Source organism: Stenella coeruleoalba (genome assembly GCF_951394435.1).
Source record: "Stenella coeruleoalba genome assembly, chromosome: 15".
In the NCBI taxonomy this organism is placed as follows: Eukaryota; Metazoa; Chordata; class Mammalia; order Artiodactyla; family Delphinidae; genus Stenella; species Stenella coeruleoalba.
Genome location: NC_137161.1, coordinates 8,329,776 through 8,618,133, shown reverse-complemented (window position 1 = coordinate 8,618,133; position 288,358 = coordinate 8,329,776). Strand labels below are relative to the sequence as shown.

The window sequence follows — 288,358 nt, the reverse complement described above, 5'->3', positions numbered from 1 at the left end:
TTTTCGATATGTAATTAACTTTTTTATTTATTTCTGGTTTATTTTTATAGTATTAGCTCAACATATTGGGGGGGAAACTCATGCAGCAGCAGAGCTTGGCCTCAACTACCAGTTGAAAGGCAACCAAGAGTATTTGCTTTTGTTTTTCTTAAATCATTCTACACAATTCTTCTGAACAGTAAAAAGTAATAACTTCCATTCTCTTCCCCCTTCCCTTCATTTTCTAGTTTTAATTTTCTGCCAGGTCTCATCTTTAGACCTAGAGGAAAAAAAATTTCTCCTCTTCTTTTAAGATAAGAAATAATTTTTTTAAGGGTATATTGTCCCAAAGTGGCCCAAGATTCAGGTCTCCTCTTTACCATTCTCTTCTAGTACAGAAACACTGCCCTTCCAGAAGAATCCACCACTTCCATCAATCATGGTGGGATATGAGATCTCTCAGAAAGAAATAGCATCATAGCCGGGTTTTAACAGAAGACACTCGTATCTGGAATTTAACTGAGGAACTGTACAGATACTCTTGGGAAAATGCCTCTAAATTATTAGTAATGCTAGTGTTTCACATTTTAAGACATTACCAAGCGATCACAGGCAATAGAAGAAGCAGGGCTTAAGAGACCAGAAAAACCTGAATCTGGATACCATTTCTCCTATTACCAGCCAGGTGGCTGCAGGTCAGTGGCTTCACCTCTCTAAATTCCCATTTCCTAGGCTGGAAAGGGTAGACACTAGTACCTCCTGTGTTACAGCATTGTGAAGTTGACGTGAGGTAAGGCACGGATCTCGAAAGGGTAGTATAGACTAAACACGCAAAAAATGTCAAGTTATCAAGACAGCAGGATCCTTTCATGCTGAGACCCCCAAAAGCCAAGTAACCTGAGTGAAGAATTACAGAAAGTCAATAATGAGGTCAGGACTGAGATCTCAGGAACTAAACAACTTCATTTGTTTCTGCACAAGAGTCTGTCGTGAAAGTGTTTTCCAGAAAATGACACTCAAGTATATCTGTGAGTGTTCTGTAGGGAAGAGAAGGGTTATCAAATGAATTTGGGAAATACTGGGTTAAAGAAAGGAATATTGTGTTGGATTGGGTTGGGTTTTAATTGCAGGCCTTCTCAGAGCCTTTAATACGCTAATATGTACTGTGAATTTCCAAAAGGGGACTCTAATAAAATTATTTTTTCCTTTCTCCCTGCTCCCCTTCCCAGAACAAATTTTGACCTAAGAGAAACCCAGCCAGAGAAGTTTGGGTGTTGATCAAATCTGGAGCAGGTTCTAGGAATTGATAGATGACATAAGGTTCTCTAAAACTGGTATCACATTAACATCAAGGTCAAGGAGGAGAAAATGAGGGCCATGAATAGACTGTGTGTGAAACTGCCCCCCACGAGGACATTATCCTCACTTGCAGTGTAAGGCACATTCACTCTTTAGGGAAGACAGGCTTTGTCATTCTTTTTCCTTCCTCTCTTCCCCTCTCTCTGTCCTCCTACCTTCTCCTTATGCTGTTGCAATTTCTAGCCTCTACTTTATTTTTCTTTAACCTGTTTCTCTTCCTCCATCAAGTGACCACGTGACCATCCTCCTTCAAGTTTCCAGACCTGCCAGGGGGCGGGGTAGGAGGTTCCAACCAAGTCAGAGCAAAGACTGCTGGGGCCCTTCGTATCTGAAATACAAACTCAGTGACAAAGGGAAATGGTTCCTTCCCCTGACGGTGGTGCCTGAGTGAGCATGGAAGCTTCTGAGTGGGAAAGCCTCAATTTAAAGCCATCCACTGCTTTTTATTAGCTGTGGGACTTTGGACAAGTCACTAACCTCTTTGAGACTTTTGCTCTCTCTTATTTTTAAAACGAAGTTGTTTGAAGGGTTAATGGTAATGGATGTAAAGCACCTGGCATGTGGTAGGTATATAATAACTGGTTGCTAGTATTGCAGTCATACTTACCGAGGTGTCCTTTATAATGTCTGTTATGATTATTTTGCACGTAATTTCTCTGCACACATCAAATGTCACACAGTTTTCAACTTGTCTTTGTTCTTCTACTAGAAACTTGGAAATCTTCCTTTTCCAAAAGACAAATTAAATATAGGTCCAAAGTGGTTTTTTCTCATTAAAATGAGCACTACCACTAAATAATGTGTAAACGAGGACTGCCACCTAGATTGGACTGATGGAAATCATATGCATTCCTACGGTAATCCAAATAGCACATATCTGGGAATTCCCTGGCGGTCCAGTGGTTAGGACTCTGCGCTTCCACTGCAGGGGGCACGGGTTCAATCCCTGGTTGGGGAACTAAGATCCCGCATGCTATGCAGCATGGCCAAAACAAACAAATAGCACATATCTGAAAAAAATTCACCCCATTAGGTAGTTTTAAGCATTTCCCCACCGCAAAAATGTTGCTATCTTTTGACTCCGAAATTTAAGCCTATTAAAATATCCCAACATACTGAAAGCCTTTAAATACAAAGATGTTCATCACAGTGTTGTATATTATTGAATAAAATTGGAAGCAAATTAAATGTCCAACATCACAAGAATGGTTTAGTAAACCCTGATAATGTAAGTGACAGAATACATCCCACTGTTCACAATGAGATTTCCAAGTGAAAGAATACAGAGAAAAATATTACACAGTGGGCACTTACAGCTATGTAAATCTAAAAAATGGTGGGAAAGAGAATACTAGAAGGTAGCACTACAGAATGTAAATAGGAGCTTTCTCCTGATGGTGGGGCCATGGGTTAATTTTTTTAAATGCTTCACAATAGAAAAATCATATATATATATATATATTTTTTTTTTTTACTTTTAGTTATGGTAAAATACACATAACATAAAATTTACCATCTTAACCATTTTTTATGGTTTATGTTTCATTTGGTTCCATCCCTTTTTATAATAATATATCCATTAACCATTTTTAAGTGTACAGTTTAGCGGCATTAAGTACATTCCATTTGCACTGTTGTGCAAACATCACCACCATCCGTCTCCAGGACTTTTTCATCTTGCAAAGGTTGCCCCTGGCAACCACGATTCTGCTTTATGATTCTATGAGCTTGACTACTCTAGGTAGCTCATGTAAGTGAAGTTATTTATCATTTTATGACTGGCTTATTATCACTTAGCACAATGTCTTCAAGAGTCATCCATGTTGTAGAATGTACGAGAGTGGATGTGGATGTACCGCATTCTGTTTATCCATTCATCCACAGATGGACACTTGGGTTGCTTCCACCTTTTGGCTATTGTTAATAATGCTGCTGTGAATATGGTGCTCAAGTATCTCTTCCATACATTATATATTTTTAAAATTTATTTATTTTTTAAATTTTTGGCTGTGTTGGGTCTCTGTTGCTGTGCACGGGCTTTCTCTAGTTGCGGCGAGTGGGGGCTACTCTTCATTGCGGTGCGTGGGCTTCTCATTGCGGTGACGTCTCTTGTTGCGGAGCACGGGCTCTAGGCAGGCGGGCTTCAGTAGTTGTGGCTCACGGGCTCTAGAGCACAGGCTCAGTAGTTGTGGCGCACGGGCTTAGTTGCTCAGCAGCATGTGGGATCTTCCCGGGCCAGGGATCGAACCCGTGTCCCCTCCATCGGCAGGCAGATTCTTAACCGCTGAGCCACCAGGGAAGCCCCATACATTATATTTTAAAGACTTTTTTCCTAAATTAGCCCTTCCTTTCTATGTCCCATCAACTGATTATATCATACCCTAGACTAGACTTAATTAAGACCCTATGCAGAACATTAACACCAATGAAATAGGTGAGCAATTTGACTCCCTGGGGGAAATAACCACCTGAGCTACTCCTCAGAAAATAATGTATTTTTTTCTGTTGTTTTGATTCCCATTACAGGACAAATGCCTTAGTTTCAACTTTCCAGCCTGGTTCCCTCACACTGAGCCCTTCCTCGGTGCACCACCCTGCTCCTGTCATTGACTCCTCCTGACACCCTGCTCTAAGAAGACTGCTAAAAAAAAAAAAAGAAAAGAAAAGAAATCACCCCAGCCATTTCTCTTCATCCTCACTAACAATTTGGTAATGAAGTATTGATTTCCACTTCTCTGCTTATGGACAACATTAGATTTTCATTAATAAACTGCAACGGGGCTCTCTCGTCTCTACGGCCCCCTTTCCACTGTCACGAGAAAACGAAGCGCCACCGAAGAAAAGTAATGACTGAGAACATTGACGTACTTATTTCGTCAGTTTGTAACACTTGACAGGAAAGGGCTCAGGGGGCGGGGGGCGGGTGGGGGGGAGGATAAGTCTTCATAGTTTAATGTCCAAGTGGGCTGCACTAGATGTAGACTCTTGGAAGCTTACTTTCCATGGTAATGTCCATTTCCTATTTATAACCCCTCTGGGAACATTTGTCTAAAGGAAATGTTTCTGTTCAGTGCAACAATTACGGTTGCACCTGGATTGTCCAGTCCTGCCCCTGCACTTGGGAGCCATTAATCACTGCAAAGTGGAAGAGTTATTAAGTTAAACCAGAGTTTGAGCCAAGAAAACCTCTGAACAATGTTCATCTTCTGGGAAAGTTGTTCAAATAGTCAGGCTTAACCATGTTGCTGCCAATGGCTTTTTCCCATGCAGTGGTGGGCATCCTTATTCTCATCATTATCTTTACTGGCTAAAAAATATGTAGTTTTCAGCATGCACCGCTGTCACATGAGACCTGCACATTGGCAGAATTGAGGAAATTGGTGAGAGTAGAATCAGAAAGCAAGAAGATGAGAGCATTGCAGGGCAGAAAGTTCAGCAGCAGCCTTTTCTGGTAATTTCTTTCTGCAGGACCTATTGTTTATGGGCTGTGAAACACAGCTTAGCTGTAGAAGTAACAGAAAGCATGAAATAGGGTGTCCATTTTAAATGTGTTCCTGCAACTTTTTTCATTAGAACTTTGAGGGCCCAATTTTAATTTGTGGAATATTCCCGTTAATAATGAGATCTAATTAAGACATCCATTAAAAGCCCGTTAAAGTTAATTTAACGTAAAAATTCCAATACAACTGTATTAGATTTTCTCCATTAAATTAACGTTATGGGTTTTTAACGGATATCTTAATTATACGTTATTATTATCGGGAATACTGTATTACACAGATTAAAATCAGGTCCTAAGTCAACTTGGAAAAGCTAAGAGCATGCTTTAATACTAAAACCCTCGCATACCAAGTGCACAGTTTGGAAATGCAGGGGTAGATCTGTTTACTCTAGTTGAGCATTTTCGATACAACTGAAAGCAACCTATAATAGATAAATCCATCATTGCATTTAAACAATGAATATCCTCATTCTCAAAGGACAAGTAAGTGTGGACTGTGCTGTAAACTGCTACTCAGCTATAGGTGAAATATTTCAACTATTCTAGGCACAACACTAGGAACTAGATGATTCTAAAACAAAATAACTATTTTTTGTTGTTGCTTTAATTACCAAGCTTATCACTGTCAAAAATCTTAACACCAGAAAAATGAAGTCAAATATTTCCAAATATATCCTCTGCACCATTTCTCATGGAGCCTGCCTGTTGGAACTGTTTTGGGAATTTTGACATGATCCTTAAATTCAACATTGGGATTAAAAAAAATAAATTCTTATTTACCTCCTAGAGAAAGTGTTGCCCTTATGCCACATATAATAGCAAATTGCTTTTTTTATGGCATGCATAACCTAGATGGGAAAAAATATGGCGCTTTGGGGAAGGAGGGAAAAAGTAAATGAAGTTCCAGGAATGTCATTCTGAAGTAATGAGGCATGGACAGAAAATATACCCCTCACATCATCGGATTGAGATGGCAGTCGAAATAGCTTCATTGAAACGTCAGCACTCATCCATCAATCAATCACCCACAAGGAAAAACAGCAACGGTACAACGGGGCGGCTTTTATGGGATTTACTCATGGGCATAGGGAATAGCAGCTCAAATGTAGCTCTGACATGAAAAGCAAGGTGCTGATATTATTTTTTATGATGGGAGGATCATAAAGTGAATTGAGAACAGCGAGGTCTGTCTTTACTTAACCTATTCAACCAGAAATGAACGGCGCTCAACTGGAAAGGAACAGTCTTCGGATGGGTTAAGATTGAAGGGTGGATTCTACTGAGCACTGTCCTTCGACAACGAAATTCTATTAAAGTAAAATCAATGCATTAGCATTGGGGTTCTTGAAGCTCTTAAAACTTGCCTGCTCCAACCCAGGGTTATTAGATAAAGTTACGTAATTCAGATTCTGTTGAAACCATCCCAAAGCAGATTCTTGAGCTCTTGCTCCAACTGGGGGGAAACAATGCGATTCTCGGCTCCATGGAAATTGTTTCCCTTCTAAGAAAGACAAAATAAATCATCTGCTTCGACATATAATCTATATGGTTTCGTTAGCACAATTTCTATGGAGGGGCGGGGTGGGAGACAAGAGACAAAAATATTGATAAATTTGGTAAGACTCATGAATCGTTGCTTGGTAACCAAAAATGTCGCTGCTGAGGGACAGCTGCCAGTGTTCTCCTTAGGAAACAAGATCTGGGCTCCCTCTGTGAGATACACACAGCGTTCAGTATATTCCTAGAGATCAGGCCTGCCTTCCTTTGGCAAGTCCTGTGAGGCTTCTAGAAACTTCTTTCTGGAGGGAAAAACTAACATGAACTCAGGAGAATGTTTTTATCTGCTTTCATACAATTCTCTTCCTCTCTCTGAATAAACAGAGTTCTGATAAATTGAAACTTTAGATGGACAGGAAGACGACATGCAAAAACCATGCAAATTACACTCAAGGGATCTCCATTCTGCCACCAACCCTTGGTATCAGTGACGGTGAGAGATTGCCTTTCTTTCCCTTCCCTCCTTCTAACTAAGACCACCAACAAGCTGCAAACCGAAATGTCCGCTGAGAAACTTGTATATGAAGACTTAAGATTTATGCATTTGGCCCCATTTTGTAGTTCAGCAAATTCACCAAATGTACAGCATGTAACAAAGCACTGGGGCACAAGGCAGAAGAGGAAATGCAATTTATTCAGGAAATTTACTCAACAAATATTAGCGGGCATCTACCGTCTGCATGACACTGTTCTAGATGCTAGGGGATATGAGGTGAGCAATTCACACAACATTCAGGTCCTCCAATGTTTATGGCAGCTCCTCAAGGTAGCTGATACCAGACACCTGGGCGAGGAGCTGACATAGGGTCCAACTCCCCTCATGTTATTTGCATTTTATTCCTGGTTTTCAAAATAATAATATTTCAGAATAGGGAATCCGCCTTCTGAAAAGTATACAGAGAGGAAATAGCTTAAAAATAGGCCAAGACCTAAAAGCAGACTATAATCATAGAATACATTGGATAGCCCAGACGGTCCCCACAGAATTTAAGGTCACAAATAGATTTCTTAAATCTCGCCCCCCAAAAATGTGCCTGCTCAGTTGTTGGGGTCTCTCATAATTAATGTCACAGACACAAGCCACTGAATTTAGTTGAAATGCAGAAGACAAACAGATGAAATGACATTTGGGGAAAGCATTTATGTAATTCTGGCTAAGCAGTGAGGAGGTGTGTGTGAGAGTGTGTGTGCGTGCGTGTGTGTGTGTGTGCGTGTGTGTGTATCCATGTATATATGTGAATTTCACTGTTATTTTCCAGGGTCTATGGACAGTGCCACAGTAAGAGTCTACGATTTTCTGAAACTTTTCACAGTAAATCCAAAGCTTACAAGGCCTTAAAAGGTGCTTGCATTCTGTTTCTTTCCCATCTGTCACTTCCCAGGTTATTTGACTGCGTTCAAATCTTTTTCATCGGGTTTTATTTTTCAAGCTTGTTAAATGTTTTTGTTAAAAAAAAAAAAAAACATAAAAAAATGTCATTTTCACATTATCTTCTATTCTCTGCAACAAAAATAGAAGAGTGTTGATGAATGCTGAAATAATAATAATACTAATAAGGAAATATATTGAAGGCTTTAAAACATACAAATATACATATGTAGTTTTAAAGAGCAGTACAAGTGGTATCTATTTTGAACATGCATTAGGCAAAAAAAAAAAATCACAACCGAACTTTTGGTTTATTTTTTTCCCCTGTGAGATGTTAAAATGCTAATTTCATTTTCTCCTTTCCTATATGTGGCACTTTCTCAAAATATCCACGAAATGCGTTTAGGCAAAGACTGAGCAGGAGAAAGAGATACAAATTTCCATCCCCCCAGACAGAGAGACATGTTTCCATTGTAGGGAAGCATTAAACATTTTGAAACTTGTGAATCATCTTTAGAATTTCTACAGGGGAATTTTACCTCTTCATCCAAAGTAAGAGCCACTTATCTCCTTTGGTTTCCTGTCACAGATTCAGAGGCAGAGGCAGATATACAATTTCCAGGCTCTAGTTAATCTTCTTCCAATAGTTACGAACAATGGGCTAACGGGCGTGGGTGTTTCTCCAAAAATTATTCATGCGCAAGGCAGCCCAAAGCTTCAGGGAAAACTAGAAATGTTTTATGGATTAGAATAGGACTGTTTTAAAATGCTAGTACCAGGTGGAACGTTATTTCTGCAACAGAACTCTGTCCATTTCCGTTGGAAAAATATATTCCAAGTAAAATGGCTCTTCCAAGTAATGGCACCCTGATCTGACACCTCTCAGCATACAAATGATTTTACCAATAGCCATATGATTATCATTAAGGCCTTTTAAAAAACGATCTGCTTGAAAAAAGACAGATTAAATGCAGCCCTTTGTACAATGTTTATTTGCTTAAGACAGCTTTTGGAAGTACAAATAATAACTCTTTTGTGAGAACCCCCAGGAGAAGTTGAAAAATTCTAACAAATGCATTACTTAAAAAAAAATTTTTTTTAAATAAAAAACCCTACCACTCCCTTCAACCCTCCAGAAAATGAATTTCAATGTGTTTACTGAATTATCTTGAATGTGAAACCTACGCTTGGATCTCCGTCCCCAGGCAAAGGCATATATTTACAGAACTTGAACAATCATACGATTATATCTCAAATATGAAGACTCTGTACAATAATGTTTTCACTTTCTAAATGACCCAGATAACATTCAGGAATTATAAATGTGTATGTATATTTTTTAAATACACAAAAGCTCAACCAACCTGCGGAGAAGATATAAAAACTGTTCCTGTCCTGCAGGGAGATAAACGCTACAGAAACATTCCAGTTTTGCAATACAGTGTTTTGGCTCATAACACATCAGATGCTAGAACATGCAATGCAAGTCAAAAAAAGCTGACGTACAAAACAATTCTTGTTTGGCTCAGGGTTCTTAAATGTCATAAAATCTCGGGATACGATCCACTTTTTGGTCTCTGATATGCTGGTATCTTTCTAATCCCTTCTGACTTTGATTCCTAACAGCCAGGCCCTGTCAGCGTGAATCAGAAACTTCCAAACCCTTTTAAAATCAAGACAGTAGTTGATCATATGCAGCCTTCTTACTGGTCAACCAGTTCTTACTCTGCGGAGCACTTGTAGGTTTTTAAGAAATTGGCAGCGACCATGTTTCTGTTATATATTTGTCCCCTTCGTGTTAATTCTAGACTTTGTTTTTTTCTTTTAGAAATGGCAGTGGGGGAAGTAGGGCATAGTGAGTTAGGAGAATTCCATTCATCCTCGCTCCAAAGGAAAGTGCTTATTTGCCAGCAAGAAAAGGCAAACACATTTTTATATTCGGAAAGCAGACCAGTCATTTTCAAAGAAAAATGACTGCGAGCATACCTGTAGAATGTTCCCATGCAAGCGCACTGATTTTCTATAACCTGCATGCTGTATATACTATGTTCGCCTGTATACTAGGAAGAAAACCCAGGCTGTTTTCCTTGCGTACAATGCAGCTTGGATGGCTGGGAACGGCAGCCCTCCGTACATTTTTATACTGTACATATTTGTATATACAAACTATATCGCCATGTATGAACACAGATTTTGTTATATTTGCTTGTTTCTGTTTCCTACCAAACTGGCCCACAATGGGGATTCTTTTGTATAGAAAAAAAAAAAAAAAGCTTGTAATTTCTTTCCTGATCATTCTCTTTCAATAGCTTATGAAAGAATTAGATCTAAGTTTACAAAGAAATTATAAGAACCAAGTTTGTCTGTCTGCATGAGTCCTATCCAATTGCTGGATCTAGGGAGGAACCAACATCCTAATTCAGAGTTTTCTTTTAAAGGCATGCTTTACCCCTTGGGAAAACTGCAAACTCATCCATGTAGAATTATCCTCTTTGTATTTTATCTAATAGTGCCTGAACATTTTTTTTTAATGTCTTCTTCGAGGAAGAATTCATAAGTGTCAAAATTTGAAACATTAGCTTAATTTTGTTTTTATGACCTCGCGATTCTTTTCCTTATTTATTCGGTTGCTGTTGTAATGGGGCCCTAGGCCATTCCTGAGATTGGCATGCTCTTCTTCTGCATTAAGGATGTTTTTAAAATTACAGAAATTATTGAGCCAACAGGCTGTTTTAATCAAAACCATGTTTCACTTGTTTTTGATGAGTATAAATTGTCCTTGCAATGAAAAAAAAAAAAAAAAAACTTTTCTGCTAGGAAAATTATACCACCCTGTGGCCAAACAGATTCATCACAGAGAGGCATCCATGCCCACATCTCTGGATCTGGAAAATTCTTCCCTTGGCTGTGGCCACACTTTCCTTTGCCCCTGACCATCCTGAATGCTAGTGCTCAGTGCAGCCACTACCTGCAAATTTCCAAAGGCTCGGCTGCATCGTCACTGCCCAAAGACAAATAATCCCACTGGAAATGATGGCTTTCCAGCTCGAAAAAAAAACGCAGGGATTTCCAGAAAAGGTGCTTCTGCTTTTGTGCCCCAATGCCATCCTCCTGTCCTCCCTCCTAATTCTAAATAATCTGGTCTTGATATCCCACATAACTTAAATCGGGTCAAAATAAACATTTGGAGCAGCCCCTGGCTGAATGAAAAACGGCTTTGTTCGGGCACACTGGAGGTGTACGTGCGTGAGACGCTGCAGCATTGAAATTATCTCTAGAAGGAGAGGGGTTTTTTTTAATACAATTTTACCACTAGAAATAAATTCTGATGGTGGAGGTGAAGAAAACCCTTAAATTATATCATAGAAGCCATTATTTTTTACCTCTAAAGAATTTTTTTTTAAGGAAAAATCATTCCACTTTGAGAACTGTAATTAAAGCCCTAAATAATAGATACTACTTCTTTTAGCTATTATGAAAAAATAATAATACCCTCGCCAAGGTTATACAGAGCCCCTCATTTCCATCAAAAAGGTTTCTGTAAGTGTATTATTTACATCCTTAAACATGATGACTCTTTCCTTTGTGACCAAAAAAAAGTCTTTTTTTTCCCCCACTCAGCAGTTATTGGAAACAGACTGTTCCCATCTGAAACCTTATCGTAATTTGCATCAGGTAACCCAACTGCCGACATTAAAGACGTGGGTGTGTTCAATTATGATTTTGCTGGAAGCTGTCCCTCATTTTAATGCTGCAGACATTGAACCACCTTTCGGAAATCCAGCTGATACAGTATAGCACAGACTGGCCCCTCAACACCGTTAGCTTTGCAAACGGCTTCATTTCCGTCAACACCGACTTCCGCTTTGGCCAATTGAAAAATGAAAATTAAAGGAGAGAAGAAGAAGAAGAAAGAAACACAGATGCACTTAAAACATGAAAAGAATTATTTATATGATAAAAATATATTTCGATTTTCGAAGCACAAGACTGAATAGAAGTGCTCTTTTTATGCTTTCTGCAGATGCTACTGTTAAATGTCTTTCTACATCAGGCTTAATAAATCTGTAATGACATTTGATGGATTGATTTCTGCCTATGTGTGTTTTTTAAAGATGGCAAGAGAGCAGAGAGGCAAGGGAGAGGGGAAGGAGGGTGTGGGGAACATCACTGACCCCCAGGGAGGCCAAGCGAGGCAATTATTGGTGGGCTTCTCTGCTGCTCAGATCCACTGACCCACTTCTAGCATTCCCCCCTCGTCTCCAGCAGATTTTTTTTTTAACGAATGCCACACCCTTGCTTGGTTTCTGGGCCGCCTTTGCATGACGTTCTCAGATCTGGTCAGCATGTGCCTGAGTCATTTACAGTGGAATCTCAGCAGAGGCAGTGGGCGGCTGTCTCACAAATTCAAGGATGCATCGCAGATGGCAGACGTGACTGAGAGGTCCGGCCTCCTCCACCTCAGAGCAATGGCCCTGCTTAACACTCAGTTTCCTACCTACTCCCCTCCATTTCCTTTAATGTCTCGGGAGAAGGAGACCATGTTTCACACACAAGCTCCCCAAGCAGGTCCCGATGCCCCATCAGCCATGATTTGCTGTCCGTGCACAGCCAGCACTCGGCTGCCGTGTCACACGGCTGCAGGAGACCTGTGCTCATTAAATGATGCTACGGTGGCACCTGTTAGCTCCTCTTCGTCACCATGGCCCCATGTCTAAGCCATAAAACACGAGGGGCCAGGCTAGAGAAAGCAAGATGAGTAAGGAAAGCCGAGGCAGTGAAGGCAGTGAAGCCATTTGGACCAAATCAGAGAGTTCTTGGTCTCCATTCACTTGGTTACTGTTTGTTGAGCAGCTACTCTAGGGGAGGTCTGAGGGTTACCCTGATGAGTCAGTGTGATGACGGTGATGAGAACAGGGTCCAGACTCAAACTGTGTTAAAAATATGGGCTTTGCGTGTGTTATCTCTGTGAGCTAAGGCAAGATTAAAGGAAGAACAGAACATTATGAGAGGAAGAGTAAAAGGAATGTGGGAGCACAGAGGGGCCCTCAGCCACCCTGAAGGAAGGATTCCTGAAGGAAGTAATATTGAAGATAAAGTTAATTTCTGGGGATTCCCTGGCGGTGCAGTGGTTAGGACTCTGTGCTTTCACTGCCAGGGCCCAGGTTCGATCCCTCGTCGGGAAACTAAGACCCCACAAGCCGCGTGACACGGCCAAAAAAAAAAAAAGATAAAGTTAACTTCTCAAAGGAGCGTTAGAAGAACCAGAAGTACACAAGAACACAGCCTTAATCACTCCCTTTCCTCCAATCCCATCCATTAAGCTCTGTTGCTTCTAACTTCAAAATACAACTCAAATCTGTTCACTTTCTATCTTTCCTAGACGTCTGTGGTGACCTTCTAACCGGTCCTGAAGTGCTCCCACCTGGAATCCATTCTCTACACAGCAGCGGGAGTGAAGTTTTATAAAGTAAATCAGATCATGCCATTTTGCTCCTCGAGACCAAAGATAGGCACACCTCTTCTCTGCAAGGTCAGATAGTAAATATGTTCAACTTTATGGGCCGTCTGGTCTCTGACCCAACAACTCCACTCTGCCTTTGTAGTGAAAAGCAGCCATAGACAATAGTGAACAAAAATGGTCAAGACTGTGTTCCAATAAAACTTTATTTACAAAAACAAGCAACAGCCCAGGTTTGGCCCATGGACCATAGTTTTCTGACCCCTGCTCAAGATCCTCCAGCACTCAGGTTTCCATTTGTCTTAGATCGATTTCCTGTGGAAACAGGTCTAGAGAATGGGGAAGGGAATGGGAGAGGGAAGGATGCCAATAAAGGGGCTTTAAGAAGAGTGACCACCGTGGGCAATGGGACCCAATCCCCCTGGGGACTCTGGGAGACAGGGCAGAACATGCTTCAGTTATTTTGCTACTGAGTAGGGAGCTGGGATGTTTATATACCACCTCTGCTTAGTTATTAGTGGACAGCTGCTGAGGGGTGTTGGGTTGGGGGTCGGGGAGGTTGATCTCCCCAGCGCTTCCAACGTGCCCAAAGGTTGGGAGAGGTAGGCTCCTGACCTCACCCCTGCCCACCCACTGCCTGCATCTTCCAAGAGCCCCCTCTTCCATCCAGCTCCCACTGCATTTCTTAAGGATTTCATGTGATCAATGACCACTATCGACTAGATCTAGGAATACACTTGTGAGCCAGGGGCCTCGGTGAGCTTCACCTGGGTTAATGAGTGCGGGTCTCAGGGAAGAATCTGGAGAGGAAGAAGTCGGGAGCGTGAGACCCGCCCCCAGCAGAAGGCGGAGCTAAGAGCCCAAGACAGTGTGTTTGCTCTAAAGCCAGTGGACTCAGGGTGGAAGTTTAGAAGTCCAAGTACCGAACCCAGACAGAGACAAGCCCCGAGGAGGTCAAGACACAGCTCCAAACATAAGAAGGTCAGGCTGGACAAACCAAAGTCCATCAACAAGCCCCAAAACTATCCAATTTGTTACCCATCTTGCACATTGCAATCTGAATCTGTATTCAACAAATTGAACATTTAAAAACACCACAGTCATATTAAACTTTTTTACCAAGTGTATGTATTGCCTTTTCAAAATTAAAGAATAAATAAAAATAATAGAGTATATATGTATATATATAATATATATAAAAGGAATGTCCCTATTAGGTATGAAAATATGCTATAAAGTTAAGATTATTTTTAAATGCTGAACTGGCACAAGAATGAGCAAACAATCTAATGTTAAACAAAATAATGCCCAGGAATATGTTAATTGTTTAAAGAATTTAACATATTATAAAAGTAGAATTTTAAATTTGTAGAGAAAAAGTACATTAATAACCAATAAAATTAGTGCTCAGATGATGGGTAAATTTTTCAGGAAAAAAAGTAAGTTAAATATGCTATATATTAAATTATATTTCAGATGAATGAAAGAATTAAATCTAGAAATGAAAACATAAAACAACTAGAGGAAAATGTAAGTCAACTGTTACCTGATATCAGGCAGGGCAGTTATCTCCAGGTGTAAATACTATGGAAGAAATCATAGAAACTAAAATTCCAGGAGTCAAAAAGAAAAAAAAAACCACCGTAAGTATGATGAAAAGTCACAAATTGGGGGAAAATTACATTAATGTATGGTTAATGGTGACTAGCATAATTAATGATGTAATGTTTATATATCTCTAAGAAAAATAGATAAATATCCAAATAGAAAATTTTGGCAGAACTCATGAACTGACAGCAAGCATATAAAGAAATACAAATGCTTAGTGAGGATTTAAGACAGTAACAAGTGAGAGTAATAACCAAAGAGACATATATTAAAACAGGAAGAAATCATTTTCTCTTATCAAATTGACAAAAATAAAACATAATGTTTCCATTATTGGAGCAGGGTCAGGGAAGAGACACCTACACACATTGCTGCTGTAAGAAAAAAAGGATAGGAACTTTCTAGAAAATGATTAAGCGGTATTTATCAGTTTCTCTAAAATGTGCATGCTCTTTGATTAATTACTCTTCTGAAGAGTTTTCCTTGGAAAATAATTGAAGATGTGCACTGAGATGTATTTGATAAGAATGTCCAATCACATGGGGAGGGAGAAGGGTAAGCTGGGACGAAGTGAGAGAGCGGCATGGGCATATATACATTACCAAATGTCAAATAGATAGCTAGTGGGAAGCAGCCGCATAGCACAGGGAGATCAGCTCGGTGCTTTGTGTCCACCTAGAGGAGTGGGATAGGGAGGGTGGGGGGGAGATGGAAGAGGGAGGGGATATGGGGATATATGTATACGTATAGCCGATTCACTTTGTTGTACAGCAGAAGCTAACACACCATTGTAAAGCAATTATACTCCAATAAAGATTTTAAAAAAAAGAAAAGAATATCCAATCATACATTGTTGTAATTGTGAAAAGTTGGAAAGAACCAAAGTTGTTCTAAAATAGGAGACTGATTAAATAAATGATGCTACACCTATTGGGTGGAAAACTACACAGTCACGAAAATGTGTGTAAAACAGCGACAGGCTGCTTTAGCGGGTAAGCTTGGAAGTCACCAGCCTGTCCTAACGGTGAGCAAGAAGCTTGAGCAGACTCAAAAATCAACAACTCTGGGATCCAGAAGACAGGGGAGGACAGAGGGCAACACTGTGCCCCAAGATTAGAGAGACAGACAGGCAAACACGGAGATAGAGGCTTAAGGGGGAGGAAACTCAGGGGCATCACCTCCAGGAGCACAGCCAGATTCCCACAGTAAGTATCAGAGAAAAATCTCCTTGGCTTCCCCAGGGGGAGGGAAAAGGGAACCCTTTTGAAATACACCGGAGCATTCTGTTCTTAACAAGTCCTGGCTTTCGGAAAAAACTAGTTAACCAGAGCCTAACTGATCTGGGGAAGGGAAACACCCAACTCCATCCAGCCTGTTCCAGCCTCCTATCTCACCTAAGGGGGGAGAAAAAACCAAGAAACTCTTGTGAAGTTCACAGTCTAAGGCACAGGCTTACTAAGATACTGAGACATAATCGTAAGATGACAGAAGGCTTCCCCTCCTGCCACTCCTTCCCACTACATTGCTAAAGCCCTATTTACAGCAGTTCGTTTTACCCGGTACATCATATTTAGCTATTAAGGCATACCAAAGGGCAAAAAATATAATTTGAAAAGATCAGAACCAGACATGGAATTTAAAACAACTATGATTTTAAAACAAAAAACGGGTTAATTGCTAAGGGCTCCAATGGATGAAGTAGACAGCATGTAGGAACACATGGGCAATGTCAACAGAGAGAGGAAAATCCTAAGGAAGAACCAGAAAGAAATGCTAGAGATTTTAAAAAGAAAAGAAAAGAAAAAAAAAAGCCCTGTAACAGAAATGAAGAGTGATGGGCATTTCAGTAGACTGGATATGGCTGAGGAAATCATCTCTGAGCCAGAGGGTATATAATAAAATCCTCAAAAACTGAAAAGCAAAGAGAACAAAGACTGAAAAAAAAAAAACCAACCAAAACAGAATAGAACATCCAAGGACTGCAGGGCAACTGCAAAATGTGTAACATACATGTAAAGGGAATACCAGAGAAGAAAGAGAAAGGAACAGAGGACATATTAGAAACAATAATGACGGAGAATTTCCCCCAAATTATTGTCAGACACCAAACCACGTATCCAGGAAGTCTGAGAAAGAGGATAAATGCCAAAAAGAAAACTAGGCATATCATCTTCAGACCACAGAAAATCAAAGATAAAGAAAAAATACTGAAAGAAGACAAAGGAAAAAAAACACGTTACCTAACGCTTTACCTATAGAGGAACAAAGGTAAAAATTACATCCAACTTCCCCTCAAGAAACCATGCAAGCAAGAAAGAAGTAGAGTGAAGTACTTAAAGTCTTGAGAGAATAAAAAAACAATTAGAATTCCCTACCATGAGAAATTATCCTTCAGAGGTGAAGGAGAAATAAAGACTTCCTCAGACAAACAAAAATTGAGGAAATTTGTTACCAGTAGACCTGCCTTGTAAGAAATGTTAAAAGAAGTTCTTTAGAAGAAAATAAGTCAGAAACTCAGATCTAAGAAAGAAGAGAATCATACCAACAGAGGCAGGAAAAGCTTTTGACAAAATCCAAATTCTAACTATATGACATTCTATGGACTTCCATGGTGGCGCAGTTGTTAAGAATCCACCTGCCAATGCAGGGGACACAAGTTCGAGCTCTTGTCTTGGAAGATCCCACATGCCGCAGAGCAACTAAGCCCATGCGCCACAACTACTGAGCCTGCGCTCTAGAGCCCGCGAGCCACAACTACTGAGCCTGTGTGCCACAACTACTGAAGCCCATGTGCCTAGAGCCTGTGCTCCACAACAAGGGAAGACACCGCAATGAGAAGCCCACACACGGCAACAAAGAGTAGCCCCTGCTTGCTGCAACTAGAGAAAGCCCAGGCGCAGCAGCAAAGACCCAAAAAAAAAAAAAAAAAAAAAAACTATATGGCATTCTAAAACAGGCAAAACAATGGAAACAACAAAAAGATCAGTGTTTGCTAGGGGTTGAGATGAATATGCAGAGCACAGAGGATGGATATCACCTCATACCTGTTAGAATGTTATCAGAAAATACGTGTTGGTGATGACGTGGAGAAAAGGAAATCTTTGTACACCTTTGGTAGGAATGTAAATGGGTACAGCCATTATAGAAAACAGTATGGAGGTTCATCAAAAAATTAAAAATAGGGGCTTCCCTGGTGGCGCAGTGGTTGAGAGTCCGCCTGCCGATGCAGGGGACGCAGGTTCGTGCCCCGGTCCGGGAAGATCCCACGTGCCGCAGAGCAGCTAGGCCCGTGAGCCATGGCCGCTGAGCCTGCGCGTCCAGAGCCTGTGCTCCGCAACGGGAGAGGCCACAACAGTGAGAGGCCCACGTACCGCAAAAAAAAAAATTAAAAATAGAACTGCCTTCCTATCCAGCAATCCCACTTCTGGGTATATATCCAAAAGAAATGGTATCAATCTCTCAAAAAGCCATCTGCCCTCCCATGTTCACTGCTGCATCATTTCTAATGGCCAAGATATGGAAACAATCCAAATGTCCATCAACAGATGAGTGGATAAAGAAAATGTGGTACACGTGTACAATGGAATATTATTCAGCCTTAAAAAAGAAGAAAATCTTGCCATTTGCAACAACTTGGATGGACCTAGAGAAAATCATGCTAAGTGAAATAAACCAAACACAGAAAGAGAAATACTGCATGATCTCACTTACATGGACTGAGCTATTTTTTTTTTAATTTTTAAAGAAACATCTTAATGTAGCATGACCACAATGTGTAAAAGAAACCAAAACAGTGATTTAAAAAAATCATTTAGGGTTTCCCTGGTGGCGCAGTGGTTGAGAATCTGCTTGCCAATGCAGGGGACACGGGTTCGAGCCCTGGTCTGGGAAGATCCCACATGCCGCGGAGCAACTAGGCCCGTGAGCCACAACTACTGAGCCTGCGCGTCTGGAGCTTGTGCTCCGCAACAAGAGAGGCCGCGACAGTGAGAGGCCCGTACACCGCGATGAAGAGTGGCCCCCGCTCGCCGCAACTAGAGAAAGCCCTCGCACAGAAACGAAGACCCAACACAGCCGTAAATAAATAAATAAATAAAAATCATTTAAATGACGTATCCACAGTAAGTGTTCTACCCAGGTGAGTAGGGGAAATTTCTCAGGGCACAGCTCAGCAACTGACCCCAATTAGCCAAAGTCCCCCAGGACCTGGTCAAGCAACACTTACAACAGTTGTAATTTTACTCATTACATGATCGTAATTGATTAATGCCTACCTTCCTCACTTATATAAAAATTAATAGCTAGCATTTGTAATGGGAGGCACCACGTTTCAAATGCTGTACTAAGCACTTTACATACATTATTTTATGTAATCCTGATAAACAAACCTCAGAGGTAAGTACAATTGTCACCCCCATTTTACAGATGAAGAAACTGAGAACAGAGAGGATAAGTAAGTTGCTCACGATCGACCAGCTAGGACGTGGGAGAGCTGAGATTCAGCTAGGCAGACTGGCTCCAACATCTATGTTCTTGATATTCTCTGCCAAGGGGTCAGCAGATTGCAGCCCACAGAGCAAATCCAGCCCTCACCTGTTGTGTTTTTTTTTTTTTTTTTGGCTGCGTTGGATCTTCGTTGCTGCACGTGGGCTTTATCTAGTTGCAGCGAGCAGGGGCTACTCTTCGTTGCGGTGCGTAGGCTTCTCATTGTGGTGGCTTCTCTTGTTGCACAGCATGGGCTCTAGGCACTCGGGCTTCAGTAGTTGTGGCACACGGGCTCAGTAGTTGTGGTGCACTTGCTCTAGAGTGCAGACTCAGTAGTTGTGGCACACGGGCTCATTAGTTGTGGCTCGTGGGCTCTAGAGCATAGGCTCAGTAGTTGTGGCGCACGGGCTTAGTTGCTCCGTGGCATGTGGGATCTTCCCGGACCAGGGCTCGAACCCGTGTCCCCTGCATTGGCAGGCAGATTCTCAACCACTGCGCCACCAGGGAAATCCCATCACCTGTTTTGTTTTTTTTTAAATAAAGTTTTATTGAAACACAGCCACAACCATTTGTGTACTTACTGTGTGGCTGCTTTCACACTGAAACAGCCAAGTTCAGTAGCTAGGACAGAGACGTCTGTGAGGCCCTCTTCATTCCGCACTGCTGCCGTGCCCTTCAAGTCATAGTGACGTGGTTATAACTTGATTTTGCTCTTGCCCCCCCCAAAACCAAAAACATGTACTATCTGGCCTTTTATCAAAAACATTCGCCGGCCCCTGTTACACTGTCCCTTGATCGTAGACTCCATGAGGGTAGGGACCAGAGCCCGTTGGATTCACCATTGTGCCCCCAAGTTCCAGGACAGTCCATCATGCCTCTCACATCACACACGCTCGAGACAATATTTGTTAGAAGAACCAACCAATGTGTGAACGAGTCCTAGTTAATACCTCAACATGTGCTAGGTACTGATGCTTACCTAGTAGCCAGACCTGAAGCTAAGAAGTGTCCCTGTCCTCACAACAACCCCACACTACCCATACCCTGCTTTAGAGTTGAGAAGACCCAAGCTGCCCCATATTGCCTCCCTCTCGACACGATGGACCTGGAATTCAGACCTAAGCTGTGATATGGGAAAGCCACGCTCGTGTAAGCTCCTACCACGGGGCTTGGCAGACAGCAGGTCCTTTAAAGATGATGGTTTAGTCACCACCTAACAGTCACTGGGCCTAAGTTCTGGGTACGAGCAGTAAGCATCCCTGGGCTTCCCAGGGCCAGCAGGGAGGCCTTGGAGGGATGCAGGATGAGTAACAGAGGAGACAGTTCACCACAAAAGCAAATGTGACAGCAAAGGTCTTTGAAATATGAACGGGTGTCTCATTATCCTCCTAGGTTATCCAGTCCCCTCTTGGTTTTGTTTTCCAGACTCCAGAACTAAGCTCCTCCCTTCCCAAGGGAAATGGAAAGAGTTTGGGAAAACACGGGATGTTCTCAAATGTAAAAGCAAGTTGCACCCTCAGCCATCCCTGCCCACCCTCAGCCTTTGATTGATCCCGTCTCCTGGCTTCCTGTGCCCTGGAGACAGACCCCGGCCTCAGCCGCCTGAGACCCTGCCTGGTCCAGCTCCCCCCGGCCCAGGACACCCACATTGGCACATCCTCCGGCACATCGCACCCTCCAGCCAAATGGGGTCCTCTCAACCCCCGTGTCGGCCTTTGCACAGGCCGTGACCTGCCTTCTCCTCTGACCCTCAGGCTGGGACAAGCCCCCTGCCCTGTGGTCACCCCTGAGCGGCCCTTTTGCCCTCGTGGTGACTGATGCCACCCGCCTGGCCGCCCTGCTCTGCTGCACCCCCAGTCCCAGGCCCCAGGCCGGTGGATCCGCACAGCCCACCAAGGCCGGGATGGTCCTCCCTCTGTTCTTTTTTTTTTGCGGTACGCGGGCCTCTCACTGTTGTGGCCTCCCCCGTCGCGGAGCACAGGCTCCGGACGCGCAGGCTCAGCAGCCACGGCTCACGGGCCCAGCCGCTCCGCGGCATGTGGGATCTTCCCAGACCGGGGCACGAACCCGTGTCCCCTGCATCGGAAGGCGGACTCTCAACCACTGCGCCACCAGGGAAGCCCCCTCCCTCTGTTCTCGCGTTGACTCTTGACAGCGTTCGAGAGAGGAGAAGAGTGTCGTGTCCAGGGTAGAGATGAAGACACAGGGACCCAGAGGGTGAAACGACACCTCCAAGATCACGCGCCGTGTGAGGTGAGACCCAGGCCTGACCTCAGATCCGGGGCTGCTGTGTCACAGTTTGCGGCCACCTCAGCTTGCTTCTGTTCCTTTGCCTTCTTCTGTCTTTGTCTTTCATTCCTACCTAATCTGTAGGTATTAGACTGAAGGAAAAGATAATATAATGTAATGTAATATAACATAACATAATATAACAGAACAATATATAGTATACAGTTGACCCCTGAATAACCCGGGACTTTGGGGCGCTGGCCCTCCATATCCGAGGTTCTGCGTTTGTGGCTTCAACCAACCACAGACTGTGCCGTACTACAGTACTCACTGTTGAAAGAAAACTGTGTATAAGTGGACCCATGCAGTTCACACCTGTGTTGTTCAAGGGTCAACAGTATATTGTATTAATAATACTATATTATGTTTAATATAGTTTATATAATACACACTAATACTTAACCATTTTTGAGCACTTACCCTGTATCGGGTTCTTGACAGAAATGACCTCTCTTAGACTTTACCATTGCCCTAAAAGAAGCATTCTCAACAGGGTAACATCACTTCCAACTGGGGGAAAATCTTAGCTGCTACAACGCTTTGTGATCCTCCACAAAGTACAAAAACAGATGCACTGTGTCTGTGGCATTAAAGTTTCATGGAGAGGGAGGCAACTGATGCAGGGGAGTCTAAAAAAGTTGCTCAAAGAGGCAACTTCTTTAAAAGGTTGAGTCACACTGCCCTAAAACGTAAGTGTTCTCATTCAGCCCATGGTGCCAGCTCAGAGAGGTGAGTTAACTTGCCCAAAGTCACACAGCTCGTGATTTGTACAGCAAGAATTCAAGCCCATGTCTAATACCAGAAGCCATGTCCTAAATGACTTCTGAAAGCCGTCTCTGGACACTAAGTTAGAGGTAGCAGCAGGAAGGTCCTGCGAATCCCGCCACTCAAAGTGTGGTCCTCAAACCGGCCACTGCAGCATCACCTGGGAGCTTGTTAGAAATGTAGAAACGCAGAGCCTCAGGCCCTGGCCCAGACCTGCGGGCTAAGAATTCACGACACACCCAGATGACAGTCTGCAGGTTCATAAGCTAAGGGAGCTGGGGTTCCCACGCCCCAAGTGAGCGACCCTCATCCACCTTGAACAGCAGAGAGACAAAGACACCTACACTTGTTCCCGCATCCTAGGTCCCCAGTCCCAATCGGAAACTGCCTTGTCAGACTAATTATACTTAAGCGTGTTCTGTGACTTGCTGTATTCCCCGGAAAAGAAAGAGAAATGAAGTTCTCTTTCGGGTTTGCAGGGTAGATAATGTTAAATATTTACAGAGCAAACATCATTCTAGAGGAGTGCCATTCCCTTCCCACTGATTAGGGGGCTGTCAATCACGCCTCGACGAGAGGACCCAGCAGCTCTTCTCAGGAGAATCCACCTGTCAACTTGGTTGAACTCTGTGTGCCTGCTGAGCTGGGGTGGGGGCACGGGGAGAGGGTTCTGAAGGTGGGTCGTGGAAGCGGGGTTGCTCCAGGGCTGCAGAAGAATGGGATGGCTTGAGGCTGGCCGTCCAGTGAAGCTGATGGCATGGGGGAGAGAGGCCTCTGATGCAGAGGAGACTGGAGCTCTCGCAAACCAGGGGTTTTCGAACCCAAGCGTGCATCTGACCACCTGCAGAGCTTGACAAAACACTGGCCTGCCCCAGGCTCAGAAGTTTGGGGATGGGGGCCTGAGAATAAGCATGTCTTCCCAGCTCCCAGGTGAGGCCACTGTCCTGAGGACCATTCTGACCCCCTGCCAACCACTTTATCACACCTCCTCATTTAGTCTTCACAACCACCCCATGTGACTGGGGTCGTCTTCCCCATTTTACAGATGAGAAACCTGCACCTCAGGGTGGGGGACAGGGCTGCGCGCAGTCGCGACACTCACAGGTTGCTGCATCGGCGTTGAAACCTGTGTCCGACTGTGTCGTCCGAGCACTTAACCACGATGATCACCGCCCGGGTCCTACGCAGGGCCTCCTAAGACCCAGGTTCAAATGCAAGGGGCCCTTAGGGGCCCCCTTCAGCACCTGGAAGATACTAGAGCCTGTGACAACTTTCGGAGGCATAAAGATAGTTCGAGGTTTGATATCTGCCTTCGAGGAGCTTTTCTCCAGATAAATAGACCATTTCAATAAAATAATTTATGATCACGTTTTAAGTCCTAAGACCAAGGTATGCAGAGTACGCTGAGCAGAGAGGAGGGGCGGTTATAAGCTTTCTGGAAACCCCTCAGCTTTCCTCCATCATTTTGTTTTTTGGAAATATAGTTGATTTACAATGTTGTGTTAGTTTCTGCTGTATGGCAAAGTGATTCAGATATACATATTCTTTTTCGTATTCTTTTCCATTGTGGTTTATTATACGATATTGAATATAGTTCCCTGTGCTATACAGCAGGACCTTGCTCTTTACCTGTTTTATATATAGTGTTGTGTGTCTGCTAATCCCAAACTCCACATTCCTCCCCCGCCCCCTTTGGTAACCATAGCTTGTTTTCTATGTCTGTGAGTCTGGTTTCCTCCATCATTACCGCCACTTCCGTCTCTCATTCTGACTCATGACTGGTTGCCTCACTCCCCCCTCACCACCTTGGAGTCTTTCATGACAAAGCAGCCTGTGTAATCCCTTCAAAACAAAGAATCAGATCACAGAGACCTCTGCTCAAAACCATCCTGTGGAGACTTCCCTGGCGGACCAGTGGTTAGGGCTCCACACTTCCACTGCAGGGGGCACAGGTTCAATCCCTGCTTGGGGAACTAAGATCCCACATGCCCTGGGGTGCGGCCAAAAAAAAAATGAACAAAATCCACCCCAGTTAGTTAAAAGAGAAAAAAATAAAAAGGAGGGAAACAAACAAAACAAAACAAAACCCTCCTGTGGCCCCCATCTCACTCAGAGGAAAACCCTAAGACCTTACCATGGGCTGCCTGAGCCATCCCTCAGCTGCTACCTCATCTCCCACCACACCCCTCCTCCCCTGTCTAACCATTCGGGATCCCTGCCCTTCCTCCCTCATGCCCAAGTCACCCCACCACAGGACCTTTGCACTGACTGTTCCCTCTGCCCAGAACACTCTTTTCCAGGGCATGGCTCATTCGTACATATGATTTACATCTCTGCTTAAGTGATAACTTGTCAGTGATGCTTTCCCTCTCTATCCCCTTAACCCACTTTACATGTTTCTTCACAGGACACATTGCCACCTGATGTGATATAATAGAGGTATCTGTTTATATCAATGACAATTCTTCCCTTAACCCCAGAAAACACTGGGTAATGTCCAGAGATATTTTTGATTGTCAGGGCTGGGAAGTGTTGTTACTGGCATCTGATGGGTGGAGGTCAGGGAGGCTGCTAAACTTCCCGCAGTGCACAGGACAGCCCCCAGCAGAGGACGACCCAGCCTCACGTGTCAGAAGTGCTGAGGTTGAGAACCATGGTTTACAGGCTGATTGTCTCCATGCAGTAAGGGACAGTGCCTGTCACACAGTAGATGCTCAGAAAGTATTTGTTGGATGGACGGGTGGTTGGATGGATGAACAAACCAGTTCAGTCTAAGAGCTCAGAAAAGACATTACTCATCTCTACCCTCCTTACCTCCAGCTTCATCCATTCTTCAGTTCTCAGCTTATATGAGCCTTCCTTGATTCACCTACACACACACACACACACACACACACACACACACACACACACACACGGTGAGCTTCTACTGGAGGACCTTCTGAGAACACGTCTACTGTCCCCAGTAGCACTGATCCAGAAGCTGATAATTTTTGTTTGGATGTCTGCTCCACACTGTCTCCTCCACTCAACTGTAAATTCCACAAGAAGAGGGTGGTGTGTGCCCGTTCACCAATTAATCCCCATAGGGCCTAGCAGAGTAACCACTCCCTACATTTGTTGAATAAATGAAAATAATTCAAGGAAAAGAGCTTTGAAATACAGCAATAAATATACCTGTTGAGCAAATGGATTTGTGGAAGGATTATTTATTGAAATATTAATTCGTCTTGTTCAGCCTGAGATATAGAAATAGGGGAAGATATTTCCATCGCCCCCATGCTCAAGCAGCCTGGACCTCTGTGTTTCTTTTCCCGGGGGGAACGAGTAGGCCTTTGTTTCCAAATAGAAGATGCTACAAGGATTTGGATGGTCCCAGGAAAGAGGAGCTCCAAGGGAGATGCGTGAGGGGTTGAGGGGGAAGGAGACGAGGTCTCAGTGGTCCAGCCCTAAGGACCAAGCACTGGAGGGCAGGTGGAGGAGATGCAGTGATGCAACATTTCCCCATCACTCCCAGAGGGGCTGATCATCTAGTCAGGGTGCCAGCGTGGAAACCTGGGGCTCCCTACAGCAGGAGGAAAGGCATCATGTCTTGGTGACTTTAGGAAAGGACCCCTGTGCTCCATCTCGGGATGGTGAGCCAGTTGGATTTGAAGGAGTAAAGCTACCTTGAGAATATCTCACTTTTAATCACAATGCAATCAAGACGAGAGACCCATTTCCCCAGTTTTGTAGAGCTTGGAAGCTTTGTTTAACTCTAAGCGCGGAAGGAATTCCCCTTAAATAGGACAGAATAGAAGTATCCCAACCTCTAGGGAAACAACACCCAACAGATATATCATGCAAGCCGTATATGCTTAATGTTACATTTTCTAGTAGTCACATTCTAAAAAAATAAAAGAAACAGGTGGAATTAAATTTAATAATATATTTCATTTAACACAGTATATCCAAAATATTATTTTAACATAAAATCAATAGAAAAGCTTACTGATAAATATATTTTTTATTCTAAGTCTTCAAATTCTGGTGTATATTTTGTACTCACAGCACATCTCAGGTGGGACCAGTCACATCTCAAGTGCCCAAGGGCCACATGTGCCTGGTGACAACTGTATTAGATGCCTCAGTGTTACTGGATGGGAACTTCTAATATATAGGGGTCTTTTTTATAGTGTAGCATCTGTTTTTCTCTTTCTTCTAATAATACTGCCCACGTTCCTTTTTAGGAAACAACTCTCTATGTTAGTTATTTAATTGCTGGTTGTTTGGTTGGATTGTGTCCCCACCAAAAAAAAAATATGAGGGCTTCCCTGGTGGCACAGTGGTTGAGAGTCCGCCTGATGATGCAGGCGACATGGGTTCATGCCCCGGTCTGGGAAGATCCCACATGCCGCGGAGCGGCTGGGCCCGTGAGCCATGGCCGCTGAACCTGCGCGTCCGGAGCCTGTGCTCCGCAATGGGAGAGGCCACAACAGTGAGAGGCCCGCGTACCGCAAAAAAAAAAAAAGGAAGTTCTAACCCCCAGTCCTTGTAAATGTGATCTTACTTGGAAATAGTGTCTCTCCGATGTAATCAAGTTAAGATGAGGTCATTAAGTGGACCCTAATGCAATATGACTGGTACCCTCATATAAAAGGGGAATTTGGACACAGAGACAGACAAGCACAAAGGGAAGATTATGTGAAGAGACACAGAAAGAAGATGGTCATCCATAAGCCAAGGGAGGCCTGAGGCGACCGGAAGCCAGGAGGAGGGGAAGAACAGGTGCTTCCCTAGGGCTTCCAGGGGGAGTGTGGACCTGCTGACATTTTGATTTTGGACTTCTGGTCTCCAGCACCATGAGAAAATTAATTTCTATGGTTCTAAATGACCCAGTTCATGGTACTTTGCGATGGCTGCCCTAGCAAACTAATACACCACATAACAAATTGTCCCCAAATTTAGCAACTGAAAACCACAGGCATGTATGACCTCACAGTTTCTGTGGGCCAGGAATCCAGGTGTGGCTTAGCTGGGTCCCTCTGGTTTAGGATCTCTCACAGGCTACGATCGAGGTACCAGCCAGGGCTGTGGTCTTATCTCAAGGTTCAACTGGGGCAGGATCCACTTCCAGGTAAAATCAGTGGCTGTGGGCAGGATTAGTTCCTCGTGGGCTGTGGGACTGAAGACCTCAGTTCTTCACTGGCTGTTGGCCAGAGGCCTCAGTCAGTTCACTGCCATGTGGGATTCTCTTTATGTGGCCCACACGTGGCAGCTGCTTCATCACAGTAAGCAAGACCGTGCAGTGAGACAGAAGTCAGACTCTTTTGTAACCTAATCATCAATGTGATATCCCCTCATTTTTGCTTCATTCTATCCATTAGAAGCAAGCCATTAGATCCAGCCAAATTCAAGGGGAGGGGGTCACACAAGGGAATGAATACCAGGAGGTGGGGATCAGTGGGGCTGTCTCAGAGGCGGCCTACCACGCTCTCCCAGACTGTGCCGAGGCATGGGCAGGTGTGCAGGCCTATCACTTTCTTTCTCCTCCAGGAGAGACTCAATTCACCCCTAGTCCCTGGAACCCCAGAGCTGCCCTGTGTCCTGCCCTCCCCAAGCCCAGTCCTTCAGCAGGTAGTTTGTCGGCTACCCTGTACCATTTCAAAACTGAAGAGTCGAGTTTGTTTCTTGCATCCATCAAATTCTAATGGATAAAGAGGAGAACGAATTTTCCTAATGTAGAAAAATAATGAATTCTAAACCTTGAACCCAACTATTGTAAAGCACATGCCCACCTGCTCAAATGGATGGATGGACGGATGGATGAATGGATGGATTGATTTGAATCTCTATGTGACTTGCCCACCAATCCTAATCACTTTCATCTGCCCAACAACTTTTAAGAACAAGGTCATGATAACATCAAGTTTCCTATTTCAGTTACATTTCTTGGCTTTTATCTACTTGAAGCAGAGTGGCAACAGTGGATGTGTGTGTGTGAGTGTGTGTGTGTGTGTGAGTATGTGTGTGTACATCCTAGTTTGTTCACATTTATTGGCTTTCTTAGGTATTCTGAAATTAACCAGGCCTGCTAAGGGACATTAGTAAATATTTGGTCATAAAATGTCTTCAGAGAACCATTTTCTGAGTTAACCACACCCGATAAAATCCTCTTGCATCACTGAAAGCCTTGTCTGGCTGTCAGGCAATGAGATCATTTTATTAAAAAGACTCATGATGTAGTGAACAAAAGCTTGGGAAATAAACTCTAATCCCCAAAGGAAGACTCAGTACAACTCTACTCACACTAAAATATTCAATTAATGGCTTATATTGAATCCTATGTCTATAATTTACTGCCCTAACTACACAGGAGTTTTTTTTAATACAAACCAATTTCAATATATTTTACTATTTTCCTTGCCTCTGTTAAAGCAGAAATAACAAATTTTGCTGAAAGATTTGGAGACAAATGCAATAGACATTTCCAGGGATGCATCTTACAATCACCTGGTTTTCATCAGACGCTGAGTACCTAGGATTGTGTTGGATGCCCTGGGCACCCAAATGGGTACTCTCTTTTTTCACTGGCTTCCCAGGGAGTTCTGATATACACCAAAGACAATAGCTCTTAGGAAAACAACGGTGTGTTTATTCAATAAATATTTTAGGGCACCTACTGTGTGCAAGAATCATTCTAGATGCTGGGGACACAAGAGTCAACAAACTAGACAACAAAGTCCCTTTCTTTAAAGAGCTGTCATTTTAGAAGAGAGAGAGAAAGTAAATAGACATGTGAATATATACACTACAGAAACTGCTCAGGAGCCAGAAAAGTCCTCATTAAGTAAGAAGGTGCTTCTTTGGGAAAGACCTAAAGAAAGTGAAAGGAGGGAGCCATTCACAGATATGGAGGAAGAGTCATCGTGAGGGTTTTGGAGCAGAGTAATTGATAGTCCAGCTTATCATTTTAAAGGATCCTTCTGGCTATTGTATATAGAACTGACTCTAGGAGTGTGAGGGATAAAGAAAATTTAGGTGGAGGGCAATTGCATCATGATGCAAAGAAATTCACGATGGTACTCGAATCCGGCGAGAGGTGATGGTGGTGGACCAGGATGGTAACTGAGGATATGAGAAGACATGATTGGATTTGGGATACAGTTTAAAGTTAGAACAATGGGGATTTTCTCTTCCATTAGATTTGGGATGTGACATGAAGACAGGTTTTGAGGATATCTTCAACGTTTTAGCCTTAGTAACAAGGATCATGACATTGCCATTTTCTGAATAGAGAAGACAGAGGGAACATTGTGTTTGCAGGATGAAGATTACGAGTTCAGTTTTTCACGTGTCATGTTTGAGATGCTGTATTGATTATCTGTTGCCACATAATACATTGTCCCAAAAGTTATCATCTTAAAACAACAAATATTTATTATCTCACAGTTTCTGTGAGTCAGGAATTTGGGAGTAGCTTAGCTGGTGGTTCTGGCTCAGGATCTGTCATGAGGCGGGGGTCAAATCATCAGCCCGGGCTGCACTCATCTGAAGGCTTGACTGGGGCTGGAGGAGCTGATTTCAAGATGGTACACTCAGCACGGCTGTTGGCAGGAGGCTTCAGTTTCTTATTGACTGTTGGTGGGAAGCTGCACTTCCTCACCACAGGGGTCTCTCCATAGGACTTGTTGAGTGTTTTCCCATGATGGCAGCTGGCTGCCCCCAGAATAAGTGATTCAAGAGAGCAAGGCAGAAGTCACTATGCCTTTTATGACTTAGCCTCAGAAATCATACTCTGTCATTCCCATAATATTATGTTAGAAGAAAGTCATCAATTCAACTCACACTCAAGGAGAGAGAACTTAAGCTTCACTCCTTAAGGACGTTGTATGAAAGAATTCATGAATATTTTTTTCAAACCATCACAAATGCCTGTTAGACATTCAAGTGGAGATATTGTACATGCAGCTGGTTATACAAATCTGAAGCTCAGTGGAGAGGTCTGGAATAGAGATACAGCCTGGGAGTTGATAAATGTTCGTTATCATTATTATTATATCCTTATACCATAGCAGTTATGAGCACAAGCTTTGGTGTTAGATTTGAGTTCAAATTCCAAATCATGCATTCACTAGGTATTTGACCTTGATGGCTGTATGCAAACCTGTTGCAGTCACACTCTTTCTTTTTTTTTTTTGCAGTACGCGGGCCTCTCACTGTTGTGGCCTCTCCCGTTGCGGAGCACAGGCTCAGGACGCGCAGGCTCAGCGGCCATGGCTCACGGGCCCAGCCGCTCCGCGGCACGTGGGATCTTCCCGGACCGGGGCACGAACCCGCGTCCCCTGCATCAGCAGGCGGACTCTCAACCACAGAGCCACCAGGGAAGCCCCCACCCTCTTCTTCTTTATAAAATCCCTAGCTAGTCTTATCCCCAGGGAGCCTTGGTCCACCCAAAAACCCAAAAGTGAGGTAAGCTGGTTTCCCAAAGAAAATACCAACTGCAGCACCAGGATAAAGAGGAAGGAAGCTAGACAAAACCAACAGACACCCATATAGACATTTTAGGTAGAGCAATGCCAACGGATCCCTTTAAAAGATATTTGCACATTGAGATGTGAACCCTTCTCTGTTTGTCCAAAGAAATTGGTCAAGAGTGTCCTTGATACCTATGAAATAATTGATCTGAGTGGACTTTTATAGTTTTAAACAAAGGAGAGACAGAGTTTTAGGGAGGCAGGGAGGAGAAATAGGCATCACACTCAGCAACGTGACCCCGAGAGAGGGAGGGACTACCCCACATTCCCTAAATCCCCACAGGAAGCAGCAGACATCTGTGGGAAAGCTTCAGAAGAGCACAAGCTTAGAGAAGGAGGATGTCAAGGTGTTTTTACCCAGATATCAAAGGCAGGAGTTCTCCAGCTGCCACCCAAGCCACCATTGTCATATTGATCATAATTTTCAAACTACCTCCACCACCACACCCAGCAGAGTTTAGGAAAATTCACGACGGTACTCGAATCCAATGGGTGGGAAACGGGAAGAAAAGTCACGACTCCGAGAAAACAAAGAAGCTAGTGAGATGCGAGAGGGATGAGTCCCAGTTTTAGAAAAGTTTAAGATCACTAAATTTGTAGACACAAAGCTATTCTTTGATTCATTTGAATATAATGGTTGATTCATTTTTTTATAATGATTTTATGAATGGGTACTTTTTAATGACGTTTCAGGTTTATAAAAATGTGCTGGAGAGTAATAGAGCAAACACCTCTGTTCCCACCCAGTTAAAGAAAAAGAACAAAAATTTATATAGTTAACAAACCATGTACATTGATTGGAGTCTTTAAAGTATGTCTGTGATAAACATACAAAAAGGAAAACAAGTTATTAAAAAATAAACAGTAGACAGAGCAACAGAAGAAAATTTAAGAGTAAAATTACAGTGGCTGTGTCTTACATGCTCATTATGGACTGCGTCTTTAAGTAGCTGTTTTTCTTTAATGAATAAATAATTACATCCATTTTTTTTTTACAATAGACCCCTGTGAACCTCTCACCTCTCTGATCATATTTCCCTCCTTCTCCCCTAAGATAACCACGATCCTGAATTTGATGTTTGCCTTCCCATGCATATCTTTATATCTTTTACATTTTTATCCCTGTATGATAGACAATATTCTGCATGTTTTTTAAACTTCATACCAATGGTATCATTCTGCATTTATCCTGCAACTTGCTTTTCTCACTCCACGTTAGTGTTTGAAATGTACCCATGCTGGTTAGGGGAGCTTCAGCTCCTTCCTTTCTGCGGTAACATGGCTTCCCATTCTAGAAGCAGAACACAATTGATTTATTCGGTCTCCAAATGTTGAACCTTGCATCTGTTTCCAATGTGTGGCAAAACAGACATCTTTGCAGTTGACGACTTGTCCACACATGTGTTTTTCTAGGTATCTGCCTAGGAGTGAAATCGTTCAGTCTTGGAGTGTGCCCATGAAAATCCCCTTTGCTCCCATCCCTACCAATTCTTGCTAAAAAAAAATTTTAATTTTTGCCAGAGTTTTTTTTCAGACTGGAACAAAAATCTCATCAAATTGCTTAACAGAAAGTCTTTATCTCCACAGGCTCGCCAGCCTCATCCACTCTCTCACCCAACCGGTGATGCTATTCCTTTCCTGACACCACTGACACATGGCTCTTTCTAGAAAACCCCAGTACCCATAATTCTTCTCAGTCTTCTTCCTCCTCCTTGATTTTTCTGCATTGTTGGACCTTGTTGGCCTGCGGTCCAGTCGGGAAAAAAACCTCAGCAATTGAAGACATGTTTCCTCAAATGTGGGATCCTGCATTTGAGACCAGCATCGTCCAAGAGAAACATGTGAGGCACACACGTACTTTAAAATTTCTAGTAGCCCCATTTCAAACAACAAGAAGAACCAGGTGAAATGAGTTTTAATAATACAGTCATTAGAGTATTATAATTTAATAATATAATATATATAACTATATTATTAAAACAATAATATAAAAATGATACAATATTGTCATTTCAGCCTGTAATAAATATATAAATTATCAAATGTGTTTTTCAGATTTTTTAAACATAAACCTTTAAAATCTGGTGTGTATTTTATACTTATAGCACATCTCAGTTCAGATGAGCCACATTTCATATGCTCGATGGCCACACGTGGCTGGTGACTTACATGGAGACCAGAGCCATCCAGACTCTGTTTTTCAAAGTGTGGTCCTGTAAAACGAGTTAGAAATCCAGAATCTCAGGCCACAGCCTGGAGCTGCTGAATTTCAATCTGCCTTTTCACAAGATCTCAGGTGAATTTTGTGCAAATCAGAGTCTGAAAAGCGGCTCTGGAATTCCACAAGGACCTCAAGATCCAGGACCCCCATGGCATTCTTGTTTCACTCTGTCATTCACTCATCAAATATTTGTTTTGTCAGACTCTGTGCCAACCCCAGGCTGGGTCACGAGGATAAATTGGAGAATAGTCCTTCCGTAGTTCATGCCCTCATGGAGATTACTCTCTGTTGAAAATGAAAGAAAAACCCAACTCAAACTGGTCCAAGCACAAATGCAAATGACCGGTTATGATTGCGAGCGTGGGATCTGGAATTAGCTGGTTGTTCTTGGGCGAGTTTCCTCATCTCTCTGCTCCTCCTACGCTCTGAACAGGAGAAAAGCGCTATGCTGGGCACAGTTGGTTATCAGCCCAGAATCCATCGCCCTTTCTTCTTCACCAGCCGAACTCTGACTTTGTTGCAGGGTTCATTCCTCTCCTACGTGGCCCGGGTGACCCGGGGAAAACTGAGATTACCCCCAGCTGTTCAGGGCATGGCATTCCCCCTGGCCATTGTTCCCATTATGTCACATGCTTGTCCCCGAACAAGTGACTGTGGCCAGAGAGATACAAGGTTCCAATCGCCAAGCCCTGAGTCCCAGGCCCCTTCCTGGATTCAGGGGTAGAGTGAATTCCATCCAAAGCTCATGGAGAGAGCACCTACTGGGTGCCAGGCCCTACGTTCCACGTACATTCATCACCCGATAAAATAGTTTTATCTTCAACTAACAGAAAAGGAAACTGAGGCCAGGAGAAAGGAAATGACTCCCTTAAAATCACACCTGCAGGGAACAGCCGGCCAGGACAGCACCTGAGAAGGTGCCCCGAGCCAGTGACCACGCCAGAATAGGTTGTGATTTCACTCTCTCCCCTCCCCTCCCCCTCCCCTCCTGCGGTCCTGGTTCCACATGAAGGGGACACCACAGGCGGATGGGGTGAGGCCAAACCCTGGGAGCTTCTGTTTTTCACGCAGTTTCCTCACCTGTAGACCCAACAGCTGCCCAGTCTCATGGAAAAGTAGAGCATCAGTGTCTCTTTAGGGAACCAGTGGTCCACGTCATTGTCAAAGCATCAACACCTGCTGTATCAAGTTCAATCTAGAAAACTCTACAGGCTCGTGGTGAAGCCCTTGGGCCCTCGGCCTAATTGACAGGTTCAGATCCCAGCTCTGCCAAACGATGTGATCTCAGGAGCATTCTCTGTTCCTTGGTTTCTCATCTGTCAAATGGGTTGTCAAATCACAGCACCTTCTTCATGGGGCTGGTAGGATTCATTGGAGCACAGGCAGCGTGGTAGACACAGTGAAGTGGGTTATGATGGCTATGGTTCCTCTTCAGACCATCCCACTGAAGGGTGAGACTTAACTTGAGCTATTTGAGCCTCTACACTAAAGGGTCTGCAGGACGGAGGAGCAGCTTTGATCGTCAAGGCTGATGTCCTCCAGAGCATCTTCCCCTCTACAACTGCTAAACTGGAAACGCTCTTGGAATAATAATAATAATAATACAAATTGTTGCCAATAACTGAGAACTTGACATGTTCCAGACATTGCTAATAGCACCTTCCATACAGTTTCATGGGCCCATCACTGCAGCTTTAACAGGAGGTGACATTATGGTGCCCACTCAAAAAGAAGGCAACGGACCTCATTGAGGTCACATGATTTAATAGCATCATTAGAGGCAAGTGGCCGACCAGGACCTCAGTTCTCCCTGACCCCAAACGCCATGTTTTTCATTGTCAGCTGGATAGCAATGCTCCATAAAATGGTCAGATGCTCAGCTCTCAGACTGGAAAGAATTGAGAAGACTGAGAAGATTCAACTTTGGCAAGAGTATGGAAAGTGTGGTATTGTCAGACCCTGCTGGTGCGCATGTAAATCTGTGCCTCTATGTTGGAAGTGAATTCAGCAACAAAAATTCAAATGGGATATGCACATACGCAATAACCCGGCAACTCCACCTCTTGGTACCTGCCCAAGAGAAACACCTAGTGGACAAAGTGAAGCTGTTTACAGCAGCATGGTGCAAGCTGGCAGCAACCTCCAGATCCCTTCGTGGAAGAAGGGCTCACGTGTTATGAATGCAACCACCGGCCGGCTTCAACGAGGCTGGATGTAAACACGGAATAAGTCTAGGGTACTGACATGAACAATCTCCTCTACGTAATGTTAAAAGTGAAAAATAAGCAAATTACAGAGACAATAGAGGAGAACGAGGCTATCTGCATTTTTAAAAACCTTACTCGTCTATGTAATGCATGGGAAAGCATCATGAAAGATACACGTCCAACTGCTGGCAGGGATTATCTCTGAGGAGAGGAGTGGATGGGGGAGAGCAGAGAATTCAAAAGTGGCTAGGTCTTTCTGCATTATTTGAATAGTTTACAAGACTATGCATGTTTTCTTGGGAAATTTTTGCAGAGCACTGGGATTAGATAAGGCTCAGTAAAAAGGAAGCCCACCATGCAGTGATTCATAATCTTCCTGACAGCTCATCTCGCTGGAAAAAAAAAAATGCACATTTTGCACATCTGTACAAAACCTCATTCAGGGGTTTCGCTGAAAAAAATGTCCATGAGACCTAGTGACCCCTGGTTTAACGGACCTGCGATGGAGGGAAAGATTATGGTGGATGAACGTGCCACAAGGCCTTTGCTGCCCCTCCCTGGAGAGGTGGGATCTGATTCTACCCCGCCTGGAATCTGAGCGGCCTCAGTGATTTGCTTGACCAGTAGGATGCACCAGAAGCGGTGCCTTGGAACCTCCGAGGCTACTCATAAGAAGCTCTGCCCTTGGGACACTCGCTCTGGGGGAGTCCAGCCTCCGTGTAAGGACTCTGACTCCCTGAGATCATGCTGCAGAGGCCACGTGGAACAGACAATGCCAGCAGGGCCCAGCCTTGCAGCCATCTTTGCCAGGACACCAGACACAGATGGAAGCCACTTTCACTTCCAGACCAGCCCATCCACCAGCCTTCAAGGGATCACATTCAACACCATGAGGAACAGGAAAACTGCCCAGGTGAGCCCTGCCCACATTCCTGAGCCACAAAATCAGGAGACATAATATACTGTTTGTGGCTTTAAGCCACTAAGTTTTGGGGTATTTGTTACTTGGCAATAACAGGAAGGGGATGCATTCCTATGATCTGGAATGAAAGTGGGGACCCCAGCTATCCAGGGACCCTGGGAGGGGTCTTCCCTTCAGACCTGATATCTTAAAGTGTGTCCTGACCTTCCACTGAAATAATTTCCTCCCTTCCCTCTTTCCTGCCTTCTCTCCTGTTTCCTTTCCCAATCATTAACTGAGCACTTACTAAATAAGTACAAAGCATGGGACAGACTCTGGGGAAACAAAGATCGGTTAGATTGGGTCCCTATTCTCAAGGGACCATTTCAGTGTGAAATAGATAGACATGCAAATAGTGACAATAAATTTCAAAATCATAACTACAATGCTACTACTTAGCATTAATTGGCTTTAGACGGATGAACCCGTTTAATCCTCTAAGATGGGTCTGGGTCCCATTATTATTTCCATCCATCAGCTGAGGAGACTAAGACACACAGGCATGAAAAAATCACAAAATCTCATGAATAAGGAGTAACAGAGTCCAAATGTGAACCCAGGCTGCCTGGTTCCAAAGCCACCAAAACTGTTGGGGAGAGAACAGGCTGCAGGGCCCCGCAGGAAGCAGGGAGACCCTCGAGGATTACGATGGTGCCGGCTCAGGTCCAGGTGAAGGTGTTTTGCATGTTTAGGACTGAAGGGCTGGCCAGCAGGTGAGAGACGTAGGCGGAATGTTGACCTGATGGGGCTGGCTGCTGGCTGCGTCCCTTCCACACAATCTCATGGAAGCACGTGAGGTTTGGGGTGAGAGGGAGAGAGAGAGAGGTCAACGATGGAGAAAGATTTGCTGGGAAAATTGAGAGTTCGGTTCGGTGAAGTACGTTGGAAATCCACGGATACCTTTCAGCGGCCTGTGGTAAACGAGTCCACTTTTTCAAAGGAGGAGATTTCATTCTTGAAAAAACTCCTGCTTGGGAATTCCCTGGCTGTCCGATAGTCAGGACTCCAAGCTCTCACTGCCCAGGGCCTGGGTTCAATCCCTGGTCGGGGAACTAACATCCCACAGGCCACATGGTGTGGCCAAAAACAACAACAACAACAAAAGCACGTGCTCAAACTCACAGGGACGGAAAGTAGATGGGGGGCTGGGTTGCCAGGGGCTGGAGACGGGGAGACAGGGAGTTAGCGTTAGCGGGCGTGGGGCTTCAGCGTGGGAATGTGAAAAGCTCTGGAGATGGAGGGCGGCGATGGCTGCACGATGATGTGAATGGACTTAATGTCACAGAAGCGCGCCCTAAAAATGGGTAAAACGGTACATTTTACGTTATGTATTTTTTACCACCAAAAAAAAAACCCTGGAGTTTTGGAGTCTCTGGAAAAGTTGGAAAATCTGGCAAGACTGTGATGCCCCTCCAGGTCCCCACTCACATGTCAGGACCCTCGGACACCCAGGTTCTCGGCTCCGCGGAAGGCCCAGACCAGCTTTCCAGGCAACCTTCCTCCTTCTGGGTGATTCCTTTGCTCTGTCCCATTCCCAAGGCCCAGGAAGTGTCAAGGAGAGAGTCAGGTCTCTGGGGCAGAGGAGGACAGCCGGGCTGGGACCTCAGGCTTCTAGTCTGTCTCTAAGTATGATGATTGTTGTTGCCCCGTGATTAGCCGGCTCTGAGCCAGCATTAACTAGTCACTCATCAATTCCTGAAGCACCTTCTTCAGCAGAAAAGCGTGGCCTCACCCTGCACTTGGCAAACAGGCCCCGCCAGTGCCCTCTCGGCGGCATGGGGCTGGGGCTCCGGGCCTGAAAGGAAGAGTGGAAGCAAGGCCACGGGCACAGGGAGCTCTGCGCGTCGCTGGTGTGTGTCTGTGTGCTGTGTGTGTCTGTCACCACCACCATCACCACCATCATCATCATTATCTGAGCTGCACAGACCAGAACACACAAGTTGGAAGCTTGCAAATGTGTTTCATCTGTCCTACATGTGTCTTTTATATTTTGAACCAGTATTTTTTATAAAGGGAGATGTCACGTAAATACCCTGGGTTCTGGCTTCTTTTTAAAAATCTGAAGATTTGGTGACATTGGACTTGCATTCCCACCTGGCACCGGTCAGCCAGAGCTAAGTAGCCGCTGCTCCCTTTAAATGGGTCCAGGTCCCCAGGCCGCCCTCCCCAATTCACAGGTACACATGTCCCCTCACATCTGAGCCACCTACTGGCCTTAATGGCCTTGGAGTTTGTCACCTCTGCTCTAATACAATCCCTCCATCTCCCCAGGGATGACCAGAGAGGTTGTGTGGCCCACCCGAAGTCACCCAGCAAGTTGCAATGGAGTTGGGACTGGACCCCAGGCCTCTTGGCTTTCAGCTTCCTTATTGTCACTAAGGTATTTATAACTGTGGGGCTTCCAGCATCCAGGACTGTGAGAAATAAATATTTGTCATCTATGCCCTCCAGTCTATGGTGTTTTTGTTATAGCAGCCCAAACGGACCTAGACAATCCCTTTTAGGATGCTGGGACCTTGAGAAATAAGCCTCCTCTTTACATTCAGATTTTTTTCCTGAAAAATGAAATATAATTTTAAAAAGATGTTTCTGATTAAACAGACTCCAGAAATGACTAAATAGAAAGAGATACGTTCTCTTCCCTCATAAGAAAATTTATAGATGATATTTCTATGTATATTAGATTAAATCATATGGCCTTTTATTATGACATTTAAAAATTTATACTCTGCCTCATTTCACAAAGGAGTTAAAACAGAAATTTGGACATATTTTATGGAAATAATTATTTAACTCAGAGTCTGCTTTGTTACTGTAATATTCAAAAAGTTTCTAGGAGAATTATGTCTTTAGGGGAACTCACAGGCAGTCTAAAGAGATGCTAGACATCATATCCAAAGCAAACAAAAACACTAATTTGGAAAGCTACACCCACCTCAATGTTCCCAGCAGCATTATTTACAATTGCCAAGATTGGGAAGCAACTTAAGTGTCCATCAACAGATGAATGGATAAAGACGTGGTATATGTATACAATGGAACACCACTCGGCCATAAAAAAAGAATGAGGGGCTTCCCTGGTGGCGCAGTGGTTGAGAATCTGCCTGCCAATGCAGGGGACACGGGTTCGAGCCCTGGTCTGGGAAGATCCCACATGCCGCGGAGCAACTGGGCCCATGAGCCACAACTACTGAGCCTGTGCATCTGGAGCCTGTGCTCCGCAACAAGAGAGGCCACGACAGTGAGAGGCCCGCGCACCGCGATGAAGAGTGGCCCCCACTCGCCGCAACTAGAGAAAGCCCTCGCACAGAAACGAAGACCCAACACAGCCAAAAATAAATAAATAAATAAATTTTTAAAAAAAGAATGAGATTTGGCCATCTGCAACAACGTGGATGGACCTGGAGGGTATCATGCTTAGTGAAATAAGTCCAGTGAAAATACTGTATGTATGTTATCACTTACCTGTGGAATCTAAAAAATAAAACAAACGAACGAATAATACGAAACAGAAACAGACTCACAGATACAGGTTACCGGTGGAGAGAGGGAAGGGGAAGGGAAGGGAAGGGAAGGGGCAAAGTAGGGGGAGGGGATTAAGAGATGCAAACTACTATGTATAACATAAATAAGCTACAAGGATATATTATACAGCACAGGAAATATAGCTAGTATTTTATAACTACAAATGGAGTATAATCTATAAAAATATTGAATCATTATATTGTACACCTGAAGCTAATACAATAAATCAACTGTACATCAAGAAAAATTAATTAATTAATTAAAGAGATGCTAGATCAAACTATTTCTGTGAAGGTCCAGATAGTAAATGTTTTAGGCTTTGCCAGCTATAACCGTCCATGTTGCCACTGCTCAAGCTCTGTTATTGTAACACAAAAACCACAGACAACATGGAAACAAATGAGAGCATCGTGTTCTCTTGAAACTTTATTGCATCTAGAGGAGAAGACGGATGTTAGCTGAACCTGTTGTGTAATCATTTCACAATATGTACAAATCAAACCATCATGCTGTAGCCCTTCAACTTATACAGTGATGTCTGTCAATTGTTTCTCAATAAAACTGGGGGAAACAATTAATAAATAGTCTAGCCTTTGACCCAATAATTCTGCTTCCAAAAAATCTAGCCAGAAGGAAATCAGAAATGTGAAAAAAGCTAAATGCACGAAGATATCCAATGCAATCTTTTTTATAAACAATGAACACTTGGATCAACTTAATGTAAGTGCTGTGGTCCGTATGTTTGTTCTTCCAAAATTCATATGTGGAAATCCTCATGCCCAGTGTGATGATTTTAGAAGATGGGGCCTTTGGGAGGTGATTTGTCGTGTGGGTGAAGACTTCCAGAGTGGGAGGGTGCCTTATCAAGGAGACCCTAGCCCCTTCCACCATGTGAGGACACAGCGAGAAGTCTGCCACCCAGGAGAGGGCCCTCACCCTGCCACGCTGACCCCCGACCGCAGGCCTCCAGCCTCCAGAACCGTGGGAAATAAAGTTCTGTTGTTTATAAGCCACCCAGTTTGTGGTGTTTTGTTACAGCAGCCCAAACAGGCCAGGACACTAAGCACAGGGCAGTAGCGTCAAAATACACATTTCAGTCATCAATGGGAGATGTTACAACCTTCAGAAATTATGGTATGGAGGATATTGATAACTGGGGAAAATGCTTTATTTTATACTTTTAAGTGAGCCAGGGAGGATGCAAATTCGTTTATAAAGTTCAACCTCAAAACATAACAATTTTTTTTTAAATAATGAAAAGAATCATGGTCACACATTAGCTGCCTCGAAACTGGAAAAGTATGGGTGATTTTCCTTTTTGAGGGTCTACTGGGGTGGTGGTTGTTTTTTAATTTATCAGGAAACCCACGTCTTTTCTTTCCAGAGCAACCTGGAGCAACAAGGGAACAGCAAAGCTCTGTGGCCCAGTGGTTAGGTGCAGTGGTGGGGAGGGGATGCTCGCTCCATATTCTGGGTTCAAATCTCAGCACCTCCGCCTCACCAGCTGTCTGCCGGTCACATAAACGCCTCAAGGTCTAGTTTCCTTCCCTGTAAAACAGGAATGATATCAAGTTCCTGTCTCAAAGGGGAGTCACGAGAATTAAATGTCAGTACATAAAAAACAAAAATATGGAATTACCATGTTGTATACCTAAAAGTAATATCATATCAACTATACTTCAATTTGAAAAGAAAGAAAGAAAGAAAGAAAGGAAAGAAAGAAAATGCACAGCCCGTTGCAAATGCTCAGGAAAGGTGAACTCTCCTCCAGTCTGGTAGAAACAAGCAATGCATTTAGGGAAATTCAGACGAGTTACTTGCCCTTCGAATCTTGATTTCCTTAACAAGTTTCTCTCAAGCCAAAAGAATTAACACCTTTAGAAGAATGTCTCCTCGAGTCTTAATGAAGTTTTCACGGATTTGTTTTTCATGAAATTTTCCTTTTTATCCAATTTAAAGGATTACCCTTTAGTCTTCATCATATTTTTCCAACTGTCTTGCCCTGTCTTTTATGAAATCATGGCAATAGTAAAAGCCAACTGTACTTTTTTATCCCCTTAACTGGCAAGATCAAAACTTGATATCCACCCCTATGATGACACCAGTTTTTCAGTGTTATTGGTTAATGAAATTCCAAAAATCTGAGCACCCTGGCCTCCCCAACCCAATGGAAGGTCTTCTTGGACAGTCGTTTTCACCTGCTTTTGAGATGTTTGTCATGCACTTGGCTGCCCTCGAGTTAGAAAGTTCTTCCTCGGGGAAGCGGTGCCCTTTCTTTGGGTCCTCATCTGTCTGTGACAACCAGCACAGGGAGGGGGTAAGCCAGGTACCATGCTTGGGCAGCTCTGATGCAATCGTCAGGCAGACATGTGGGAGCGTGTGCTGTGAGCCCTTTCCCTCCCATGGAAGAGGTGAGAATCCTCGCTGTGGTTTTCGGAGCTGATGCCTGGTCTGTTTTATATTTGTTGACCCAGCGATCTACAGTCGTTGATTAATTTCCTAAAGTTGGCCTAGAAACCCAGCAGCCAGCCCACTGTTGGTGACTGCGGCCTTTGTTCCCTTACGATTGCTATTCTGAGCAAATACTGCCCCCGTGTGGACAGAGGCTGCATTACCATTGCCTGGGAAAAAACCTTTCCGGGGGCCACCGTTTAAGGAAGTGGCTCTAATGGGCTTTCCCTAATAAAACTCAAGTTCCCTCTCTACCTGTCCTCGTGTCTAGGTTCTGAGTGTTCCAGAGAAAGTAGTCCAATTAAGTAGAGACTGCTCTAAGATGAGGGTGTGAATTTAGGCTCCACTGCTAAGTGGACACCCCCTCCCAGGCTCAGTTTTCTTTTTTTTTTTTTTAACATCTTTATTGGAGTATAATTGCTTTACAATGGTGTGTTAGTTTCTGCTTTATAACTAAGTGAATCAGCTATACCTATACATATATCCCCATATCTCCTCCCCCTTGCGTCTCCCTCCCACCCTGCCTATCCCACCCCTCTAGGTGGACACAAAGCACCGAGCTGATCTCCCTGTGCTATGAGGCTGCTTCCCACTAGCTATTTTACATGTGGTAGTGTATATATGTCCATGCCACTCTCTCACTTTGTCCCAGTTTACCCTTCCCCCTCCCCGTATCCTCGAGTCCATTCTCTAGTAGGTCTGCGTCTTTATTCCCGTCTTGCCTCTAGGTTCTTCATGACCTTTTTTTTAGATTCCATATATATGCGTTAGCATACGGTATTTGTTTTTCTCTTTCTGACTTACTTCACTCTGTATGACAGACTCTAGGTCCATCCACCTCACTACAAATAACTCAATCTCGTTTCTTTTGATGGCTGCAGGCTCAGTTTTCTAATCAATAAAATGGACCAGCAGGCGCCACACATAACTTGTGAGACTGAGATAGAAAAACCAGAAACTAAAAACAAAATACAGCCTATGCTCCTTGGCATGAATAAGGAGTCAATAAACACTCACTATAATCAGTTCTCATAGAGAATTTTATGCCCATATTATATAACAATTTTTCAAATGTTGTAATTAATAGGGTACCAATTCACTGACTAGCACAACAGAAGTCTTGGTGGGTTTTGCCATGAAGGGTTGCCTCAGTCACTATTATTCATTCATTTACTCATTAAATATATATTTAGTAATATTTAAAATAAAATATATTTCTTTAGCAACTCCTGTTTATCACTGTTCCAGGCACTCAAGACTCAATCGTAAAGTGCAATTACTATCGTTTAGACTAAAGGTCTGGGGGAAAGTAACACACTAAGAATGGGTTTTCCTATTGAAAAATAAAAAAAAAAAAAGTGTATGTGATACAATAACCCATATGACTAAACAATTCCACTCCTAGGTATATACTCAAAAGAACTGAAAACAGCTATTCAAAGAGAAACGTGTACGTGCAAGTTCCTAGCAGCACTATTCCCAACAGCCAAAAGGCAGAAACAACCCAAACGCCTATCAACAAATGGAAGATAAACAAATGTGCCGTATCCATACAATGGAATATTATTCAGCCGTGAAAAGGAACAAAGCACTGATTCCTGCTGTCACATGGGTAAACCTTCAAAACATGATGCTGAGTGAAAAAGCCAGGCACAGAAAGGTCCATATTGTATGAGTCCATTTGTATGAAATATCCAGAATAGGTAAAGGCATAGAGACACTTGCATAGTTATAACTACTGATTTTTCAGCTTTTAGAATCAAACTCGATAAGTATGGACAACGTTCTTATGGTTCTTATGGTTCCAGAACCCAGATCAAGTGTCACCAGTCTTGAACATGGAACAGAAAAAGTACAAATAAAATAAATTGAGAAGTGGAAGCAGAGATGTGATGAGACGGGGCAGACACCATCATTATCATCATTTCACAAGAGGGGAGGCAGAAGGTCCGCAGCAGAGCAGCTGTTCTCAACTGAAGGAGGTGCTGTCCACCCCAAGGACACTTGGAAATATTTTTCTCACGTAACAGGTAGATCCTCCACCTTGGGTAGGGGTGTGGGCAGGAATGCTAACGTTCCGTCTTACAATAAATGGTCAGTCCCACGCAACACAACTTTGTCCCCCCCAAAATGCCAACAGTGCCCCCACTGAGAAACACTGCAACGGGCAAGCTAAAAATCCTGGCACAGTGGAATGGAGAGGATTCGAGAGACAAGAGCTAGTAGCCATAACGCTGGTAATGCCAGGAGAAGCTTGGAAAAACGGTCTTGCATCAGAAGAGCGGCACTGAGGGAGTAGGGAGGTAGTGCAAGACCCTCGTTTTTCACTATAAACACTATTTGTCTGTTTTAACCATTTGCATGTGTGATGTTGTTTATTTTTACATAAATGGCCATTTCAACAGTATGGAACGGGCTATGACATAAGGAAACGCTATCAGCTACAACATTTCAGTTGAATTTTTTAATGTTTTCTTATGTCACATGCCCTTTGGTTTCAAAGACAAATCCAGCTTGGAACTACACAGCAGCTGCTTGTTTTTCAAGGGAAGAAAATGCATCATTTGAAGCCACATAATTCACATCTCAACAAAGGAGCACCCACGTTTCTGTTTACCTGATGACGGGCGCCACCATGTGGCAATGATGTGTCCCCAACCTTCAGTCCACACTGCCTGAATGAAGATTCTCAGAGAATTTCTAATTTTGCAGCATTCACACTATTGCAAATTTGGAGCGTACCATGGAACGCTAACATGTATCTAACTCACAATTTCAAATCTGCATAAAGTAAGACCTCGCTGTGTCAGCTGGGATCCAGTCAGGCGGATGCTACTTCTGAAAATCTGTAAACTTCTCAACCCCAGGCGTCGTTTGTATTGTAGATGAAAGGAAGCCATTGAGCTGGCTGTGATTTACGATTATTTGCTTTATATTAAGGATCAGCAAAAGGCAATAAAAAGAGGCATTAGAGGATTCCATTTTCCAATTTGCTACACTTGCCTGCTCACCTTCAAAACTAACCGATAATAATGAGGGAGAGTTAATACAAGTTCAACCAAAAGTTCAAGTCTTGCTGTTGATTTTTGACATTGCCTTACTGCTTCTGGTCGATAAAACCATGGATCTTGTCGTCCTGCAGCTTTGCACCCTGCATCTGTTGGCCACATGATAATGGAAACTCCTTAACCGGCTAACCAGCACCTCTGCAGCCTCTTCAAACCCTGCCCTGGCAGAAAATTCTCTTACTCAAGTGGATCCCACCTACTGATGATCCCTGAAGTGGGTCTTTCTGCCTTCAACCTCCAGAGGGAAGTTGGAAGGGAACAGCAGGCGCAAACCCTCTCAGGTCCATGTGCAAGTCTCAGATTAGGTGACACTTCCAGGAAGCCCTCCCGACCTTCCTCATGGGGTTCAGATGCACCAACAGGTGGGGCCTTCCAGGAATGGGAATCAAGTTCAACATGGTGGGATGGGCAGCCCCACAGGGTCTCTACTGTGTGAAAGTTCAACCCCACTTGGAGGTAGCCTCAGTGACTCAATGACCATGCCCCGGCATGGAGCTGGAATACGGCTGTGACTAAGTCCAATCATGTTAATCCTCTGCTCAAAGCCCTCAGTAGTTCCCCATCACGCTCAGAGCAAAAGTCAAATCCTTCCAACAGCCAGCAGGTCCCCATCTCCTGTCTCCTCAGCCACCTGGCCAGCCGGCCACCTGCGCCTTTTCACTGTTCTTGAGTAACCCAGGACCTTTGCACGAGCCACAGTGAAGCCAGATCTACTTCCGGAAGTTCTTGATGGAGTCACCTTAGAAGGGGGGAGAGGGGGGAGGGAAGAGAAGCAGGGAGACAGGAAAGCAGGATGGGTTCGTAGAGAAAGAGGAGAGGGCAAGAGGGCAAAGGTCAATCCGCTCCCCCTGGAGCCGAGAGGCTCCTTCCTCCAGGACTAGATTTCCTTTAATGTTGGGACTTCACCACACCCTCCCCCCACTCTCCAGGATCACTAATTTGAACCTGTACCTTCCTGCCCCACATCCTCCCTGTAAACTAGAAGGCAGAGGCATCTCCATCCTGCCCCTGGCTCTCTCTGAAGCCAACATCTGAGGCAAAGAGGAGAAGACGATGGTGACCAGTTTCTTTCTTCCTTTTTTTTTTTTTTTTTTTAATTAAACTGGGTTTGGGGCATTCCCTGAAATAAACATCAAAATAGAAGTGGTGTCATTCTACTGCAGAGTTACAGTCACTGAGTAATGAACATAAAGGTTAGCTCGTGGGATGTTGAACTACAAAAATGTTAAATATTTCAATAAAATCACATTAATAGAGTCTCATAGTTCCTGCAGCATTTGCAATAACACAAATCACTACTGCTCTGTCTTGGGAAATTTTGTCCCAAATAGTTGAATAGCAAAGCTGGTTGGACGACTAAACGAAGCTTGTTCACAACGGCGCCACCTGGTGGTGTAGTTTATTTAGCACTTTCCAGGGTTAAAATATCTGGGGTCTTGGTCAGTTCCACGGGGAAAACAGTCTTGAATTATTCAAAGTGTTCGATTATTGACTGTCTTTAAGAACGCACCTCTCAAATGCAATTTGGCAAAAGTGAATTGTGCTCATCGCCTTCCTCATGACTAGAGACTGGTTTGGTCCCAAATGTAATCAAACCCCAGTAACTGCTTTAGCTTAATTCACAGAAATATTCACACTTTACAAAAACTCACGTAGAAACCATAGCCAGCTACCCATCTCTATGTTAAAAGTACAGACCTAGCTCAACCCCTTTACCAGCCATGGACAGGTTACTTAAATTCTCTGGGCCTCGGCTTCCTCATCTGTCAAATGGTGAGAATAAATTCTCCGCCTTAAGATAATGCATGTAAAGCCCCTTCATGCTTTTCTATTAAGTAAATGCTCAACGAAAAATCAGAAGACATGGATTCTGAACTATTAAAGTGGTTATTTTAGAGGAGGAAGCTTCACTTTCTACGTTATAGATTTACACGAAGCTTGCTTCTTCATAAAGACATATTGTGCTTGTAGTTTTAAATTAATGGGTTTTTTGTCCTGTGGTAAAATACACATAACACAGAATTTACCATTTTAACCGTTTTCAAGTGTAAAACTCAGTGGCATCAAGCACATTTACATTGTTGTGCTTCTATAACCACCCTCCATCTCCAGAACATTTTCATCTTCCCAAACTGAAACTCTGTCCCCGTTAAACTCTTCATCTTTCTCCCCTACCCCTCGCTCCTGGCAGCCACCATTCTAGTTTCTGTCTCTGTGGACTGGACTATTCTAAGTGGAATCATGCAGTATTTGCTCTTTTGTGCAAAATCAGGGTTTTTTAATGGAGTATACAGGAGGCATCAAGCAATACCTCTGTCTTCTGTAAAGCCCTCAGTCAACTGTATTATTCCAAAAGTCCTAACAGTGTGGTCCAGGGACCTCCTACGGGTCCAAAAGACCCCTCAGGGGGTCCAAGGGTCAAAAGATCTAATACCAGGAAATTATTTGATTTTCACACTCTCGAGTGGAGTTTTCCAGAGGCCACATGGTGTGGGATGTCCCCAAAGACTAAATGCAGGGCAGTAAGACACTAGTGACAGTGACAAAAAAGTGAAACCATGCTATTCTTCTCATAAAATGTTTTTGCCTTGGAAATTTTGTTATCTACCATGAAAAGATATGTTATTTATATTAACATGTAGTGGGTTTGTTTTTCCTCATGAATTAAAGTTTTAATTCCGTTTTAACCAGAATATGGTAAATATCAATAGGCATAACCCACATAAAAAACTTTTGAGGACCCTGAAGAATTTTTAAGGGTGTAAAGGGATTCTGAAGCCAAAAGTCTTCAGAATGGCCAAATTCTGTCAACCTTTCCTACAACAAATGATGCTTGGATTGGCATAGACCTAGGAAAACTTTTTCTGCATATATATCGGTGATTTGTGAATGGCTAAACTTCTCAGACGTGAATAATACACTTTTCCAGGCACTATCTCTGCTCTCCTGCAACCTGATTATCAAATTCTGCCCGCAAGGCCATCTTCACATCCTTCACACCCTCACAAACACGCACACCCAGTAAAAAAGCAATCATTCAAGTACTCCAGACCAAAGCTCTCTCAATCCTAGCTATTTATTAATCCTAGCGTTTATTCCTCTAAAATACCAGTCCCACCCACAATCATCCTCTCGGTAAAACTCCTCTCACTTTGTATACTGATGTATAAGCAAAAATAAACTAAGCAGTGGTGAGCGTGAATTACATTTGTTGCCATGGAAATGCTTATGTCAAGGAACTCAGTAATTAATTTCAAAGGTATGAGGTTATTCTGACATAATTCTAGGCAAACACCTCTCCGTCTTTAATGAATTACTGGGCTAGAATAAACCACATATATTATCCATCTTTCCATCCATCCATCCGTTCTGCCAACAAATATTAAAAGAGTGCCAAGCTCTGCATAGGCCTGGGGATACATTGATAACAAATTTCTGCCCTCAGGGAGTTCACCTGCAACTGGGGGAAGACCAAACAAATGCACATTATAATGGCAGGTGGTGCTGAGTGCTAGGAAGAAAAATAATGCCAGATCCAGAGACGGAGAGGGCTGGAGAGACTTGGGGGCTGGTGACGCATGAGCACTTGAACGTGGATTATCCAAGGTACCAGGTATAAAGGAGGTACCAGGCATGAAACAGCAAGGGCATCACTGCTGAAAGAGGAAGGTGCCTAAGATGTTCCAGAAGGACAACCAAGTCCCCTGTGGTTGCCGTAATCAATGAGAGGAGGGGATGGGGGAAACCAGGGGTCAGGCCTGGTGAGCAAAGCCATGGCCAGGATTGGGTTTTATACTGCGAGTCATGTAAGATCATTGCAGGGTTTGAGCGAGGATGGAGTAAAATGACCTCTATTGTGAAAGATAGTTCTGGCAGCCACGTGATTAGATGGAAGAAGAGGTTAAAGAGGGAAGAGGGGAGACTAAAAACGTGAAGTCATCAAGGTGAAGCTCGTATCTTGGTCTAGGGTGATGGCAATGGAGGTGACGGGAAACGGCCATGTGTCCAGATGTGTTTTGAAGGAATAGAGGGAACAAGTTTGCTCTTAGATTGGACGGGAAATGAGAAAGAGGAGTCCAGGGTGACTGAAAAGGGTTTGGTCCATTCCACAGAGGGAGGAAGGCGGGCTGTCATGGGCTGACATCATTCCGGGCGCGTTGAGCTCAGATGCCAGCTGGGGACCCAGGTGCAGATGTGCAAGAGGCAGCTGTGAGCGACACATCTGGGCTCAGGGGCAGGGCCAGGGCGTGGACAGTCCTGAGGCTGGACCAATGCGGACAGAGCCCTGAACCCCGGGTCCTGCCGGGTCCTGCCATGTCAAGAGGCATGGAAGGGAAAGATCCACCCATTCCTAAAATCCCTGCTGGGGCTGCTGCGGGTTAAAGTGAAAGTCCCTGGGGCACTGAGGATGGCAATCAGTCCACTGACGATGATGCTTGTGAGGCTCGAAGCCCAGGGACACTTTAACCATCATTATGATGAGATTACAGCTGCCCAAATAGAATATCCAGGAACCTTAGGTAACGTCTCACTCTTTGGAGTAAATAAGAATCACCTGGTGTGCTTGGTAGGCATTCAGGTTTCTCAACCCTGCTCCAGGGGAGGTCGGACTGGGAGACATGCCAGGTGATTCTGATTCTATGGCTACAGTCCATAGGAGCCATAGACGTTAGCGAGTTTGATGTGTGTGCAAAAGTGAGGATGCAATTTCACTGTGACAAATAAGGGTAAAGGGCAGGAAAAAAATGTGATTTTTTTTTTTTCTTCTTTGGTATAACTTTCCATGAACTCACAGGTTGGAAATCTTTTGTCACATGAGTATGTCCCATTCACACTAGGAAGCAGAATCTCATTGAAAGGCTGTACAATTGGATTAACATCAGGTGCCCAAGTCCCAGACACTGGCACAGAGATGTCACCCAGGCACCACAAATGGCCAAGTTCTGAGGAAGGAAGGGCAGACTTAGGTCTAACCAAGTCTGAAAATGAACCTGAGATTCTGCACTTCTCTCTGACCCTTGGAAAGAGAGCCGAGTGTAACAGAAGAGACGCCTCCCTCATAATGCCCAGCAAAGCTGTCTGGCCTTGGGATCACATGTGGCCTTCTGGGGACCTCGGGCTCCTCGTCTGTCCAAGGAGGGGGTCGAGTGCAGCCTCTGGAAGTTCAGCTCTCTCACCCTCTTAACATTACACAGCCACGGAGGGCTCTTGCCTTCTTTCTTTATCAGCACTTGCCTGAGCCGGGCTAAGATATGGTCAGCCTATCCATGCAAAAATTTTGGACTTTAGCTATTTGAGAAACCGTACAGAAAAAAAGGGTTGAATACATGAAAGTAGTTAACAGTCACACATTGTACGTGTCCAGAGGTGATGCAGTTGAAGTGCGATAGGATGAAGAAGCCCCCGCCTCCCCAAAATTGAGATCTACTTTAAACCTCTAGACTTTTATTTACCCGTTTATAGGACTACATATAGAGGCTGGAGACACAGGTTAGATGAAACCACAAATATGCAATAAACCCAAACAAGAAACTTCTACAGGACAAATGACCCAGTTTCTTCAATAAATAAAATGTCGGGGGGGGGGTGTGTGTGTGTGTGTGTGTGTGTGTGTGTGTGTGTGTGTGTGTGTGTGTGTGTGTGTGTGTGTGTGTGTGTGTGTGTGTGTGTGTGTGTGTGTGTGTGTGTGTGTGTGTGTGTGTCGGGGGTAGAAGGTTAACATTAAAATCGGGTTAAGAAACCTATCAACTAAACCAAGTAAGTCGATCTTGTTTGGATCCTGACTGCAACTTACCAGTTGTCAGAAGACGTTTCTGAGACAACCAGGGAATGCACACAGACATGGAGGTCAGTTATGAGAAATCGTTTTCCGCTTAGTTAGGTGTGATCAGGAAAAGCCCTTATCTGTCAGAGATACTTAGAAGTGTCTGAGGAATGAAATTAAATTATGTCTAAGATTTGCTTTAAAATACTCAGGAAAGGGGTGGGGAATCACAAAGAGACTGGCAAAGTGTTGCTGACGAGCACATGGGGACTCATTATATTCATCTATTATGGTGTATGTCTAAAATTACATTTATAAAAAGTTAAAACAAAATCAGAAAGCAGGGACACAATAAAGACCAAAGCCCAAGACTGCAAAACACCAAATCTATATTTACATCCACATATAATAACATAACTTTAAGCTGAAATATATCATAAATAAAACAAGTAATGTCTATGGTTTGACAACTTAAGTATCAACAATTAAAATAAATCAAACTGGAATGAAATAAATACATAAACAAAAATCCAACAGATTGTACCTCTATTATATGTACTGTTGTCTCAAAGGAAAAAAAAAAACACAAAACCAGTAGTATCCCAATAGTTAATACTGATGGACAAAAAAAAAAAAAAAAAAAAACACATTTTGGAGTACAAGGGCTGTGGAAAGAAAAAAAACTGATATTTTTATGCACTCAGAAATGTGGTTAAGAAGGAGAAATCTGAAAGCCCCCAAAAATTTCAGCATAACACGAACTGACTTGTTTTCAAATAGATTTGGTGATTTTTTTTTTTTTAAATACAGATTTAAATTTCAGCCCTCTATTATCATGTATCCCCTTTTAGGATTTATATTTATCATCACAGCAAGCTTTCTGTAACACTCATTGGATTAGGTAAGGATCAGGTCAATCATCTTGCAAATGTGTTAATCTTCAAAAGTAGGCTATAAAAGTGCAAAACTATGAAAACAAAAATCTAGATTATGTACATATGGCTCAGCTTGTGAACAGGAAGAAAGGTAAATAGTGTACACTTTCCTGATACAAAGCACTTCATCACGATGCCAGCAGACTGATCTCAAACCAGGTCTCCCTTTTCACCTGGGAGTTAAGACTTTTCTATCGAGTAGGTGTCATGTTGCATAATGAAAACAAACAAAAACACATCAGGATTCTTTGAGGACATGACCCTTGCTCTAATGGAGAAGGGCAGGGCAAGAAAAATTAACAGTGCAAATTTACTTTTGAAACAGTTTTGTTAATGAAGAATTTTGTGGTCGCTAAACCCAGGTACTGCAGAATACACTCAGCCATGGGACAGCGGATTAAGAGAATAGAAGTTTAAAACATCTAGTAAGCCAGCTGGTGGCTAGCCTCTCATTAAAACCCAAATTGCATGTACACTGAGAAAAACGCTGCTGCTTCAAAACAACCAAAAATGGGAAGACAACTGAGGTCTCAAAACAGATTACCTCTCCCCTGAGTACCAGAAAACAGCCAGCACGCACTCCTGCAAAATCCACGTGTCTGTAATTAACCTGAGTGTGTCCACAGTTAACCCAAATGCCAGACACACCAAGACTTCCAAATGCAAACCTAAAATTACCCCAAAACTTCCATTTCTTTTAAAATTGTTTCCAATATATATATAATTCACATGTACAATTTAGTGTTTATATTTTTATATATGAATTTAGGCAAATGCCAGAAAAACCCAGGAATTGTCCAACAAAAATGATTAATCTGATAGAAAACAAATTTAAGTAACTCCACATACGATTTGGTACGCTTATTGAATGTGTGGCTGGCCTACAGAGGAAATGTTTCCCTGTAGATACACACACTTAAAAATCCCACAAACCATGCCATTCCCTCAGAAAAGGACTGTGGATCTGGGTCTTTCTCAGATGACATACCGAAATTTGCAGTAAAAGGGCACCAAATTCAGAATGGCTGATCTCCGTACATGCAGCACATATTCATAGGGGGTCAATGCTTCTGTTAACAATTCTGTTAAGACAACAGACTGCGGAGGATTTAACATAATACAAATCATTGAGAAATTTTTTAAAAAACATACATTTTAAATGAAAGAGGACAAGTAGCAGAAACATGCTGCAAGTGATGAGCAACATTAGAGAAAAGAATACACACAGTTTTAAACAAGCAGGTTTACAACATATATTTACAGTTTTACCTGAGGTGCAAGCGTTATATACTTTCTCCCCATCCCACCCCCCAGCCCAAATGATTTCTTTTCAGCAGCGCTCAAGTATGCAAAAAAACTCCACTTCTTATTTGGTCAATTCTAAAAAAAATATTATTCAGGGCAAAATAGAGATGTCCGGTCTCCATTTGTGTACAACCCAACTGTTCCAACTATAGTTTTTATTGCTATTTGGTACAAAAGTTAACAGAACAACTTTACAAAACCGTAGTGTTCTTTATATATGTACAGTACAATCACAGCTTATTTCAGTAGCTTTCACCATCTGCTTTTTCAAAAGATGAACTAATTCAATTTCATGGAGAGTACACATTTATATCCATCAAGACCTAAGGGGGGGAGGGGGAAAGGTTTAAAGATGATTAGGATAAAACTAAATACAGTATACAAAAGTCTTAAAAAAGAAAAAAAAAGTATAATAAATAAATAGAGCTAAAGGGATCTAGAAATGCAATGGGTTCCATTTAAGCTTATATTTTGTGACCAAAGTCTCAGGAGTCTAAATAAATAAAAGCTGCACTATTTAGGGGGTGCTAATATATACTTAACAGTGATTTAATGAAGATGATTTAACCAAGAACCAGAATTCATATCTGACAGTTGCCAAAGGCAACTGCCACCTATAAGAAACTCTGGAAGTTTATACCCTGTGAAAGGGAAATTCATGGCACAGAGTGTAACAATATTTGTTCAGCCAACACCTATCGACTTGTATGGCTGAAATTCCCAGCGATGGGCCAGCCACTGAACGAAGGAGACCCCTCCTCAGCTTAGCTCGGAGTGGAAGCCCGACGCACAGGTAAGATGGGCACAAATGGGTAAGAACCACAGCTCAGACGGAACACAAACAGGGAAGCCCCAGTTCCCGGCAAACATTCTGCAGAGATGATATGTGAGCTGGTCCTGAAGTCTCAGAACGAGGTTGTTTGGCAAAGAGGGTGCAGGAAGAATGTTCCCGGGGAGAGAGAAATGCAAGCAGAGTAGCCCAGAGGCTGCAGGAAGAGGCCGGAGCTGGATAAACAGGACGGTGCCCATCTGCTGTTACATGCAGTGCAAATAATCTATTGCTTACAACCTATAAATTTTCTGTTTTCAGGTTTTAAGGCAGAGTGGATTTAATCTCATTCCTGTGATGACGCCAGTCTCACACCACTGGCATCACCTGAGCGGGAGAGAAGGATGTAGAGCTGCAGAGGCTGATGGGCCCCATGTGTCCCAGTGAAAACAGAAGAAGAAACTCTGCCCTAGTCCATGAGCCTTTATCTCTGTACCTAGATCTAGCAGGCACTCAGTCAAGAGTCTGCTCCATGGGGATATGGTGGTGGTTTGACAGGACAAGAGTCATCTGGGAGGGAACTAGATCGGTCCATGAGCCCCAATCTTTCCATTCAATTTATTTTTAAAAGCATCCTAGTGTGACTCTCACACAGACATCATGCCCTCTGCCCAAACTTGGAAGTAACTAAACTAACACGTGTACAACTCCAAGAACACTGGGGCTTTGGGGTAGCTACCGTTAGATACATTTGCCATGTGAACCAAAAAGTCGAAATAAACCTACTTGCTCTGTCCCACTCCCCTCCCCCAACAGATAAGGATTTATAAAGGCTTTGAACAAGCTCTTAAACTGGAGGGTTGGGGCACAGGCCTTGGACTGTGCAGACCTACGACCAAAAGTAGGCAGAGTAAGGCGCTGGGCAAGTTACATAATCCAAGTCTCAGTCTCCATATCTGTAAAGTGGGCACAGGACCTCCTAACCCAGGGATCGGCAAACTTGTTCTGTAAAGGGCCAGATAGTTAATATTCTCAGCTTTGCAGGCCATGAAGTCCCTATCCCAATTACCCACCTCTGCTGCTGTGGCACCAAGCAGTCACAGACAATACGTAAAGGAATGGATGTGGCTGTGTGCCAATAAAACTTTATTGACAAAAACAGGTGGTAGGCAGTTGGCTAACCCCTGACCTGATGCTGTAAGAAGGATTAAATGAGCTGATGGCGATAAAACACTTCACTCAACACCTGGCATGAAACAAATGCTTAGTAACTTCCAGTTGCTATTATTGTTTTTACCATTATCATCGCCGCTGATATGCAGAGACCGGGAGGACTCTGTTTTAAGACACTTCAAAAGTCAAATTCAAAGCAATTTTACTTTTTATTATTATACTGGATAAGCTAGATGGTTTATTTTCAATTAAGTAAAACCAATGCATTATATGTGCTCACCTTTCATCCCCAAAATAGGGAATCAAGTTTTTTTGTCATTTGGTCGATAATGTGCGTTCCCAATAAAATTCTCATAGTTCCTCTTCTGTAGCATGCTGCTAGATAAGTGTTGATAGGACACAGGCCTTTTTCCTGATTGAAAAAAAAAAAAAGCATAAAAGGGCATTTAGAATTAAGTTCAACAGTTAGGTAAAATGTGTGGGATGTTAGAAGTCAATTTTCAAAATTCCTAACTGACAAGGTGACCAGAACACATAAGATGCATACATGTTATAAAGTTACTTACAAGGTGAAATGGTTTTAAATGCCACGAGGACATTTCTTAGCACAGAATTTTAAGTCACTAAAGCTAAAATTATCTAAGTGCTAGGTGGTCATCAGTAAAAATTAAAAAGCTAAAAGGAAACAGCAGCATAAGGATTTTAAAGCTTTGTGTATCATGAACCAAAACTGTGTGGAGGAGGAGGGAAAAAAAGACTGATTTACTTGCAACACAGAGCCTTTTCTCTTCAAGTAAAGACACAGTTATGACTCATGTCCATTTTAAGTGCCGAGGAGGGGGAAAAAAGGGGACGCTTCTAATCAAAAGGCTGCAAAAATTATATCTTCATCAGAATTTTTATAAAAGTCACTGGACTGTATGAAAGCAATTGTTTAATTTGCTGTCCCTACCAGATCAACTGGCATCAAGCCATCCTTGATAGAGCATTGTCACCACACAGAATCTTTAATTTGAAATAAATACAAACTGAGAGGTTCAAAATGGATTTGTCCCTTTGGGACGGACAAACCTGCAGAGTTTATATCCGACAAAAGAAGGCATGGTGGTTTCATCACGTTTTCCAAGGGGGACAGGTCCCCACGACACTCTGATCTACTTTTTTGCAGGCACAGGTATGCGTCAGACACCTCTATGAAACTGTCATGAGTTAGCAAGGGCGTTAAAGACACCAAAGTATCTATGAGCGTAATGGACAATACAGGGAAAAACTGTGCTTTCTACAATTCACTTAACTATTTAACAAAGGCTAAAGAAGGCAGTGCAGTTCTGTAAGTCTGAACATCAAGCTGTTCAAAAGATTGTTTAACCAGCAGTTCTTAGCCTTCTGCTCTGGTGGATCAAGGGTCCTCATGGGTATTTACTGAGCACCCCTGGCACCACCCTGTGCTGGGCACCTGACAAGGGCTGCATACCAAAGCTATATAAAACTCATTTTCTGCCCTGAGTGAGTTCACAGTCTAGTAGGGGTGGTGAGACATGGACAGAAGTACCCCACCTCCGGGTTCCCACCTCCCAGGGTGGGCTGGAGCGCTGGACGCAACACACACGTGCAAAGGAGAAAACTGGACCGTGACGAAGTCAGGTGAGCGGGCGTAAATGACACCTGACATCAGACTCCTGGGTCCTCAAGCGCTTTTCACCATCCTCCCAACCAGGGAGAAAATTAAATTAAAAGAGCGAAATGAAACACTGGGGAATAAGCTTTCATCCTGTAGGGCCGAGTTTGGGGGCCCAGAACCACTGCCCGGTCTCGGAACGTCTCGCCCTCCCGGAAGCCCCCATCTCCAGGACACCCACCTTCCAGCGCCGACCCGGCCGCGGGGCCCGCGGGGCCGCAGGGGAACAGGGCTCCAGCCGCAGCGAAGGGCTTCTGCGCGGGCAGCACAGCCGCATCCGCCTCGCCGGTGGCCAAGAAGCGGGGCCGCGCAGGCAGCGCAGTGGGCGGAGGGCACGCGCACTCGGGGGGCAGCAGCGACGTGAGGCCGTGCACCACATGGAACTTGGGGAGGTCGAAGGGCCGCCGGTAGTGGGGGCCGGGTTGGTCCCCATCGCGGGCCGGGGCCCCGACCCTTGGCCGCTTGGGGAGCGGCTCGTCCGGCTCGGCGCCGCGGCCGCAGAAGTAGTCCCGGGCCGGTGGCGCCCAGAGGCCGTCATTCCTGGGGGTGTGGTCACTGCAGCCATTGAGGGCGCCGCCTGGGGCGGGCTGGGCCGGGGCCCCAGCAGGAGGCTGAGGCTTGGGCTTGGGCTCCAGCCGCTTGGCTTTATCCGCGGCCGGGGTCGCGCTGGCTTTGGCGAACATCTCGGAAGGCGGCTGCCGGGCCGCGGCCCCCAGCCCCCCGAGGCTCTGCGGCGGCCGGTGGGACTTCAGGTTGCTGGGGGCTAAAGTGCTGGAGTCGATCCCTGAAGTCAGAGGGGCTTTGCCGGGCCCCGGGGGGGTGGGCTTCGCTTTCTCGGACGGCAGGGGTCTGGGCTGCGCTGGGAAGGCGGGCCTGGGCTTGGGCTTGTAGGGATTCGACAGGGGAGGCACATCTTTCCCCAGTAAAGCTGGGGGGCATCCGGTCCGTCGACTTCGAAGCAGAGACTTGTTCCGACAGTTTCTGTGGCTATCTGGGTTGTACTTATGCTCCAGTCTCTGGTGCATCGTTAGAACCTCTGGATAAAATGTCTTGAAGGTGCAGAACGGGCAGGTGGTACTCGTGGTCACACTTTTACCCAAAGAAGCTGCCGGGCAGCAGTGGGAAGCCCCGAGGGATAAGTTTAAGGGCTTCTCCTGACAGTTGGCATCGACCTCCGCTTTCTTCTCTCTGTGGCCGACCTGGACGTGATGGGCCACCCGGCCGTCTGGGTGAGGGGCCACGTCCACTTCTGTTCTGCAGGTGAGGTTGTGTGCCTGAGGTTCAACTGCTGGTCTCTTTTTTAACACGTCCAAATAAGCAGGGGCAGGATTTTTGCTCAGTTTATCGGCACTGTCATCAGCTGCGTTTTTACTGAAATCCTGAGTATCTTTGTGTACTGCTAAGAGGACAGGACTGCCCAGAATGTTCTGAAAGGCAGGGGCCATCCCCTTCAGTTGCTTTGCAGGTGAGCTGCCTTTAACATCTTTGGCACCATCAAAACATCTTTTCTGATTTTTGGTTTGCGCACTGTCAGTGGTTAGAAGTGCATCTTCCGTCTCCTGGTTTTTCCCCTCGTTCCTGACTTCAGCAGCAGCATCGGTCTGCTTGTCCTTGTGATGTCTCTCCAGGTGATACCGCAGAGAGGTCTTCTGGGCTGCAGCATAGTCACAAAATTCACATTTGTATGGTTTTTCACCTAAAACAAGAAATGTCACTCTATTACAGAAGTTTATGAAAGGCATCGAAACAAATAAGACATAGAAAATGGGGTCCTTTCCTTTTCCCTTCTTGTCCATTAATCTTCACATCCAGGATCTGTCATGAGTTGTTTGCTTCATCGCCCTTTCTACCCCAAATATTTGAAAATGTGAACACGTCTTTAATTTAAAAAATTAAAAAGGACACTTTAAAATTATCTCATTTAATCTTCATAACAGCCCTATGGGAGTGAATATTATCCCACTTCTACAGCTAAGAAAATGGGAGCGCAGAAGAGTTAAGTAATTTGCCTAAGGTTGTACGCCGGTGAGCAGATGTGCAAATTCAAGTCCACACAGCCTCCTAAACCATTATGTTACAGCTGCTTCTACAACCTAAAGAAAAGATTATTGGGAATTCCCTGGCGGTCCAGTGGTTAGGACTCTGCGCTTTCACCGCCAAGGGCACATGTTCAATCCCTGGTCAGGGAACTAAGATCCCACAAGACGTGTGGCACGGCCCAAAAATAATTAATTAATTAAAATAAACTTAAAAATAAATAAATGATTGTTAAATATATTCATTGCATTCTAAATCATAAAAATTAATGCGAAAGAGCTGTGGCATTAAAAAATGTTAAAGAGGTTTTAATAAGATGAGAGTTAGGATAAAGGAGAAATTAACTTCACAACAATCAACAGACTACACATATATCCTTAAGCTAGTCCAAGGATCTAGCAGAATATCTGAACAACACAACAACAACAAAAAAAATCAGACACAGAACTACATCATAATCCTCTCAACTAATACATGCTGTAAACAAATCTAAGAAGTTCCTTACCTGTATGTGTTCTGAGATGAATATTGAGGTAATAATTTGAACGGAAAAACTTCCCACAATAACTACATTCTCTTGAGGATGTAAGATGCTTTATTTTTCCTCCATCATCATTTTTATCTTAAAACAGAAACAAAAATAATTCATGTAAGAAGATGGCTCAAGAATGTGAACAGGGCGAGCTGACTTAAAGATTCTTGATAGAAACATTTTTGGAAAGTATAAAATAATTTTTATATTAGGTATTGGCTAAAAACATGCCAAATGTTGCTTTGAGGTTGCCTGCAGTATTAAAGCAAGTGTGCATCAGTTTTTTTTCTGAGCACAGCAGAGTTCACTGTAAGATTCAGTTCTTCATCTACCTCGATCACAGGAACATTTAATAGACTGAAACCAACGGGCAGCTGTCCGCTCTCCCAACAAGTCTGAGACACGCAGAACCTGGCAAACTCAAGCTGGACCTGCACACAGGCTGGAATATCCAGATTCTTCAGAATAAGTAATTTAGAAAACCAAGCCAATACAAATCACCGACTTTCCCAACCACCAGAGGAAAAGCTTTTTGTCTTAAGCTTAAGCAAGTTACCACTAGAGGGCAGTGAGCACAACTTAATCTTTACAGAAAATAAAAAAGCTTGGCCCTGGGCAAACACCTAGGAAAGTTTGTCAAAATTTAGCAACGTTTTTGGAAAGCAGGTTGTATTACCCACAAGCACTCACACGGGCTAAATGTACCTGACAACTCAAAATCTGTCCCCAAATGACCCAGGGTTGAACTTTAAACTTCACTCTCTGCAGCCTGATCAGAACAGGGGAGTAAATGAAGGTCCTGGGGGGGCCACTAATGAGAGGAGGACACAGCAGCCCTCCCAGACAGCCGTGCTGCAGTTAAAGTACCGGCTTGCCATATATGGGCGTAAGTTCTAGATGAACCTCCTCTTATATTATTAAATTATGTCATATTACATAAATCACAATATGACTACAACATAAGTCAGGTCATCTCTTTAAATTTAGCATAACTTGTCCTTTTGCCTTGAAAAACTGTAATTCCCTACTAAATGGCCTCTTCCTGGCTCCTTCCACATTCCGCAGTCTAGATTATAGATTTCACTGATTTTAAAAAGCAACTTATAACTAAACCACGGTGAGCCTCCAGGTACAATAAAGACGGGACTATATAGGGAATTCCCTGGCGGTCCAGTAGTTAGGACTCCACATTTTCACTGCCGAGGGCCCAGGTTCAATCCCTAGTCGGGGAACGAGGCACAGCCAAAAAAAAAAAAAAGACAGGACTATAAAATCTCTGTCACCCCTAAACTTCCCTGAAGACAATGTAGCCACCTCTAAACCTCTGGACACTCTAAGACAGCAGAGACAACCCTTGATCTAAAAAGGTGTCATGAAGACTTTTAAAAATAATTTACATGAACAACTATTATTAAAGCCATTTATAGCTTGAAGTTGAAAACAATAAAGATAAATTATTTACTCTGCTTTTTGATCTTAAAAGTAAATCTAAAGAAAGCCAGGCTGATATAGTACATAACAATAAAATAAATCTAGACTAGAAGACCACATCATAATATTAATTCATGAAAGTCCATTCCCTAACGTAGAATGCCCAGCTCTCTTTCTGACAATCACACCCAACTCTGTAGCTGGGCTTGCACCTCACTGCAATTTCCTACTTCCAGCTATGTGTCAGGATTTACGGTATGTTGCATCATATCCCAAACGTTATGAAACGCCTTTATTCTAACACAAAGGGCATGAAATGTCCACATCTACCTGGTTCCTGGGAAATGTCCACATCTACCTGGTTCCTGGTCCTTCAGCACCACCTGTGATTTTGCTTGTGCTGCCCTTTAAAGGACTTTTTATAAATAGGCAGTTGAAATCATCCTTGGGAGGTGGAAGACAAGGGTCAATGAACCAATTTTGTAAACAGGGAAATCAGGGCAAAGAAAGGTTAAGCAACACGAAATGGGTCACAGAACAAGGCAGTGGTAGAACCAGACTCAACGCAAGTCTTGGCGCTCCCAACTATCATGGGCTATTCTATCTGCCTGCCGACTGGGCCCAAGTTTTCCACCCAGTTCTGCCCACACCACCTACTGGCAGAATGTGACCGGCTAGCTCATTTCTTTCAGGGCACCGGGGCATCTATCTCACAGGCCTAATTACCTCCCCATTACTGCAGGCCCACAAACAGCACTGCCACTAAGAGGAATCACTTAGAAAACTGGAGGGCTGGTTTAAAGTCATGTTTATGATGTCATTAAGACACCATAATGCGTTTTCTAGATTTCTGAAAAATGAAGATTGTAAGCATGCTAAGTGCTAGGTTTCCTGTCTCCCAGGAAACTCTAAACATGCTAAATATTTGATATGAAAACTGCTGCTCTCACACCCATCCTGTGATCAGAAAAAGAACTGGGCACCAGCTTCAGAGAAGATGTATTATCTGGTCACATTCACCCTGGATCTCACACCCGGGGTTCTTAGAGACATCAACACACTGTCAAGTTACAATGCAAGAGGCCAGCATGTTTAAACCCAAGACCAGTCTGTAAATGATACCGTTTCTCTAAGACTAATTCATGATCTCATCATTCCTGTGTTGATTATGCAGGGGTTTATTCAGTGTTCTCCAGCAGCAGAATCCTCTGTTCAAACAAAATATTATTAAATGGGTAGAGAAGCTGTGGTTTACGTGAAGACGGGCACGATCTGAACCACAGGTGGAATCCTCCGCCCTAGATGACGCCCACTGGGACTCAAGAGATAGGTCAACAGGACCTCAGCGATGGCTTCCGTTTCCCATAAATGCCATCAGTACATTAGAATTTTGACTGAGCAAGTGAGATCTTTACATCATCTTTGGTGTGTTCACATTCTCTTTACTTTACAAATTGTTTCAGTGAATGAGCTATGAATGAATACTTGCCCCCAGACACAAAGGATAGGGGACCAGGCAGCACCAAATGGCCTAATACTCTTTCTCTGATTGACAACCATTCCCAGTACTGATCTGTGCCCACAGATATCCGTTTGGAATAAACGTGTGAAAGCTGGCCCTTGACAGAGAGGGAAGTGCACTGCATATAAGGATAACTTGTTTTTATAGATTAAGATCAGAAATGCTGGGAAACTGTAAGGGAAGGCCAGCATCTCTCAACTCTGACACTACTGGTACGGGTGGGGGGGGGGGCCTGCCCTGTGCCTGGGAGGATGTATAGTGCATCCCAGGCCTCCACTTACTGGGTGTCAGCGGCACACACACCAACACAGTGGTGACGACCAAAACTGTCTCCAGACAGTGCCAGATGTCCACTGGGGGCAAAACTGCCCCAGCGAAGCAGCGCCGATGCACAAGGTAAAATCATGTGTGTCCTGGGACTTCCCTGGTGGCGCAGTGGTTAAGAATCTGCCTGCCAACGCAGGGGACATGGGTTCGAGCCCCGGTTCAGGAAGATCCCACATGCCGCGGAGCAGCTAAGCCCGTGAACCACAGCTACTGAGCCTGCGCTCTAGAGCCCACGAGCCACAACTACTGAGCCGCGCGCCTAGAGCCCATGCTCCGCAACAAGAGAAGCCACTGTGATGAGAAGCCCGCGCACCGCAACCAAGAGTAGCCTCCGCTCGCCCAACTAGAGAAAGCCCGCGCACAGCAACTAAGACCCAACGAAGATCCAACGCAGCCAAAAATTAATTAATTAATTTAAAAGATTGGTTTAAAAAAATAAAATAATGTGTGTCTCCTGTTAGCAAAGTATGAAATCACATCACTCTTAGAACAGGAAGAAACCTCGATAAGCCTTATAACTCCACCCTACTGTTACAGAAATGAGAAAGTGAAGGCCCCGAGAGGCTAAGGGACTTACAACAGGGGGATGACACCAGAAACAGCCGGCACTCAAATCCACCTCCCCACCCTGATAACCGGCTAGTGTCCTCTGGCACCGAGCAGAGGAGGGACAGTGCACCACCCAGCAGCTTACCCAGGTGGAGCCCTTCTGGAAGCCCATCCTCGGACCCGTCTTCAGAGCCACCTTCTCGATCGATGGCTCCGTTCTCCTCCAGGGTCGGGGGCAGGTCCGGAGAACAGGTGCTTGGCTGCCTGCCGTCCACTGACATGGGCGGCGACTCGGCATCCGCCCTACGGTCCTTCTTGTGCACCCGGGAGTGCAGGACCAGCTGGTGGTAGGTTCTGAAGGCTTTGCCACACTCGGAGCAATGCGTCGGCTTCTCTTTGTTACTGGCTAACTTGGGGTCTGTGTCCACGGAAGGCACTTCACCGGCGGGGTGTCTGGGCTTCTCCTTATCTTGTGAGAGACCTGGACAACCGCTTTTACTTGTCTTGGACTTTCCGGAACCTTCGGGATGGCTTTTATTCGCGTTCCAAATTTCCCCCAGCTCTTCTTTGTCTGAACAGGACTCATCGTTGTCGGTGCTCCCCTCCTGGCCCGGCTGCTCCTTCACCTCTCGGCACACAGCGACCTTCCCTTTGGTGGCCAGCTGCCAGGCTTGGTAGGTGGTGAACGGGTCCAGCTGAGGTATCCATTTGGCCGGCTTCTTCGCGACCTCAGGGTGAGACCTGGGTCTTAGGTTTAAGAACTGCAGCAACTCTTCCCCCGGAGACGGCATTCCCTCCTGCTGCGTGTCTGTCTGTGAGCTGCGGGTACCGGAAGCAGTGTCTTTGGTGTGCATCTTCCTGTGATCAATGAGACTTTCTTTATTTGGAAACAGAAAGCCACAAACCATGCAGATCTTGTAAGGAGATGAGACGCTCTCAGCCGCGTGCTCCTGCACCACCTCGTTGATGGTCACCGGGCTCTCCAGGCCTGGCTGTGGTCTGCTCTTGGCCCCCGATTTGCCTGTGTGCGTTCGCATGTGATTCTTCAGAAACCAGGGCTCCTTGAATCTTCTGCCACACACATTACACCCGTAAGTGAAAGAGTCCTTGTGTTTCTTCATGTGGATCTCAACGTCGAAGGCGGCTCGAAACGTCTGCCCACACACTTCACAGCAAAGTTCTTCGTTTTCCTTGCAATTCTTATCCTTTGGAGGTTCTGTTCTCACCTGAACTTTATCAAGAGGACTCAGATACTCTGCTTCAACACGCAGAACGGCGGGCTCACAGAGGATAGGCCGATGTTGCATTAAGACGTGTTTATTGAGGTCTTCCGAATGTGTGAAGGTCTGACTGCAAAACATGCAGTCCAAGGGCATATACCCTTCTATTTGGATTATGTTTTTCTCCTGTGTGGCTCTGAAAGGAACAGCAGCGGTCCCTTTTATTGTCATGGCATCATCGATCTCCATTTGGGTGCCAAGAGAATTGCCAATAACTTCTGGTCCATCCATATACATCAAGAGGGATTGAGTTGGCATGTTTCCTGTCTCTTGAGGATTGTATATAAAATTAGAATCTGGGTGAGGAATCTCTGGAGTTGGAATAAGGCCACTTGTAAAGACTTGTCACTCACACGCCCAGCAGCCCGAGGCTTCAAAACTAGAGCAAGTATGTTATGAAAATTCAAAAGAAAGTGTATATTCCTCTGACTTCTTATCTTCAGAAGTCTCAGGAAGCTTAGTGATAAAAACAATCACTGGATCTTTCCACAAACCAGGCAGACAGACTCCCCAGTGCTTGGATTCAGAGGTGAGTCAGCACAAAGCATTAGTTCTCTTTGTCTTCATCAAGTGAGTGATTCAGTTGAGCAAGAAGTCAATTCCAGCAACCTGGAGACAAGGGATTTCCAAAACCTAGAGGAAAAAAAAATAGAAACGGCTATAGCTCCAGTCAGAGAAAAGAGAAGGCTGGCCGATGACTCACAGTGGTCCTTCCCACGAAGCACAGAATGTACCTAATTCAGCTGCTTCACTTTTAACTAATACAGCGCATCCTGTTAAAGTGCTCGTTAATTAAATCATTAGCATTTTATCCAGTCAGTACCCTTATCAAACTGCCAGAAATTCATGCAGTTAAACTGAAAACCTGGTGCTTTAATGATTTACATCTAAAATGTAAAGTTTCAGGACAGAAATTGTCAATTTCAGCTGAGTATGTTTTAACTGCCATTAAAATGCACATGTGTATCCTTACAAACAACCTGTATAAGTATAGAGACTATAAGAATTGTAAAAAATAACAATAAAAGCACTTTAGGTAAAATTTCAAAAGCCAGAGTTTCAAACTGTCTTACAGACAAATCATACAAGAAACACAAATGCCTAAAAGCACACTCAAAGATTACCCATACATAAGTCAACAACATAAGCACAAGAAAATGGGACCCTTTCCTAAAATCCCCATTCAAGAAACACACCTCAGAACCGCTGCTCCTCCTGGCAAAGCAGAGCCTTGATATTGATGTATTTTGGTTCACTGGATATTCTGGCCTTCATTCCACTGCCCAAATCCCAGTTTGCTTTTAACAGCGTCAGGCAGGGTAGGGCTTCCTTGTCCAAACAACAAATATACACAAAGCTACTCTGTGAATGTACACATTTAAAATAAAATCCTCAACATAGCTGGTTCAACGTGGCTTAGTGTTTCATCAGAAAATAGATCCTCTCATTTCTAATCCACCTTTCACATATACACTGACCAGGTAAAAAATGCATGAGTTGATTTAACTCTACAGGGTCCGATCTAGAAGCTAATTTTCACTCTTGCAGAAGAATTAACCTCTAAAGCCAACACCCTCCACCTTTACAGCAAGCACAGGAATTGTTTTTAAATAGTCCCAACTCCTTTAACTGAAGTCAGTTAATTCTACCCAAGAAAACAAAAAGACATGCAAACTATTCCCACCACAGTCAACGTTATATTAAAAAAACACACACAACTTTCCTTCTCTCCACTTCCTCAAAGAGCAAGGAAGGGCCTGTAGGCTCAGAGGAGGAGGAAACATTTCTTCCACTCTTTACGCTCAGAGAAAGAAAATTCTCATACTCCCTGTTATCTTTAGTTTTGAGTAAACTAGATCTTTAACATTAAGCTTTTCTAAATAAGACTGCAGATCAAAGTTTAGGGTACAGAAAGAATGGACTAAAGTGTTTTATCTTAATTTCTTAGTCTTTTATTGCAATCACAGTGGAGGATAAACACATGGGCTGGCTACCAGCTGCTGGGTAGGACAGAACAGAACACTCCAGAGACCTGAGTTCCAGTCCTGGCCAAGCCACAACCTTAAAGCTGGCACCACTACATACCTCACCTTTCTCTGTCTACTTAATGAGGGTGGTTAAATTACAGGACCACTTGCCAGGTTCCAAAACTCTGTGGTCCTGGGGTTAGATCTACATTTATGGATAGACATACTCAAAAGAATATTTAATGATTATGCTAATCAAGATGTTAAATGATATTTGGATCTGTGATTGATAATTCGGGTTTCTGTGTAGTCATTTACTCATTCAACAAATATTTACTGAGTGCTAGTGTCCCAGGTAATATTTTAACTGAAGAAAGTAACAGCACACACTCTAGAAAAGCAGTTCTCAAACCCGACAACACTGTTTTCACTGGCCAACAGCTGAATGAGAAAGAGAAAAACTGCTCAATGAGCTCTACACAAAGCTATGTGAATTAATTCCAATCTGAATAAAGATTGTCCTTTATTTGAGGTCCTTTCTACTTTTTGATGCCAAAATACCCTTTTCATAAAACAAAAGAGTGGCAATTGCAGGCTTTTTTTTTTTTAATGTCCTAATTTGGCAAAATCAAAGTCCCCCAGGTCAGACCTCAACATAATTTTTTTTTTTATAAGAAATTTGACTAGTCTGTGACATTTTTAAGTTTGGGGGAACTCCACTTTTCTATAAATGATCTTTCCCCAAAAGACACCAATCCTAAACTCAGTATCTGGATCAAACATGATGTGGGTACATCCCTATTATTTCCCACATTGGGTAACAGCATATACTGGAAATTCCTGTCTTAGAAAGACAATTTAGTTTCAACTCTATCTCTGAAATGTTAAATATCTGGGTTAAGTAAGTCATCATCAGCTTCCAACACAAGACCTAAAGGATTGGTAAAGGAGGGTAGTGGGAAAAACCTTCGGAGAAAGAAGAGCTTCAGTTTTGCCCAAGAGGGTGAACAGGAGGGAGGGAAGGATGTCCCAGGCCAGGGAATCTTGGGGTGCAGTCAGCTGGGGAAGAAGACCCTCCCAGGCAAAACCCAAGGACTTCTTCCTCCAGGTAAGTTTCTGGGACAGATTCTGATGGTCATTAACTGTGCCCAGCTGTCCCCAGCACTAGGGTCACAAGCAATCCTTACTATTCTCCCAAAAGATACGAAAACTATGGGCCACTCCCTTTAAAGTAAGATCCCAGGGGCAGAGATCCTGTCGGCCTGGCTCACTGCTGCCCCCCAGTGCCTAGAAAGGGTCCCTGGCACAGGGTGAGGCTCTCAAGAAACCACATAATCAGTACAGGTAGAGAATGAGTACGTGCATTTTTGGCCACAGTCACCAACCGTAACTGACTTGATATTAAAATTAACTTGAACGTTCATCAGGACTTCTACACAGCTATCTGAGGCTGCCATCTAATTGCCATTTTCTGCAACGTTAAGAGTATAATAAAAAATGAATCATATATAATCATACCATAAAGTTAACTAGTAGAAGCAAAACTGCATCACTTGGCTTTATAACCACTCTCCTTATTGACCTACCAAACCCAAAATGCAGGGCCTGCTAGGGACATCTCTCTAAGCAAATACCCTCAACTCGACTTAGAAAACTAAATGCAGACAAAACACTTCCTTAAACTATACATCAATAACTACACTCAAAATCAGTCTGCTCAACAAAAATCTTTATAGAGTGCCTGTAATAATAAAGACTTTAATAATAACAGAACTTAAGGAAACCAGACATCGTAACCTAATTACTGGTAACAGCAACATATCACCATTCCAACTGAGGGAAGTGTGCACACACAGGCTCCCCAGCACTTTCGGCGTTTCCATGTATGGAGCACACGGACGCCAACAGTACGCCAATGGCACTGCTGATAAAGTGAATTGTCTGTCTCGACAAAGAACTGGAGATGGAGGGGGTAGGGAAGACGTTATAAACCAACACCTACAGTCTAACTGCTTTTAGTTTGAAGAAAAGTGAGCATTCTGAACACACTCAGCTTACTGAAAGGCGCTCAGCAAAAATGTTTTTCAACGTCTAAAACAAGTTTTCTTAACCTTTACTCAGGTTAATGACAGCACTTGACCATCAGCCAGACACACCTAAGGCACCTAAGGCAAGAGGTTATTCAGTATAACCTAATATTTTGAGCGAATACTAGGGTTTAATTTATATTGTGATCACTTAAGTAGATACTTTTTTCTAATTCACCACAACATAAGCTTTGAAAAGAATAGAAGCCATAACTGCTACAACCACCTGAAATATAAGTCTGGTGTTCCTTAGGTCATTTATCTCTTTTTAAAGCAGATATTCATCTGTGAGTAAATTTACTATGAATTCTGCCAATACCTATCGACCTTGAAATTAGCAAATATTGATACTACCCAGTATACAATGCTTAATGAAAAGCACCATAATTTGTGCTTAAGCACAGTAAATCAGAGGTGAATGCCACCTTGCTGACAATGTTAATTTGGAAATACTGTTCTTAATGTACAGCTGTACTCAAACTGTCGCCTTTAGAGACCCCACATCCCTACCTCGGCTGAACAGGTTATCTGACATGTCTTGGCATGGAATATTTATTACCATATTATGGAGCAATAAGGTATTCAAGGCCCTCAAAACCTGTCAAACACACTTAAAAATTCTATTTATAGTCAAGTAATTTGCAGTATTCCTACAAATCTACTCCCCCTACCACCACCCAAGTTACCTAAGCGTCCAAATAAATGATCACTAAAACATTCAGTCTAAACAAACTACTAGTCTCCGGCCAATTCATTTGTATCCTTTAAACTTCAAAATTATCTCCAAGATGTGGTTAGGAAACTGCCGGTTTTTCTATAGGTTTCCCTTCTCTATTTTGCACATACTATTTTTTCCTTAATCTGACAAGTGAAGAGAACTCTACAAAGTAATCTACAGTAGCAATCAAAACCTACAACTTTAAATCCTTCAACACTATTGCAAGGAAATCACCAAGGTCACACCCACTGAACAGATGGCCAACCCAACTTCCCCAACATAGCTGTGGAAAGATGTTTAAAAGTTAAGCGAGAAAGACTAAAATATTCGAAGTTTACATTCAACATTACAATCTCTTCGAAAGCAAATGATTGTTCAAAGGCAAGGCTTGCGAAGATCCGATGGGATAAAGGCTCATTTTCTTGAAATTCTGTGTAGGTGCTCGGTGCTACATGGGATTAGAGATCGAAGTAGGATAAAAATATATTCCTACTAGCATATTTCAGCGTCATGATTAAGAACTCTGCCTGATTCCTCCTAAATTAATTAAGCTTGATAAACGATCTTAATATGAACTTAAAACACCACATATTTTTAGTTTTAGTATTATCAATATTAACAGATACTGTGGCCTGTAAACTGGCTTTTAAAAATTCCATCTTGACGTGAAAAAAAGAATTATAAGGGAAATTAATTGTTTTAATTTTTACTTAAGCAAGATTAAGCACACTGCTATCGTGAGTTTCTATTATTACCACTTAACCAGTACTACCTTAAGTATTTTGCAAAGATTTTGGACAGGACTAACTTCAGAGAGATTTCAACAAACTAAAAAAAAAAACAAAAACTACCTGTATTCTTTAACTCTCTACAAAGAAAACACTGCGCACACACACACACACACACACACACACACACAAGTGTGTATATGTATATCTGTGTGTATATAACACACACAGATATACAAATCACTATAACCATCATACTACCCATTACCCTACACAACTACACCTCTTTTTCCACAGTGCCTAATGGTGAATGTTCTTAATTATAGCCAATTTAACCAACTTCAGATTATATGTAAACAAGGGCAATGCCTTTTAAGGCATGAGATCTTTCTTTAGCCACATTTAAATATTCCCCTCCCCATCTCTGTTGAGTAAATACTAAAGCTGTATGTCTGGCTCTTTCAAATCACCTATTTGCTCTCAAAAATAAGAAAAAAAAGTCTCCCTTCAATTAATACAATCACTGCTCAGTAGACTTATATACTGAACTGAAAAGAACTTATCCACTAATTTAAAAAACACAAAAACACTTCTTCTGGTATAACTGAACTGTTCTGAGGTTATCCTGATTTGTTACAGGTAGGAAATATAAAAACAAGTGTTCTTCCTAATGCTGACTCAGGAACAATACATATGTGGACTCTCAATTTCCAGTCCATAGAACTATATTTTAAATTCAGAAGGTTCCCCGACACACTAGAAACTAATGAACACCAACACACAAAACATTACACGAACCCGTTAAAAAACTAGCAGCTCACTCCACGATTGCTCTCCCATAGCAAGTGGAGGGCCGTACAGGCCAAGAGCAACTCTGGTAAAGCTCGAGGACAAAGGGTAAAGAATTAAACTAATTCTCTTATACAACTTATTAAGCTGTCTTTTCGGGTTTAGTAATTTTATTTCTCAACTTTATCACAAAATTACCAAACTGGCCCCAAATTTCCAGTAACTCAGTTATGTTGTTACCCTGGGCAGGAAGTTATGGGGATGTTCAGAAGAGTCCGTCAACAAATGTTCAAATATAAAGTGTTCTAATGAGCATTCCAGCCCGAAGCGTAAATGAGCAACGTGTGGTGGCACCTGGCTGACAGGGGCTGCCCCTCTATTTACTGGGAAGATAGATTTATACAAGAATTGAGCTTACTTATCAATAGCTGCCAATTTTAGGAAAGGATGGTCCCTGTCCTCCCACTTCCTCAAAGTCAGATTTCTATCTGCCCTCATGGTCTCAATTCCCAATCCTTTGCCCTACATACCACTGCAAATTTGCCTAACCATAGTATCAGTTGGAGAAAAATAATCCAGATCACCTTACTGCCAAAAGTCAACATTTCACCAACATTTCAGAAGGTTTTATACTGCCCCAAATGAGGCCATTCAGCTATGATGATCAAGCTTCCCTCCCGCAGATTTAAGAAATTTCCTGCTGTCTTTGTGTAACTCATTCTTTCTTCCACGTGCATTTAAACTAGTCAGCACCCCTCCCCCAAAGATCTGAAGATGAGGCATACAAATCAAGACTCTTCCACTGTCACGACTTTCATTTACATGCTGTAACTAAACTCTTCACTATTTAGAGTATTTAATATGATTGGATTCCTCTAATTCCACTTCAGTGGCTGTTCTGTAAATACCTTCCAGTTTTTTTTTTATTCTGCAGCACACCTCAGCAATTTGAAAACTACTCAGTATATTCCAAATAAAGTCATTTAACTTAAAATCTCCTTACATTTATTTTATTCTACAGGAATGAATACTCAGTTTATCCAACTGTCTCATGTGTTTCATTCTTACTGTGTAATTCTGAAGCTTGAAAATACATAGCCATTGTTCAGTTCTTTGACTTCACCTTTCCAATTCATCTATTAAACACACTATTACACAATTAAACTGAAATTAGAAATGAACCATTTAAAACAAGTCATACCCAGCAAGCTAGAAAACGCTTACAGGCCATAGTGGCATCTGTGAGCTGGAATGATCTGAATTGACTTTTCTTTTTTGAGCAAATGGAAACAAAGCTTCATGTAAAATGTAAAAAAGGTCCAATCATTTATAGTCTTAAGAGAGATAAAAGTCTATCTTTTTTTTAAAGTAGTAGACTGTAAGCAGTAAAGAATCATTAAAACTACTCAAAAGTTCTTATCAACCAATATCATGTTTGCGACAACTGTGAGAAAAGAATGTAATTTTACAAAGTGGGAAAACAGCACATCTTTTGGGACCCCTGAGGCTCTAATCAAGCGTATCAGAATTAAGAGTGCTCTGGGTTGGCAAAGCAACCCTGCTGTGGCAAAAACAGGCCATTTCATCATAAATGTTGTTAAAAGAGAGAGAAGTGATTAGCATTTATCTGAAATGAGGAGACAGAGGGACTCTGTCCTTGCCAGGCCATTATATTCCTTAATTATTTCATCAGTTTGTAAGTGACTTGATGACTGAGTCTTATTTCCAGATTTCCTCTTGAAAAGGACCACTGGAAGGGGTTTTTATTAAAACAGGGGCTGCTATTTCTCCCTGAAGTTCCACTGCCAAAAATGGAGGATTATTAAGAGAACGCAGACCGACCTCCACCTTAAACCTTTACTGGGAAAGTCAAAACCTTCACCCCTCCCTCTTCCTCCCCTACTTGGAAAAAAAAAAAAAAAACAACCAAGCTGTTATCTAAATCGATTCTTCAGGACAAAGGAGCAAAACATTTTCTACAAGTTTTATCTGAGTGGTGTATTAGTTCCTTTTTTTGATTAAGAAGTGAAAGGGAATAATATGAAACCAAGACAACTACTAAACTTCGATCTCACAAGTTATTAAAAACACACAGCAAAGGTCAAACGGCAGTGTTCGACGGTGTTGTGAAGATAAAAGGACTGAAAGAAGTTGGACACGAAAGAAAAAAGTCTGTGTCCTTTACCTAGAAAAGTCATAATCTTCCCCTACTCCCTCCTCCAGCATGCAAAATCAATGTGCAATTCTAAAGGAGCAGCCTCCCTCGTCTCGCCAAATAATTAAAATTCCAAACAATCGGATTATTAACCCTATTCTACCAAACAAGCCAAATAAATGATAAATTTGGCCTGTAGCTATTGACAACTGAATTTTTAAATAAGTCCCTACCTCTGGAATTCAGGATTTATATAACTGATTTAAAATGGCAGCAATGTGGGGTGGGGGTCGACTTCCACTAAAACACCAGGATTAAACACACACACACACACACACACACACACACGCACACGCACACGCACTACTACAGTCTTTAGAATACTAAACAAAACAGTATCTAAAATAAACAGGACTTCTCAGAAAAAGTCATCTACCATTAAGGACACACCTTAAAAGTTCTTAGCACACATTAACTAAGCAAGCACAAACTAGTGGTTTGACTGTTACACTTTTCAGACAAAAAGCAATTAGGTTATTGCTCTACACTTGTCACTACTGCGCTAAAGACTTTTTAGAAAATCTAGATCTATTACTCATTCTCAAAGTATTACAAAATTCACTATTTTAAGTCTTATTTGCTATCAATCAAGACGGTCCATCCATTCCAGGGGGGAAAAAGTACAGTCGAAAACATTTTAAATGTACTTCTTGACACATACAAAAGAGAAGGTACAGGCCCCCTAAGGACCCCTACCTAGTGGCCAGGCCTGGCTGGCAGCTGCCTTTTCTTTTGTTGGGCTTAATCTCATGTCAACTCATTCAACCAACTCAAAAGCGATGAAGACATAATTGAATCAACCTGAACTAAATCAGACCTAGGCTTCTTAAAACATACACCTTAATGATTCCAAACGATCTAGAAAACTAGGAAACCTGCTCGTTTGCACGGCGGTCAATAACATAGGACCCCAGACCGACCAAAGAACCACTGCACCCGCCTGTCTTTAATACACGTGAAGGAATGTTCAAGCTTAACGCTCCAAGCCCTATAGGCTGATCCAGAAAGATAAATTGAGGCTCAAGGAATTTCAAAGGGGAACAACACAGCAAAGCCTCAAACTCTGAAGTGACTATCCTTTTCTTGGAAAAAGCAACAAAATGAGAGAAAAAAAAGTTTACACTGCTCCAAGTGTGAACAAGCTGCTTGGGGTCCCAGAAGTGGCCACTGGTGGCCCTCTCCTGCTCTCTTTAATAAGCCCTGGGGGGAAACTGCCTCCCCCCACCCACCCCACCCCCACCCACCCGCCCAAGAATGCGGCTTCCCGTCCTCGGTGGCCCTACCCTGAATCCTAAAATGTGGGCTCCAACCCGGGACTTGAACTTCTATTCCGATCCCCGGGGCGCAGGTACCGCGGCCTGCGCACCCCACAGGCCTGGTCTGGCCCCCTCGGAGCAACACCGCCCGGGCCATCCCAAATCCAGCCTCCCAGGGCCCCCAGCAGCGCCCTCCTCCCCCTCTCCCTCCCCATCCCGTGCGGCTCGCATTTTGGGGCCAAATCAAGAGTGAAGAGGGCTCTACATCTGAAACTGAGCGGTCTCGCCACTCAGCGCCTCCTGGCAGAAACTTCCCTTTTAAAAAAAAAAAAGAAACACTTTTAGGCTAACATTTCAATCCCTCCTGCCCTTTAGAGTTCCTAGTTCTGCTTCCAGCTGGCTTTGCGTCTCCCACTAGAATTGAGTGATATATTCTTAAAGCATTTAAGGGTTATTAAAAAAAAAAGTTAAAAAAATATTTTAAAATTAAAGGGGGGAAAAAAAAACCCTCATCACACATCCAGGAAACGCAGCCCGGTGCACCGCCTGCTCAGGGGTGGGCAGAGGACCGGGACTCCCGGGGACGGATTTGGGGGCGCCCGGAGGGCTGGCTGGGGTGCGCGGCCGGGTCCGCGGCGAGGCCAAGCCCCTCCCTTGGCCCCTGTAGACGCGCCCTCCGCCCGGCCCGTGCGGACGGTCCCGGCCATTGTTTGCGGGGGATGCCTGTTAGGACGCATTGTTTTGGCTGTTTCCAACTTGCCCCGGCCCCTCTCGGGCCATAGCAGGGGACCCCGCGCCGGCCCGCTCCCCTCCGCCCGCGCCCCACGGCAGAGTTGGCAAACGGGGAGACCTGCCCGGCGGAGCCACCCAACTTTTCAGAAACAGCCCCCCACGCAGCCCCCGAGCTCCCTCCGGCGGGCCCCTGGCTCCCGACCCAGGGAAGGGGGCACTTCTCCGCCCCCAAGCCATCTAGACTGTTTCCCAGAGTAAGTGTGATGGTCAAACACAGTCTGTGCACACCGGGGGCTCGCCCGACACCTTCTCGCCAGTGGAATCGCTCAGAAGCCAGGAGGGGAGGGGGCGCCCTAGAGGAGCGAAATAGAGAGTAGGAACGGTGGGGGGGGGGGCCGGCGGGGCGGGGGAACCGTCCGGGGAGGGGACGAGATAACGAGCACGGGAAACTCGAGGGCGGGCTCCGGGGACGCCGGAGGGGCGAGACGAGGAGCCCCCTGGGGCCCCGCGGGGGCGGGGGTCGCGCCCCCTTTACCTGCGGCTCCGGCTCCTCGGCCATTTCCTCGCTCTGCGGCGGCCGGGACTGAACTGACACCACACGAGCGAGCCGAGGTTTGAATGAGGAGGGAGCAGGCGAGGAGGGGAGGGGGCGGGGAAGGCAAGAGGGAGGGGAGGCGACGGGGAGTTTCTCTCGGCCTTTTGTGCGGACACCTCCCGGATTCCGCGCCCGCACCGGCCCCCCAAAAGAGACTTGGGGCCACTGCGCGAGAGGCGAGGCCATCCCCCAGGGCGCCTCGGGGCTTCGCGCCTTGAAGTCCCCCCCAAAAGGAGCGTCCCCCACCCCCACCCCCGCCTGGAGGATTTGGGGGCCGGGCTCACCTCAGGCGCGGGGCTAAGGTGAGCGGGGCGGGGGTGCTCACGGGGGTCAAAGGCGCGGGCGCCCCCTACTCGTCTGCGCGAGGACAGTGCAGGCGCGGGGGGTCCCTAGAGCCGCCGGGGCGCGGCGCGTCAGGCGCAGGGGGACTGTTCGGTCAGAAAGTGCTCAAGGAGCAGCTGTTGCGCCCTCCCTCGGCCCGGCCGCTCGGAGACGCCCCGCCTCCTGCCTTCACCGGCCGCCCGGCCACGCCCTCTGCCACGCCCCCACATCCACGTGATCTGCGCAGGCGCGCCCCTGCCCCGCCCACCGCCACGGACCTCCGCCTCCCGGACGCGAGCGAGCGGCCGAGCGCGCGCACTCACTGTTCTCGCCCTGCCACTCCCGCGCACGCGCGCGCCTTCCACCACCCCCACACCCCCCGCCTCCCGCCATCCGGCTTCACGTGGCCCGCGCGCGCCCCGGCGGTTCCAGTGACAGGTACGCGGGGAGGGGGCCACGAGGGCAGTGCGCAAGCGCAGTTCCAGGCCTCTGCCTCGCCGCTTCCCCCTCCCATGCAAGGTGTGCCCAGGCGAGGGGAGGGGCTGGTCATCCGAACTCCTGGGTCATCCTGCATTACCAACAAACGAAAAGCCTTTACCCCCATTTGGGTAGGTTAGAAGGCAACTGTGCACAAACAACATTTTTTCAAATTTTCTTCAAGCATGAGAAAGGTCGATAAGATGATTAAAATATTTTTTAAATTAGTATCTCCGTAAAGCTACTTTTAGTTGTTCCTATTTTTCTGAAAGGGCTGAGCTTGCGCTGCTATAACTTGAGGTTTCTAAACTTGGCCTAGATGCCAAGAATCCACTTGGCTTTGATAGAAATCCACGTGGATGAAACCAGGCTTAAAACTGGAGGGAAAAAAAAAAAAACTAGCCTTCCCCCTCCCCTTAATTGAAAGCGTTTCGCAGCTATTCTTTTTATTTGCTCACTAAAAAAGAAAAGGTTATGATTCCGAAGGCCAGTGATATTCCCCCATTTTAAGTAAGCCCCAAGGAGGAACCAAAGAAGCAACAATCATATCCACCAAGTTCTCTGCCCCAAGATGCAAACGAATGCAAAAGTAAAGGGTGCTATGTTAAGTCACCACAAAATAGCCAAGTTTGTTTTGTTGTGTTTTTTTTATTGGCCTTTGGTGTGTCCAAAATGGAAAAACTTAAAACATATCAAGAAAGGCCCTTGAAGTATATTTTTAATAAATCAGGACAAAAAAAGCCCTACATAAATGCTCCGCTGGTGAGCAGTGCAATCCTTAATAAGTAGGAAATGGAACTTGAGAGACAGTTTCTCAGCAAAGGGGAAGAATTTGCCAAGTGTGATGTTTTGCTGTCATTTTATATATAACTACTAACCCCACATATGGTCTGGTTAGTCTTTTTTAAAAAGGAAGTGAACCAATTACTTACTCACACTTAATTAATTAGCAGTTCCAGAAGTAGATTCTTAAGCCAGAACTCTTTTTTTTTTCCCTCACTCAAGTACACTGATATTGATCACTTCTAGTACTAGAGTTCCTTTTCTCAGGGAAGATGAATATCTTTCTTTAAAATATTTTTTAAAGTCTTATAGTCACATACCAAAATACAGTCCATAGACACACTCTTCCTAAACAAGAAACTTCATTTAACTTACCAAAACAAATGACTTCGGGCACTGCTACAAAACAAAGAAACTATGAACAAGTGAAACCAAATTGAGTCTTCACATAAGTGTAGCCTCACTCTACATGTTAATAGATAACCTTTGAACTCTGAAACCTTGAAAGCTGTAAACACAATAGCACTGATAGTTAAAAATCCTAGTGTCAAAATTGAGCAAAATAAAAGTCCAAACTTTTCAGTAGGAATAGGGAAACAATCAAATGTTTTGACAAATAATCGTTTCACTAAGAACAATGAGGCTCCTGGCCCTCAGACCTTGTTGCTACTGAATTATTTTCTGAGCAAAAAATGGTACTTTTCCCTATGCCCTCGCAAAACTACCACTTTGTGAGCATAATAGCATCATATGGTTTGTTAGTTACTGTTTCTCTCTCCTCCCTCCCCCCCCCCACCCCGGCCCGGCAAAAAATAAAAAATAGAACAACAACAAAAAAACCATATTGTAGATTTTCAAATTGAAAGTAATTTTATTAACTGATCTATCCGCTAAGCGTTTTATAGGCGATCTTACGTTTGAGCAAAGAATTACAAAGAACCTTATTCCTGGAGACGTGCCAACAAAACTGGGAAGTCGTTGAAAAATTCTGCCAATGGCTGAGTGCTGGGTTGCAAACACATACTGTGTTTTTAAATGGACATAGAGTGATCTGAATGCGCTGTAAGGGCGTCTGTGGGACACACTCCGGCCCCTTAGAAGGTGGAGACTCACACTTAAGATTTACTTGGAAAGCGTGTATAGTTAAAACAATTAAGAATGAAAACTCCAAAAGCAACAGGAGGACGCCAGGAACATTCGGTTTTGTAGTAAAGCCAGGAACTCATTATTATCGTATGAAATGAAAATCGAAAATCGAACGTTGGTCTCCATATACTTAGCTCCGCCCACACATAATCCTGTTTCGCCCCCCCGCCCCCCCCACCCCAGCTAGACTATCTCTAAAGGAGTCAGGTGCTGCAGAGACGCAGGCGACACAAACAATGGAACCAGAAATGTCCCTTCAAATGTGAGCTGATGCTCGGCACACGTTATTCGGGGAGAGAGCGAAAGACCCCACTTCACCTCTTTTTAATGCGACGCACATCACCTACACCTCATTTTTCACAATTATCCAAACAGACCAGCCCCCCTTAAGATCTATTTCCCAGTGTATGCTTATAAAATCGCACCATTATCTCTGATCTAATCCCAGTGATAGGAGCCCTCTGGCTTTAGTTAACTTCTGATTTTCTCTCCAGCTCCTGCCTGCCACCGCATTCTCAGATCTAACAACAAAAAACCCTTCTAATTTGCTATATTTAACATTCATTGGAATCATCTTTTGAGAGTTAGCCTTCATTAGCAGAGGAGGATGCCGTTATGATCTTCTTATTTTCGCAAGTATTTATTTTACTGTGGAACTATTATAGAGAAACGATTTGGAAACTGTATGTAAATCCCTGGAGCTGAAACGGAGCCAACACAGACTTAAAAGAATTCAGTGTTCAGAGCAGGAAAACCTGAAAAACTGCAGTGAGGAGTTAGCAGGAAAAGAAAATGAAAAAGTTAGGCAAACCTGCCAGCTCTGCAAACTACAAGGGACATTTGAGAAGGAAATGAAGAAGGGCAGCTCTTTTAACAGGACAGAATGCACTAAATGAAGTAGAGATCACCAGCGACTCCAGGGAACACCAAACTTCTCTCTTTCCTGTTAAGTTTATTCATCCCATTCAAGTCATCTCACAATTTTAAACGCCCTACAAAACATCATAATAATACATGATAAAAATAAATAGCAGAAATTACCTTGCAGAAGTGGAGGCAGGGTCTGGAACCAGGAGGCTTTCTCTCCCTGAGTTGGCCGGTCCACCTGACTCGGAACAATACTGGAAGAGATGTGATTGCTGGTTTTTATAAGCAAACCAAAAAAGGGAGGGGCCAAGAATAAGGCTCAGTATAAATAGAGGTTTAGATGCAATCCCAGCTTGACTAACCAATCATGGCTGTGTCTGTCCCATTGGCAAATTTGTTGAGTACCCTGCCCCACTTTACAAGCACAACTTCTATGCATCTTCTCTAATATCCTGGATGGTTTTCCAAGGCTGACTCCACTCAAACTGTCACTGTAAACTTCCTTTAAAAATTACACGGGTCACAAATAAAACAAACTAGAGAATATAACAAAAAAGAAACACTCAGATATAGAGAACAAACTAAACTAGTGGTTACCAGTAGGCAAAGGGAAGAGGGGGAGGGGCAAGAAAAGGGGAGGGCATTAAGAGATACAAACTACTATGTATAAAATAAATAAGCTACAAGGATATATTGTAAACACAGGGAATAGAGCCAGTATTTTATAGTAACTGTAAATGGACCTTTAAATTTTTTGAATCACTATGTTGTACACCTGAAACTTATATAACACTGTACATCAACTATACCTCAATTAAAAAAAATATATATATATAAAGTACTAGGGATGCAATATGCAACATGATTAGTATAATCAACACCGCTGTATGTTATATATGAAAGCTAAGAGAGTAAATCCTGAGTACTCATCACAAGGAGAAAAAGTTATTCTTTTTTTTTGTGTGTGTCTATATGAGATGATGGATGTTCACTAAACTTATTATGGTCATCATTTCGTGATTGTGAAAAGTCAACCATTATGCCGTACGCCCTAACCTTACGCAATGGCATATGTTGAATATATCGCAGTAAAACTAGAAGAAAAATAAATTACAGGGGTCATGTAACTTTTGGAGCACCTCTTTAAAGCTTTTGTACTCATCTAATATTCCAAATGGGGAGCTGTGGGGTGAGCGGGAGGTGACGGAAGAGGAAAGTAACTAACATCTATTGAAATGCAATTTTCATCATCATCTCAATAAATGGAACCATCTTCCAGCCACCCACGTAAGCCAAAACCTGGAAGTCAAACTATGATATTTCATCTCCAGCCCCACCTCCCGTCTCTCTCTCTCTCTCTCTCTCTCTCTCTCTCTCTCTCTCTCTCTCTCTCTCACACACACACACACACACACACACACACACACACACACACACCTTTAATCCATCAGCAGGGCCTATAATTTCTATCCTAATATATCTCAAATCTCTAACACAAGGCTACTGCACAGGACCACGATCTCTCACTCCTCCAAATATACCAAGGTGTCTCCAAGCTTCTTCCTTTCTAGGTTTGCCTTAGTTATGTTCTTCACCCATAGCCCAAGAGATCTTTTACAGTGTAAATCAGATCGTGTCACCACCCTGCTTAATGGCTTCCTATTGCCTCAGGAAAAAGAACAAACTCCAGAGCCTGCCTGCCAACCCTGTAGATCTGGCCCCTGCCTAAGTCTCCAGCCTCAAGTCTTGGCAAGCCCTCTGCTTAGAGCTCTAAGCTCCAGCCACAAGGCCTTCTCTCTGACCCAGAGGATCCAGCCCTGTGTTTCCCTTTGCCTAGTTCTATCTCTCCAGTCTTTCAGGAAATCAGCTTCTATTCCCCCTGAGAGGTTTAAACTCTGGGCTCTCTGGGGGGAGGCCCTCTGACAAGGTGTTGGAAGGTCTTCTCTCCAATAGTCCAATCTTGGGCTCAAACGTTCCTGCTCCAACCTCTTGACAGTGCATTAATCCTAGAATAATATTTAATCTTCATGGGTTTCAATTCCTGATCCATAAAATGTGTGATAAAGAAGAAAAAGAAGATGGGGGCTTCCCTGGTGGCGCAGTGGTTGAGAGCCCGCCTGCCGATGCAGAGGACACGGGTTCGAGCCTTGGTCTGGGAAGATCCCACATGCCGCAGAGCAACTAGGCCCGTGAGCAACAACTACTGAGCCTGCGCGTCTGGAGCCTGTGCTCTGCAACAAGAGAGGCCACGACAGTGAGAGGCCCGCACACCACGATGAAAAGTGGCCCCCGCTTGCCACAACTAGAGAAAGCCTGCGCACAGAAACGAAGACCCAACACAACCAAAAATAAATTTTAAAAAAAAAGAAGAAGAAGAAGATGGAGGAGGCGGGGAAGGGTGAGGTAAATTTTTTTTTTTTAATTTTTTAAATTAAAGTATAGTTGATTTAGGGACTTCCCTGGTGGTCCAGTGGTTATGACTCAGCACTTTCACTAAGGTGGCCTGGGTTCAATCTCTGGTCAGGGAACTATGATCCTGCAAGCCTCTTGGTGTGGCCCCCCCCAAAAAAAGTATAGTTGATTTACAGTATTATAATATATTAGTTTCAGGTATATGACATGGTGATTCAAAATTTTTGTAGATTATACTCTATTTAAGGTTATTATAGGGACTTCCCTGGTGGTCCAGTGGTTAAGACTCTGTGCTTCCAATGCAGTGGGCACGGGTTCCATCCCTGCTCAGGGAACTAAGATCCCATGCCATGTGGCGTGGCCAAAAAATTTTTTTTAATTTTTAAATTAAAAAGAAAATTTATTATATTGTTGGCTATATTCCCTGTGCTGTATAATATCAATATATTCTAGTAGAAGAAAGTAGATCTTAAAAGTTCTCATCACAAGGAAAAAAAATATTTGTAACTATGTGAAATGATTCATGTTAACTAAATGTATTGTGGTCACCATTTCAAAATGTATACATATACCAAATTACTCCATTATATACCTTAAACTTATACAGTGCTATATGTGAATCATATCTCAATAAAACTGGAAAAACTATATAATAATATAATTATATTATTTATATAAATAGTATTTCTGTTTTCATAAGACTCTTGGGAAAATTGAGGCACACTGTGCAAAGCTTGTAAGCCCAGAGTTTTGCAGGCCTGGCACTGTTCTAGGCACTGGAGCTAGAGCTTACAGTAAGCAAAGCAAACGCAGTTCTTTCTGTTCTGGAGCTTACCTTCTAGAGGGAGGCAGGCAACACACAGGCTCAGTGGAAAGGGGAAGGTGCCTGCTGTTTTTTGGACTGGGGCTCCCTGAGGAGCAGAGACCTCCAGGAAGTCCAGTGGCAAAGCATACTAAGGCAGGAAGCAGAAGGTGAGAAGGCTAAGGGCGGAAGACAGGCTGACCTAGGGAAAGCACTGCAAGGAGGCCAGTGCATCGGGGCCCAGCGGGTGAGGACAGGGGAGCAAGGAAATAATAAGGCAGGACCTTGTAAAGACAGAGGGAAGGACTGGGTTTTTTTGTTTGTTTTTTTTGGCCGCATCACAAGGCATGCGGTATCTCAGTTCCCGGACCAGGGATAGAATCCACGCCCCCTGCAGTGGAAGCTCAGTCCTAACCACTGGACCGCCAGGGAAGTCCCAAGGACTGGTTTTTGACCCTGGTAGCAGTAGGATATCAAAGATGGTCAGGGACTTCCCTGGTGGCACAGTGGTTAGGAATCTGCCTGCCAATGCAGGGCACCCGGGTTCGAGCCCTGGTCCAGGAGGATCCCACATGCCATGGAGCAACTAAGCCCGTGTGTCACAACTACTGAGCCTGCAGTCTAGAGACACAACTACTGAGCCCGCGTGCCACACTAAAGCCCACGCGACTAGAGCCCGTGCTCCGCAACAAAGAGAAGCCACCGCAATGAGAAGCCCGCGCACCACAGCGAAGAGTAGCCCCCGCTCGCCGCAACTAGAGAAAGCCCGTGTGCACAGCAACGAAGACCCAACACAGCCAAAAATAAATAAATGAATAAATTAATTAATTAAAAAAAAAAAAAGATGGTCAATTCTCTGCTCTCATTTTATTTGCTGTATCTGCAGCCCTCGATAGAGTCAACCCTGTCCTCTTCCTTGAAACACGTTTCCCCTGATTTGGAACGCCGCGCTTTCCTGATTTCCACCAGTCCTCACTGGCTGCTCCTTCATCCCCTCTGCTGGTTCTTTTCCCCGGACTTCCAGGCTCTGAAGTGCCCCAGGGCCCAGTGCTGGAGCCTAGTCTTTTTCCTACTCATTCCCTAAGTATTTCATCCAGTCCAATGGCTCAAAATACCATCTATAAGGCTCCTAAATTTATATATTTCCCACCCAGACCTCTCCCCTCAAATCCCAAAATATATTTCCAGCTGTCTACTCCAGCTCCATTTAGATGTCCAGAAATTATTTCTAGATTTCAACCTCAGACCTTCTCCCACAGTCCTCCACCATAATGAATACATAAGATCATAGAATTGCATGAGACTCTCCAGGAAGGGAATGTAGATGGAGAAGAAAGCGTGGGTAGAGAGCTGGGTCAGCCACCGACATTGGATCATGCATCCCTGCCAGGTACCCCCCGAGCTCAAACCAATGCAATTATACTCATCACACATTATAGTAATTATTTCTGCCTGTCCTCCTCCCACTAGAGTCTAAACTCCATAGAAATACATGATACTGTGATTTGTTCTCTGCTGTATCTCCAAGTCTTAGTATGATGCCTGTCTATAGCAGGGATCAATAAATGTGTTCAAGACAAATGAATATAGAAATAATACTAATGCACAGAACTCAGCCGCAGTGAGATCCAGCCAAAAGGGACCTGAAGTTTGGGTGTTCAGGCCAGTCACTGGGGTCTTGGCTCAGTTTTCTCATCTGTAAAATGGGGCTTCTAACCTCTGTTTGACCTACCTCATTGGATAGTGGGGCTGCCCCCGTCATACCACGGGGAAGCTCTGTGCTGTATAACAGCAAAGGGTCGTTTTTACCATGACTCTTGTCTTGACTGCTGAGTGTCAACTCGGCAGGGGGCTCCACTCGTGTCTGGACTCATCTTTGGGTACACCTGGAACTCAGCTCCCCTGATGACCTTTACATCAGACCTGAAACCCAAGAGGTCCCGCACTTCGCTAAAAGCGCATTCAGAGTCTTTGAACTCACTTTTCTCTCCCTTTTGGATGAGATGCCTGGTGTAGTGAATGGTTTATATAGTTGGTTGGTTAGGAATTTTATTTTCTTTCATTTTTTGGTCTGAACCAGACTGTTAACTCCATCAAGAGTGGGGACTTGTCCAAACTCACACCCAGCAGAGCCTCCTGCATTTCTCTGCCTTGGGATGGGCTGGGTGGACTAAACCACTGACAGTTCAAAAAACTTCTATGCCAGAAACAGGGCCAGCTTGCCAAGAGGCTTAGCTGATAAGCTCTAACGTTGACTGAGTTCATGTGTGCTTTTCATTTGGTAACTCATTTAATCCACCTAACGACCCTGCGAGGCAGGGAGTATATTTTTCCATTTTTATAGACAAAGAACATGAACACAAAGAGATTAAGTAGCTGGCAATAAGCAGCAGAACCAGGAGTCTAAATCCAGCACCTGCCTCTAGGGCCTCTGTCCTTACCTACAGATACAGGACCTTCCTCATACCCGGGTCCCCTGCCTAGGTCTCCACCTCAGCTCCTCTCCCACCCTTTCCCCCTCCCTCACTGTCTTTCATCACAATGGCCTCCTTTCCTGTGCAGACACCGGCCAAGCCTCACCCCAACACCTCATGGTGTATCCCCAGGACCTTGAACCATGTCTGGCACATAATAGCTGCTCATTAAAATACTGGATGCAAAATGAGGGTGAATGCTGTGCGCCAGGTGCCTGCCATCTACTATCACATTACATTCTCCTAGTAATGGGCCCAGCGTTTTCCCCACATACCAGGGATACAGCTGTGAGGAAAGTGGACTCTGAGCTTGCAGAGCTGCCAATCCAGGAGAGATGCAGATGATCACATCTCTGTCACACTGAGCTCTTCACAATCTGCACTGATCTTTTCAAAAGTCAAATCTGATCACATCAGGGCCCTGCCCCAAACTCCCAACGTGTCTTAAAATAAAGACAAAATTTCTGGCAGGATCTGGTGGGCCCTGTGAAGACTTTGGACTTTATTCCAAAAGCGCTGGGATGCCAACGGGAAAAAAAATAGTAGTAAAACCGAAAGAACTATTGAATTTCAAGTGTTTCTTCCTTGAGAGATTATCTCCTGAAGGATCTCATTCTGGTTAAACAAAGAGGCCATAGCAAACATGAAGAAGTTACAGTCCTCTTGCTTCAAGCCCCCATTTTCCTCTCCTTCTGCCAAGGGTAGGATCACAGAATCACAGCAGTCACTGATCGCCGTGCCTGGCACCAGCTGTAATCTGATCAATCGTCACCCCTTGAGTTATTACTGCCTTTCCTTAAAAAAGAGGAAACTGAGGCTTAGAAGAGTTAAGTAGGCTAACTGAGGTCACACAGCTAACAGTTTGATTCCCTATCTTACAGACTAAAGCCAATGGGCAATTTGAACCCAACGTCAAACCTCAACTCTGTCACCTCTAAAAATCAACACTGGGGCTTCCCTGGTGGCGCAGTGGTTAAGAATCCGCCTGCCAATGCAGGGGACACGGGTTCGAGCTCTGCTCCGGGAAGATCCCACATGCCGCGGAGCAACTAAGCCCACGAGCCACAACTACTGAGCCTGCGCACCTAGAGCCCATGCTCTGCAACAAGAGAAGCCACCGCAGTGAGAAGCCCGCGCACCGCAACAAAGAGTAGACCCTGCCCACCGCCACTAGAGAAAGCCCCCGCGCAGCAACGAAGACCCAATGCAGCCAAAAATAAATTAAATAAATAAATTAAAAATAAATAAATAAAAATCAGCACTGATACACATTGCCTGACACCCTATTTCCTGAATATTCACCAGTCAGCCGTGTGTGGCTCCGGGGCAAAGTTGAAACCTCCTCACCCAATGTGCCTCCCCTCCCCCGCATTCTGGAACAGCCATATTTTACTCCATTGCCCTGGGGCTAGTCCCCTCCCATCTCAGTCACTCCCTGGCGTTCCTGGTGTCCCTGTGAACTCGGCCAGTCTTCCCCAACAGTCTGCGAATCTCCTTTGAAGGTAGGGGAGAAAGGTCATGCAAAGTATATCCCTACAGCAATTAGCAGAGTGCTTTTCACAGAGTTGGGAAGCAATATAGGTTTGTAAGATGAAAATATCCTAGACTAGGTCTCAAACATCCATGCCTTCCTTCACATTGCCTGTCAGAGCTCAGCAGCTAGCAAATCTTACAGATGCTATCCTCTCAAAATCTCTCAATGCACCCTTTCCTTCTTATTTCCACAGGCCTTGTTTCTTGTTTCATTCTGATCTGTGTATTAATCTCTTAACCGGTCCTCCTGTACCTGTCTTCTTCCTGACCCAGAATACTTTTCCCCGAACCCCACAAATAACCATCCTGCCACTGTCCCGTGCAAAAATCTCTAATTTTACCAAAAGAAGCCATACCTCCCTCTCTTAGGATGCAAAACTACGGCCCCAGCCAAGCTTTCAGCCAGATTCATTCCATAAATATTTATTTGGGAGCACTCCTCTGTCCCAGGCACTTGGCTAGATAGTAACTAAAGAATAAGATACAAAACAAATTGGATTCCTACCTTCATGGAGCTTACATTTTAATAGGAGAAATAGACATTAAACAAATTAAAACATAAATAAACAGAAAAGCATATAATTACAGTACCTACCCTGGAGAAATAATCACTCGGGTACTTAAAGAAGCATACACAAGGATGTTCATTGCAGCATTTTAAAACAGTGAAAAATTAGAAACAACCTATGTGTTCATAAAAAGGAAAATGGCCACATAAACTACAGTATATCCGAACTGAAGAATATAGACAACAGTTGGAAAGAATGAAGTGGTGTGGCTAGATCACCAAGACATTGTGGAGTAAGAAAACAAGGCTGCAAAAACGTATGCCATTTTTGTTTAAAAAGACACACACAGGGGCTTCCCTGGTGGCGCAGTGGTTGAGAGTCCGCCTGCCGATTCAGGGGACACGGGTTCGTGCCCTGGTCCGGGAAGATCCCACATGCCGCGGAGCAGCTGGGCCTGTGAGCCATGGCCGCTGAGCCTGCGTGTCCGGAGCCTGTGCTCCGCAACGGGAGAGGCCACAATGGTGAGAGGCCCGCGTCCGGCAAAAAAAAAAAAAAAAAAAGACACACACAATAATATATTTTCCAAAGTAAATACATGTATATGTATATAATATTTATGTGTGTATATTATATATAAATATATTTACACATACATATATATGTATACATGTACACCTATATTTACATTAATACACACATACATGTTTATGTATACATATATGTATGTATACATATGTATATATGTATGGGTATATTAATGTAAATAAATATATTTCCAAAGGAAATACATGTATATATTTATGTGTGTTATATATAAATATATTTACATATACATGTATACATATACGTGTACACCTATATTTACATTAACATACACATGCATGTGTATGTATACATATATGTATGTATACGTATGTATATGTGTATATTAATGTAAATATATATGTACACACACATAAGAAATATATATATGCTGATCATTTCTCAATATATACAAATACTGAATCATTATACTGTACCACCTGGAACTAATATAATGTTATATGTCAGTTATATCTCAATAAATAAATAAGAAATATATATATGGAAATACACAAATAAAAGCTGGTCAATTCTCAAGTGTGGGCAAGGATCCAGGACAGTTTGGTGATAGCTAAATATTTTAATTTCTTTACATGTAAAGCATACTCATATGCCTACTAAAAAGAAATTCCAAACTGTTGAATACACTGGGAAATAAGAAGAAAATGTTTAGTATCTCCAGCTACTGCCTTCTGATAAACGTTTGATAAACCATTCTCTGCTTACCTGTCTCCTTGCTCTGCGACGGCTTCCTGTCCCACTGTCACTTTGAATCTCTCCAAATACATGTGCCATGTATGTGCAAAAGTCAATCTGTAGCCATCCTGCCCACTCCCCAAGGACCACTCCGAATGCCACCACCCTCTCTTTGTTCAGTCACTGTTTGCTCACCCCTGCTTTGTGACATCTGCTGGATTACGCTTAGCCCACCTGAATGAATCACACCTCCTTGAAGGGAAGGCCAGTTTCCTCCATGTCACAGTTGCTGGCACACAGGAAGTGTCTCAATATTTAGCTGTTCTATTTAATTAAATAAATATGCTCCCTGAATTCTTTCATTCACTCATGCATTTACTCTCTTACTCAACATTTATTAAGCACCTACTGTGTACCAGGCACTGTTCTAGGTGCTGGGAATGCCGCAGGAAAGCAAACCGATCAAAACGCCTATCCTCACAAAGTGAACATTTAATATTCTAGTGTGTTAAGTAAGTACTATGGAGAAAAATAAGGGGAGCGAAGGGGTCAGGAAACGGAACGGGTAGGTGTGGGAGGCGGGGGGATATTAAATAGGCTAGTCCAGGCCTTCCCTGGCAGACCAGTGGTTAAGACCGCGCTTCCTCTGCAGGGGGTGCGGGTTCGATACCTGGTCAGGGAAGTTCCGCATGCCAAGAAGTGGCCAAAAGAAAAAAAAAAAGTCTACTGCAGGTTGACTTCATAGGTGGAGACGTCTGAGTAAAGATCTGAATAGGGCTGCAGTGGGAGCCATGTGGGGTTCTGGGGAAAGAGCCTAAAAGGTTGGCCTGCAAAGACCTTGAAGTGTGTATCCAGTGACTCAAGGAACTACCAGGCAGCTAGCATGGTGGCCGAGTGGCTGGCGTGAAGTAAGAAGAGACAACTCAGAAAATGAGAATGGAGGGTATGCATATAAATTGCCTGGGGCCTTTGGGACTCTGTAAAGATAGGATTTTTATCTGAATGAGCCTGAGGGCCACTGAATGGTTTGAGCAGAGGAATGATGACCTGGCTGGGGTATTAAGAGGCTGATTAAACAGATGATAAAATTAAGAGCACTTCTAAAGTAGTAAAGCAAGTAGTCTCCTTTGCTGAAATCACTCAGATATTTAACTGTGTTCATATTTTCAGGCTACGTTTACAATAACAACAACAATAACGAGGACAATAGCAATAGAAGAGATAAAAAGGATAAGAAGGGAGAAATAAAATAATTTATTGAGCCCCTGCTATGTGCCAGAGTCTTGACTCCACATCTAATGTATCCAATCAAGCTGTTACTTAGTTCTGATAACCTACCTATATTTATGTAAATATATAGAAATGTAAATGTATATATAAATTAAGTATATTTAAATTCATTTGCCAGATGAGGAAACTACAGCCATCAGAGGTTAACTTGCTTTCTGACTTACTAACTTCTCTGACTTCCTTGAGGTGCTACAACAAAACTAAAGTGGGGCTTCCCTGGTGGCGCAGTGGTTGAGAGTCCGCCTGCCGATGCAGGGGACACGGGTTCATGCCCCGGTCCGGGAAGATCCCACATGCCGCGGAGCGGCTGGGCCCGTGAGCCATGGCCGCTGAGCCTGCGTGTCCGGAGCCTGTGCTCCGCAACACGAGAGGCCACAACAGCGAGAGGCCTGCATACCGCAAAAAATAAAAAATAAAAAAAAATGAAGTGAAATTCTCGCCCCGTCTAATTCCAAACCCCATGCTGCCACATGCCATTCTTTTTCACCCTAAGTTGTTTACCTTGGCCTTAGGAGGCTAGAGGGTAATAATAGGGATCATTGATTAAGTACTTATTATAGGCCAAGCACACTGTATGCACCATTACTGGATACCCAGGCAGAGTCAGTACCTTCTTCGCCCAGATTAGAAAGCTGCAACTCCGAGCAGTCATATGGATAGTGGTTAAAGGGCTGAGCTCATAAAACTGGGTTCAAACCGAGACTCTGGACTACCCAGCTGTGCCGCCTTTGCCACCTCACTTAAGCTCTCTTTGCCTCTGTTCTCCCCATTTTACAGATGGAGGTAAGAATACTCACTGACAAGTGTATCTAAGAGGAATAAATAAATCCTCACCTGTAAAATGTTTTGCAGAGAATTTGGCACATGGTAAACATTTAATTAAGACACACTATTATAATGAAGATTATTGCCCACGGTCACAGAAACTCACCCACTGCAGGACCCTGCCAGGGTATTTATTCATGGGTTGGAGAAGAGAAGTGTGTTTATAGAGGTGAGAGATTTGTCCTCTCCAGAACTGAGTCACTTTCAATCATCTGAGCGCCCACCCAATGTAGACTAAGTACGTGGAATTCCGTGGAAAAAAAGATACATACCTCAATCTGGGTGATCCTCCAGGAAGTTCGGAGACAACCCACCTTTCAGTGTTCCTTGGGCATCTTCTCCAAACTGAAGGTCAAGCAAGGCCTGAGCGACCCCTGAAGGAGGAGGTCAGAGGTGAGTGGCAGCAGGAAAGGATGTGGAACAGAAGAATCTCCTGACTTTAGGTGTGCCCTCTCAAGCCACGCCCTCCAATAGAACATTGGGATTTGGGAGAAGTGCTGGAGAGGAGATTAAGGTCTGAACCATACCCTTGACAGGCATAGAGTGACCAAAAAAATCCCTGGGTCTAGACTAAAGATCAGAGAGTTGCCCTAAATTTCTGGAGCATAGTTAATCCCAAACCAGCTACTTCACCACTTCACTTGCAGCAGCTCCCAACACTAACACAGCAAGTTTTCCCAGAAACCGGAACTGAATAAAATACAGTCTCCAGAGGCTTCCTGGATCCAAATCCTGACTCCACTGCTCAGCTGCTGGGGGACATCAGCCCGATGATTTAGCCTCTCTACCTCACCTGTAAAATGGGAATGATAGTCCCCAATGCATCAGGCGCCTTTAAGGGTTAAATGGGCTGATGGTGATGAGACCTTAAAAACCTTAAAACTGACTCAGTAAATGTCAGCCAAAACGACATTAGCCATCCGTCTCCCCGTCCTAAATCAGCCCTTCTACTTAACTAATCTCCTTGGCCTCTCTGACAACTTTTTTTCAAACGTCGTTAGCACATTTTGTTGACATATTTTTACAAATACCAAGCCTGCATGTCCTCTTAAAAATATTTTAAGAGATTATGTTTTGTTCCCACTTGCTTTGAGGAACAGCTTCAGCGCCGTTGAGTGGGATGAAAACAGTATAAAAGCAAATGAGGATAATAGGACCATCTTTCCTGAACTTTAAAAAAAAAAAAAGAAAAAGAAAAGAAAAAGCAAAGAATTAAAGATTCAGATCCTGGGCTTTTAAAGACCATCTTGCTAAGCATTTTCTTACCAAGTTCCTTCTTTTTTTTTTTTTCCTCACCCATAAACACAACAGTAACGAGATAGTTTTTCTTTCTCTCTACTTTCCAAAAAAAAAAAAAAAAACCAAAAACTCTGTCACATAAATTTCTCCAAACAGATACAATTGAATTTGCTATAATGATTTGTAACTATGTCCTTTAAAGAAAAGAAGTCTATGAACAGAAATAAACAGTTTCTGAAGCAGTTGTATCTGAAGTCAAGGAATTAGAACAACAACGTGTCCCCAAGGAAACAAAATAGAATTTGGACTCCAAGCTAAAATGGCTCTGCCTTAATCCTCTGTTACCCGGTACCATGGGGCTGCGTTTACAGGAAACGCCTGCCACCAGAAGTTTTCTGCTAGTTTTCAACCCGCTTTCAATCGTATTTTTGCATCATCAACTCAGCCATATGGAAACAAATAAAACACTCAGCTTAAAAAAAAAAAAATCGTAGAGGGAAGAGATTGCTGACCTGTTCATTTCTACCTTCTCCAGGATGGGTAGAGAGGCAAGAAGAAATGCAGGCTCCCCTCCCCCTCCACGACTGGGCTTCCCGGCTGGGTGGAAACTATCTCATTACCACATTTTCAACAAGCAGACCGGTTTCCTTGTTTAATCAAAGTTAGTTTGTGGTTGTTTGGCAGTCTGCGCTTGCCAGGTTTTTATGGCTATAGAAAATGTGTATTTATTTATTTTGAGATGGCTATGACCATATGACACATGAGCTAGCCTTAGCCAATGATTTATAAGAGCTCTGAAAAGCACTGCCTTTAAACATTTTAATAGAGGCTCTCTCATCCTTTGCAAGTGGAAGTGTAAATTGGTACAGTCCTTTTGTAAACAACTCAGTGAGACAAGTCAAGGGCCTTACAAATGTTCATACATTTAGGTGCAGCAATAACACTCCTGAAATCAATCCCAAGGAAATAACTCTAATCAAGGAAAAGGTGTTATGAACAAAGACATTCATGGCAACAAGACTTAATATAAGGGGAAGAAAAACACACACACACCCTCTCTCTCCACATACATGTGGAAACACACAGAGGAATAGCTAATCATCCAAATTATGCCCCACTTTTGCATGTAGCCATTTTGAAATTAGAAAGTTTTAAAAAAATAATGCCATTGGGAAATAGTTAAAATAGCAAATGGAAAAAAATCAAGATGCAAAATCATATTTTTAATAAACTATGTCTTTTTATTAGTAAGCAAAAAGAGAGCATCTAAGAATATGTAAAACTGTTGAAATTGGTTTTCTTATCGCGGAAATTTTAGTACGGACTGCGCATCATGTGATACCGAGGGCTTATTGTTCATTCGTTTGCTGTGATAATGGCATTTTGAGTTACTAGTAAAAATTGACATATTTTTTAGAGATATATATTGTAGAGTATAGGAGATGAATGGCCTGGTATGTTGGAGTTTATAATATTTAGCAAACTTTAAAAAGGAGAGAATTGAAGCAAATGTGTTTTACATCTTGAAACTGCAGAACTGAGGTTGGGCATGGGGGCTTCACTATTCTCTCTATTCTTATGTTCATTTCAAAATTTCTATTAAAATTTTTTAAATGGTTGTTTTTGATCATGGGATATGCATGACCTTTTTCTACCTCCTATTTTTCTTGAAATATTTTCTCTTATATGCCTGTATTACCTTTGAAATAAAACAAATTAACATTTATTTTACCAAAAAGAAATTTAAGAGTTGACAGTCCCATGAGATGTCTTTATTGCTGTGTAATAGTAATGAATCCTCAGAATGCTCTGATAAGCCTAGGTAGCTTAAAATGTGAGCTCATAAATGGTCCAAATCCTCTCTGTGGGTTGCACCACTGTCTGAGACTATGCTGTAAATATGATCAGCTGATAACAAGGCCAGCTGCAGCAAACCATTTTAAAGATTAGGAACCATTTAAAAACACACACACACATACCACCTCCTGCCTCTTAAGTGTTAAGTGGTGAGATACTCTGGTTTTATTTCCAAAGTTTCATGCAATAATCATGTAAGCAGCAAACAGCGCAGAGATCCACATACCGCCAAGCTGACTCAGAAGGAAGGGTTCCACATTCCTTAATTAGCAGCATCAGAAAAGCACCACTTCCTGCAGTGGAGTTTCCCATTTCGCCAAGCTACTCTTGGCTCAACACACCCCACAAGTTCACGGGGAGGATTTCCATAAAGTCTGGAAACATAGATAGTGTTATTTCATTTATTTTATTTATTTATTTATTTATTTTTATTTTTTATTTTTTGCAGTATGCAGGCCTCTCACTGTTGTGGCCTCTCCCATTGCGGAGCACAGGCTCCGGACGCGCAGGCTCGACGGCCATGGCTCACGGGCCCAGCCGCTCCGCGGCATGTGGGATCTTCCCAGACCGGGGCACGAACCCGTGTCCCCTGCATCGGCAGGCGGACTCTCAACCACTGCGCCACCAGGGAAGCCCTCATTTACTTTATTAATTTACTTTACTGTTTTTTTGTTTTGTTTTATTCGATTATACCATTCTATTAGTCTATTCTGTTGTATTCTAATTTTTTGCAGATTGAAGAGTTTCATGATGATATTATGCATTTCCTTCTTTGTTTCCAGACTTCACAGACACCCTGTAAATATTGAGATCAAAGTTGGGAGCAGAATAGATGAACAATACACCAACTTGAAAATACAGTTCTCTTGGTTATTAATAGTCCAAAGATTCGAAGTACTGGGCCAGAAGTTTCTTTTTTACTACCATTTACTTAAATTAAGTTTCTGGTTTGTATTAAAATTCTCTAGCAGGTCTCTTATAGGGAGCAAGAGTCTGAGGGAGGCTTCCAAACAAGATTACACAGTTTTCCAAGGTGATATATTTGATCATCTTCGAAAAGGCAGGGGCATCACTGTTGCAACCTTAATTGAAATGTCAAATTCTCTGGAAACAGTCTCCTTGTAAATGCTGGACTTAACCATTGTCACCATTATTTGCTTTGAACTTCAGAGGTTTTGAAAAAATGTAAAATAACCCAAATAATTGACAGATAATTGACAGATTTGACAGGCACTTAAAAACTATTTGGAAAACATTATTTTGCAGTTTGAGGGATCCTAAATCTGCTCTATGACACAATATTCCATTTTTCTACTTCAGACTTCTCTTCCTTAATCTATGTCTTTTCAAAGACTCCTTCTTTTAGCCCATCAGGTTGATAGATTTATATTTAGTTTTTAATTAAGTATCTTAGCTGTAAATAAGAAGACGTAAGAAAAGCTCATAGCCTTAGACTACAAGATAAAGCAGGTGTCTGCCTTAGTGGCAAACCTGCCTTCTTATGGGTCTAAGAGGGAGCAAAGAAGGCCTACTTAGGAATTTTATTTCTTCTGAAGACATCCTCTGGCATTTGAGAATGTCTGAGGCTGTTTAGTGGGTAAACTAACCTTTGATTGGGTCTCTTAAGAATGAAAGCCTTTCCTTCTGACCCCAGAGAGTAATGAATTACTTCTAATACTACATGATAAATTATGATGAAAACTATTTTTTTTTAATTCATGTGCTTTAAATAACAATGATGTCAAGTAGAGTTGAGAGCCAAGGGCACTGGATAAAATTAAACAGACTTTGGGCTTTTGCTGTTCTTGGATCATATAAGAGCTACAGTTTGACTCTATCCCTGACTCAGTTTCCCTGCTTATATCACAAGACACTAGGAGGGTGCAGGAAAAGTGCCCCATGACCATGATACTGTCTTTTTTTGGCCATACTATGCAGCACGCGTAACTTCCCCCAACAGGGATCGAACCTGTGCCCCCTGCAGTGGAAGTGCGAAGTCTTAACCACTGGACCACCAAGGAAGTCCAATATTGCCTTTTTGGAGACATCAAGATGTCATAGATATTTCATCTTGAAAATAACCATTTATAAACATAGTAGTTGGACTTCCCTGGTGGCGCAGTGGTTAAGAATCCGCCTGCCAATGCAGGGGGCACGGGTTCGAGCCCTGGTTCAGGAAGATCCCACATGCTGCAGAGCAACTAAGCCCATGCGCCACAACTACTGGGCCTATGCTCTAGAGCCTGCGCGCCACAACTACTGAGCCCTCATGCCACAACTACTGAAGCCTGCGCTCCTAGAGCCCGCGCTGCGTGACAAGAGAAGCCACCGCAATGAGAAGCCCACGCACCGCAACAAAGAGTAGCCCCCGCTCGCCACAACTAGAGAAAAGCCCGCGCACAGCAACGAAGACCCAACGCAGCGAAAGATAAAAATAAATACATAAATCATTTTTTAAAAATAAATAAATAAATAAAATAAACATAGTACTTTGGGGACTTCGCTGGTGATCCAGTGGTTGAGATTCTGCACTTCCAATGCAGGGGACACAGGTTCAATCCCTGGTCGGGGAACTAGGATTCCCGCATGCTGTAAGGCACAGCCAAAAAAAAAACCAAACAAAGAAAACAGTATTTTGTAAGAGAATCCTGAACCCAAGAAGCTGTCTCCTTTCACCCTCAAAGAAATCAAGACTGAAATAGAACTGTTCTCATAAACATTTTAGGGATATTATTTATATCTGAGTTTTTGCTTGTGGAAAAAGATATCTGAATTCACTCTCAAGTTTTGTCTCTTTCCATCTCTGTGTGTGCCCTCCTCTTTACTTCTCCAAGTTATGAAAGATTTTATGTGTTTCTGAGTTTTCAAGTATGCAGCTAAATACTGTAAATTCATCAGAGAAATACTGGAATTTCAACCTGTAATAATTCAAAACTTCTTTGAACAACAGGCACCCACCATTCATGTATATTCTATTGTATTCTGGTCACATAGAATCCAGTGTGACTGGTGCCCACCTGGAGTTGTTCGATGGGCTGAAATAATCTTAGCAAACTTGCAATGGTTTGGGTACAACCACTGCTCCTTGTCATTTAGCTGGGCCTGCTGCTGGTGCCACCATCTGTTAGATAGCGACTCAAGAGACCTCCTGGACTTGTTGATATTTCTTCGCCTTATCGGTGCATCATAAGTTGGAGTATTTCCTTAGTCATAGAGACTGGCCGTTTATTGGGATGTTTGCAGTAGGAACTACAGTTGAAGATAACAAAATTAAACATGAATGTGAAAAAATTATATATTCTTTCTTCTTGAGGGCTTAAGATTGGTTTTGCTATTTTCTGATTCTTACTATTAGTTGTTTTTAGGAGTAGAGATCTGATTTTTTTTTTTTTTTTTACTCTTTCCTATGACGTTTGAATGTTTAAGTTTTTTGAAAATATTTACATTTTCTGACCAGCCAGCATAGTATCTTCTATGGTTCCTAAGATGAAGAAAATAAGAGAAAACTAGAGAGATTTGGCAAGCAAGTACGTAATAATCTGGCAAAGAAATTCTTGAGCGAGAGTATATGGGTTTGAATTTACTGGAACATTTGAAAGCAATTAAAATGTATTTTCCCCCTCAAACTTATTTTTGTCCTTTTTACTTTAAGCACACACAGGCATACAACTGAAAAATAACATTGCAATATAAATGAATCATTAAGCTGATCGAGCCAAGAAGCTACCGCCAGGGATCTTTATAGACTAGTAGATGGAGTGTCTGTAATCCATTCTCAGGCTTTTTGTAGGTGTCAAGACCAACTCTTTAAGAAAAGCTGACCAGATCCTCAATATTCAAGTTGAATTTCTATTTACTGACTGATACAGAATATCCTGCATAGTGTTAAAAATACCAACTTCCAAATAGTTGCTGAAATGTTATCTATATGGTTAAAGTATGCATAATATATGTTGAACAGATGTAAATAGGATACAGTAGAGGCCACAGTAGATGAATCAGAATTATTCAGGATAAGTCCACAGTAAGCAGAAGAATATTGTTATTAGGTCTGTGCACCTGCCATATTTTAATTATAAGAGTTTACACATGTTACAGTATCAGTGAGGAAAGACCAGAGGATACATTCTAGATACAATATAGAATGCTTAAGAGACACTTTTTAATGTTTATGATTAGAAGGACTTACTGTTCACTACAGAAAAATTGAAAACTGAAGAAAACACCCATAAACCCAACACATGACCCTCAGAAACAACCATGGTTCCAACATTGGTATGTTTCCTGGCAGCTTTTTAAAAATGACACAGTACTTGGTTCTATTCTGCTTTTCTTCACCTGATCCTTTACAACGATGATTTTTCTCATGTGTTAAAAACGTTAGCTTCTTAAATCATGCCTTGTTTTCTTTCTCATATAAATATTTATAAAACACAAATGCTGTACACACTCCTCCACCACACCCCTGCCCCCAGCTCCTTTTGGTCTTTCGGTCAGCAGAATGGTGCAGAATATCTCCGAAAAGTGAAACAGAAAAGAAAGAAAAAAGAAAAAGGTTTCACTGACAGCTGAATTAAAACCATAATAGGTAAAGACCATCATACCACTGAAACTCTTTTTTCCCTTTGTATCTTAAGATATTTCAGAGCAAACTATCCAGGAATAAAGACCACAAAAGAGGTATTCACATTGTAAAGGAGAACCAAATTGACAGGGTAATTATCTCCTTTAAAAAATCTTCACCCTGGTCATAGTGGAGACCTCTAGGGAGGGGACCTGGGAAGGGGTGGGGGTGGGGGGAGCATAGTGGGCAGGGGCTAGGCTTTTTCCTCTGTGTCCCCTTTGTACCTCTGGAATTTGATATGAGAGGCAGGTATTAGCATGGTAGAAAAATACGACCGTAGGTTTCTTTTAAAGTCCAATAAAACATATGGCTGCATTGCAATCTTAAGGGACCAAGCTCCTTAAATAAAAGCACACCATCTCTGCTTCTCAGCACCTAAGGTTCTTAACCACTGCTCCCTTTTCTCACTTTCCACTTCGGAATTAAACTTCATTTGGGGAGGGGTGGTGCACAGTAACTACAAATAGGACACCTGTTCCATCCTGTCCGCGAGTAAATTGTCAGAGCAGCCTTGACAACGCCTCCAAAGCTAGATTATCTAATTATATAAAATACAAACACGTAAAGATGGTTATAAAATGAATCTTTAGAGCATTTGTATTTGTTTCTACTCTAAGCGTTTTCAGCATTTCTCCAGCACGTCGGACCTGGAAGACGGTGAATCCCTTCCTGGAAGGCAAACGGATGTCGGATTTGCTGGCGTCCACAGTGTGAGATGCTGTCTGTCGTGGGCGCCTCGCGCCAGCAGGGCATCTGCCTGTGATGTGCTTTCCCTGTTCCCGCCTGCTCCTCCACCGGGGGTATGAGTAATTTAGACAAGTTTTGAAGCTTTAAATCCATTCCCTTCCTGAGTCAGTGTGGACTTTGCCCAGTCTATTTCCTTGAAATACTTCCACCACACAAGGACGAGCAATCGCATGGGAGAGCAGTTTCTTCTGGAGCCCAAAGTGGATCAGATGTGCTCACACGGAGGTACAAAGATGCGCAGTTCGGGCTTCCCTGGTGGCGCGGTGGTTAAGAATCTGCCTGCCAATGCAGGGGACACAGGTTCGATCCCTGGTCCGGGAAGATGCCACATGCAGCGGAGCAACTAAGCCCCTGCGAGCCACAGCGACTGAGCCCACGGGCCTAGAGCCCATGCTCCGCAGCAAGAGAAGCCACCGCATTGAGAAGCCCACGCACCACAACGAAGAGTAGCCCCCGCTCTCCCCAACTAGAGAAAGCCCATGCGCAGTGCAGCAACAAAGACCCAACGCAGCCAAAAATAAAAATTAATTTTAAAAAAATGTACAGTTTGAGCTTTTCTTGCAAAATGAGGACGAGTGATTCCAGCTTAATTCACAGTATTAAACGAGGCAAGATTTGTGATTTGATATATAGCGTGAGAATCCGCTATGGGGCCCCTCTCCTTTTTTGTTTTTTTTCTATTCTATTTCAATGTGAGCCTCTGTCTGGCTTGGAGCGCTAGCCAGGGACACACGTAGTGATGAGCCCACAGCCTGAGCAGGGCAGACTCCTGAGACCAGAGTAGTCACGGAATCAGCCCCGATCTAACACAGACGTGAGTGACAAAAAGTTTGATTGTGTAATTTTCTCGGTAAGATGACCTGAGGCTAGTGTCTTGTTTGCCTTCTACATTCTAGAAAATGTTTCTAATGGGTTTTGGATTCTTCCACACTAAGCATTTTTTTTTCTTTCTTCTGCTTGTTAATGGGGCCTGAACTGTGGTGCCTTATAAGATTGTATTTTGAGAACCTGCGGTGAAAGTTGGGATTTTTCTCTCCCTCCTCTTTTTTTCCCCCACTGCTTTAAAAACAAGATAAGCCTGTATGCAAATAGAGTCCACGGTAACCACAGTAACATTCTCAACCTTATTTATTGAATTGCAGAGTCTTCCTTCGCCGATTAAGCTCTATTTGCATACCTTCAACATTAGAAACATTTATTCCAGTAATGAGTCATTGGAGACATCCTCAGGGTTTATAGCTCTTTAGCTGGATTCTACAGTACTAATGCCGGAAAAATGGGTGTCTTCTCGTTACAACTTCAGGATTTTTTTTGTACAGAAAGAGACAGAAAGAGAGTTTTTTGTTGTTTGGTTTTTTTAATTCTAAAACTGAAATATGCCCAAATGAATTAAAGATAATATTTGAAACATACTTCATTATTTATTTCATACACTAAAGAAATATACTGTATAACCTTCTCATTTTGTATGAGATAAAGAAGTTGCTATTCTCTTCTTGTCTGAATAGAACTAGTCTTGTAAAGGAGAATAATACCTTTATATTTTGAATATTTTTTCCAGCTCGATTGAGGTATAATTGACACATAACATTATGTAAGTTTAAACTGTACGTGTTAATTTGATACATTATATTTTGCATTTTCAAATCAAAAAAAAAAAAGGAAAGAAAGAGAGAAAAAGACAACCTCAATGCTTTTCTCAGAAAGAACAGGAAGCCTGAAGAAGGAAGTATGTGACAGTTTATTTTTCAACAAGTACACGTTATCGAGTGAATGAGATTCCTCTGGAAGCTATAAAAATGAAGATTGGAGGATGGCTGTGTTCAGATAGCCCAAAAGGCTCCTCAATATTTAGAACTATTTTTTTTTGTAGCTAACTTACTAATGAACGTCAATTATTGCACTTTTCCAAAAGGAAACACTGAGTCATTCATGAAATGATCTAAGATTTCGAAACTTGCTTACACCATTTTTTTTTCTCCTCCTTTCCCACCTTGCCAAAAGCAGGCTCAGAAAAGCCAACCAGTAACCGTGGCCTAAATCCAGAGAGCTGGCACCCAATTAGCTCAACACTGCAGTAATTTCGCAAAGGCTCCTGCTGCCTGGAAGGGTTACTGTCCCACCAGAATGGCAGGCTCGGAAGTGCCTCCCCAGCCCGCCTGGGTCCAGCGTGGAGGGGTCTCTGTCCGCCCTGCTCTGGAGGGCCTGTGATTAACACATTCTGGCACAGTCATTATTTGGCCATACCCTGGCCTGTTTCCAAGTTTCACGTGGAACAGCAGATGGGCGTGGGCCCACAGATAGGCAGGCCCGTGTTCCTAGGAGGCATTACATATTTATGGCCAGAGCCCTAAGAATTTGGCCAGAGATGGGGTACAGGATGAGAATGTGTTTGGCGAGGAAATACTAACTTCTCGATCCATTTATCAAGACTGCTTAAGCTTAGGCCATTAACCGGTGTCCAGAAACAGTCAGCAAATGTTCCGAGTCAGGAATAAACTGTGAGCGAGGCGGCTTTAACCTCGGGACAGCTGAGGAAGCGTATTTCTAGGTACCTGTTTTTTTTGTTGTTGTTGTTGTTTTTATAAAATTATTTATTTATTTTTGGCCGCATTGGGTCTTTGTTACTGTGTGCAGGTTTTCTCTAGTTGCGGGGAGAGGGGGCTACTCTTCGTTGCGGTGCGCGGGCTTCTCATTGCGGTGGTTTCTCTTGTTGTGGAGCACGGGCTCTAGGTGCACAGGCTTCAGTAGCTGTGGCACAGTAGCTGCGGGCTCAGTAGTTGTGGTTCGCAGGCTCAGTAGTTGTGGCGCACGGGCTTACTTGCTCCGCGGCATGTGGGATCCTCCCAGACCAGGGCTTGAACCCGGAACCCCTGCATTGGCAGGCGGATTCTCAACCATTGCGCCACCAGGGGAGCCCTAGGTACCTATTTTTAAAAACATGACTTTAGATAAATCTGCAAAGAATTTAACCACCCAGGTTTCTGAACAGGCTCTGGGAAAGCAGCTCATTTCATCTTTACAAACAACTGTAAGTCCATGTAGGTAAGTACTGCAGACAAGGAAATAGTGTTTTGATCCAAACAATACAGAAAAGCTTGGAATTGTGCCTCAGGAACAGCATGTTTGCATTGTACTACTGAAAGGATCTCACAGACACATTATCTTAATATGACTCGGCAAGGGAGAAAGAGGAAGTGTGTGGTCCCATTTCACAGATTAGGAAACCGTGGTTCCGAGAGACCTTGACCTTCCTAAGGTCACAAAGTTAGTCAGTTGCACAGCTCAAACTTAAATCCAGGACTTCTGGCAAAGAGTACTGGCCTTCCCACAGCACACCCTGTCCCTTGTAACCTGAGTCTGCATGTTCCTTCTGTATATCCAGACTCTGTCAGCTCCTGTGCTTGTTGCTTTTACATTAAGCCTGTGCTTTTCAACTCCTAGAATTCCCAAGGGATATTCTTGTTTCTCCTCCCTACTTTGAAGATCCTGGTCCTTTTTCACAAAGGGGGATGAACCTATTTGAGAAGGAAGTGGTCTCCATTCTGGTATTCGTGTAGAATGGCTTCCTCTTTTTCTCCTTGACTTTATTTTGGTCTTATTTTATCCCGACGTCTAAAAAAAATTCCAGATTCTGCACCACATGTGAGGGATTTTTTAAAAACCCGTTCTCATCCACTAAGATGTTATTAATAATCACCGGTAATTTTTAATTTCCTCTGTGTATGTGTGTTTATTTTTCACATTTTTTTAACAGTGATTTTGTTGTTGTTGTTATTTAGGGAAAAAAATTAGTTTTCAAAACTATCTTATCGTTTTTGTGTAACTCACATGTTGTAATTCTCATAATGCATGTTTATTGCTAACACCAGTAGAAAAAACAATTGCAGAGTTTCATGACAAACCATTAAATAGTTGTTTGGGTATCACTTATTTCGAATATGCCCGGTAAGCACTGGTTAAAAATTGATGGTTCAGGAGCAATCTTTCTCAAGTGATTTTTGTAAAATACCTAGAAGACCTTGAACATTCTGTTACAGAGTTTTACAATCACCGGGAGAAGGACGAGGGTGGTGTTCCTGAGGAATATTGCTTTATTACTCAGCTAAAAAGTCCCTTTGGCTCTAAAAGTCCCTCCTCCCTGGTGCCACAGGCTGGGAGAAATCAGCATTTTCTCTTCTTCACTGGCATTTTTACTATGCAGAAGAGCTGTCTTCTGTGAAGGATTCCATTTTCAAAATAGATAAAAGAAAACTTTGTTCTTTCAGTAAATGACTTTCCCCCAGTGGCTCCAGCCCCCTCCCTCCTGAGCAGACTCTTATTTGCTGAGCTGTAGCCGTTGGGGGGAGGGGGGTTATCACCAACGCACAACGCAATAATGGCAAACATTTTTATATCTTGCTCACCACGTCTCAAAGTGCTATTCTAAGCGTTTTATATCTCTTAACTCAGTGAATCCTCACTACAGCTCTGTAGGGCAGATGCCATTTTACAGAGGAGGAAAAAGGCACAGAAATGTTAACTCACCTGCCCGAGATTGCACAGCTAGGCGCCATGCTCAGACCCATTATTCTTTGCTGCCTCCAGACATTAACGCAGCCTGCAAACCTTCAATGAAGCTAGCTCATTGACCTTTGTCCCAGAGGCAGATTTTTTTCCTAAAGTCACAGGAGTGTAGGTGAAAGTCGGGGGAAATCTCACTGCAGAGACTCGAATTCAATAGACAGCTGGGACCCACTGAGAAAGAGAAGGGGTGTGGCACTGATCTGCAGCAACACTTTATTTCTATCCGTTAATATTTCCTCTAAACCCTTGAGTCAAATCATTTGCTGCAGCACCAACAAAGTGTGGTTCCCTAGCTAAGTCAGTTCAGCTAGAAAATAAGACATATCTTTAAGAGTAAGCGCTAGATACCTTAGCTTTGAACCAGCAGATGCATTTCAATTCATTTTAAATGCTTATAAAACAAACCATAAAATGTTAAAACATGGAGGATTTTATTCACTAGCTGAAGGACTCTACTATCTTAAAAAAAACAAAACAAAACAAAAACAGTATCAACAAGCAAACTAGAAACAAACCAAAAAGAAAAAACAAATACAACCAAGCAAACAACAAATTTGATCTGGCCATGATGTTTGGGAAAATATATATTTTGCTTAATTATATTTTCTAGTTACTCGGATGTCCACAAATAAAAGTTTTCTTTCAGCTTTTATATATTTTAAATACATATTAGAAATATATGTACATAAATATTTCTTGTACAGTTTTAAATATACAAGAAATATTCTTCAATCTTTAAACATGTAATATGGGAAATATGTCATGTTTTATGAAACAAGTTTGGATATCAATAAAATAAACCACAAGTAGAAAACAAGTATCATTTTTCTTGGATAACTCACAATTCTTCAAAGCCCTCATTCTGAACTGCCTTATCACTCATGATGAAATAGAAGGCATCTTAAGTCAAGTTTTACCTACATGGACTTTACAGCATTTGCTGGAACCTTCTTTTTTTGGACCAAATTCCTAATATCAGTCCTGTTCTCATGATTTATCTCTTCCTCCTTCTAAAGGGGAAGTGAGAAAATAAAAGGCCTCTGTTTTTATACACACACACACACACACACACACACACACCATTTTTTTTTTTTTGGCTGCACTGCATGGACATGTGGGATCTTAGTTCCCTGACCAGGGAGGGAACCCGCACCCCCTGCATTGGAAGGGCAATGGACCGCCAGGGAAGTCCGACACACACATGTTTTTAAATGCAACACTCACTCTATGGATACTGCAATGCAATTTTAACAAGAGGAAGAAAAGCTATCCTTGGGACATGACTGAAATATACAGAACTTATACGGGTCATTAAAACTTGTCATTATTATCAAGTTGCTAACCACTAAAGAACACATACAAATGCTCTGACAAGTATAATTTAATTAAGCTCTTCATTCTGTGGATAATGAAAAGACCTGAAGGCTCTCATCTTAAAGTGAACTCAATGTAAACCCCACGAGAGAAAGTTGAAATGATTTCATCGTATGAAAGAGTTCAGTAAACTTTTAAGTTCTTACTGCATGTAAGAAAGTTACACTGCTAGGGCTTCTCTGGTGGCACAGTGGTTGAGAGTCTGCCTGCTAATGCAGGGGACACGGGTTCGAGCCCTGGTCTGGGAAGATCCCACGTGCCGCGGAGCAACTAGGCCCGTGAGCCGTGGCTGCTGAGCCTGTCCGTTCGGAGCCTGTGCTCCACAACAAGAGAGGCCGCGATGGTGAGAGGCCTGCGCACCGCGATCAAGAGTGGCCCCCGTTTGCCACAGCTGGAGGAAGCCCTCGCATAGAAATGAAGACCCAACACAGCCAAAAATAAATAAATAAATAAACAGAAAAGAAAGTTACACTGCTAAAGCCAAACACCGTGAATGCAAAAGGCTATGCCAATCCCTTCTCTATAAAGTAGCCTTCTTTCTCTCCACCTTAGACAGGATGTTTTCCATTCACCCAAACCTCAACTAAAAGAAAATACAGTAAGCAAACGCAGCCAAATGAATCACCGATGTAAGATCCATGGATTTCTTATGTCTTTGGCATTATGAATCTCAAATTCAAATAGATAAAAAGAGAGATTTATGGGACGTCCCTGGCAGTCCAGTGGTTAAGACTCGGTGCTCCCAATGCAGGGGGCACCAGTTAGATCCCTGCTTGGGGAACTAAGGTCCTGCATGCCACAAGATGCGGCCCCCCCAAAAAAAAAAAAAGACTTTTATGAAATGACTAATCTGGGTAAAATCATGGAAGTGTGCAATATATGAAAAATTTGCACCCGTGGACAACCATTCAACAACATACATCTACTGCAGACCTACTCTACAAGGCAATATTTTAGGGAAAAGGGGTACACTGATATATAACATACACAGGTCCTTGAAAATATAGTTACTTTCCTACGACCATGACAAAATGGGAGGCTTGTGACATACGTCCAGGTACATTTCTTTTTTTTCTTCCCCTTATTCACTGAAAACTTATTGAGCACCTACTATGTGCCTGGATCCATGCTGGTGCAGAACTGCACACACACAAAATGGTCCTAACTGGAGTCAAAGTTTTAGCCAGGTAAACCGACATTAAACAGTGAATTCTAGTGGATCTCAGCCATTTGTAAGCATTAGAACGATCAGAGGCTTGATTAAAAATGCAGGGTGGGGCTTCCCTGGTGGCACAGTGGTTGAGAGTCCGCCTGCCGATGCAGGGGACACGGGTTCGTGCCCCGGTCCGGGAAGATCCCACATGCCGCGGAGCGGCTGGGCCCGTGAGCCATGGCCGCTGAGCCTGCGCTCCGCAACGGGAGAGGCCACAGCAGTGAGAGGCCCGCATACCGCAAAAAAAAAAAAAAAAAAAATGCAGGGTGGCCTTGGCCCCTTGGCCAGTCCTTCCCTGGGACACTAGAAGTCTCACACTCTGAGTGTCACTCCAGGGGATTCAGATATAGATGTTCTTTGTTTTGTTTTTGTTTGTTTGTTTTTTGGCTGCACGGCTTGGCTTGCGGATCTTAGTTCCCCAACCAGGGCCCCCAGCAGTAGAAGCATGGAGCCCTAACCACTGGACCGCCAGGGAATTCCCCAGATGTAGGTGTTCTTCATCTGCACCTTGCAGAAACTATCTAACAGCAGTTGGAATACGTGCTCAGTAGAAAAATTACACGAAGGCCACGAAGGCCAGCTTCTCTATGTGGAAGAGGGGGTACAGTACCCGGGACCCATGTTGCTTTTAGGAGCCCACAAAAATGTTTTTATTTTCACTTCTTTGAAAGCCAGAAGAAAAAATGAATATAAAATCATGAATATATCATAATAAATCCAGCCTGGATTATATTCATCTTTATTCATTTATGTATTTGCAGTTGCAAAATACAATCTTTAATATCCTTTTATGGAGGAAGTGGCCCACAAAGACAAAAATACCCTGGGCTCAGAACAGCCATGATTTGGCCCTGGCACTATGGGAATATATATATACACAGAAGGGACCTGGCCCTGGAGGTGGTGAAAGTTGGTTAAGGCTTCCAGGTAGAAGGGACAGTTGAGTTGAGACCTGTAGGGTAAGTAGAAATCAACTATATTAAAAGCAGTGTAGGGAGGAATAAGCAGGGAGAAGAAGTTAGAAAAGGGAAGAGATTCTAAGCAAAGGGATCAGAATATGCAAAGGCCTTGGGGTAGGAATGAGCATGAAAATGTGAGGAACTAAAAGATGACAATAGGGTTAGAAAAATTCTGGCATGGGGAAGAATAGTGTGAACTGAGGCGGGGCCAGTGAATGCTGGGCTTACAGACAACAAAGGAAAACATGGGTCTGTTCCTCCCACCCCCTGCCCCACCCTTTGCCTGATTCCTAGTTTGCATTCAAGAGGAGATAAACCTTTCAGATACATTGATTTTTGTCTTATCGATTTGCAAAGTGTACATGAGTACCTACTTTTAATTATTATATTTTTAATGCTAATAAGCATCTAGATTTTTGTTTGTTAGGGATTGGGGGTACCTCTGAAAAAGGGAGAAGAAAACATTCACATCTTCTGCATATAGAATGAACCAAGTTCTTTGACTTCCAGAAGTTTCCTTGGTTTCCCTGATGCTGAGATTTGATAGCTAGGCAGGATAGCCAAGTTGTCATTACTAGCGCTACAATTTGGAAAGCTCTCAAAAGCTTTCTGTCAGATTCTAAGAATATTCGAGAAGATTTTAGTTTCAAAATACTGACTCTGTTCTGGCAACTGAGAGGAGAGGGGAGAAGTAAAACTGTGAATACTGTGATTTTCGTCTCTCATCCCACTCCATGCTTGCAGCACAAGGCACATGATATTGACAGTCACATCATGTCACGCAGGGGCCTCTTGTAACCATTCTCCTCTCATAAAAGGGAGGGATCCGAAGGGGGCGACCCTATTCAGCATCCACCAGATGGTGAGGTGTGGAAATGCTGGTCTAATATTGATAAATATTCCACTTTTCCAAAAGGAACCAGATACCTGAGTTTTTATGTGAAGTCTCTCAACTTTGTAAATACCACACACCAGGACTTCCCTGGTGGCGCAGTGGTTAAGAATCCACCTGCCAGTGCAGAGGACACGGTTTCAAGCCCTGGTCTGGGAAGACCCCACATGCCACGGAGCAACGAAGCCTATGCGCCACAACTACTGAGCCTGTGCTCTAGAGCCCGCAAGCCACAACTACTAAGGCTGCGTGCCACAACTACTGAAGCCCGTGTGCCTAGAGCCCGTGCTCTGCAACAAGAAAGGCCACCGCAATGAGAAGTCCGCACACCCCAGTGAAGAATGGTCCCCACCTGCTACAGCTAGAAAAAGCCTGCGCACAGCAAAGAAGACCCAATGCAGCCAAAAATAAATAAATTTTAAATAAATAAATAAATACCACACACCAGCCAAAATGCATCTGTGGCCACATTCAGCCTGTGAGCCTCAAATTCAGGGTCACTGCTGTGGCTTTACACAACTCCAGGGGGCACCATTCATAGAGCAGTGCCTTGGAGTTGTGCAACATGGCAGCCTTGCCTCCAAAACACAGCTTACTCATTTTTCACAGCTTCTAGAATTTAGGCCCCAGGTCTGCTCCATTCTCAGCCTGAATGGTGTTTGACCAACAGCAAGCACTCGATAAACATTTGTTGAATGAATCAAGATCTTGTCTTCTTTACAAAAATTTGCCAGCTGACTCTAGCCCTTTCTCTCCTTCTGAAAGCTTCCTAATCAACACCATCTGTCCGTCCTATCTCCCAACTTATAGGCTGTCTGACCTTGGACAACTTACTTAACCTCTCTGGGCTTCTGTTTTCTCAACTGTAAATGGGAATGATAAAACCTCTCAATCTTGTTGTGAGGACTAAATTAGCTAATATATGTAACGTGCTTAGAACAACGTCTGGCACATAATCAGTGCTCAATATACGCTAACTAGTAATTATTATTTAATCATATCTTAATCATCTTATATTTTGTGTATCTTTCTCTCAATTAAATTGAATCTACAGCTTTTAACTTGTTTCTCTCACAGCAATTAACATGATACAACCTATGGAGTAAATACTCAATATTAGGGAACTGAAAAAATAAAATTTAGCAACTATATTAATTAGGATCAGAATTAGTGGTGCATAACAGAAAAAGACAAGAGTTTGTTTCTGCTTCATGAAAAGTAAATTTTGAGGTAGTCTAGGGCTGTGTGGCACTCCATCATGTCAGGAATTGGGCTCTTTCATGTAGCTTCTGACTACCATGAAGCTACCATGTAGCTTCAAGATCTACCATGTCTGCTCAAGCTCCAGCCATCAGACCACATTCCAACAAGCAGAAAAGGAGACATGCCTCTTTAAAGACACTTCCAGGAAGTCATGTATACCACTTCCCCTTAAAAACCATTGGTCAGAATGCAGTCACACAACTACCCTCAGGTGTAAAGGAGGCTGGGAAACATACTCTTTTATCTGGGTGACCACGTGCCAACTAAAAGTTGGAGATTTTACTGCTGAGGGAGAAGGGGATACAGATATGAAGGCAACTAGGGTCTCTGTCCTGCCAATTCTGTTTGATATGTGAATACCACAAAGAATGGGAGTGATTCCAGGCCCCTTGAAGGAAGCTGGTAACATGGACTTAGCTGTGATTTTTGTAAAAAGCACTGCTTTAGCTTCTACTTAAAACTCCAAAAATAATAATTTTAGAATGGATGGCTTTTCATTTATAAATGTCAGTGTTCACTTAAAGTGGAATTCCCTAAGGAAGAAAGACATACACATACTACTGGTTGATTAAGCGGTTTTTACAAAAGTTTTCTTATTATGGACAATTTCAAGGAAATACCAAAGTAGAGAAAAGAGAATGATGCCCTCCATCTACCCATTATACAGCTTCCAACTCAGGAACTTCTTGTATCATCTACACATCACTCCCTCAGTCATGTTATGGTGATGAAAATTCTAGATATCATATAATTTCATCTATTGATATTTTAGTATCTCTAAAAAACAAGGACTTCCTTAAAAAGCACAACTGCAATAACATTATCATGCCTTACACAATTAGCAATGTCTTTTAATGTCACCAAAGATGCCTGTCAGCGTTGTAGTGGTGTCATAGATTTCTTTTCTTGAAAGTTCATTCCTTTGACAAAGAATCCAAGCTAAGTCTTTGCAATGCAGTTGGCTGACATGCCTTTCAGTCCCTTTCAATCTATAGCTGCACAGCTCAGCACAGTAGCCACCAGCCACGTGTGGCTATTTAAATTAAAATTAAAAATTCAGTCCTTTGGCCATGCAAGCCATGTTTCAAGTGTGTAATAGCCACATGTGGCTAGTGCCTACCAGTGCAGATACAGAACATTTCCATCATCACAGAAAGTTCTGTTGGATAGCACTGCTCTGTAGAATGCTCCTGACCCATTTTCCCCCCTGCAATTTATTTGTTGAAGAAACTGGGGTGTTTGTTCTGTAGGTATCCCCACAGTTTAAACTCTGCTGATTCCAACCCTCATGTCATTTAACATGTTTCTTTGTTCTCTGAACTCCCCGTAAGCCAGGAGTTAGACTTAGAACCTTGATCAGATTCAGGGTTGATTCTTTGGTGCCGTTTAAGAGGACAGACAACCCAATTCTCGGTATTGTGTTAAAAAGCACACAGAGAGATCAAAATCTGGAAGGATGTTCACCAGAAAATCTTACCAGTAGTTAGTTTGGGGCAGTAGAATGACCTTATTTCCTGCCTTCTTTTTACTCATCTATATTTCATTATTTATTCCCCCATGAGGACGCCTTTCTCACACAAAGTAAATAATAGCTGCTGTTTATTGCAAACAGTGTGCCAAGCACCGTGCTGACCGATTCACTTACATAAGCTCATGGAATCCTCGTGACAATTTCATGAGGTAATTATGATCCCCGTGTTGCAGTAAACACTCAGGAAGTTTAAGTAACTCATCCAAGGTCATTTGGTCAGTATTTGGTGGAGTCTGGATTTAATCTCTCAAGTGGTGAGTGTAGCGTGTGGCCCGAGAGACTCAATTTCTGGAAAACTCTGTCAGTTTATTCTAAGGCAGACCCAGGTCTGGGAACCAAAGTCCATCCCTGCCCACTGCCCTGCATCATCGTCCACAAACATCTGGTCTCCCCCGCCAAACCCTACCCTCAGCTGGAAGGTATTCCACATCTGGCCCAGGGGAAGCCTGCAGCCCGATGCCTGCGCAGAGCCTGTGCTTAACAAATGCAGCCTTGCTCCCTCTGCTCCTGGAGATGAGGCTTGAGAGCCCAAACCGCCCACTTCCCTGCAGTCTTTGCTGCCAGTGGCCACTCACTCAGCAAACGGCTTCATGCTGAGCTCCCTGTACATGCCAGGGATGTTAGGGACGTCGGGACACATCAGTGCACAAAACAAAGACCCCTGTCCTCATAGAGCTTATGGATGGAAGTTTGGGAGGAGAGATTAAAAAATAATAAACAAGATAGTAAGTTAAATATAGAGAAAGTCAGATGGTGATAAGCTAGTAAGAGAGAAGGGTATGAAAAAAAGGGAGAGAGGGAGGGAGGGAGAGAGAGAGAGAGCGCGCGCACGCGCGAGAGGGTGTGTGTGTGTGTGTGTGTGTGCGCGCGCTCATATCATTTTGGGGAGGATGGCCAGGGAAGTAATCTCTAAGGCAGGGGTCAATGCACCATGAACTGAGGGCCAAATCCAGCCCACTGCCTGTTTTTGTACAGCTGTGAGCTAAGAACGGCTCTTCCATTTTTAACTTGTTGGAATAAAAATCAAAAGAAAAACAACATTTGGGAACACACGAAAATCATAGGAAATTCCATTTCAGTGTCCATAAATAAAGTTTTATTGGCTCACAGCTCTGCTCGTTTGTTTATTGTGTATGGCTGCTGCTGGATGACAAAGGGTTGAGTATTGCCAAAGAGCCCATGTGGCCCACAGGGCCCAAATACTGACTCTCTGGCTTTTTACAGAAAAGGAGAAAGACCTGAAGCAGGTGAAGGAGCAACATTTTTCCCTCACATATTTTTCTGAAGGAATAGCCAAGTAGATGCCACAGCACATGCAAAGGCCCTGAGGTAGTGTCATGGCTGATGTGCTCTTGGCAGGACAAGGGACTCATTGTGACTGGAGCAGAGTGGATGAGGTCAGAAAGCATGGGTCCACATCACGTGCAGTCCACCGTAAGGACTGTCTCCAGGCCTGAGCGATATGGGAGCTACGGCAGTTCTGTGGTGAGGGGTGATATGGTCTGCTGTATTTTAACAGATTTCCCTATTTTAAGAATAAAGTGGAATGGGGTGGGGCAAGAATGGAAACAGTGAAAACAGTTACGAGGTCGTTCTAATAACCCACGAAAGAGATGATGAGGGGCTGAACCAAGGAAGCGAGAGAACTGCTGAGATTTATCTAGTGGGTCCTTAATAAGTTTTGGAGGTAGAGTCGACAGGATTTGCTCTGGGTTAGAAACAGTAGCTGAGTGAAAGGAGCAGTCAGGGATAACGCTCGGGTTTTTGGCCTGAGCCAACAGAAGCCTGGAATTTTCTTTAACAGAGCTGGGTGAGACTGTGGGAGAAGTAGGTTGAGTGGGGAAAGATGAAGGGCTCCACTTGGGTGATGCTAAATTTGAGATGGTTTTGTTCGTTTGTATCTTGTATTTATTTATTTACTTACTGGCCTCATCTCTTGTCTTGCAGGATCTTAGTTCCCGGACCAGGGATCAAACCCAGGCCCTCGGCAGTGAAATCGCAGAGTCCTAACCACTGGACCGCCAGGGAACTCCCTGAGATGGTTTTAGACATTCAAGGGGAGTTGTCAAGCAAAGAGCTGGATCTGGGAGGCGGGAGGCAGGGGGAAGGCTCGGGTTCGAGATACCTATTTGGGTGTCATCATGGTATGGATACAGTGAGATCTGGATGAGATCACTGAGGCAACGGGGAAAGACAGAAGAGATAAAATAGAACTTGCTGGATGCCCCCCATCCCCACCCCACAGACAGCCTCCCCCGTGGGCTCTCATGTTTTTCATAATAAAATCCTAAGTTCCTATAGTGTCAATCAAACCTTTCTGACTGCTACTCCTATCAGCTTTCTCCTCCTCCTGTCCTATCAGCTCTAACTGCATCGATCTTCTAGGCCTCCTATCTGCTCCCCCTTGTGCCTGGAACACTCTATTTGCAGACTTTTGCATGCTTGCTAGCCCACTTCATTTACAGCTGCCATTAAATACCAGCTCTGCACAGGAACCTTCCCTGACTCACCTAACCAAATAGCTCCCTACTCATCACCCCACCACCCTGTCTTGTCTTTCTGTCTGTAAATTCCTATATTCAGTATTTGTCTTCTCCTATGAGACTGTAAGCTCCCTGAGGGCAGGAACTGCATCTTGTCCTTGGGCAGAGCTTGACACATGGTAGGCACTCAAACATTTGTTGAATACTAAATAAAGGAATGGATAAGGAATGATAATTTCTACCTTTTATATTCTGCATACTCTACCCAAACACCCAGCAATATACCACGTAATCTTTCAGTTTAGAAGTCAAGCTCGACACTCGACATGCACGCAGTAACAGAAGGGGTTGGGAGCAAGATGCCACATCTTCAGGAGACGGGCAGGAAACAATCTTGTGTTTGAGCAGCTTAATATATAAGATAATCAGTATGTGCAGATATAAAATAAGGTGAGTTCAGGGGAGGGGCAGGACCCCTTTCCAGCTCCTTGTTTGTTTGTTCTACTATCTCGGGGAAAGGGGCTTCCTCTTGGGTACCTGGCAAGGTAGGAGTTGGTATTTTGGTATTTTCCTGCATGGGCAAAAACACCAACACCAGGAAAGGAGATTTTCCAGGGAAATGCAAGTTGCAGCCAAACAAAATGACTTTCTGTGGGTCTCTCCCAAAAAGGAGAATCAGCTCTCTTCTATGACCCTTGGAGAAGGAAAAAAAGAGAAAAAATAGCAGTTACGTTTAAAGTACAAAATTTAGAAGGCTGCTTGCTGGAACAGAAAGGGGGATTTTTATGGCAGTGAAACTGTTCGTATGGTGCTGTGATAGTGGATACAGGTCACTATGCATTTTTCAAAATGCATAGAACTGCACAACATAAAGAATGAACCTTAATGTAAGCAATGGACTTCAGTTAATAATCAGATATCAATATTGGTTCATCAATTGTACCAAATGTAGCACCCTAAGGCAAGATGTTAATGATAGGGAAATTGTATGGGGGATAGGAGGAGAGTATACGGAAACTTTCTGTTCTATCAGTTCAGTTTTTCTGTATACTTACAACTACTCTGAAAAATAGTCTATTAATTGAAAAATTATAACAAAAGCTTAAAAGGCACACTTTTTTTTTTTTTTTTTTTTTTTGCAGTACGCGGGCCTCTCACTGTTGTGGCCTCTCCCGTTGCAGAGCACAGGCTCCGGACACGCAGGCTCAGCGGCCATGGCTCACGGGCCCAGCCGCTCCGCGGCACGTGGGATCCTCCCGGACCGGGGCACGAACCCGTGTCCCCTGCATCGGCAGGCGGACTCCCAACCACTGCGCCACCAGGGAAGCCCCAAAAGGCACACTTTTAATGAGTGCAAAACTTGTGAAGATAACTTTTCATTTCATTACCGTATAAATGGGAAAGAGAAACATTTTTAAGCGTTCGTATCTCTTAAGATAGTGAAGTGGAAAACAATGCCAGCCACTAGTCATTAACTTGGAATCTGTCCACTGTCGTTGAATTTGAACAGTGTGTGTGTGATTTTGCTGTTGTTGTTGCTTTTAAATGTCAGTATTTTGTCATCCAAAGAAAGCCCTCAGAGCTCTGTGACTCTTAAAAGACAATATGAAATGTTTCAACAACTGACAAACCTCAGACTTCCTGTATTTCTGTAACTTGTAGTTTTCCCTTCCTTCTTCTTTTAATTTGTTAATGATCTCTCAGGCTCTCCCTGTCACACATCCCTAAATAGATCACTAGATCAAAGGTGAAGCTTTGTGAAGTAATCAGTGTAATTTCACCCAGGTAGCAAGCTATTAAAAACAGACCTACAGGGGTTTTCAAGGACAACCAAGGTATTGATTTGGCAACCAAAAACTCCTGTAGTGCAAGCAGTAATAGACAAGGACCAGTGTTTTCACACCATCCCTATTCCTGACTCACTCTGTCCCCAGTGAAATCCTGCAGACACAGCAAAGGAAAACATACCCAGCACCGCCCCGGTTCCTGACTTCAGAAAGGAATGTCACTGCTATAAATTAGACAAGGAAAAAGAAACCTCTTTTCTTTGACAAGCTTTTTTTTTTTTTTTTGAGATTTGTTTTCCCATACATAATTTCTCCCAGTCATTACACCTTTATGTGGATTTGTTTTTTTTTAAAGAACGTTTATTTCTTGCTATATTTAAAATAGATAACCAACAAGGACCTACTATATAGCACAGGGAGCTCTGCTCAATATTCTGCAATAAGCTAAATGGGAAAAGAATTTGAAAGAGAATAGATACATGTATATGTATAACTGAATCACTTTGCTGTACACCTGAAACTAACACAACATTGTTAATCAACTACACTCCAATATAAAATAAAAATTTAAAAAAAAAAGAAAAAGAGAAAAAGAAAGAACATATTTCTTTTGTAATCTGTTTTGCATTTCTGGAACGAGAAACTTTTCTGCTCCTATGTGTTAAAATCTAGTGAAGGTGCTAGTGTGATAGATCACCCTGAGCCTTGGAAGGAAATGATTCACCACAATACTGGAACCGAAAGTGTTCTAACACCCGGGAAGAAGGCAGGTCATTAAGCAAGCTCAGCTCTGCCTTCAGATGTTCCTACTCGCAGCTCGGCCTCCTCCCAGCAGCTCTGTTCCCTTTCTCTTTTTCCTCTGTCCAACTACAAATAATTGATCCTGGGAACTCATCCTCATATTTAATTTTTAAAAGAAACCTGCAAATTTATGATTTTTCATCATCCTCATCTGTCCATCTCCTTCCAAATGGTCCTTCCCAGGCTGCTGTCTTCTCGTTCTGCACTGAAACTTTTTGCACTTAAAATGTGCTTGCACTTAAATTTGTTGCATAAATGAATGGATAAAATCCAAAATGTTCAGAATAAATCCAAAACTGTTAAAATAAAATAAAATATACCTTAAAATTTTAATGAAATAAATTTTTAAACAAAAAACATCGCATTAAAGCAATGTGTGGGAGAGGTGAACACGGAACACACGAATTACCTACAAAAAGATGCCAAACAATGAAAATAAGACAAAGGGGAATGTAAAAAATGTAAAGTATGTATTTTATTTCCCTCTCAACATTTTGGTGAAGGCCGATGATGGACAGACCCAGAAGTTCATCATTCTTTACGAAAAGTGATGTGAACTATTTCTCATCTTCCTTTATTAGGTTACACTTCAAAATTGAAAATTGGTCATTATTAATGGAAAACTATCTGAACATTTTACACACTGAGATTCAAGTTGCTACTTTTATGCCACATATTCTGCACGGAAGCAACCAGATTTGATCCATGTGGTTTTTTGGGAGTTTAAAATTTTTTTAATTGAAGTATAGTTTATTTACAGTGTTTCAGGTGTACAGCAAAGGGGTTCAGATTGTTTTCCATTATAGGTTATTATAAGATACTGAACACAGTTCCCTGTGCTATACAGTAGGTCCTTGTTGTTTATCTATTTTATATATAGTAGTGTGTATCTGTTAATCCCAAATTCCTAATTTATCCCTCCTCCCCACTTTCCCCTGTGGTAACCGTAAGTTTGTTTTCTATGTCTGTGAGTCTATTTCTGTTTTGTAAATAAGTTCATTTGTATCATTTTTTTAAATTTTAGATTCCAGATATAAGTCATATCATATGATATTTGTCTTTGTCTGACTTACTTAGTATGATAATCTCTAGTTCCAACCATGTTGCTGCTAATGGCAGTATGTCATTCTTTTTGATCCACATGTTTTGAACAAATACGCTACAACTAGGCAGGGCCACAGTATGACTTTCGTGGGTTCCTTCCTCCATAAAAAAATAAAATAAATTAGGGACTTCCCTGATGGTCCACTGGTTAAGACTCCGAGCTTCCACTGCAAGGGGCACGGGTTTGATCCCTGGTTGGGGAACCAAGATCCTGCACGCCGCGTGGCGTGGCCAATAAAAATAAAAATTATATTTTATGACTGCTTTGATATAAAAATAAACACATTAATATTAAATATTAAAACATTTTCTTCAACCTAAAAGGTCACTTGTTTCTTCTGATTTTAAAAGACATTAAAACTTTCTTCATGGGCCTAGTGTCTAGTGAAGAAGTCTGCTCTGGAGGAAGGTCACTTTATAGAAACACAGATTAAATAATCATAAAATCCAATGACAGATGACAGATAGTTTTTAATATTAATAAAAACAAAACCTCGGACTTCCCTGGTGGCACAGTGGTTAAGAATCCACCTGCCAATGCAGGGGACACGGGTTCGAGCTCTGGTCCGGGAAGATCCCACATGCCACGGAGCAACTAAGCCCGTGCGCCACAACTACTGAGCCTGCGCTCTAGAGCCCATGAGCCACAACTACTGAGCCCGCGCATCTAGAGCCCATGCTCCGCAACAAGAGAAGCCACGGCAATGAGAAGCCCGTGCACCGCAACGAAGAGTAAGAATAGCCCTTGCTCACCACAACTAGAGAAAGCCCACGCGCAGCAACTAAGACTGATGCAGCCAAAAATAAATAAGTAAATAAATAAATTTATAAAATGGGACAGCCTGGTTAAAAACAAAAAATCTGTCAGTGATTTGTCACAATTATGAAAAATATTTGTACTCATTGAAAAAAAAACCTTCAGTACAAAATAAAAATCAACTGAGTATTCAGATCTGGAGAATATAAATAAATTGCACCTCTATTCAATGGGACATCATTCCATCACTAAGAAAATCAGAGTTTTCTTTTATATTTATTTATTTATTTATTTATGGCTGTATCGGGTCTTCATTGCTACGTGTGGGCTTTCTCTAGTTGCAGCGAGCAGGCTTCTCATTGTCGTGGCTTCTCTTGTTGCGGAGCATGGGCTCTAAGCAGACAGGCTTCAGTAGTTGTGGCACACAGGCTCAGTAGTTGTGGCTCGCAGGCTCTAGAGTGCAGGCTCAGTAGTTGTGGCGCACGGGCTTAGTTGCACTGTGGCATGCGGGATCTTCCCAGACCAGGGATTGAACCTGTGTCCCCTGCATTGGCAGGTGGATTCTTAACCACTGTGCCACCAGGGAAGTCCCAAAAAGACCACAGTTTTCAACGATCATATAAACCTTTTTTAATGTGTTGAAGTGCAAAACGTATTTTTAAATGGATTGTCTCCCTAGAGTTAGTGGAAATGGACACATACACAATTAGTGGGTAAACTAGCGTTGACTTTTTGGAATTTTTTGGAAGGCATATGGGTGATATCTATTGAAATGTAAACTGTGCATACTCTTTAATTCACAAATTCCACTTCTAGGCATATAATTTGTAAATTAATTCCAACATGTGTACAAATAAACAAAGGCAAAGATATTCATGGTAACATTATAACAGCAGAAAATTTAAAAAGAAAGTAATATCCCTCATTAGTGGACTGGTTATATAAATGATGGTCTATTTCCACTATGGAATACTATACAGTCATTAAGGGGAGGAAAAGAATTTTTCAGGGATTTTAATTTTCTTTTTTGCACTGCTTCATATTTTTACAATTTTCTATAATGATCATGTCTTAATTTTATTAACAGAAGAAAAGTTATAAAAATATTTCAGCAAAATTTAGGCATAAATCCAGCAAGAATATAGTTCTTGAGTTTTTTCATCATGTAGCCATTTTCTAAAGTTGATGGATGAAATTTAAAAGTTGAAGTGAATGTGTCTATGAAACCGGAATAAATCTGACATTTTCTGACAAAAGCTTTATTTCCCAGATTCCAGTAGAAACTGAGTTAAGCTGATACAAATATTCAGGCTGTTTAAAAGTTTTTTAACTTTTCATGTAAAAGTTTTTACATGAATGGGCTAACGCTTGGGGGCCAGAAATGTTCTGTGATCCGGGACTCACTGCTGCAGGACAGGGAATTTACCATAGATCTTCGTACCAAGAGCACCAGCAGAGCCACCACCTTCAATATCACCGTCACCCTGACTACCAAGACGCTAGTCCTGCTGATGGGCAAAGAAAGTGTCCACGGTGTTTTGATCAACAAGAAATGTTATGAAATGGCCTCCCACCTGCGGTGTTCCCAGTACTGACCTCGTCAGTAATCTTATTTGAGTAATCTTATTTTCCATATATATAACCTTATTTTCCACATATATAGCATTGAATACAAAGAGGAATGAAACAGGAGTTAGAAAGCCTGGCTTCTAGAACACAGTCTGTTAGGCATGAGAAACTGGGCACATTTTTCATCTATCACAATACCAATAGCACCCAAAGGAAATGAAACCATTATCGCAAAGAGCTATCTGCACTCCCATGTTCACTGCAGCATTATTCACAGTAGACAAGATATGCAAACAATCTTAGTGTCCATCAAGGGATAAATGGATAAAGAAAATATGTTTAATATATAGTAGAAATTTTATATATCTAGCTATCTAGATAGATATAGATAGCTAGCTATACAGTGGAATATTATCCAGCCACAAAGAAGAAGGAAGACTGCCATTTTCAACAACATGGATGAAACCAGAGGGCATAATGCTAAGTGAAATAAGCCAGACAGAGAGAGACAAATGCTATATGGCACTACTTATACACCAATCATACAGAATTAAAAAATAAAAAGTTGAACTCATAGAGACAGAGAGTAGAATGGTGGTTGTCAGGCCCTGGGGGATGGGGGAAGTGGGAAAATGTCAGTCAAAAGGCATAAACTTTCAGTTATAAGATGAGTAAGTTCTGAGGATCTAATGTACAGCGTGGTGACTATAGTTATAACATTGTATTACATACTTGAAATTTGCTAAGGGAGTAAATCTTAAAAGTTCTCACACACGTACAAAAGGTAACTGGGAGGTCATGGATGTGTCAGTTAATTGATTATGGGACTCTGGGACTTCCCTGGCAGTCCAGTGGTTAAGACTCTGCACTTCCACTGCAGGGGGCACAGGTTCGATCCCTTGTCAGGGAACTAAGATCCCACGGGCCTTGAGGTGTGGCCAACAAATAAATAAATAAAATTGATTATGGGACCCATTTGACAAGGTATACAATAGAAAATAATCACTTTGTACACTTTGAATATATTACAATTTTATTTGTCAATTATACCTCAGTAAAGCTGGGAGGAAATAACAGCAAGCACCTAAATAGAACCTACTGTGCGCTGGGCACGATTCTATGTAGTTTAGCGCCATTAGCTCACTGTGTGCTACCATCATCCCCATTTCACACAGGTGGGCCCAGAGCCCCACACCTTTCCCATGGTTACAGCACTAAGAGATGAGCTGGGGGTCTGAACTCAGGAGTCCTGGGCCCAGAGTTCATGTCACTATGTCATCAGGTTATGCTGGGTTACTACACTGGCCTCCTATCTCGTCACCAACTCAGAACCTTGATCCCCACCAATCCATCCCATCCTCTTCTTGTCATAAGAGTCATTTTTCTAAAACAAAATTCCTAGTCACTCACCCTCTTGGAATCTCTCAGTAGCTTCTTACTTGTGCTGCAGAGAATCAAACTTTCAGGCCTGGGGGCCACAACACTGCAAGCCTGATCCCTGCCCAGACCTCATGTCATCTGGGCATTGGTGGCTGAATTGGGCCTGCAGACAGATGCAGTCTGTCCTACACAATGATTTCATTTTTTAAAAATGCCTTTTAACAGATGAACGCACCCCAATGTTCACAGCAGCACTATTTACAATTGCCAAGGCATGGAAGCAACATAAGTGTCCATCAACAGATGAATGGGTAGTTATAGTATATATACACAATAGAATATTACTCAGCCATAAAGAATGAAATCATGCCATTTGCAGCAACGTGGATGGACCTAGAGATTATCATACTAAGTGAAGTAAGTCAGACAGAGAAGGACATATCATATGATATCACTTATAAGTGGAATCTAAAATAAATGATACAAATGAACTTATTTACAAAACAGAAACAGACTCACAGACACAGAAGACAAACTTATGGTTACCAAGGGGGAAAGAGGGGAGGAGGGATAAATTAGGAATATGGGATTAACAGATACACACGACTATATACAAAATAAACAACAAGGTCCTATGTGTATAGCACAGGGAACCGTATTCAATATCTTGTAATAACCTATAATGGAAAAGAATCTGAAGAAGAATATATATTTTATATACATAATATATATATCTGAATCACTCTGCTGTACACCTGAAACTAACACAACATTGTAAATCAACTATACTTTAATTTTTAAAAAATTACCTTTTAACATCTAAAATCCTGGAGAATGAGAAAGTAGCCACAGAAATCCTCAGCAAAGGGACATTCTATAGGACAACTGGCCTGGCCTATTTCACAAGGCAGGGAGAAAGAAAAAAGGAGCCGTGCTGGACTAGAGAAGACTTGACTGACAGTCCACGCCTGGACCTCGACTGCATCTTGGTTTGGATAAACCAGCTGCAAAAGACATGTTTGGGGTCAGTGGGGAAATCTGAATATGAAGTGGTACTGGATAAGAAAAAACGTTATTGAAATGGAAAGGTGAAGATCATTAACTCAATAAATTAGGCATGATCTCCGCTCGGTGAAAAGAATCCATGTGTGCTTACGCATGCACGCAGACAAAGACCTGGAAGCATAAGGTGCTAACAGAGGTTAGAGCCCGATGCTTTTATTTTTTCATTATTCTTTAGCTCTATTGTCTAACTTTCTGCAAAATGCATGTGTACTGCACTTTAGATAATAAAAGCTTATTTCTAATAAAAATAAAATGAAATAACTGGGAGTTTACATTATAAAATCCAGATTTTTGGCTTAACATGAAAAATTGCAAGAAGTTCCTAGACTCCCTTTGAGCTCAAGCAGGGGGAGCATAGTATGAAGTGCTCCCTTTGGATGGGACATGGACTTTAGTTCAAAACCACCCCATCTGGCCTGCTTGCTTGTTCTATTCATTCATTCATTCATTCAACAGATATTTTTCGAAGACTTCTGCTGTGCCTGGCACTGTTCTGGTCACAGTGAATAGAGATAAGTCTCTGCCTTCATGTAACTTAGATTCTCATGAGGGTGAGCAAATAACAATTAAACGAATTATTATTTAACACACATTTCAGGTGGAAATACAACTCTGAAGAAATATAGAGACTGGGTAGGGGAGTGGCTTTGTCTAAGGAGGCAGATGGATAAAGAAGACCAGGCTAGGGCTTCCCTGGTGGCGCAGTGGTTAAGAATCCGCCTGCCAATGCAGGGGATACGGGTTCGAGCCCTGGTCCGGGAGGATCCCACATGCCGCGGAGCAACTAAGCCCGTGAGCCACAACTACTGAGGCCGCGTGTCACAACCACTGAAGCCCATGCGCCTAGAGCCCATGCTCCACAACAAGACAAGCCACCACGCACTGCAACGAAGAGTAGCCCCTGATCGATGCAACTAAAGAAAGCCCGTGTGCAGCAACGCAAACCTAATGCAACCAAAAACAAATAAATAAATTAAAAAAAAACAAGACCAGGCTAGAAGACTGAGGAAGAGGGGGGCGTTGGTGAGTCTTTAGCAGATGGGATGGAAAGCCAAGGAAGGGCTGAAGCCACACAGGCAGAGAATGTGGTGCCCTTCTATACCCCCAGGGAGCTCAAAAGTCCTGAGGAACTCAACAGGATTCTCTGCCTATGTCTTGACCCAAATGACCAATAAGGAAAATAAATAAATAAATAAATAAATAAATAAATAAATAAATAAATAAATAAATAAAAGGTGAAAACAAATGGAGACCAAGAAAGCGGCAGTAGCGAAGCGCTGAGGTTCTTGGTTCTGAACTCCAGGGTGAGCCAGGCTCCCCCTCGGGTGACAGGCAGCCCAGGGCCAGCACAGGACGTCAGCTCAAGGGCAGGACATTGACTTGAAACTTGTCAGTCAAAAGCCCTGACAGCACATGCTCTTTTCTGGCTCACAAGAGAGCAAGTGAGCAGGAAGGGCTCAGCCAACCCAACCCAGCTTTCCTTGCGAATTCAGCCTTCAAGCCGGGCCGGGCCGGGCAGGCAGAGAGAGGCCTGGATGCCCCGCTGGTGGCTCCTGCTAAGCCGAGGGAAGCCTCGGGGAGGGAAGAAGTACTCCCCTCCCCATGGCACTGTCCCCACTTCTCAACTCTTTCCCTGCTTCCCTCTAAGCAGGGTACCCCCCGTGGACCCTTTGTTCACTCATAGCCACCCCCCTAAAGCCTCCATATACGCCTTGTAATAATAACAGGTAACATTTATAATTCTACGACTTTGCGTCAGGCTCTTTTCCAAGCACTCTTATGCGTCTTAGTTCATTTAAACCTCTCTTACTATGATGAGACGCTAATAAGGTCCCATCACACAGATGAAGGGAGGGGGAGTTTACATCATCTGCCTCTGGTCTCACAGGTAGTAAGTGGAGGAGCCAGGGTTTGAACCTGCCACTCTGGCTCCAGAGTCTGCACCATCCCTATTAGAGTTAGCAGATAATGCTCATTTCCATCCCAGGGAAAATGGGCGTTCAAATCCCAGTTTCCATAGTCACTGGCTGTGTGCATGGGGTTAAGTTAGTTATCTTCTCTCCAGCTTCAGTTTCCCCCTTCTAAAATGGGATGATGATAATAATAATTGTACTGCCCTCCAGGGTGGGTGGTGACAGCTGAGTGAGTTAATACTTGGAAAGCAGGTGCCAGCAATCCACTGCCCAAGGCAAATCTGGGCCGCTGCCTGTTCTTTTTTATTATTATTTTTTTGCCTGTTCTTTTTTAATAACCACCCATCTTTTTCTGTTTGTTTTTATTAATTTGTTTTATTTTTTTGGCTATGTTGGGTCTTCATTGCTGCACGCGGGGCCTACTCTTCGTTGCAGTGCGCGGGCTTCTCATTGCGGTGGCTTCTCACTGTGGAGCATGGGATCTAGGTGCGCGGGCTTCAGCAGTTGTGGCTCGCGGGCTCTAGAGCGCAGCCTCAGTAGTTGTGGCACACAGGCTTAGTTGCTCCGTGGCGTGTGGGATCTTCCCGGACCAGGGCTCTGTGTCCCCTGCATTGGCAGGCGGATTCTTAAGCACTGCACCACCAGGGAAGTTCCCTGCCTGTTTTTATAAATAAAGTTTTATTGGGACACAACCGTACCCATTCCTTTATGGATCATCTACGGCTGCTTTCTCACTGCTCGGTGGTGGTCGAGACAGACTACATGGCTCTCAAAGCCTAAAATGTGTAGTAGCTGACTTTTTACGGTGTAAGTTTGCTGACTCTTATCTACAGCATTCAGTCCCTTACACCTGGAGGACACCTGATATTTATATGCGACTTAAGTTCAAGAGAAGACATTGGGTCCCACTTATTCTTTCTTTCCCCAGGTCCAGCAAAGATCTTCCACATATTAAGTGCTTTGTAAAAAATAAAGTTAGCTCTCATTAGTGATAAGACGTAATTGTTATGACATAGCATTCGGAGGAAATTGGCTAATAATAAAACTTCAAGCATGCTTCCAATTTAAAATGACCCGAAATTGCTTTTTCAGTATTCTGCCATTTCTGTTAGAATGCAAATAATTATATAATATTGGAATGTCTTCTTTTTTTTTTTTTTGGCTTGTGGAATATTAGTTCCCAGACCAGGGATCGAACCCAGGCCCTTGGCAGTGACAGCGCAGAGTCCTAACCCCTGGACCGCTGGGGAATTCCCCGGCTTTGTTATCTTTTATTTTTGAAGCTATCATGACTATAAGATGAAATGTAAATACATTCTGCAAACTGCAAATAATGTGTTTTTTAAGTTTGCTTTTAGAGGAGACACAAAATAGAATAAATGCTGGATACTGTTTGATGCAGTGATGACAGGGCGGAGGAAGAGTAGAGGAAGGAGGCAGAGAAAGAACGGCAGGAAGTGTCATTAGCTCATCACCCCAGCTGAAAACCAGAGTTGCAAGTAGGCTCCTGTCCCAGCATGGGCACTTCTAAGTACACTCAGTGGGCATTTTGTTTTTAAGGGAAGAATGTTAACTCCACACAGAACTTCACCAGGGATTCACACGAGAACGATCAGCTGTGTGGCTTCCCCGCAGTACATTTGGGACAGCAGGCTGATTTCCCCCAGCAACCTACAGCTTGATCATGGGCTGCCCTGTCTTGCTGCCAGTTACTGGGTCTTTCCACACATTTTTACCATTAATACAAGACAAAAAGAAAGAAAGACAACTGAGACTTTTAGCCCAAAGTACTTCTTGAAGCCAAACATAAAGTAGTTTGGGAACTAGCCAGTTGCTCTGCATTAGCCACCTTTTCTCCAGTTAGTGCAGGAAACAGTGTTAATAGCGCTCGTTCAACCAACGTCGCCTTGCTTTATTTAATTTTTGACTTGTTTATGCAAAGACTGTAACCCATGAAGACAGAAACTAGCTCACGGCTATATTCCCAGCATCTAAAACAACGCCTGACAGGTAGCCTGTATTCAGCTATTTGCTGAAAGGAAGCATAAGCTGGTTCTGTTCCATCTGATGGTGATACAATGGTCATGAGGCTAACATGTTCCCTGCCCTTCTGGAGCTTGCATTTCACTAGGGAGAGGCTGACAAGGATCAAGAGAGCAAACAAGTTCATTATTACTAATCCTGACAAATGCTATGAAGGAAACAGGGTGCCGTTAAGAATTCAAGGTCTAGGGACTTCCCTGGCGGTCCAGTGGTTAAGACTCCCGCTTCCACTGCAGTGGGTGTCGGTTCGATCCCTCGTCAGGGGACTAAGATCCTCCATGACACATGGCGCAGCCAAAAAAAAAAAAAGAATTCAGGGTCTAATATAAAATAGATAATTAACAGATACCTACTGGATAGCACAAGGAACTCAATATTCTGTAATAAGCTACATGGGAAAAGAATCTGAAAAAGAATGGATATATGTATATGTATAACTGAATCACTTTGTTATACACCTGAAACTAACACAACATTGTAAAGCAACTATACACCAATTAAAAAAAAAAAAGAATTCAGGGTCTAACAGACTGTATCAGACTTGAATTTTGGTTCTTGATCCAGAGCTGAGACTAGGATGAGGCAAGCAAAGCACCTGCCTCAGGCACAAAATCTCAGCGGCACCAAAAAAACTCAGTGATTGAGATAAATATTATTTTTTTAATATAAATTTATTTTATTTATTTATTTTTGGCCACGTTGGGTCCTCGTTGCTGCGCGCAGGCTTTCTCTAGTTGTGGCAAGCGGGGGCTACTCGTCGTTGCGGCGCGTGGGCTTCTCATTGTGGTGGCTTCTCTTGTTGTGGAGCATGGGCTCTAGGCGCGTAGGCTTCAGTAGTTGTGGCATGAGGGCTCAGTAGTTGTGGCACACGGGCTTAATTGCTCCACGGCATGTGGAATGTTGCCGGACCAGGGCTCGAACCTGTGTCCCCTGCATTGGCAGGCGGATTCTTAACCACTGCGCCACCAGGGAAATCCCGAGATACATACTACTTAATACAATATTTTTTAAAAAATAAAATTAATGCCAAAAAATCCATGCTGAACAAAATGTCAAACTTTTAAATAAAGACACTGAGATTAGGGTGAGGCAAGTGAGGGGTGACATACAAATATTGTGTTTGTTTCTCCCTCTACAAAATGAGATACAATACTACTGACTTTTAGCACTTTGTGAAGATTAAGTGTGAAGGGAATTTGCGCAGTTGCTGACACCCAGGAAGAGCTCGATAAATGGTAGTTATTATTATTTTATTCTTTTCATCAGTGTTATTAGTCCTATGGAAATCCATTGTGGAAGAAATACTTAAGAAATAACATCAGGGCTTCCCTGGTGGCGCAGTGGTTGAGAGTCCGCCTGCCGATGCAGGGGACACGGGTTCGTGCCCCGGTCCGGGGCATGCCGCGGACCGGGATCCCACATGCCGCGGAGCGGCTGGGCCCGTGAGCCATGGCCGCTGGGCCTGCGCGTCCGGAGCCTGTGCTCCGCAACGGGAGAGGCCACAACAGTGAGAGACCCGCGTACCACCAAAAAAAACAAAAAAAAAGAAATAACATCAAAATAATTCAGAAAACTGAAGTGGATAGTTACGGAATTTTGTCAGACCTAAAACATCACCACTTGTAAGATGTTCCATTATTATTTTATGGACTATTAAGAAAGAAAGAAATGCTTCCAAATGTAATTGCAAGATGCCATCAATTGCAAAATGCAGGCTAATTTCAATTATGTTAAAATGTAAAAACTAGTACTGGGTCACCCCAAACCATGACAGTGAAGCATAAATGTGTGTATTATAGATTATTTCCAAACAATTGAGTATTTAAATAACCATTTTCTTGGAAATTTTGACTAATTCATAAAATTGAAATTCTAGCATCCCTGAGCATCTAGAATTCATTGTTTAATAGTGATCACTGAATGAAAAAATAATGAATGAATGAGAAATGAAAGAATTAAAGCTACAATTGAAAAGAGTCTCTGCTCATAAATAGCAATGGAAATTATGTAAAACAACAACAAATGTCCTGGAGAAAGGCGGATGGAAAACTATGATGATACAAAAATAAGGAAGACTTGGGTAGACACTTTCTTAATTAAAATAGCAGTGCCAGGACTTCCCTGGTGGTGCAGTGGTTAAGAATCCACCTGCCAATGCAGGGGACGTGGGTTCGAGCCCTGGTCCGGGAAGATCCCACATGCCGCGGAGCAACTAAACCCGTGCACCACAACTACTGAGCCTGCGCTCTAGAGCCCCGGAGCCACAACTACTGAACCCGTGCGCCAAAACTACTGAAGCCCACGCACCTAGGGCCCATGCTCCACAACAAGAGAAGCCACCACAATGAGAAGCCCACGCACCTCAACGCAGAGTAGCCCCTGCTCGCCGCAGCTAGAGAAAACCCACTGGCAGCAACGAAGACCGAACGCAGCCAAAAAAAATAAAATAAAGAAATAAATAAAAAATAAAATAAAATGGCAGTGCCCATGTAATTCCACCAGGGTTAACCTGGGATGTTTTTAGAAGAACTCTACATCATTTTGATACAATGACACTCTACTAAAACCCACTTATATATTGAGTACCTGTCTTGTCTTTATCCTGGATAGGTAAATCAGTTGTCCACATTTTCAGGAGGTGGATCTTAATACATATTGAATGAATGAATGAATGAATTCTGTACATATGGGCCTGAACCTAGCCCGCTAATTTAATCAGTCCAATTTTCAACATCAGAAAAATACTTGGATTACTTCCACAGAGAGAATATTCACAGACAGCAAGTATTCTTTCAAAGGGTTGGGCCTGTTGTATTCAATTGCAGTTTATGACATTTAACATAAAAGAAAATCTGTCCATTTTTTAAACTATTATTATTTCCAAACATTTTATGAGAAAGGAGTCACACACATTTCTGTAATAAATTATCATCCTACTTAGGGTTGATTTTCCAGTCATTGTGCATAATTACATGAGTTAGTTTTTCCCAAGATTAGTATTAGTATTATTTTTTGGTGGGGGGAATATTTTCATCTAAATTGCCTTGAAATATTATCACATTCCACACTGGTGCTTTGTTCATTTAAGTACCTACCTTAGCATTTACAAAATTTGGTAAATATTGTTACTGTGCCTTGCTGTTTATGTTCTTTTGAAGAAAGCAGGGGAAAAAGTTATACCTCTCGTTTTGAATTAAGAGTATATAGACTTCTTTTTCCCCTTTAAAAAAAAAAAGTACATTGGCAGTTGAAAACAGGTGCTTATCCAGTTCATTCACGATATGAAAAAGATCAATGTACATTTGAAACTTCTTCTTCAGAGCAGAAAACTGTAAGGGTTGAGCAAAACAGAAAACGAAGTCCTTTTCTAAATATAGCAACGTCATATGACCACACTCGCCTTTGTACTCAGAGCATTAAGGTATTAGACACATTGCTTCATGGATGTGGCATATAATTACTCTAGGAAAGAGGGAGCATGACCAACAAGCACAGATAGAAACGTTGTCTGTCCTTTTTGATCACAGGAAATAGACTTAAGAATGTTGTTGGGACGAACCCACGTGACAGCTTGTGTTTCAGTAAACTTTCCCGCTGCACACAGAAAGCACTTCTTCCATTTCTTTGGTTTTATTTTCATACCCCTTTTCACAGAGACTTATGTTTAAACATTTCTCACACAGTAGTTTTTTTTTTTTTTTCCGTTTGCTTCTTTAGCTGTGAGTCTTCACATTGAGGCTAATTCAGTTTTGCCGGTTATCACGATCATTCGTGCCAGAATTATCTAGTTCTCAATATCAGTTCCCTGTAATTAATCTCTGAAGGTGGCGTTTTGCTTGTTTTATTTTCAAAGCCTTCTTTATAGAGTAATTTGAACAGGGATCCTTAAAGTTTTTAGGGCTTTAAATTTTTTGTTTTTGTATTTTTATTTTTAAAGAGCATATCACAGGTTTACTGCCTTTCTGGAAAGTTCAATTAAAGATTAAATTGGGAATGAGAAGTTCAACAACTATCACCTCACTGAGAGGTGTTTATCAGCAAACTAACATTCTTAAAATGCCATTTCTATTTTGCAGAAGGTAGATCTTTCTAGCCAAGCAAGGGTTTGCAAAGCCGTAATTAAGAAGGAACTAAGACTTGCTTTTATAGGGGTGGGGGGTAGGGGAACTGATACCTACTAAATTTGAGGAAAGGTCTACCCAAGACTGGGGAAAAGCAGTGGTTCTCACACTGCTCACAGCGTTTACAGGGAAAAAATTTCTACCTTTGCCCTCTGGGCCCACGGGAGGGAAGGAGTAGAAGGAAGTAACTCGGACTGTCCCATGCTTAAAGGAAGCAGAGGCCTCAGCTAGCTGCTAAAAATTCAATTAAAAAAAAAAAAAATGTAGCTAAAGCATATAGCGCGTTGCAGCCAGAACTGAGAATCTGGTTTTACAATTCTGGTGTTTCTACTTGGAAACTTACCACCCTGTTCCCTTGACCTGTCTTTAAACACGTTCAGTGATGATATCCATTGATTTGTTTTGGATGTCCCTTATGAAATCCATTTTTCCGTAAACCTTTTTTTTTTAAAATAGATTTAAATGTTCCTATTTTTAAATTTAATTAATTAATTAATTTTTGGCTGCGTTGGGTCATTGTTTCTGTGCCAGGGCTTTCTCTAGTTGCGGCAAACGGGGGCCACTCTTCATCGCAGTGCTTGGGCCTCTCACTACCGCGGCCTCTTCTTGTTGCAGGGCACAGGCTCCAGATGCGCAGGCTCAGTAGTTGTGGCTCACAGGCCCAGTTGCCCCGCGGCATGTGGGATCCTCCCAGACCAGGGCTCGAACCCGTGTCCCCTGCATTGGCAGGCAGATTATCAACCACTGTGCCACCAGGGAAGCCCTCCATAAACCTTTTACTACATCATAATTTTTTAACAATTACAATGCATTTAGATGTTATTATATAGGTAAAATTATTTTTTCAAACTATATATTCTCAACAGATACATCAAAACACTCTAAATTTCTTTAAATACCCCTCTTTTCAAAACAACCCTCCAGAAGTTAGATTAAAAATTGTGTTGGTCTCTATGACCTCTACTTGTCTTAAAAAAAAATTAAACAAACTGCTTTTTTGGAATGTCCCTTGCAAAATGATATATCGTAACTTTATCAACTTCCCCAGAGGCTTTCAGAACAAAAGAAAAAAGTTCAGTTAAGATCAGTTGCTCTGGAAATTCATCCTAAAAGGTAGCACTCCCCACTCTGTATTCTGTTCATGGTGCAGCATTTAAACAACCGCGAGAAAACCCTCTTTCCTTTTTGATGCTGAGTGCGGATCCTAGGTCGGAGGGAAGAGGCAGACACCAATCATAGCTCAGGGATTACCCAGCTTCGGGTTTTATTTCCTTAATTGCTGAACTGAAGCCTGCTACGTGGTGAGTGATCAAGAGTTGAGTTTCAAAGTTACGGAAGCAGTAAGCTCATTTCCAAGCGTTGTCTTCCCAAAGTTCTCCTGCTTCTAAATACGGAAGCTTCCTTTGTTTTCCAGTGCATGTGCCTATACCAGTCTATGCAGAGCTCTCTCTCACCCTGTCTCTCTCTCCTCCCTTCTCTGTTTTTATAATCCAAAGTACTTGAGAGCTCATTAATACTCAAGAGTATTTCATAGCTTACTTTGTAAAATGTCGAGCATGTCAAGAAGGGAAAGAGCTCCTCCAATAACATGATCTATGGATATCTTCTGCCTCCCTGAATCCTATTCGTGACTTCATTTCTTTTTTCTTTTAACTTTATTTTTATTTATTTATTTATTTATTTATTTTAGGCTGCCCTGTGCGGCATGCAGGATCTTAGTTCCCCAACCAGGGATCGAACCCCTGCCCCCGGCATTGGGAGTGTGGAGTCTTAATCACTGGACCACCAGGGAAGTCCCATTCTTTTTTTTTTTAATTTTAAAAAATAAATTTATTTATTTATTTAGGCTGCGTTGGGTCTTTGTTGCTGCGTGGGGCTTTCTCTGGTTGTGGTGAGCAGAGGCTACTCTTCGTTGTACGTTGCAGAGCATGGCCTCTAGGCGTGCCGGCTTCAGTAGTTGTGGCTCACAGGCTCTAGAGCACAGGCTCAGTAGTTGTGGAGCATGGGCTTAGCTGCTCCGCGGCACGTGGGAATCTTCCCCGACCAGGGCTTGAACCCGTGTCCCCTGCATTGGCAGGCGGATTCTCAACCACTGCGCCACCAGGGAAGTCCCAGTCCCATTATTTCTGATTAATCACTTGGCTCTCAAGATTATTCAGGAATCACACTCCACCAGCAGTGAACTATCTTTAGGAGCTGAACTCACTGAAATTCACTGTGTTTTATTACTTGAGTTTGCCCAAGCTGATGCATTTTTCTTTTCTAAGAAAATCTAGAGATATTTCAATCTTTGCAATAAAAGAAGGTGGATTAAAAAGACCCCACTATTTTCCCATATCTCTCTAATCAATTTCACTGTATCACAAAAATAGAGAATTTTAAATCTCCAGAAATATCTGGCTTCCCCTTTTTTTTTCTTATATAGTCAGTAGGTCAAAAAACCCACATGCAGTAATAGGAAGTGAACACGTTAGACATATGTTTTTAAAATTCTGTCACATACAAGTCCTTTTAAACCTGAATCCTCAAAACTTTGTTCTTATAGAACTTTTCATTGAAGTATAATATTTTCACATACACATATATTTATATATGTTCATACATTCGCAAACACTTAGGCTCAGTGAGGCTACTGAGAAAGTAGACCTGGAATCAAGATACAAAAACCACAGCACTTATGAACCTTGAAAACATTATCTAAGTGAAATAAGCCAGTCACAAAAGGACAAATATTATGTGATCCCTGTTATATGAGTACCTTGAATAGGCATATTCATAGAGACAGAAGTAGAATACAGACTACCAGAGGTGGGGGCGTGAGGGGGAAGTGGGGAATGGGGAGTTCTTGCTTAATGGGTACTAATTTCTGTTTGGGATGATGAAAAAGTTCTGGAAGTAGATAGTGGTGATGGTTAAATATCACTGTGATTTTACTTCATGTCATTGAATTGTACAGTTTAAAAAGTAAGCCTCATGTTGTATTTGATCACGAAAACAAAACAAGAAAAAATAAATAAATAAAATTACTTAGATTGCAAAAAAAAAAAACCCACAGCACTTGAGAACCAGAAATCATACAATTTTGTTTATCCCAGCTCTTTGATTATCTTAAGGGCAATTTAGACTGAGAAAGGCTATTGAGCTTGCCTTAGGGTCTTTGGATGCTGGCTCTGGATTTGGCATATAATTTTGCACTGAACCTGAAGGGGCTCCATTTTCTCATCTGTAAAGTGGGTCCATTGGGAGGCATGATTTTAAGTTATTTAAATGTGTCTGATTTTGAGAGCTAGGATTTGGATCATGCAAAAGAAGACATCCAGGTCTCCAGGTGACTAGTCAGCTCCACCTTTTCACCGATGAATCAGTTTATTTGGCCTTGGATAGGCATTAGCCATCTTTCACTAAAAGGCTGGGTTCTGGCAGCTGGGGTTTCCTGCCCATTTTCTATACATTTTCACCAGCCTTTGACTCAGAAGAATCCAATTAGACTCGATTCCTTTAGTGCAAGTGGCAGCAGATACTAGAATATCCAGAATTGTCAGAGTCTCATTTCCGGCTTCACCCCGCCTCCCTGTCTCTGTTTTGCATAGTTTTCAGCTTTGCCAGAATGGGTCTGTTGTACTTTTGGGAATTTCCTCAACCACTCATCATTTCAGGCTGAACATTAATGATTTATCCAGCAAGAGTTATTAAAATTGACTGTGGTTTCTAAAGAAGGGATAGTTTGTCAAACCTACATCTTCAGACTAATTGGATATATTTTGCATGAATTGTGATTAATGCAAGGTAATTTCAAAGGATGGCTTTTACTAATTAATAAATCAATCACATTCACTCATCTTGGTAGACTAAACTTTAAAGGTTCATTACTGACTTGTTCAAAACCAGGATCTCATACATACCTAGTTTAGTGGTTTAATGTAATTCTTCTTAAGAAAGCAAGCAGATTGAGCAATACTTTAATTCAGAAACAAGTTGCTCAATGTGTGTCTTCTGAACACAACAAGACTAAGAAAGGGAAACGATAAAACACAGGCAGTACATGACCCCTTCCTGCTTCTTGATTGATTTCACATTTACAACCAAACTCACATTATTAAAAAGGATTTGGAAAGGTCAGATGGAATTATCTCACTACCCACAGGATTTTTGAAGTAGTTGAAAGCGCCCAATTCACTTAACAAAATAAAGAGAAAAACTATCTGAGCTGTTATAACATGTCTAAAACTCTATGGAGCTTATGAAATAAACGCAGGTGAATTTTTTTTTCTTCTGCCCACAGAGAAGTTTAGCTATTTAAAAAGCCACTGGAGTTATGCTTTCAAAAAAGGAAAATGGTGTGTGTTTTTCTTATGTCGAAAGGGATATACATACTGTTTAACAGTTAACAGACAGCAGTAAGGAAGGGGCCTTTCAAATAGTCTCCCCCCAGTTAATTTCAGGGGGCTCTGATCCACTCCACGCAATACATACACACCTAGAACCTTTCAGTAACCAAAAAACAAAAACAAAACAGTAATCCCATTCCTGTGTAAATTAAACCCAAGATGTCTTTCTCAAAGTGTATTTTCTGTTACTAGAGTATTTGAAAAATTTCTCCATGGAGGAACAGGTATTTACTGAATGTTATATAAAAGAAGGCAGAGCTTGGGTCCCAGACCTGGAAGGGTTTACAGCCACATAGAGCACTGGGAGAACTACTATCTTGGCCTTGTATATAGACTATTCAGTGAAGTAAACCTCAGGGACTCTGCGCCCAGGACCCCACAGTCTCCTGAGCCTGGTTTCTCTGGAGGGGATGGGGAGGTGAGAGAGTGAAAACAGCTCCCTGAAGGGGGAGGGGGAGGACGGGTGGGAAGGAGTTGAATTTAGAAGGATCCAGAGCCTCAAGAACATTTCTCTGTGCCTACCCTTGATAGCTGTGGCACATGTAATTCTTCTCCTTTGGAATGCACATATGGTATTCACAGCCAATCAGGTCTTCTGAGTAGATTAACATGTAGTCAGTCAGACGTCTTTTGCTGGGGAGAAGGAGGGCGGAGAAAGGAGGGAGAAAGAAGAAAAGGAATTTTTGTTTTTAATTAAAAGGAGGGAGGGCTTCCCTGGTGGGGCAGTGGTTGAGAGTCCGCCTGCCGATGCGGGGGACACGGGTTCGAGCTCTGATCCGCGAAGATCCCACATGTTGCGGAGCAACTGAGCCCGTGCGCCACAACTACTGAGCCTGTGCTCAAGAGACTGTGAGCCACAACTACTGAGCCCGTGTGCCACAGCTGCTGAAGCCCGCGTGCCTAGAGCCCGTGCTCCGCCAAAAGAGAAGCCACCGCAATGACAAGCCCGCGCACCACAACGAAGAGTAGCCACCGCTCACTGCAACTAGAGAGAGCCCGTGTGCAGCAGTGAAGACCCAATGCAACCAAAATTAAATAAATAAATAAATTTATTAAAAAAAAAAAAGAGGGGGGAAAGATAGAGTAATAACAATAATGGTAATAATGACAATAGTTAACTAGTATGGATGTTCCTGAAGGGCAGGCCTGGACTAAGTAAGGGCTTTCTATTCTTATTCCCTAAACATCTAGTTAAGTAAACCTCACCCTAGCTGACACTCCCTCGGTTTCCTAAAATCCTTTAGTCATCTTCCCTGAGGGCATCTGATGTTTTTCCTACCTTAAACTCCCACTCGTGCTAAGGGCCATCTATGTAGAACAGGTGCACCATCCAGGGTGAAAGTATGAGGTTTCCAGTTAAAATGTGATGAGGAAAGAAATGGCATCACGTACAGTCTTTGATACCCTAAACAGTCATAGCCATTCTCCATAGGAACCCCATTCTGCCACTCAAAGCTGTGTGATGTCAGGCAACCTCTCCATATGTCAGTTTTGCCATCTATCAAATGGGTATAATAATAGTACCTAGCATCATTATGAGACCCAAATATCTTAATACATGTGTCTGGCACAGAGTAAGCTCTAAATAAAGCCTGGCCATGGTTTTTGTGGTTGTTTGGGGGTTGTCCATTAAGAAACTGCCAAGTGCTGGTGACTTTCTTTGGCCTGGAATTGGATCAACTAATAATCGTCTAAGAAAGCATTAAAAATCAGTGATTCTTGAGAAAATTTATCTTGCTGATATCATGACTTATCCATTACAGAAGCTTCTACAGGCTAAATTTTCTAAATAAGTGCATTTTTAGATTAGAAATTCTATACACATGAACCCATCTTGTCTCCTAAGAATAGAGTAATTCCATAAGAAAAGGAAATGCATTCCCCCACAATTTTCTACAGCAGGCATTTAACATGTGCTGCATCCAGCAAATAGGTAAGGAAATGTAATACTTTCAGGTGTAAATAGAACCTGTGATTGGGCTAATTTTGGCAATTCATTTTTTTCCTTATACAGAGGTGGATTTTTCAAGCCAAATGATAAATAATAGTGACTAAAAAATTTAACAGTCTCTTCTCTAACTGTAATTATGTTTTTATTCTTTTTAAAATTTATTTTATCGAAGTATAGTTGATTTATAATGTTAATTTCTGCTGTCCAGCAAAGTGATTCAGTTATACATACATGTATATTCTTTTTCATAGTCTTTTCCAATATGGTTTACTACAGGATATTGGCTATAGTTCCCTGTTTTTATTCTTGATGTTGTTTATATGTGGGTTCCCTCTTGTTTTTCTTACTCATACCTGTGAACGATCTGTCTTAATTTTAGACTTTGCAAAGAACCAATGACTGATACCAGTTATTCTTTTATGTCACAAATTTCTGCTTTTAAGTTCACTAATTCCGTCCTTCTACGTAGATTCATAGATAATATCCGTATCTATTCAGTCTGGAAGGTCCGTAGCAAACTGAGAATAGCACTTGGTCGAGAGGAATGGAGACCAGGAAGCTAGAACTATAAAATGCACCTCACAGACGATTTCACCGTTAACAGAAACGTGGGGTTTTTTTGTTTGTTTTGTTTTGCTTGGAGATTTTACATTTTTACAAGAATGTATTTAGATTTTACTTGAATAATTAAAAATACAAAGGAAACTCCCCAAGGTTCCTTAACTATCTGCTGCCCGCTGGGCTCACCTTCCAGGTCCAAAGAACAGGGAGCAGGAACCGGGTGAGTTGGAGGGTGTGTAAGGGGGGCGGGGCAGGAAGAAGCGGGGAGGCGGGGCGACTCAGGCCGCTTTCTTAGGTCGCCTTGTTCTCGTTTTCTGCCTCGCCCACCCACGGATTTCCCCAAAGGGTGCAAAGACGGGCACAGCTTTTAAAGTTGGTGAGAGAGAGAGAAAGAGAGACACAGAGAGAGAGAGAGAGAGAGACAGAGAGAGAGAGGGAGAGGGAGGGAGGGAGGGAGGGAGGGAGGGAGAAAAGGAGGGATCACGTGGTTTTCTGGAAGGCAGACTCACTTCTTTATTTGGATTCTCTAGTCGACGTACTATCTCCACAATGCCTTGCCCGAATCAGAAAGAGTCGTCATCGTAGTCAGAGGCCGGTAGCGACCCACTGGAAAGGGTCGCTGCTTAAGTTCACATGCACTGATTCTTTGATCCTCCCTCGTTTTGCTCTTAAGATCTACTTCTCTTTCAAATCAAATAATTTGTCTCTTTCTCCTTCTGAGAAAACCTTTCTAGATGTGATTTCCCTTTTGAAAGGAAGACTTTGAAGTCCTTCTCCAGCACATCCTTTCTTAAAGGGATAGGGTAAAAGGAGACAAGCCTCCGGGGCTGAGAGCAGTTTAAAAAGTCACTATCCAAATACCCCCGTCTTCCCATTCAGAGTCTTGGCTTGAAACCTCCCAGCTGCTGGGAGACATTTCCAAATGCAGCTCTGTGGCTGGAACACCCCTGTTTCCAGGGGAAGCACCCAAACTTCTGTCTTTGGACCGTGGTGGCCCCATGAGAGTGGAAGTGGGCAAAGCAGAAAGGAAGTCTGTTTATATTTCTGAGTAAAGCCACTGCCATGGGAGGGATATAGGCTTTAAATCAGCAAGGATTCTATAATTTATTTAGTCCTTGTTGCCTAGGACTTCAAGGCAGGAACAGCCGAAATCCAGGGTGGTACATTTCCTAGAGGGTTAGATTTCAAGCTTCTGGTTTGTGAAGTGTTACCTTAATCCTCCTTTGGTGCATCTCTGTGGATGGTGCCAGGTTGCAGCACCTGCCCCATAGTGGCCAAAAACGCTGACAACAGTTCAAGTCTCTCAATGAGGAATGAGATGTTTGTACATGAAATGACCTTTAATTGTGTCTTGGAAACTCATGTCAGATCAACATGTGGTCCCAGTTATTCTGCAGAGGTTATTACATTTCAAGCTGTTTTGTGTTAGTTTTCAGCATTTAAATGGAGTATTTTCTCTTTCACATATTTGATGTGGCTTAAAGAAGACTGCTTCTTTTTTTCTTCTTTTCCTCATAGATTTCATTGTTTGATTAGATCTTTTTGTTAAGTCAGATCAAAGATGGCTTTCCTTTCTTTAGGAGAGATCTTTTCTTAAAACAAATCAATAGAACGGATCCCACAGTAAAGAGACATTTTATTTAAAAGATTCTGAAAAGGGAAAAGATTTCAATGGGGGTGAAGAGATGTTTTTATTTTTGTATTATGTTTATCCGTCCAAGATTCTGAAGAAAGTAAACACTTGGGCATTCTGAACTTGGGATTTACTGTGGAAAGGCTTTTGCAGTCTTAGCTGGATAGATATGTCATTACAGAAAACACCTACTTCACATTTTGTGATCTGGGAATATCAAAGAACTAGTAGTTCTCCCCTACCTCTCCCCATTCCTGCCTTTAATGTGGAGATGGTGGCCTGCTGGCCTTTGCTTGTGCTGTTCTAGCCACCTGGAATGTCCTTTTCATGACTTCTTTTTTGGACAAACTACTCCCTGTATTTCAAGAGGAAACTCAGGAGCTTAGAAAGCATCTGTGTCCCCGTAGCAACCTGCAGTTGCTCTATCAAGGGCCTTCCACGTTATAATGAAATGATGTGTTTACTTGGTGGCGCTGCTCCTCCTTAGGGGCAGGAAGTGTGCTGTTCTCCTTTGCCCCTCTCCCTCCCTGCACTTGCTGGAGCCCAACATATATCTGTCAATCTGAACTGAACAAAGACAGAAATGTGGTGTTTGCTTCACCGTAAAAAAGGTGACTAGGGGTAAACTGGGAGTATTTGGCAGCCATGTAGTAAATGCCATCTGTACCATGTCACCAGCAGACTATAAGGATGCTCCTATATAGCACTTATATGATCTCAAATAATATGCATTGTTCTTATTTACTGTGTTCATTAATCTGTCTCTTCAGCTTAAAATGTCCACTCCATGAGGGCAGGGTTTTTGTCTAAGTTATCATCACTGACTGCTGTGTCCCCAGCATTCAGAACGATGCCTGAGACAGCAATAGCTCAATATTTTTTTGTTGACTGAGCAAAGCATTCTATACACTATTCCGCCTCCCAACCTTCCAGTCATGATGATGGGGGGAAATGGAGACAGTCATGCAAACAATTCAAACCCAAGATCACTACACAAGTCCTGGGGGTGTAATGTACAGCATGGGGACTACAGGCGATCATATCATACTGCAGGACTTCCCCAGCGGCCCAGTGGTAAAGACTCTGTACTTCCAATGCAGAGGACCCGGGTTCAGTCCCTGGTCAGAGAACTAGGCTCCCACATGCCACGCGGTGCAGTCAAAAACAAACAAACAAAAGACAAAATAATACCATATTGCATATTTGAAAGTTGCTAAGAGGGTAGATCTTAAAAGTTCTCATCACAAGAAAAAATTGTGTAACTATGTCTGGTGACGGATGTTAACCAGACTTATTGCGGTGATCATTTTGCAATATATGCAAATACCAAATCATGTTGTACACCTGAAACTAATATAATGTTATATGTCAATTATAACTCAATTAGGAAAACAGATGACTTTGAGTTGTCAGCACTCAAGGGACCTCAGTTGTTCACTGGGCAGTTGTTCACCAGCTGCAGTGAATGTGAGGTTTAGCCTTAGGCATCCAAACAGTGCATCACGTGGTGGATGCCCCTGCGATGCTCAAAACAATATATTCTTTACTCTTTCAAGAAAACCAGAAAATTCCATGAAAAATTTCCCAGAAAATGCATTATTTGGTGTCATGAAGAATTGCTGAAACAAAATTGTAAAATACTTCTGCTCTCATTTCCTTCAGCCCCCTTCAAAGAGTAGGTGCTTAACAGAACTTTCTTGACCTGGCCCTCACCAAGGAAATTTAAAAAGTCAAAGCATTTGGTGTGTAGAACACGAGCTCCATAATGCCAGGACCAACCAAGTTATGTTCTCTGCTGTATCGCCACTCCTGGCAGGGTGCCCGGCATATAGTAGGCCATCAAGAGCTGTGTTGATGAATGAATGAATGAATGGATGAATGATGGTGTCCATCTCAGCTACTGTTACATAGATTGAACTGTAGGCACCAGCTGAGATCATGAAACGTTGTGGGAGGAATTTCCCCTGCATTTACAGTGTGGTGGTTGGATGGCTAACCATTGAATCTGAACATTAGGTGGCCACTTGTGTGCCCAATGAAAAGTTTCCAACCACGGTTTTGCTTGTGTACATATTGCCCCTGTAATTAACCACGTGTGTAAAATGCATTAGGTTTTTGTAATAGGAGAAACAACAAGGAAATATATTTACCTGTGGAAGACCGGTGATCATCCAAGGAATTCTAGGAGTGAAAAACAACAGAAAAAATGAAAGCAATTAGGTAATGTTTTTTCCTTCTTTAGAGCACAAGGCCTCTAAGAGCAGATCCAGGGCCTGGCCAAAAAACAAACAAACAAAAAGTAAAATTAAGAAAATAATTTTAAGGCCAATGCAAGGTCTGGCCAGCTAAATACCCTTACTCAGTGTAACAGTTACCAAATTGTTAGACAATTGTTCTAATAAACCACCCCAAAATGTAGTGGCTTAAAGCAACCAACTGAAAAAAAATTATTTTAAGACTTTTTAGAGCCATTTTGGGTTCACAGAAAAATTGAGAGACAGCTAGATTTTCCACAAACCCCTTGCTTCCACACATGCACAACCTCTTCCAACCCAATTTTTCCAGGTCATATTCTTCTAGGTTAAACCAGGTAAGTTATTGGGCTTATCTGTCCAAATAAGCTGTCACTGTCGGACTCTCCTATCCATTTGCGGTCAGCGGGCCAGCTACTGGAAGACATAGAGTGACCTCCCTCACATGTCTGCTGGCTGTCCCACTGGACAGTGTAGGAGTCCTCAGCCTGGACGATTTCTGTGTTCCAGGTGGTCTCTCATGCTCTAGTAGAGTAGCCTAAACTTCTTCACTTGATGGTCTCAAAGAGTGAAATATGTGGAGTGCCTTGAGGTCTGGGCTCAGGCCCTGTACCTCATCACCGTGGCTTGAAGATAATGCTAATAAAGTATTACCATTGGGGAAAACTGGTTTAGGCAAAAACTAAGTAATATAATCAATAAATCAACTTAACATGTCAGATATAAATCACTGAATAAAAACACAGGAGAGAGGGTATCACTGCTAGGGTTGTCACATTTAGCAAAGCAATATTAGCACGCAACAGTTGGGCTATACTTATACTAAAAGTTTTTGTTTTGGTTTTTGGTTTTTTTTTGCTGTACATGGCCTCTCACTGCTGTGGCCTCTCCCGTTGCGGAGCACAGGCTCCAGACGCGCAGGCTCAGCGGCCATGGCTCACGGGCCCAGCCTCTCCGCGGCATGTGGGATCTTCCCGGACCGGGGCAGGAACCCACGTACCCTGCATCGGCAGGCGGACTCTCAACCACTGCGCCACCAGGGAAGCCCACTAAAAGTTTTTATATAATAAAATAAAAGTTATTTGTTGTTTGTCTGCAAGTCACATTTAACTGGCCATCCTGTATTTTTTCTGGCATCTCTACTGTTAACTCCCATGCTGTACATCTCCACTTTTCCATCAGGATACTTAGAATTCACTGCATGACAAATGACTGAATGACTTACAGAGAGAGTGGGGAATCAGAATCGATTGTATATTAAATAATAGTAAAGCTTAAATTCTTTCTTATTTCTTTAATATAAGAACCAAATAGAAATGGGAGTTTTCTCTCTTTTTAAATTTTTATTATTTTTAAAATATTTACTTTATTTATTTATTTTGGCTGTGTTGGGTCTCCACTGCAGCACAAGAGCTCAGTAGTTGTGGCATGCAGGCTTAGTTGCCCTGCAGCATGTGGGATCTTAGTGCCCCCAACCAGGGATCGAACCTGCATCCCCTGCATTGCAAAGCAGATTCTTTACCACTGGACCACCAGGAAAGTCCCAGAAATGGGAGTTTTGATATTTTCTCTTGCCACCCAGTGGATCACCTGGCACCAACCACCCTCTCCACTTTGGAGACCCTCCACCCTCTAAGCTCCTTACTGGGTTTTGTATCTCCAGGGCTAATTATGAGTTCCTTACAGATTACATTACCTTGAGCAAATGTTTTAAATTTTCTGTCAGTCTCCTCATCTGTGAAATGGAGCTAATAATAGTATCCACCTCATAAAACCATGTGAAGATCATATGTAGAGCATGTGTAAAACACTGAGCACAGTGTCAGAGACAGAGTAGACCCCCATTACATGTTAGCTATTCCTATAACTGCTCTCATTGTTATTGGCAGTCATAGTTGGTCAAATTCTACTGCAAGAAAAACTGTTATAACTCATTAAAAAGAAATCTGAAAATTGTTTTCAAACTCCAGATCTTTTTAAAACATGATATCATATGCAAACCAAAGTCCCTAGAACTGGTACTCTCAAGACAGTAGGACTTTACTTACATTTCAAACTTAGCATCAAAGTGGAGCTCTTAGGGCATTTTAATGTATATACACTTCTGCACATACAGCCCAAAGCCTTGGGAATGTATATTAGACCCTTTAAGTTTGCAAGGAAGAGTCCCAGCTGACTTGAGGTATTGCGGGATTGGCATATGGCAATAATAATAATGTCATACTGATACCTGGGCCAAGATCACCAACTTTGTGACCTCGTGCAAGTCACTTAGTCCTCCGGAGCCTTGGTTTTCACAACCTTTTTCTAAGACTTAAGGGAGCCATATGAGTACAAACTACCATGTATGAAATAAATAAGCTACAAGGATATATTTTACAGCACAAGGAATGTAGCCAATATTTTATAATAACTATAAATGGAGTTAAAAGTTGTTAGTCACTATGTTGTACACTTGAAATTTATATAATATTGTAAATCAACTATACCTCAATTAAAAAAAATTTAAAAAGAGAGCTATATGAACATTGTGCAAGTGCATTATTTTAAATTCCAATATGCCCCTCACGCATTATTAATTATTATGCCCAGGAAGCACTGCTCCTTTTGTGGCTGGGATAGTGTAAGTCCATTTTCAGACCCCAGAAGGATATGTTAAAAATTATTTCCGGGCTTATGGTTGAAAATCAAACACCTTACTTAATCCCAACCTTTTTTAATTCACAAAGTTTCGACAATAGTCACTCTGTCTGACGGTTGTGGGAACCTTGCTTTTGTTGGCTGAGTGTAGTATTCACAGTTTTGGACACAATACTAGCTTCTGATAGGTGCTCAAGATGCAGCTGGGGATGAAAGGAAGGATAAAAGGAATGGGATGTCCTGAGGGAATGGATATACTTCATGCTGTGATGTGTACAGGGGTTTTTTCCCTATCACGTTGTTATAAACCTGTGCTCTACTCAGAGCTGGTTCTTCAGTGGACTGAAGTCCAGTCCAGCCCAGAGACTCACTCCCTTAAATCAAGCATTTAGCACAACATAAGCATAATAATAGTTACCAAGGGAGCTTTCACTTTCTGTCTGGCCCAGGGCTCCGTTCACTAAAAGTTTTTCTGGTTAAGAGTTTGAACTCTTGGGTCAGACAACCTGGGTTTTCGTGCTTGACTCACTGTTCATTACTGTGTGACTCTCTGCAACTTCTTAACTATTCTGGGCCTCCATTTCCTCATCTGTAGCTGAGGCAGCCAACAGGACTTAGCTCACTGAGTTACTGTAATTAGAAAAATAGCTACATTTGGATAATATTTATTGGTACTTATTATATATCAGTAATTTTCTAACTACTAATCATTACCCCTAGAATCCATCACGGTAGGTAAATTAAAAATATATCCCGCCCAATGCAATAAAGTTATCTCTCCTTGAATAAGTTATATATATACACCTTTACAGATATTTTCAATTTTTTTCTGAATTGTCTCTTATGCAAAAATCTTTGCACGCTACTGGTCTGAGGGAAGGTGGGATGAAAGAATAAAAGAATAGCAGTCAGAAAAAGTAGTGGAATATTTAAAAAAAAATTTTTTTTTTTTAAAGCAAGAATGACTCATTATAATCCTTTTGAAGAACTTAATTGTTCTTTGGGGAGGGACTAGTTCCATAGTCAATACATTCAGGAAAAACAGTCTCCTCCCTTTGAAAATCCACAGCACATGTTTACATAGTAAAGGCGCTAAGAAGTTCTACAGGAAAGAAAACAGTTTGGTTTTCTCTAACCCAGCATTTCCTATGCTGATTTGACCGCAGACATTGTTGCTGTTGTTCCATGTCTTCTATCACTTATTAACACTGCGGAACACAGTCTGGAAGACTCCGGCATGTTGCCGTGTCTCCAGGAAACCCAAGCAGACTCTGGGCTTGCTCACAAGAATCAGAACGTAACCCTGCACATACTCCTGGAGGCAGGCGGCTGACCCGCTAGTTCCTTTTCAACCGATTCTGGTGGTTGTGTGCAGACGCGGCTTCAAAAGCCGAACTGCAAATGGCAGAAGACCTGGTGCGTAAGAGCTACAGCTAGAAAGCAAAAAAGGTGCTGTTTGTTGCTTGTTCAGTTCTTTCTTCGTTCTTTCAGCCACAGCTCCATTCAGGGTAATGCTGGGTGTCACCAGGCTCAGGTGCAAAGGGCAAACCTACATGGTACCAAGTGGTGTCTGTCTATAGCAAGTGAGGGCTGTTCTAACTTCAGGATATCACCAGGGGGGCTATTACTCAATTCTGGGTCAACACTATGGTTATGTCTTCCTTCCAGTTTTACTGAGATACAGTTGACATATGTACTGTATACATTTAAGGTGGACAGCATGATTTGACTTACGTACATCATGAAATGATGACCACAGTAAGTTTAGTGAGTGCCCATCATCTCATATGGACACGACATTAAAGGAAGAGAAAAACTTTTTCTTTGTGATGAGAATTCTTAGGATTTACTCTTTTTTAAAATATATATATATAAATTAATTTATTTACTTATTTTTGGCTGCGTTGGGTCTTTGTTGCTGCGCGCGGGCTTTCTCTAGCTGCGGCAAGCAGGGGCTACTCTTCGTTGTGGTGCGCAGGCTTCTCACTGTAGTGCTTCTCTTGTCGCCAAGCGCGGGCTCTAGGTGCGTGGGCTTCAGTAGTTGCAGCACGTGGGCTCAGTAGTTGTGGCGCACGGGCTTAGTTGCTCCGCGGCATGTGGGATCTTCCCGGACCAGGGCTCAAACCCGTGTCCCCTGCATTGGCAGGCGGATTCTTAATCACTGCGCCACCAGGTTAAGTCCCAGGATTTACTCTTTTAACAACTTTTATATATAACATAGAGCAATGCTAATTAGAGTTATCATGTTGTACATTATATCCCTAGTACTTATTTATCTTATAACTGTAAGTTTGTGCCTTTTGACTGCCTTCATCCAACTCCTCCTCCTTCACTCCCCACCTCTGGTGACCAAAAACCCGATCTCTCTTTCTATGAGTTTGTTTGTTTTTGAAATATAATTGACTTATAACACTATGTTAGTTCCTGGTACACAACATAGTGACTCGATATTTCTGTGTATCTCAAAATGATCACCACCATATTATATGAGAAAGTTATTCAGCTTATTTATACTTTTTTTTCTTTTTCTTTTTTTTAAAAATTTCCACTCTACACTCAAATTGTTTCTCTGCTTAATAGCTTAATACATTCCTAATTCTTTGGAGAGGAGATTTTTTTGTTGTTTAAACCACCTGTGTTCCGCTTTAAAGTACAAAGAGTAAAAATCATTAATATTTTACCATGTAGAAAGGGTACCCAATGCCTTGATGAACCTCATTCTTTTTTTTTTTTATTTTTTTTAAATTATAGTTGATTTACAATGTTGTGTTAGTTTCTGGTGTACAGCAAAGTAATTTACTTATTTATATATTCTTTTTCATATTCTTTTCCACTATAGTTTATCACAATTATGGAATATAGTACCCTATGCTATACAGTAGGACCTTGTTGTTTATTTTATATATAGTAGTTTATATCTGCTAATCTCAAACTCCTAATTTATCCCTCCCCCCCTTTCCCCTTTGATAACCGTAAGTTTGTTACGTAAGTGTGTCTGTGAGTCTGTTTCGTAAATAAGTTCATCTGTGTCATATTTTAGATTCCACATATAAGTGATATCATATGGAATTTGTCTTTCTCTTTCTGACTTACTTCACTTAGTTTGATAATCTCTAGGTCCATCGGCGTTGCTGCAAATGGCATTATTTCATTCTTTTTTAAGGCTGAGTAGTATTCCATTGTATAGGTATGCCATTCATCTGTCAATGGGACACTTCAGTTGCTTCCATGTCTTGGCTATTGTAAATGGTGCTGCTATGAACACTGGGGTGCATGTACCTTTGACGAACCTCATTCTCTTATACACGCAATAATTTTACAGTACATAAATTCTATGCTGTATGTCATAAACATTTTTCTGCAGTAATAAACATCATTCAACATTATTTTTATTAATGGCTGAAAATATTCCATTGTGTGACTGTGCCACAGTTTATCTAACCGTTTGCTTTTGAGGGACATTACAGTTGTTTACAACTTATAATTATTCCAATTGGGCCTTGTGCACATGCTCTTGTGTGTCCAGCATTTCACTTTTTTTTTTGGCTGCATTGGGTCTTCGTTGCCGTGCACAGGCTTCTCATCGCGGTGGCTTCTCTTGTTGCGGAGCATGGGCTCTAGGTGCGCGGGCTTCAGTAACTGTGGCTCGCGGGCTCTAGAGCACAGGCTCAGTAGTTGTGGTGCACGGGCTTAGTTGCTCCGCGGCATGTGGGATCTTCCTGGACCAGGACTCGAACCCGTGTCCCCTGCATTGGCAAGTGGATTCTTAACCACTGCTGCCACCAGGGAAGCCCACAAACAGGTTTCTAATGATGGATTTCCCTTTAGACACGGGCACTCCAGACAATGCCTAGTTCACGGAATGTAGTAAATGCTCAATAAAAAATAGTTGAATGAATACATGTCATACAAAACTTAAAAAGTCAAGGGTCCATCCTATCAATCAAAGTCTATCTAATCAGCCAGAGCTATTCAGGAACTGTTAATAGGTAACCGATGGGTGTTAAGTACAAGCTCTGAACAATCATTTTCTGGACTTTCACGTTCTCCATAAGTAGAGGTAGCAAACTCATGTCCAAGTGCCACAATCACGGCATTTTTATTTTTAGGTTCAGGTGGTATTTAAACATCTTTAAATACTGGCCAGCATTTCTAAAGTAAGCTTCTACATAAAATCTGGAGGTCTGGCTTTTCTTGACAAAACGTGAGCTCTGGCCACACCAAGTCTGAACTCCCAGCCACATGACAACGGAGTGGGCGGGGCGCGAGGAACAGCCGCCTCCCTCCCATACTGGCCCAGCCCCCAGCTGGCTGCCTGGCTCACCTCCCTACCTGCCTGGCCCTTGTCGGCATTTTGATTTTGCCATTTTTTTTTTTTTTAAAGTCTGGACTATGTTACCTTGGAGATCTTATCTGAGATTATTCTTTAAATTCAGAGAAACTGACTTGCTGTTTCTCCTCCCGATTTTTAAGAACTTGCTATTCCCGAACCTTCCTTGATAGCCTGTTTTTTGTTTTGGGTTTTTTTGGTTCTTTGTCTTTACGAGACTAGCAGGGACAACTCTCTGCAGACACTCCTCTCTCAGCAAACTCTCTACTGTAGGTTGATGGCAATCAAAGACACTGGAATACTTTCTCCTGTGCACGTGGGCTGGGGGAGGGGAGATGGGGAGAAAAGAGACACAAAGATCAAGGAGGGTTATTGCTCAACCTTTCTGTTCTCGGCCCATCCTGGCTGGTACACTAACGCCAGCAAGACACTTACTTGAAATATATATTTTTTTGGCGGGGGGCGGAATCTCGATGCTACTCTGCTTTGAGCAAAAAACTGTTTACTCTCTTCCTATTATATAATGAGACACAAAAATAGAGAAACATTCGTAATACTTTGCTATCAGAAAAGCAGACGTTTTAGACATTGCAGATTACATACAAGATAAACACGTCGCCCATTCCCCCCTGCTCCCGAATAACATAAGCATAAATGCCAAACTTCTATTATCAATTCGTAGGTAGTCTAAATTGGCTTTATTTTCTCCTCCGACAGTAGGTGTTTGGTGTCAATGTACATTTTTTTTTCTACCACAATGCTTCCTTTCTCCAAACTATTAATTTTGTTTTTATGAATAATACAGTATGCCCCGGTTATTATTTAGTTTGATTGTATGCTAGCCTCATGCTCTGCATTTTAATTTAAGTGTAACTGCTCAGGAAAAATGCAAATCTCTCCTATTCAAATTCAAAAGAAAATAAATGGATTTTTTATGGCCTAAAGGATCTATTCATTACCAAATCATTTATCTTTTCAGAAAGAGCAGTTTACATATCCAATATGCTCCAGTGCTGTCTTTATTTTCTTCATTTTTTTCTCCTTTGATAAATATGCTTGCTCTTTCAAATCTGCCTTGAATCTCTGCGGATAGGGGCAGCTTATAGCAGACTGAACAAGAATATAATTAATAGCATTAAACAAAAGCAAAGGTGGCATAGAAAGCTCAAACATATTGAATATTAACAAAATAATAAGAAGTCTAAAACTTGGATTGCCATGTTAATAGGAAAAAGAAAGCTACACTTCGGCCTTATCAAAGCAAAAAGACATTATATGGTGGAGAAGAGACAAGAATGTCTTTTTAACGGACTGGCTTTTTTCTAGTTGCTGATATCTTTAAGGGCTAGAGCTGATGCTCTAATCATGCTCTTTGATTTTAATTCTAACATTATCTGCTATTAGAAGTTTGGCATTTTGAACGCCAGGCTGTATTTTCATTGAATACCGGTTTATATTTATATCTTGATGAAAGAAACCAGTTTAGAGGACATTGCTTCTGGGAGGGTGTTGGAATACACAAACAGCTGTGATGCACAAAGCAATTTCCGCTAAATACCTTTCACCGTAGCAGCTAGCCTGGCCTCCTCCTGAATTAGGAAGGCCCCTAAATGAGAAATTGTAGCAGCAACTGCGAGTCTGCGGCCTTTGTCATTTTCTAGACATTTACCTTTCTGTGACATATTGTACTTTGAAAATCATACGATTGCATTAAAGTTACCCAGAATGTTGACTTTCCCCATTCATGTTTATGTATTAAACTGGATTTCAGGGCAAACTGAATGGATTTCTTTGTTCTCACGAGATTAAGTCCAGACAGATAATCTGGTTTAGTTATGGCCACATTGTTTAAATAGTGCTAATTATAGTACTTACAACACAATGGCAGAGGGGGCAACTTAAATGTTCATTTTGAAGAAGGAAAAACAAAAATCATATGCCAAGCTCAAAAAATGTACAGTCATTCCAACTCCCTCGCTGAAGGCCACTTTAAAGACTGGTTTTCAAAGAATTGTTTACCTTGAAATTCTCAAACATCAGCCATGCTTCCAAACATGAAGCCTCGTGTATAGAATTGTTGGTGATCTTGGGGGGCTGATTTTGAGTCTTATGCAGAGCGGACTTGTCATTTTACACCAGTCTGCAGGGCCCTTGCTTTTCATTTGTTCTCTGGAAGGGAAGGAGCTGGGTGACAACACTCCGGCCACAAACTCAAAGGCCCTTTTTGACTGAAGGCTTCCCAAATGAAAGGAAGGCTCGTTCTGAAAGAGGTGAATGAAAGCTCTTGGAAGGACTAATTGGCGAGCGCTACTAGGCCGGGGACAGAGCAATCCAGAGAACATCTGATAGCTAACTCCTTAAGAGACAAAAATAAATCAGGGTTTCATGAGGTGCTTTTATTAAGTGCCATGTGTTTTTTATAAAGAGAAATTATAGGATTAGGTTGGGAAGGGAAAACAGGGGACATACAAGCAACTGTTTACCTAGGCCACTTCTTTCTAGATTCTCGGGATTGGCGCTTAACTTCAATTGTCCTCCATTTCATGATTTATTTGGGAAATTCCTGAGGTGGGAGCAAAGGGATATATCAAGGTCTTGGCACCATGAACTAAAACAAATAACACGTTGGAATATTTTTAGCAGATGATAATGCAGAACACAGGAAAATAGATCGAGGACGATTAAAAAGAGACAAATGGCGATGTTCTGACTTGAAAGTGCTGGGATACTGATTATTTAGGGAATGTATGTGGAATTTTTCTCTATAAATCACCTATGACTCAGGGTCTAGGTGACTGTATGAGGTGGATAGACAAATACAGCACCTCTTGAGGAAGGAAAGACAAGACAATCACAATGCCAACGACAGCTTTTTTGTTTCATGTGTCACAAACAATAATACAGGTAATAGATTATGCTTTAAAAAAAAATTGAGTGCAACGTGAGAATAGGACCCTGGATCAGATTTTAACATTTTTCTTATAAAGGGCATTAATTGGACAATAGGCCAAATCTGAATAAGGTTTGTAGATTTAATCAGGATACTGTATCAATGGTAATTTCATGATTTTGATAATTATCCCAGGATTATACAAAAGAATGTTAGTTTTAAACCAAAAATACACATTAAGAAGGGGGCAAAAAAAAAAGTCAGGAATGTGGGAAGAGAGTTAACTTTTGCTTGTCGACACATTTCCAGGAATTGTCCACGACTCGAAGTTACTGTGATTCCATGCAAGAAAATAATTTTGCAAGGAAAAGTGAACTGCTCAATTGTTGGGCTGACCTGCTCTACTGTTTAAGGTCCTGGACAAATTAATTAAGCACTTGCCTTGTACCTCCATTCTCTCCGCTATAAAATGGGTTTAATAAGAATTCATTCCATTTATTCATTGCAAGGATTAAAGGAGATAATGTACATGGAGAGGCATTCAGCTAGCTCCTGCTTCATGGCAGGTATCAGAAGCTGTCTAGTCTGTGGTCACGATTTTGCTTAAAATTATTTCTATAGCTTCTATTTTGATGAGTTGGCTTTTGTGTGTTTGGAAATAACTTAAAATAGAATGGCTTGCCTGTAAATCCATGTACCTGGAAAATGTTCATATGCTTTAGAAAACACAGAGTTTGGAAGTTGGAGTTAATTCTTACCAAGATAAACACTTTTACAGTTACATGGAGGTTATGTTCTTTCCTTGTGGAAAAATATTTTATGAAAAGCATAATAAACTTGAGCTTGGACGAATAAGGCTATTTGGTAACAGTGAGTAGCTGTTGGTTTTCTAGTGTAAGAAGAAAACGGAAATTTGTCCAAAATTAGACACTCAGTAGTAACAGTAGTAATAGCACTTGTGGGTGTGTTGCAGCCCAGATTCCTAACGCCCCTGCTCTCCTGCTTCTTGAGAGGTAAGTCTTCCAAGTTCTGTAAGTTTCACAGTTTCAGTTTTTTACAATCTATTTTCTGGGGGCATTGAGAAGGGGAAAAGAGCATTATTAAATAATAAAAGTATTCCAGATCTAATTTTAGCCATTTCCTTCCTTCCTTCCTTCCTTCCCTCCATCCCTCCTTTACTCCCTCCTTCCCTCCCTCCTTCCTTCCCTCCCTCCTTGCTTCCCTCCTTCCCTGCCTCCTTCCCTCCCTCCTTCCTTCCCTCCCTCCTTCCTTCCCTCCTTCCCTTCCTTCCTTCCCTCCCTCCTTCCTTCCCTCCCTTCTTTCTTCCTTCCCTCCCTCCCTTCTTTCTTCCTTCCCTCCCTCCTTCCTTCCCTCCCTCCCTCCTTTCTTCCTTCCCTCCCTCCTTCCTTCCCTCCCTCCTTTATTCCCTCCTTCCTTCCTTCCCTCCTTCCCTCCCTTTTTCCTTCCTTCCCTCCCTCCTTCCTTCCCTCCCTTCTTCCTTCCTTCCCTCCCTCCCTCCTTCCTTCCTTCCCTCTCTCCTTCCTTCCTTCCCTCCTTCCTTCCCTCCCTCCCTCCCTTCCTCCCTTCCTCTCTCTTCTTGTGGAAAAGACATTTACTACCGAGCTATAAATCACAGGCGATGGTTGGGGTGGGAGGAGCCACGTGGGCACGTGCTGGGCCTGGATTCTGAATTCCTCACCGAGGTGCTCCTTCATTCGCACCCCCTTTACTGCAGGTGGAAGGAGCCACCCACAGGCTGATCATTCACCTTGCATAGGTGTTTGTAGTTTCTATGCGTCTCCTCAGGGCTCAGCTTGGAGACTGAGAATCTGCTGCGGCTCCTTAAGGCTGAGGCCGGAGAGGCTGCAGATGGCTGCAGGCCGGTCTGCGGCGCATCCCTGGGCGGAGGCCCTGCCCGTCACCTGCGCGCCCATCACCATGACCTGGGCCAGGTGCTTGGCCAAGGCGCCTGCGCGGCCTCAGGGGCCTGGGTTCCAGTCTCTAGGCCCCGCGGCCCCCTTGCCTTCTTTCTTTTGATTAGAAATTTGGTGTATGTTCAGAGTAGAAAACTGGGAAAATTCTACAACCGACAGCAACAAATAGAACAGGAAAAGTTCTCATAACCCTCCCCCCGGAAGTGACAACGTTCTTCACTGTTGTAACCAACCAACTACAAGCTTCCTGAGCATCTGTCACCTACTTGCTACCGCACTTCATGTCACTTGAGGACACAAGTGGTACCGTGACCCTTTCCACACCATGCACACGACTCTGGAGAGGCAGGCAACCATACTCAAGCAACTGGAGTATCAGAGGATACGAAAAGGTGCTTTGCTGAGATGGACAGATAAGGCCCAGAAAGGGTCCTTAAGTAGGCCTAGGGCTGATTGTGAAAGAGCATTTAAAAGGTCAGAATTGTCAGGAGAACCAACCAGTGATATCAGCAGACAGCACAGCCGTTCAGAGCGTGGGCTTCAGACTCACCGGCTCTAAGAAGGAGTCTTGACTGTCATCGTGTACAGGCTGTGTGACCTTAAGTGAGCTAGTCAGGCTTTGGAAGGCTTAGCTTTCTGATCTGTAAAATGGGAAGATAACGCTCTCTGCCTAATAGGTGACAACAGGATTTAAAGAGCAAGCGAATGTACAAGCCCACCGAGGAAGGACGGCCACTATTCGTATGATTGCTACGTAACACTTTTGCAGAGTGGATTGGGTAGCATAGGGAGGACATCAACATTCCCATCTTAGAATTTAAGGCAGCAAGTTGGTGACCCCGTAGGCCAAACTGCATTTGCAGACACGTTGTGTTTAGCTCATGGAGTGTTAAACGTTTTTAGGAGGCAGATTGCATACACATTCAGATATTCCCTAGGAAAATGGGAAAATCAGGCAATTCCCCCATGTGGCAACAATAGCTGAATAACAGTGACTTTACGTTGATGGGATGAACTTTGCTAGAATCCCTTACCCTTCAGGATCTCCCTCATTCTCTTGGCATTTGAGTTTGAGACCCCTGAGTTAAGTTCTTTTTGAAATACTTGCATTAAAGGTGATGCTGCCGGTCTGGGATCCACGCTTTGAGATCCGTGGACCTAGAAAGTATGTGTCTTTATTTGGCTTTATTTGCAAAAGTAATATTTGCTGACCTTAATAAAATGCAGACAATGCAGGAAGGTATAAAATAGAAAGGGAAAATCAACAGCTAATTTCTATCCTTCTGGAAGAGTTAATTAAAAAAATTGTTTGTTTCAAACGTATGGGCACCAAGGGGGGGAGGTGGGACGAACTGGGAGATTGGGATTGACATCTATACACTAATATGTATAAAACAGATAACTAATGAGAACCTACTGTATAAAAAAATTTAAATAAAATTCAAAAATTAAAAAAACATTTGTTTCTTTATAAACTGATGTGCTACAGGCTATACCATATAATTTAAGAGCTGTGAAGTTTTATCTTTCTTTTCTAGAGTGGCTTGAAGTCATAACAAATTGAAAAAAACATGAGGGGTAAGGAAAGGTACAGTGAGGACCAACACAGACGGACACTCACCGCAGACCTTATGCCGTGCTCGATGACGAGCTCGCTCAAGCCCCAGAGCAGCTTAGGGTGGGAGGCACTAGTTATTATTCTCCTTTTACAGATGAAGAAATAGAGGCTTAACAGTGTCAGTGACTCACACAGCTAGTGACAGCGGCGCTGGGATTTGAGCCTGAGCCGCCTTCTACCTGCTTCTGGTCCCGCCCACCAACTCCTTCTCGCCATTTTGCCAGCTGACATTTACTGATTGCCCATTAAACACCAGACACCATGCTGAGAGCTGGCAATACGAAGAGCTCAGGGACATAAAGCCTGGTAGAATGGTTCCAAGCCCTTGTGTCTGTAGTCATGGATGCTCTATGGCCCATTTCCCCAGGAAAGGACACACGAACACAACACTTGGTGCAGAGTTTCAGGGGTATCAGAGACCTTCCCCGAGCTTATTTATAAATCTCCAAGCCTCCCAAGCAGAGGACACTTGACCTTGCAGTATAATCCCCAAATTTTATTCCCATGGGCTCACAGAACGTGCCTTGTGCCTGAGACTGAGCTGAGGCGTTGACTGTTTAGTGTCTTACACTATTTGAGTGGACACCTTGGCCTCGGTATTCTCATCATTAGACGCAGGGCCGGCTTCACAGACCTGTGTCCGGGCCCCAGGCTCAGAAGAGCCCCACACTTGGCTTAACGTTCTGCTGACAACATCTTGAAATTCTTTGTAATTTTTGAAAAGGGAGGTCACGTTTTCATTTTGCACTGGTCCCTGCAAATTATGTACCTGGTCCTTATTAGACATTGTGGCACCCAAAGAGAGCCCCCTGGAAGACTGAGCACTTGACAATAATAATTACTGGGCAGGTATTCATTCATTTCACCCTCACAGTTGACCTAGTATGATTGGTTCTAGTTTTACCCCCATTTAATAGAGAAGTATCTTGTAAATGCAGTCAATCCTTGAAATGTCTAGTGTTACTTAGTAATGAGTGAGCCTTGTTAGTGTAATGAGTCTAGAATCTCGCCTATTTGTATAAATTCCCCATCTATTTTAAACACACAAAAAGTTGAATCTCTGGGGACCTGACCCAGCTGTGCAGATATTTTCTTTCTGTAAACACTGAGTTGTTATCTTCTATGTTCTAGTGCTAATTCAGGAAGTGTTTTCATCTTGATTCATCTACTGATCACATCAGAATCCAACTCTCAATAATAACGAATGTGATTGGATTCCCCCAAAACTGAGCCAGGGTGTGTCTGCAGGCAGCTGTCCCGGCTGCTGAAGGTGGCTGCGGTGTGACTGGTGGGGAAGGAGGAGAGGATGGCTGTGGTCCTCACAGCTGGAAGCAGGTGGCCTGTGGGTGAAGAGGCTGTCATGTCAGCAGCAGTTGAGGCACCTCTGATTCATGACTAGGTCTGGGAGGGAGCTGGCATATCAGCCACAATTCAAAACTCGAATTTCACCTTTACTTTCATCCCAAGTCGGTGCACTGCTTGGAGATCTGTGCATTGTTCAATTGTGATTATTTAAAACCAGTATAGATTGGTAACTCAAAAGAGAACTGAAAGTTTTCTATTTTTGACTAAAAAAAATCTGTAGTACGTTTAAATGCTGAGAAACATGTACTACATTTCTTCATTAGTCTTCTCTAATAAAATACTTTTTATGGTTTTCTGTGCCAATGGTATACTGTTCCCATAACTATTTGATTAAAAAGGAAAGAGTTCTTTGAAAACCATTTATTGTAATATTAGAACTGAAATTATACCTGTTATTCCAAGCTGTTGGCTATGGAGTTTTTTGACCTTTCTCATTACACCAATTTGTGAGGTTTTTTTCTTTCTGTGGGAAAACTCCGTGGCCTGCCTGTTTGTTCTTTTGTCTTTTTTTCTCTTCCTCCCTTCCTCCCTCCCTCACTGCTGCCTTCCTTTGTTCCCTCCTTCCCTTTCTCCCTCCCTCTCTTCGTTTCTTCCTTCCTTTCTTCTAAATGGTATCAACTGCCTTCTCATTGTTGTAAGACATGTGCTGTTTACCACATAATTCTGGCCACGAGCTGGGCTCCTGTCATGAGTCATTCATTAATAACACTAACACACTGCATTTGAAAATATGTATCTAAATATTATAATTGAGCTTGACTGCATTAAATGTAACTTGCAGACTGGAAATTGAAATAAATTCCCAAGTATATTTTTAAGCACCCCGGTACTGGGCTCTGTGACAGGCAACTGTGAACACTGAGTTGATGAAAACCTAGTCTGGAAAATTATCACTTTGTTTTTACCATTTACTGAGGTCCTGTGCTAAGAACTTTAAATGGATTGTTTCATTTAATCCTCACAACCAAACAAAGAAATAATATCATTATACTTGTATTATCTGTGAGAAAAGCTCAGAGAGGTTAAACAACTTGCCCAAGGACAAACAGCCATTAAATGGTGGTGCTGGATATAAAATCTGATCTATCTGGCTGCAAAGCAAGATCACTTATAACCTACATGCATTCTAGGAACCCTGTTTGGCTGAGTTGAGAAGAAAAATTATTAAGTTTGTCTTTTTGATGATGGCCATTCTAACAAGCATGAGGTGATATCTCATTATGGTTTTGACTTGCATTTCCGTAATGATTAGTAATGATTAGTGACGTTGAGCACCTTTTCATGGACCTGTTGTCCAGTTGTATATCTTCTTTGGAAAACTGTCTATTCAAGTTCTTTGCCCATTTTAAAATTGGACTATTACTATTTTAAATAAATAAATAAATTTATTTATTTATTTATTGGCTGCGTTGGGTCTTCATCGTTGAACGCGGGCTTTCTCTAGTTGCGGCGAGCGGGGGCTACTCTTCATTGCGGTGCGCGGGCTTCTCATTGCAGTGGCTTCTCTTGTTGCAGAGCACGGGCAGTAGTTGTGGCACGTGGGCTCAGTAGTTGTGGCTCGCGGTCTCTAGAGTGCAGGCTCAGTGGTTGTGGCGCACGGGCTTAGTTGCTCCGCGGCATGTGGGATTTTCCCGGACCAGGGCTCGAACCCGTGTCCCCTGCCTTGGCAGGCGGATTCTTAACCACTGCGCCACCAGGGAAGTCCTGGATTATTATTGTTGTTGTTGTCATTGTTGTTTTGCTCCTGAGATGTATGAATTCTTTATATATATATATATATATATATATTTTTTTTTTTTTTTTTTTTTGCTGTACGTGGGCCTCTCACTGTTGTGGCCTCTCCTGTTGCGGAGCACAGGCTCTGGACGCGCAGAATCAGCGGCCATGGCTCATGGGCCCAGCCGCTCCGCGGCATGTGGGATCCTCCCGGACCGGGGCATGAACCCGTGTCCCCTGCATCGGCAGGCGGACTCTCAACCTCTGCGCCACCAGGAAAGCCCTCTTTATTGTATATTAATCTGTTATCAGATATATGATTTGCAAATATTTTCCCCATCCAGTAGGTTGTCTTTTCATTTTAATTATTTCTTTCACTGTGCAGAAGCTTTTTGATTTGATGTAATTTCTATATATGAACAACAAATTATCTTGTACCCTCACATGGCAGGGAGAGCATACCACATCTCTTTAAGAAAAAAACATTAAATAGAAAGTCCTAGATTTCTGGCTTCTAAAATTTTATATTTGTTGAAATTAAAAGAAAGAAACAGACTTTCAAAGAGTAACTGGAAGATGAAATTCAGAGTGACTAGGTAAAGAAGAGGTGAGCCAGCGTGAGAGAAAAGTATGTGAGGAAAGTCACAAAGATGAGCTCGTGCAGAGGCCTTTAGATAGTGGCAAGTGGTTCTGAAATCAAAGGTAGCTTAGGGATTTCCCTGGCGGTCCAGTGGCTAGGACTCTGCGCTCCCAATGCAGGGGGCCTGGGTTCGATCCCTGGTCGGGGAACTAGATCCCACATGCCGCAACTAAGACCCAGAACAGCCAAATAAATAAATAAATAAACAAATAAGCAGTTTATAAGCGGGCTATGAAGGATCTTAAATACTATAGTTTGGGAAGCAGGAATCCACTGAAGGTTTCTGAACACAGATGTGGCGTGATTCAATTGGTGTTTTAGGTAGAATCACTTAGGGATTTACTTGTTGACTATTTACTTATTTACTATGCGCCAGCCACACAGTAACAAAATTTGGGGAAATAATGGTGAGTCAAAACAGACATGGGGTGTGTGGCAGCAACCTCTAAGATGGCTCCAGTGATCCCCGCCTCCTGGTATTCACACCCTTGGGTGCGGGCTGAATCCAGTGACTCAGCTCTAATGAACAGAATATGACAAAAGTGAGGGGATGTCACTTCAAAGCTTAGGTTACACAAAGGTTGTGACTTCCATGTCATTTGCCTTCTCTTGCCCTTTCTCACAAGCTCACTTGCTCTGAGAGAAGCCAGTTGCCATGTTGTGAGCTGCCCTGTGAAGAGGCCCACTCGGCAGGAAGCAAGCAAGGCGTCCAGCCCACAGCCAGAGAAGAACCACGTCCCTCAGTCCAGCAGCCCATCAGGAACCGAGTTCTGCCAACAACCACGGGAGTGAGTTGGAAGTGGACCCTTCCCCAGGGAAGCCTTTACGTCAGGCTGCAACCCCAGCCTGCACTTTAACTGCACCTTGAACTAGAGGCATCCAATAAAGCCACATCCAGATTCCTGACCCACTAGGATACTACCTGCAAAAATTACTGTTGTTTTTAGCTGCTATGTTTGGGGATAATTTGTTACTCAGAAATGGATAACAATACAGTCTCTGTCCTCATGGAACTTACAGCCTGGCGGGTTGAAAGATGTCTTTTTGTTTTTTTTTTCTTTGGCCTCTCTGCACAGCATGCAGGATCTTAATTCCCTGACCAGGGATCAAACCAGTGCCCCCTGCAGTGGAAGCGTGGAGTCCTAACCACTGGACCGCCAGGGAATTCCTGAAAGATGTCATTTACATGATCCCAATTAGTGTGGCCTTACAGCTGTGTCAAGTGCAGTGGGAGAGAGATCCACGACACTAAAAGGCTGTATCATGGAAGAGCCTAATTTTGTGCCTGAGGAGCCAGGCTTTCCTGGGAAATGATGATTAAGCTGGGATTTGAAGAGTACCTTGCATTAACCTGGCAATCTGGGATTGGAAGAGAATTTCTGGCTGCAGGAACAGCACGTGCAAAGTTTCATGAAAGGAGAAAGTGTGAAGTGTGTGGAGAGCTTAAAAAACAAGTGAGTCTGGAGCCCAGATGAGGCTGGAGGGGATGGCAGGGGGCTAGATCCTGTAGCAGTTTGTAGGTTACGTTAAGGAGTTTGGTCTTTATTCTCAGCCCAATAAGAAGCGTTCTAGTGAGGGGGTGGCATGCTCACATTTTTAATTTTAAAAGTTTACTCAAGGGCTTCCCTGGTGGCGCAGTAGTTGAGAGTCTGCCTGCCGATGCAGGGGACACGGGTTCGTGCCCCGGTCTGGGAGGATCCCACATGCTGTGGAGTGGCTGGGCCCGTGAGCCATGGCCGCTGAGCCTGCGTGAATGGAGAGTGTGCTCCTCAACGGGAGAGGCCACAACAGTGAAAGGGGCTCACGTACCACAAAAAAAAAGGTTTACTCAAGCAGTGGAGTAGGGAGGATGGGTTATACAAGGATAAGAGTAGATGCAGGGGACCAGTCTGGAGGTGCCTGCAATTGAATCTAGGAGGGTGGATTGGATGGGTGTCAGTGGGAAGATGCAGCTGTGTGGACAGTCTTTTTTTTTTTCTTTATTAGTTTGTTAATTTATTTTTGGCTGCGTTGGGTCTTCGTGGCTGTGCTCGGGCTTTCTCCAGTTGCGGCGAGCAAGGGCTACTCTTCGTTGCGGTGCGCGGGCTTCTCATTGCGGTGGCTTCTCTTGTTGCGGAGCACAGGCTCTAGGCACACGGGCTTCAGCAGTTGTGGCTCGCGGGCTCTAGAGCACAGGCTCAGTAGTTGTGACGCACGGGCTTAGCTGCTCCGCGGCATGTGGGATCTTCCTGGACCAGGGCTCAAACCCGTGTCCCCTGCATTGACAGGCGGATTCTTAACCACTGTGCCACCAGGGAAGCCCACGTGGACAGTCTTGAGAGATTCCTAGGCAGCAAAATTGGTAGGACTTGTTGATGGTTTGGACAAGGAGGGTGAGGAGGAAGGAGGTGTCAAGACTGACCCATAATGCTTTTAACTGGGGAAGCAGGAGAGACTGGAGAAGGGAAGCTATTCAGTTCTCTACTAAGAGGTCATGAAGACGCTAAGTCAATGACAGCAGGACTGGCAGAAGGATCCCCAGGGCATTGTGGAAAAAAATCAATAGGAGTTAGCTGCTGATTGGCTGTTGGGTAAAGGCCTTGGGGGAAAAGGAAGAATCTAGAAGGACATCAACCCCAAGTGTTTCTTTGCTGTCTCTGTCTTAAACATGCAGAATATGTATCACATGAAATACCCTGAAATCTGTCCATTTATACAGAAGTGAGCTGGTCTGTGAATGGTTAGAGAGAAGTAACACAAAAAGAGAATAATAGCGCTTTTCAACATCCACAAAGTATTATTATTAAAGCCAAAGGGGAAGAAGTACAGATTTAATGAACCCATTAGACACACTTTGAGACTTATTGCAGCCATAGAAACTGACTTGAATGAGCTGAATGATAGAAACCCATGTTCCTACTTGAACAGGGCTGTGCTGATCGTTAAGTCAAACTTGTTAGCCTAAATGGGTTTGAATGGAACTAAATGATTTTGATTTGGGCGAACCCATGTGCAGCAGTTGCAAACTGGATACATTTCTATATATAGGGGATCAAAGAATATACATATACACATATATATTATATATATATGCACGTGTATTTCATATATAACATTTAATATACCATTGTTTAATATAACATATAGTTACTATATTATTTATTATAGATAGATGATATATAATATTGTAAATAATTTATAATTTTATTTATTAAATTTTAATTTATATATTAGTGGTTTATATATCATTCATTTATAAATACACTAATATATAAATCAAAAAATATATGATACATATATCTCCCTTAATTTAGCCTTCAGATCTTTAGTAATCATTCAACCCAGCTGACATCTGCGCAGGCATAGAAACACACACTACACCGCGGTGTCAGGTGTCATGCTGTAGGACATTACAGCCTGGTGAATAATGCCATCTGCCCACAAAGGCATTCAATCTGGTTGAGATTAAGAATCTATATACGTATGCAGATGCATTTAAGCACAGAGGCTCTCTGAATTTCAACTCACCTCTCTACATTTTTGTTCAAACAAATTAGGCTTGTAAATACTTGGACAATTTTAACAACAAATAAAGGCCCTTCATCGTGTTTTTGAGATCACACAGACAGCCCAGAACAGGACAGACAACTGCACTGGTGTCCTGACGGGTCTCTCGGTCCCACTCTCGCCCTCCCACAATCCATTCTCTGCACTGCAGCTCAGTGATCTTTTCCAAAAGCAAATCAGACCCTGTCACTGTGTCTTCACACCCTCTGCAGCAGCTTCTGACTTGAAACAAAATCCAAACTCCCTACAATGGCCCTAGAGCCTATGTGAACAGGACCCCTGCCTGCCTCTCTGCAGCCCTTTCCACTCTCCCCATTGCTCATGATCAAATGCACCAGCTTTGTTTCTCTACCTCTAGCAGGCCAAGCCTCTCCCTGCCACAGGGCCTTTGCAATTGCTGTTCTCTGCCAGGAACACACTTTCTGTAGAGCTTCCCAGGGTTGGCTTCTTCTCCTCATTCAAATGGAATCTCATTTGGAGGCTCTCCCCTACTCCTCTGGTTCTCTCTCCCATTATACTATTACCATAGGAACACTCGTATCATTTCCTGAAATTACCTTCCTTAGCTGTCTGTGTGAACTGGTTTTTGGCTCTCTCTCTCACTTGGTTGCCACCTCCATAAGGGCTGTGTCCTTTTCAGTCTCCTTCAGCACTGTTATCTCCAGATACTATGACACTGCTTGGCACTTAGTAGGTACTCAAAAAATTTTTTTTGATATGGGCTTATTGAATGGATGGGCCCAAGCCACTCTGAATGCTAAAGACTAGTTTTGGATGCATCATGGTGAGCATTCTCCTAGGTAAAGATTTTAACGTATTCAAATTCATTGCTGCAGGCAGAATCCTCACCTTACAGACAGAACCGTGTGGTGACTGGCAACCCAGCCCATGAGTCAATGAGATGGGCAGGGCAGCAATTAGTTACACATTCTAGTGAGGTACAGTATTGGTCATCCAACCCCTCCCAAGGCGTAAGTTAGCTTTTTTTTTCCTTCAAAATTAACACATGCTCATTTTCTTTTGTTTTGTTTTTATAAACTTATTTATTTATTTTTGTCTGCGTTGGGTCTTTGTTGCTGCACGCGGGCTTTCTCTAGTTGCGGCGAGAGGGGGGCTACTCTTCGTTGCGGTGCGCGGGCTTCTCATTGCGGTGGCTTCTCTTGTTGCAGAGCACGGGTTCTAGGCGTGCGGGCTTCAGTAGTTGTGGCTCGTGGGCTCTAGAGCGCAGGCTCAGTAGTTGTGGCCCACGGGCTTCATTGCTCTGTGGCATGTGGGATCTTCCTGGACCAGGGCTCGAACCCCTGTCCCCTGTATTGGCAGGCAGATTCTTAACCACTGCACCACCAGGGAAGTCCCTAAGTCAGCTATTTTAAAAATAGTTTTAATGAGATATAATTCACATACCATACAACTCACCTATTCAAAGTATACAATTCAATGGTTTTTAGTATATTTACGGAGTTGTGCAATCATCAGCACTAAATCCAGAACATTTTCATGATCTCAGAAAGAAACCCCTTACTAGGGCTTCCCTGGTGGCACAGGGTTTGAGAGTCCGCCTGCCGATGCAGGGGACACGGGTTCGTGCCCCGGTCCGGGAAGATCCCACATGCTGTGGAGCAGCTAGGCCCGTGAGCCATGGCCGCTGAGCCTGCACGTCCGGAGCCTGTGCTCTGCAATGGGAAAGGCCACAACAGTGAGAGGCCCGCGTACCGCAAAAAAAAAAAAAAAAAAAAAACGAAAGAAACCCCTTACTAATTGGCACTCATTCCCCATTTCTCCCCAATCCTACCTCCCTCTAATCTTGTCTCTAAGGATCTGCCTGTTCTGCAGCTTTCAAACAGAGAAAATTATACAATATACGATCCTTTGTGACTGGCTTCTTTTACTTGGCTTGATGTTTTCAAGAACCATCCGTGTTGTAGTAATATGTGTCCATACCTTATGCCTTTTCATTGCCAAATATTCCATTTTATTTATCCATTCATCTGCGATGAACATTAGGCTTATTCCATTTCTGGGCTATTATGAATATATGCTTTCAATCTTCTCGGGTATATACTCACAAGTGGAATAACTCTCTGTTTATCCTTTTGAGGAACTGCCAGCCTGTTTTGCAAAGTGACTGCACCATTTTACAATGGTGCATTAACTCCTGAGAACCAGGCAACTCAGCATGTCGGAGAGCCTGCCACCAGGCCGGTGTAGATGCTGGGAGGGCCAGTGAAGGAAGTTGCGATCCCTGCTGAACAAAAACCTGATTGTTGTGATGTGAATGGAGATTTGATGATATAACAAAGTGTTTCCCTGTTTGTGGTCTGCAAGAGGATTTTAGTGGTACAGTGACAAGGCATTAATCACAAAGAATCCCAAAGTGAGAACATAATGCTCTTTTCATTGTCTGGTCCATCCTTATAATTACTCAAAGAAGAAAGTCTCAGTGTGACGCTGATATGTCTTTAACACCTCTCTAATGCTTGCAAATCTCCCTCTGGAACCGAGAGAGAGCAGGTCACCGGCTCATCAGAGCCTCCAGCAGGCAACACTATGGCTAGAATTTAGCATTATATTTTTGCACATTTTCTTAAATGGTTGCCTTCTATTTATGGAATATGGCATTGATTTTCCATTTATAGCAGTGATGCTGTTTTCTTTTAAACATTTTATTTAAAGTGGAACACTATTTTAAAAAATAAGCAATGCTAATGATATTATGTGGTCCACAAGGGAATTTAAAAACAATAAAGGCTCTTAGCAGTATAATGGCTGAGTATTTTTTGATCTCTTTACTATGTGACAATCACAGTTTTAAGAATTTTAGACCGATGAACTTCATTCAATACTCACAACACTCATCCTACAGATGAGGAAACTGAGGCTCAGTAACTTACTCAGGGTCACACAGCGAGGAAGTCCCAGACCTGTGACGTACACCCAGGCAGTCGGTCCTATCCTTCCTGTTGTCGAAGTGGCACATGGAAGACTGAGGTTTGGGAAGCCCAAGGTTGGTGATGCATTTGGGATGCCACCAGCTCACAGTGACTCCTTCACTGTCTTCTCCCCACCCTCTTCCACGGAGTGCGGTCCCCAGCGGCTTGAACTGAAAGACCATATGCTCTTCCAACCACTGCTGAGTGAATCAGAGGCAAGACTTGATCCAGGCTGGGCAAATCCAGCTCTTCCTGAGAATTTGGAGTTAGTATCGAAAGAGATGCAGTCTCCACAGTGACACTGAAATATGTCAGACAGGGAGCCTCGGGCACCTGTATTTTCTGCAGACACAGCCAGTCTACAAGAAAGGGGAGAATGAGGATATGCAGAGAGAGGCAGAGATGCGGTATCTCCCCGGGCTCCCAGCGGTTTCCACTTCCTAGTCCTGGCCCTTCCTGATGCCAAGTCAGGCCTGTAGTTCTGGAGTGCCCATCTGCATCCTTTGAGAAATGCCCCCTTCCAAACTAAGCTAGCTGGAGTGGGTTACTGTTTTTGTAATAAAAACAAATTTTAATAAGAAATGCAAACTATATGTAGACGCGAAAGGGACAAGTAAGGAATTCAAGATCTACAGGAAGAGCTTTCAGGACATGAAATGAGTATCCTCAAGAGTAGACCATTCATTCATTCATTCATTTTTTCATCCCAGGGAGCATGTATCGAGCACCTCCCATGTGCCAGGAGCTCTCCCAGTGACACAGTGGTGAATGTGATAGAAAGGCCTGGATCACCAGGGCTAGAACCCGTGTCTCCTGCATTGGCAGGAAGATTCTTAACCACTGCGCCACCGGGGAAGCCCCTTTCCTAGTTTTAGAACTGAAATTTCCACATCTCGGAGAACCCCTCCATCCTGAGCAAACTGGGGTTGTTGGTCACCTTAGCAGATTGCCCTCAGTACTTGGTAATTCCAGAATATTCTGACGGTAGAGTCCTGAGAGTCTGGGCCAGTGGTCCTCAAGGGCAGACTAAGAGTGAAATACATCTGCATTCCCGAAGCACCTATTACAAATGAGGATACCTGGTCCCCCTTCAGACCAACTAATGAAGGATTGACTGGGATGTGGCCTAAGAATCTGCATTTTCCCCAGGGTTTTTTTTATGCACACGGAAGTTTGGAAAACCAAGCTTCTTGAATTATAGAATTCCAGGCCCAAGATGGAGATGATGATAACAGTCACTGTGGTCAGGAATGTGGGTGAAAAGAAGGGAATAGAGAGAAGCTGGGCTTCAAAGTTGAGCAGGCACCTGACTTCCCATTTGTCTCTTGATAATTAATGAGTTCCCCAAGCCTCAGTTTTCTTATGTTTCAAATGGAAATAATACATGCAAAATCCTTGGCATCTGTAAATTGGCCTGATAAATTTTAGTTCCCCTTCCTTAGACTCTGAGAATCACTACAAGAAATGGGCATAAAAAGCAATTCTGCACATGTAAAATCTGCTCTTCAGAATAGTTTCCCATTAGAACCCAATTAAATCAATCAATTAATCAGTCAATCAATCAACAGGGACTTCCCTGGTGGTCCAGTGGTTAGGACTCCGAGCTTCCACTGCAAGGGGCATGGGTTCCATCCCTGGTTGGGGAACTAAAGTCCCACATGCCCAGCGGAGCGGCCAAACAAATAAATAAATAAACCCCCACGAAGTATCTCTTAGCATTTAGCATCTGAAAAATAAAGTCTTTTTCCAGCCCCCCAAGAATCTGTCCTATTTTCTTCCAGTTTCCTCCTCTTTATGGCTTGGCTCTTAGGAAACTCAAACACTAAAAATAAAACCATTTAAAAAGTAACTCTTGAGTAGCCTATTTGTCTTGTCCTCTTCTTAATGGGCTCAGTAACTATTGAATTGTTCTTATTGTGTACATATTATTGTTTTTTAAAACTTCTTATTTTGAAGTAGTTTCACAGGAAGTTGCAAAGACAGCAGAGAGAGGTCTTATGTCCTCTTCCTCCAGTCTCCCCATTGGTTCCCCATCCATAACTAAAGGACCATATCAAAGCCAGGCAATCGACAGTGGGACGATGTGTGCGTGCAGAGTTCTTGGACTCTCTGTCACATGTGTAACTGCCACCGCCATCAAGACACAGCACACTGTTCCATCACTCCAAAGATCTCCCTTATGCTACCCCTTTTAGTAATACCCACTCCTCTCCTACCCACCATCCTAACTCCTAGCAATCACTAACCTATCCACCATCTTTACAATTCTGTCATTCTTAGAATATTGTATAAATGGAAGCATACAGTATGACCTTTTGGAATTGGCTTTTTTTCACTCAACAACATAACATGACTCAGAACATGGTCCTTGAGATCCATCCAAGTTGTTGCAGGTACCATCACTTTTCATTGATGAGTAGTATTCCAGCAATGAAATAACATACACATTATATATATAATTTCACCACAATTTTTTAAAATAGCTGATAAAAAAAAGGGTAGGTGTCGGGAGGATGGAGGAGGACAGGGACATTTACTGAACGAAGCTTACTCTGCATCAGGCAGCCTCTTAGATCTTCTACATACATTATCTCATTTAAGCTTTACAACATCCTTAAATGCCAGATATGATCCCTGCTTACAGATGAACAAACCAACACCCGGAACCATTAAGTGCCTTTCTCAGTGGTGAGTGACAAAGCTGTGATTCAACCCCATGTTCCGGGCTCTCTGCCCACCCTATTAACCTACCACCTATACCCACACGACAGCACCTCATTATTTGCTTAAGCCATTTACAAAAACCACAACCTCTTATGCAACTTTCAATAGAGTTGGTTGCCAAGTAAATCCAAAATGGTAGTGGGCTTAAAGGGGGCTCAATTGTGTAGGATGAATTTATGAAAAAGACGAGTCCACTAGCATCTTGATGTTATCTTCTAATTTTGAAAAAAGTTCATGTCACTCATTCCACAAACAAATCCACTGCTTTTCTGGGTATGGGAGAGTGTCAAAGAGATAAAAAAAAAACCGGCTATTTGATGAAGAGCCTGGTCTAATAGAATAAGGGGAGAGGGCTTCGCTGGTGGTGCAGTGGTTGACAGTCCGCCTGCCGATGCAGGGGACACGGGTTCGAATCCTGGTCCGGGAAGATCCCACATGCCGCGGAGCAACTAAGCCTATGAGCCACAACTACAGAGCCTGTGCTCTAGAGCCCGCGAGCCACTACTACTGAGCCCACGTGCCACAACTACTGAAGCCCGCGTGCCTAGAGCCCATGCTCCGCAACAAGAGAAGCCACCGCAATGAGAAGCCCGCACACTGCAACGAAGAGTAGCCCCCCGCTCACCATAACTAGAGAAAGCCCGTGTGCAGCAACAAAGACCCAACGCAGCCAAAAATAAATAAATAAATTTATAAAAAAGAAACGTTAACTTGCAGTTTCTGACACACTTTCATTTCCCCACCCACCTTCCTTCCCACTGGTCAGTTTCCTGGGAAACATCCACATTTTGAGAACAAAAATACCAATAACATGTCATTAGAATGACATCAACATGACAAGAACATTTTGTTAAAATAACTCCAAGTCCTAAAGTACATGTGACAATTATTTTTAAATGGGATTAATTCCACAGCAGGGAGGCACTAATGAGATGGTTTTTTTTTTTTTAATACAAAAAATATTTGATTTCTCGGGATACTTATCCTCTGGATCAGAACAGTGGTTGAGGTTTAATATTAACTTTGGAATAATTTAAGTAAATTCTGTTCCTTGGAAAGAATTAGCAGAGCCCCTGGGATTCTGTGATGGAGTAGCAAAACCTCATTTTTAACTTTCTCCAAGAAAGAGTGGGATGGTGCTGTTTCAAGAGATTTTGGTTCTTACATCTTGAGTCAAAGGAGAGTTTGAGAGTGTGGAATCCTGGAGCCTCTTGGACTGGCTCTTGGGAGCTGATCTGTACCTATATTCCCAACTCTACGTCCAGTGACATCACCATAGTGGGAGTATTTACACCACTGAAACTGGCAAACCCCATCAAGGCTCCCCCAGAGCCGGTCTGTCAGCATGCCACTGATCTGACAGCTATCCAGTGTTCTATTAGAAAGTTTCTGCTTTATCCCTGAGATCTGAAATAGGCTGCTTCTGCTCCTGTGAACTGCACCTCTGTGGTTAGAAACGATGTTGCTGTAATTTATGATACAAGGTGGAGCCTTTTTCTCTTGTTTAAAGATACACTGATAGGGTGTTAGTGGCCCCAAATGTGGCTTATCATAGCCTGCTTAGGAAGGGGAATTTGTAAAAGAGGCCATTTCTAGCTCTGGCAAGAAACCTTATCTGGGCTCCCAGTAAGGGATTAAATATCACGCAAGCACATTCTTGAAGCAGATTGATTCAACTGGGAAGAAAATCTTGCCACAGCTGAGGGGTTTAGAGGAAAATAACGAATTGCTTCTCAGAACTGGTACGGAGGAGGCTTCTAGTCAAGAACATACACACAGCAGCACACAGAGTAGAGAGGCAGGGTGAATTTTTTTTTTCCTTCTTCAGGGAATTGTGTTCACCATATGCTCTGGTTCCACGGACTGAAGGCATATTTTACCCTATCTATAAATAGAATATTTAAGATTCCTGAAATGTTTTTGAGTTTCCTACAGAATTTTAGCTTCAATTGATTATGCCTCGGGGGCTGAGTTTCGATCTTAGAAAAGTCACATATGTGGTGAAATCAAATGTTGCACATTTAAGATAGATAGTACCTTGACTACTTATAAAGTGAGTCTCATGAGGCAAACTAACTCACTAACTGGGCTCTGGCCAGGAAGTTCAAAAATTCAGGGAAACATATCTTTGAGGACAGAGATGTATCGATTCGGTTTGCCTAATATTGGTCTAGCATGCAATTGTGTGCAATTATTCACGTGTACCCTCAAACAAAGATACGCTCAGAGGAAGGGACTTACTTTGGGATCAGTATCAAGCATGGTTTTAAAATACAGTTTCAAGTTCTAGAGAAATTTTACTTTATCAGGACTTCTGAAGAAAAGGCTTGCCTTAGAAAAGGAAACCCCAAACCCTATTTTTCTGTCTCTCTTTCTGAATGTTAACTAGCAGAATTACAGATGGAATGCTTGATAGGAAGGGGAAAAAACGTAATCAGTGCAAAACACCTATTCTGAGCTAGACTGTGAGGTTTGGGAGTGGTTTCTTTTTCTTTGTCTACTTCTCCTCCTTTTTGGAAACATTCTGTTCAAAAACTGAATCAGGCAGTTCCTCAAAAAGTTAAACACAGAATTACTGTATGACCCAGCAATTCTACTCCTAGATGGAACCCAAAAGAATTGAAAACAGGAACTCAAGAGAGAAACTTGTGCACCAATGTTCATTGCAGTACTATTCACAAGAGCCCAAAAATGGAAACGACCTAAGAGTCCATCAACAGATGAACGAATAAACAAAATGTGGTGTAAACACACAATAAAATATTATTCAGCATTATAAAAGCACGAATTTCTGATACATACTACAATATGGGTGAGCCTTGAAAACATTAAGAGAGCAAACATAAAAGACAAACATGGTATGAGTCCACTTACAGGAAATATCTAGAACCGTCATATTCATAGAAACAGAAAGTAGTATAGAGGCTACCAGGGGCTACAGGAATGGGGAGTTATTGCTTAATGGGTACAGAGTTTCTATTTGGAGTGATGAAAAATTTTGGAAATAGATAGTTGTGGTGGTTCCACAACATTGTCAATGAATTAATACAACCGAATTGTACACTTAAAAATGGTTAAAATAGCTAACTTTATGTTATATACATTTTACCATAATTAAAAATGTTTTTTAAAAAGACACTATAAAAATGGAATCTGTGATAATTCCATGTAAAAGCACAGGGGTGCCCGTAAGACTGATACATTGCATCTTGTTTCCACTCATCTTTGGTTCTGTGAATCTCAAACGGTAACTAAAGTTTTATTATTTAGTGTCTAGAATTCTTTCCATAGACATGCTCTTTAGTCAAGAAACTAAGCCTGAGGAATCTGACTCCCACTACTTTGTTTGAATGTGTTGAATCACATCTGCTTGGAAAACTGTGGCACCGACGATCCCCCAGGAGAGCCGGTCCCGCTGGGTGTGCTCTGGAGATGTGCGCGTGTGTTTGCAGGTGTACAGCAGTGCAGGCAGTTAGGGGTCATGGTTGAGATCCTGGGCTCTGGGCCAGACTGCATGGCGCTGTGACCTCAGACAAGTGTCTTAACCTCTCTGGGCCTCACTTTCCTGATCTATAAAAAAGGAGATAAATAATCCCACCAGTTCAAGCTGTTCTGAGGATCATATGAGTCAGTACGTGAACAATGCCTGGCACACAGTCACAGGTAGCTTTTTTGGTAAAACATTCTGTTCATAGCTTCACCACAAAAATTGTGGTAAAATATACATAACATAAAACTTACCATTTTAGCCATTTTAAGTGTATGGCTCAGTGGTATTAAGTACCTTCACATTGTTGTGTCACCATAATCGCCATCCGTCTCCAAAACGTCTCATCATCCCAGAGAGCAGCTCTGTACCCACTGAACAGTGACTTCTCATTCCCCACCACAACGCCTCCTTGCCATCCCCGCCCCTGACAGTCACCATGCTACTTTCTGTCTCTAGGAATTTGACTACTTTAGGTCCCCACATAGTGGAATCGTACATTATTTGTCCTTTTGTGTCTGGTTTATTTCCCTTAACACATAACATCTTCAAGATTCATCCACGTTGTAGCATGTGTCTGAATTTCACTCCTTTTTAAGGCTGAGTAATATTCCATTGTATTACACACCACATTTTGTTTAGCCATTCATCTGCTGGTGGACATTTGGGTTTCACCTTTTGTGAACAGTGCTGCTATGAACATTGTTGTACAAGTATCTGTTTGGGCCCCTCCCCTTTCAAAAGTGTGTTTCACTTGGGCTCTATTTTCACCCAAAATGTTGATGGTATATGTTCTAGAATAACTTCCAACCTCCTTCTTCCTATAGGTCTTCCCTGTCCCCTCTATCTAAGAGAGCCCCCCGCTGTCACTCTCCAGCCACCCACTCAGCTGTGTTTTTCTCATGAATTCTCATTCATCTTATACCTTAGCTATCGATCTGCTTATTGTCTCTCTCCAGGTACTACCGTATGAATTCTAGGAGAGTAGGGATTGACCCTGGCTGTGTTCCAGCTCTTAGAACAGTGTCTGGCATATAGCAGGCGCTCAGGAAAAACGTACTGAACGGCCAAATGACACCTGGTAGCCTTACCTCTGCCTGTCTACCACCTACTTCACCTGGACCACTGCAGGGTGGGGGGGGCACAACCTAGTTTAAGACCCACGTCTATAAGGCAGGTAGGAAGAGCCAGCAGCCCTGCCCCAGAGTCGTCTGGACAAACACCTGCCCCAGCGCATCTGCAGCCAGAGGTGTGAGCCAAGCTCGAGTGGTCGGGTATCTCAAACAATCCGGGGGGGAGGGGCCGACTCTCCACCTTGGCCCCTCCCAGGATGTGGTCTGATACACGGCCTTCATCCCCAAGGTCCGGAGCCAGCTCTAAGGCTTCGGAGAGGACGGCACAGGACACGCGACAGACATTTCAAAACAAACCAACCTCATCGCTTGCTTTAGATTGTTTTATGCAAAAACGCTGCCTCGTGGAGTCCGCTGGCTCAGCTGACTGCCTGCTCACTCCCCATGTATTCACTTGGAGAACTTTTCCTTCTCTCTCTTTCTCTTTGTCTCTGTCTCTGTCTCTCTTTCCTGTTCCTGAGGTTTCACAAAGATCCTCAGTTGCTTATGTCCAGCCCAGCAGCAGCAGGCAGAAGGACAACCCTGCCTCTTTCAGGCATTTAGCAAAGCAGGGAGCCCCAGGGAGCAGGCTGGAAACGGGCCGTGAGCCCCAGGGCACTTCACTGCGCCACTCACTCTAAGGTCAGCGGGGACAAAATGAAGGCCCTTTGCCAACTCAAAAACATTATTTATCAACATTCCTACTAGTTTGTGCAGGTTAGAAATAAACCATCTACCTGCTCCCCAACTAGCTGTTGTAAACTTGGACTAGTCACTGAACCCCTCTGGGCCTTAGGGTCCTCATTTCTAGAACAAAGTAGTTGGATTAACAACAACAACCCTCTCAAAAAAGGTGTGTCCTTTGCATGCATGTAACACCAGCGAGCTCAAATTCCACAGAACCCGCTCTGGAAAGGGGATTTGCAAGGAAAACGCAGGTGTCCCAGCTTTGCTTTGAGAGTCTCAGCATAGATGTTACAAGAAGTCCCAGATCCACTCAGAGAGACTGGAAACCAGGACCTCCAGGATCTCAGAGGTGAGGAAATGAGAGGCGCAGATTACCTTAAGGCCATAGTTCTCAGCAGGGGATTTTGCCCCCAGGGACCCCTGGTGCTGTCTGGAGACATTCTGGTTGTCCCAGTACTGGGGAGGGATGCTTCTGGCATCCAGTGGGTAGAGACCAGGGATGCTGCTGAATATTCTACAAGGCACAGTTTGGGCCCCCCCCCCCCGCCCCGCAAATAGAGAATGTTCCAGCCCCCGGTGTCAGCAGTGCTGAGGATGAGCCACTGCCTGATGGTGGGCCTGGATGAGCCGACTGCAAACGCTCCTTTCCTCTCGCAAGCCTGCTCCTTAGAAGGACCCAAGCCCAGGCCAGGACTCCTGCACTGCCTCTTCCGTAAACCGAGATGTTCTTGCCTCTCCCTCCTGCCTCCCTAGGTTCCTTGCTTGTTCACCTACTTGAATCTATAAGGTTCAGCTGTGGTTTGCTCAGTTTCATTCGTTCACTAGATGGCCATTTGCTGAGCACCCACTGTGTACCTGATCCTGGTGTGGGCACTGGGGAGACAGGGGTGAGCACGACAGGGTGCACTGTCCTCGGGTCCCCTACCTCCCCCAAATGGAAGTTTGAAGGACAACGAAGAGGTGTCCCCTTATGGTCCAGGGGCGCAGGTGAGCAAGGGCTCCTGTGCAGGACCTGCATCCTCTTCTTCCTTCACACCACGTCCCTGTGGGCTGTGCCAGTGCTGTCCGGGGCTCCACACGTGGGTGACGGGGAGCCTGGAAAGCCCGGGGCTAGTGATGCATTTGGAAGGCCGCCGGTTCACAGTGATTCCACAGCTGCCTTCTCTCCCCCACCCCTTATTCCACTGAGCACATCCCAGCCACCAGGCTTGAACTGGAGACCCTGCTCTGGCACCCACTGTTGACCGAAACAGGGGCAGGTGAGAACTGCGGACTCCATAGAAAACTGCAGGGGAGCTGGGGCAGGGAACTGACCTCTCAAACCCCTGTACTCGGCAATCTGCCTTGGACCTTTCAGTTCACTCAGCCGCCTCTGCTCCCTTCTCCTCGCTCTCCTCCCCTCCCCAACAGGGCCCTGGGTCCCCCGGCTCTACTCTCTTTTCCCTTCATTCCTTTTTTCCCCTCTTCACTCTCCTCCCCGGTCTCTGTCTCCAGAAGAAAGATGCGTTTCCTTATAGCCTTGTGCGGAGTCAGTTTCTTTAGGGGCCACTAGGAGCCGTCTTCGGTCCCTGCACTCCAGAACGCCCCCTTCCCCCAGTCCGCCTGCTTTTCCATCAGATATATTTCCCGTGGGTTCCCTCTGCACCATTCCCCGGATCCCATTTGAGTCTGGCAAAATCTTCCTTAGCCAATTTCCCCCCACCAGCCTGAGGATGCCACAGAACTCTCTGGACGCTTAGCTATTCATTCTGAGGTGACGCAGCCCCGTGGTGAACCGTGTGGGCTCTGGAGCCAGACAGCCTAAACACCTGTCTTGACTCCACCCTCTCCCAGCTGTGTGACCTTGGACGTGTTACTTACCCTCACTGTTTCCTTATCTGTAAAATGGGCAAAATCACTGTCCCTGCCTCTTAAGGTCATTATGAAGGTTTAACCAAGTGAATACATATGAAAATGCTCCCAACAGTGTCTGGCACATAAATGCCTGATACTGTTAACAAGTCTTTCCCCCTTGAGGGGAACCCCTCAAGATTAAGCACTTCCTTCCTTCCTGTCCCATAATGCGTCAGCCGCTGTGTTTGTTTGGAGCTAGCAAGGTGCTCTGCCCACATCTGCTTCTCCTGATTCATCCACATAGAGCTTCATCTCATCTGATCTTAAGCCCCTACTAGAAAAGGGAGGGCCTGTATGTGGAAGCTCTGCGGGAAACGCAGCCCTTTCTCTCAAGTAATAAAACAAAAGTCATGAAAACTGACAACCTAGATCCCAATTTGGCCCAAATGCATTTTGTCCGGCCTTCCCAAGTGGCGGCCCGTGCTTGGTTTGAATGCTCTGCTTTCCATATCTTGCGACTCTTCATCATTTGGAACGAGGGGCCTCACATGTTCCATTTATATTGGGCCCTACCAACTATGAAGCTGTTCACAAGAGTGGCTGGCATAGTTACTTATTCTTCTTAAAAAATTATTTAACTGCATTTAAAAACCGGGAGATTTTTTTTCCTATGAAAATCTAGCTCCTCTGAAGATACCAGCAGGCTTGGCAATGCTGAGCCAGTTTCTCTTCACAGCAAAAACTTACCTGGAGCCGAGCAGCGCTTCCTCTGTACTTCTTGCAGTCTTCACTCTGTACGTGCTGCCTGCGCCCGTGGGCTTCGGGGTCTGTGGCCCCAGATTAACTTTTTGCAGTGTCCGCGAGAGCCACTCTGCAGGACGGAAGGGGGTGCAAAATGATCTATGCACAGAGCTTCAGCTTCTCCTTAGACCGAGGACTGCTTTCCACGTGGTCCGTGGACCAGGCTGCTGTGTGAGCTGTTACCTGTTTTTGAGGAGGCAGGTAAAGAAGTTGAGTCAGTCCTGGGAAACTTTTACAGAAATTTCATTAACTTTATGTCTATTGAATCCAATGAAAAGTTGGGCTTGTGCTTTGTATGTCTTTGCTTTTTTTTTTTTTTTTTTTTTTTAAAGCGGGAGACATTTAAATGATACCCCTTTCGAGACGTAGCCCTCTCTAGAGGTGCACTTTGGTAGTGGAGCAGGTCTGCCAGACAAGAAGTGGCTCAGGATTTGGATTTAAAGTTTTCAAAAAACTTCTTGAAATTCTTTTTTAAGGAATGACATCAATACCCTATTATCAACATATAATTTGACGAGCAGTAATAGGGAACACGTATCCCTTCTCCGTGTGTAATTTTACAGCTTCCACATTATTTTTTAGAGGTTTAAATATATCATCTCTTCAGGACCCTGTAGATTTTAATTATCAAAGCAGCTACATCTGTTTTCATCTTTGCTTTTTTGGTTCATTCTTCTAGTACTTAGTTTCTACTGTATTTTACAAAAGCATCTGTCTGTGACAGGCTGGTTCTACAGCTCAGCTAGTTTAATTCTGGATCTTTTTTTTTTTTTTTTTTTTTTTGCGGTACGCGGGCCTCTCACTGTTGTGGCCTCTCCCGTTGCGGAGCACAGGCTCCGGACGCGCAGGCTCAGCGCCCATGGCTCACGGGCCTAGCTGCTCCGTGGCACGTGGGACCTTCCCGGACTGGGGCACGAACCCGTGTCCCCCGCATCAGCAGGCGAACTCTCAACCACTGCGCCACCAGGGAAGCCCCTGGTTCTGGATCTTTTCCTGCACCGTGCTTCTGATGTTCCACCTATGCGCCCTCCTCCCTTTCTAGCCACAGGTGGAAATACGTTTATACTCAACAAACAAAACAAACAAAAAACCTTCTATAGATTGAGCCCTTCTAGATTCCATGACCTCGAGTGAGAGTTTCAAAGCTTGAGTTATCCCCATTTAATGTAGGAGGAGAACAAGCCTGAAATAGACTAAGTAACTTGCCTAATTTACAAACCAGTCTCTTGTGAGTAGATACTGAAGCATGAACCAGAAGCTCGTTTCAATACCTTTGAAACTTTAAGAGAATCCAGTTCTCTTAAAACGTCTGTTGGATGTAATGTTTTCCTTCTCCTGGCTTTAGTTTTTAAACATACAAAATGATTCTGGGTGATTGAAGGGAGTAGTAGAATATAGAGGTTAAGGTAGAAGAATCTGGATCCAGCCCGCTCAAGTTTTTGTTGTTGCTGTTGTTCTTTAAGATAGGATTTTTATTTATTTTTTTGGCTGTGCCACGCAGCTTGTGGGATCTTAGTTCCCCAACCAGGGATTGAACCGGGGCCTTGGCAATGAAAGCGCCAAGTCCTAACCACTGGACCGCCAGGAACTTCCCCAGCCTGCTCAAGTTTAAATTCACTTTTGTCACTAAGTGGTTGTGATTTTGGATAAGCCACTTAACCTCTCTAAGCCTCAGTTCTTTCATCTGTAAAATGGGGATAAGTTCCACCGCATAGGGTTGTTGGGAAGTTCCAATAGTGCTTAGCATAGTGCCTTACAAATAGTAGGCACTCAATAAAACTTAGCTACTAGTATCAGAAATCCTGCTTGGAACATCACAAAAGAACTCAAATACAACCCCAGCTGGAATTTTGGAGCATCAGTGTTTAGCATCTATTTAGCCTTCTGTCCATTCGTTTTTCCCTTTCAGCAAACATTAATTGATTTCTAAGTGGCAAGCACTGTTTTAGGCTCTAGGGATGAAGGTGAGACAAAACAAAGGCTCCTGTCCCTCCACTCTGCCCCATGATGGAATTACCATCTAGTATGGAAGGGAGATGGTATCAGACAGATAAACAAACAGAGAAATGAATAAGATAGTCTGCATGTAATATGTGTAAGAAAAAACAGACAAGGTGATTGGTTTGCTGTAGGGATTCTTAATCTGGGGTTCACAGACCCTCCCCTCCCCACCCCAGAACGGATTTAAGGGATCTGTGAACTTAGATGGGGCCAAAATGACATCTTTAGTCTAAGTTCTTGCCTATATTTTAAATGCGTCATTTTGTCATGTACTACAAAGGAATGTGTCTTAAAACATTTCAATAACCTATTTCAAAATACTTGGGTTCCTTTGTAATCTTATGTATTTACTTTCTGTACTTTTTTATGCTCTCTGAGCCTTGCTTTTTAAAAATTTTTTATTGTAATATAGTTGATTCACACTGTGTTACTTTCAGCATATAGCAAAGTGATTCAGTTATACTTACATATATATATAATAAATATTCTTTTTTTTACATTCTCTTCCATTACAGGTTATTATAAGATATTGAGTATAGTTCCTTGTGCTCTACAGTAGGCCCTTGTTGGTTATCTATTTTATATATAGTAGTGTGTATATTTTAATCCCAACTCCTAATTTATCCCCCCCCCCCACTTTGGTAACCATCAGTTTGTTTTCTGTGTCTGAGAGTCTATTTCCATTTTATAAATAAGTTCATTTGTATCATTTTTTTGATTCCACATATAAGTGATATACTTTGTCCTTCTCTGGCTTACTTCACTTAGTATGATAAGCTTTAGATTTATCACGGTGCTGCAAATGGCATTATCTCATTCTTTTTTATGGCTGAGTAATATTCCATTGTATACATGTACCACATCTTCTTTATCCATTCATCTATTGATGGACATTTAGGTTGCTTCCATGTCTTGGCTATTGTAAATAGTGCTGCTATGAATATTGGGGTGCATGTAACTTTTCAAATTATGGTTTTCTCCAATATATGCCCAGGAGTGGGATTGCAGGATCATATGGTAGCTTTATTTTTAGTTTTTTAAGGAACCTCCATACTGTTCTCCACAGTGGTTGTATCAATTTATATTCCCACCAACAGTGTAGGAGGGTTGCTTTTTCTTCACACCCTCTCCAGCACTTATTATTTGTAGACTTTTTGATGCTGGCCATTCTGATGGGTGTGAGGTGATACCTCGTTGTATTTTCTGTATTTATTTATTTATTCATAAATTTATTTATTTTTATAAATTTATTTATTTATTTTTGGCTGTTCTGGGTCTTCGTTGTGGCACGCAGGCTTCTCATTGTGGTGGCTTCTCTTGTTGCGGAGCACGGGCTCTAGGCAAGCGGGATTCAGTAGTTGTGGCACATGGGCTTAGTAGCTGTGGCTTGTGGGCTCTGGAGTGCAAGCTCAGTAGTTGTGGCACACGGGCTTAGTTGCTCCATGGCATGTGGGATCTTCCCGGACTAGGGCTCAAACCCATGTCCCCTGCATTGGCAGGCGGATTCTTAACCACTGTGCCACCAGGGAAATCCTACTTTCTGTGCTTAAAAACATGATCTTGAGAAGAGGTCAATGTCTGTCAAATGGTCCATGGCACTAAAACATGTTGAGAACCTCTGTAGTTACTGTGCATCTCGTGTAGGTGGAGGACCAATTTGCACAGGCTTTGGACCGCATCTCTGAGTTTAATCAAAGTTGGGATCTAAATGCAGGGGAGGATCTGGCTGTGCAAAATATCTGGGGAAGACTCTTCTCCTTCCTCAGAGAGAAAGAGCAGCAGGTCCACAGTCCCAGAGAGGCGCTCTGATAGAAGATGTACAGCGTCTGGTTGCACTTGTGCCCATGCACAAACCAGTGTCCTATATGCTTTCAAGATCAAGGCATTTCATTTTCCTCCAACTCTTCCTATTGGCAGAGGGTGGAGCCAGGGCTAAAACACTATGGTTCAACTATCACTGATTGGAGACCAAGGAGACAGGAAGACTATGCAATGGGATGTTCTGGATCGGATCCTGGAACAGAAGGACCTTAGTAGAAAAGCTGGTGCAATAGGAATAAAGTCTGTAGTTTAGTAAAGAGTATTGCATTAATGTCAAATTTCTTCATTTAATAAGTGAACTATGATCTGTAAGACGTTAATAGTTGGGGAAGTGGGGTAAAGGCTACATGGGAACTCTTTGTACTGTCTGTGCAGCTCTTTTGTAAATCTCAAATTATTTCTATATAAAAATACCAAAGAGGGGGCTTCCCTGGTGGCACAGTGGTTGAGAGTCTGCCTGCCAATGCAGGGGACACGGGTTCGTGCCCCAGTCCGGGAAGATCCCACATGCCGCGGAGCGGCTGGGCCAGTGAGCCATGGGCGCTGAGCCTGCGCGTCCGGAGCCTGTGCTCCACAACAGGAGAGCCACAACAGTGAGAGGCCCACGTACCGAAAAAAAAAAAAAGTTGGGAAAAATACCAAAGAGGGAAAAAAAAGAAAACAGAAAAAAAAAAGAAAGAAAAAAAAAAAAAAGAAAAAAAACAGAAAAAAAAAAAGTACAGTTTACACTGTTTTCCAACCTCCATCAAGATACATCAATATTATGATAATTATACATTTTATTTTTGCGGGTAGGTATTATTTAACCTTTTACATACCCTATTTATTAAAAAAATCAATAACTGCCATGTTACATAAGGTAACAAAAGGGTGTTGAATCTCCTTCTAACCCAATTTCGAATGACCCAGTTCTTGCTTGGGAAAAAAACCTATGTTACAAATTTCTCCCATATCTTTCCACAGTTATTCTATGAATATGCAAGCAATCTTTGTGCTATGTATATTTTTGTTTGTTTTTATTTCGAAGTGTATTTTGGAGATTGCTCCATATCAGTGAAGTTCTTCCTCATCCTTTTTTATTGCTGCATAGTATTCCATTTAATTAGTTTGTGTACCCTATCTCCTATGGGTGAGAATTTAAATCATTTCCACTCCTTTGCTCTGACAAACAGTGTGCAATAAATAGCCTTGTACACCAGGGGTCCCCAACCCCTGGGCCGTGGACCACCACCGCTCAGCGGCCTGTTAGGAACCAGGTGAGCAGCAGACAAAAGAGTGAAATTTAAAAAAATTTAAAAAAATATAAAAGAGTGAAACTTCACCATCACTCCATTACCGCCTGAACCGCCGTCCATCCCCCGCCCCGTCCACCCCCTGCCGTTGGTGGAAAAACTGTCTTCCACGAAACCGGTCCCTGGTGCCGAAAAGTTTGGGGACCGCTGTTGTACACTATTTCACCGTGCGTGGGAGTACATCTTAAGAATACATTCCTAGGAGTTATGCATATATTTTAGAGAAAAGGAAAAGCGAATCTCAGCCGAATGTTCCCATCCAAGACCTGAGAGGGGATAAAACATATTCTTCAGTGACAGCATTTTGGGGGGAAATGCCATGTTCAAGGAAAGGGTTCATTCTCCAGGACAACAGAGGCAAGAGGCAGGCTTCAAATAGCTAATCTGGCAATAAAAACCTCCTGAAACTGGAGAGGCAGACAATTGTACCAGTAGAGTTTACACACTTGAGAAATGAAAGTAATTGGGGTTGGTAGCCATCTGCCTGGTTCTTTCAAGAGCCAACACGTTTATTCCTCCCAGGCTCTAGGAGAGCCCCATGCTGGCATCAGCAGAAACCAGCACACTCACCAGTCATTCTAGGGGCTGTAGCAGGAGGTGTGCGTTTCCCTTAAAACTCTTACCTTCATCTCCAGGCTGATCTGGCCTTGAAGAAAGATGCCTCCCTGCCCTTTCCTCTGTCCACCAAGGGAAGAAGAGAGCTCGTTTTGCTTCACAGCTTTCTAAAATGTTCTTAAAAACTTTTTGATGGCTTGTGAAAGCCAATGTTTCATTTCACTTGGAAAGAAAGACTTTATTTCTCAGCTCACAAGGTTTTTACATCAGTCCCAGCTCGGGGTGATTGTCTATGCTGTTCAGAAGCCTACTCTACAAAGCCCAGAGTGAGGACTCTGCCACCAGAAGATACATGGATAATTAGCAATGATAATAAAATTAGAATAGCCACCATGTCTTGAGAATTTATTGTTTTACATGTGTTGTCATTTCATTCTACAACAATCTTACGAGATAAAACTGTTATTGAGTGTATGTTCCAGAGAGAAAAACCAAGGTCTGATTTAACAGGGGTTAAATTATGCTTAAGCTCCCACAGCTAGTAAATAGTAGAGAATCTGGATCTGGGTTCAAACCAAATGTTCTGGGGGCTTCCCTGGTGGAGCAATGGTTGAGAATCTGCCTGCCAATGCAGGGGACACGGGTTCGAGCCCTGGTCTGGGAGGATCCCGCATGCCGCGGAGCAACTAGGCCCGTGAGCCACAACTACTGAGCCTGCGCGTCTGGAGCCTGTGCTCCGCAACGGGAGAGGCCACAACAGTGAGAGGCCCGCGTACCGCGATGAAGAGTGGCCCCCGCTTCCCGCAACTGGAGAAAGCCCTCGCACAGAAACGAAGACCCAACACAGCCAAAAATAAATAAATAAACAAACCAATGAACTGACATTAAAAAAAAAAAATTGAAGAAAACGAAACAAAACAAAATGTTCTGGAACAAACTATAGCTCTGGTTCTCAACCAGGGGTGATGATGCCTCCTAGGAAACATCTGAAAATGTCTGGAGACATCTTTAGTTGTCACAGCAGGTGGAGGGGGGATTCAGTACAGGCAACTAGTGGGTAGAAGCCAGGGACGAGGCTAATTATCCTTCAGCGCACAGAAGAGCCCCTACAACAAAGACTTTTCCAGCCCAGAAGTGCCATGTTTGAGAAATTCTGTGGTGTATGGACAGGTATTTCAATCCAAAGCATTTCACGCTGACATTTGTATCCTCTATTTGTCTGGGAGCCATAAATGCAAATTAAATACAGTGTGATAAACATGACAGAAATTTGAATTGTATAAATTCAAGATAATGTGACATATTAAAAATGTCTGATCACAAATTTGGTTGTGCATTTCCTCTCAGATTACAAATCTGTCCAGAAACACAATTTCAGAGCTATCAGGCTGAGCAAGCTATACACTGTATATGGTATGGCCACATGACAATGCCAGTAGGCTGGCAAACAGAAAGGCTTTGGTCTATGAGTTATTCAGGTTCAAATCCGTTGCAAAAATATGTCTGCCCTGTACTGAGAACTGAATGAAAGAGTGGCGTGCAGATTTTTACGTGCCTGTAGGTACATAAATATTTTTGATTTGTCTCCATCTATAGCAATTTGCTATAAAATGTTTGTTAACCAGTACTCTAGGACTTGTGCATAATTCTTCACAGAAATTATTCCTCAGATAATTTGCACTTATCAAACTTGTAATTATCCCAACAAATACGTAGTTGCCTTTGAATGAGACTATTTCCATAGCATACAAAGCTGGATAATTTTAGATTGTTCCCGTGTCTGAGTCCCCGGGAACGTCTGTGGGCATCTGGAGGTGAAAAGTGTTCATTCTTTACTGCACGTGACTGCCACTGTCATGAGAGATGCTGGAAGACAACATCGGATTCCTCAGACCTTGCAGCAGATGCCAATGGAAATGCCTCTTCGTCTCAGATGTTCCTTGAATGGTGTTTGTTAATTGAAGCTACAGCAGGAATGATGACCCTTAAATCATGACAGGGGACTGCTTATTGGCTCACCTGTCATATTTGGGCCTATTCTCATTTCAGCAAATGAGTCACGGTGACGTACAATGTGTTTTTCCAAAGATAAAAAGGGAGATTGTAAAATAGGGATTGGCAAACCTTTTCTGTAAAGGGCCAGATATTAACTATTTTAGGCTTTGTGAGCCAGATGGCCTCTGTTGCAACTATTAGACTCTGCCTTTGTGGTGTGAAAGCAGCCGTCGTAGACAGTAGATGAACAAATGAGAGTGCCTGTTTCCCAACAAAGCTTTATTTACAAAAGCTGGCAGTGAGCCTAGTTTGTCAACCCCTGGAGTAAAGCATAAATATTTAAAGATATAGATATGAATAGACAGGTAGAAAGAGATACTTGAAGTGTGGAAGAAAATGCTAATTGCCTCTCCACCACCCATTTCCCCCCTCTTCTTTAAGAACAGGACCTCCATACTGTTGGGGCCAGCAATGTCTCCTGTTCAGTATATCTATATCCTAGTCTCTCTTGCCAAAAGGAGTGATTCTTGAAGTGAGACCAGAAAATATAAATGAGGCATCTGGGAATGCTCTGTAAAGAGGCCTTATCTAACTAGCAGAAGCTATTTCGCATTTTATTACCTTTCTCTCTTTTCATGCCTAGAACATGGGAATGACTGCTGGAGCTAAAGTGGCCATTTTGTCATTAAGAGGGCAAGTCCAAGCACATGCCAGAAACCTCAGCCTCTACAGCCTTAAGCCAATGAACCAAAGCCAGCAGTAGCTGACCCCTGAACTTCTTGTTATCAATATATGGAAGAAACAACCCTTATATGTACTTAAGCCACTGCTGAAATTGGGTCTCTACTTGCTGCATAACCAAAATTCTGATACGTACTGATAACAGATGGATAGTGCAACTTACAAACACTCGATGTGATATAGCAAGTTGAGGCTATTTTAACTATGAAGAGCAGTATTTATGATTGAAGACTGTGTCCATCCAGATCTGATGGCCAATCCTGATTCTAATACTGACCTTAGGTAATTGCTCTCTCTATACTTCAGTTTCCTCCCCTGAAAAATAGGGATAATAATATTACATGACTTATGGTATTGTTGAAAGACTTAAATATGATAATGCATGTATAGTAGGTACTCAAAAAATGTTTGTTAACATTGTTGTTACTGTTACTATTTTATTTTGTGATCTGGTGAATGACTGTTCCCTTCTTTGAAATGAGAATGTAGATGAGAATAGTTGGTGATGACGTTTTCTCCCACCCTCACTTTTCAGGTGTCCCCTTTATTACTAGAACAATCCATGGAAATCCACCCACAATCGTGGGGTTTTTAATAGTTATTATATGTCTGACAGAGTGCTAGGTTCTGGGATTTTCAAGATGAATAAGACAGCTCCTGTCTCCAGTGGGCAGTGATGATCTGGACAACAATTAAGTATGATTGTTGGGTGGAGGACAGAAATATCATCCAACTCCATTCAGAGTACAGCGGGGAGAAACAAAGGTGTCCAGTTCTACACTGGTGAGTGGAAATGGTCTAAAACATGAGTAGTGAAGAGGGTGGTTTTTGATGTTATTAATAGCTCATAATTAGAGGAATAATTTAAAAATCAAAGATGATATGTTAAATATTTTTCATTTCCCTCCCCATCTACCCTTCAACCTTCCCTCCCCACCCTGTGAGTGCCTTTTCTGGACTGAATTAACAGATTTCCCTGCTCTCTGGTTCCTTCTTGGTTTTGGCCAATGGAAGGCACCTGTGAAGACTGGTGGCAGGGGGAAAGTGAGGTTAGGGTGTTTCTTTCCCTAATTCTCTCCCTGCCCCAGGTTGGCTGCTTCCCTCTACTGAAGGCCATAGCACTTATCAGGTGGCTTCCTCCTACTGCCACTTTCCTCAGGTTCTGGCAGCCAAAACCCACCTTTGCCTCTTCTGGCCTTGAGCAGCATTAGCTCCATGCTTATGCTACTAGCCTCAGGGTGTTCACCATCTCTTGTTCTTTTCTCTTAACCCTGCTCATATCTTTGAAATCCTCCCTTTGTTCAGCTCTCCTTGGATAGCTACTCTATTTCAGGATGCTAACTGTTTCCTGCTGGGATCCTGACAAACTCAATTGCCAACGAGGCTGAGATATGGGCAGAGCCGGCCAAGTGTGATACGGCAGGGAGGGCTGGTGATTGCGGTAACCGGGAGAACGCTAAGTGGCAGCTGCTTCTTGGCTCTACCTGCTTGAATATATGATCCCAGTGTTGCCAGATCTTCTAATTTATCAGTAGAAGATAAAATACACATTTTAAAAGAAGTAATGTTCCCATTTATAAAAACACTCTGTGGGCCAAAGAAAACATGTTTAAATTTGACCTATGGCTACTACTGCTATAAGCCAACAGCCGTGGTCATTAGAGAAAGGGGTTTACACTATGTTAATACTGGTGATTGCCACCTCATGCAGACACAGCACACATTATTTCATTTAATCCTTTCAACAATACCAACTTGAAGGAGGTTCTATTTTCCTCCTTGTATGGAGGAGGACACTCATCTACAAATAGTTTCAATGAGGTTAAATGATTCAGCTAAGGCTGTATCTAGATAAGAACCCACAGTAAGATTCTGGAGCCTGAGTGCATCAGCTCCGCCTCTCTTCTGCCTTCTTGACTAATTGGGTCACCTTGAGGGAGGCACTGGGGCTGAGCGTTCCACATCTCTATATCTGTGACTGATTCAGCCATTTTTTTCCACTGGCATTTTTTATCTTAACCTGGGGTCCACAGACACCCCTCACTAGATAATAAATAGATGACTTCTGGAGAGGTCTACGAAATCTTTGAAATTATAGGCACTTTTTTTATATGCATGTGTACATTTTTCTGAGGAGCTGTACTGTAGCTTTCATGAGTATCTCAAGTGGAGAACCACAAAAAATTAAGACCATCTGTCAGGGTGTTGGAAAGCAAATTAAAAAAAATAAAATAGGGCTTCCCTGGTGGTGCAGTAGTTGAGAGTCCGCCTGCCGATGCAGGGGACGCGGGTTCATGCCCCAGTCCAGGAAGATCCCACATGCCGCGGAGCGGCTAGGCCCGTGAGCCATGGCCGCTGAGCCTGCGCATCCGGAGCCTTGCTCCACAGCGGGAGAGGCCACAACAGTGAGAAGCTCGCATACCGAGAAAAAATAAATAAATAAATAAATAAATTAATTAATTAATTAAATAAAATAAGCCAGACCCACTAGGATGGCTATGATAAATAAAAGATGGAAAGAACAAGTGTTGGTGAGGACATGGAGACATTGGAAAGGAACCCTTCTGTGTTGCTGGAGGGAACGTAAAACGGTGCAACCATTCTGAAAAACAGTTTGGAAGCTCTTCAAAAATTAAATATAGGGCTTCCCTGGTGGCGCAGTGGTTAAGAATCCGCCTGCCAATGCAGGGGACACAGGTTCGAGCCCTGGTCCGGGAAGATCCCATGTGCCGCGGAGCAGCTAAGCCCGTGCGCCACAACTACTGAGCCTGCGCTCTAGAGCCTGCGAGTCACAACTACTGAGCCCACGAGCCACAACTACTGAAGCCTCCGTACCTAGGGCCTGTGCTCCGCGATAAGAGAAGCCACTGCAATGAGAAGCCCGTGTACCGCAATAAAGAGTAGCCCCTGCTCGCCAGAACTAGAGAAAGCCTGCACGCAGCAACGAAGACCCAATGCAGCCAAAAATAAAATAAATAAATTTATTAAAAAAATAATAATAAATATAGAGTTACCATGTGACTCACCAGTTCCACTCCTGGGTATACACCCAAGAGAACTGAAAACACATATCCACCCAAAAACCTGTACTCAGATGTTCATAGCAGCCCTATTCATGAGAGGCAAAAAGTAAAAACAAGCCGAATGTCCATAAACTGACGGATGGACAAATAAAATGGGGACTATGCACATAACAGAATACTATTTGGAAATAAAGAAGAATCAAGTACTGATAATGCTACAATAGCACTTGGAAACATTATGCTAAGTGTAAAAGCCAGTCATAAAGGACCACCTATTGTATAATTCCTTTTACAAGAAATGTCTAGAAGAGGGAAATCTATAAAACTATGGCTTATATTTATGAACTGAATGTCAGAAAAATCTGTCATTCATTCGTTCACTCATCCATCAGTACAGCCACCCAACCATCAGTACATCCATCCATCCATCAGTATGTCCAACCATCCATCAGTACATTCACCCATCCATGCACCAATATGGCGTCAGACACCCACAGGTACTATGTCCTGTGCTAAGAGGTGAGGATAAGAAGGTGTAGCCCAGCTCTGCCTTCCAAGCGCTGATAGTTTTGTGGAGCAGAAGACCTTCAACAAACAGACAAATGAAAAACTGCAGCTGTGACAAGTGTGACAAATGAGAAGTGGGTGGTATTATAAAATTATGCAATAATCTGAGAAACTTGGCTTGGTCCTTGGGTTGGGGCATTTGAGAAAGGCATCTATTGAGGGACAGAGGAGTCGAAATCTGGAGGTGAAATGGGAGTGCAGGTTGGAGAGGGCAAAGAGAGAGCATGCTAATCGGGAAAACAGAACTCCTGAGCAGTGGTTCTCTGGCAGGAGACAACCTGGGCATCGGAAAAAGGCCTTTGTGATGGAGCCAGAAGACAAGACAAAGTGGTGAGAGAGAAGCCCAGAGAGGGAGGCAGGGGCCTGGCCAGGCAGGGTCTCTAAGACTGTCATGGGTTCAAATGTGTGCCCTCAAAAAGATGTATTGATGTCCCAGCCCCTAGCATCTCAGAATGTGACTTTATTTGGAAATAGGGTTGCTGCAGATGCAATTAGTTAAGATGAGGTCACACTGGAGCCAGGTGGGCACTTAAGACACAGACACACAAAGGGAAAACCATGAGAGGACAGAGGCAGAGACTGGAGTGATGCGGCTGTGCACCAAGGAATGCCAAGGACTGAAGGCCGCCTCAGAAGAGGCACGGAAGGGTTCTCCCCTACAGCCTCCAGAGGGAAGATGCCCTGCCGACACCTTGATTTTGGACTTCTAGGCTCCAGAACTGTTAGGCAATAGCTTTTTGTTGTTCTAAGCTGCGTAGTTTGTTGTACTTTGTTACAGCATTGGCAGGAAACTAATACAGAGGCCATTCTAGAATTTTGGGTTTTGTCCCAAAATTCTAGAGCACTGGGTAGGCATGGCAAGAATTGAAGCAGGGGACTTCCCTGCTGGCGCAGTGGTTAAGAATCCGCCTGCCAGTGCAGGGGACACAGGTTCAAGCCCTGGTCCAGGAAGATCCCACATGCCGTGGAGCAACTAAGCCCGTGCGCCACAACTACTAAGCCTGTGCTCTAGAGCCCACGAGCCACAACTACTGAAGTCTGCACGCCTAGAGCCCGTGCTCCACAACAAGAGAAGCCACTACAATGAGAAGCCCGCACACCGCAACAAAGAATAGCCCCCGCTTGCTGCAACAAAGACCATGCGCAGCGACAAAGGCCCAACACAGCCAAAAATAAATTAATTAATTTTTTTAAAAAAAGAAAATGTATTAAAAAAAAGAATTGAAGCAAGGTGGGGAGGGGCTACATTGGGAAGATGGGTTGGGAGAGGAGGCAAGAGTGCATGCACTGAGACTAGTTAGGTGACTGAAGGGAACTAGTTAGTAGCCTAGTTAAGAGACTAGTTAAGAGTTTAGTTGCCCAGGAGAGAGATGACAGTAGTTTGGAACAGGGGTTGAGGGTTCAAGATGAAGCCTATAGAATGGATTTTGGATCCCAGTGGTGAGCAAGAGACAGAGGCATGTCACCAACGGCTCCAAGGCTTCTGGCAGCTCAACTGGATGGAGGATGGCACCAATCACTGAGCAGGCAAACCGCAGGGAAGGCAGACTCCACTTAGCACAAGGCCTGACAGCAGATTAAGATTCGACATAGTAACACACACACACACGATAAAGCCCTTTTTCTTTATATATATATAGGATTATAAATAATACACCCTGCAATGCTTTTTAGTTTTACAGAGTAATATTTCTGGGTATCTGCTATACAAATCAGCACGTGGAAGCTGACCTCTTTCTTATTAATGCCTGATAATCCATTGTACGAATGTAGTTTAATTTATTGAACCAATCTCCTCTTGATGCATTTAGCCTGTTCCCAGATTTTAAGTTATTTGATGGCAGATTTTTCACATTTTTTTAAAAACCTGACCCCCAAAAGAAATACATATTTACACTGAGATATAGCATGCACACAAATCACACACACACACGCACACACAAGTATGTGTATTGGGTTGGCCAAAAAGTTCATTCGGGTTTTTCACAGGCTCTTACAGAAAACCCCAAACAAACTTTTTGGTCAACCCTACGTGTGTGTGTGTGTGTGTGTATACATATATATATATATATACCAAAACTTTTATAAAACAGCACATACCCTTCCTATGTGTCATGTACTCCATTCCATTCCATTCCTTTTTTTTTTTTTTTAATAAATTTATTTATTTTTGGCTGCGCTGGGTCTAGTTGTGGCGAGCAGGGCCTACTCTTCATTGTGCTGCACAGGCTTCCTACTGAGGTGGCTTCTCTTGTTGAGGAGCATGTGCTCTAGGAGCGTGAGCTTCCATAGTTGCAGCACACAGGCTCAGTAGTTGTGGCTCGCGGGCTCTAGAGCACAGGCTCAGCAGTTGTGGCACATGGGCTTAGATGCTCTGCGGCATGTGGGATCTTTCAGACCAGGGCTCGAACCTGTGTCCCCTGCATTGGCAGGCGGATTCTTAATTACTGTGCCACCAGGGAGGTCCCATTCCATTCCATCCTATAAAGAAAGTGATGGTTGGGACCTGCTGATGGCTCTCACCACCTATTGTTAGGTCACAACCTGCAGTTTGAAAAACACTTTCAGTGCATATTTATTAAAGGAAAAGGGAAAATGCTTACTTATACTCTACTCTTCTGAATACTTTCTGAATACAAGTTATTTAATCCTTACAAAGTCCCAATGGGCTAGGAACTATTGTTCTTCCCACTTTTCAGATGTCAAAACTGAGGCAGAGAGAGGTTGGACAAGTTGCCCAAGGTCACAAACTAGTATGTGCCTTGCTTCAAACCCCGGCAGTCTAAAGGCAGTTTATTTTCTTAACCATCAGCCTACAGTACTTCCTCTAGTCTCAGGAACTGATGTGAAACTAACCAAGTATTTAGAAATGCACAGTTCTAAATAGCCTAATTCGGGGTTTCACTATATCTCATTTGGGGTATGTCTATTCCTTTACAAGATAGTCAAACAGCACGTGGCAAGTGTACACTGCTATTCACATACCTTGATGATTATAGAAACTAAACAATAACGCCCCTAAGTTATCAATCTCCTCCAGAAACTCACCATCAGCAACACACACACACACAGGGTCCCAAACCCCCAAACCCTCAACCCCCCAAATGACCAATGACAACCACTAACAGTGTTGGACTTGTAATAAGATTACAGAAGCACTTCTGATTCAGAGGGAGTGTGGAGCTTCCCTATTATTTATTGATTTCCCCCCAAAGTTATCAAGTTCTAAAGCTTAATTATTGGTGTAATAGTTAGCCAAGATGTTTGGAGAATTGTAAGCTCCTTTAGCTAATGCATGGCATATGTCGGAGGGATTCAGCTAATTCACATATCTGTCTTCTCTATTAATAGTGAAGGTTACATGCCAATTATCCAGGCTTCAATCAGCCTGTTTGGATACAATAGAGGCAGTGTTCACACACTTGATGTGCCACATTCCTTCCCGACATCAGAAGCAGCTGGTCCAGATAAAGACCACTGGGGTTTTGATATTTAGGAATCACGTCTATGGAAGAGCTGGGATTGAGGCTTGATTGCTACATAGACTGCAGGTATCTTTAACCTGGTTTCTTTTGAAAAACGTGTAGTGGGTTTGTAGTTCACCGGTCTTTAAACATTTCTTGTTCAGATTTGTTGGGTGGGTGGGTGGAGGTGCTGAGGAAGAGGAGAGAGACAAAGGCACCAATAGCTTAAATAACAAAGGAGAGAATAATAGGAACGGGTGAATGGATTCCAATAAAATAACCCACACATTCTTGTGCCCAGTTTTAGAACCAAGCAGGCTAAGACACTTTCCGCTTAAGATTTCAACCTTGTGTGTTGAAAAAATATATATACGTATGTGTGTGGGGGGGTTTTATATATATATATATTTCACCTCCATGTTTTCTTTTTTTTCCTTTTCATTTATTTTTTCCCCCTGCTTCAGAAACTGGACTAGAAGTGCTGTAATCTCATCAGAAAATGCTGCTTCCAGTGGTATTTTAAAGCAGGAACAGAAGCAAAAGTGTCTGGAATCACTCGAGAAAGCCCCAGATCTCCTGAGAGCCATTCTCGAATTTTTGTTGGCACAGAGCATGGATCAGTGATCAGGGAGTTAAAATGGCAGATGTTGGGGATTTTAGGGGGAGGGGAGGCAGATACCTGAGACTCTCCAGCAATTTTTCCTACCCTTCTCCTCACCTCCATTTCTCAGACCACAATATTAAAACAGCGCTGCTCCCCACTTGCCTAAGGTCACACAGCCCAACACTGGCATGACTGTAAACAAACAATCCAAAACAGCCAGTCCCCGGCCCTGCCTCCCAGGCTGTTTGCTTGTCCTGCCGACATCACCCAAATACTACAGCAGACCACGATACCTTAAAAAAAATTACCGACAGCTAATAGACACCAGGCAGATACAACACACCAGCAGCCGTTGTTTTCTGTGCTATGTCAGCTCAGCGTGTATTTTTTCCCACCCTCCCAGATGAAAATACAGTAATTAACTCCATGCAGAGGGGGGATGGGGGAGGAAACTCTTTTTTTTCTTTTTTTTCTCCATAGACTTGAAAAGAAATTCTAGCAGATACTTTGGCTGAACATGAAAAGGGAGAGGCTGCTTACAGCCGTCCAAATAAAGTGCTAGGTTGGTGAAGCTCCACAGGCCGAGTTGGTTATTTCACGGCATGAAAAGCAGACATTTATCTGTTCCCATGGAGATGTGTTTTCTACTAGTCAATCAGGCACTGAGGAGGTCACACAATAGCCGGTAGATCCTTTTTTCATCTTGAGAGACAGTCGAGTCCCCCTTTATTTTAACATTTCACCTTAATTTAAAGGAATCTAAATGATGTCTCAGAAATACCTGCAAACACAGACATTATAATTTCAAGGGATCCAAAAAACTCCAGCTGCCAACGAGGAAGACGGGGCGTGACCGACACCAGCCCCCCCACCCCCAGCTCCTCCAATTTCAAATCTTAGGCTGTTCTGTCACACTCCTTATTTGTATAAATTTGGCTTCTCGACTTGACCCCTCCCCCCGAATAAAATAATAAGGTCGTGACTTAAATGTTGAAAATTTCCAAACAACTGTTGGGAAGCAAGAAGGGACCTTTCAAACAGAACATCGTGGAAGCAAGAATAAGCTGCCCTAGAAAAGAGAAAAAAAAAACCTAAAGCGCTGGAAGTTGGATAAGCTGTAAACTTCGTTCCCGGCATTTCCTTGCCCGAAAAGTGCACATGCAGAAATGATTAGGGCTGCTATTTGACCTTCTGTGTTTGTTATCAATCCCAGAAAACAGATCATGTCCATTTGCAAAATATGTTTATTTCAGTAGGTGAACTGCAGTGTAAGCGCCTGGAAACTGGGACTCACATAGACTTCAAACTCTATTTTTCTAAGTGTGTCTTTCCCCACTCCGTTTTCACACATGCCTAAGGCAGAAGAAAATGTAAGAGGTCTTCCTAGCCTAGAGCTGAGAAGGGAGAGGGTATTTCCATGGCACCGTATCCGAGGCAGACTATCAAATAGGACTTCAACAGAAGCCCGTTCACAGGACGGCTGTATCACAGAAAACAGCAGACAGCAGCCAGAGTCAGGATTTTATCATGAAGTCATTTCATTCTTGTTAATGGAGTCATTCAAGTGCAGCTCACAGCGCAAGGCAGGAAAGTAAACACGGTATGACTTCTGCTCCCAAGCCCAGCCTGCTGCCTGGCTTTGCGTGTCCACGCTCCTGAAGGCAGGTGGGTCCCCCAACAGACACCAGCTGGGCCACCTCGGGAAGCCGCTCAGAGCAGTCCCGGCAAGCAGTATTTAGGGGAAGGGGAGAAACTCCAGCCTCCTTAATAATGTATAATGTCCCACTGTTAAGGAGGCAAAAAGCAGAAATCTACTTTGAGGGTTCTTGGGAGTTTGATTTCCCTGGGAAGACATGGCCCACATTTCTCCTGTACTGTGGGTCAGTATTTGACCATTTCCTTCTCTTTCCTTCTCATTTCAGCTTTTAAAATTTAAAAATCGAAGTCATATGTCATCTCTAGTATAAAATTAAGGTAAAATACTCAAAGTTCCTCATTCCCTTTCCTCACCTGTGCTAGCTCACGATCTCGATCGAGCTAGCTCAAAACTACTTGTAATATATCTTTCCAGACATGTTCCATAAATATGCACGTTTGTGTGTGTGTGTGTGTATACACACACATACTCTTTGTTTTAAATATACCACTGGAATCCTATTTATAGACACTACTATACAACTTTTTTTTTTAACTTAAAATATCTAGCAGCAATTTTCTATGTCTACATGCATTTTTAAAAATTATAAGTTTTTGAGAAAAATGAGGCAATACATGTTTCTGGGTTGAGGGGAGCAGAGAATTCAAGTTAAAGGGCTTGTGGGGAAGGGTGAACCTCCCCCCCTCCCCGCAGACAATCGCTGTTAGGGTTAAGTGGGTCAGGAACAATCTCCACATAGATCAGCACATATGTTTATCAAACACTCACACTCTTCTGTCTTTACCAAGTATCTTTCACCTTCCATTTTTCACTTAGATCTCTTGAAGAGCGGTCCATGTTAGAAAAAATTGACGTTTAAATGGTGGCATAGTATTTCCTTGAAGGCTGTTCCCTAATGTATTTCACTTGCCTTTTTGGATGGGCTTTGGGTGGATTTCAGGCATCCTCTAGTCTCTTGTCCATCCTGTGAGTCTTTGCTCAACACACTCACCTCTTCCTGAAAAGAACTCCTTTACCCTACACCTGTCCTCAACTTTCCTTCATCCAAAGAATTGACTGAATTAACTAAAAAACAGGTTTAAGAGAGTATTATTAACCCATTAAAAATCTATTCTGAACACGTTTGCCTCCCTGTAGTTTTTAATCTTTCCTCCAGCTTGAGAGTGAGAGGCTCATGAAAAAGGAAAAAAAAGTCGTGTTTCCCCCCAACCCAGGAGTCGGCCAAGCCCAGCTCACGCGTGGCATCCCGCGCCTATTACAAAACGCATGCTTCATATTGGGTAATTCCCTCCCATTTACTCCTTTTATCTTGGGCTCAAAGAAAGATCGCAGCTCACTCTTACAACTTAGGTACAGCTTCCTGCCCTTTTTTGTGTGCAAGAGTGACGGCATTGGGGATTTAGAACAAAGTGTGTCCTTGGAAAGAAGTGGGTGGGGTTTTACGTTCAGTAGGTTGGTGAGGGAACCCCCCTCCCGGGGGGAGGAGTCTGCTTTCATTATCCAGTTGGAAACCCGGTGAAATCATGGATACGAGGTCTTTTTGTTCTTTGTCTTTGCAGTGTGTACTGCATATTTCTGTGACGCCCGGGAAGAAGGAAATTTGAGTTAAAGAGCAGGGTAGCTCCACATGCCTTGAAACAACTCAGCTAATTGAAATTTTTAATTCAGGAAGAGATGCAAGGAGGCCAAAACGAAAGAGGAACTGGGCCTGTCGATGTTCAGAGCAGGAAAACCGAAGAAGTTATCATCCCCAAGTTAAAAAATTATGTGGGGCTGGAAAATATGTGGCCTGCCCTATTTGTCATTGAAATTCACAATCTCGTTTGCTGTTTATCTTGAGGCTTGGGGAGCTAGCCCGCTGGTCAAAAAAAGAGGCGAGGTTTAGGAAGAAATGCTAGTAATAAGAAAGGGAGGATTAGAAACCCCAGAGAGAATGGAAGGTGTAAATAATATGTGGGCATTTGACAATCAGCACAAAGAAATGAGAGACAAAGCCCATGACTGATGCCAGAAATCCTAAAAACTCAAGTGGGAAGTCCAGACATAAGAAAAACATCCCAAAGAAAAGAAGAAAACAAAACCCATCCCAGGAGATCTTTTTCCTCTGTGATGTTAGTTCACAGAGTAAATAAAGGTTGGTCTTGCCATGGTGCTCACATGAGCAGCGCTGTAGTCAAAGGAACGAGCTTCATGATATGCCTTCAAGGGCTCTCTCCAGGCCAGCTTGAGACTTTGGACAAAAAGGGTAAACCTGGGGGACAGAGTTTTCCTCCAAAAAGGAGTCTAGATTTGGAGCAAAAGGAGTACTTGGCAGGGGCAGAGTTATCCCTCTCCCCAAAGAGACCAATCTATTTGGGTCACCTGTCCACTTCTGCTCTTTTTTTTTTTTTTTCCTCCTAGGAAAAAAGCTTAGCCAAAAGCTAAGGTGGGACCAAGTTAAACTCGCTGGACAAGGAAAATCTCTTCCAGAGGCTGCCTGCGGTCGAGTGTGACACCTCCTAAATGCATGACGTAGCAAGTTGCTATCTCTACCATGAGAGAAGCAGCAGCATTTATAGAAACCTTACATGGAATGATTTATACACGGATCCATTTTACCCTCCAAACCAAATGAAGTGGTATAGTTATGTCCATTTGATAGATAAATGGAGACTCAGCCAGATCACCAGCTGGAAAATTGTAGAGACAAAAAGTAATTCTAGGTCAGGGGTTGGTAATTACAGCCTGATGGATAAATCCAGCTCAAGGCCTGTTTTTGTAAATAAAGTTTTATTGGAACACAGCCATGCTCATTTGGTTATATATTGCCTTTGACTGCTTTTTGAGCTACAATGGCAGAGACACTATGGCTTGCAAAACCTATGATATTTAATAATTATTCCTTTACAAAAGAAGTTTGCAGATCCTTGCTCTAGATCACCTGAGTCCATGCTCTTAAACCCATATGTTTTCTTCTGCTCTAAAAATGCCTCTTTTTTTTTTTTTAATGTGTTGCTTAACAGGAAAAATGAATCTAAAATGTCAGAAATAGTAATTGTTATCGGGAACTGAATCTGTTAGAAACCCAAGAATATGTAAAACAAAAACAAATAATACGTGACTGAATGACCCCCAAATCCTGACCTCAAACACCATACTCTTTCGCCTCTAAGAGGAGGTTGGTTTTGATTGTCCATCCTTTCATTCAATTTTTACCTACTTGGGTACCTACCATGAATCAGGTACAGCACTTGGTTCCCGAGGAGGGCTAAGGAAGGAATTAAACAGGACAGATGGGATGGAGAGTGTCAAAGTTGGGTGTAGCAATAGGGGATGGGGAAGCTAAGGAAGAGACCTGAGTAGAGGTCGCAGGTGAAGATCTAGACTCCAGAAGAAAGTTGCAGACAGAGGACAGAATAAAGGCACATTCCTTGAGATGGGAAGGGTCGTGGTATGTTGAGGAGTTTTGTTGGTTCTTTCTAGCTCTCAGCCATGAGGCTGTCATTAAGACCTGCCCAAGCTTGAAGGTCTCAGGTGCTGCTCTCCAGGTGCAGGCTTAGCAGAGGGGTTATCCTCAGATCTAAGACATCTGGCTCTGACTTCCTAACGCTGCTACTTCCTTCCCCTTGTCAGACAGGGGAGCAAGATGCTCCTCACTTATTTGTGACTGGAAATAATAATAATAATTACCAATTACTAAGTACGTGCCATGTATTGTACTAACTGCTTAATTGTATTATCTCATTTAATCTGCAAAGCAACCCAATGGATTTCTGTAGAACAGTAGTCTCAAAGCAGGAGGATGTTACACGGATAGTATTAAGGGAATTACTTTCTAGAATCTACAAGTTTATGCTTACATTTGCTTATTCCTAAGCCTGTCTGGGAATGCTCCTGCATGCCTAAGTTCACACTGGTCACAATAACGCTTTTTCTACATTACAGAGAAGTCTGAGGTGGTGGTAGGAGGGCAGAGTACCCCCAGCAACTCTACGGAGCATTGAGGGGGTAGGTGCTGCAATAGTCTTCAAGGTAACAAACAAAGGGACTAATCCAAACGTTGGTTTTGTGAAACCCACCTTTGATGATTAATCAAGGCACCTAAATGGGGGCATTCTATATTACTTTATGTTACCTGCATTTCTTTCTAGAGAGCATTCCAAACCATGACAGAAGTTTAATAATACTGTTTATTCTTATAAGTGGAACTGGAATGTTTTCTAGAACCATCAAATATTTCAGGATACACTGGATATGTCTCAGGATAAAAAAACTTATCTGTATATTTTCAGATTTAGTGCATGCTATTCAATACGTCAGTTAAAACTTATCAAGTCATACAATGAATTACGGATTGCAATTACTGTCACTCTCTGTATTATTTTTTCATACAAAATGTTTACTATTTTCTTTTTTAAAATTTTGTTTATTTATTTATTTGGCTGTGATGTGCGGTATGCGGGATCTTGGTTCCCTGACCAGGGATCGAACCCACGCCCCCTGCATTGGGAGCGCGGAGCCTTAACCATGGGATCACCAGGGAAGTCCCAAAATGCTTACTATTTTCTATTTCTTGTTAAGACAAAATGGGCTTATTTGAATTGTGGTAGAAAAATTTAAGATGTCAATTAAAAATACGCAAGGGACTACATATTATTTTTTTCAAAATTATGTTTAGCAGATCCTGATTGTTGTCTACCTAATAGTAATCACTAATTATTTTCTTTGCTAATAAAACACAATTTACATGCACACACATACATGTATTTTTGACCTTACACTTTTTTATTTATTTTTTTTATTGGAGTATAGTTGTTTTACAATGTTGTGTTAGTTTCTACTGTACAGCAAAGTCAAGCAGAGTTCCCTGTGCTATACAGCAGGTTCTCATTAGTTATCTATTTTATCACATTCGTATATTTTTACTTTTAATTTTTTTGACTGTTATGTGCTTCAGGGAAAGCTAGAACCTCAACAGTCCCAGGGGATGGAGTTTTGATTGGTCAGTATCAGTGGTTCTCAACCTCCGCCACAGGTCAGATCATCTTCAGAGCTTTAACAAATTGTCAGTGCCTGGACCCCACTCCCAACTATGGTTAAATTAGTCTAAGCAGTTAAGATAATTTTATTTCTGTTACTAATAACTGATTAAGGAATTGCCATACAACAAAATTCTGACCAATGAGAGGTAAAGTAAGTGGGCTGGGGTACGTCTCTGGGAAAGTTATTTTTGCTCATGAAAAGATAAACAAGGGAAAAAATGTTCTCTCTTCCCATTTTTAGACTTTTTTAAGGTGAATAAATGCCACCAGGTGCTGTGGCAGCCATTTTGTGGCTATAAGAGGCAAACCTGAAGTTCAAAGCCAATACACTGAGGCGGGCAGAACAAGATCAAAAGAATCTGGGACTAGAATAACTGAATTAACCAACCCGGGAGCTGCCCTATCAGGAGGACATTTATGCCATATTTTAGTTGGGTTCTCTCTTTCCTGAAGGCCTAAACATTTTCAATTTTATACAATAAGGAAAGTGGAACACAGAGAGGTTATGCTCTCTCTCTGCAGTCACACAGCTGGTAAGTGAGAAGACCAGGGTTTGAATTTATCTGAATGTAGCTCCTGTACTCTGAATGACTAAGGTATAGAACAGGGATCAGCAAACTATGGATTGTGGGCCGAACTCCACCTCTTTTTGTGAATAAGGTTTTACTGAAACACAGCCAGACCCAGTGATTTTACGCATTGTCTGTGGGTGCTTTTCGCGCTACTAGAGCAGAGTAGTTGTGAGAGACATTGTACGGCACATGAAGCCTAAAACATTTACTGTCTGGCTCTTAATGGAAAAAGTTTGCAGGCCCCTGCTGGTGTAAACCAATCATGGTAATCTTATCTTTATCAGTGATTGTCTAGGGGGAATTATATAAACCACTTTGGGCCAATAAGACTTAAAGAGAATTCTGCTGGGGGGACACTTCTGAGAAAGACATTCTCCCATCAAAAGAGCTGTTCAGGAAGCTCCCTTCTTCTTGCCTCTGAATGAGGATAAGGTGATGGAGCTGTAGCAGGCACCTTAAATTCACAAAGGGAGAGAGTGTAAACACATGGAAGTTGGCAGAGAAGAAATACGGAAAGAGGCTAAATCTTTGATGACATCTTTAATCCTCCTATCCAACGTTATAACTCCCTACACCGCGAGATTCCGTGTTGTGTTAGATAATAAACAGTCACTTTTTACAGGCTATTCCATTACTTGCTGCCGAATTTATCCCATATGATACAAACACTATATCTGAAATTACTATTCTTATTTTACACTTAAGAAACCCAAAGTTCAGGGAGATAAAAGGACTTGCCCAATGCCCTGTGCATCAAGCTAAGTCTGTCCAGATCCAATGACAATCCCTGTTCCATTACCCCTTGATAGTAACATATAAACTCTTGGCATTTGGGGCTTTGTTTATATATGTAAAAACTCCGTAATCAAAGGAGAATGAACACTGAGTGCAACTGGGGTTCCTTACCTGACAGTTATTTCCTCTTCTTCCCTACTAACAGAAACTGCATTTAGTTTGGCCAGCAATTCACCCAGTCCAAGGGATGAAGGATATCTGACCTAAGCCAGTCATGAAATTCTTTTTCCCCTTTGTGGGAAGTTTTACCCCCTAAATATTCTGATCCCGGAATGGGTCTGGGTGAGGCAGGAGAGCCTGCACTTCCTATGAGCTCCCAGGTGAGGCCGATGCTTCTTTCCACAGAAGTCTTTGACTAGCGCTATTCTGTATTACACATAGATAAACTTTCTCTGTAAAGCGCCAGATAGTAAATATTTTAGGTTTTGTACGCCAGATAGTCTCTGTTGCAACTACTCAACTCTGCTGTTGCAACAGCTCAAAAGCAGCCACAGACAACACCTAAAGGAGTGGGTGTGGCTGTGTTCCAATAAAACTTTATTTACAAAAACAGATGGAGGGCTGGATTTCACCTGCGGGCCACAGTTTGCTGACCCCTGGCTTAGACTAATCAAGGTTCATGTCCTGGTCCTAGGCCCATCTTCTGTGACTACATTGCTGACTAAAAGCTGGACCAGCAGCAATTCTCTTAGAAAGACAGACACGGGTGATGGCACTTGGGTACCAGGTAAATTGTTGTGATCTGAGCCAATGTGCATGGAACAGTTCTTAGGTTATTTCTTGCAGAGGTGAGAGTTAGCTGTTTTCCTACAGTCTAGCTACAGGTTGTCGTAAAATCAAGTCTCTGTCCAAATTCTGCTACTCTTACAGCCAAACATTCCTTAGCAAAGCAGACACAACAATTCATACAACCTGTTCTGGAAGGCTGATGAAGTCCCAGCACTCTATTCTTTCAGGTGCTCTGGTCACACCCTAAATAAGAGGTTCACTCCAGGCAGGCATAACAACATTCTAAAAGTAGGATTCCGTGCTCACTGGTCAGCATGACATAATCAGAACTCCTCCTAAACTAGTTGCTGGACACAGAATTAACTTGGGAGGAGAGGGGGAAGGGTGTAGGTGAAGGATGGGTTGTTATATATCCTGTAATGCATGCTAGTCAACTCACAAGGCTCCAATACTTTTAGTTTCACCAATGCAAATCCATTTCTAATATCATCATGCTAATTAACTAGTCCCTAGTTTTACCAGTGAAAAGCCTGTATCTGAATTGCAAGAAGCCCTTGCAGCTGCTGCTGGAGGGTGGTCATTTAGCCACAGTGTTTGCTAACTATCTCTAAACAATTCCCTCTCCATTGTCAATTAGCTGACCACACTCCTACAGCTGAATTTGGACTAACTGCATGGACAGTTTATCGCACTGGTTATATGGAAGTGTCTTAAAGTATAGACTCTGTACTGAGAGGGAACCACCTGAGTCTGCTGTTTGTTGCAGGAATACAGATGACCTGTTTCAAATCCTGGCTGAGAGGGGATACGCAAAGAAAAAAAAAAAAGGGTGCCATTGTTACTGTTCAGAGAACTTGTAAGAAATAAAGTAATACCAGCTTTTGTTTTATGAACTAACTCTTAGCCCTATGGCTGTGTCTTACGTAATTTTCTAACTCTGCAAGGTAGAGGTACAGATAAGGAAAACACAGCACAGATGAATGAACAAACTTGTCCTTGGCTCTGGTATCAGGGAAGCTGGGTTCAAATCTAATCTGTCACTTACTAGCTTACTAGGTAAGTGGCTAATGCTCTTTACAGGCTCCGGTAGCACAACTCTAGGTGTCCCCTTGGTTAGAATACGGTGCTGTTGGCTTTGCTTTTTGGAGTTGTCCAGCAGTGGCCTCATGTGTAAAATGGAGACAATAATGATTATGACAATTAAGGAAACGCAGCATCTGCACGTGGTGAGCGTTCAGTACGTTTTGTCTGCTGTTATCCTTAGCCCGACTTTCAGATAAGATTCAGGCTCAGAGAGCTGAAGTAATTTTCCCAAAGACAGAGGCAGAGCCTGCGAAAATAACAGCAAAACAACAGTGCCACCCACTCTAAAGTAAGATATTCCAGGGGGTTGGGCAAATCTTTTATCTTAGGCTTTGAGGAAAGTTAAGGACACCTATCAGAGGTCCGGTTTTCCATTTAAATGAGAAAACTGGAAAAATATTTAAACATGGCCTTTGGCCAATGTAGACTCAGTTAGATCCCAAAGCTAGTTATCAGAGTTCTTGCTCTCATGTGTCCAGCAGAGAAAGTTCTGAGATTATGTGTTCTCGTCAACTGTAGTGGGTGTTTATCCTTTTTTTAGTCGCCCACCATCTGAACCCACTTCTTAAACTTAGGGAGTTACTCCCCAGTGATTCATGGTACGAATCAGCCCACTTCTCACCATAGAAACTGAAAATGTTGAAAACTGATTTCCAGTCTCCCTTGCAGCTGACTTAGGGCAATGTCAATCTCCTTTCCTGGAGAGTTTATAGGAGGGAGACTATTTCCTGTCATTTCCTGCAGAGCAAGAAAGAATTGTGGTTGAGAGTGCAGGGCTGGGATTCTGAAAGCTTGCATCTAAAAACTTTACTCTAGAACTTACAAAGTGGGTGATATGGGACCAGTGACTTAAACGCTCTGAGCCTCAGTTTCCTCATCTGTGAAATGGGCATAAGACCCACCTCCTAAAGGAGTTATAAAGATTAAAGCAGTGCTCAGTACCCGTTAGCAATGTCAAGTCTTGTTTAGTGGAAGAAAGGCGTGGACCAGTGCGACACCTCTCAGACAGTAACATGCACATGAATCACCTGGACGGCTTGCTGAAGGCATGTTCACACTCAGTTGGTCTGGAGTGGGCCTGAGACTCTGCATTTCTAACAAGCTCCCAGGGGATGCTGCTGCTGCTGCTGGTCCCCTGACCACACTGGAGAAAGCCTGGTCTCAAGAGTATCCCTCAAGAACTCTTCAGTTCCCCTTTTCCATTTTCAGTGGCTATATATTTAAATTCCAGCTTCCTTTTCTTTTTTTTGGCTTTTGTTACATTTTGAGTGATGACTTTTCCTAGCCTGGGTTCCTCTAATTCTGACTGTTTTCCCCCACTTTACTCTTCATTTAATAAAGATGAACTGAGCTGCTGCTCCCGCCCTGCTGGTTACGCTCAATTAGGCAGCCTGTTTATTGCCTTGTAATATCTATCATAATCAGATTAGACATTTATTTTCTTAGTCGATTGTCTCCTGCATTCAAATGTGGGCACCATGATGAGCTAGCATCATGTCTGTCTTGATCAGGGGTTTGTAAACTATGGCTCATGGGCCAAATTTGGCCCTTTGTCTTTTTTTTGTAAATAAAGTTTTATTGGAACACAGCCATGCCCATTCTTTCATGTATTGTCCATGGCAGCTTTTGCTCTGCAACAGCAAAGTTGAGTAGTTGTGATAGAGAACGTATACCAAAAAGTGATGATACTTACCCCTTTCAGAAAACGTGTGCTACCTCCCCATGTGGTTATTGGCCGACTGCTCTAGTGCAGTGCCTGGCACTTGGTGGGCACTCAGCAAATACTTTTTGACCATATTAAGTGCCCTTTCCAGGCATTAATTATCTCATTTAATCCTCCTTACCACTCAGTGAGCTGGAGTCTATTAAGGGTCCACAGACCTGAAACTCCAAAATCATACTTAAAAAAAAAAAAACAACGAACTTGACAGCAAAATCTGATTTGATCTGACCTGACTCATTTGGCTGCAAAGTATGACCTGAACGAATGTGAAGCTATTGATTGCCTATATTTACCTCCCTAATTCAACCTGTGTATGTTTCCCTGCAAACACATCAGTGAGGTGGATTAGGGGTGCTGCCCCAGGCCCTGCTGGAGATGCTCTGTAACATATGACACAGCACTACGTTCCACTTCTAAAATCCAAATATCCTGAATTCCAAAGCATATTCAGCTATAAGGGTTTGGATAAAAGATGCAGATGTGTATTCTTCCTTATTTCAAAGCTGAGGAATAGAGAGAGTAAACTAAATTAAAAATGTTTATGCAGTGGGTGGCAGAGCCCGGATGTGAATCCAGGAATCTGACCCCTGAGTTGTGTCTGTTAACTAGGCTCTCTTAGGAGAGGGCTGGTGCTCCTCGACTGGATGAACTGAAGGTAAATGAAACTGACTGGGCCTTGTTCCCACCCCTGGGCTGCTTTGCCTGCTGCTGGGGAGATTCCTGCCTTTCCTCTGTCAGAACATCTTTCCAGGCCAATGTTGCAGTTATAAATGTGCATGTAAAACATGCAGTGCAACACACACACACACACACACACACGCGCGCACACACACTCAGAAAGGAGCTACACACGATTCTATTTCCTGGAGCTTTGTGGCTGCCTGCTGTTTTCAGTAATCTCATCTGTATGAATCAGGTGACAAAACCCACTAGTAACCAGGCAGGGGAAAGAAAGCAGATGCTTTTCCAGACGGGCAGGATTGAGCTGGGCAGTTTGTCATTGTGGTTAAACTCTGCCTCCATCAAGACACGTCCCCTTGTGAAAAATCATTACTGTTTTCTCCCTCTGGCTTCGGGAGCTGCTCTGGTCCTGGACACTCAAAAGCCACAGCTAACAGGAAAAGTGTAATTTGTCTGTTAGGTACAAAGACAAGAATAGGGCGATGGGGTATAGTGATGCAGCTTCCAAAAGCTTGAAGGCATTATTTCCTCCAGACAAGGGGGGAAGTGAGCCTCCTCTCGCGTGCTTCAACGCTTCCTTAAGAAGTTGCCTCTAGAAGGCAGTGGAAAATTAACACGGTTTAAGTGTACAAGAGTGTCTCCAAAAAAGCTCAGAGGAGTGAGATGGGCTACAGCTTGGCCAGGGGCTGACACTGTTGATTGAACACAGTTGTAGGCGGGTGAATACTATATAATTTTCACTTTGTTTAAAAAAAGCCATATATCTACATATGTGTGTGTGCACATGAATGTGTGTAAAAATACAGAAAAAGGATAAGAATAATACACCCTCAGCGTTAACACAGGAAGTAAATGAGAAACAGGCGGGGGTGGAGGAAGGCTTGTGTGTCAGAGGGCAATTTTCTGTTTTCAGTCATATACACTGCAGTATCCTTCCATTGCTGTGTAATCAAAAAATAAATAAAAGCGAATAAAATTAACTTGCAAAAACAAATGAACAAACAAACAAAAACACCCTAAGGCATCACTTCAAAATAAACAGAAATCCCTTTAACTTCTAAGAATTAGGAGGCTCCAGACACAAAAGGACTTCCTGGTTTGGGGCATTCCTAGTTCGATCATTTTTGGAAGCTGACTTTGAATGCTACCCCACCCCCGGAACAAGGTGGACTCCTTAACATTGTTATTGAAACTTGCCTGTTGGGCAAAAAGGAAATGTTTAATTTCTTCCTCTTTCTCATACTCTATTTAAAGTAATTAGCATTAAAAAAAGAATAGGAATCATCCAAAATGACTGATGATCTTTATAATTCGTCCTTTAAAACACACATCCTACTAGATTAAGGCATCAGATCCTACCTTTGAATACTAAAAAGCAAAATCACATCTAAAAGCCAAACTTTTTAACAATCTACAAGGGAAAAGAATCTGAAAAAAAGAATATATATATGTATAAGTGAATCACTTTGCTGTACACCTGAAACTAACGCAACACTGTAAATCAACTCTACTCCAATAAAAATAAATAAAAACCAACCTTTTTCAGAGACTAAGAGAGGGATGCACTAGCTCCTGGAGGCCCTTTCGATTACGTACAAAAACATTTTGGTCTGGTTAATCTACCGTAAAATAACGTGCTTGCCTTTTTATTTTCAGGTTATTTTTCAGTTGAAGTTTCACTAGGTTGTCTGTTACTATTTTCACTTTATTTTTTATAAATCACGTTAAATAGGAAATAGAAGGTGAAGGAGCCTGAGGCGGGTGGTGGTGGTGAGACTGAGGAAGGGGTTCCCTCTTCCCGCATCCATCTATCTGCACAGACAACGGGAATTCAGCAAAATGGTGACTGCTGGCCGGCAAGGCGCAAACTGAGAAGCTTTTCCAGCTATGAATCTGAAACTGGCTTCTCTTAGGAGAACAGTATGCTTAATTACTGAAGCTTTAATCGTATGTGCTGAAAGAATAAATGACCAGCATGGGCGGATCTTAAAGATTTGTGAAGCCAGCAAATTATTCTCTCAAGGCTGGGACTTTCAACCTTACAGGATGTACCTCTGGTCGGCAAAAGTTTGTCAAAATCCCTGAGGTTTGCAGACTTAGGGAACTCTGTTAGAAAAGGTCTATTTGCACCCACCTTTTAGAATGTGTTTTTATTAAATGAGGATCATGCAAGAAATTTTGTTTTCATTCAATCAAATGAGGTAAAGACTTTCTTTTGAAAGTCTCATCCAAATGTTAGGTTGTGTTCCTGTCCTTTTCAGAGCACTATTGTCATATTATTTCTTATCTGATCCTCATAGCAACCTGGAGGCTGTCAGAGTAAACAACCTCTGTGTTACAGGTGAGGAGAGAGAGGCATGAAAGGTTAATTCATGCACGTAAACAATTGGCCAGAGAGTGTTTAGGATTCCCACCTCTTTTGTTCAACCTTTTCAGCAGAGGCAGGTATAATTTCTATCAGATTTTATTCAGGTGGAGTTCAGTCAACTCCAGGGTTCACCTGTGCTAAATGTTCTGGAGAAACTTCCAAGAGTACAATAAAATTCAAAGCATAAGTTTACTTAAGTATGATTTCCCCTCCAAATACCTACTTTAGACTTTGGGGAAGGGACTAATTTTACCTTTGTCATCAGGTACACACCATGAGCGTCTGCAAGCCCCGCCAAGAACTCGTCTATTTTTACTTTATTATCTGAGTTGACTGTACAGCTGTTGATCTTAGAGGACCACACTAGATCGCTGTGAGTGGGCGGCAAGATGATTCTGCAAATATAGATAGTAATCTGAGACAATCACAGGCTCCCTTTTACTCTAGGGGTGTGCCCCTTCATTTACAGAAAGGAAGACTGAATCACAGAATGGAAAACAACTATGACACAGCAAGTCTATAGCAGAGCAGGAAACAAAAGAATGGGATCAACTCTTACTTCCCTGCTTAACTTTTTATTTTTATATAAATTTATTTATTTTATTTATTTATTTTTGGCTGTGTTGAGTCTTCGTTGCTGCACTCCGGCTTTCTCTGGTTGCGGCGAGCAGGGGCTACTCTTCGTTGTGGTGCACGGGCTTCTCATTGTGGTAGCTTCTCTTGTTGTGGAGCACGGGCTCTAGGCGCACGGGCTTCAGTAGTTGTGGCTCACGGGCTCTAGAGCGCAGGCTCGGTAGTTGTGGCACACGGGCTTAGTTGCTTCGCGGAATGTGGAATCTTCCTGGGCCAGGGCTTGAACCCGTGTCCCCTGCGTTGGCAGGCAGATTCTTAACCACTGCGCCACCAGGGAAGCCCTCCCTGCTTAACTTTTAGACTAAATTTTCTTGAAGGTAGACTTTGATCCAAAACTTTGAGTCCTTTTTCATTAAAACAGAAACTCAAAAGGTAGTACCTAGATGTCTAAATGGATGATTTGCTGGGTTTTGCTGAAGGGAAAACAAAACTAACCTCGTCCAAATGTAAAATACTGAAGTCAAGAATTTAGTGGTGATGAGGGGCAAGTAATAGGTTTCAAGCATGTTCAAAAGTGATGTAAAATTAGCAACAATAATAAAACTAATAATAATGGCTAATAATCATAGCTCACTTACAGTTGTATGTCAGGCACTGCTGTAGGTGCTTTGCAAGTAGTAATTCATTTAATGCTCACATCAACTCTATAAGGTAGATATTATTATTATCCTCACTATAAAGTTGAGAAAATTGAAGTACAGTGAGGCTAACAAAATTTTCCAAGGCCGGTAATGAAGAAACACTCTTCCTATCCTTGCCCTGGTGATGATTGCAAACATGGTCTTAGGCATCTATTAACTCAATTTTAGTTGGTTTCACCAACCCTCGTCCATTTGGTACCTTTGAAAACTGGAAAATGTGCTCGCTCAAAGCAGATGCTACCTCTCTGAGCCGACGGCTTGACAGGCCCACTTCAGGGGCCTCCGCATGGCAGATGGAGGAGGGGCTACATTTCAGTTGACCCTCACTTCTCTGCGCCGGGTCCCCTTGTGTAAGGCCGACCTTCACGTTTGCGGTGGTGCCGGGGCACCACACATACTAGTTCCGAGACTTCAGGCAACGTCTCCGAGTCTCTGTTTCTCCGTTTAACACTCAGGATGCTGCTGCTGACTTTAGACAGGGGCTTGTGGGGACGATCAAACACTGAATTTCCTTGGCACATGGGAAGCACTAAGGAGGCAAAATCAAACATGAGACAGTTACCTTGCACCTCCTGTTGGGTCATAAACTCCCTGGAGACAGAGAGTAGACACATAGAGACGCATTTTGAAATGCTCTGGACTCCATATCACAGCAAAGGCACTGGTGTCCTATAAGCAATAGATCATATCTTCAATTCTTATCACTGAAAGATGTTGAATAACTTGTATGATTAGGTTATGCTATTAACGAACTCCCTTCCTTAGACTGCTGTCACGAGAGCACCATACTGAAATAAACATAGGCGGTACCACTAAATTTGGGAATTGTCTTCAGAATGCCTTTCACTGAGTTTGAACGGGCTCAACAGATATGATGTGTGATGTGAAACAAGCTAGTGTGGGTGATCAGATGGCCTCTGCGGACATCCCCGAGCTGCCACTTTAAAGCTGTGTGACTCTGGACACATTTCTTAGCCGTGTTCCGCATTACTTTCCTCCTCATCTGTAAAATGGGGTAACAACAGCTCCTTATAGACTTGTGAGGTGGAAATGAGAAAAATCCACATAAAATGTGTCACACCATCCATGGCAAATAGTAAGTGCTCAAAAGATGTTCGCTGGCTTAGTCATTGATAATGATGGTTAAATAGAACATAGACTGAAGGGCAACAATGGCATTTTCTGATTCTTTTAAAAGTTCTCTAAGTTCAACCTCTCAGGAAACTACCCTCAATAGATCCACATTAAATGATTGATCTGTGCTGTCTCTGCTGCCTTCTTACAGGAGGCAATATTTTTTCTTCAACCAGTAGATGAGTGTAAAGTTTAATTCCAGACTTCCATGTGAGTTTCTGTCGCTAGGAGGAAGATCGAGGGCAGAAGATCAGCTGGCATCTTTCACTGCTTAACTGCCAGGACTAGGGCTCTTGGAAGCTCAAGTCAAGGGTGAACGGTTCTTGTTTCCGTTAGCATTTTGGCTCTGGCTTTTCTTTCTCTGGATGCATCAAAGGCCAAGGCCTCGTGTGAACTTGGAAGGTTGATGAAAGCCAGTAAAGGTATTTCTTTCTCCATTTGCTCATTTGTTAAGTTAAATGCATGAATGACGCAACTCCACTATATACTTTTGTACATTGAGAGGACTTCCCCCGAGCTCTGCTGAGCTAACTGGATTAGAAGAGGTCACTTCAAGCTTTCCTCACACAGAACATCCAGGCTCCTCTATGTAGCACATACTACTGGTTGCCTAACAAGTTGACTTGGCTGCATGTAGTAAGAACTACCAAATGGTGGTTAACCAACAGGATATTTTCCTCCTTCACATAATAAGAAGTTTAGATTCCAGGGCTGGTGGAACATTCCAAGGAAGTTCCCAAGGATGCCAACTCCTTCTGCCTTCCTGGTGCAGACATCCTTTGCATGTGGCCCTCAGCTTCATGATTCCATGAGAACTGTTCCATTGCAAGACTGGGACATAGTCCATCAGAGAAGCAGAGGAGAAAGTAACGAGTGTGCATGCCAGCAGAATCTATGCTTTTTTATCAAGAGAAAAATTCTGCAAGGGAACTTGGGAAATGAGGTTTTTTAAAGCTGAGCGTAATGGCACCCTGAATAACCTTAGGTAGGATTCTGTTAATAAAAAAGAATAAAGGGACTTCTCCAGTGGTCCAGTGGTAAAGAATCCGCCTTCCAATGCAGGGAACGCGGGTTTGATCCCTGGTCAAGGAACTAAGACCCCACATGCCTCGGGGCAAGTAAGCCTGTGCACCTGCCACTTGCTGCATGAACTTGGCCAAGGTGCTGAGCCTCTGTTTCTTCATGGATAAAATGTCTTTTAAAAAAGATAACTCATCCACTTGTCATTGGAGACAAATAAGATCACGAACATGACACATCAAGGGTGTCATGTCAGGTGAGCCCGTAAGTGGTGCGGTATTATTGGGCAACAGATAAAGGCAGTTGCTCTGAACCAGAAGCCCGGTGTCTTCACTTTTCCCAGGTGAGAGCTTTGAAATGAGACGTGAACTATTTCATCAGGAAAAATGTGGAAGAATGGTGAAAAACATAAAACTAAACACATATCTCGAAACCGCTGTCTGCCCAGGTCGGTGGTAAGAAAACGAGAACATTCTGCATACACAGATGTTATTAAAGATGATGTTTGCCAGAGTGTCGGATCCCAAGCCATCTGCCACCGCAAATCCTCCTGCGTTCCTTTGAAGAAAAGCTTATTTCCTCCTCCTTCCCTCCTAAGGTTGACCAGTATAAATACTGCTAATAGCAATAGAGTGAAAGAATAATCCCACTCAGCTATTTTTAGTTTCCCCTTGAAGTCTTACATTTCACATTTTAAGTTTGTTTTTAAAGTTCTCTTCCAACCTAAATAAACCCAGGCTCAGAAATGAAAGGACTTAGGTTATTACTTTCTGATTCTCCAAGGAGACGGCAAGGAGGCCAACTTCCCGTGGAATTCTCAGCGAGTGTGTCTGCCTTGAAGATGATCCGGGCCATGCCAGCAACTGCGACTCGCTGTGCTGCATCACCAGCTGCTCCTTGAGAGCGGGAGCCACCACCTGACAGGCGTCCAGCTTTCTCTGACCTTTCAGGGTAACCCACTAGGGCTTCCCTGGTGGTGCAGGGGTTGAGAGTCCGCCTGCCGATACAGGGGACACGGGTTTGAGCCCTGGTCCAGGAAGATCCCACATGTCGTGGAGCAACTAAGCCTGTGCACCACAACTACTGAGCCTGCACTCTAGAGCCCATGAGCCACAACTACTGAGCCTGCACTCTAGAGCAAGCACACCACGACTACTGAGGCTGCGAGCCACAACAACTGAAGCCTGCGAGCCTAGAGCCCGTGCTCCGCAACGAAGAGTAGCCCCTGCTCACCGCAACTAGAGAAAGCCCGCGCACAACAGCAACGAAGACCCAACGCAGCCGAAAATAAATAAATAAATTAATTAATTAAAAAGAAAAGAAGGTAACAGTAAAATATAATCTCTCAGGACTTTCCATCCAGATTCTGTAAAACCTTTCTGTTGGGATTTCCTCATCCTTTGCTGATAAAAGGAAGCACATCATTTCATTCACTCATTCATTCATTCATTCCACAAATAATTATGAGGTGTCTCCTGTATGCCTGGTACTGCGCTCAAAAGTCCCTGCTCTTAGGCCACTCCTTTTCTACTAGGGGAGCTACTAAAGCACTAATAAATAACAAATGAATGAACTTATAAATCAATACAGAATTGACTAGATTGCCTGTTATATTTATTATAACTACAATACATAAAATAACTGTGTTTATTAATACACGACAACCTTGACAGAGTACTTATTACATGCTGGGTGGTACCCTAAGCTCTTTATATATGAACTCATTTTAGGCTTCCCTATTTTACAAATGGGAATCTAAGAAACCAAAAGGTTAAGTATCTTTTCAAAAGTCCCACAGCCAGTTGAATGGCCAGCAGGATGTGAAGGTTGGTCCTATGGATTTAGGGTCTGTCTTGTAACGATACGACTGTCGGTCTTAAGTCTGATCTTTAAGGCAGCCCAAGAACAAGTGGACAGGACGATGGCAGGAAGTGACAAGTGTCTCGGAGCAGGGCGAGCTGGGGGTGAGGAGCGTGACTGGTGGGTCGGGCGGGGGCTGCGTTCAGGGCAGGTGGGCCAGGCAGAGCCCTGATGAACAGAAAGGCCACACGTGTGACCAGGGCATGTGACTGGGGTAAGCTGCCTAATGGGGAGCCGAGGTGGGGGGACAAGTAGGCAGAAGGGTGGATCCTGGTGGGTTTTTAATTCAACTGCCCTTCAAAAAAGGAAGTTCCTTAGTGGACCGTCCTGGGTTTTGTGGGGGCCTGTGGTGGCTGGCACTTGTCACAGCGCTCAAGGATATGCAGAACACATATTTCACATCACCCCTTGGAGCTGAAAACCTTTAAGCATTTCTGACTCTTTCCTTCTTTGGTAAGTCTCTGAGCATAACTAGGTCACCTGAATGACTGGTGGTCTGACCTGGGTTACAATTCAGGACCTAGTGGCGCATGTTTAGCTCCAGTGAACTTGTAACCGTTTGCATGGCACTTACACTCACCTCAAGTCTTCCCCAAAGCAGTGTTTCCTTGGTTGTGGTTTAAAAATAAATTCTGAAGATTAGGTTATTTTCCTATGATTTACATGATGTCTAAAAATGGGGCACGGGAGCCAAAAGTCGGAAGAAAAGGAGGTATAGGCTTTATGCAATCCTTTTCCAGTGCATCAGGACTTTTCTGTCATTTGTGTTTGCCTCCGCAGTGGGACTCTTTATAGACCTGTGGCTTGGGCAGGGAAATAAAAGGCTCAAGTTAAGGGAAACTAAATAGCCTGGCCAACGACCAAACACTCTGCAACAAAAATGCCTGCACTGGCACCACTTGGAATTGATGCAATTGGTTAACAGTCTGAGCAGAACAATCGAAACACGCCGGCAGTCCTATTAGTTAAAACACCTTGGCCCCAAATCAATCACCGTAGGGGCAAGAGAAGTCCATTTTTTTTTTTTTTTTTTTTTTTGCGGTACGTGAGCCTCTCACTGCTGTGGCCTCTCCCGTTGCGGAGCACAGGCTCCAGACGCGCAGGCTCAGCGGCCATGGCTCACGGGCCCAGCCGCTCCGCGGCATGTGGGATCTTCCCGGACAGGGGCACGAACCCGCGTCCCCTACATCGGTAGGCGGACTCTCAACCACTGCACCACCAGGGAAGCCCGAGAAGTCCATTTTGATTGCTCTTCAGAGGGTAATACGAGGGATTTTCACAGAACATTCATCAGGAGGAAGTGAGGGGTTTGGGCAGCCTCAGTTAAGAATCTCCAAATTCCCGATTTCTTGATGTGTGACATTGGAAAAGTTATTTCACCTCCCCGAGCCTCAACTTCCTCATCTGCAAAATGGGTATAAAAATGGCACCTACTTGGCAGGGTTATCGTGAGGATAACTGATACATCGACTCATAATAGGTTAAATTGGTGTAAAGAAGTTAGTTCAGAGCCTTGTGTGAGTAAGGCCTCAATAAACATTTCTCTGTGTTTCTTTTTCCATCATACCCTTTCTAGCCCTTAGCCTGTGGCCCCAGCGCTGCTGCCCTGTGGTACATCTGCATGACTCAGCTCAGAAGGGAGCAGAGTGGTTCCATCAAGGTCCACAGGGCAGCAGAGGGAGAAGCCATAGCAGGGTGGGTTCTACCAAGAACCTGCCCCTCAGGAAGGCGGCTTTTGCTCTATTGACATCTGGGGACAGACAATCCTCTGTTGTGGGGGACTGTGCACTGTAGGACGATTAGCTGTATCCCGGGTCCCCACCTACTAGATGCCAGTGCATCCCCCAACAGTGGTGGCAACCAAAAATCTCTCTGGACATTGTAAACAAAAGGCCCTGGGGGGCAAACTGCATGGTACATTTAAAATTTATTGTTTTAAAAACATCATTAACAATATGGGAACATGTATATGTATAACTGATTCACTTTGTTATAAAGCAGAAACTAACACACCATTGTAAAGCAATTATACTCCAATAAAGATGTTAAAAAAACCCCATTAAACTACATACCCTTATTGCTGGGGAAAGGGAGAAAGAGAGGGAGAGAGGGGTGGAGGAAGGATGAAAAGGAAGGAAGGAAGGAAGGAAGGAGGGAGGGAAGGAAGGAAGGAGGGAGGGGAGGAAGGAAGGAGGGAGGGGAGGAAGTAAGGAAGGAAGGAAGGAGGGAGGGAAGGAAGGAAGGAAGGAAGGAGGGAAGGAGAGAAGGAGGGAAGGAAGGAAGGAAGGAGGGAAGGAAGGAAGAAAGGAGGGAGGGAAGGAAGGAAGGAGAGAAGGAGGGAAGGAAGGAAGAAATTATACACAGAGCAAAACCAAAACAAATTAGAACAAAACATTCCTATGTATCACTACAAAAGTTTTATAACATATCCTTAAAAACTAGTTTTTCTTTGTGTGAATTTATAAATCAAAATATCTTTGGGCCCAACTATCACACAGATGTTCAAAGCAAAGCCTCCTAGATCAAAAACCCATGGGCTTGGATCCCAGCTCCACCCCTCATGAACTATAAGGTAGTGGCCAAGCTGCTTCATATCCCCAAGCCTTCGTTTCTTCATCCGTAAATGGGAACTATCATAGTACCTCACTCAGCACAGTGCCTGAAACATTCACTCACTGTGGGCTCTTAATATTTGCAAAAATGTATATAGCATATGCCATGCGCCAAACACAGTGCTAAGTGCTTTCCACAAATCAGCTCGTATACTGATCAATTAACTGATGAAATAGTCATTATTTCGTTCCCAGTTTATAAGTAAGGACCCTACCACTGACAGAGCAACCTGACTCGGGTCACACAGCCAGGAGGGGAAGAAGCAGGCAAAGAGCACAGCAGCAGCTCTCTCAGCTACTCTGCTACCTGCTATCATTCACAATTCTAAAACCCTCCCTAAACACAGCAGAAGAAAATTCAGTGTCTCTCCATCTCCAGGATCTCTTGCCTTGGAATAATCCAGAAATCTTAGGGTACTTCCTCCATTGATTAGGGTCAATTATTTTCTGTTGTCACTTGCCATTGAGGAAATCTGGGGAAATATCGCCAATTCAAAAAGGTGGCAGAAACTTTGGAGATGCCTGGGCTCTACGATTTGCTGCAGTGTCTTTGATAATCTAATCCCAGCAGTGACATCCTATCACTTCTGTGTATTCTATCGGTCACATGGACCAACCCTGATACGACAGGGAGGGGGTTGATTACACAAGGTTGGAGATACCAGGAGATGGGGTCCATCTTAGCAGCTGGTCACCACACCAACCACACGCTGGTGTGTAGAAAACTTTTAAAAGAAGACAGGCTTTGACTGGAAAATCGACTTTCATGAAAGGTTTAGCAGCCTCACATTGTAGATGACTAGTTCACTTGGAAAGATACTCCTGGGAAATATTACAAACTCCCTTCACGTAAAAGATAAAAAACATGGTATATTAGGTTAGCCTCTATTTGAGTTTAGATCTGGAAAAGCAAATTAGGTAGAAACCTCAATTCTGATGAACAGATATTGAGGCTAACGTATGCAGTTTTAGAATTTAATATCTTTCTAAGAATACAGTAAATATTGTCTTAACTGAAAATGACTCGAGGGATAACAATTTGTAATCCTAACAATGTTAGCAATACTAAGTTCACCAGCATAATAAAGATGCACAGCAATTAAAAAGAAAATGATTAAGTACGAGTAAACCCAAATCCTTTAAAAGTACATGTCTGTTCAGGCTTTGAGATTCTTTTAGTATGTCCAGGGTTAAAGATTAGACATGTCCCATCCTGTGATAAACCACAACGGCAAAGAATATGAAAAAGAATATATATAACAGAATCACTTTGCTATACAGCAGAAGTTAACACAACACTGTAAATCAGCTATACTTCAATAAAATTTTTAAAAAAGATTAGCCATGTACCTCCATCGACAGGAAGAAATAATTTTTTTGACTGTCACATTTAATTTTTCATGAAGTATTATTAACTCTAAGGCCTGCTTGTCAGTGAGACATAATCTCACCCACCACAGTCTAGCTACAGTGGGCAACGTTCTCATTCTCAAACACAAGCCATTTCCTACCTCAAGGCCTATCCCCCTCAGTTATTCTCTTTTCCATTATCTGGTTTTGTTCTTCATAGCACTCACCACAACCTGATTATCTTTACTTTTTAAATTGTTTATTGCCTATTTGCCCCTAAAAATATAAGCTCCTTGTCAAACGTGCTTGTCTATCCCCAGTACCCTAGCACAATATCTTGCATAAATGGTGCTAAATAAATCTTCTCTGAATTTGTTTTTGACTCTGTGAATTTATGAATAGGTGACCAACATTTGGTTGCAATCACTTTTGACTGGTAGGCAAATGGAATTTTGCTTATTCCCAGTTGCCAAGGGTTGCCTTGTTTGGGGACGACTACCCCAAAACATTTGCTATCTTGTGCGCTACAAACATGAAGCTGAAATGTCAGGTGACACCAGAGAAAGAATCCGTCATGGCAGCTCTTTGAACATATAAATGTATTAAACGTTCAGTGCATCAGTACCGGGTTCAGGGAGAATTCCATCCTTTCCTTAGGAAAGGACAAGTTGGGGTTTACAGTCAAAGTCCACTTAGCAAATGTTTATTCTACGAGTGCTTTCCTTTTGTTTCCGGTAAGTACAGCTTCACGCCCTGCCAGGATCTGAGGTCATAGAAACACGAGGAGGTTGTTAACACATCAATGGAGGGATCTCTTTGGAATCCAGAATTTGGAATAATATTTGCATCTCAAGCTCAGAAGCCGCCCAGGCAAGCCTGCTTATTGATTGCCTTTAATTTCCCCTTAAAACAGGGTCTGTTTCTGAATAAAAGATTAATCGAGGAGGGATCCGTTTGTCGAGTGATTTATATTCAAGTTCTGCCACCTGTCCATTCAGAAACACGGCGCACCCAGGTCCCAACCCTTGAGACTTTTGGATTCAGTTCTCCAAGAAAAGTAGCTGCTGGCCACGAAAGCCTGCAGCTTCACTGAATTCGTCTTTGTCCACGTAATCTTCACACTTACAAAAAGTGGGGTGGGTGGGATTTGTGCAGAAAAAACCTACCTGAAAAATACAGATGATCACTAGGAGGACAGGCTGAGGAAAGACGTGTAAGACGCACCGTAAAATAATGAAATCAAGGATGCCATTCGGAATGTCTGTGCTACACTTCTCTTTGCTTTAGTATTAACAGATACACCACTATCACCCCAGTATAAACATGGTGACCTAAAAAGTAAACTACTGCACCAACTTGGAGCAGTTCTATCATTTTTGTCTTGACTGCAAATTTCTGTTTCCTTTTGGGGAAGAAAAAATGAGAGGAAAGTGAAGATTTCTGTTTTGTGTAAAATTTGGAAACCTCTTTCTATAAACGAATGGTTGTTAATAACATAATAGCAATCATTTATCAAGCACTTTTTACCCTAACCATTGTACTAAATGCTCTTTATCTCATTTAATTTTGGCTCCAAAACTCTAAGGAGGTTCTATTAATAATCCCACACAGACAAAGCCTGGAGAAGTCCAGGAAGCCCAGTTTGTAAAGTGGCAGAGCCCAATTCTGAAGCTGGGTGTATTTGAATTGAAAATCCAAAACTGTAATCCCACCAGAAGTGCATCCATCCGTACGGGCTTGCCTCTACATACATTTATTTCTTCAACATGGCAGATGGAGGAAGGATGAACTTTCCAGGTGGGCAGCCAATTAGGACTCAAAGGCTTGAGCTTTGAGTCCCAGATCTGTTTCTTACGAACTACTCTTAACCACTAGGCAGTATTATCTCCCATGGCCAAGCAGGGTTCCTGGAGCCAGCTTTCTTACAATCTGTTGGCTTGACCTACTACAGAGTCACTTTCTGTGCAAGTGACTTATGACGCTGCAGAGGTACAGGAAGCAGAGAGGAAAGGTGAGTCAATAAGAATATCCAACACAAGGCATCTCACCCCAGCCAACAAGAATTACATCCCAGGCACTGATAAAGAGAATGACACTCCCAAGATGTCACTCACTACAAAGGCAACCATTTTGCCCTAAATAACCCTCTTGATGTCCCAGGTTGGAGCTGTGACCTCGAGAGGTACCCATTTGGATGTTCTCTAGTTTCCCTCTTTGATCGGACACGTGGAGAATAATTCTTGACCAACGTGGAGCTAGAGTTAAAGTTCTGGGGGAAAGAATGAGATCAGATTTTGGAAGGCAGGAAGTGAATATGCCTGCTTTCTGCGTTGGGATAATGATTCCTTCATTTTGTGACTCTCCACACTTCCCCTTTCCAATGACTGCTTCCTTGACTCAAACCAAAAAAACAAAAGCAAAAAGCAAAACAGAAGACACTGGTGGAGCATTGACTGTGTGCTGATTCTGTTATAGTCACTGGGCCCAAGAGGGTAAGCAAGACAAGGTTCTTACAGATAATTACATGGAGACATACACTGAACAAATAATTCCTCAAAGAATAATTTAAGGGACTTCCCTGGTGGAGCAGTGGTTAAGAATCCGTCTGCCAATGCAGGGGACACAGGTTCAAGCCCTGGTCTGGGAAGATCCCACATGCCGTGGAGCAACGAAGCCCATGCACCACAGCCACTGAGCCTGCGCTCTAGAGCCCATAAGCCACAACTACTGAGCCTGTGTGCCACAACTACTGAACCCCGTGCGCCTAGAGCCCGAGCTCCGCAACGAGAAGCTGTGGCAATGAGAAGCCCGCGCACCGCAACGAAGTGTAGGAATAGCCCTCACTCACCACAACTAGAGAAAGCCCACACAGCAACGAAGACCCAACGCAACCAAAAATAAATAAATAAATACAAATTTTAAAAAAGAATAATTTAATTACCATTTGATAACTTGCTATGAAAGAAACGAACATAGGGTGCAATGAGGCTTTATCTGAGCTGCATCTAAGCTTCCATCCCACCTCCTGTCTCCCTGAGATTCCTTTTCCTTTTGCTTCACTGCAGGGGATGACTAAGCATGCAGACTCTGCAGCCCCACCACAGGGTTTCAAATCCTTAGAGAAGTTACTGAACCTTTCCAAGCCTTAGGTCCCTCAGCTGTAGAATGAAATAATAGAAATGCCTACTCACAGACTTATCATTAGAATCAAATGAGATGATCTAAGTGAAGCACTTAGCTGTAGAAATGGGCACACAGAAGGTGCTCGATTAAGACTAGTTGTTAATATTAGTCTAAGTGGTATCTCTGCTCTTTTCTCCCCCATGCCCAGAGGTATTGGACTGTTTGCTCAAGATGCGACAAGGAGCATGATTTAGAGAATGACTTGCCAGGGTCAGAAGCCTGGAAACCCTTCAATAGCTGCGTGTCTTTGGGCAAGTCAGTCAGCCTCTCTGGACCCCACTTCCTTCACCTGCAAAGGGAAGATCTCAAATCCCTTGGTGAATCAGCGCTGATGCACATAAAACACTTGGTAAACAACAGCTGCTATTATTATTACCTTATTATTATTTTTAGACTTTATATAAAACATAATAAAGCCTAACTATGCCTTTTAATTCCCCAGGGTTAGAGGTGTTTATACGCCAGTTTCAAAGTGGGATTCTGAAAGTCTTTCTCCCTAGAGTGAATTGTCTTTTTTTCTCCCCTAACATTTTTCCTGAAAGCTTTTATTTGGTGAGTAAAATTTACAGGAGGGATGGTAGATAAGGGATTCATGTGGAGTTTGTCCTTAAAACACTTCTTTAATCTCCACAGTTGCCGTGGAATTTGTGTCATTTTTGCTTGGGTGATTAGATTACGTTTCATAAACAATATTCTCTATGTTTAAAAATCTTTAAACAGCTGCTTGTAAGTGGCTTGACATGGACTACGGTTAATGCCGTGTTTGACGTGGCTCTTCCATTGTTGACAGTGCTGACAATCTACTGTTTATGTCAGCATCGGACTCCTAGTGGAGACCTGTGTTTTTCAGAGTATTCTTTTCTTATCTGAAATACTTCCTGAGTTTTCTGATATCCTCCTGTTGAAGAATTTGGGCACATCGACTATCTCTTGTAACCTTCCCCAAACTGGAATTATTGCTGCATTTTTGTATTTCTTATTTTCCCGGGTGTGCATCTTCCTTCCAGAACTTTCAAACATCAAAACGGCCAGCTGCCCCTGATCCTTCACCACCCTGGGGCAATTGGGGAAAACTGGATACTGAAAAGTACATTCTTAAGTTTGGTTTTAGCTAAATACTAACTTCCAAATTGAAGGATTAAAACTCCTTTTGCTTACGGGCTGCTCTACAGGTAACGCACTTGATCTGGGCTATTCAATTAATTCTCTTCTCCACAGAGTCCTAGAGGGTTTTCCCTCCACTAATGGCTCTCAGATCATTTCCCTGGTGTCCCCACCTGCCTCGTTTGGACAGTGCATCTACCTGCTCTTCCTGCTTCATTCTTGCCCTCCTTCAATCCTCCTTCAATGTCATTCACAGAGCAGCCAGAATGGCTTTTTTAAGATGCACAGCTGATCACGCCAGCTCCCTATTTAAAACCTTTCCATGGATTCCCACGGTACTTCCAACAAAATAAAACATCCTCAGCAGGCATATGGCCCCGGTCCTCCCCGCATCCCCTCCAGGCACCTCTGCTCACTCGACTGCAGCCAGTCTTGCAGCCTTCTCTTCCTTGAACAAGCCATGCTTGGCCAGGGCTCATCTGCCTGGCTCCTTCCTAGCTGCCAGTGTTCAGCAGAAACGTCCTGTCCTCAGGGAGCCTGCCCTGACAGCAGCACCCCACCCCACCCCGCCCCGGCTACAACAGCCGTCCGGGTCACTCTGTCCCATTCCCAGATTTACTGACTTCGTAGCACAGAGCAATGTCTTGAATTGTCTTGAATTTGTTTATTCTAACTTTGTTTTCTCTTTCCCCTCCTAGAACAGGGTAGGGCAGGAGCTCTCAGCCTCAGCACTATTGACTTTTTGTGGTGAGGGTTTCCTGTGCATTGCGGGACCTTTAGCTGCATCTCTGGTCTCTACCCACCATCTCCCTCTGCTCCTCCGAGTTGTGACAACTAAAAATGCCTCCAGACGTTGCCAATGTTTTCTAGAAGGCAAAATTGCTCTGTTGAGAAACACTGGTCTAGAATTTAAGGTCTTGTCTCAGCCTGAAACAGCACCTGGCACATTATTCGTAGTTAAACGTTTACATGTTGAAGGAGTGAATAAACCACCCTCGCTCGTGGTGTGTAACGATCCCCACTACACACAGCTACCGAGGATCTGGAATTGACGTGACCTGCTCAGGGTGCACAGCCAGCGAGCTTTGGAGCTGGATTCCACCCAGGTTGGTCTGAAATCCAAGTTCAATCTCTTTACTTTAGGCAACATGAACATATAGATATGACAATGATAACGCTACCTGGGTATTTTCCATTTTGGTCACTTCTGCGTGCTGCCACAAATAGCTTCCACTTCTACCACATTCTCTGCAGGAGCTGCCATTCCAAGCACACTGTTTAGCTAATTTCATCTATTTTTCACATAGTGCAGAGAAACAAAAATATTTTAACATCGAGTAGCAACATGCTCTTAGAAAATTACTGCTCTAAACACCTTGATAGTTTTTTTAAAAATTCAAGCTTTTGAGTAGTTAATGCATTCACATGGTTTGAAAAGACAACAATATAAAAAGGGATAGCACGAGAAGTTACATTCCTGTTTCCATCTGACCCATTACTACCTTCATTGGCCCCTTTTTATTACTTTCCTGGGTGTCCTTTCAGAGTCTTCTTTTATACACGAAGCACAAACATTTTCTTGTTCAGTCTTTTACTTTCTCAAGGTAAACTCTGGTGTAACATACATCTTCTTAGACATCTTGCTTTTTTCACTTAACTTATCCTGATATCTTTCCACATTAGTGCAAAGAGAGCTTCTTCCCTCTTTTTAAAAAATATCCCACTTTATTTTTTTATTTTTATTTTGTATTTTTATTTATTTTTTTGCGGTACGCGGGCCTCTCATTGTTGTGGCCTCTCCCGTTGCGGAGCACAGGCTCCGGATGCGCAGGCTCAGCGGCCATGGCTCATGAGCCCAGCCGCTCCGCGGCATGTGGGATCTTCCCGGACCAGGGCACGAACCTGTGTCCCCTGCATCGGCAGGCAGACTCTCAACCACTGCGCCACCAGGGAAGCCCAAAATATCCCACTTTATAATCACATATAAGTTTATTTAACCAGTTCTCTGGTGCTGGATATTTGGGTGGTTTTTTGTTTTTTGTTTTTTTTTAAATAAATTTATTTATTTATTTGGCTGTGTTGGGTCTTCATTTCTGTGCGAGGGCTTTCCCTAGTTGCGGCGAGCGGGGGCCACTCTTCATCGCGGTGCGCGGGCCTCTCACCGTCGCAGCCTCTCTTGTTGCAGAGCGCAGGCTCAGTAGCTATGGCTCACAGGCCCAGTTGCTCCGCAGCATGTGGGATCTTCCCAGACCAGGGCTCGAACCCGTGTCCTCTGCATTGGCAGGCAGATTCTCAACCACTGCGCCACCAGGGAAGCCCTGGGTGGTCTCTTTCTTGTCTGTTATAAACAGTGCTGACATGAATAGCCTCAATATACAGTATTTTCCTGAACCTATCAGAGAGATAATTCTTCATATCATATAGAATTGCTGGGTCAAAGAACAGTGCTTTTGGTAGATGCTGCAATGGTTTCTTTGAGTAGAAGAGTCCAGCTTTCTAGGTATGGTATCAGTGGGGTCAAGGGAGATGAAAAATTGATGAGGATCAGTTGTAACAATGGAATGCAAAGAAGGTGGCATTTCAAGGCGGGCAGAAGTCTCAGGAACCAAGGAGAGATGCAGACAGGAGAAGAGGTCAGAGACAGGAGGGAGAGGTTGGCGGGGGGAAAGCAGGGTAAAGAAGACCACAGATCTCTAATGAAAAATCTCCAGTGGCAGAGGCACATGAGGGGCTTCAGGAAACACCTCCATTTCCTCCAGGTGTTTGGTCAATTTCTGCTACAACAGGGGGAAAAATCTAGAGTGTCTGCAAGATTGGAGAACTTGAAGACACCTGGTGGTATGTGAGGCTGGTTCTATTCATACTCCCATTTTACAGATGAGGGAGGTGAGGCTCAAAGAAGCTGGCCTGACCCCACAGTTGCATTTACCAATGGTAGAGTTGAGATTTGCACTATGTGTCTGATGTTAACTCCTGTTTTCTTAAGCACTCTGTCAAAGGCTATCAGGCAACGAGTAAACGAGTCCTATTTTCACATTAAAAAATACAAATAAACCTGATAAAAGATGTCCAGGGCTTTTGTTATTGTTACCTATGTCTTTTTGTGTCATTAAAACCAGCCAATTATTACTGTTTATATCTTCTGTGTTTCTAAAGGTTAAAGCAACCCAACGAACAATTTACCTGAAAACTGTTAACACTGAGAAACATAAGGTTAAGCTGGCCAGAGGCTAATAGGATAGGCTTGCCTGCAAAATGCCCAGTGAATATTGCTAGTGCCTGCATTTCCTGTAACCCGGAGAACGCATCTCTGGAAGCGGTAGCCTTCTCTGCATCAGCTTTAAATGCCTGTTTTGTTCTCTTCAACTTGCTCAAGTTCATATTAGGGCTCTGGTCCTGATTTCTTTTACCTGTTCTTTAAAGTTGGTGACTTCTTCCCTGGTTGCCACGATAGTTACAACCCCTCATCCTGCCACGTTATACCCGAATCAATCTTCACTCTTCTGCTTCCCGGGCCATTTATCCTTGCTTGAATTCTAACTTCCAGTAGAACATTTCCTTTTTTGTTTTTTTAAACGCATGTAGGAGAACAAATAGAACTCACAATCAGTACTGCACTCAACTCTGCATTCCTAGCCAGAGGAACAGCATGGCCACCAGGAAACTGAGGTCACAGCCAGTAACTCAAAGTTCTTCAGTGATAAATTAACCCACGGAATTAGAAGGCATGATGGTTGAGGATGGGTTAGCAGGCTATGATCCATGGACCAAATTCAGCTTATCTAGTTTTGTAACTTAAAGGTCCTATTTGACCTGCCTATTTGAGTAGGATTTCGCCATGCAGATTTGGAAGGAAGAATATTCTAGGACGGGTTGGCCAACTACAGTCTGTGAGCCAAATGGGGCATACCTTCTTGCTTTTGTAAATAAAGTTTTATTTGAACACAGCCACCTCCATTTATTTATGTATGGTCTACTGCTGCTTTCACACGACAAAGGCAGAAACTGGATGGTCCCCAAAACCTAAAATATTTACTGTCTGATCTTTTACAGAAAAAATTTGCCCACCCCTGGTGTTGGGATTAGGCACTTTGGTTGTCAACAGCCTTAATTCAAATCTCACTTCTACAACTTACTTCTGTGTAAGCTTGGTTACAAACCTATAAAATGGAAATATGAATACCTCAGGGTTGATGTGAGAAGTAAATTCAATAATCCTGGTAGTGCCGACTCAGTGATAGTTATTATGATTCATCTAAATTAAAGACTTCCAGAGGTTTTCCCATATTCTTGGATCTTTTCTGTCCTTATAACAATTAAACATCAAAAATATTTGAGGAATTTGTGCAGCCACTCTTCCTGTTCCAGGAATATATAAGATCATAAGATACTTGCAGCATATTTTCAGTATATTTAATGTTGATTACTAGAGCCATGGCAACTTAGGAAGTGTCCATTGGTTGGCCACGGGGCACTGATTTAGGTCTATTCTGGATATCATTTCAGTTCAGGACTGAAAAATTAAGGTATACAGATGAAATGTCTAGGAGACAAAAAGCTGATATAAGAGGATCAAGGTTCACAATGGTCCCCGCAGCCAAATGAAACTTTTTACCAGGGACTGATGTGGATTCTGGCATCAATTATTTAAGTCTGGGAATCGGGAGACTTGGCCAGACAGCAGTTCCTGGGAAGGAGGTCTGGGGCTTCTAGTTGGCCACAAGCTCAATTTGAGCCAGATGTATACAGCTGCCAAGGAAATGACCTTAGTTTGCATTAACAGTCAGTACATGCCTTGTGGGTCCAAGGAAGGTAAAGGAAGAAAACAATTTAAATGAGCGAGGCAGCCCACATTTGGAGAAGGGAGGTTAGTTATGGAGACAAATTACAAATTTGAGTGGGGATCTTGCAAAGTCGTGCAGGCCGAGGGGGAGGTGGGGGGAGTACTCAGGTTGATGGGTCATCTGGGATCCGTCATAGTGAGGAATGACTGAAGGATCTAAGGATGTTTCCCAGGGAAAGAGATGACCACAAGGGAAGAGAGAGCTTTGTGAAAACCCCCAAATTCTTCCACGTGGAAGAAGCTGTCTTATTCTCCCTATTGCTTTCCTGGCAAACTTTGGGGAAATAAATGTGATACCTTTTGGGGTATCAGCTCAGCTCATGACAGCTCCTCCACCCCTCCCCTGTCCACCCCGAGTCCACTGTCTCAGGTGAGGTGAGACCCTGCAGGCCATACTTGTTCTTTACAACCCTGCCTTCCAGTTGACAGCTGATGGGACAAAGGGTGGATGCCTGCGGGAAGCCAGAACAATTCATCCTTTCTCTGGGGAACGTGGAGTCTGCCTTGGGGACAGACTGCCTGGCCGCCTCTCCATATGATTGCATCTGCAATGTGTAAATGTGGGACAGCCATTCGCCACCATGACAATGGCGCAGCCAAGAAAAAATCAATCTACAGAAGAAAAGAATGAGGCAGGAATGCAAAGAGGCAGAGGTGGAAGATGGAGGGTTCTGCCTGGCCCGGATTCTTTTCAGCTCCCCATTTCTTGGTATTAGTTCTTCTGAAAGTGTAACTGCCTTCCTGGACATGTGCTTTGTGAGATATCTTTTCGTCTTTGTTATAAAGCCACCTCCCCTTCTTACTTCCACCAGGCCAGCTGGGTTGCTTCACTTGTAACTAAGTGTCTTAACTATTGCAGAATGCGGCAGAAGGTAGCTCAGTATATGGAAGACATAATGGTGAACCCTATTCAGCCATTGAAAGAGTAGCCTCAGGAAGTAAGGATATTTCTGTTTCTGGGATCATTCATGTAGGAGCTGAATGACCTTCGATAATTGGGAGTCATAAGGAGAATCTTGCACTTGGGCTTCAGAAAGTCTTGGAATTGACCCTGGACTCTGCCACTCTCTTGCTGTGGGTCCTTGGACAATGTTCTTAAGCTTTACTGAGCCTGTTTCTTCTGCAGAAAGGATCAGTTGTAACAATGGAATGTTACATACCATTGGCATACCTCATGGAACTGTCGTGAGGATTAAACAACCTAATATATTAGTTTGCTATTGCTGCTGTAAGAAATTGCAACAAACTTAGTGGTTTAAAAAAGAATAAATTAATTATCTTTCGGTTCTGGAGGTCAGAAATCCAAATGGGATTCACTGGGCTAAGGTCAAGGTGTCGGCAGGGCTGTGTCCCTCTGGAGGCTCTAGAGGAGAACCCACTTCCTTGGCTTTTCCAGCTTCTAGAGGCTATGTGCCTTCCTTGACTCACGGTCCCTTCCTCCATCTTCAAAGAGCATCACTTCAACCTCCGCCTCCATCGTCACATCTCCTCTGACACTGACCCTCCTGCCTCCACCTTTCACTTCCAAATACCCTGTGATTACACTGGACCCACCTGGATGATCAAAGATAATCTCTCATTTAAAAATCCTTAACTGCATCACACCTGCAACACCTCTTTTGCTGTGTAAGGTACCATATTCACAGGCTCCAGGGATCGGGATGCAGACATCTTTAGGGGGCCATTACTCCGCCTCCCACACCTAATGATAGGAAGAGCTAACTTTTATTGAAAGCCGTCTAGGAGGCACTGTGCTAAATGCTTTCACGCAGAGTATTTTATTTAAGCATCACCACAGTGCCAGGGGAGAGACTCAGAAAGGTGAAATGATTTGCCTTAGGCCACCCGACTAGGAGGCAGCAATGCTAAGAACCAAGACTTGTCGTTGGACTCTCCAGAGTCCTCTCTTAACCACCAATGAGAAATGGCAAACCCACAGGGCTTACTTCAGGCACGTAAAGAGTCTGTGGTGAACCAGAAAGTACTCACGCTGTCTTATGAGGTCAGTGGCTCCAGAGCTCCAGCCCATAGGCGTCAGTGTTCCAGGAGATGCCATACATCTGGATTAGTCATGTGAAATGTCCCAATTTTGAAACTGTGGAAACAAGTTCAAACGTTTAAAAAACTTTGTGCTGCCAAATAATACAGGTTGATGGGTGCACCTCACCCCTACACTATCAATTTAAGACATCTTTAATAATATACTATATATATTTTTTGTATGTGAAGATCTCTGCCTCATCATAATGACTAACAGTTAGTTAGCAGTTATTATATGCCTGGCATGATGCTACATGCTTTACTGTCTTATTTCATTCACTAGTATGTGTTCTTAATTAAGAATTTAATTCCATACTTGGGAAGTTATTTTTGTTTTTAATGGGATTCTTATTGGCAAATGGAAGACTTCGATGAAGGATCTTACAGAGCAAAGGTTCAGTTGATCTTGGTTCCAAACTTGGCTCTCCCATTTCACTAACTGTGATGGTGGGCAAGTTAATGCACCTCTCTGAAGTGATCTCCTCACCTATAAAGTTTGTTCATAGTTTTCTGGAAGGGTTTCTATGACAATATGATTGTAGGTGGAATTCACTTTCCAAAGCACCATACAGATACTACTTATGATTCACACATAATTCACCGGAAGAACCAAATCAGGAGGTAAACAGCACAGAGATGGTGGACCCTGTTATAAATAGACGATTGAGGTTAAATGTGATGTTTCCAGCTAGAACTTGTCACATATTGGGTCTCAGGGCTGGAGGGAGCCTCCACTGCACAACTTAAACTGTCCTGGAACAAAGATGGACATTTACTGGCTGGGAAACAGGAGTTATGAGTACTACCTTCTTGAGTTTCTAACTCATTGGAAAGGTCTGTGTTCTACAGTGGAGACTTACATGCCCAAAGTGGCACCAAAGACTGGGTCTCGGGGAATCTGGGTGCTAGTTGTAAACTGGTTACCAATCAGATGGCATTAGGACTTTTTCATTTTCTTGACTCAGTTTTCCCATCCAGCAAATGGGGCAAATTGGGAAAAAAATCATGTAATCTATAATCAATCCTGTTACTTTAAAAAACAGACTAAAAAGAGACAAGGGAATTCCTTGCCAGTGGATCTCAGAACTTTTCGTATTTTCTGAAACTGTTTCTGTTTTGGAGAGTGGAACGGTGGTTACCAGGAGCTGAGGTGGGAGCAGTGATGGAATAAGAGAGATGTTTAAGGTACCAACTTGCAACTAGTAGATAAATAAGTCCTGGAGATCTAATGTAGGGCCTAGTGATTACAGACAACAGTACTATGTTACAAACAACAAAAGAAGAAATGATAATTCTGAGATTCTACAGAGGTATTAGCTAACACAACAATGGGAATCATATTGTAATTATAAATTAATCAAATCAACATGTCATATATCTTAAACTTATACAATGTTTATGTCAAACATTTTTAATTTAAAAAGTGGTTTCTGTTTTACAGGTATCTGGACATCAGAAAAAATGTAAATGAAACTTTTATTATATTTGTGTTTTAAAAGTTAAAAAGTTCAAACAGGTGAAAATAAAGTTTCCTTTCCTCTTTTGGTTGTGGTCTTCTAGCTTTCATCTTCAGACAAAGCCCCAGTTACAGGTTTCTGGTATATTCTTCCAGAGGTGCTCTGTGCCAGTGGTTCTCAAGTGGTGGTGATTTTGACCCTAGGGGACAGTTGGCAATGTCTGGAGACATTTTTGCTTGCGACAACTGAGGGAGGGGTACTACCAGCATCTTGTGGATAGAGGCCAGGGATCTTAGAGATGCACAGGGCTGGCCCCCCAGAGCAAAGAATTATCTGGCCCCAAATGTCAATACTGCTGAGGTTGAGAAACCTTGTTGTATACATATATTAGCAAATACAAGTATGCATGCACACACAAACACATGCACACACACCTCCTTTTTATATACAAATGGTAGATACACCACACTCTTTACTTCATCTTTTCCGTTTCACTTAACCATGGAGATTGTTCTGTATCTGCACAAATAGATCCTTTCAAGCTGCAGAATATCGTACTGTATAAATGATCATTTATTTACTCAGTCTCCTATTGAGAGACATTTAGATTGTTTCCAGCTTCTACAAACAATATTGCTATGATTCTTGTTCACAAATGCCCAGATGCTAGCGTATCTGTCTTATAATTCCTCTAAGTGGGACAACCAGATCGAATAGTATGTGGCTTTAAAATGCCGATCGGTGTTACCAAAGGTTACAACTAATTTTACATTCTCACCAACGATGGAGAGAGTGAATCTTGCTGGCGCCTTAACAACAGAATATGGCCCTCTGTCTTTCAGTTGACTTAGCTTCAACCAATCACACACTTTAAACTAACTGTAATTTCCAACCACTCATTTTTCAACAAATATTTATTCATTGTGTCAGGCACTGGGGTGAGGTGGGAGGAGAAGAATAGATCTTGGTGTCTCTCAAAGGTACTCCCAGTAGACTAGAGGGACACACAGTTTGTACTAGAGTGTGGTAAATTCTATAAATTAGGCCAGTGTAGAAGGGTACCTCATTCTGCTTGGTGCTTTCATGTGGGCCCAGGGTGTGTCTAATCTTCTAATTTTTCAAGAAATGCTTGGAAATTAGAGTTTCACGGGATAGCTCCTCATTTTGAAATGCAGGCAAAAAATTCAAATGATTTAAAAACATTTTGAGAGTCAGAGAAATCAGGTTTGAAAGGTGGGGCTAGCTTGTGGACTCTAAGCTGTAAACCTCTGACGTTCAGCTTTTATTGCTTCTCAAGGAGACTAACGGATGCAAAACCTCCCTCCACAGGGACCAGGGCTGTGGCATATATGTTTGCATGCATCCTTATTTCTTCAGGATAAATTCTCAGAAGTGGAATTGCTCAATAAAATAGAATATGGTTCCAAGGCATCTGATATATATTGCCAAGGTGGCTCCCAGAAGATTATGCTAACTTCCATTTCTACCATCAGTATATGAGTGCTTTCCCCGGTTCCCTTGCCAATGCTGGGTATTAATAATAAAAACATCCTTCTGCCAGTTTTACAGTTAAAAATATTCTCATTGTTACATTATTTTTATTATGTATGATATTCCTGGCTAAAGTTAAAATACCGACTTCATGAAAGTCTGGTGAGAACGCAGACCTGGAGCCTCATACACCACTGGGAGGAGTGCAAAATGGAACAACTGCTTTGGAAAAGTTTGCCAGTTTCTTAAAATGTTCAACACACATCTAACCTATGACTCAGCCATTCCATATTTAGGTGTTTATCCAAGAGAAGAGGAAATAGATGTCCATATGAAAACTTGTGCACAAATGTTTATAGTGTCTTTACTGCAATAGCCCCAAACTGAAAATAACCCACATATACGTCCATCAACAGATGCCTGGATAAACAAATTGTGGTTTATCCATTCAATGGCATACTACTTGGCAATAAAAAGGAATGAACTGTTGTTCATGTGATAATATGGATGACCCTCAAAATCATTATGCTCGAAGGTGCCAGACAGAAGTGTTACATACTGTATGATTCCACTGAACTCTAAAAGCTCTAGAAAGTACACACTAATCTATAGTGACAAAAAGCAGCCCTGGTTGCCTGGTGATGGTAGCGGGGAGAAGAAAAGAGGGATTACAAAGGAAAATTGGGAATAAAGGATATACTCACTAAACTGATTGGTGGTGAAGCTTTCATAGGTATGTATATACGTAAGACTGAACACAGCAAACTGTACCTTTAAAAATGTGCAGCTTATCGTGTCAATTACATGTCAATAAAGCAGTTAAAAAAATACCCCTCCACGTACTACAATACTCTCGTTGTTCTTTTGTTACTATTATTGTGCTGCTTACTAAGTAGGGACACTGCGCAGGAGCAGGCTGCCTGTGAACTGCACAATTCTGGGAGTGCGTTCCAAATAGGCTAGGACGTGAGCCCCGCCCCCTGGAGGTGTGCCATGAAGGCGGCAGCCTCACTAATGAGCTGGATGAACATCACTGCATTCACTGACAGCCTCTTCTGTTTCTTCTTGCGGGAGTTGCCTTTTAGAAACCATCTATAAGCTCTCTTTGTATACTAAGTAAGGCTCTCAAATGAGTGTCTGTTGTCCAAAGATGTTTTCCAGCTTTGCACTTTGGAGCTGAGTTTTGCTGCTCATAAACCAGTCACATTTACTTCTGATCTGATAACTTATTTCTTGGCAAAGCACTGCCCTGTGAACTCCTTTCTTGGCACCTAGGATCATGGCTTCAGCACCTGTTATTTTAGGAAACAGGTTTGTCCAGCAACTTGTATTTGTAATCTTCCTTGTGATTTGTTTGATCAAGCCCATTGTCTCTGAAGTCGGGGTGCCACTGGCTGACAGGTTAAGTGCACTAAGCTTTGATGGGCATTCTGGGGTGCTTACCAAAAACCCCCACTCTTAATAGAATAACTGTCGAGAGTGCTTCTCCTTTTCTCTTTTTTTTCCTAGCTGTCACCCTCATCTACCTAGGTACTGTCAGGTTCATTTTTTCACATGAGGACACTAACTTCCGGAGAAGTGAAAAGTCTTATCCAGGGTCCCACGGGGAATAGCTGAGGAAGCTGAGTTTGAGCTCATATTGGTCAGACTCCAAGTCCCAAACTGTCTCTCACTTACCGCCCTGGGTTTCAATCAGTTCCTTAGGCGGTCTGTCTTTCTTTATCTTAAAGGACAAAGGTAGAAACATGTTTCATCTTTTAACCCTGATAACAAACCTAATATCTTGTGCACAATAGGCCTTGAGGTCCAGTGGGTTTGAAGAGGAAAAATAAGTCTATGTGGAGTGAGATGGGGGTGGTTTCTAAAATGTTTTCATTTCAGTTCCACACACAAACGTACAATGGATCAAAAAGTAGTAAGACAATAAGCTCACTTTGTCACACACTGTTCCAGCGGTCAGACTGTGCATGAGAACACCAGGGGTGAAGTTTCTCAACTTCGGCACTACTGCCATTTGGGGCAGGTAGCTCTCGTTTACAGCGTCCTTGGCCTCTACCCACTAGATGCTCTGTGGTGACTGCCAAAATTGTCTCCAGACGTTGTCAAATGTCCTGAGTGGTGGGGAGGGGGTGAGTAGAAGAATTGTCCCTGGTAAAGCACCACTGGTCTGTGATTAATAAACGCTTAACAATGATTTTCAGAGCTCCAAAGAAATATCCTTAGGTTATAGGGCCAGTAAAAACACACCAGGGATTTATCTCGCTCTCTCTCTCTCTCTGTCTCTCTCTCCCACTAGCAGAACTTCCTAGTGGAAGCTAAATGTTTGATTAGCAGAAGGCTGAGAAATGTTTACTTAAACATATGGTTGATTCAAAGAAAACATTTTTATCATCCTTTCCTCATTAGAGATGATACTTATTGAACTCATACTATTTGCCAATCTCAGTGCTAAGTCCCTTAATGCGTGTTATCTCATTTAATACTCAGAGCTTTTTAAAATAGGCATAAACATTATCCGCAAGTTACTGGTGAGGAAACAAGAGATTTAGGGAGATGAAATAACTTCTTCAGAGTAACTCAGAAGAATTGATGCAGCTGGGATCTTCACCCGAATTTATTTTATGCTGCGGTTCACTCACCATACCGATTTCCAAAATTACATTCATTCACAGTAGGGCATTTAAAAAAAACCCAAAACAAAAAGAAGAAAATAAAATCACTGCTAATCTCACCATCTAACAATCACCAGTGTTGACATTCTGTTAGGAATCCATCCAGTCTTTTTTCTCTGCATTTAAAACGTGTACTTTATGAAAGGTGGGATGTGTTTAATATTCTAATTTTTCTTTTGACATTTGGGACTGCTTTTCCATCATGATGTTAAATATTCTTCACTAGCATCATTTAAAAGGGCTGTATCATATTCCAGCAGGGAACTTCTAGGCAATCTCCCAATATCAGACATTCTGGTTATATTTTTTTTCTCCCTCCCTTTCTCCCTCCTTTTCCGCTTGCTTCCTTCCTTCCTTCCTCTTCCACGTTATTTACTCAGGATAAATTCCTGTCAGTTGAATCCTGGTGTAGTGGTTGTCATATTTTTAAAGCTTTTGATGCATTCTGTCAAATTGCATTCTCCCCAAAGGTTGTATTGATTTACAGTTTACCTGCACTGTGTGGATAGATATATTTGTTTCTTCCAAGAAACTCAGGACTTTAAACTTAAAACACACACACACACTTGCAGATATTACAAAAGAAATCGTATTTGGTTTTTATTTGCATTTTTTGACTCCCAGTAGTTTGAAATCTCTTTATGAAACATATGAGAAATGTATGCACTTTAAAAAAAGTAGTCGGGGCAGCAGTGGTGAAAGACAGATTCTCTGAAATATGAGTAATATTCAGATACCTTTCAAAGAAAAGAAGTCTTGTAGATGCCAAGTGTTAACATACATGTATGTAACTATACAACATAAATGCACAGTAACATAAGAGAAGGCTTACGTCCCTTACACTCAGTTCTTCGGGAGCCCTAAGATCAAAGCAAACTTACAGATGAACACAAAACTATGAAAACTGTTAAACCCAAATAAGCCACAGTAATTTAATATGGTGGCTGAAACAACTGCACATAAGTGACATCTGGAAATCTCTGCAGGCAGCGTGGACTCCCAATCACAGGCACTTTCTGACGGTGCAGTGACTCAGCCCGCCCACCACTTTTCAACTTTGGGACCAGAGGGAGAGAAACAAAGCCTTCCTGGGGCTCAGATGCACCCTTTACATGTTCAGCCTGCCTCTCTTTTCTTCCCATTCACTCCACAAATAAAGTAATATAACTTGGAGCCAGTGACTGTCAACCCAAGCACAGGAACCAGCAGGATGCTCAGTTAGAATACGGAGAGATTATTTTTAGATGATTTGCAAAAGGGAACATAAAATGTGAACGATTTTCTTATAGGGAATTCAAAAGCCTCACTTTGCTGGACTTTGAAATCACTGAGCAAGGATCAGACAGACTGAGAGCAAGTCAGAGCCACAACTTTCTCACCTGTAAAGTGGAACAATAATAACTACCATATGGGATTGCAGTGGGTTGTGTGAGAATAATGCAGGTAGGCTGCTCAAAACATGCCAACCTGTCCTCAGTTCCTCAGTTGGTTTCTGTGGGATTTTAAAATGACTTTGGCTATGTTGTCTTTACAGGAGAAATGATGCACTCCAAATCAGGACCACGAGTTATTAAAAAAAAGTCCCTAAAATACAAGCTCCAGGGTCCCCACTTTGCTCCACTTAGCCCAGGGGTAGCTTGAGGGCTCTACACCAGGATTTGTATTAATTTTTATTGGTACAATTCAATTTGATTAGTCTCTGTGATCAAATAGTTGGCTGCATTCGGAGGAGTTTTCTAAGTGAGAGAATTACTGGCTTCTATGCTGCATAAACACCAGAACCTGATTCACAACGTTCTGCGTGGGGCCTGACTCCTACGGAAGGCTCCCCAGAGATCTCTGCTCTCCTTCCTGCCACGTGACTCCAGGAAGGCGGCGTTTCAGCCTCTTGCCAGCAAACTCTTGGGAAAATAAAGCTGGCCTCATGGAGGCACATCCCTGTCACCCCAGCTAGCTGGAGTGAATCTGCATGCACATTTTGTTGATGTTTCCTGCGTTTATCCTCCTTTCTGTCGCAGCAGGAGCAGGAGCAGGTGAGGACACATTCAATGCTTTACCGGCTTCCCCATGGGCCCTCTGGCCCCCTATTTCGAGCCTCCCTATTGCTGCGACTCACAGAGTCTCACCCTCACCGTGAAACCCTGCCAGTCCCTGCAAACCTTTCTAAGAAAAGCCTTTGGAAGCCCGACTTGATGATGATGATGGTGATGAACTGGGGTCCAATTTGTATACAATAAATTGCAAAGATTTCAAGTACAGTTTCACGAGTTTCGACAAATGTCTACAACATTGTAACCACCGCCCTAATTGATACCGAACCTTCCATCACTCGCATATACTCCTTCACGCCTCTTCCCAGTAAAAACCCTCCCACCCCCATAGCTATCCCCACAGCTCAGCTTTGTCAGTTCTGGAGCTTCATGTAAACAGAACCAGGCAAAATGTACACTTTTGTGTCTGGCTTCTTTCAGTATGTAAGGTTTTGGAGATTCGTTCATCATGCTGTGTCTCCTTAGTTCATTTTTATGTATTTATATATTTATTTTTGTTTGTTTTCTTTTTTGGGCCGCATTTTGCGTGGCGTGTGGGATCTCAATTCCCTGACAAGGGATTGAACCCGGGTCAAGGCAGTGAAAGCCTAGAATCCTAACCACTAGGCCACCAGTTCATTTTTAAATTGCTCCTGGGTCATAGTTCTCTGTGTGGAAAACCAGCACTTTGTTTATCCATTCATCTGATGATGGACATTTATTACTTCTTTTCCAGGTTTTGGCTACTATGAATAACACTGTAATGGATGTATCTGTGGATGTATCTGTATAACTCTTTTTTTTTTTTTTTTCTTTCTGTATAACTCTTTTTAGAGACATGTATGTTTATTTCTCTTGGATAAATACCTAGGAATGGAATTTCTGGGTCATAGGGTAGATGTAAGTTTAATGTACATGTAAGAAACTGCCAACTGTTCTCCAAAGTGGGGAACTTACTTGGTTTTGAGATTCCTGATTAAAGTGTGTGCCTCATTACCTGCCCTTTAGTAACACAAGAGCTTGTATTTTTCTTTGTCTGGGTAGAATGACTGCAAAAGATGGCTGTATCTCTCTATCCCTCCTTATACTCATATCCTTTGCAATGTCACCTTTGCAGTGCCTTCCATCAAGAGATGGAGTCTACTTACCACTCCTTGAATATCAGTTCGATTTGTGTCTTGCTCTGACCAACAAAAAGCAGGGGAAATAACAGTAAGCCAATTCCCAGCCTGTACCTCCAGAGGTCTCATGTATTCTGTGCATGTTTTGGGACCCTGCTACTGCCATAAGCACAGGCCTGGCATGGCCTTCTTGAGGATGAGAGACCGCACGGAGCCAGGCTCAGTTGTCTCAGCTAAAGCCACCACGGACCAGCCTACAGCCAGCCGACCTCCTCACCTGTGAGAGAACCCACTCTACATCGGGAGAGCCACCTGCTCAACCCACAGCTGACTACAGAGGCCTGAGTTTAACTCTGAAGAGAGGAACCACTTGGCTAAACCCACAGACTCAGAATCAATAATAAATGCTTATTGTTTTAAGTTACTGAATTTTGGGGTGATGCGTTACACAGGCATACCTAACTGACACATTTCTATTAGGACAGGTCTTCACCTCTTCCTCTACCACTTACTACTTGGGTAAACATGGTCAATTTAGTTACCACCTCTGAACCTTAAGCTACCACATCTGTAAAATGAATATTGTAATTCTCACTTTACAAAATTGTTTTGAAGATCAAATGAGTAACTGAAATAAAAGAATATAACAGTGCCCAGCTGATAGTACGTACTCAATAAACTCTTGCTATAGTAATAATAATTTTTAAAAATCACCACATGCTCTTTGTGCCGTAACACATTTTCTTGCAGCAGAATCTTCTATATTTTAGAAGCAGAAGTGTCTAGACATTCTGAAGGTGTGTCCTTCCAGGTTGGAATATGAGCTCATTTTTTTTTTTTCACCAGACGTTTCACAGTCACATGATATAGTTAAGCTATTCGTTTTCACTGACTGAGAAAAATATAATGGCAAATGCATAACTGTAAATTCTCAAGGGCTGCTGCAGTGTATTTGTATTTTGGGAAACTACAACAACATTGCCAATACATTTAAAAGCTAGTGGTACACGAGAAGTGAGATCCATGTATTTAACTGATAGATACTATTTTATGTATATACCAAATCTGGGGTCTTTATAATAATTTCCTCTCTTCGTGAATCCATCCATCAGCTTTCGTCACTGCTGGGGACTACAGCCCAAAGGTTGGAAACCACTGATATAGGTCAACAGTGGCCTATAACACAAGGCCCTGTGTGGCCCAATCTTTCCTCAAGCTGCTTACTTTTGGCCCTTATGTCTCTATATTCATCTCTATATTCATTCATGTGTCTCACTTATTCATTTAGCTCCATCTGTGGCAGCCTTCTGGCCGTTCCTCAGCCACCCCCCAAATTAGTTTTTGCTCTTTTACTGCCCCCCCGACCCCCGCAGCTCTTCACACAGGTGGCTTGTCCTGTATTCAGACTGATGCCCAAATATCCCCTCCCTAAAAAGGCCTTCCTCAGCTCTCCGTGTAAAGTACATACACCTCCTTCTACCCATTCTTCTATTTCCTCTGGTTTTGTTTCCTTTTGTGCACTTCTCTAACACTGTTGAAATGGCTTATTTATCTTTTTCTTGACTGTTACACCCTGCTATAGGATAAGCCTCATGAGAGAAGACAACAGCGCTGTGCAGTGCCTGACATGTAGTGGTGCTTAGTAAGTTTTAATCTAATAGATTAATCTTATTTTACAGATGAAGACCCTGAGGTCCAGAGAGGAAGAAGACAGCCAAAGTCATGTCGCCTGCGAGCAATTAAAATCAAGGTTTCGGGCTTCCCTGGTGGCGCGGTGGTTGGGAGTCCGCCTGCTGATGCAGGAGATGCGGGTTTGTGCCCTGGTCCTGGAGGATCCCACATGCCGCGGTGTGGCTGGGCCTGTGAGCCATGACCGCTGAGCCTGCGCGTCCGGAGCCTGTGCTCTGCAACGGGACAGGCTGCGGCGGTGAGAGGCCCGCGTACCAAAAAAAAAAAAAAATCAAGGTTTCTAAATCTCTTGATAATGTTCGTTCACACCATCACCCAGCCCTCATCCAACCTGAATTAGTAAGGATTCAGTTTAAATGCAAGAAAAGCAATTGTTTGGGACTTCCCTAGTGGCGTAGTGGTTAAGAATCTGCCTGCCAGTACAGGGGACACGGGTTCGAGCCCTGGTCCAGGAAGATCCCACATGCAGAGCAACTAAGCCTGGGTGCCATAACTACTAACCCTGCGCTCTAGAGCCCATGAGCCACAACTACTGAGCCTGTGCGCCGCAACTACTGAGACTGCGCTCTAGAGCCTGTGAGCCACAACTACTGAAGCCCACGCGCCGAGAGCCCGTGCTGCGCAACGAGAAGCCACTGCAATGAGAAGCCCAGGCACTGCAACGAAGAGTAGCCCCCGCTCGCCACAACTAGAGAAAGCCTGTGCGCAACAACAAAGACCTAACGCAGCCAAAAAAAAAAAAAAAAAAAGCAAAGCAATCAAGCAATCGTTTTAATGAATTAAATATAGTAGAAAAATATTTTTCTTTCACATAATCTTGATGGTAAGCAAAGATTGTTCTGGGTATCACTCTGAGTAACAAACCATGTCAAAATTTTGTGGCTTAAAAGAATAATTTATTTTTTTCATGATTCTGAGGTTCAAGGGGCTCAGCTGGTCACTTTTCCTGCTCAGTTGGGGCTTTGCCCACTGAACATAGAGTTGAGAGGAGCTCTGCAATAGTACCACGTATTACTTCCACCATACATGTAAATAACCTCAAGAGCAACAGTAAAATGTAGGAGAAGCATTAGAAAGTGAATTTTGAGTATCTGTTTCCTTTAAGTTATACATACACAACGGATACATACACATGTGTATACATATACAACACACATGTGCATTACTGTTGTAAAATATACATAAAATTGACCACTTTAGCCATTTTTAAGTGTACAATTCAGTGGCATTAAGTACATTTACAGTGTTGCATAAGCATCAGCACTATCTCCAGAACTTTCTCATCATCCCAAACAGAAGCTCTGTCCCCATCAACCAATAACTCCCATTCCCTTCTCCCTCCCCCAGGCCCTGGGAACCTCTGTTCTTTCTGTCTCTATGAATACACCTATTCCAGGTACCTCATAAAAGTGGAATCACACACTTGTCCTTTTGTGTCTAGCTTCGTTCACTTAGCATATCCTTTGTATTTAATACCCTTCATTTAATCGTAAGTGTGTAGAATTTAATTTTTTCATAAGCTGTGTTTAACCACCAGCTTGTGAGATTCCTGAAGATTCGATCACCAGCTCCTGCGCGCTGGCAGAGCGGGCCCCAGCGCAGCCCTGAGCCAGCCCACGGCCCAGCCGTCGTGGATCCAGAACTCCAGCGTGGGACTCTCAACTCCACAGCCCTGCTCTTCATCACTGGTCTCAATGGATTTCCTGACCTCATTCTATTCCATCATCAGCGACCTCATCACAAACCGCGGCAGAACGTAGGCATCCTAACCCTCCGTTTAGAAACGTGGGAGAACACCACCTGGGAACACGAAGGGTGCTTCTGTAGCAAAGCCAACACTTACTGACTCATATTAGGCCAAATACATAGTAAATCTGACTCTCCCCAAAGCCATTCTGTATTTTTGTTTGTTTGTTTTTTTGCAGTACACGGGCCTCTCACTGTTGTGGCCTCTCCCGTTGCGGAGCACAGGCTCCGGACGCGCAGGCTCAGCGGCCATGGCTCACGGGCCCAGCCGCTCCGCGGCATGTGGGATCCTCCCGGACCGGGGCACGAACCCGTGTGCCCTGCATCAGCAGGCGGACTCTCAACCACTGCACCACCAGGGAAGCCCATTCTGTATTTTTAAGCCAAGAAAACTGAGAAAATAACTTGCCCTTGAAATTGCAGTATCCTGTAAATTTTTTTCATCACTTAGAAATGGAAGTCTCTCGCCAGGAAATTGTATGCTCACATCACTCATTCACCTGCACCTAACCGGACTGTGCATCCACCCTCATTCGATAAATCTCTGGACAGAAGATAAGGACACGACTTACACACTACAGTTTTTCCCCCCATTTTCTTTGCAAGGGTGCAGCCACTTTCCTCGTAGGAAAACAAGTTCATAGTGAAATGACTCAGTCGGTGAATCTGACAATTAGATTCAAAGGGTTGAACAGCGGGTAGGGCAGCAAATGATGGCGGACACCCCGCACAGCGGCTGGAGCTCGGACTGGGTGCCCACTCACAGCAGATCTTCAGGTCTGTCGGGGATTCTTATCTGTGGGCCTCCAGGCAGGCTGCTCAGCCCCTCGGAGCTTCCTCTGGTCATCATCCCAAGGCCGTGCGATGGGTGGCTGCCAAGCCAGCCTCTCAGCAGTTTTCCCCTTGTTCCCCCTGCCCAGCCACACATGCTTCTTGCTGGTCCTCAACACAGCCACACACTCCTGCCAAAGGGCCTTTGCCCTCGAGGCACCCTCTACCAGACACTTTTTGCCCAGACACCCACGACGCTCAGTCTCTCACTTCACTCCATCTTGGCCGAGATGCCACCTCTTCATACAGGAATTTCTTGACCACTTGAGCTGAAAGAGCACCCCTTCTGCCAAAATCACTCTGCCTCCCCTTCCTGCTTTATTTTCTCCATAGCCAGTTTCTCCGCAATGGTCCGGGGTGTAATTGGTTTTGTTTAACAGCTTTATTGAAATATCATTCACATACCATATAATTCATCCATTTAAAGTGTACAACTGAATGGTTTTTAGTATATTCATAGCCTTGTGTAACCATCACCACAGTCAATTTTTAGCACATTTTCATCATCTCAAAAAGAAACCCAGTACCCTTTAGATATCATTCCTTATTATCCCCTTTCTTAGCCCTAAGCAACCACTCATCTACTTTTCGTCTTAGATTTGCCTATTTTGGATGTTTCCTATAGATAGAATCATGTAATATGTGGTCTTTTGTGACTGACTTCTTTCACTTAGCATAACGTTTTCAAGGTCCAGCCACGGTGTAGCACACATCAGTACTTCATTCCTTTGTATGGCCTAATACTACTCCCTTGTAAAGATATGCTACATAATTTTTTAAGTCATTCAGTAGTTGATGGACATTTGGGTTGTATCCTCCTTTTGGCTATTATGAATAACGCTGCTATAAACATTCAAGTTTTTGTATAGACATGTGTTTTTATTCTTTTCTTGGGAATATATCTAGGAGTAAAATTTCTGGGTCATAAGGTAACTCTATGTTTAATCATTTGAGGAACTGCCAGATGGTTTTCCAAAGTGGTTGTACCATTTTACATTCCCACCAGCAGCGTATCAGGGTCCAACTTCTCCACATCCTCTCCAGCCAGGACGTATCTGTTTACCCGTCTGCCGTCTCCACCCCTGGGATATAAGTGGTCTGAGGGAAGGGACTTTGTTGAAGCTGTTCACTCCTGTACACCCCTCCCCACTCTGGAATATAGCAGATGATAACACTGGATGAATGAATGATTCTATCCTTCTTCTTTTCCTAGAACCTAGCATAGCACTTGGCATTTATGATGGGCTTGGAAATCTTTAAAACTTGAAAATACTGGTGATCGTAGAGTCCATTCGAAATGCATCATACGTGCATTTAATTTTTAGGCTGAAGTTAAGGCCATCCACCCCCCTTCCCTCCTACCATAAAAATACACACATTTTCACAAACAAATCCCACTCTCCCAGTTAATTCTCACAACTGCAAACAAATCTATGAACTCATATCAAGGCCACAGAGGCTTAACATTCGAGCACATGGAGGTAAGTCCCATGATAAGCAGGCCACTTTCAAGCTCCCCACCATCCACCATCTACTGCTGGGACAGAGCCGTCCTGAAGACGAGGAGATGTGCGTGCCTGCAAGCACACAGGTGTGGACAGGCTCCTCGTGCTTGTCTGTTTAGTCCAGCTCAGAGGATCTTCAACCTTAACCGTGCATAAAAAGGATTCCATAGCTGTAGGTACCAGGCCATACCTACATCACGCGAGATTTAGGCTCAAGGGATTTTCAAGCGTAACTTGGATAATGTGATTTTAGGTTAATCCTGACTTTCAAAATTATCTTCCACCCCACATCCTGCCTCAGAAAGGATGCCTCTTCATTGTCACTCCAGAAATGGACTCCAGCAACAGAAGAGGGTCTGAGGGCTTAACAGGGGGGACTGTTGAATCTTTCATTTATAAATGATACAGCACCTGCCAGTCACACTGATAAGTGAACTGCTAAGTATCACACGAAGCACACAGAGGTACCAGCAGACCTTCCTAGCATTTCCCAAATGACTACAGGGGAGCAGCCACAAGGATGGGTACCATTTCCCAAACTCAAAAGACCCTGTTGCTGTGTAGGATGTGTTCATTTCTTTCTAAAAGTACTGCTGGCCCATGCACTGTGCTGGGCACTGTTCAAGATATAGCAGTGGGGGCGGTGGAGTCAGTGATTAAAATCGAATATCTGCTTCAGGGAGTTTACAGACTAATGGAGAAATCAGGTAATGAACAACTAAATGTGTTGATTTATAATATAGTATCAGGTGGTGACGAATGCTGTGAGGGAAAAAATACAGCATGTAAAGGAATAGGGAGTGACAGGGGGAAGCTATTTTAGATGGTGTCCAGGGAAGAACTCTCTGCAAAAAAGGTCATCTGTGTAGAGGCTGTGATGAGGATGTCTGGGGAAGAGCATCAGGCAGAAGGAACACCAAGTGCAAAGGCCCAGAGGAGGAACAAGTGAGGTGTGCAGGGACCAGCGCAAAGGCCAGTGCTTGCAGCAAAGGGAGCAAAGGGAGGAGGGAGACATGGAGGATTAAGTTGGAAGGTACCCAAGGGCCAGACTGCGTAGGACATCATAAGCCACGAAAAGGACTTTGGGTTTTATTTTATTAAGTTTTATTTGGATGGAAGTCATTGGATGGGTGCTTATATATTGATTCCCTTAATCCTTATTAAAAATATTATCTTACTTAATCCTTATAATAATACTGTGGGGTAAACACTGTTATCCCCACTGGGACACCAGAAAAGTAAGGCTCAGAGAGAAAAAAATAATGTGTCCAGGGTCACGCAAATGGTCACTACTAGAGTCAGGATTTGATTCCAGATAGCGTGACGAACCGGCCCGATTTCCCCAGGACTGACCCAGTTTTAGCACTGAAAACCCTGCATTCGGAAAACCTCTCCCTCCCAGGCAAAGCAGGATGGTTGGTTACCCTAATTCCAGGTTTCTTTGCCTCCAAAGCCCATATGCAAGGATGACTGCAGAACCCTGAAAGAAAAGGATCAGAATTCCAGGGCCTGCAAGCTCCCTTTCTGAATTCTGCCAAGGAGGAAAAAATATGTTAACTGCTCCCTCGAAAGAATTTCATCAGGGGCTTGGCAGCTACGAGAGAAGGGTGTACTCCTTACCTACAGTGACTATCTAATATATCATACAAACTGGGATGCTATGAAGAGTGAAAATGATGCTATGAATAATCACATGGAAACTGCAAGTATTGTCCAGGGCAGGCCTGGGTAAATTGGGCCAGAGGACCACCCAAACTGTATCTGGTTGCAGAATCTGGAGGGTGGATCTCACCAGCAAGGCTCTAGCAGCCGTGTGTGTTTCTCTTCGGCCTTTTAGCTCCAGAAGCTCTGCTCAAAGTCTTTTCCTGATAAAAAGCCTGAAGTCCTCTTAGCAGAATCAGTTGAAATACATGTGCCCTCTGCTCTCTGTCCCAAGTTACAGTTTTCAAGCTTCAACAGTCACAGGGATAGTTTCCCTCCCTTAAGTCACCAATGACTCAGTTTGATTCTGTTAAAAGCACTGGAGCTTCCCAGTCAAAAAGAACTGGCATAAGTAAAACAGAAATAGTAGCTACTATTTTCTGAGCATCGATTACATGTCAGGCACAGTTCTACATCATTTAAGCATCAGAACACTCCTTGGAGGTGACGCCATTAGCCCCATTTTACAGATAAGGACACTTAGGCTCAGAGTAGTCAAGGAATGTGTCCAAGGTCACACAGCCTATAGGAGGCAGGCGTAAGAGTCTGAATTCAGGAACATCTGACAGCAAATCTTGGCTTTTCATTTGTACAGCCTCTTTCTTGTGTGGAGATCTTTGATCTATATTCCCTTGAACCCTTGTGCTAATTGCTCTCTCCACAGGAATCTTTAACCTGGTGCCCACGGATCTCCCCAAGTGATCCTTGGATAAAATTCAGGATAAATAGATAAACATGTAACACTAACCTGAATATTATTATTATTCTCATTTTAAAAATGAGAGAAAATTAGCAGCATTGAAACTTTGTCACCAGTGGAAACCAGATACTTTCATATCACATCAGTTACAGATAATTTGAAATATCATTTATAGTTATTCCCACTTCAAAATTAGTTATTAGACTTCATATTGGTCTTGTCATTTACTGTGTTAATAAAAAAGCACATATATTATCATAGTACATATTTGTTGAAAAATTTTGTTTAGTAACTGCGTTTAAATATAATTGGTTTTCTTTGCAAGCCTATGCATTTTTAAAGATTTAAAAACCATTCTGAGAAGGGCATAACAGGCTTCCCCAAGCCCCCAAAAGGGTCCACGACATAAAAAGACTGAGCTCCTGTAAAGAGCTGGGAAGTGGGCCATTTATTTAATAAATGATTCACTGTTTGGGCACAAAGTTTTAAATAATTTCTTTACAATATCACCAAAACTTGTACATGTAAGAGGCAGGGAAAGCCTTAATGGAAATATCTCATTCATTCGTGCGTCCCTTAAACAAAGATTATTTGGGCACCTACGGCGCATCAAGCCCTGTGAATGGCACGGGAGACGGGACAGACCAGAAACTCTGCTTTCACAGAGCTGACCTCGCAAAGGGTCAAGGCAACCACACAACAATCATCACACATATAATCAGGTAACACAAGGGTGACAGGGCCTGGGGTGGGTGCTCTGGGAATTCCCTGACTGCTCAGCTGAGGTCTGAAGGACGGGTAGGCATTAAATGGGCAAACAAGGTGTGGAAAGTGAGCTGAAGTTGACTTACACAGGCTCATAAGAGCCGACTGATAGATCTGAAGGGATTTTGTGATCCAGTTGTTAAACACAGCCATTATTAAAAATTAAGCTATAAAACTGACAATTAAATGAATTATATTTAAAACAGAAAAGAAATACCTCTAGCACTGCTCCAGACGTCGTAACTGGTGGGGCCTAGTGTATTCCTACATCACTCGACGATGGCGGTGGTCAATGCTACTCATTTCAAATGTCCCCTTTCCACTCAGAGCTCTCTGGAACCCCTACAACTCCCATCACCTCCTATTTCTCTCCCCTGCTTGCTTTACTTTCCCCCATAATTTTTATCACCCTCTGCCCTACTATATAACTGGATTATTCATCTCCTGTCTTTATCATTCTAAGGTTGAACTCCATGACGGCAAGGAGTTTTTTTTCTGTTTCCTTCCCTGCCAGGTCTCTAGTTCTATAACTGTCCTGGCATTTAGGAAGCCTAAATATTTTTTGGACGCATGAATGCTGGGATTTGAACACTTGTTACGAGTTGACTGATAATTTTAAGAGTCTGTTTCCTTAACCCCCATCCCTTCCTGGCTAAACCAGGGTCAGCACTCTGCCCTGCAGCACACGCCATTCTGACTCGCGGGCTCCACCGCCATCTGAATCCACTTGACGGTTGGGAGCCTGCCCCACGGAGCTCATTTTTTAATACCAGAGAAACTCTTAAAGTCAAGACTCTGTAATCTATGACTTGAACTTGAATCCTAACTCTTCTTATGCAGGAAACTAAAGATACAGATCCAAAAGGCTTTACAGAATCTTAAGGAAAAAAAGAGAAAAATCAGAAACGTAACGACGTGGCTCCTAACGATCCCTTCAGCTGCCCCGACATCAGGAGCGCCCTCCTCAGCCAGAAGCACAGCAGTCACACGTGCGGCCCTAGAGCTGTCTGCCGGAGCTCAACTTCTGCCTGTGCCATTGGCTTTGCAACCTCGGGGAGTGAATTAATCTCCACCAGCCTCAGTTTGCTCATCTGTCTAACGCGAATAATAATATCACAGTTCAACCACTCCAAGAAGCCACCGAAAGGTAACACCATGAACCAGTAAGAAAGAAAAAATTGTTACTAATTATAAAATAACCCACTGACTCTAAGACTTACAGGGACTTTAGAAATGTTTTAAGTAGAGTTGCTGCATAAAATACAGGATGTCCAGTTATATTTGAATTTCAGATAAAAAATGAATAATGTTTTAGGATCAGTGTATCTCATTTGGGGCATACTACTTGGGACATCTCTATATGAAAAAATTATTCATTGTTTATCCAGATTTCAAATTTAATTGGGGTCCTGAATTTTATTTGCTAACTCTGGTAACTCTAGTTATAAAGGTCAAAAACATATGTCCTAGACTCTAAAATATGGTAGTGCACATCGCGTTGGGAGGTGCGGGTCGAATGGATTAACATAGGAAAAGCCTTAGATCAGCGCCTGGCACACAGCAGGCCCCCACGAAACGTTAGGTGGTGTTGTATATAAGATAAGCTCGTACCAGTTCACCAGCCTGGAGCTCCTGGAGAACCCACCATTCCATCCCCAGGCCTTGGCTCAGAACTTCTCACCCTGAAAGAGTCCAATTTATTTATTCAGTCAAGAGAGACTCCTTTTTCTTTCTCAATGAATGGAAAAATACCCCTTTAAAAAATGCAATGAATGGAGAGCTTCAACTTTGTTTTCCACCCCTTTTCTGTACTGGTTCCCCCATGGTCTCAATCCTTTGAATGCCCCCAGGGTGGGAGGTGGGGGTAGTCTGTTCCAAATCTTCTCCGAAGTCTGGAAAGAGAATACTTTTAGATAAGCCCCTGCAGTGAGCTCCTCTCCTCCATGGTGCCTCCACCCCTCCAGAAGCCTTCCAGCATCTACCTTTGAGAACTCAGGTGTCTGCGGCCAATTACTTTTTTTTTTTTTTTTGGACGTGTTGGGTCTTTGTTGCTCCACGTGGGCTTTCTCTAGCTGCGGCGAGCAGGGGCTACTCTTCATTGCGCGAGCTTCTCATTGCAGTGGCTTCTCTTCTTGCAGAGCACGGGCTCTAGGCAGGCGGGCTTCAGTAGTTGTGGCACACAGGCTCAGTAGTTGTGGCTCATGGGCTCTAGAGTGCAGGCTCAGTAGTTGTGGCACATGGGCTTAGCTGCTCTGCACCACGTGGGATCTTCCCGGACCAGGGCTCCAACCCGTGTCCCCTGCATTGGCAGGCGGACTCTTAACCACTGCGCCACCAGGGAAGCCCCCCAATTACATTTCTGTCCTACTCATGAAACTGCTTAATTAGCCTAATTGCAGGGCTGCAGCAGCAGGCTGCCTGGGAAGGGGTATTAACCCTGTATTTCCCTTGCACAATGCAGGCTCCCAGGGTCCCCTGTGGCCCCTTTTACCAAGTTCCCTTGCAGTGGCCAGAACACTCTACAGTTTGCTCGGAGTCTGTCTGTTTCAAAACAACAACAATAATGTAAAAATAATAGTAATATGTACTCATGGTCAAAAATTTTAAACAGAAGTGTAAAGTGAGACCTAAAAGTGATCTGAACACTCATCACCTGCATTCCAGCTCCACTTCCTGGAAGTAAAAATTGCGCACAGTTTTTAATGTACATAGGAATGTCCTACACTCAAATTACATATATATATTAGTCTGTAAGCATATGTGCATATTTGGGATGTATTTACATTTTTGATACATAGTACCAAACTGGAAGATAGTCTTTCTTCTGTTGATGTTTAGTTTTTCTAAATAATAATGAACAATATCAGCTGAACACTATGTACATGCATTGCATGTTTTATATACGCATATATAAAAATTTATACATATATTGCATATACTCACCTATAAATGTCTGTCCCATTTATTTTGTACAAATGGAATTGTACAATATATACGCACAGGTGACCTGCTTCGCTGGCTGTCTTTAATGTCTACACTTTAGAGCCAACAGTTCTGTGCCTTTTTTTCTTTTTGGCCACACCCCCTCCGCACGTGGGATCTTAACCACTGCACCACCAGGGAAGTCCCCGGCCGTTCTTTCTTATAAGGCTGCATGATATTCAATAGGAGGGACATGCCACAATTTAATGAGCCTCCTATTATGAAGCACTTAGGTTGCTTTCAGATTTGTGCTGCACACACACACACACACACACACACACACACACACACACACACACACAAACAACATGCAAAGAAGCAAATGAAACAGGGAAACATCCTTGAGCTGGTGGTGGTGGTGAAGGTGGTGGTGATGGTGGTGGTGGTGCAGCTTCAAAGTAGCCCTGTTGGCCGGACCAATCGGAAGGCAGCAGGCAGTGGGACCCTTTGTTGACCCTTTAGTTTCTGGATCCTGGGACGCCCCAGATGGTTCCAGGGAGAGGCCAAGGCAGCCTGGGTGGTGGATTGATGGGCCTGAGGAAGCAGCTGTTGACCATCTGGTATGGAAACCCTCCTGTATTTTAACGTCAATACGCTTCTCCTGGTCTTCCTTGTTGGCTATTGTCCCTGTTTGAATATATCCACAGATTTCTAACCCTGGAACTCCTGGGTCAAATGGTACGAACACTTCACCTCAATTACGCTATTATCAGAATGTTCTTTGGAATCTTTTTTGGGGGGGGAATTAAAAAATAATATTAATAGATGATATTTATAAGAGCTAGGCACCCACTAAGCGCTTTATACATCTGATAGCCTGCAATCCTCCCAAGAACGCTGTGGGGCTGGTATTTTCACCACCCCCATTTTACAGGTGGGAAAACTGAGACTCCGAGGCTGACTTGAGTCACATAACAAGTCACAGGTGGTGCTGGGATTCAAACCTATTTCCATAGGGCCCTGCAGCAGCTGCTTGATTGACTTTCTATCAGTAAATCCTAATGAGACGTGAAGAGAATGAGAGGGATGCCCACAGTTCCCGCCTGAGGGGGTCACAAGCTCATGCACATATATGCACACATACGCATCCAGGTGACAAAGAGACAAAAGAACAAGACAGGCGTCAGGTTCCTATCAACAGCAATTTGTGGTGTTATGAGAGGAACTCCCAACAAGTGGCTACACGGACTTGACTTTTCCGAGCCTCAGGTTCTTCATCAGGAAATGGGAACCATAACCCAATCCAGCGGAGCTGCTGAAGGGAACTGAGTTAACCCACATGAATGCCTGTGGCCTGGCAGTTACTCTTAGGTCTGTGTGTGAGTCCAAGGGCCCCTTCAAACTTTCGAGAACACAGCTCTGTGATATCAAAACCAAAGGGGGAAGACTGTCCTTTAAGGGCTGACCATTCCTCCCAACAATGTCCTAGCCCTGCTCCCAAGTACACTAAAAATAAAAAATTTCCCCAATTCTATAAATGTCTGATTTACCATACGAAAATCGGAAAATATGATTAAGTTTTAAAAGACAAAAATAAAAATCACCTGCAGGGCTTCCCTGGTGGCGCAGTGGTTGAGAGTCCGCCTGCCAATGCAGGGGACACGGGTTCGTGCCCCGGTGCGGGAAGATCCCACATGCCGCGGGGCGGCTGGGACCGTGAGCCATGGCCGCTGAGCCTGCGCGTCCAGAGCCTGTGATCCGCAATGGGCGAGGTGACAACCGTGAGAGGCCCGCGTAGCACACACACACACACAAAAATTACCTGCGATGCAGTCTACTGCTAACATTTGGCATTTATGTTGATATACATTTATATTCACATACTTTAAACTGACCCCAAATATTCCATCACAATGTACTATGCCTCCCTCCAGTCTGGTCTTTGCACTGTGGCCTGTGTGGCTTTTCTGGGACACAACGGGGACCACTTCATGCCTTGGATGGAACCCTTTCAGTGGCTCTCACTGCTCTCGCTGTCCACGCTCTTTCACTGAAATATAAAGTCCGCACGTTCTGGAGGGTTTCTTTTCCCGCTGTCTTCTCTCTATATTCCCTTTCTCCCAGACTCAGTGTCTCTGCTTGTCACTGAAGAGCTGAGCCCACTTTCCCTGTTGAACCCAGTCATACAAGGGAAATCCAGTTTCACCTTCTTTGGGAATCCTTCCCAGCTCCCTTCCTGGGGGTCTGCCCCTGCTCCCCTAACCCTCGTCGTCCCAGTGATCCCTGATCACACTTCATTGTTCTGCCTGGTTATCTGTCCCCATCACAGTCTATGAAGGCAGCCAGCCATGTTTTGTGAACCAAACTATATCCCCAATGTCTAGCATGAGTGCTTGGCACTGATGTCCTCATTATGCACTTAGCAAAGTGATAAGCAAACCTGGGAAGCTTTCACTTAATACAGCAGGACAGACTGAGGGCAGCATGTGTATGTCTTCATACTCCATGACAAGGGGTGAGGTGGGGCAGTAAAGGAGGGACCCCCAGGTTATCTCTGACACCGGCTTTAGACACTCTCCCAGGAGTCACGCAATGCCCAACCTTACTGTGACTCACTCCCAGCATCGTGAGTGCTGGCTCCACCCCTGGAGTTCATGCCAAAAAAGATCTAGAGAAACAGGAATATTACTGATTAATGTTGCACTGCCCTCCCCATAAGGTACCCAGATCCTACAAGTGTTTCACCCAGTTGCTGGTGCACAGAAACCACAGTTTCAACCACATTGCTCTGCACACAGGTTTCTTCTTAAGTTCTCACCACTACTTTTAGCTTAACAGGTGTGCACACAGGTGTCTTGTTTTATTTTTCGAATATATGATGCGCCGTGGGACACTGACATCGGCACCAATGGACTCAGTAGGCAGAGACCATCAAGAAAGCTGTGCGTGTGAGAGCGTGTGGGTGAGAGTGAGCAAAGGCATTCAAAGTGGTTGAGCGGATGTGTGTTCACTTCCAAAAGAGGGGACGAAGCCCCGAGACAAACCTGGTTTGGGAAAAGCTCCTCGGCATCTCCCGTGGGTGTCAGGGTGTTCTCATGTTTGAACATGGGAGTGAGCAAATGTGTTTGGAGGGACTGAAAAGGTAGAAAGAAAAGGCCGTATCAGAGCTGAGCTCTTGGAAAGAAGGACAGTACCGTTCTCACCACCCAGAGTTAACCGGCAATAGCATGGTGGTGTACTTTCTTTAGAATTGTTCTGTGTGTGCGTGTGTGTGTGTGTGTGCGCGCGCGTGCGTGCGCGCCATACCATGTTGTACACACCACTTTCCCACGGTTTAGTCAAGGACATTATGAGCATCTTTTCATGCCACTAAACGTACTTTTATACCTTAGTTCTGAGGACTATCGAATATTCTATTTTCTATTTCATGACGGGACTATATTATTCCCTCATTGTGAAATATTTAGGCTTCTAACGGCAAAGCCCATTAACAACTCCTGGGAAATAAAAACAGAATCTGGGTAATAAAATAAAGTCTAACCTTTTTTTTCCTTTTTCCTTTGTGCTTGGTCTAGTTTCACTGGCTGGCAGGAGACCACGTGCAGACGTCTTGCATCTGGAACTTCAGGTTTCCTACCGTGAAACGGCTGCTCAGGCGCCTTCAGTGGGGCTGCGCATGCGTAAACACTGCACACGGCACTGCAATTCAAGATGGCGGCGGCGGGCCGTGTGCAGTGGCTGCGCAGGGCGCTTGGATCCAGAGCATCGCCAGCCGCACAGCTACGCTCATCCCGCGAGAACTCCGCCCCCTCCCCGCTGACACTATAAAGCAGTCCTGCGCACCGCCCGTTGGGAGAGTGTGTGCTCTGGAGAGAAGAGCCGGGCTGTTGTATCTTTTGTCAAAGAATGAAGCTTTCCTTTACTTCTGAATCCACCTCGGTCTCCTTCAATTGGCTCCAAGGACGGCAGGCCGGAGGACGCTTCTTCGCGCCCCACTCCAAAGGTGGGTAACAGGTTATTTTCTATTTGTCACTGTATTACAGTGCAGTTTGGCATTTAAAAATATCTGTTTATCAAATGGAATGGCGTTGGGGAAAGGCTTAGTGAATATTCAAGTTTTTTAATTTTTGCTATTTTCATTGTCCTCGTTGACTCATCGGGTGTGTTACTCTCTTGGCCCCGACCACATGGGAAGTGTTCTGAGGGCAAAGACTGATCCTCATTCCGCCCTTGAGGTCTCCAGACCCCAGCACAACACAGAGCATGTGGTGGGAGCCCAGGAGGAGAGGTCAAGTGTGACTTGGTCACTGATAGGCGGCAGCTGACCACTGCAGAGACTTGAACACATACGTCACAGTTTGTAGTTTTTTTAATTAAGAAGTAGATCATTGAGAGAATTTTCTATTATGCATAGGTACATTTTAAAATGTGTATATATCGTAAACGTACAGCTCAATGGAATTTCACCCACTGAACAACAGGTCTGTGTGAACAGCCACCAGATAGAGACATAGAATATTCCAGCACCCCAGAAACTCTTCTCGTACCCCCCTTACGCTCCATACATTAGTTTGTTTTGCTTTGTGGTCGTTGTAGGTGCCTTTTTTCCCCCTTTTCTTTTTCAGATTCAACCTTAGCAAATGGAATCTTGTCTATAGCCTTGGGAGAGCAAGCCCTCATTGTCTGTTGCTCTGGGCCCGTAAGGGGAGCTGTTGATGGAAATGCAGAAAGACAGCATTTTAATAACAAAAAATTAAGGCATTTAGAAGAGCTGATGAGATACAGTTGGAGGTTAAGAACATTTACAAGAATATCGTCCTACTAACCTCTTAGTACAGACCTCCACGGGAGAAAATTTATACTCGGCATTACCTGGTCCTGTGTTTAGTAGTCAATCATACATTCATTTCATCTTCATTCTTCATTCATTCCATCCAGCAAATATTTTGATTGATTGCCTGCTACAGGTTTTAGACCAATTGTGTGTGCTGGAGAGAGAGCAGGAATCAGAATCAATAAAGCCCCTGCCCTCAGGGACAGACAAACAAATAAGCAAAGCATACTGCCTGTCAAATGGGTGTGGTGCTGCCTAGAGGGGACAGGGAACACCAGCAAGTGGCCCTGTTTTCTGCAGGCAGGCAGAGGAGGATCTCCTACGAGGAAAGCCTTTAGAAGAGCCATACATGGGAAGAGCATTCCAGGAAGAGGCCCCAGCAAGGGCAAAGGCTCCGAGCCTCGCTCGGGCTACCCGGCATATCTGAGGAGTGGGAATGAGACCCAAATGGCTGGAGCCAGAGGGCCAAGAGGAGGAGACTGGACGTGAGGTTAGGTTGTTTTCTTCTTTTGTTTTTGTGTTTTGTATTGGGTCTATTTTATGGCTGGGATTTCTCCTTCTACGGGGCGGGGAGGGGGCGGGAAATTTGACATCAGGATGTGTTAGGTATGCCTTAAATGTGAAAGCGCAAAGAGGAGTGACTGGGCTTCATTTTGGGAGGCATAAGTATGTTTCACCAGGTGGGTGGAGAAGCACAGTGTGGAGGGCCCCCTAGAGATTGTTGTTGTTTACTGGGGGAAATGGGAAGCCATGGGAGGGTTGGGAGCCTAAGATGTACGTGACCTAGACTAAAGATCACTCGGACTGCTATTGAGATATTTATAGGGGGCAAGAACGGAATCAGGAAAACAAGTTTGGAGGCTAGTCCAACACTCCAGAGCAGACAAGATTTTTTTCTCCCATTTTCTACTGTTTAACAAACCACCCCAAAATTTGTGGCTTAAAACATCAATAGTTTATTATTTCTCACGGTTCTGTGGGCTGCCTGGGCAGTTCTTTTGCTTCACAAGTATCAGCTGGGTCCTATTTTCCTCCATCTTTGCAGGCCTAGTTTTTTTTTGTTTTTTTTTTTTAATGTTTGCCCATATGTATTTGACCTTGTTGGCTGTGGGGTGTTTTTATGTTTCCATGAATATTTCCAAGCTTTGTTCTGGAATGTGGTTAAAGGACCTGGAAATGGTTTGATTCTTTCAGGTCTCGCTTTTAAGATTTGTTTGGCAGGATCAAAGCAGCGTTCAGCGTCCAAGGCTAATTATTCTCTGCTACTGAGGCAAGACAGTGTTCTGCCCATTGCCCGGGAATTGTGAGGTTGTCCAGCTGGGCTGTGTGAGCTCCAGTGTGGCTTGCTCGAATCCAGGGTGGTTGTCTCTGAAGCCTCGAAGTTTCTTGAGTGTGTGCTGATCCATAGTCAGCTGAAGACCTCACATGGGCCCTTTGCCTGTCTCTGGAGTTCTCTCTCTCCACCCCACTCCTCCCTCTGGTACCCTGCCCTCTGAACTCAGCTGACTCAGTCTCCCCAGCCTCTCAGCTCCATCTCTTCAGCTCAGAGTCCATCTTGCTTCTCCTGGGTTCTCCCTCCCCAAACATATTGACTTTGAGATGCCTTTTAACCATCCCACTAGAGATTCCTTGAAATGTTTTCTGGAAGAATCCCTTCTGACACCCCAGACTTCTCGTGTTCAAGGTGAGTCAAAGACTCAGGTGCACCTCCTACGCAACCTAACATTGCCTATCAAGTGATTGCCTTGGCATTTGGAATCTGACTCTGGACTCAGTCTGGCAGCTGTAACTCCTTAAATTATTTCACGTACTAGGTCTTTGATTTGGTTGACGAGCCTCAAAACTTTAGCTTTGCTTCTTCCCTGATCAGGTAAAGGAAAACAATACATTGGTGATTCTGGTTATCCCTTATTTTAAATATACACGGAAGAGACTTTGCTTTTGACTAATGGGCTGCAGTGCTGTTTGTTAGTAGCAGCTAAAGTCCTGGCATTGGTGAATGACGTAGTCTTAAAAATATTAGTTAGAAAGTAAGGTATTCTTATAATAATATCACTCTCACTCGCCAGCTTCTGTATTAGCCAAGACTCTTGCTGGCAAGTCGTGGAAGTCCACCTCAGATTAGCTTAAGCAAAAGTCCTAGAAGAAATCCCCTTACATAAGTGGAATTTATAGGCTCCTATAGCTCAAAAGCTTAAGAGGTGGGAAGGCAGAGCCTGATTCAAACAGTCTTCAGACCCCTCTCCCTCTCTGTCTCTCTCCCTCTTAGTTCTCAATCTGGTGGGACCAAGTTTTTGTTGGCCTTAAGGTTTTGACCTGAGAGAGAAATAGAGAACACTCTTCCCAATATCTCCGGCAAAAGTCCCGTGGGCAAGGGGATCCCAGTTGGCCAGGCTTGGGTCCCCTGTCGGTCCTTGGTGCAGGGTCAGGAGGAGGTCAGGCCCACAGGGTGATAGGACCGGAGCAGCACTGATCTTCTGGGCCCTAGAATTCTTTGCTGTGGGGGCTGACCTTTGCATCCTAAGACATGTAACCGCACCCTTGGCCTCTACCCACTAGATGCCAGTATTAACCTCCCTCCACCCACCGTGACCAGGAAAATAACTCCAGATATTGCCACATGTCCCCTGCTGGGCAGAATCACCCCTGTTGAGAACCAGTTCTATGGAGCGAGAGTAGTTTTCTACGGGAAGAGATGCCGGCTGGGAAAATAGGCCTGTGACCTATTCCAGTGTGTTTTCTGAGCAGAACAGAAGGAGGTGGACCAATTGTTGGGATCTGTTAATGTACAATGAACCACTGACGGGTACAGTTTAGTGCAGTGCTTTAATTCTTACAAAATAATTTTGTGACAGGGTACATAAAAATTGGGGGATACCTGTGAACGTGTTCGAGATGGTATAAGTGTTATAGCAGGACCAGAAAATTCTCTGGTGTCATGATAAAAACCAGAAACTAAGATTGATATACCAAGGTTAGTTTTTTTTTTTTTTTTTTTTTTTGGGCTGTGCTGTGCAACTTTCAGGATCTTAGTTCCCTGACCAGGGATTGAACCTGGATCCCCACGAGTGGAAGCACGGAGTCCTAACCACTGGACAGCCAGGGAATTCCCGTACCAAGGTCTGTTTTGGCTCAATCTTGTACTAGGTGCATGATCTTTCTTAAATTATTTAATCTCCTTTAATCCTCGACTTTCTTCAATATACAAAATGATTAGTGATGTCAGACAAAACAATAATATATGTGAAAGTCCTGGGTAAATGGCATTCAAATTGGAGGTATTATTTAAACTTTTCAATTAATTGAACATGGACGCTACTTCGGTGACTTCTGAGTTTTTAGAATAGTGCATTCAGGTGTGTTTGGGTTGTTTATTCTGTGACTGTGGAGCATGGTATTCTGTTTCTTATTCTCTCCTTTTCCTTCTCTCCCCTTTTTGGTTAACATAGCGATGTCAGTGTTATAAGAAAGAAGATGGTTATTTTTACTTTCTAGTGTGTTCCAAGAGGCAAAAGAATTGCTCACCTGAGAATTATCAGTCTCTTCTGTTCCTCCTGTTTAAAAAAAAATAATAAGAAAAAAAACATTTCCAGTTCATCTAGCTAACTGGTGGGTGAGAGTCCTAGGAATGATCCTGTCCTCAGGAAGGCAGACATTATGTTCCAACAGCGCATGGTGTATATGTTTTCAGCTTTCTGGCTCTGTTCCACCTTGGTAATAACCCACCCGGTTAATTCAGTGGGATTTAAGCTTCTCGTCTTTGTCTGAACAAATCAGAGATTGCCAGAAAACGTTTGAACAAATCGTGGGACCCAGTCATATTCAAGCATAGAATATATCCCAGAAACAAACAAATGACCTAATCCCATGTCAGATGCAGGGGCTAAATGATTCGTCTCCTAAAAGAGTCTTATAGTCAGTGTTTACTTCCCAAGTGAAAGAGAAAATTTGCGTCTTGATCTAAACCAGTTGTAGGAACATTCTCAGAGTGTCACCTTTTGGAGCAAACGTTGTTTGACTTTTGGATTAGATTCGTGATTTTTTACGCAAGACTGTCTTTAGAGTTTTGGGTTAAGAATGCTGTGTTTTCCTTTTCTGTTTGTAGAGACAGGCTTTCCTGGGTGACATCTCTTGTTGTTATCACTATTAGTGGATCGTTTTTCATATTCTTGTTTCAAATCTAACAATTGCTGAAATGAACACATACATTTCTCAACTAGTGAAATATCTCCTAAAAGGTGCTTTCTTCTCAGCAGGAGGCTTTGGTAACTTCCGGAGAAATTCAGCATTCTTTAAGTCAGAGACGACACTAATAATCACGATTTACATGTGAACATATAAACTACAGGAAATCAGAGAGGGAGAAGAAAATTTTATTATGTGCTTGGCTAGGAGTCTTTGAATGTTTACAGTCTGGGAACGGATACTGCGCAAGTCTTTCTGGGATTGACATATATACACTAATATGTATAAAGTGGATAACTAATAAGAACCTGCTGTATAAAAAAATTAATTAAAAAAAAAAGTCTTTTCTGTTGTTAGGGAGGGCCCACGTTCCCACCCCACAGCCCCAATCCTCAGCCTTGGCTTTGGAGTCAAAACAGCACTCTTCTTACACTTGATAGTGTTAGGGGAGATGTTTTTTTTTCCCCTTGGCATATTTCTACAGCTGGAAACTAGGGAAGCAAGGAGGCTGATTAATCGCTTTCTAGCTAAGCACATTAATACTATCCTCTTGGCATCTTCCGACAGTTTGTTTTATTTTGTCGTAAGGACCTATTTCCTTTCTAATGAAATTTTGGTGCGACCTTCTTGTGTGAATGCTTCTTTCTGGGCCCTTTGGGGTTTCCTTTACCAGTATTGGTATTTCCACCAGAGAGCTAATATCTGTGGACTGCTGCAGGCACTTGAATCGTGTGTGAGTTAGAGATGAGAGCTATGCAAGCGTGTGGGGTGGGGGAAAGGAGGAGTCAACCTCTGCTCTTCCGAATATGTCCTCAAATACACGTAGCTCTCCGTTCATGGTATATGATGACTTGGTCATTCCAGCTGCTGTTAAGTTTTTTTTAAATTTTTATTTATTTATTTTATTTTTGGCTGTGTTGGGTCTTCGTTTCTGTGCGAGGGCTTTCTCTAGTTGTGGTGAGCGGGGGCCACTCTTCATTGCGGTGCGTGGGCCTCTCACTGTCATGGCCTCTCTTGTTGCGGAGCACAAGCTCCAGACGCACAGGCTCAGTAGTTGTGGCTCACGGGCCTAGTTGCTCCGTGGCATGTGGGACCTTCCCAGACCAGGGCTCGAACCCGTGTCCCCTGCATTGGCAGGGAGATTCTCAACCACTGCGCCACCAGGGAAGCCCTGCTGTTAAGTTTTGAAGGGCCAGTCAACAGAAATAATAATCAAATCATTCTTCTTCCTCAAGGGTGTCTGAGAACTCTGGCCAGAACCTAGTTTTTAAAAACATAACATATTAGTGATTAGGACAGAATTCTTTCCCAGGGCTCTTCTAGATAATGCCTCCCTAAATGATGGCTCAGATGTATGAGTCAGTCTCAGGAGCTGACCATTAAGCCACTGGCCAAGCTTCTATTTTTAAGAATCGCTAGGAAAAACTGGAAGCAATTTTAGAAAATAAAGGAAATACTCTTTGTCTTTTCTTTTTTTTTTTCCTTGTGGGGAATGAGAAGAGACAGAGTCTTTGATTCATGTACAGCCAAGATCTAGGAATAAAACAAATACAGTAGAATCCTTTCCTAAGTGGTAGGCACAGTTCTAATTCCCGCAATTTAGAGATCTGTTGTACATCAGGGTTTTAGTGTATGGGGCTTGTTGTCAACCACACCGTATGATCTGCGATATACCTAGGGTTCCCTGAATATGAAAGCAAAACTTTGCAATAATTTATTTTATTGGATTTGAACCCACTAAACACAGCTCTTGAGTTGTGTACACAGTCTCATTGTTCTAATAGTAAACATTGTGTCCATTGTCAAGTTTAATTAAAATGCAGTGAACCTGTGGCAACTGTGGACAATGGAATCCATGAACTGATAAATAGCTCTGAGATTGTACACACCTGACGTTTTAAGGGCTTTCTGATGATCAAAGTTCAAGCACATTTAATAGTTTCAGCAGTTGCACTGCTTCGATTTGTGTTTATTTTCATTTCCCCTGGGCAGAACTCTCTAATCTGGGCTTAACTTTTCATACCATACTTTTGAGAGAGGCTTAAATTACCCTATTCTCGTAATAGCAATACTCTTAATATGGAAGACTTTAAAAATGTCTCTGCCCACTTGAAACAGAATTTCCACTACTGTGCATTTATTCTGTAGATACAGGAAACCCAATTATTGCTTGGAATCGAACTAGGCCTTGAGGAATGTGAAACTCTCGTTTTCTCCTCCGCCCCCTACCCATCATCAGACATGGGTTTTATTTTATCAGAATTAAATAAAAATGGATGATGTGAGTGCAAATAGCTACAGGGAAGGGAAAATCTATTTCTAAGATCTTTACTACTTGTGCCTAAATAAGATTGTTCTCTGATTATTTGCTGGCTGTTTATAAGAGAAAATCATTATTCCTGGCTCCTAAGTCTGGAAGTCATTCATACAAGGAGGCACAAAATATTTCAACCGTTTTTATTCCCTCAGTTTTCCTGTGAGTATTCATTCAATATTTTGGCTGATAATACAGTGAAAGAACAGGCTCTAGGCAGTTTTTCTAGAAACCAAGATTTATCTACTTCTTTGGATAATCAAATATTCCTTGCTCAGAATGTCCTTCCAAGAACAACCTTTATGAAATACTGCTAGAGCCCTCACCTCCCATCTCTCTCCGTTTTCTTGCCCTGCTTTACTTTTTCTTCAAAGCATTCATCAATACAGGTTATTTATTAACACCCGTATTTATCTGCTAGCTTATAAACCTCTAGAACAGCGCCACCCAACAGAAATCCAGTGCAAGCCACATAGGACATTAAAAACGTTCTAGGAAACACATTCTAAAGGTGAAAAGAAATAGGTGAAATTAATTATAATAGTGTTACCGACCCAGGCCCTTAGACTCTTTAATCAATAGAAATTGATAAGAGGCCAGATGAGAGTTCCAGGCAAACCTTTATTGGGGCTCGGGCTACAGCACGAGGGAGTGAGAACAAGAAACAGGTGCCTCTGCACTCTCCCTGAGAGGAGCTGCTTAAGTCCTTAAATGGGGTAATGACGGAGGGGGGGCGGGTCTGTGGGGTGGGTAGGTGGCTAGCTTAGGTGGTCTGCCCACCCCCTCAGTGGTGCTGCATGCAGGGATCACACACGATCCCCTGTTTTTGCTCCCAGCACCGCAGAAATGGCAGTTGGTTTGTGGCCTTTTTGTATCCTGTTGTTCATAATTGCCCCAAATGCCCATTCTTGCAGTTATTTTAGTCCCTTATAGTTTCTTTGTATTCTGTTGCCCAGAGAGATGTTAGCCCAAGTGCAAGCCCTCTGGTAGAGGGTCCCAGGTCCCAGCCTATCTCAACAGTATGTTTTATTAAACTTAATACATCCATAATATTATCAGTTCAGCATCAAATCAGTGTAAAATGATTGCTAATGTGATTTCATTTTCATTTTTTGGACTAAGTCTTCAGAATCTGGTGTCTATTTTATACTCCCAGCACCTCTTAATCCCAACTGGCCACCTTTCAAGGGCCACATGTGACTTGTTGCTGCCATGTTGGACAGCATGGCTCTAGGATGTAATCTCCACATGGTTAGTGGCTTTGCTTTGTTCACTAGAGAAAATAAATACTAAGCACGTCCTAAGTGCATAGTAAATAGTCAGTGAAATAGCAAATGAATATTAAAATTATAATGACCACACTGTTTAGCCAAAGGTCTGTGTATTACATGTCATCTAGCATGCTGCAATGCCTCTAGTTTTCTCTTCTTCCTAACATTTCCCTCTTGCCTACTACTCTAAGAATATCAAAATGTAAGAAAGTCACTGTGATCATTTATTCTGCCATTGACCTACTTTTGCTGGGAAAAGCCAAAGGCTATATCCTGTGGTGACTCTTCTGCCCTCCCACCCCTCAGAACGGACCCATTCGAGTCTTGTTTCTGCTGTTGCCCCTCCTCTTAGTTCTGTGCTCCCTCCCTTTGATCAGTTCTCAAGCTCCCTAATCAGCAGTGGCTCATACCATTTTTTTAAAACATCATATATCCCTTAATATCTGGGCAACACCTCCTTCCCTTCTCTTCCTCCTGTCAAGTACAGTAAATAAAGAATGCATTTGGCACCTTCCTTGTGCCAGATACCATGGAAGTAGGCACTGCACATACACCTCAGGGCAGTGTAGACACTGGCCCTGCTTTTGAAGCACTTTCAGTCCAGTGGCTGAGAAAGACAAACAGTCATTACAGTGACGACACAGGAGAGTGTCATGGCAAAGGCACAGGCTCTGGGAAAAACAGGGTTCAAACCTTGGCACTGCCACTTACTAAGTATATGGGCTTGAGCTGATCACAGTATATCTCTATGCCTTAGTTTTCTCATCTGTAAAATGGAGCTAATAAAAGTATGTACCACATAGTGTTGTTGTAAGGATTAAATTATAGGCAGGTCGGGTGGGGTGGGGAGAAAAAAAATTATCTGCAGGCATACCTTGTTTTTTTTACACGCAATTTGCTTTATTGTGCTTCACAGATACTGCGTTTTTTACAAATTGAAGGTTTGGGGCAACCCTGTGTCGCGCAAGTCTGTTGTTGCCATTTTTCTAACGGCATCGGCTCACTTCATGTCTCTGTGTCACGTTTTGGTAGTCCTTGCGCTATTTTTTTTTAATATAAATTTATTTTTATTTTTGGTAGCATTGGGTCTTCATTGCTGCGCACGGGTTTTCTCTAGTTTCGGCGAGCGGGGGCTTCTCATTGCGGTGGCTTCTGTTGTGGAGCACGGGCTCTAGGCGCGCGGGCTTCAGTAGCTGTGGCTCGCGGACTCCAGAGTGCAGGCTCAGTAGCTGTGGCGCATGGGCTTAGCTGCTCCACGGCATGTGAGATCTTCCCGGACCAGGTCTTGAACCCGTGTCCCCTACATTGGCAGGCAGATTCTTAACCACTGTGCCACCAGGGAAGCCTTCCTTGCACTATTTCAAACTTTTTTATTATTATACTTGTTACAGTGATCTGTGACCAGTGATCTTTGACGTTACTACTACGACTTGTTGAAGGCTCAGATGATGATTGGCATTTTTTTTAAGCAATGAAGTATTTTATTTTTTACGTATTTTTAAATTAGGGTATACGCATTGTTTTTTTAGACATAATGCTATTGCACGCTTAACAGTGTAAGCATAACTTTTACACGCACTGGGAAAACAAAAAATTCACATGACTCACTTATTGCCATATTTGTTTTATTCCAGCGATCTGGAACTGAATTGGCAATATTTCCAAGGTGCCTGTGTATATCACCATTATACTCTTGTAAAGAGATGACCTTGGATCATTGCCAACTGTGGTTAAGAGACATGCATAGCTAATGTATACACACTTACTAGAAGAGTGTCTGGCATTAACATATTTCTAAATGTTAGATATTTTTATTATTATCCATGTTGGAAGAAGATGGCCCTTTGGGAGAATTCAGGGGGCACAGCAGCCCAGATAGTGAAGGGTCAGGTGACATTTCCTGGAGGAAACCCCATCACCAGTGAAGCCTGATGAGGAGTTTAAGGGGGAGGAACAACATTTATAAAGACCTGGAAGCAAGAGCTCTTACGGCAGTTTGAGGAACTGAAAAAAGTTAAAACTGCCTAAAACGCAAGCCCAAAGGCCTCTGGGGACCAGGTAGAACATATGAAACTGTTGATATTCGACACTTTTCAAACTATAAAAATGGAGGTTATTTATGGTTTAGCCTTAGTATGGCTAATGTGAGCTGTGTAAAAAAACCAAACCAAAACAAAACAAAACAAGAGCGAGCTCCTTAATACACCGTGTGTCATGGGACATTGGGTCTCACTGGGACACTGGGTCTCACCAGGACACCTGCTGCCCTTCGGCTGGGAGGGCTTGTGGGGAAGAGAAGACCTGGGCCCAGGTGGCCTGAGTGCATGGCCGGCTGCAGGTGCCCTGTGGGACTGAATATACTCAGCTGTGCCCATTTTAAAAGTCCAAAGGGTGAATTTTATAGGTTTTTTTATTTTTAAAATGTTAGCCCAGATTTTGGGGAGTGGGGCACAGGAGGGACCAAAGCGTTTGTCAGCCAGACATGGCTGCTTAACTACTAGTTGGTAATCTGCAGCCTGAGTTTAGACCTGGGGGCTGGGGGGTGGGGGCAGGAATGAGGCTGGACTTACGAGTGCAAGATATTTTTTTTTAGGAGTGAAATACTGAATATATTCCCCACTTTCTCTGGCCCTGCCTGCTGCCATCACTGTTCAAAGTCATTTCCTTCTGAAGCCCTCCAGTATCTTCCCACCACACTTAGAATCACATTCAGACTCTACACCCCAGTTTATAACTCCACCGGATCTGCCCCGGCCACTCCCAACCCTGCATGGTGTTCCTACTACACTCAATTTTTTTATTCCTGAAACCCACCAAGCTCATTTTGCCCTCGGGGCTTTTGCACCAGCTATTCTGTCTGCTTGAAATACTTGTCTTTCAGATAGTCCTAAGCCTGGCTCTTTCATTCAGGGGTTGGCTCAAGTGTCACATCCTCAGAGAGGCTGTGTTGGAGGTCTCCAAAACCACTTCTGGATTTAAGGATTTGCTAAGAGGACTCCAGGAAGCAGCATGGCCATGATTTTTACAGAGAAAGGACACAAAGGAAAATGGGCAGTCAGCGAATATCCAGTGGATGGATGGATGGATGGAGGATTTTACCTGTCCTGTTGCTCAAGGGCAATGCTTGCTTCCCCATCTGTACTGTCCTAAGACTTCTCTTTCAGGCCCTTCCCTTTGGCCTGTAGATACCAACATGTGTACCCGACGTGTGCCCAGCTGAGAGGCTGATTTCATGAGTGAGAACAGTTGGATTTTATCCCGTCCCTGACCAGACTTCAACTTTGCAGACTGCAGTGTTTTCGGTTTATCTCATAGCTGTGTCCTAGCATCCCCCTGCCCCTCAGCCTCCCTCTCCTCCCTCATCCCTTTGATCAATGGCATTATCCTTCTCTGGCTGAACTGTTTACACACACACACACACACACACACACACACACACACACACACTTTATAAGCACTGAAGCAGTGAAAAAGCAGAACTCTGACCCATACTCTATATTTCATGGGAAACCTTTCCAAAGAGATTCAGCTGAAAGAGTTTCTAAGAAACTCCTTCCTCCCTCCCTTCCTTCCCTCCTTCCCTCCTTCCCTTTATCCACTTTTTTTTTTCACTCTTTCATAAAACTCTGAGCCAGGCACTTTGTCAGGCATGGGAGACAGGTGTGAACAAGACAAACACCTGTGGTTTTTATCCTTAAAATCTGGCTTTTAGATGCTGCAGGCATGGACACTAGTAGGTAAGGAAACAGCAAGCAGCAATCATTTTGTAAAAGGTCCCAGAGGTGAGGAAGCCGCTGAGGTTATAACTGTTGGCTGCCCTACTCTGCACTGAAAGTAAGGCCACGGGTGCCAGGACTGGCCGTGTGAGGAAGTAAAAAAAAACACCACCTCTTTGCATCTAAGAAACTTAAAGGAGCACCGCTGTGTCCAGCCCTGCTCGTTCAGCCTGTGTCTGGAGCTCAGTTTCTCCACCTGAGGATGGCGCTCTCCCAGGCTGTGTGGCTATGGGGTGTGTTTTCTACTTTTTTGAGTGGTTGCCCTAGAATTTGCAGTATACACTTACGTACATGTGCATTTACTCACATTTATAATTGATCCAAGTCCACTGTACCACTTCACAGGTAACACCAGTACCTTCAAAAACAATCCTTATTCGTCCACCATCCCTTGCATCATCGCTGTCATTCTCTTCACTTAGGCATAAGCATACACACACACACACACACACACACACGTGCGCGCGCACGCGCAGGCATACATAACTGAATACATTGTTGCTATTATTATTTTGAACAAGCTGCATCTGTTAGATCAGTAAAGAATAAGGAAAATAAAGGTTTTTATTCCACCTTCACTTTTTCCTTCTCTGTTGCTCTTCTTTATGTAGATCCGAGTTTCTGATTTTTTTTCCTTCTCTCTAAAGAACTTCTTTTAGTATGTCTTAGAAGGCTGGTCTGCTGGCAGCAGATCTTCTCAGTTTTTCTTGGTCTCAGAACATCTTCATTTCTCCTTCACTTTTGAAGGATAATTTGCCTGGAACAGAATTCTCAGTCGGTCAGTTTTTTTCTCTCTCAATGCTTTAAGTATTTCCCTCCACTCCTTTTGTGTGTTGGTTTCTGGCAAGTCAGGTGTCATTATCTTTGCCCATCAGTAAGGCAGTTTCCCTTTCCTTCATGAGTTTTTCCTTTATTTTTGATTTTCTGCCATTTAAATATGATATGCCTAGATGTAGTTATACGATATGAAGAAATAAGATATAGCCTAGACCTAGGCATTTATCCTGCCTGGTGTCTCTGAGCTTCCTGGATCTGTGGTTTAGTGTCTGACATTCATTTAAGGGAAATTCCCAGTTACTAGTGCTTCAAATATTCTGTTGCTTGCTTTCTTCTCCTTCTGGTATTCCCCTTATACATATGTTATACCTTTTGTGGTTCTCCCACAGCCCTTGGAAATTCCATTCTGTTTTTTCTTTTTTCAGTCTTCATCGTCTATGCGTCTTGGCTTATGAGGATTCTATTGATACATTGTCAAGCTCAAAGATGCTTTCCTCAGCTGTGTCCAGTCTACTAGTAAACCAATTAAAGACAATATTTCTGTTACAGTGCTTTTTATCTGTAGCATTTCCTTTTCATTCTTTCTTAGAATTTCTCTGACTCTCTGCTTACATTGCCCATCTGCTTCTACATGCTGTCTACCCAGTAGAGTCCTTAGCATCTTAATCATAGTTGTTTTAAATTCCCAGTCTGAGAATTCCAATATCGTTGCCACATCTGAGTCTGGTTCTGATGCTTGCTCTCTCTCCAAACTGTTTTTTGCTCTTTGGTATGCCTTATAATTTTTTGCTGATAGCCTGACATGATGTACCCAGTAACAGGAACTGCTATAGGTTTTTAGTAAGGTGGTGATGAGGTGGGAGGGGAGGGGAAGCGTTTCGTAGTCCTGTGTTTAGCTCTCAGTCTTTTAGCGAGACTGTGCCTCTGGACTGTGAACCCCCCCGATGCTTCTCAGTTCGTCTTCCTCACCCCCTAAGGTGGGACAGGTGGCTAGAGTGGGCTGAAGCCGGGTATTTCCCTTCCTCCACGTGGAGAGCTATAGGGGCCTGGAGTTAGGTATTTTCCTTCTCCTAAATCAGTTAAGTTCTTATAAAATCCCAGCAGGTGAAGTCCTGGTTAAGTAGTTTCTCCTGAGGGCAGACCTTGTTAAGAGGTACAGAGTGGTCTGGCCTATTTCAGAATGCTTCCTTTTCCCCTCCCCTGCTGGAAGAATGAGGGGACTTTTCTCTGATATTCACTGTGAGTACCTGGTCCAGTAAAACAGTGTGGGGAACCCCCCCATGACTGGGTACCCCTGGAGTTTTTGACTCTCAGATCTGTCCACAGCAGCCTCCAGCAATTCATCAATTTCAGCACCAGTTTCCCTATGCTGGCACTGGCTCCCGCCAAGGTTGATGGTCCAATAAGTGGTGATTTTCTGTATTCAACTGTCTGTCTCCCCGATTTGGGGGCAGTGGTTTGCCCTGTGACCTCATTTCTTTTACTGATCTAAGAACAGCTGTTAATTGTTTTCAGTTTGTTCAGCTTTTTGCCTGTTTCTATGATGGAGAGGTGACTTCTAAGCTTCTTACATGATGGACTAGAAACCGGAAGTCTGCCCACCAGTTTTAAGAACCAAAGAAGTGACGAATTGAGAATGTCAAGAATTTTTTTTTCGGGGCGGGGGGGATTTATTGGGTTAGAAATGGAAATTTTAGGCTTCTGTTGGAAGTTTCAAAGGTGCCTGAAAGAGAAAGTTTTGACCGATATTCTGGCCACGTGCAGGAAATGGTGATATTGCAAAGCACATGAGTCCGGGGACCAGCGAAAGGGGAGCTTGAAATCTGCTTCTCTCAACACCCTGTTGTGTGCCCCAGGTCAGTCACTTCCCTTTTCTGAGATTCCTTATCTAAAACTGGGTGTTGGGACATTTACCGGAAGCTTTTGAAGGGATTAGAGGTAATTTGTATAAAGTACATAGTAGAAGGTATATTTCCCGTTGTTTTGTACATAATAGAATAGAAACATTATAGATCATTATAGACATAAAGTTTTTTCTTCCTTTTACTATGGAAAAAAAAAACCTGAATGTTCACTTAGCTCTCCAAGGACACAGGAAGAGATTCAAGGTTAACACAGTGCAAACCAAACTAGAGAATGGTATGTGGAAAAGCGAATTTGAGCAACGTAGAAAACACAACTCATTATTCAGATCTGTCCGAAGATTCTGGGCACATGTGGCAAAGTGTAAGATGGTGAACTTTTCCCCTCGCAGCCTTGTCTTCACTGCGAAGTTTCTCCCTTGAGGGAGTCACTTTATGATATAGTAATTGAGTAGGAAGAGAGAAATCTCTTGCTAAAAGAAGTAAGTGACTGGGTAGCAAATCAGTTATCAGAAGCATCATTAAAAAAAAAAAGTCTACTAAGCACCAGGGTATTCTTTTGTGGCTGGGAGAGTAAACTTATATAAAGCACAAAGGTACCCCCTCCCACTTTGAAAAATCTCCAACTTCTGTTTCCTCTCCACTTTGAGGGAAGTGATACACTAAAATTAAGCGGTGGCTTCTCATCGCGGTTAGCAGCCTACACTTGGAGCCAGTCTGTCCTGGGTTTGCAGCCGGGCTGGCCACCGCATGTCCTCATGGAACCTGGGGTAAATTAACCGACTTCTCCAAGCCTCCATTTCTCACCTGTAAAATGGCAGTTGTTGCAAAAATGAAATGTTGATAATCCCTGAAAAGAACTTAGCTCAGTGCTTGTGAAGGTTAGTCATCATGATTTCTAGAAAAGGGCGGCTTCAGGACGTTTTTGGACTCAAAATCCTCTGCAAACAGTGACTCAGAAAGACTTTTGAAATTAAAGGAACAATTCAGAACAGGTTTTAAAAGTTGGGAAAAGATGGCAGTGGGGACGATCAGGAGTAATCTTGCCTGCCATCTGGAAGAGAAGCCAACATCCTCCTGTGGTTTTGCTTTCCTAGAATCACTTCTGCTTCTAGCCTGGAAGTGGACAAGGATGGAGAGAGATTGGAGATGAGCAAAATGAAAGCAAAGCAAAGTGTTCCATCTTCCAGAAGGGTCCCCAGAGTTACGCAGCTTCCCAGTTCTGGGTGGAACCCAGAAACTATTGCCTCTGAGCAGAGGGCTGGATGAGTCGATGCATGTGAAGCCCTTAACAACAGTGTCGGGCACCAGGTAAGCCCCGTTTCATACTGTGCTGCTGGGTTTGCTCCCCCTGACACCCACGTTCCCAAGGGGCACAGAGCTGCCCTCCAGGGGATCACACTGTTTCTCGATTTCTCAAAAATCATACTCTTTATAGATAAAGCACAGAAATATGCACAGTGCATGAACAGATGTATAGTGTATATGTGATATTAACGTATCATGGGGTAATTACAAAAAACAGTCTAAAAATATTCCTTATGGGGGGATGCAAATGAGAAACATGTTAAATAACACTGGCTAACCCTGATATAACGGGCTGGGGGGGACATGGACGGGGCAGGTACCCAATATAAGACTAAAAATGGCGGATCTCAGATGGCAGGAAGGTGGGGGGGGATGGGAGGAGGGATTTCATGTGTGCAGGAAGCACGTTAAAGTGAGAAAGTTCCCCTGAGTGAGCAACATCCTCCTCCTTGCTGCTGCTCCTACTTCCTAGTTGGGAAGGCAGTATTGTGTAAGGAGGAGAGAAGGAACGTCTTGGGAATTCTGGCTCTGCCATTCATTTGCTGTGTGGTCTTGGGCAAACCACTGACCTCTCTGAGCCACATCTATAATGTGGGCCTAGCAATACGAGAGTCCGAGTGAAGTACCTGAGGAACAGCAGATGTTTAGGAAATGTGATGTCATTTTTACACCGTCCTCTTTGTCCTGTAAAATGGCAGATGACCCAGGAGTGTTTGAAATTTTCAGGAAGGGAAATCACTTCCTTTGAGGTGAACTCCTATCCATTGACATTTTATTCAAATTCTAGTCCCTCTGTCTTCTTTTTAACCCTCTCTTCCAAAGTCTGGTTCTTAATTTTCTTTTGAAATTTCCAATAACACATGTATTAGGGATGCATTATTTGCCAAGTATCAAACACACATTATTTTATTTAATCCTCACAACAGTCCTATGAAGCCAGCACTTGATATGTTTTTTTTTTTAATTCAGCTATTCTAAATAGGTTTGTAGTGGTCTCTCATTTTGGTGACTAAAGATGTTGAACATTTTTTCATTTGCTTATTTGCCGTCAGTATATATTTTATTTGTGGCTGTTCAAATCTTTTGCCCACTTAAAAATATTGGGTGGTTTGTTTTCTTATTATTGTAGTTTGAAAGTTTTCAAACACATATTCTGGATACGAATCCTTTGTCAGATATATGATTGGCCAACATTTCCTTCTAGTGTGCGGGTCATCTTTTCATTTTCTCAACAGTGTCTTTCACAGAGCAAATGTTTTCAATTTCGATGATGTCCAGTGTATCAACATTTTTTTCTGTGGATGAAGGTTTTGGTGTTGTAGCTAATTATTTTAAACACCGTGAGCCAGTCAAAATGCATCTGTGGGCCACGTGCATCCTGCGGGCCCCACAATGGGGTGGGATTTTTAGACTAGAAGGAACCTCAGGGGATGTGGAAGCCATGACAATGTGCTTCTCGGGTCTCCCGCAGCAGGGCCTGTAATTGACCGAGGGTCCGGATGCCCTGCTCTGAAATCCACCTTTGTGCCAAGACCACATTTCCCCCAGGTTTCTCCTTACCAGTGACTGCCTGCAACAGGGGTACTAAAGCAGGCTCGTTTCTGGGAAACACGTGGCTTTGCCAGAACTTTCTTAGAATTGTGCCACAGACTCAGACTACTCCTACCCACCTGTTGGTTCTTCTTTTCTCCTCTGCGGGGGTTAGATGAGCGTTGTGGTCTAACTCTTCTCCCAGCCTCCTCTGGCTCCTTTCTCGTGTTCCCATCCTATGGGTCCCCCCCATGAAAAGTCTTGTATGTCTTTTCCCAGCTTGGCATCTGCTAGTACTGTGCCTGGCAGGTCATATAAATGGCTAAAGTGGTTCAGGTGAGGCCTGAGGTGAGTTAAAACCCCACCTCTGTTTCACCAGGACAGCTTGTATCTAATTCTGATTGTTGCCAAGGAGAGAGTGAACCCAGGGCAGAACATCACTAGTTTTTAAGGAGAAAAACTACAAAAAATTATAATCCTTAATTCACCCCTCTCCTTTGACAGAAGAAATTGAGGCAAGGAAGGGAAATGCCTTTTCTAAGATCATTTGTGTAGTAGGTGGCAGAATGTGGCCAGAATCCAGAGATGCTAGATCCTGATCCAACTCTTTCCCTTCTTCCTGTTTATTGAGTAGGTGGGTCCGTATTCGTTATCTATGGCTGTGTAACAAATCTCACACACACACACACACACACACACACACACACACACACACACACACACACACACACACACACACACACACACACACACACCCTGCGCCAAATGGCAGCTTATAACAAGGCACACTTACTGTCCCACAGTTTCTGTGGATTGGAATCTGGACTCTGCTTAGCTGGGTCTCTCACAAGTCTGCATTCAAAGTGTCAGTTTAGGCCAGGGTCTCATCTGAAGGCTCAGTTGAAGAATCTGCCTCCAAGCTCATGTGGCTGTTGGTAGGACTCATTCCCTCAAGGGCGCTTGGACTGAGGACTTCAGGTCTTTTCTTGCTGTCTGTCAAAGGCCACCCTCAGCTCCTTGCTGCGTGGAGCTTCCCAACATGACAGCTTGCTTCATCAGTGTACAAGCTGAGCAGGGACAGAGCGTCTGCTGGCAGAGGTGGAAGTCACAGTCCTCTGTAACCTAATCACGAAGTGCTATCCTCCCATGTTTATTGTATTCTATTTGCTAGACAGTCACTAGGCCAGCCTACACTCCAAGGGACATGAATACAGGGGGCCATGTTCGAATACTGCCTTGGAAATTAGGACACCCCCAGTTGTGTTGCATCTTTCCCCTGTAAACCAAGACACTACTTTCGTGGGGAGAGGTCGGGGATCTATTATATTAAAATGAAAACAAGTGCTGATGTAACTGCAGGACAAGATTGTGGAGGGAGAACTAGATCAATGTGGACAAGAAGGGAAGCGGTGGTAGGGGATAGAGCGGGGGTAGAAAAAGAACCTCCAAGCCAGGGCAGCAAAACCCTGTTTTCCCCACCAGACACCCTCACCGTGTTCTATCTTCATTTTGTTCTGTGCCATGGGCACGGAAAACGTTGTTAGCAAAATTCAGGACATTGCTTTTGCAGAGATCCTTTGCTCTCAGATTACTGCATATTCCTTCTAGTACTGGGAGTGCTCATAATTGTCGAGGAGAAATACAAGGATCAAAACTGTCTCCTTTGTATATAGGGAGGAAGTATGGGACAATAATTAAAATAATGATAACCATTAATATTTGTCAAGGGCTAGCTGGACAGCCTGCCTGGAGCCCAGCAGCTTTGCCCCATTGAGTCCTCAGAACAATTCTGTGAGGTTGTATTAATGTTCTCTCCATTTTACAGAGGAAGAAACTGAGGCTTAGAGAGATTGGGAGATTTACCTAATGTCACAGCTAGATGGGGCTAGAGCAGGAATTGACCCATGTTTTATTTCACTTCAATGTCTACCACTAGAGTCTTTCCCAAATTTTATTCATTCATGTATAAACTGTCAGAGTTGCTGCCATAGCCAATATCATTTATTCTGCTCTCACATACGGGGTACATCTCACTACTCTCCCCTAACTTGCAATGATGCAGGCTCTGGGCTATGGCAGAACTGAGTTCAACCCTGCTCCTATCGCCTCTCTGAGCTGCAATTTTCTCATCTCTAAAAGAGGAGCACGGGCTCAACTTGTCTGACAGAAACAGGTCATGGGAGTAAATTAGGAGGCACATTGTAGGTGCCCTAGAAATATTTTGCTGAAGGGACCCTCAAGGAATAGGATCTATCTTTATTAACTCTTCTAAAAGATATATACATGGTTAGTATATTTTCAACGTCATCATCAATATTAAGGAATTCCTTAGCACTTTCCATGACCTCCGAGAAATTTGCAATTAAGTGTTAAGATCGGCATGTAGATTTAGTGTCCTGGAGTTGGAGGCAACATTAAATAGTCTTGTTACTCTATTTGGAGCACATACATTTGCTCTAGCGTTTTTGCTTACTTGAGGGAACCATAATGACAGTATAACATCGTGATTAAGGGTATGGATTTTAAGGTCAATCAGATCTGGTTTTGCTTTCTGATCTCTCCATCCACTGGCTTTGTGACCTTGGCTATCTAAACGTTCTCTGCTTCAGTTTCATTAAATCAGTTGGGAATGCTTTCAGCTGTAAGTAGCAACCACCATACCAAAAAGCCTACAGAGACTTAGGTTGTTTTTCCCCTCACTTAAAAGGAAGTCCAGAGCAGGAAGTTATGTTTCAATGGCTCCAGAATGTCAGAGCTTTGCGATTCTCTCTTCATGCTTGCAGGATGCCTAACCGCTTTACTCACAAGTTAGGGAAAAGGAAGGCAAGTAGAACCAAGGACATCTTTTCCTTTCTGAGACAACAAACCTGCCCAGAAAACTCCCAGCGATCTCCTTCACTGGCCTGAACTGTGTCACATGGCCAAGTTGCAAGGGAGACCAGGGAAGGCTCCAGAATGGAGGTGCGTGAGGGAGAGCGGGCTGTGGTGGGCATTATGTCAGATAATGTATGTAACTGCAACAGGGAAATGGAGGCTTCATTCCAGTGTCCTGCAGTGAGGGAGCGTCACATCAGAGACAGGGCAAAAACCTGGTTTTCTACCAGACTGGAAGCTCCATGCAGGGAGGGTTTTCTGTCTTTCTCGTTTATTATTCTAGCTTGATGCCTAGAACACAGATAACCATATGGTGCTTCTCAGTAAATATTTGATAAATAAATGAATGGGTAATAATCTGATACATTTATTTGATTTACTGTCGTTCATCATCTCCTCAAACAACATTTATTCATTGCCCCTAAACAAACATCGGAATGTAAGAATCATGAAAACAGGACTTTTGGTGGTGTATTATTTATCTCTTGCTGTGTAACAAACTACCCCAAAACTCAGCAGCTGAAAATAACAAACATTTCTTATCTCACACCGTTTCTGAGGTCAGGAATCACTGAGATTCTGGACAGGTGGCTGTGGCTCAAGGTTTCTTGTAAGTAGTCACGATATAGTCAGGATGTTGGTCGAGGCCGCCAACATCTAAAGGCTTGACTGGAGTTGGAGGATCTGCTTCTCAGATGGAGCTCACAGGGCTGCTGGCTGGAGGCCTCAGTTCCTCCCCATGTGGACTTTTCCATAATGCTGCTTGAATATTCTCAGGACATGGCCGTTGCCTTCCAGAGGGAAAGAGCAAGGAGGAAACCACAGTGTGTTTTCTGACTAGGCTTGGGTGTTGCTCAGTGTCACCTGCATAATATTCTACTCCTTAGAAACAAGTCATGAGGTTCAGCCTAAGCTCAGAGGGAGAGGCTTCTGCCTTTTGAAGGGGGAGTGTCACAGAATATTTTCCCCCAATGTGTTTACACTTAAAAAAATTTTTTTATTGAAGTACGGTTGATGTACAGTGTTTCAGGTGTATATCAGAGTGATTCAGTTAGACATATATGTATTCTTTTTCAGATTCTTGTAGACATTTTAAAACCACCAGTGTCTATTCCATTCAATGTTACATTTCTAGCATCTAGAGATGCCTGGCTCCTATAATAGATGCTTAATCAGAGCTGGTTCCAGGTTGGTAGCCTTGAAGGTTATAAAATTGGGGGCTTTAAGAGAAAGGATGTAGAAAAGTTATGAAAGATGTTATAAAAGTTAGTATTTATTTAGAATAAAAATATACTACAAATTACCCAATTTTTAAAGCTGAAAATAACACTGACATCACAAAATCCTCCAAATAACATCTTTATATTTTATTAACTACCTGACTTTCCCTGTAATGTGCGTTTCCTGTGTATTTTGGCTGCACGCTCTTGGATTACCTGTTAATATGACAGTGATCTTGGATTATCATTTTCTTTAGAGAGACTACTAGAAAGAAGATTTAATCTTTCCACCATCAGGATTGATCAAAATTTGTTGTTGTCAATTTAGAAAAGTTTCTTTTGGCTTTGCAACACATTACTGGTTAGGTGATGTAAATTTTTAGGATTGTTGTGTCAGATTTGGGAAAACATCTGTCCAGTTGTTTATAATGTGACCTGTAAGATTTTAGGCAATTTGAGTTTTCCACAGCAGTGATGAATCTCAAATACTCTTTGAATGATGACACCCATTAACTAGTTTGTAACGATGGAGCGTTTCTTTTGCGTTATCTTTGTCAGTGCCAATACTTCTTCCTGGGTGACCATTATCGTGTGCTCCTCTTCAGCAGACTGTAATGGTTAATTTTGTGTGTCAGCTTGACTGGATCATGGGTTGCCCAGATGTTGGTTAAATGTTATTTCTGGGAATGGCTGTGAAGGTGTTTCCTGATGAAATTAGCATTTGAATCAGTGGACTCTGTAAAGCAGTGCGCCCTCCCCAGTGTGGGTGGGCGTCATCCAGTCCATTGAGAGCCTGAATAGAACAAAAAAGCAGAGGAAGGAAGAATTCAGCCCTTCCTGACTCACTGCTCGAGTGGGGACTTTGATTTTCTTACCCTAGGTGCTCCTGTTTCTTAGGCCTTTGGACTCAGACTGGAACTACACCCCTGGGTCTCCTGGGCTGCCTGATTATAGACAGAAAATTGTGCAACTTCTCAGCCTCCGTAATGGCGTGAGTCAGTTTCCTAATAATCTCTTCCTATACTTACATATCCTATTCTGTTTTTCTGGAGAATCGTGATTAGTAGAATGATTTTAAAAACCCAGTTATTAGTTAAAAACCTAGTTATTAGTTTTATTCAAAATTATGTTTTACTGGTATCACTTATACTTTGATAGAGAACTCACCAGAGTTCCAAGCTCAAGGTGTATCAAATGTAAGTTCCCTGATATATGAGAAATGCACCACATCTGACTATCCTGTGTGTCTTCACACACATACTTGCTGTTTATGGAACTGTCACACTGAAATTTAAATTTCAGTGTCCATATATACAGTTCTATTGGAACTTGGACATGCTCATCCATTTACTTACCGTGTACAGCTGCTTTCATGCTGCAGCATCAGAGTTGAGTAATTGAGACGGAGCCCACAGAGCCGACAAAGCTTAAGGTATTTAGTATTTGGTGCTTTACAAAAAATCTGTTGACCAACCCCTGTCCTATGGAGATGAGCAAGAGACACACTCACCTTCTTGGCCTCCTGAAGCAATGGCCATTTTTCAGTCCCTAAAATATACCAGTCTGTGTACTGACTCAAGACTAACCTGTCCGCTCTTCTCTCTGGAGAACAATCTTCTCTCAGCCATTTTTGGTCTGATCATATTCATCCTTCAAGCAATTTCCCCTACCTAGAGAAGACTTCTCTGGCAACCTGTCTAAAACAGTTTCTATTATTCTTTTTTTTTTTTTTAAATTTTTGGCTGTGTTGGGTCTTTGTTGCTGCACGCGGGCTTTCTCTAGTTGTGGTGAACGGCGGCTACTCTTCGTTGCGGTGCGCCAGCTTCTTATTGCGGTGGCTTCTCTCATTGTGGAGCACGGGCTCTAGGCGCGTGGGCTTCAGTAGCTGTGCCTCGTGGGCTCTGTAGTTGTGGCTCGCGGGCTCTAGTGCGCAGGCTCAGTAGTTGTGGTGCACGGGCTTTGTTGCTCCGTGGCTTGTGGGATCTTCCTGGACCAGGGCTTGAACCGGTGTCCCCTGCATTGGCAGGCAGATTCTTAACGACTGTGCCACCAGGGAAGGCCAGTTTCTATTATTCTTAACCCTTGTTTCCTGTTCTTTTCAATCATAGTCCTGCCCATGGTTTGTAATTATTGACTTGACTTGTTCGTTAAGGTTGCTGCCCCTTTTACTCTGCAAATTCCCTGTCAACATCCCAGGGTGGGTAAGAGTGTGAGCTCTGAAACCAGACAGCCTAGGTTTGAATCCCAGCTTTGTCACTTACAAGTTGTGGAAGCTTGGGTAAGTCACTAATCTTCTTGCTTCTTCCATTTTCTCATCTGCAACATAGGGATAATCATAGTAACTACACAGTAAACATAGTAAGTACTACATTCAGTTTTGAGGATTAAATAAGTTGTAGATAAAGCATTAAGAAGGAAGCAGCAAAGGAAGCCATAAACAAAAGGAAAAGACAACCTACGGGCTGGGAGAATATATTCGCCAACAATGCGACCGACAAGGGCTTAATTTCCAAAATATACAAACAGCTCATACAACTCAATATCAAAACAAACAACCCAATCAAAAAATGGGCAGAAGACCTAAATAGACATTTCTCCAAAGAAGACATACCGATGGCCAACAGGCACATGAAAAGATGCTTAACATTGCTAATTATCAGAGAAATGCAAATCAAAGCCACAGTGAGGTATCACCTCACACGGTCAGTATGGCCACATCAAAAAGTCTACAAATAATAAATGCTAGAGAGGATGTGGAGAAAAGGGAACCCTCCTACAGTGTTGGTAAGAATGTAAATTGGTGCAGCCACTGGAAAAGAGTTTGGAGGTTCCTTAAAAAAACTAAAAATAGAGTTACTATATGATCCAGCAGTCTCACTCCTAGGCATACATCAGAAAAAGATGAAGACTCTAATTCAAAAAGATAATGCACCCCAACGTTCATAGCAGTACTATTTGCAATAGCAAAGACATGGAAGCGACCAAAGTGTCCACTGGCAGATGAATGGATAAAGAAGATGTGGCATACACACACACACACACACACACACACACACACACAATGGATTATTCAGCTATCAAAAAGAATGAAATAATGCCATTTGCAGCAGTGTGGTGGACTTAGAGATTATCATACTAAGTGAAGTAAGTCAGAAAGACAAATACCATATATCACGTATATGTGAAATCTAAAAAAAATGATATAAATGAACTTATTTACGAAACAGAAATAGACTCACAGACATAAAAAAAACAATCTTATGGTTGCCAAAGGGGAAAGGGAGGGGAAGAAGGATAAATTAGGAGTTTGGGATTAACAGATACGCGCTACTATATATAAAATAAACAAGGACCTACTGTAGAGCACAGGGAACTATATTCAACATCTTGTAATAACCTATAATGGAAAAGAATCTGAAAAATGTGTGTGTGTATATATATATATATATGTGTGTGTGTATATATATATTTCTGAATCACTTTGCTGTACACCTGAAACTAACACAACATTGTAAATCAATTATACTTCCAAAAAAATACTAGTAAAAAACCAAAAAACGAAACCCAGTACCTGGTAAGCAATTGATAAGGGTTAGCTATTAATACTTAGTACTGTATCTTCAGGGTTGAACACAAGAGTACAACCAGTATCTCTTTGAGTGAAAAATGTTTTTGGAATGAAGCATTTGTGGAAATGAAGGCTTTCATCTGGTGCCTCATACCTCTTTTATTTTTTAACCATATGCTGTTTCATTTAAACATTATGGACCTCAAGTTTCATTTAGTCTATGAAAGGCTATAACTGACCTTGATTTACATAACAAATCAGTAAGACAAGTGTTTGAAGCTTTTTTTTTTTTTTTTTTTGGCGGTACGTTGGCCTCTCACTGTTGTGGCCTCTCCCGTTGCGGAGCACGGGCTCCGGACACGCAGGCTCAGCGGCCATGGCTCATGGGCCCAGCCGCTCCGCGGCATGTGGGATCTTCCTGGACCGGGGCACGAACCCGTGTCCCCTGCATCAGCAGGTGGACTCTCAACCACTGAGCCACCAGGGAAGCCCTGAAGCATTTTTTTTTAATTACTTTTTTTGGGGGGGGTGGGTAATTTAGTATCTGTCACGGTATGCCCACGGACAGATTAAGACCTATAAGTATTATGAGGCCTACATCAGTCAGCTATTGCCATGCTAATGTCATGTAACAAATCACCCAAAGCTCAGTAGCTTAAAACAATAATTATTTAATCTCACAAAAGCATCTGCAAGTTGGCTGGTTTTCAGATGATCTAGACTGTCTGGGCTGGGCTTCAAGGTGTGGGTTGCATCAGGGTCTGCTCTAGGTGTCTCTCATCCTCCTTGAATGAACAGGCATGTTCTTCTCACAGCACCATTGGACATGCAAAAAGAGTGAGACCCACGGTGTAAACACGTTCTAAGGCTTTGCTTGCATCCTGCTTGCTAACAGCCTATTACCAGCAAAGTTACATGACTGAGCCCAAATCAGTGGGTCAGGGAAGTATATTCCATCCAAAGCAGGCATGGGAGAGGTGTATTTCCTGAACAGTAATACACGCTATCCCAAGACCCATAACCAAATAAAAGCTAAAATAAAAATCAAACTAAGGGCTCCCCTGGTGGCGCAGTGGTTGAGAGTCCACCTGCCGATGCAGGGGACACGGGTTCGTGCCCCGGTCCGGGAAGATCCCACATGCCGCCGAGCGGCTGGGCCCGTGAGCCATGGCCACTGAGCCTGAGTGTCCGGAGCCTGTTCTCCGCAACAGGAGAGGCCACAACAGTGAGAGGCCTGCGTACCGCAAAAAAAAAAAAAAAAAAAATCCAAACTAAAATGAAAAGTTATATTTTTCAAAGAGACAAAAACACGTACATGTTAAAAATAGCTTTTCTGAATTTTCTGGTTGTCTCCTTTGGCAGTCAAGAGGGATTGTAATGGTGTCCCTGCTTTTCTGGTCCTTTAAGTGTGTGTCTAGTCTTCATTTGGGGCCAGCCAGCACTGATGCCTACTCCTTTTTGTATCCTAGTGCCCAGCACTTGGTGGGTATTTGACATAGTTTGTTGAACGCAATGTTGAATTCTGTAAATGTATGGCAGTTGCATCAGTGCATGATCGCTCTATTGCTTTACAGAAATTCAGGAGCATTGTAGGTATTGCACGTTTCTACATCAAAGCTTTAAAAGTAGTTATGGGGTGTGGAGGTGCACACAGCTTCTAACACTGCCGTGCATACCTTGGAGGCCTCCAAGCAAGTCGTTGCCTCTGGGTTTCCTGTTTCTCTGTTTCCCCTGCAATGGAAAAGCGATTGCTTTCTCATCTGATGTTGCTCAAGGGAAATGCTGCCTGGAAGATAATCAACAGAGAGGAGAGTGTAGACGAGTAAATAAATAGTTTAATGAATATAAGATAAAACATGAATTAGGGCTTCCCTGGTGGCACAGTGGTTAGGAATCTGCCTGCCAAATGCAGGGGACATGGGTTCAAGCCCTGGTCTGGGAAGATCCCACATGCTGCAGAGCGACTAAGCCTGTGTGCCACAGCTACTGAGCCTGCGCTCTAGAGCCCGCGAGCCACAACTACTGAGCCCGCACGCCTAGAGCCCTGCTCCGCAACAAGAGGAGCCACCGCAATGAGAAGCCCGTGCACCGCAACGAAGAGTAGCCCCCGCTGGCTGCAACTAGAGAAAGCCTGCGCGCAGCAACGAAGACCCAACGCAGCCAAAAAAAAAAAAGAAAGCCATGAATTAAAGCCAGCTTTCAGAACCTCACATTTTCCTTTCATCTACTGTTTATTCAGTAATTGCACAATTACAACTTGCATAAATGATTTTATATACCTAGTAGTCTATAAATATCTCCAGTGTATATATGTTTGTAGATAAGGAGGGCAGGGATGATCATGATTGAACAAACATGTTCTGACATAGAAATAACCTTGCAAATACTACGATGTTCAGCTTCTACCAATGCTGGTTTTTCCTGACGCGGGGAACTCAGTGTTATGAATTTTATTAACAACTACCTTTGAGAGTAGGTAGTTATTATGCCACACACTGGGGTGAGATATCTCTATATATTATTATTTTTAACCCATGTAACAGCACTGCCATGTTAGAACATATCCCTGTAGTAGAGAAGGGAACACAGAGATGCAGTAAGTAGCTTGAGCCTGTATTTGAACTCTAACATGCTTCACTAGAAAATCAGGCTGTTTTGAAAGTTGACTACCCACCTGTGTACAGGGAGGGCCAGTTGAGGACAGGCAAGCGTGGCGTATAGATATGCATATGACTGTCACGTCTTATTTCTTGCACCAGGATTAATGTAACAGAACACCCAGTGCGGGAAGCCACCGCAGGGCCATCCCTGCCATTCTGCTTTCCTTCAGTTATGTAGTGCAGAGCTTCTTAGTTAGATGACTAAGGTAGGCATGGTAAACACGTCACCCGGATTGTCAGATGCCTCTGGTTTGGAAATGTTCACTCAGAGCCATCAGTGAAGCCCAGAGATGACATCTTACAAGCTGGTGATAAAGCTTCAAGTAGCTTCCATTGTGAGAAGGGCTTAATTATGTGTGATTTTTCAAGCAGCGTCTGTAGATTATACAGATAAGATGTCTCCTTTCTGTCCGGCGTGTGCCTTGTACTAGCACCCTTATTGAATCGTGACTGTTGCCTCTCCTTGGTTGTGAATTAGGGCCCCAGGAGCCTCCAGTCAGGTTTAGCCATTGTCCTCACGAAGCTCATTATTGCTCTTTTGGTTGAAATTTGAAGGGAAGAACCACCATTAGGTAAGTATGCAATGTCAGGGAAGCAATTTGGTTTGAAAAGTCTCAGAAACAGCCTTTTAAAAAAAAAAAACCCGTCTAGGGCATTTCTTTTTTGAAAAAATAAGTTGAGTATCTTTGTTTAAAAAAAAAAGAGGGTTTCTGCCTTTCCAGTTAAGAGCAATCTTTCAAAGGCATCCAAAAAGAAAAAAAGTTGGCTCTGTTTTCTGAATTGCTAGTTGGGAGAACAAAAGCAGCAAGGGAAAGTTTGACTTGACTTCCTCTGCAATTTGTTTATATCATCGGAGCAGAAAGAATCTCAGGGCTCAGCTCGCCACTTCCTGAATAAAGAGAGAAAAATGCCCAGAGTGCTGGATTCATTGAGAGGTGCAGAGCGATCAGCAGAAATCCTGACCGACTGAGGGGCCCAGAGGGCAAAGGAAGAACGTTTCTCCGTTCAGCTACAACCTAAGATAAGTGCGAGGTCCCCAGTCACCAAATACTCCCCCAGCCCTCCCAGTGGCCACAGGGAGGCCAGCTGGGAGGAAGGTACAGGCTTCCCTGGCTTGTTGCTGTGGAGTCGGCGTCATCCAAGACAGTATCGTCAGTCAGTCCAGTTCAAAGACAGCAGTGGCGGTGATGGAACTGCATTGAAATTACAGATATTTCCTTGGGGAAAAAAAAGTCCAAATCAGATGTAACTGAGATGATAAGGTTCTGTTTACTTCTCTAGGTAGTAGCCGGGAAACAGCCAAACCAGTTAGGGTAGGAAATTTTCTTCTTTTGGTCAGGTATGTACTGAATCACTGGCAGCAAACTTCAGGGATTTTTAAGAGAGAAGATTTCTTTCTCTCTAGGTTCTCCTGGGCAGAGTGCCTGTATTCCTTCCCCTCCGCACACTTTTTTAAAAGCAGTTCGAGGCCAGCTGAGCTCATTTTGATTATTGCTGTTAGTTTCCTGCCACTTGTCTTTGTAGGCTGGAGTGAGGCCTCAGGATTTAGATGAGAAACATCGGGCTGCTCTCCTCTTCGAGAAACCTTACCTGTGTGGTTTCCTAGCTTGCCTTTTCATCACTTACTCGGTTGAGGTCTGCCATAGCTGGCCTATTAAAGAGAAATTTGAAATCAGTGGGTGAAAGGGCTAAGAAAGAGAAAAGTACAGTTGAGCAGTGAGTGTACTTGGCTGGGTACCCTTATGGGAGACTGATTTCATTGGCCTTTGGAACACTGGAGGGGATTGCAAAACATGCAGCTAGAACAGAGCGAGAATGCAGATAGAAGCGGGGGGCAGAATGGGGAGACAAAGAGGGGTTTCCCTTTCCTCAGACAGGGGGGATCATCCTTACTAAAGTGCGTTTCTTGGGGCAGCTCAGAAGCAGGAGAAAATGCCAGGCAATAAGGGCGGTGGCCATTTGAATAATGAATATATAACACACAGTGATTTCAAACCTCACAGTTTGTTATTGGAAGTTTTTCTTCCCATTTGGAGGGCAGGTTTCCATCAATTCTCTTGTCTAATTCCTGCTTCCTGCCAAGCTGCTGCTGTTTTCAAGAAAACACTTGGGTCATCGTTTGAGAGCTTCAAAAACCTCAGTGTTCAATTAGCCTCCTTTTGAATCCCTTCTGACGGTTGGTTAAGTATGGGTCCAAAGTCCTTTCTGTGAGTAGGGCTGATCCTGGGGTGAGGAAACTTAATTTTCTGAGTGTTAAGAAACAAAAATAATGTTTTAACAGCACCATTACTAGAAAACTTGGAAATTGCACTCTTCTAGTCTGTTCTGTTCAATTCCATTTTATGGACCTCTGAACATTTCATAGTACAAAGGGCTATTATATAAAAAGGACATTTGGATATCCTTCTTAAAGGTTCCCTTGTACTTTCATAGCATGTTTACAAGGTTACTAAGTATGCTTTCTCATCACTGTATTTTAAATGGCTCGACGACTACTCCCACGTTTGAGAATCATTGAAACTGCCTGAATGGAACCGGGATATCCTTTGTTCCCCATTGATTCGGAAACAAAAGACGCAGGAAAAAAAGTTTATTTTGCTGCTGAATGCCATATGCAGATGAACGCATTGTCGATTAAATTAAACCAAGGATCTGAAGACTTTTTCAAGCCTTAGAAAGAATGTTCTTAGAGTTATGGTACATGTTAGAATTTGCCCTCCAGTTTTCATTTATTCTGTTGTGCTTGTGTCTAACGTGGGGTTATTTAAGTCACACACCCAAGTCTTCAGGAATAATAAAGCGTAATCAATAGAGGAGAATCAGCATCAAAAAAGACCAAAGTTGCTGTGTTGTTTCTTAGGTGGGAAAATACCAGCTGGACATAAGTAGGCAGTGCCCTCCATTCATTTCCTCCCTTCTCCATCTTTTCCAGTTTCTCTAGACCGGAGATTCTCATTTTCGGCACTGTTGACATTTGGACTGGGTCATTCTGCGTTGCAGGGGGCTGTCCTGTGCGTTGTGGGGTGTCTACCAGCTTCCTGGGCCTAGACCCCAGATGCTGGCGGCACCCCCCACAGTCATGACAGGTAACCTCGGCTCCTGTAGCTGCCACGTGTCCCCTAGAAGGGGGGTGGGGAGGGCGTTCGGATCGCCTCGGGTTGAGAACCACTGTTACAGGGCAACCCACCCACAGAATCCTGTTTGAAGGAGGAAGAGAAGATTAACTTAGTGTTCAGCCAGCGACAGTGAAAATCACTGGTTACAAAGCAGTTATTTTAATCAATTCATAAAGTTAGATCTCAGAATATGAGAGAGAGAGCAAGAGAAGGAATCAAAGGAGTCAGACAACGTAATAGCTGCCCTTCATTTTACAGGTGGGGACCACAGCAGGAAGTGCATCCCAGCATATACAGCTAGATGGTGAGCTAAGGCTAGTTATTGTCAGCTTTTTTTCTTGTTATTTCAAGTAGTTCATGGATTCACTTACCTATCGTTGTGCCCCTCCTGCTGGGAAGCATCTCAGAGTAGACGAGAAACAACGCATCTCAGGATCCTTTTCCTTATGACTGTGAAGTAATTAATATTCACTAATTTAATTTTCAGTGGCTAGAAATGGGCATGTAGTACAGTAATACACATTTTATGAGATACTGTTAGAATAATAAAAATGTATCGGAATGACGATATGGCTAAAGAAGTTTAAAACACGTCTTAATAAAGATGTATCTCTGTTTCACTAGGATGTATAGTTCACATCAACTATTTTTTATTAAATATCGAACAAGAGAAGCAGTGCCCAGAACCACATAATCTGAGCCCTGTATGTACAATAATGAAGCTATCAGTGTTCATTTTGAGTATTTTTTTTTAAATTTTAAATGAAGTGTTTTGAACGCTGTGACAAATGGACAGAATGAATGGTGCAATGGTCAGTACACGTACTTACTGCCAAGATTTGCTGGTTTCCAGCTTTCCCATTTCAGAGCCTTTACTGGTCCTTTTGGCAGTCATTTATCTGCATGGCTCATTCCCTCCTTCCCTCATCCAGGCTGAAATGGCACCTTCTCAGGCCTCCCAGTCTTTCTTTCCAGTGATACAACTACAGAGTGTGTTCTATATGATGAACAGAGGGCACCATCCGTCACTTGCCCGCCAGCCCTGCCTTAATTTTTTATAGCACATACTATATATAAATATGTATTTGGTTTACTTATTTATCTGTTTCCTCCAACTAGAATCTAGCCTGACTCCCTGATGGCTTTGTTTTATCTAGTAGTGCTCAGAACAATGCCTACCTAGTACACAGTAGGCGCTCAGTAAATATCTGTTGAATGAAAGTGTTGTCTGGGCAAACTGGGGGCGCGAGCAGGTGGTAACAATTTAGTGTGGGTTGATGCAGTCTTGCACTCTTGTAAATGACCTTTGTCTTCTCAAGTGTAATATTTAATATTTAATTGGCATGACAAGTTAAATATTGCAAGCGGTTAATCATTTGTTCATTTTAAATAACAGGTTGTTTTTTAATAGAAGTCTAATGAAGAAAATAATAATGGACTCCCAGCCTACTGATCAGAGAAGCCTACTGATATTTAAACAGCTAAACAAAAGTACATGCTTATAGTTAGAAACTTGAAATTGCATAGAAAAGTTACAGAATAAAAAGTGGAAGACATTCCCCTATCTACAAAAAGAAACACTTGTAACCAATTTCTCATGAGTTGTTCCAGAAAATTTCTCTATGCCCATAGGTATACATTTACTAGCAAAATATACCTTAAATTGCTTTAAATGCGCACACACACATGCATACACACATACCAGAATGGTTTCTTTAACCCTTGCACGGTTTGTACTTAGATACTTATTTGCTCAACTGTGTGTTGAACATCTCTCTTCCATCCAACTGTACCTGCCTGTCCACCATTCTATCCCCGGTGCCTGGCACACAGCAAGCCTCATTACCTGTTCGTTGAACAATTGGTTAAACTGGTACACAGTCTTCAACAGCAGGTGCTATGCTTTTATTAATGTACCGTGTCGTGGCCAAAACACGATCCTTATGCCATTGGTGAAGTTCCTTAGGATTTGTATCCAATGAACATTTATAAATTTTTAAAAATTGTTAGCATTCTAGGTGTTTTCAAGTGAATTAGCTCATGCAGTCCTCAGGCAGATCTCCTAAAGTGATTATTTTCATTTCTGCTTTTCAAATGAGAAAGACTCAGATATCAAGACCGAACTATAGATGAAGATGTAATATTAGGAAAAAGTTCTAGGCCTCCATGCCCTATTTCTATTTCTCGGTAACTTCATTTTTTTTTCTTTTTACCAATCTCAGCAGTTAGAATGCTGTGACCGTTTGAGCTGAGCTTTAAATACCAAATATTTCTATATAGTCTCTCGCGTCACAAAGATACATTTCAAGTCTCTCTAATTAGCCCAGCAGATGAAACAAAGATCTGAAGACTCACTAAACACTAACAAAACAAACAAGCAAACAGAAAATTCCTCTAACACAAGAGAAACTTCGTGACAGTGTAAAGAATGAATCCACCTGGCTTCTAAGAAGCAGGTCTGAGCAGCTCAGAATCAAAACACAGGAAGTAAGTTGTAAATGGCAGAATGAATAAAACAGCTATTTTGGGGGTGAAACAGAAGTTGCTCTCTGCACTTTAGATGTCACCTTTCAAAGTGAGGAGGGAGCACGTGGGGTCAAAATGTTCACCCACGGGCTCCATTTTCAAAAAGAAACAGCCAGTATACAACTCGGTAAATAAGAAGAACATCGAACTACATGGCTAAAAATGGGTGAATTTTACGGCATGTAAATTATATCTCAAGGTGTTAAAGAAAAAAAAGGAAGAGCCAAATTAAGTTAAAAGTTGTTTTATCTTTGCCAGAGTGTGTGTGTGCGTGTGTGTGTGTGTGCGTGTCTTGTGTGTGTGTCTGTGTGTACTGTGGTCTGTGCGTCCAGTATGTGGGGACTCAAACGTTACTGTTTAATATTATGTAGAAAACATGTGCAGAGCCAAGGAGGTGAAAACAGTTCTCTCATAAAAAGACCACGGGGCTGGGGGGCTCCTGAGAAGTCAAAGTAGTTGAAAAGATGAACCTTTTGTCCTGGAGGTGTCATCACGTCCTCCTACTGGGGCGAAACCACAGAGCATAAAGCTTGCCTCCCGCTTGCCGCTTCCCTGTTGATTCTGTTCCCTCGTAATAGCAGCCTTGTTCCATCTGCCGGGATTCAGAGATTTATGGAGGCAGAGTGTGAGAGGAATTATTTCCAAAAGAAATAATCGCAGGAACAGTGAGACGGGAGGAGGAGGAGAAGAGAGAGAGGGAGGGAGAGAAACAGAAACAGAAGAGAGTAATTTCCAGGACAGAATAAAATTGGCTGTCATGTCATTAAAGTGTTAAAACACTGCAAGCACTATAAACTGACGACGGTGCCTTATGAAGAGCCTTCTGTTGGGACTGGACGAGTAAAATGAAACGCAGAGGGGAAGGGGGTGGGGGGGGGAGGACCTGCTCGGTGCCAGGGGCAGGGCTTCGCGGTTAAACCTCGGGCCGTGGTTTGATGCCCTTCTGACTCACGGAGACAAAGGCCACCTGCCAGCCTGGGGTCCGGCGAGACCTCACACTCCACGTGAGCACCTCCTGTGGGAAGAAGGAGAAAAAGACGCACGAGCAAACCTCAAAATTACGACAAAAGAAAACAAAGCCTTAGTCTAAAAAACCAAGTGAGGTTATTTTTCTGAGAATTACATAAGCAAATGCTCCACGCTTACCTCTGATTATTATCTCTTAATCATAGGTTTAAAAATGCCAGTAAAACTATGTCAGACTAGGACAGAAGTTACTTTGGGGAAAGAAGAATGATTAGGAGAGGACACGGGGACTTTCAGGGTGCTGATTTCCCGGATATGTGACAACTTTGGGAAAATTCATCAAGCTGGATAGTTGCAATTTGCGATTATGTATGTTTTACTAACATTAAAAAAATGCCAATATGATCTCCCTGTGCCTCCTTCCTCATTCATTTCAAAGTTGATGTGACCAAAGAGGGCTTGGATCCTCCTAGCTGTGTCACCCCCACTTAGCTCATGGTAGCCTTCAACGACTTACCCCAAGACTGCAGCAGCATCCTGGATGATTCTTTCATCCTGCTGGCCCTGCCTCCAAAGCAGATTCCACATCTCTCTGATTTACTCCATCTCCAGTGGCCTTCCAAGGCGACGTCCTGTTTGGCTAGACGAGGGTTAATGGACTGCCAATCACGTTTCCTGCTCCCTCTAATGCTAATCCAGTCTCCAAAGTTACCTTTTGTAAAAATGGAAATCAGGTGACCACATCCTCCCTCAAAGTCAGCTTCCCATCACATGTAAAGTAAGACCCAGCTGTGGGCAAGCCTTCTGGAGTTGCTTTCCTTCTATTCCTCTAACTCACTAAGTTCATTCCTTCCTCCGGGACTTGGCTTTGCTGTCCCTGTCCTGGGTCTGAGCTCTCCCGTCACCTGCCCACCGAGGCCGCCCCCAGTCAACTATGACAGTCACCACTCCCCATCACATGACCATCACGACACCTGGCACTGTATGACAGGTTAGGTTGTCTCTTAGTTGTGGTGTTGACGGGATTTCTCCCTCACTAGGATATAGGTTCCCAGAGAGGCAAGGACTGTGTCTGTCCTGTCAGTATCTCCAGTTGGATGTTATAAAAATAGTCTGAAACATCACATGCGTGAAACCCAGCCTCTGGAATTCTCCCTCCCCACCATCACCACCTCTCTCCAACCTGCTTTCCTCATAGTACTCTGCTCGTGGCAACTGTTCATTCAGTGACTCAGGCCAGAAGTATTGGAGTCACCCTTGACACCCCTTTCTCCCCTCACATCCCACCTTCAATCCTTCAGCACTTCCTGGTGCTCTTACCTTCACAGAGCCTGACAACTCATCTGCCACGTGAGCCCCTGCCCTGGTGCAGGCAGAAAAAGGGTTCCTGGAGCTGCCTAACAACCCCCTACATCTCCCTGGGTCCCCCTTTCCATTTAGTCTCCAGAGTCAGGTTATTTGAATTTTTTTTTTTTTTTTTTTAGCCGCTCCGCACGGTTTGTGGAATCTTTAGTTCCCTGACAAAGGATTGAACCCAGGCCCTTGGCAGTGAGAGTGGAGTCCTAACCACTGGACCACCAGGGAATTCCATCGAAAATAATTTTAATTCCCACATCTCTTCCCAGATGTGCCTTTCCAATGACTCCCCATCTCAGAGCAAAATCTAAACAAGTCCTTCGGTGACCTGCACGCATCTGCTCCCCTGACTGCCTCACCCACCCTCTTTCCCTTGCTTTCTCCACTGTGGCCACACTAACCAAGGACACACCCCCTCAGACCTTTGCACCTGCTGCTCTTTCCGGAATTATCCCCCAGGTGCCCCTCACTGTGTTCCCTCACTTGTCGGGGTCTCTGCCCAAGGAGGCTTTCTCCAGCATCTCTCTTCAAAATTGCCCCCATCCTGACCCTCCCTATTTCTCTCCTCTACTTATTTTTCTCCAAAGCACTTAAGACTCCACAAACTTATGTCATATTTATGTATTCATTGATGGTCCCTTCCCCCTAAGTTCCATGAGGGTGGAGATTTTTGTTTCTTTGTCCCGGCTGTGTCCTCATTGCCCACATTTGTGGGCAGATTGCCTGGCAGATAGTAAACACTTATAGGTTATTAATAATTAATTGAATGAGAAGTGTTCATGCTAAATATTCTTTAGCATGAATATATAGTATTCATGCTAAAGATTTAAGTCCTCATATAGTGAGTGAATGAATGATAATAGAACATTGCCGAAGTCATTAAATCAACAAAGATACACAGAGTTTCTGTTGTGGGTCTGAAACCAATCTAACCTGTTCTACAGTAGTATATACAACAAACAAGATCTCTGGTCACCTGGAACTTGCAGTCTACTTGGGGAAAGCAACTGATCCAACAACTGCAAAAAGCATCTCATTACAAACTTGGTATTGCTGGGAAGAAAGAGGACCTTCTGAGATCATAGCTCCATTAGAACTGGGAAGGCTTCTCAGAGGAGGTGACATTTGAGGTGAGATGAGAGAGTTTGGGTGTACAGGGAAGTGGGGGACTGGGGAGAGCATTTGTGGCAGAAGAAAATTCCAGTACAGAGCTCCCCTCCCCACCCCCAGACTTTTAATCCAACGCGTATGGATTAATCAATTACATCTGTTTCCAAGATCCTAGTGAGCCTTGGTATTTGGTTTCTGATATTTACTATTAAGTTCATTTTTTAGCTGCCAGTATTAGTGATGGTTATGATTCTTTTCCTGATGGAGGTGGGAACCACCTCCAAACTCAGGAATCCGATTAAATATTGGAGACCTCAGAGTTTATACAGTGTGTAGCTGGATTTTTACATCATCCTTGTTTGTTTTCTTCTTTTTCCAGTCCTTCGACACTGGCTGGTCATTAAAATTTAGAGCTCACCCTGGGTTAAGTGGATGATTTCCTGGAAAACAGCTGGTTGAGCCTCCCCCTGTGTGCCTCTGAAATAAACATCCCCTTTGGAGAAAGGCTTTCTTTAGTGCCTCCCTGCTCAGCATCTTTTTTGCAATTTACATTCCTGTTTTGCATGACTTCTCAGAAGAAATCTAGAAGAATAATCACTAAAATAACA

The 288,358-nt window shown here is 43.1% G+C and overlaps 2 protein-coding genes and 1 long non-coding RNA gene across 24 annotated transcripts in view; 2 read left to right on the top strand and 1 right to left on the bottom strand.

Moving 5' to 3' along the window:
• Window positions 1-4,156, top strand: part of TSHZ2 (teashirt zinc finger homeobox 2) — a 452,955-nt gene extending 448,799 nt beyond the window's left edge. Inside the window, exon 3 of the mRNA XM_079943632.1 lies at window positions 3,865-4,156. Within this exon, the coding sequence (XP_079799758.1) occupies window positions 3,865-3,866 (2 nt within the window). The 3' untranslated portion in view covers window positions 3,867-4,156. The remainder of the gene's footprint in view (window positions 1-3,864) is intronic.
• Window positions 4,157-51,379: 47,223 nt separating this feature from the next.
• On the bottom strand, window positions 51,380-250,158 carry ZNF217 (zinc finger protein 217). 16 transcript variants are annotated; one of them, XM_079946456.1, is made up of 14 exons: window positions 250,039-250,158; window positions 225,817-225,922; window positions 174,702-174,938; window positions 149,956-150,035; window positions 147,908-147,985; window positions 147,542-147,793; window positions 140,401-140,431; window positions 90,702-90,803; window positions 79,481-79,560; window positions 63,491-65,258; window positions 59,490-59,606; window positions 57,129-58,643; window positions 55,550-55,681; window positions 51,380-53,650 (listed from the first exon to the last, which is right to left on the bottom strand). In XM_079946456.1, exons 10-13 carry the CDS (start codon window positions 64,881-64,883, stop codon window positions 55,572-55,574), a joined length of 3,135 nt encoding a protein of 1,044 aa, XP_079802582.1. In that variant the 5' UTR covers window positions 64,884-65,258; window positions 79,481-79,560; window positions 90,702-90,803; window positions 140,401-140,431; window positions 147,542-147,793; window positions 147,908-147,985; window positions 149,956-150,035; window positions 174,702-174,938; window positions 225,817-225,922; window positions 250,039-250,158; the 3' UTR covers window positions 51,380-53,650; window positions 55,550-55,571. The 16 variants fall into 16 exon arrangements, with proteins under 16 accessions (XP_079802582.1, XP_079802586.1, XP_079802584.1 ...); XM_079946460.1 differs by lacking the exons at window positions 147,542-147,793; window positions 147,908-147,985 and adding exons at window positions 96,016-96,114; window positions 134,628-134,738; XM_079946458.1 differs by lacking the exons at window positions 147,542-147,793; window positions 147,908-147,985; window positions 149,956-150,035 and adding exons at window positions 96,016-96,114; window positions 134,628-134,738.
• A 167-nt stretch (window positions 250,159-250,325) lies between these two features.
• On the top strand, window positions 250,326-285,099 carry LOC307198377. Of its 7 annotated transcripts, XR_013831625.1 has the most exons (11): window positions 250,326-250,500; window positions 251,632-251,821; window positions 252,526-253,015; window positions 254,357-254,451; window positions 265,419-265,510; window positions 266,614-266,827; window positions 271,138-271,315; window positions 273,329-273,439; window positions 279,536-281,762; window positions 282,051-282,096; window positions 283,189-285,099. It is a non-coding gene; the product is annotated as an uncharacterized lncRNA (long non-coding RNA). The 7 variants fall into 7 exon arrangements; XR_013831624.1 differs by lacking the exon at window positions 252,526-253,015; XR_013831623.1 differs by lacking the exons at window positions 252,526-253,015; window positions 254,357-254,451.
• Window positions 285,100-288,358: the final 3,259 nt, after the last annotated feature.

Excerpts from the sequence above, each read along its gene's own strand:
- ZNF217 (XM_079946456.1), bottom strand. The coding sequence starts at position 64,883 with ATGCCAACTCAATCCCTCTTGATGTATATGGATGGACCAGAAGTTATT. Across the intron at positions 59,607-63,490 it reads TCCAGAAGGGCTCCACCTGG|ATAAAAATGATGATGGAGGA; the intron begins GTAAGCTGCTGG and ends TTCTGTTTTAAG. Across the intron at positions 58,644-59,489 it reads TCATCTCAGAACACATACAG|GTGAAAAACCATACAAATGT; the intron begins GTAAGGAACTTC and ends TTCTTGTTTTAG.